The sequence below is a fragment of the Pituophis catenifer genome, unplaced genomic scaffold, assembly GCF_029215685.1.
Source record: "Pituophis catenifer annectens isolate HBS135680 unplaced genomic scaffold, rPitCat1.0.hap2 SCAF_2, whole genome shotgun sequence".
In the NCBI taxonomy this organism is placed as follows: Eukaryota; Metazoa; Chordata; class Lepidosauria; order Squamata; family Colubridae; genus Pituophis; species Pituophis catenifer.
In genome coordinates, this window is record NW_027256882.1 from 107,620,439 (window position 1) to 107,908,796 (window position 288,358).

At 39.0% G+C, this 288,358-nt stretch overlaps 3 protein-coding genes across 4 annotated transcripts in view; 1 reads left to right on the plus strand and 2 right to left on the minus strand.

Annotated features, from left to right (window-relative positions):
- Positions 1-58,541: 58,541 nt before the first annotated feature.
- PRELID2 (PRELI domain containing 2) lies at positions 58,542-161,922 on the minus strand. 2 transcript variants are annotated; one of them, XM_070933941.1, is made up of 7 exons: positions 161,732-161,922; positions 140,143-140,200; positions 128,096-128,169; positions 127,103-127,263; positions 115,267-115,372; positions 112,826-112,890; positions 58,542-58,577 (listed from the first exon to the last, which is right to left on the minus strand). In XM_070933941.1, the coding sequence occupies exons 1-6, from the start codon at positions 161,804-161,806 to the stop codon at positions 112,834-112,836; spliced, it is 531 nt and encodes a 176-aa protein (XP_070790042.1). In that variant the 5' UTR covers positions 161,807-161,922; the 3' UTR covers positions 58,542-58,577; positions 112,826-112,833. The 2 variants fall into 2 exon arrangements, with proteins under 2 accessions (XP_070790042.1, XP_070790041.1); XM_070933940.1 differs by lacking the exon at positions 58,542-58,577 and adding an exon at positions 111,529-112,175.
- Positions 161,923-179,174: 17,252 nt separating this feature from the next.
- On the minus strand, positions 179,175-184,893 carry GRXCR2 (glutaredoxin and cysteine rich domain containing 2). The gene is made up of 3 exons (XM_070933942.1): positions 184,555-184,893; positions 181,674-181,901; positions 179,175-179,351 (listed from the first exon to the last, which is right to left on the minus strand). The coding sequence occupies exons 1-3, from the start codon at positions 184,891-184,893 to the stop codon at positions 179,175-179,177; spliced, it is 744 nt and encodes a 247-aa protein (XP_070790043.1).
- A 16,057-nt stretch (positions 184,894-200,950) lies between these two features.
- The window catches only part of SH3RF2 (SH3 domain containing ring finger 2), an 89,042-nt gene continuing 1,634 nt past the window's right edge, over positions 200,951-288,358 (plus strand). The window contains exons 1-8 of the mRNA XM_070933943.1: positions 200,951-201,331; positions 236,363-236,632; positions 241,034-241,129; positions 243,059-243,385; positions 275,982-276,076; positions 277,050-277,220; positions 285,245-285,456; positions 287,449-287,801. Coding sequence (XP_070790044.1) covers positions 200,951-201,331; positions 236,363-236,632; positions 241,034-241,129; positions 243,059-243,385; positions 275,982-276,076; positions 277,050-277,220; positions 285,245-285,456; positions 287,449-287,801 — 1,905 coding nt within the window. The remainder of the gene's footprint in view (positions 201,332-236,362; positions 236,633-241,033; positions 241,130-243,058; positions 243,386-275,981; positions 276,077-277,049; positions 277,221-285,244; positions 285,457-287,448; positions 287,802-288,358) is intronic.

Consider the following 288,358-nt stretch of genomic DNA (forward strand, 5'->3'; position numbering starts at 1 on the left):
TTGCACGCAAAAGTCAGCGATGGTACCAACTGACTATATCGGAAGCCACAGCCACTCGGTCTTGGACGGGTTGATCCTGAGCCTGTTTCTCCCCATCCAGATCTGCACGGCCTCCAGGCACCAGGACATCACATCAAGGGCATCGTTGGGGTGGTCCGGGGTGGAGATGTACAGCTGAGTATCATCAGCATACAGATGAAACTTCACCCTGAAACCACGGATGATCTCATCCAGCGGCTTCACATAAATGTTGAACAGAAGGGGCAAGAGAACCGACCCTTGTGGCACCCCACACACAAGGTGCCTCGAGGTCGATCTCTGCCCCCCTGTCAACACGAACTGCGACCGGTCCGAGAGGAAGGAGGAGAACCACCGCAACGCAGTGCCCCCTATCCCCAACCCCTCCAGTCAGCCCAGCATGATACCATGGTCAATGGTATCAAAAGCCGCTGAGAGATCTAATAGGACTAGGACAGAGGAACAACTCCTGTCCCGAGCCCTCCAGAGATCATTCACCAATGTGATCAATGCCGTTTCCATGCTGTGCCCAGGCCTGAAACCCGACTGGAATGGATCTAGATAAACCGTTTCCTCCAGGAACCGGGGAAACTGTCGCGCCACCACACTCTCAACAACCTTCGCCACAAAGCGAAGGTTGGAGACAGGACAATAATTTGCTAATACAGCCGGGTCCAGGGAAGGCTTCTTAAGGAGGGGCCTCACCACCACCTCCTTCAAGGTGGCAGGGAAGTTACCCTCACTCAAAGAAGCATTGATAATCCCCTGAAGCCAGCCTCGTATAACCTCCCGGGAGGCCAGTACCAACCAGGAGGGACACGGGTCCAGTAAACATGTGGCCGCGCTAAGCCTGCCCAGAATCCTGTCCACGTCCTCAGGAGCCACAGGGTCAAACTCCTCCCAAATGACATTCTCAAGGCCTGCCTCCGTCACCCTGCCTGAAACTATCCAGTCAGAGTCCAATCCTTCCCAAATCTGAGCGATTTTGTCATACAGATATTGCACAAAGTCCTCAGCTCTTCCGTGTAAGGGATCATCCCTCGCTCCCTTATGGAGTAGGGAGCGGGTCACCCTAAACAGGGTGGCCGGGCGATTATCTGATGACGCGATAAGAGTGGAGAAATATTCAGATTTCGCCGTTTTTATCGCCACTAGGTAGGTCTTAATATGAGACCTCATCAGTGTCTAGTCAGATTCGGATCGGCTGGCCCTCCAACTGCTCTCTAGGCGTCTTTTCCGGCGCTTCATTTCCCTGAGCTCCTCGGAGAACCAGGGAGCCACACGGGATCGGCACCGGGTCAGAGGCTGCAAAGGCATGACGCGATCCAAGGCTCTGGTGGCCGCCCTATCCCAGGCGGCCACCAGGTCCTCAGTCGAATCGTGAGCCAGAACCTCAGGAAATGGCCCAAGCTCCCTCTGGAATCCATCCGGATCCATCAGGTGCCTGGGGCGGAACCACCTAACCAGTTCTGCCTCCCTGCGGCGGGGGGCAGCAGTACAGAAATCCAGTCGGAGGAGCAAATGATCAGACCATGACAAGGGTTCGATGACTACATCCCCTATATCTAGATCATTCAGCCACTGACCTGAGACAAAAATCAGGTCCAGAGTGTGTCCTCCTGTGTGCGTCGGGCCATGAACTACCTGGGTCAGATCCATAGCCGTCATGGAAGCCATGAACTCCTGAGCCGCTTCCGACGTCACGCCAACAGACGGCAGGTTAAAATCCCCCATGACCATAAGTCTGGGGGTATCCAATAATAATATTTGGCTTGGGGAAAAAACTGAATGTTATAAGGTACAACACAGAATATTTCTAAGCCTGCATTTTTTTTCCCTGACAGTAAAGGGATGAAAACAGTAACTGCATAGCTAGGCCTGTTTATATGCATATACACCAGGGGTGGGTTTCTACCAGTTCGCCCCGGTTCAGGAGAACTGGTAGCAGTGTCAGCAGGAGGCTCCACTCACCCACCCAGACATCATCAAAAATGCTCTGCGCATGCGCAGAAGCTCCATGCACTTGCAAAGCATGCGGGTGCACCTGCACGTACCCATAGTGAACCAGTAGCGCCGGGATTTGAATCCCATCTCTGATATACACAGTGGTGGGCTGTTGCCAGTTTGGACTGGTTCTAGCAAACCAGTAGTTTCGACCATCAGCTGGCCCTGCCCATCCACCCCGCCCTATCCTATCCTATATTTCCTTCTTTCTGGCTCAGCTGATTCACGTGGCACAGCTGATTTCCATGCCTCTGCTGTTCTACTAAACGGGGCTATCTTAGAAGGTAAGCAGCTAAGCTTCAAATTACTATATTTTGAATGCTGCGTGCAAATACGTTAGGCGCATGCATGCACCAAGTGTGCACTCACATAATCGGTTGTTAAACCGGTTGCAGCCCACCACTGCATATATATCTACCATATTATTCCCTTTCAGGGTAAGCAGTGTTTCGCAAAACCCCTCCACACACAAAAGTAAAAAGTAATAAGCAAAAGAACCTGGATGCCAAAGTGAGAGATTGAAGGAGCTGAGAAGACGGGTTGAAGAGAACAGGTGGTGTTTTCTTCTGTCCTTCCTACTGAAGGACATAACCCAAAAACAGGGAGACAAATACTGAAAGTGAACAACTGACTATGCAGATGGTTCCAATGAGAACATTTTGGATTCTTTAATAATGGAACGCATATCTTGAATGAGGAACTCCTGACAAAAGACAGGCTAATCTCATAAAAACTGAGAAGAACATGTTTGAAAGGCACCTTTGGAAAATGTTGTGACCGAGGCCCAAATAGTGACTACCAAACACAATTCAGTCCTGAACAAACTTATTTTATTAAAACAGCTGAGAATTAATTCATTCTCAGCTTAGTCCAAAACAAATTCTTCATAACCAGTCTCTCGGCCTTATTACCAATCTTTGATGTCTTTGGCAACCTGACAAAGGCTTTTCTTGGCAAAAGCCCCACAAAGTTCAAGAGACGCTGACAAGAAGCACTGGAATCAAGATTGTTTTTCTACAAAGAACCCAACGGCTCATTGCTGCTCTTTTAAGCCTTATGGGAGTGGCCAATCATCTTCTGGCCTTACTCCCGAGTTATCCTTTTTTGCTTCAGCTGCTCTTGCCTTCTAGCAGCTCTTCGCATGTATGCACTAGGAACAGGCTCTTCCTGTTCCTTTGCCTCTCTGCTGTCCGCCTCTGGAGGCTCCAGAGTCCGTGCATCGCTCCCAGATGGCCCTGGCCCCATTTCTGTCCCTTGTCCAGGCCTTCCCCTGACTCCAGGACTGGCCCATTGTACTCCCCAGCCTCCTCACTGTCTGACTCCGCTGCCAGGTCCACAGGCTGCTGGCGGACCACAACAGAAAAAACAGATCCAGAGGTGATTTAAACTGATTCTTGTTAGGGAGAAAAAAGACTGATGAAAATAATGTGTTATCAAATTCTATTTGGAGATGGAACTGGGAGGGCCATGCAAGATGTGGAAGCAACCAAAAGGGAAGATGTAAATAAAGGAAGGAAGAACTAATAGAATATAGAACATAGAAATATCAGAGTTGGAAGGACCTTGGAGGTCTTCTAATTCAACCCTCTATTCAAGCAAAAGATTCTATACCATTTCAGACAGATGGCTCTCCAGTCTCTTCTTAAAAGCCCCGAGTGATGGAGCACCCACAATTTCTGAAGTCAAATTGGCCCAAAGATTCCGTAACTGAAGAACTCTCATGAAAGTGATGGAGAAAAAGTGTTCACAATCGTTTCAGAAGTCCAGAGAAGAAACAAAAGAGTTTCAGGGAGAAGCAAGAGGGTTTCAGTTGCTGTTCATCTAACTGTGATTGCTGTTCAGGAATGGAACACCTCTGTCAAGAAGTAGTAGACTGACCTTCACTGAAGGAGTTTAAAGAGGGGCTGGATGTCCAATCTGTTCAATCTGGCACTGGATGATGGGTTGAACTAGAAGATCTCTAAGGGAACTTTCAAGCCTATTATATAATTCTGGGATTTGAGCATTCATTTCAGTTCCACGCCTCAACATAATATCATTTCTATAATTATATATCGAAAATAGCTCTTCCAACATTCCTTCACTTCAATTTGATTCCAAATAATTTTATTTTTAATTCTATTCCCTTGAGTGGCTTAGTAGTGAAGACACTAACTTCCCACTGAAAAGGTTGAGAGTTCAATCCTAGGTAGTGGCAGATGTTTCTTAGGGCGCAAAGAAAAAATGTCTGCTGTGAACTCCTTGTAGGCATCAGGAAGGGCATCTGGCCAGTAAACACTCAGTTCCATCTACTCACCGCAACTTTACCCCAAATTAAGGGTCATAAAAAGGGGGGGGTTCAATTCCCTCTGCTGGAGTTTCCTTGTTTAGCCCTCTTTGCTAACTTCCCAAACAATGTTTTTCTTCAATCCAAATCACTCCGTATTTTCTGTTTCATTTAATCTTAGTTGTTCTACTTGCAACTCTTTCTATACACATTATTAAAATCTCATCATTTTTGCAGTCATCTTTCTCTTATATGCATTTTCTCCCCTCAGGCTGCATGACAAGCGCTAAAATAGAAACTCAGAGCACCTTTTTCCAAAAAGCAAGTGAAAACTTGGGCTATGAGGAGACTGTCACCTGGGAGATTTGGGACATTATGGGAAAAAAGTGAGTTAAGGAGGCCTGTGTCCACCTTTTTCCAGTCAGTTTAATTCCGTCCATACTGACTGCCAGATGCATTTTGCTGTTCCAAACCAGCCATGTGACCAACAAAGCCATATGGCTTCAGTGTAGTGTGAGAATGGGTAACATTTCTCTCTCATGTTACTATCAGGGACAACACCTGTTTTCCTTTGTTTCAAACAGCTGCCTTACACAGAAATCCGGCACGAGGAAGCTGAAATGGGAAAGCACTGGGCCTATTGAAATTCTGCCTCGTGCTTTGCAAAAGGGACAAAGGTTCTATTAGCAGACATGGAGGGCAATCCTTTCCAGATAAGACTTTCTTTTGCTGGCAAATCTATTTAGAATGGCATCTAGGTTTGTCCAACAGAATAGCAGGAGAAGCAGGAGCTGAGGCAGGGTGCAATTGATACAATAAAAAGAATAGAAACGTGCAGTGCCGACTCTGTTCTGATTCTAAATCCCACCAAAATGGAATGGTATTGAATTAGAATCAGAATTACTGGGATGATTCAGCAGCATACTTTAAAATAGTACATCTATTCCCAAACTCATCATGTACTTTTTTTTGGGGGGGGGAGGAATAGATTTTAATCATCAAGACATTTTAACTGTAGCTCATGGAAATATTGCAGTGTTATTTGACAAGACTTCTAACGAAATGCATCCCTTCTAAAAGGGTCCATCTGTTCAGTATTTGAAAAAAATCAGGAACTGCAATGATCTTGGACTTAGAAATAAGCCAAATTATTCATTTATTGAAAATAACACAGCAAAGAGGATTTGGTTTCCTTTGCTCTTGGAAAAAATATTAACATATCTACTGTTTATTCCAATGAATGTTTACTGAAATGTTCTTCCCACAGGGACTTATTCCCAGGGAGATTTACACAATTAGGAGAGATCTGGGTTGTCACTCAATATATCTGGAAGACACCCAACTGGGAAACACTGATATAGATAGACACAGCTTATGAAAGAGAGAAGTAAATCAGCACCATGTTTTAATTCTGAGCCCAAAACTAGATTTTGTTCCTCCCAGAACAATCAATCTCTGGACATTCAGGAATTGCTAAATATATCTGGTCCCACTTTGCTTGGAATTTATCAGATGCTCTGCCCCACCTCACATTCCACATGTATATGAATGCATAAATGTGCATATATGTATCTGTGTGTATCTACATCTTTAGTTATACAGTACATCATACCCACAAAATAGGATATTAGCATAAATCCCACAAAGTGCCATGCCAGCTTTCAATCTCAATATTGTTTCCAAGAATGCTTATGGTCCTCAAATAACTTACTGGAAAATAAAAATAAAAATAGTAGCTGTCTGTAACCTACCGCTTCCTTTGAAAGCGTGACCACTGACCAGGAAAAAAGACAAACATAAGCACAGATCGCACCCTATGGCAAGTGGAACTAAAGGAAGTAGCAGATGGTATTCTAGCATTGTAATGATTTTTAACTGGCTATGCTCCTTAGGGTGGCCATATGGTCATGGGCAAACCTCCGACCAAGCAGCCATTTTGAAAAAATGTCCACAGGACGTTGTCCGTGTTGCAAATGTTTGAAGATCCCTATTATTCCATGGGAGGACTGGAGCAGTTGGAACATACTTCATAGTGAAAGAAAGAAGACAGAGAGCTATGCTCAGCATGAAAAAAGTGCTATAATTATATCCATTGAGGGGGTAAAGATATGCGGGGGGGAGGGAGAGATCAGCTCTAATTTAGCCCAATTCACAATTAAGCACCAGAATGGAAGAACTTAACTGTTTTACTTTGTTAGTCATCTGCCTTCTAAGTTTTCTCCATCCCATTTATTAAGAAATTTACACATGTAAATGTGTAACAATGGAAGCTTCACTCTTCAAGAGCTAGATAAATAAATAAATAAATAAAACATAATTTTCTTTTAATTTGGTATTTTCCAAAGACTATTAAACTTTTTCACGTATATGCTTAGATAGCATGTAATTAATTGTGGGATCTCAAAGTAACTGTACAAATATTATACAGTCCTCGTGAACCCTGTGTTCAATTTTATTTAGAACATAATTTCTTCTCTCTTTAAGATGGTGTGTCAAAAGCCACACTTTCTGAAAACATTAATTGAAGGAAAGGTTGCAACATTTTTTAACGCGAGCATAAATTCAAGCCTGCAAAAATATTTGGAAAATATTTTCAAAATATTGGAAAAGCTACAGAGACGGGTTTCCTTTTGCAATAGCAGAGGGCTGCTGAACTGATTAACGGTTGGGTTTGAAGCCTGCAGTCAAATCGTCACCCCCAGCTTTGTTGAATTGCTCTAGACTAGGGAGCAGATGCGGGTGGGAAATGTAGAAAAAGCAGGCAGATCAGGGAATGAGACTCATGGGATGAAATGCTGGAGAGAAATAATAATAACACCAGGAAGCAGATGCTGCCCATTTTAATATTATTCCAGCATGGCCAGATTTAAATCTGTATCAATAGAATGAGCATCCTCAGAGCTGACAATGCAGCCAAACTCACTCTGATCATGCATCACCATTTTGTCACTGACTAACTTTCACTTGTGGAGTTTAGAACTTAGCAGCCTTCGTTAATTACTTGTTGTGCTTTCTATTAGTTACCTGCCTGCAGACAACAGAAGTCATGCTCATGTGCCTCTGAGAGATCTCAGAAGTTAGATGAGCATCCATTTAAAAGACTTCCTCAGGATACAGGAGAATCAAGACGTGACTTTGACCATTCTCACAAACTCTGCATGAAAAATTCTTCTCACGTCTCACAAATACTATGACGGAATCCTTTACATGAATACAGGAGAGGAGCTGAATTTTTTTCATATAAGATTCATGATCTAATACAAAGAGAAGGGCATCCTTCCCATATTTTTTTATTTTAGAGCAGAGGTCTTCAATAGGGAATCATTCAAAAGCATAACTTCCACTGATAAATTCCTCGTCATTAATGCTTTTTAGTTATGCCATGCCTTCAAATTAGAGTCCCGAAGGTGCTTTTTCAGAAGGCAACTGGATTTCCTTGTTTTTTGTTTTGAAGACATTTCACTTCTCATCCAAGAAACTTCCTTAGCTCTGATAGGATAGTGGGGAATGGAAGGATATGAAAGAGCTGGAGAAGAGCCTGTCAGAGCTGAAAGAGCCTGTCAGAGCTGAAGAAACTTCTTGGTGAGAAGTGAAACATCTTCAAAAGAAAAAACAAGAAAGTCCAGTTGCCTCCTGAAAAAGCACCTTTGGGACAACCATGACCTGGATGACTGAGAATCTCTACAGACTTTCAAATTAGAGTGTTAGCCATTTTGAGTATGAAAAAAGCAGGTTATATTTGTATCAATATAAATTCATTTCATACTAGCCATAGGTCAGATTTACATCTGCTGATAATATTTTAATTCTGATTCTTCAGAGGTTTCAATATTTCCTAAGCATTGCCTTAACAAGAAATATGTGTAGGAATTCAGCTTTTCTTCTTGCAAAACCCTCTTTTAGTTTTTCCACATTTTCATGGCATTAGCTAAGATTTTTTTTTTTTTTTGGCAGAGGAAATCAAATAGCAGTAGCACTTAGACTTATATATTATTTTGTAGTGCTTTATAGCACTCTCTAAGTGGTTATAGAGTCAACATACAGTATTGCCCCCAACAATCTGGGTCCCCATTTTACTGACCTCGGAAGGAAGGCTGAGTCAACCTTGAGCCAGTCAGGATTGAACTCCTGTCTGTGGGCAAAGTTAGCCTGAAATACTGCATTCTAACCATTGCACCACCACAGCACATACAAATATTCATACAAATATAAAGTTACAAAGTCAGGGACACCCAGCTTTGCAATAAACCTTGTGATACAGATCGTGGAGTAATCATTAAATTGAATACCAACAAGTGGTGGGATATGGCTGCAAAAAAGACAAAAGTAATTTTGGATTGCTTCAGCAGAACTACAGGACAGTAGTTTCCAAATCTAAAAAATAATAGATTTACTGTATTCTGCTTTAATACATAACAACATCCTCAATATTGAATCAAAGGCATTTGCAAAGCTTCTCCCAATTCTTCTGATCAATTGTTGGAATCAACCAAAATTAATGACACCAAGCAGTCCTTGTTTAGCAACTGACTTGTTTAGTAACTGTTCACAGTTATGAAAGTCTTGGAAAAGTAACTTAAATCAAAATCTAGCAGTTTTGATCCTTGCAGGTCTGTAAAGAAAGGAAAGCTGAAATAAGATGATAAGCACAGTTGCAGATTCACTAGATGATCGCTTTGCTTAATAACTAAGTTGCCAGCCTTAAATGTGATCACTAAAGGAAGACTACTTCTAAAAAGTTACATAGTGTGATAAATTGTAGTAAACTGTGGAACACCTGATGGGAAAATCACAAAAGAGTTGCCCTTTTCTGAAAATGTGGATGCTTTGGACAGGGATTTATTTATGTAAAGACTTTTGTCTAATGGGGCAAATTTTTATCCTCCTGCATCTCAACAGGAATAGATCCAAGGAAAGAAGGAAGGCAGTTTTTGTAGATCATGGGAAGGAATTGTTTCACCCTACCCTGCCCTGGCCAGATCCTGTTTGGAGTTCTTTATCAAGCCTCCCAATTCAGAAGAGGGCTATTATTTGTTTGTTTGTTTGTTTGTCAAGCATATATAAGATTACAGGTAAAAGTATAAACATAATTTGAATACATGAAAAGCGTAAGTAAAAAGGAATATTAGGACAGGGATGGTAGGCATGCTGGTGCACTTATGCATGCCCCTTACAGACCTCTTAGGAATGGGGTGAGGTCAACAGTAGACAGTACAAAGTTAAAGTGTTGGGGGCTTGGGAAAGAAACTACAGAGTCAGGTAGTGCATTCCAGGCATTGACCACTCTGTTATTGAAGTCATATTTTCTGCAATCAAGTTTGGAGTGGTTTACCTTGAGTTTGTATCTATTATTTGCTCATGTATTGTGTGGTTGAAGCTGAAGTAGTCATTGACAGGAAGAACATTGTGGCAGATAATTTTATGTACTATGCTTAGGTCAGACTGAAGCCGGCATAGTTCTAAGTTGTCTAAGTCCAAAATTTGGAGTCTGGTGGCATAAGGTATTTTATTGCTGTTAGAGGAATGGAGGACTCTTCTCGTAAAATATCTCTGGACTCTCTCGATTGTATTTATGTCCGATATGCAGTGCAGATTCCAGACAGATGAGCTGTATTCAAGAATTGGTCTAGCAAATGTTTTGTATGCTCTAGTTAGTAGTATATAATCATATTAGTGAAGAGTTAGGATAAAGGACCTGGGTATCCTTAGTCTGTTGAAAAGATGACAGGAAGGGGCTATGACAGCAGTCTTCAATTATGTGAATGGCTGTCACACAGAAGATTGAGTGGACTTATTCTTTTTTGTCCAGAGAGTAGGACCAGCACTATTTGGTTAAACCTACAAAAGATTCAGGAGTAACTTCTTTATTGTATGAGCTCTCATCCAATAAATTGACTGCCACATGAAGTGGTGAGTTCTTCTTCACAGAAATCTTATAGATAGAGGCTAGACCATCATGAAATGGTCTAATGCAGTGTGGATTGCATGAGAACTTGATGATGTTGTGTGAGACATTAACAGCAAAAAGAAAAGAAAAGAAAAGAAAAGAAAAGAAAAGAAAAGAAAAGAAAAGAAAAGAAAAGAAAAGAAAAGAAAAGAAAAGAAAGAAAAACATTCAAATACAGTCATTTTTTTTCCCTTATCATTAGAGCTTTGCCTCTTGATCAGGAGTTCCAAGATTTATTTTTATGTTTAACTGAAAAAGGTTGAAAATCCCTGCTCTAATGGATTCTGCTGTGAGCAGAGGTTGACTCAAATGACCTGTAAGGTACTGTCCAACTCTATAATTCTATTATTCTAAGGCATTGGTAACTGGGTCAGTGGTATACATTTTTCTCAAAAGCTGCATATCTCTAACCATATACTGCCTAAATCTAAAATAACAACTGAGTAATGAGTAATAGCTGGAGCTAAATGAAGCTGAAACAGTATTTCAAAATAAAACACATCTTTTGCAGACTTGTACTGCAATATAATCTCTTATATTACCTTTTTTTAAATGCTTGGTTAATCCTACCAATAATAAAGTGTTTGTTTCCAAGATTCAGCCAAGTTTGTTTTGGTTTCAGCACTGACCATTTTTAGGTTACTTCCTGATCAAGGAATATCCTCTTCCCTAAGACAGACATGCCATCTATTGAGTTGAAAAAACAGTGGTATTTAAATATAGGAAATTCACAAATGCTCTTTGCTGTAATAATAATGTCCTCTGATTTTTCCCAATCAATTCATTTTCTAATGAGCTTTCTCTCAATTTACTTTCTTGTGCTTTTCCAACCGAATGTAAAATTGCAAATCAATAGCACATTTACTTGCCAGGGAGATATGCATAACAGTTCTACATTTGAAGCACTTATCATTCCATCTTCTTGACCATTTAAAAAAATAACATGGGAATATCAATATTAATTCTACAGTCAGTTTATACTTTCATATCAGCATCTTTGATGGGGTGGATAGTAAAATAAAATATCCCAATAATAAGAGAGAGTTAATTGAAGCCCATGTGATCTTATTTCATGTATATAAGTCTCTACCATTTCTAAATATGCAGTTTAATAAGAAGAAAGGTCTTGCCATTTTGAAATCAGCTTTTGTCTGTTTATAAAATAGTATTTGAATAAAATGAAAAAATCTGGAACTCATAGAGCAGCATTGGTTAAATGATGGTCTTCTCTCTCTTTTTTTCTTTCTTAGATACACAAAATGGCAGACAGCTTCAGGGAAGCATCATTACTATTCATCTTGACTCCTAGGCCCTCCACCTGCCATTTTATATCCGCCTGTGATGCTAACAGCAGCACTCCATCCCACATATTTCAATATATTTTTGCTTGCCAGGGGAATGGAGTGTGAGTGTACTAATATTTTTTTAGGGATGTTGGTCCTTTTTAGAATAAATAATGTACTTTTTTAAAAAGTACATTATTTTTAAAAAAATTAAAAATTAAAAATTTTATTCCAAAGTATTGAAGAAAATTCAAAGAGTAAACAAAGCCCCACATTTTACAAATATACATACTGTAAAATCCTGTAAGTATATTGTGCCTATTTCAAGCTAATTGAATAATCTGTTTATCAAACTATGGGATAACATCCACAAACATAGGCAAAGCATCTTGATAATTGCCCATAAAACCCAGAACATTATCTCAATATAATAATAATTTACATTCAACTGAGTAGTGTATGTAGTCCAAATATTTATTGCCTTGCCTAACAACACAGGACAAGTCGGCTATAATCAGGCACAATATCTAAATACCATTCAAAAGAGACAATCAAAAAGCCAAAAAGAAAACAAAAGGACCAAAACTCACCACCCAAAAGAGCAGAGATTAAAACCAAGATTAACATTAGACCAACAATCAAGAAACAAACAACACCTGAAATAGCCCTGGGGATATGCTGCAATAGGCAGCAAAGGTACAGTTTTCCTTGCAGTCTGTAGTTCCCTTTGTTACCCCTGTTGCAATATTTTCAGGATCAGACTCAATAATATTAGTGAGAGTTAAAGGTTTAAATATACTTCCTTTTATTTACAATAGGCATTCTATATTCACTGAATATTCACAGATAGAAGCAAGGAAAAGGGTGTAGGTGGCTCCTTATATATACAATGGGTGGAGCTATAAGTGGGAGTGGTGAATTATGAATACATTAAGAAGTGAAGAATAAGTTAACCCCTGATACCCCATTCATATACTATTTACACATTAGAGAATAAGGCATTTACATCTGACAAATCCCCCTCTAAATGCCGATTCGTTATACAACACCAATTACATTCAGATTCAGGACAATACAAGACATACAATTTAGATGTTAAATATTTGTGTTGCTTAGAAGGTAAAGGCTTTGTCAATATGTCAGCTAATTGTTCTGAAGTATCACAATGCACTGCTTTAATAAATCCATCCTGAGATAATTGCCTCACATGTTTAAATTTTATATCTATATGCCTGGACCTTTGTCCAATGGCATCAGATCTAGATATTTCAATGGCCGCTTTATTGTCTTCATGCATGACAAAAGGCAAAGCAGGTTTTTTCCAAACATCTGAAATTAAATCATTAAACCATACAAGGTTATTTGCAGCTTTGGATAAACAAACATATTCCGCTTCTGTCGTTGAAGTGGCTACTAGTTCTTGTTTTCCAGTATACCAGTAAACTGGACAGTCATTTAAGAGAAAAATATAACCAGATGTACTTTTTCTGCATGATGTGTCTCCAGCCCAGTCCGCATCTGCATAACATGCAAGCTTTGGTTCTTTATTATCACTAGGTTCTAATACTAAGCAAAAATCTAGTGTACTTTTCAGATATCTTAAAATTCTTTTAACAGCTTCCCAGTGATACATTGTTGGTTTGCTGACGTGTCTGGATAATAAATTGAGTGGTAAGGCGATATCTGGTCTAGTCCAATTAGATATATAAAGAAGTGAACCTATGATTGATCTATAAAACGTGTTATCCTTGAATTCAGGGGAAGATTCATCAGTATTTCTAAGAAAATCAGTTTGCATAGGAGTATCACAGGGTTTGGCATTGTTTAAATTGCATTTATTTAAAAGTTCTATAATCTTATCTCTCTGAGTAAGTTTGAATCCCCTTCTAGTCTTATTAATTTGAACACCAAGATATTTGTTCACTTTACCTAGAGATTTCAACGAGAAATGTTCATTTAACTTATTTACAAAAGTTTCTCTTCTCTCTTTGTGTTTTCCTATATACAAAATGTCATCTACATAAATCAACACAAATTCAATGTAATCATCACCCTTTTTGACAAAGAAACAGTTATCAGCAGTGGTAGCGTTGAAATCCATGGTCTTAAGTACTTTTACGAAACAATCATACCATCTTTTACCAGATTGTTTTAATCCGTATAAACTCTTGTTCAACAGCCAAATTTCATTTTTGTTGGTGTATTGACTGTGAGGTGCTCTTACGTATATTTCCTTATCTAGTTTTGCGTGTAGATACGCAGTCTGTATGTCATATTGAAATACATCAAGATTGAGTGCTGATGCTACCACTAGAGCTGTTTTGACACTCTCTGTTCTTACAGTGGGGGAATACGTGTCAGTATAGTCCTCCGGATATTTCTGTGCATAACCTTGTGCAACTAATCTAGCTTTATATAGAGTATTGCCTCCTTCTAAGTTCTTAATTTTATATATCCACCTGGTACCAATAATTGTTTTATCTTTAGGTGCAATTGCAGGTGTAAATACATTTAATCCTTGTAAACTTTCCATCTCTTTTTTCATAGCTAATTCCCATTTTTCTTTTTCTTCACGAGGGAGTTTTAACAGTTCCTCATAAGTATTAGGTGTTATTGGCTCACCATCCATATGCATTATGTAATCTCTGTATTTATTTGGCATTTGATTTCTGTTGTTTCTAATGACTCTTTCAGGTTTGCTATTGTTATCATGCAAATATCTTGCTTCTTTTTTTGTTAGTGTGTCTGTCTTTATTTTGTGTTGGCTATTTGTCCAAGTTTTGGTTTTGCTTTTATGTTTGTTGATATTCTGTTTTTCTATGGTCCCTTTCTCATGAGATTTTGTATCTTTACATTTATTTGGAAATATTTCATTAAGATGTAATTTAGACCAGTTGGCCTGTTCATGGAACACAGCTGTTCTGGAAACTATAAATTTGTTATTATTATCAATGAATCTGTACCCTTTGGTGCCAGTTTCATATCCCATAAATCTGAGTCTTCTGGATACGTTTTCTCCCTTTCTTCTCAACTGCTTAGGTATGTGTACGTCTGCAGTGACTCCAAATATGTGCATGTGTGCTAATTTTGGTTTCCTATTATACATTACTTCATATGGTGTCTTATTTACAATACTGGACCAGGTTCTATTTTGTGTGTAATTTGAATAATGTAAGGCTTCTGACCAAAATTGTTTGCTTAAGCCAGCATCCTCCAATGTGCATCTAATCATGGTTTGTAATGTGGAATTCTTTCTCTCTGCAATCCCGTTCTGAAACGCAGAAAATGGACTAGACGTGTAATGTAGCATTCCTCTATCCTTTAACCATTGGGAGAATTCTTTAGACATGAATTCACATCCCCTATCTGTCATAATTTGTTTTATTTTGATATTGTGTTGTGTTTCTATGCGTTTGTAAAATTCCTTAAATTTTTGAAAGGTTTCATCTTTGTGTTTTAATGTATAAACAAACCCATAACGGCTATAATCGTCTACTATTGTCAGGAAGTAACGTTTTCTATAGGTGATTGATGGAGTTAATGGGCCAACTAAGTCCATGTGTACTAAGTCAAAAATTTTGTTAGTTGATCTAGTAGATTTTCTTGGCCTGGGACTAGTTTTTAGTTTTGTAGATTTACATACTGAGCATTCCAAATAGTTTTCACAATTTTTTATTTTGACACCTTCTGCGTGTTCAGTCATTTTTTGTACTACAGGAAAACTGGCATGTCCTAACTTCCTATGTAAGATGTGAGCACACTCATCATGAATTGGTTTACCTATTTTTGGTTTTTTTTCATTGTGTGCATCTGCGTGATCATGAGATATTTTACATTCATCATTGTCACTGTTGCTAATATTTTCATCATCTGCTTCAATACAATCTTCCATATTTGAATCAATGTTATGCAACCATTTTTCCTTTGTTATCAGATAAGGTAGGCCTCCTTTAATCATCACAGTGCCTATATTTATTTTATTCTTCTCCAAAGTTGCTTTTCCCTTTGAGAAAACTATATTAATGTCAGAATCTCTACTTAGTTTTATGGCACTTAGTATGTTATGAGGTATTTCAGGTATTAACAATACCCCCTCTATTTTTCCTAGACCAGGCAAGGTTACATTTCCTCTGCCTAATACTTGAACCTTTTCTTGGTTAGCTACCTTTATTACAAATTTATCTTCTGTAAATGAAGACAATATATTTTTGTTATTAGTGGTGTGATTAGTTGCTTCAGAATCAATAAGCCAATTATTGTTCTCATTTTGCTGTATTTTAGTGTTGTCTTGTTTATTTAATCCATTCAGTGAACCAGATTTTCTATCCTTTGAATTATCTCTGCCCCCTCTATTCTCTTTGTAATTTGGTGGGCTTCTATATCTATGTCTATCTATGGAAGACTGTCTATAATTGTATTTGTTCCTATATTCTGACCTATGTCTTTCCTTTGAAATTTTGGGACAATCTCTTCTATTGTGTTCCCTGGATCCACAATTGTGACATTTAAATGTTTCATTATATTTTTCTTGGAAAGCTACTTTCCTATAAGGTTTGTGTTCTGTGTGATTGCTAGAACGATTTCTTCTTGAATTGTCTTCTGCTATCAATTTATTGGATAGACTTTCTATGGATAAATATCCTAGATTGATAGTGTCTAAATGTGACATAAAACTGTCCCATGATGAATCAAGTGAGTTGATAATAACACTTTTCATTGTTTGGTCTGAAATCACCTCCCCCCTCAAATGCAGCTCAGCTCTTATTTTGTTTAAAGATATTAAATGCTCACTTATGGAAACCCCTGGTTTCACTCTAGATGAAAAGAAATCCTTAGACATTCTTGTGGTGGTAGCCACACTATCGCTGTGAAACAAATTAAACATGCATTGAATAATTTCTGAAACAGTCAGATTAGGTTTGATGCTATGATACATTGCAGGAGACACACTAGATATTATTAAGAAAAATGCTCTATGGTGTAAACAATCTATTTTTAAAGTCCAAGGTCTTTTTGGGGGACTAGTGATAAAAAATAGTAAATTTTCCTTCATAAAGACAACCTGGAGCTGTTGATACCATTCTTGCAAATTAATGCCATCAACCCTTAGTTTTGGGAAGTCACTGGGTAAATTTCCGACATTATTTTGTCCATTACTTACGACCTGAGGTAGTCCGTGGTCTCGCAAGTGTAGAAAATTGCAAAACGGCATGAGGATGCTCGCAACGAGTCTGCGTGGTTCTCTCGCCAGTTCATGTCTTCCCGGACCGTCTGCGTAGTTTCGCGCATGCGCGTTGTCCATTTCTTCTTTGGAGTCGTCGTGGAAGGTTCTCTCCATTGCGGCTCGCTCGCTCTGCTCTGCTTCAGACGAGTCGGTCTCTGGTTCGACCTTGGGAGTTCTGACGACGGCGGCTGCTCTTCTTTTTCTTTTGGGGGCGTTGGCACTTGCTTCAGTCTGTGGTGTAGGGAGGAATCGACAAGGCTCTCTGGGTTCGGGCGTCGTCGCTTTCGAAGTCAGGATGGGAGCGGGCAGGTCTTGAGGTATCGGCTTGCTCGCTCGCTTCTTCGGTGGCTCTTTGGTAATTTTTAGTTTTGGCCCAAATGCAGCAAAAAGTGTTTTCATTGCTGATTTTATTTGGGATTTTGTTGAGTCATCTTCACTTTCTGATTCTGATTCTTCTGAGGAGTTCGAATCTTCTTTTTCATTTTCGTTGTCTGGTAACGTTTTTCGCGCCAGAAATTTTGAATTGAGCATTTTGATTGGCTCTGCTTCGCTCACCTTGGAGGCCTGTTGAAACCAAGATGGCTGCCATTCAAAATTTCGCGCGGGATCACTGTTTTTCCTCTTCGTAATGACTTTCTCTGCAGTCATATCACTCACTATTTTTGGGTCTTTAGACTTCTCATTAGTGATGTTTTTCTCTCTCGCTGCTCCGCTGTTCTTCAGCATTTCTTGGAGGTTCGCAATGAGGCTTTCATCATTCTTCTGGCTTTTTAATAGTTTTAATATCTCTGACCTGAGTTCGTTATTCTCTATTTCGATTTCCTCCTGGTCATCATTTTCGTCTATTATTTCTTCGTCTTCAGTGGTGTATTCTTCGGATTCTCTCGAAATTGCGTTTGTGGATTCGTTGATTATTTTTTGTTCTGTTTCCATTTCTTTGCTGTATGCCCTGGTGTTGGGCCTATCTTTCTTAGACATTTTTAAGTTTTTATTGAGTCAATTAACCATCCTCTGCTACCAGCTTGTTGCAATATTTTCAGGATCAGACTCAATAATATTAGTGAGAGTTAAAGGTTTAAATATACTTCCTTTTATTTACAATAGGCATTCTATATTCACTGAATATTCACAGATAGAAGCAAGGAAAAGGGTGTAGGTGGCTCCTTATATATACAATGGGTGGAGCTATAAGTGGGAGTGGTGAATTATGAATACATTAAGAAGTGAAGAATAAGTTAACCCCTGATACCCCATTCATATACTATTTACACATTAGAGAATAAGGCATTTACATCTGACAACCCCTCCCCACAATAAAATGGCAGGCAATTCTATGGGGAGGAGGGGGAGGGGGAGGGGGAGGGGGAGAGGGAGGTTGCAAGCCTATATTATATGTGGAAAGAAGAATTACCCAATAGGTTCCGGGTTATCTAATTGTATATAAATTGCTTTTATCAACTTATTGCTGATATGAACTATGAGCCATGGTGGCACAGTGGTTAGAGTGCAGTACTGCAGGCTACTTTTGCTGACTGCCGGCTGCCTGCAATTTGGCAGTTCAAATCTCAGCAGGCTCAAGGTTGACTCAGCCTTCCATCCTTCCAAGGTGGGTAAAATGAGGACCCAGATTGTTGGGGGAAATATGCTGACTCTGTAAACCGCTTAGAGAGGGCTGTAGAGCACTGTGAAGTAGTATATAAGTCTAATTGCTATTGCTATTGCAACGTGTGTGTTTTGGTTTGTTGAGGATTTTGTAGGTACACTTTTGTTTTTAAGTTGCTTCATATCATGGAGGCTTTTTTTCTTTTCCTGATTTTTTAAAAAATATTATTACCCCAAAATTATATGCTTTGAAAAGTGCTGACATCAGCTGTAAAAAGGTTGTCCATCTCTGAGCTTGATGAACACCTGAGCTTCATGAAAATAAATGTGAGGGCTACGCAAATACTTTGAAACAGGTGGTTTGCAATGTGTGGAAACGTTTGCAGATCTGTTTTGAAACTGTAAATCTGCTGCATCGTTTTTCCAGGCTCACATGATCATTTCAGTAACTGTTCCGAGCTGTCTCTGCATACATCACGAATCATCCATATGTGCCTGAGAAAAAAGGCACATCTGCTTTATTGACTCAAGAGAGTGTTTTGTATGTCTTCCCGCAAAGCTATAAGAGTTAATTTTCAAAACTGTTAATTTGTAAAAACTGTATTTTGCTTTTCTGATGAGCTTTCCGTATGAAGTCAATCTTTCATTAATGATCTTACAACCTTAGACATGCAGTGCCGAAGTAAACTGATCTAGAGAGCTTTTAGCTATTATGTATCAGACAAATAAAGACAATTTCACAGAACAAGATTTGCCTGAATTTATTTCAAAAGAAACAGTGAAGCTGAACCACTTCTTGATTCCTAGACTCTGATCCAATTAAGTTGAAAGGAAGAGCTCATTAACATTAATTGGATGTGCTGAACCATTGCAGAATAGATTTATTTCCTATGTTAGATATTGAAAAGAAGCTCCTGTGCCTTTTGGAATTACAGTACAACTGAAGTTTCACAGAAATACAATAAAACGTTTATATCAGTCATAAAGATTATATGCTGCAGTGGTGCTGGAATAAGTGAGTGCTACATCCCCTGTCAGCTCTCACCAATTTTTAGCTGTGCCAGCAAAGGAAATAGTGAACTATAGGACAAGTAGTGCCAGAGGAGGTAAGCATCAAATGCTCCAACCAGTGCTGCCAGAGAAGCTGTGGTGGTAAGAAGCTGCAAAGAACACAGCATCAGTGCTTCACTTTGCTGTTAGATGCAAGAGCACCCTATTGCATTAGAAGTGGGTTTGAGATTGTACTTCACTTGAAACTTCATTGAAGTGAAGCATCCCTTCAGAGATATCTACTGTTACGTACTAGATGAACTAGATTAGATAGCTTTATTGATTAGCCTATAGGCCATATCAAAGCACAAAGTTCAAACACATATCACCAATCCTATACAAATAATTTAAAATAAGAGTAGGGTAAAGTACAATAGTTATAAGATAAGATACAATATAATTTAATACATAAATATGTAAAATAGAATAAAATGCCATAAAATTATATTTCAGTGTCACTCTTACAATCTATCCCAATCAGTCCCATGTATGCAGATCTCAATCGAACCATTTCGCTCAAGTACTGTGCTGTCTTAAATATTATTTTCAGGTTCTGGCCACACATAAAGTAAGTTGTTTTGATATGGGGATCCCAATGGGTCATTTGTTTGGTATAAAGACCAAAGTACCTGTCTCTCACCCCCTTATACAAGCAATGATCAAATAGGATATGAGCCAGGTCTTCTACCTTTGCTGTTCCGCAAATGCAGAGACACTCATTGTAGGGTATAGAATGGCTACTGTTATGATAATTTGCAATCCTCAAATTGCAATATAGTATGGCTACCTTAGGAGCACAGAAAGTTGCCCATTTATATAACACTAACTGTGTTATATAATCAACTGTGTTATATAAATGGGCAACTAGTCAACAAGTATGGTAATGTTTTCTAGAAGCACTGAAAAGAGGTGAGTTGATCCAGACAACTGGGGTCAAAGCGATCAGAATTAGCCACCAAAAGATTCATGACTGCCCAGTGATTTCACTCAGTCACTCATATTATAAAGCAACAAAACTCGGTGAACTGTCTGATTTAGCTTACCTAGACCTGTCTAACTAAACAGACAATATAATTAGGGAAAAGCAATCTTTCCCATTACCAAATTCACTACAGAGACTTGGCTACCACCACCAGCCCAGCAATACTTACTAAACTACAGCAGTCAAGCCATACAGACTGATAAAGGATTAGTGATGTCATTACATCCTACCAGTTTGTTCCTGATGTAAAGACTAATGAGAAACCAAATGCTAGATGAAGAAAATGATCTAGCATTCCCACCAAATGGTGACCTTTAGTGTGATGCAGGATCAACAAAAACTAGAGATCTCACTAGATTAATGGCTGATGGGATTATTCTATGAACGGGGCATTAAATCAGAACATACATTTTCCTAGCCCAATATTATTCTAAATACTATCCTGAATTAGTATTCCAAAAGGATTTGTTACCCCTTGATATGGCAAATATTAAACTTCAGCTTCTGTGCATAGCTCTGCCATTCAGCTATGCTCAATATTTGGTGATAATTATTTATGCCAGATAAATCAAGTTGAAAACATTTGAGATATACTTTTGTTCTTTTAACATCAGAGGAAACACCTACATTTCATATTTCTTGGGTAGGTGGCTGTGAAAGAGAGAATGTGATATAAGATGTTTAAAGGTGTGGATGTTTATGTGAACATTATGTGTCATGCATTTGTTTATTGAAGGCATTATTAATTCAATAAAAATGTTCTTCCATTTATTTGCCCGGAGTATGAACAAATTCCATTAGCATGGAAGCTAATTCCATTTGTAGGCAGGTGACGAAGTTCAAGAAGTGAAACCACAGAGGCTGTTTCAAGATTTCTAAATGGAACTTCATTCCATGTGGGTATGAAGCAGAAGTATTTTTTAAGAATATATATATATAACTACAGCAAAATGGTTTAGAGTCTTTTAGTTAGTAATAAATATTTAAAGACTAACTGAAACTAAATAGCATTATAGTCACTTGAGAGAAGTCAGAGAACAATCTAGCCTTTTGAAACTGCTTAGTAAAGGAACATTGTGATGGTGCGTAGAAAGGCAAATCATATAACATCAAATAAGAGAGTTGGAAGGGAGGTCTTCTAGTCCAACATCCTGCTCGAGCAGGAGACCCTATACCATTTCAGACATCTAGTCCAGTCCAGTCCAGTCTCTTCTTAAAAGCCTCCAGTGATTGGAGCATTTACAACTTCTAAAGGCAAGCCATTCCACTGGTCAATTGTTCTCACCGTTAGGAAATTTCTCCTTAATGCTAGGTTGCTTCTCTCCTTGATTAGTTTCCATCCATTGTTTCTTGTCTTGCCTTCTGGTGCTTTGGAAAAGAGGTTGACACCCTCATCTTTGTAGGAGTCCCTCAAATATTGGAACACTGCTATAATGTCTCCCCTAGTCCTTCTTTTTACTAAACTAGACATAGGCTAAAGGCTCTAAGCAGAATGCTGTCATTAATAAATATCTGACATTTTCACAGAGGGAGAATATGTACATTACAACTTTTAATTGTATCTCAGTATTCGTTAGAAGCATTTTCTTTACTTGATGTTTAATTTATTTTTAACAAAAAAAAAAAGTCTGATTGACTGGTAGCTAAAAATCCTTAAAACAGTGAGCATGGATCCAGAAAAGGCGAATACCCCACAGCTGTTCTGAAGAATTATGTCAGAAGGTTATGGCTTCCTCAAGTCTAGAACTATTTCCATAAGACAAATTCAGATAAGAAATGAGGGGGACATTTTAGTGACTACTTACTCACTCTTATCGTCCACTGTTACATCTGAGATAAACTAGAATTGAGAGAGCAAGAAATCTAGTACATTTAGGTGGGAGAGAACTGAGCATTTGATGAGATATGTAATCCTTTTTTGATGAACACCCATTTTTATTAGGGTCAGTCTTACCATGATTCAGCCAAAATGTTCACCTCTTTTTCACTGGAAGAATGACACTATTATTGATTGTGTTTTCTGTTTCCCAGTACTCTGTTCTGCAAATCAGTGCACTGTGATTTTACACCTGTCCAAAAGAGCAACTGTGTAGCTCTCCTAATCTTCTAGAACTAAATCAAGTGGCAGTGTTCTTCACAGCCCTGATAAACCATAGGAAAAAACAGATGGCAAGTTAGTTCGCAAGGATTAGTTCATTTTGTGCAGTATAGCGAGAAAACATTCTGCTGACCAGAGTATCAGTTGAATTGTAACTTCACAATATATGAAGATAGTTACAACAAGGAACACCTTGGCTCAGCCGCAATATGATCTTGCAGATGCAATGTAATTAGGCAAAGACCTGTTATTTAAATCTTCACTGAATTATTTTGAATCTGGTCCTACGAGGAGTTCAGCAGACTTCACTTCTCTTCTAAGAGTCTTTTGCTCACCTTTCTTTTAACACAATAAACAATTTGACTACCCAAAAGCTGATCTGTTTACATTTGAATGTAAAATTTCAAATGTAGCTTTTGCTAGAAATTCACTAAAACATTTTCATTTAAGTTGATAACAGCTGCTAATGCTAAAATGTTTCTGGAAAACTGCAATACAATGATAAGTGAACTGAGTCTCTCTTTTTAAGGACTAAAACTGATGTGCATGTGATTTTCATAATTCCATCAGTTTTAGTCCTTAAAAAGAGAGATTTGGCTCACTTATCATTGTATTGCAGTTTCCAGTTTTTCTGTGAACTGCATTAAGACATAATGTGATCCATTCTGCTGTGGTTCAGTATATTATTTGAAACCAGACATTGTACTTTGTTGAATGAGCAAAGTGCAAGAATCCTTGCAACCTACTATTGCCTTTTCTCTGAAATAGTGCTGATTAATCTCTAATTGAATCTGTGAAATTCAATGCCAATAATTTCAGTGTTTTGAAATTCTGTCAATGGTAAGCATTTCTTGATTTTCTTAGAAATATACAAAGGAAATCTGAAGGTTTACATTCAACCGGTGTAATTATGTGCTTTGTGATAATCTATGAAGAATCCAGGGTAGGAAATGGCCTCACCGTAACAAAACCTATGTAAAAAACCTGACCTAATTTAAAAGAAACCCAATATACCCTCAAAGTGCTATATAAAGTGGAACATTCCTTACCCCATTTTATGGTGGTGCTAATAGCAACCAATACATTTCTTCCCTCCTCGTTCATATTTTATGGTTATTTAATAGTCTGTGGGAATGATCTTGGGATGTAGGAGGAAGAACTACAGTCTAGGTCAGTGGTCACCAACTGGTGGCCCGTGGAGAAAATTTTGGTGGTCCACAGAAAAACTATTTGCATTTTTTATATTGCACTAAATCAGTGGTCCGCAAACTATGGCTCCTGGGCCGGATATGTGAAATGAATGTTTGTCTTGCTGCAGAGAGTCTCCCCCTTCAGGTCTTTTTGTGTAGGGCAGAGGGGGGCAGAAATTTTGACTCAGGATCTGCTTCAGCTTCCTGGTGTGGGGCTTTGGGCAAAGGCTGGAGGGAAGTGCCACTGGTGGCAAAGAGCCAGAGGGCCTTGTTCCAGTGGAACTGCCTCATGGCCTGGAACTGGCTAACCATCTCAGCCCACTGAGCCTCCAGGTGCCGGTACCTGGCCTTGCACTCCCGCAGATCTTCCCTCTGCTTGGAAAGCCTACCCTCGTAGTCCTCAGTGAGGTGCTTCTGCTGAGCCTCCTCAACCTGATCCAATTTGAACTGAGCCAGCTGTTTTGCCAACTCTTTCTCATGGTGGAGCCCAGGGTGGCAGGCAAGGAATGGCTGGGAGGGGAGGGGCAAGTAGAGGCTGGTGAGGCACCCCTTGTCCTGAGTGACATTGAGTTGGCTATGCCCACCCAGTCACATGACCACCTAGCCATGCCCACCCAGCCGGTCACTAGGCAGATATTAGTGGTCCGTGGGATTTAAAATTATGAATTTAGTGGTCCTTGAGGTCCAAAAGGTTGGTGACCCCTAGTCTAGGCAACCATCATGCAAGGAGTATTTCGGCCCACTGAAGAAAAAGGAACATGAAAATGTCTTAGAAAGGATTCTCCCTAGTTTTCTGGAAAATAAAAGTAAAGGAGGGAGAATTAGTTTTAGAGTCACAAGATTCTGTACTTGTAACCTTGCAATAAGGGTTCTACCAAGGGTGTTACTACTTGCAGGTTTGAATTTCTTGTCCAAAATACCTCAAAGGGCTGACAGACCATCCGTAATGGCTGAACTACATATGCCGGCAATTCATTCTTACAGGCTAGGCCAATCAACATCAAGAAGAGGTTGATTTTTATTCAAAATTAGCAACACCACTACACATTAATTGAACCACTGCCTGTATTACTTCCCCACAATGTTCTGATGCTTCTTATAACATGTTACAAAATGCTTCTGTTGACATTGTGTTCTACGTTCAAAAATGAATGTAGACTTCTGAAGGAAGAAGGTGGTTCTTGGTAGAAGAGAAAGCCATAACTAGCGTAACAAGCTAAGACCATGATGAAGGTACATGATCCAATAGTACTCTGTACGAAGAGTACAAAACACAATAAGTATTAATTGTACCCTAATAACTCTGCTTGAGATTCAGCTTGAGATTGAGATTGACTATACAGTAGAACTCAATTTACAAACATTCATTTGGTGACCATTTGAAGTTATAACAGCACTGAAAAAAAGTGACTTACAACCAGTCCTTGCACTTACAACCATTGCAGCATCTTTAGGGTCACATGATCAAAATTTGGATGCTTCACAACCGGCATGTATTTACAATGGTTATAGCATTGACTGCCATTTGTGACAAGCAAAGTCAATGGGGAAAGCAGGACTCGTTTAATGACACATGATTCAACTGCAGTGATTCACTTAATAACTGTGGCAAAAAAGGTTGTAAAATCAGACATGATTCACATAACAGCCACCTTGCTTAGTAATGGAAATTCTGGTCCCAATTGTAGTCATAAGTTGGGGACTATCTATAATAACAGAATCTTAGAAATCTGATTCTGATCCTCCTCCTCCTCATAGTCTATTGAATTAGAGAGACATCTGCCTGATGCACTTCCAAATGTTACCTCTGGACTTAAAAATGTTTCAGCTCTTTTATCCACATAACCGTTCCTGTATATTTCCATCAATGTGGTCTTCCTTACTGTTTACACAACTCCACTTGGATGTCCGAGTTCAGCACTTTAACACAATTGCAATATGTGGTGGGGAAGGCACCAAGTAGAGGGAGTAGTGGGACATAGGCCCTACTGGCATATACCAATCCTGAGCCCCAAACACATAAGCACATCTATGAAGGCAACTCCTTGTATAGTCAGCCACAAAAGGACAGAATAATAATAATAGTCTGAAGTTTAAAAATCAAGAATTCATCTTCTTCGTGCCATGACAGCTTCATGGAATTTGAGATACTTAGATAAACATATTTAGGCTCGCCCATCAATCTTTCTAACCATTATCTTAAGTTCCAGATCCAGAGGGAATATGAGTGGCGAAAGTAATAGCAATAGCACTTAGACTTATATACCGCTTCACAGTGCTTTACAGCCCTCTCTAAACAATTTACAGAGTCAGCATATTGTCCCCAACAATCTGGATCCTCATTTTACCAACCTTGGAAGGATGGAAGGCTGAGTCAATGGTGAGAATCGAATTGCTGGCAGTCAGCAGAATTAGCCTGCAATACTTCATTCTAACCACTGCACCACCACAGCTCTTCCAAAGTCACTAATGGAGGCACAGCTGGCAAATCTGGCTCCACATCCACTCCAGTCATTGTTTGACTCCATGGTAACCCTTACTGAAAGGGAACAGATTTTCTTTTCCTATTTCTTTTAAAGCCTTTTCTATATGTAGTATAAGAAATATCTAATACAAAATTTAACAAAAGAACTGAGTAACAAAAAGAAGTGAGTTGCCTATAAAGAGATAATAATGGTGTAGGCAGGCAGACTGAGGAGAGGGATGAAACTTGGGAGAAGTGAGGTTAAGTTGTGTGGGAAAAAGGGCAAATGCAGAGAGAGAAGCAAGGAACGTATTCCAAACTGATTTTTCTTCAAAGAAGGAGAAAAATGTATGTAGCAGGAACATGTGGGGGTAAAAAAATATATACCTCATTTTCAAGAATCGAAGCAATTGGAGACATCTGAAATGGGTTCCTTTATTAAGCTAGCAAAGAAATACAGCAACTCAAGTGTCTTGCTTTTGGGTCCATCCAGATTTTATGTAGGTTGCATCACCTTCTAAGACATTACTCCAAGGAGTAATTCACTTACCTTCGCTACTGGTTCGCAAATGGGAGCACATGCGCCACCTCCATGCATGCACAGGACCTTCTGTGCATGCGGAGAGCATCAAAAACGGGATATGATGACGTTGAGGCGGGTGGGTGGACCACCACTGCATTACGCCGTGTTCCAGGAAATCTTATGAGAGTAGAAGATAATTAAATAATTGCTCTGCCGTCATCTAGAAAAGAATGCAAAGAGTGTCCTCAGTGGAAACAGGACACCTACTTGTTCAGAGAAGATAAATCACAACACCTGGGCCATAGCTTATCAAAGGTATAGAATCAAATAGATTAGCCTTTCATGTTACTATAACAGTGAGACTCTTCTGATTTTCTAAACATAGAAAAACTTGAATGAATTTAGAATGTTTGTCCTTGATAAAGAGTAATTCAGCATAACCAGCGGACACTCAACATGAATTTCAAAGCTTTCTTTTAGATACGGGGAGGGTGTAATATAGAATGTATGAATTACATACAAAGAATGTGGGTCTTGCTAGTGCCATGAAGATCACAGTTTGGCCTTGCTGACCTATGAGGTGAGAAGAATGCTGCACTTCAAAGCAAGCAATTTTTATCACAGCCTTCTCACATCAATGCTATACCCTCTAATTATACTACTACCACTAGCCATTTTTGTAGGATGTTTTTATTCTGCTCTTTCTTCAAATTCCTTCATATTTGTCTTGGTACATGTTTTTGCAAAAAATATTAAAGGTATAGAATTTTGGTATTTCAGGGCAGGCAACAAAGTATCAACAAATCTCACTGTTGTGATATATCTACAGTAGATATTGTAGGTATATAAGAGCCATGGTGGCGCAGTGGTTAGAATGTACTATTACAGGCTAATTCTGCTGACTGCCAGCAGTTCAATTCTCACCGGCTCAAGGTTGAATCAGCCTCACATCCTTCTGAGGTCGGTAAAATGAGGACCCAGATTGTTGGGGGCAATATGTTGATCCTGTAAACCGCTTAGAGAGAGCACTATGAAGCAGTATATAAGACTAATTGCTATTGCTATATTGTTAATGTATTTGCAGCTTGATTGTATTTATTCTGACATTACCTTCTTTTACCTACATTTATAAGATCACAATATTGGGAAATTCAACTGTTAACACTTGGTAAATATTTCAAGGGATTTTGATTCTATAAAAAACCACTTTCTATTTGAAAGGGTGAGAATTTAAAACAAAATTTTAAAAAATCTTGGTTTTGTTTATCAATGAACTGTGCAATGAACTTCGTCTGTTTCTAGTATCATCTGATCCGCCACCCTGGACTATCATTATTGAAGTACTTCTGGCCTCACCCATTACTCTGTAAAGACAGGTAGTGCTGGTGACAGACTTAGCAAAATAAAAAATAAAAAGTGAGGTCCTTTATCATTGTAATTTTTACAAAGTGTATAATAGTTATGTTTGAGTACCATTCTGAAAATACTACAATATCATCTACACAATTAAAGCAAATTTGTGTAGTTTCCTAGTAAAAACTACATGCTCAATTGTGCCTGTGAAGAATACTCACTATGAGGTAGTATCATTTATAAACTCAACATCTACAATTCTATTTTGCTTCTTTGTTCCTATTCAAATGTACTTATAGAAAGAAAATACACACATACACACACACCCCTAAGGGTGTTTTTGTGTTCCAGATATGACAATTATGAAGAAATTTAAAATCAGATTTATATTTTCCTCAAATTTAGGAGATTAGGGGAAGAAAAACAAGGAAGGAAGGAAGGAAGGAAGGAAGGAAGGAAGGAAGGAAGGAAGGAAGGAAGGAAGGAAGGAAAGATGTGCATAGCTTTAATTCTATTTAAAGCATCTTCAACCAGCATGTTTTCTTGTGATCAACATAAAATTTATACTCACAATCTTGCATTGTCCAGATGCAACTTCAGACACCGATTAATTAATTTCATCCTAAATAGCAAGAGTTTTATAACGCAGCCCTAGTTTTAACTCTACAATGATTTTGTAAAAATATGTAGCAAGCAGAAAAAGGAACAGGTGGCAATAGAGGCGTTTAAGAAAATAAAAGCAGATACCAAACTCGTCAAAACGTTTTCAGTATTCAGTAAAAAATAAAGATGAAAATTGTGCTATTAAGCAATTACTTTGTTCAGATACTGCTATCAGGTTTTCGGGCATTCAAAACTTTCTTCATTCAGACAGTTTTGTAGACTTGAGAATTATATGCAACTTTGAGCCAGTCACCCTCCATAAACCTTAAAAAAAAAAATGAAGGAAGCTCCCAGGCAATCTGATTTGAGCTCATGGAGGATAGGCAAGGTAGAATTCTAAGACCAAACTTGCCCAGGGATGATGAAGGCAATTCTCAGGGATTTTCCAGCTTCCAGGATGTGCCAAGCCAGGTGCCTCTATTGTTTGTGAAATTTCTGATTATAATAAAGACCAGGAATGTATTTGCTTTTCAATAAATAAATAAGTAGCTCAGAATAAAAGTAACTGAGCAATCTTTAAGACCAGATTTTTCTAAGAAATAAAACATCAGGAAATTGACATGCATTACAAATTTCCACATAAGCAGCCTTTATTTTAAGCTTATGGCTCCTCCCCCCCTGCTTCTCCAAGCTAGTTTTATTCATTGCTTGGTTTCTTTTCTCAACAAAACCTCGATCCTGTCCACTCTCAAAAATCCCTCTCTGTAGCCATCTGCAGCATTTACCTACTAAATTGCATTTAAAGGAACAGCACCCATTATCTAATGTTGCCAGAATCTTTTCGATCCTGCCAAGATTTTAATAATGGAGTAAAAAGGGGAGCATCACCACACAGAAAAGGGGAGTAGGTGAGGTGGGTAAGACCGGGATGCAGCTGTCCTGTTCCTTGAGACTGATAGGCATGTTTTAACAGTTTTATGTATTTAAATTCATTATTCCCTGTCTACTGTGATAGCAGCAATGATTAGGACCAAGCAATAAATGCCTAAATAAAATGGAGTTATTTTATGGAGACCATAAAATGGAGAGCTGGAGATAAGGCAAAAGAGGAAGTTGTCTTAGATCTTGTGTGCTTCACTGTTTCTTACACATGAATTGGGCTGGTACCTAAACAAGCAAATATTTCTGTTGTTGTGGCTGATTTGAGCATCAGCTATTAAAAAAATGGCCCAAGAGATTTTTTTTTTTTTAACTGAAGAAGGTTTGGTACATGATTTGTTATTTTATATAATTTAAGGACACCGTTAACCTTCTAATTAACAGAATGTGTCCTTGGAGAACCTTAAAAATTGTCAGTTATGACTACGATATACAAGATTAGTAAGCACAGGAAATGTAATTTGTAAATAGCCCTCTGCTCTACAATATATAATACCAAAAACGCATGTCATCGATTTACGACAATGAATAGAGATAATCTAGGAAGATCACACTTGCCTACTTTGTCTACTGGGTAAAATCAGAATTGAAGTTCCTGCAGAGAATGAATGTTGCTGCTTAGGAAAAAAACACACTTCTATGATGCATTTATATTCTGAATATAACCAGATTTCCCAAGCCACTAATAAAAATAGTGCTTAGCCACATGTTTGAAAAGCTTCAGAGGTGCACTTTTAAAACAAAGAATAACAATGCCCAAGCCCATGAGGCTTGAAGATTTTTTCCAGCTCCTGAACTGCACTGAGTAAGAGAAGACTTTTCTGTTTCAAAGCTGTATGAAACTCTTCACTAAAAAAGCAGAAATATTTCATTGAGAGAAGTGTACTACTTTTTCCTCATTGTTTGCTTGACTAAAACCTACAAAGCTGCTTTATATTATTTGCTGCTCAACAACTGTCTTCTTTGACTAGCAACAATTCTCCAGAGTGTTAAGCACAGCTCCTTTGATGCAGTACTATGTGAAATTCTTTTTTTTTTTTAAGTGGAACTCTGGACTGAATCTCATATATTCGCTATGAAAAAAATATTGGGTTCTATCACAGATCTCTTAGCCATTTAAGATAACATGAACTTCATAAGATGCTTTTGCTCTGAACATTATAATTCAGTTGTGATGATCACATGCTTTTCTCTTATATTTTTAGCCCTACTTTGTTGTTTTGCGGGTTCAGGAAATGTTAAGATCAGGAAACTACTGAGGATATCAAGGGGAAAAGTCTTCAATAGTTAGCTGAGGCTGCCACTGAAATAAAAAAAAGGCCAAAACTTTGTTGAATATTAAAAGCTGTCTATAAAAATTAAAGAGTACCCCTCTATTCCCCCCCCTTTTTTTTAACCAAGAGATGGAAGGAAGTTCCAGTGGTTAATTCTTTCTACTCCTGATTTTTTTTCTCCATCTTAATTTTAATTTGGAACATTTCATATTAATGGTTTGTGATTTTACACAAACTAATTTGTACAGATATATCAATTTTACATGTGGTAGAGCATATGCAAGTAGCAGCTATATGGACAGCTATCTTAAATGGTTTAATTTCAAAGCCAACTCTTGTTTCTACAATCTTGTTTCCAGATGTTTACATTTTGCCAATCCATTAGAAACCTTTGCCTCTAAGAAATTTTGTCTGTCATTTATTTTTAAAATTAAGCATTTTGCTTTTATTTATCTGTTTTATAATTGTAGCTTCTTTGCTGTATCAATCACATGCATCTGTGCACATAAATATCTCTGACATACATATTTCTGTGTTTTTCCTGATTAAACAGGCTGTGCCACAATACTCAGCAGAGTCTACATTCCGCTGTTATCTTGTGTTTTGAGCCAGCTGTGCAGAGTTCTGTATTCTGCTTTAAAATTGATTCTAAAGAAATTTTCTCCAAGCCCTGTTTTTCTCCATTCTGGAAAATTGATGGCAAAACAAGTGTAATGTTTAAGCTCTGGAGGTTTTCTTGTTGTTGTTGTTGTTTTATTAATCCTATGATTAAATCCCTACTGAATGACTTTGCCTCTACCTCACAAACAAAACCGGAACAATTCAAGAAAGTAGTCTCACTTCCCAGTCTGCCATGACTGAATTCCCAGTCAGCATGTAGGCTCCACATACTAAGAAAACATCAGACTAGGGAAGAATTCAGGGGTGTCAAACTGTTGGCCTGTGGGCCAGATGCATCACGTGGACTGGATACGTCACACACAGGTAGGATTGCCAGGTGTCCACTATTTGAGCGGACAGTCCACTTTTTTCACATTATGTTCACTATTTTTTTTCACAAAATAGTGGACATTTTTTTAATTGAAAAGTTTTATGATGAAATGGTATGTAATCTAAAGCTGTACAGTCTAAGAGAATAAGGATAAGAGAATTGCATTTTGTCTTTTTTTTCATAAGTTAGAATGAGACAAAGATCAAATGCTCATTGCAATAATCACATTTTACACAACAGCGCAAAAAATGCATTAAAGCAGTTATCTTTTGATATTGAAAATGTAGTGCTGAAGGTTTTTGCCGAATTTTCAAATTCTGCGAAGAAACGAGAAGAGTTGAAATCATTTTTTGAGTTTTGCGAGTCAGAATTCCATGAAGTTTTGCGCCATGTTCCAATACGTTGGTTAAGTTTGTTTAAAGCGGTCAAAAGACTTCTTTTAAACTGGGTACCTCTAAAATCGTATTTTATTTCTCTTGGATCTAATGAGTGCCATAAGGTTATCTGGAACCTTGTTTCAGATCAGGAAAATGAACTCGCAAAGGACGATGAACCAACAATTTCAGAATTGTATTTATATTTCATGCACTTCTTCATGTCAATAATGCAAGACACCCTACTGAAGCTGGAAAGCAAGAAAATTCTTGCATGTGATCTTCACATTATCATGTGTAAGCTGCATGATTCTTTGCAAAAAAAATACGATGAGCAGTTTTTTGGAATGAAAGTTTTATTTACCTTACGTAAAAAACATTTGCCTGAGAATGCCGTGCAAAAGCTCAAGAAAGAAGCCATCAACGTGTATCAAAGAGCCATTGCGTACCTAGAAAAGTGGTATAATTTCACCGATTCAGTATATGAGACGCTAAGTTGTTTCAATCTAATTGATCGCAATAATCCTCCAACTTTAGAAGAAATGATGAACATCTGGTTATTATCACCATGGCGAGAAGAACTTCCACCCAACACTCTCTTCGATGAAATTTCTGCCTTAGAAGAAGTTTATGTTCATCTGCAGGGCGATTCATCCCTTGATAAGCGGACGTACTTTTTCAAGAAAGAGCCAGCTCCGAGTTTACTAAAACTGTTCCAGTATTGTGCATCAATTCCGGTATCAAACGTTGAACGAATTTTCAGTGTCATGGGAAATTTGTGGACTGACGAACGTAACCGACTGCTTGTACCATCAGTTCGAAGTGAACTTTGTAATATTTCTCAACGTTGTACTGAAATTAAAGAATTATTCCTTAAACACAAAGAATTGATCAAAGCTGCACAGTCAAATAAAAAATACACACGACAGCAAAGTAAAATGTAATTTAATATTTTACATATTATTATAATATATTTGATGTTTTGAATTTTAAGTAAAATTTTGAAGTGATTAATATGTGTTAAAATGTTTGTAAGAAAATATATAATTTAATTGTAATTTTTTTTTAATTTTTTTACTACTTAAACACCCACCCACCCCTGCTTCCCTGCTATTTTTTGGAAGCAGACCTGGCAACCCTACACACAGGCCACACCCATCCCAGCTCCACGAATGGGAAAAACATTGTGAAATGTCATGTGACGGCAACATGACATTGCAAGTTTTGACACCCATGCTATAGATCAATCTAATGTGGAATACTGCTATAATACTGTTTCTTAAAAATGGACTTGGAGGACCAAGTGATGCTACAAAGCCACAGAATCAGATTCCTGAACAGTAATCAATTGAGCAAAAAAAGACAAACAAGATTTTCTTCCAACTAATTACATTTTCCTCTGATTTAACTTGCAATCACTTTTAATAGGGCAAAGAAACACCTCTTCTCTGGAAATGGTGCCTGATAAAGAGATGAAGCATTTGTCTTCTTATTCAGTCCTTCCTCAATTTCACAGTACTGAGCTGCTTATTTGGAAAACATAAAAAAATTTTTTTAAAAAAGCTGGACCAGTGCCTCCAGATGACTTACTGAACTTTCTGTGGGGTACAGAGTGATTGAAATTCTAGGAAGCTTCTGTTTAGGTTATTGAAAACCAAAAGCTGTCAGCTTCAACATTATGGATGAAGCCCACAAATGAGAGTTCAGCTCTTTCGCTATTACTGTTGTGCCAATTTACTTTTGAGTTTGTAATCCATAAATAAGCTGGATATTTACAGCTGAAAAAGTTCCATACAAGCCATTAGTGTTTACATATGTAAATATTTTAACGCATTGGTTTAAAAACTTTAATTGAGAGAAACAAGCTAAGGTTTGCTCATTTGTATATATTCATTCATTTCACCTGTGCTAATTGAAAGCTACTCATTATTTTGACAATGAAGGCAAACATTAAAATAGCAAATACATACTCCAGGAGGAAAATCAAATGAGATTAAAAAATCTATTTTGGTGTCTTTGTATGCAGAACTGCATGATGTTTTCTTTAGATTTGGTTTACTGCATTGTGACTTGTTCAATAAATCATGATGAAGCAATTTTAAATTTAACATGATGCAAAGAAGCAGGAGAATGAAAGCTTTGTTGTAATCAGAAATTAGGCTTATATAAGAAAATCTTATTCAGGTCAGACTACAAAAATCACTTCACAGTTGTATTACATAACACACTAGTGCTCCATCCCTATCAATTCTCTTGGTTGATAGACTAGTCCAATGTTTCTCAATCTGAGCAATCTGAAGATGTGTAGACTTGCTGCCTGGGGAATTCTGCCAGTTGAAGTTCAGGGTGTTCAGATTAAAAAACACTGGACTAGAGCAGGAGATGCTCTGGGATGATGTTACTCCAGTGTTCCACTAGTTAATAAAGCTAATGACTATTATGCTCCAAGAAGAGGCAAAATCAAGCCTATTTGTTAAAAAGTAGGTGTTGCCTGTAGCCTACAAAACCAATTGACCATGGCCAACTTTGAACCAGGCATAATCTCTCATCTCATTGCCTTTTGGAAAACATGATTATTACTAAGAAATCAAGCTGTATCCAATAAGATTTCTTATAGTTGTCCATTCGCTCATTTGCCATATTCATTATCATCATTCTAGCCCAAGGGTGTCAAACTCAATTTCATTGAGGACCACATCAGGGTTGTGTTTGACCACCGGGGACTGGGGTGGGTGTGGTCAGGATGGATGTGGCCAGCTCAACATCACTCATGTTGGAGGCACCTGTGGTGGCCCGAGTGCTCTGCTTGGGGCTCCCAAGCTCCGTTTTTGGCTGCCACGGCCTTCTGCAACCCTCTGTCAGCAAAAATGGGAGCTCGGGAGGGCCCTGTGTGGCCCTCTCAAGCTCCATTTTCACTGGTAGAAGCACTGCAGGCCAGTCCTTCGCTGCTTCCAGGGTGACCGCACAGACCAAATCTAAGTACCCCGTGGGCCGGATCCAGCCTCCAGGCCTTGAGTTTGACACCCCTATTCTAGCCATTGTCTCTCCACTACAGGATGAAGGCCACTTTCACCTGTTTCCAACCAATTTAGCATATTATCTTCAGAGAAAGCTATGAAACCAGAGAGTGTTGCTAGCATCTTGATTTAAAGCATGGGTGTCAAACTCACAGCGTCACTTTGCCATCACGTGACATTTCACGGATTTTTTTTCCCCTTCGTGGAGCTGGAGTGGTTTTGACCTGCATCTGACACATCCAGCCCACAGGCCACCAGTTTGACACTGTTATTTCAAGGAGTAGTGGAATTTTGTGGAGAGGATTTGAACCTGGTGATGGGCACATTTGGAATGAAAAATAATGGATTGGCTCCTACTCAGTACTGAATAGAAGCTACTGACTAGCTCACAATGAGGAATGACTGGCTAAAGATGCTTCACAGTCACAAGCATGCAGGCAATGTCACTTTGGGTACTTTTTCCTCCTGGAGGTGGAGAGGGGGAAATGCAATTTTGATTTAAAGATTTTCAGAAAAACGTATGGTGATGTATAATAAGATATATAGGTATAGAGATAGAGATAGAGATAGATAGAGCTAGAGATAGAGATAGAGATAGAGATAGAGATAGATAGATAGATAGATAGATAGATAGATAGATAGATAGATAGATAGATAGATATAGATATAGATATAGATATAGATATAGATATAGATATAGATGATATAGATATAGATATAGATATAGATATAGATATAGATATAGATATAAAAAGGCTGTATGTGTGTATGTTCTAGCATAACTCTGGAACGCCTTGAGCAATTTCAACCAAACTTGGTACACAGAAGACTTACCTTCTGGAAACAAATACTGGGGTGGTAAGACACCCCTGGTGTGTGTGTTTGTGTGTGTGTGTGTGTTCCAGCATCACTCTGGAACTCCTGGGCTGGTTAGGAGAGCGAGTGTGGCATCCTAGAGTGGCAATTGTTTGTGATGTCACTTCGTTCGCAGCTTCCTCTGGAAAAGGAGAGTGAGTGCAGCATCCTAAAGTGGCAGTTGTTTGTGATATCAGTTCCTTTGCAGCTTCCTCTGGAAAGCCAGCTGTGACGTTCACCCAGGGAAGCGCCTGATGTTCCCTTTTCTTGGCAGAAGGCCCCCCCTGGCCACTTTTCGCCACGCCCTCAAGACCCTTCTGTTTCAGCAAGCCGGACTGGCCTAGTACAAATTTTAAAATGGGTGTAGGTATGTTTTAATTCGCGGGCCAAATTTTTATATTCAATTTTAATTGGTTTTAAATTATATAAATCTATGTGTTTTAATATGGCTGTACACCGCCCTGAGACCTTTGGGAGAAGGGCGGTATAGAAATCTAATAAACTTGAAACTTGAAACTAATGGATTTGGGGCAAATTGCCAGGATCGTACATATGGCAGGAAAGAGGAGTGTGTCGGAGGGGAGGGATGATGGACATGGGAGTAGGGGGAAGAAAGGCCCCTCTCAATGGCTCCCAGTGAATTATAAATTCTAATTCAAATCAATCATTAACATCCTGAATTACTTTAAAAAGTAACAGTTTTCGGATACACAGCCTTAGAAATATAAAAACAACCCTGTGCAAGTATGTGAGTATCTGGATTTTACAACATAAATTAAAATAATTCTGTGAGTTCTCACACTTCCAAAGACAAAAATAATATGATTGCAGATCTAACCATCGTGGAGACAAAAGATAGGAGATAGAAAAGTGTTTGAATATTGAGACTCTATAAATAGAGCTTACTCTTAAATATTGCCAACACTGGAATGCTTTATTTATTTGATTTGATTTTTATAGCTGCCCATTTTGACAGGTAACTCTGGGTGGTGTACATCGTTATTATGGTTTACTCTACTAATGCCTTCAATATAAACTACGTATCAGCTTGCCTAATTAGCTCCAGTCCTGCTTACCTGCTGAAGACTTATGCAATCAAATGTAGAAGGGAACTGAATATTAGTTCACCAACCTATAGCACCACTCTTTTCACTTTTGCAAATTCTAGGCCAGCCTGGTAGATACTTACTTCTGGAAAAAATTTCTCAGCTCTAAGCTAGCAAAGTTAAATGTCCCATCACTGAAAAACAGTGATTATAGCAAATACAAAACCAGCTCCCCATCACTGCCAAAAAATGCTCCATTCCAGAACCTACTTCTTAAAGCTATTTTGTTTTAAGAGATTTTATATTTATCCTGGTTTTTTTTTTTTTTTTTAAACAAATTAAGTCCTTTAGGGGAAAGGAAGATTGCATCCTATTTTTTCCTGTTTACAGAAAACTTTGATTCTGCAAGAACATCCATGAATAAAAGGTGGCATTGAATTTCACTCATTTCTTCTTCCTTCGCAGCCCCCACTGAATCCTACATCTGGAGCACCACTTGAAGACCATCAGGATTGACAAAAACATTATCAGTCTTTGCAAATGGCAGCTTCACTTGCAACAGCTTACAATCTGCAAAAATACCATTAACAGCAACTTCTGCCTACCCCAGGTCCTTGGGATGGATTTGATAGTGGATAAAAATGCCAAATCAAGCCTAAACATCTGGCTGACTATGCAATCAACTATAATAATAGTAATTTATTCAACTTGTATGCTGCCTGGCTCCAATGACTCTGAGCAGCAGATGTATGCATATTTTAACACCTGTATTTTGCTTTAACAACAAATGACGTGGGGGGAAGCAAAAACTCAGTAAGTAACATCTTTTAAAATGTCTGAGAATGAAAGCAATACAGAGTGGGGGGGAACTACCATCTCAATCAGCTACAAATAGTAAATGAATGCATTGCATGAATAACTTCTGGGCATAATTAAAATTTAAGGGACAGAAGGAGAAAATTCATGGATATCATTAACTACCAGAACTTCCAGTATAGCACGTATATTATTAAGCCCCAAACTGAATCCTAAAAGCCATCTCCCCAGCTTTTTGATTGTGGAGCTTTATTTTGGTTTATTCAATGAGACCAACCCCCTTGTAAATGTGTGGAGAACCACTATCTGAGTTCCCAGCACCATCCCAGCTTGGCCTACAGCAACTTTGCTTTAAGGATGAAGAAGGAAAAAAGGCTCTTTATCCAAGCAGCAGCTTAGAAGACAGGTTGCCCTGGGCTTAGGTGAAAGCTACCAAGTGGTATCTAAAACTGTGGCTGAAAAATTAGTTCAAATAAAAACGAAAACAGCTGATAAAAAAAAGAACGGTGTTAGAGCTTTGTGGGCAAATGCATGGAAAATAAAGAGGTGATAAAATAAGATAGAATACATGTTGGAATCTGTTCAATATTTTTCATGATCTAGAAACAAAACCTAGGAAGAATGCCCAGGAAATATTTAAAAGAAAGAAGACAGTGTTCCAAACAAATAGCATGCAACATAAAAAGACCATTTGGGAAGCAAAAGGTCTGGCAAAAACAGTCTTTTGCTAGAAAAACAAAAGTGGCCCTATGAGGGAAAAATGAAGTGAACAAGTGAGCTTCCAACTGATAGAATATTTTTGATCCCTCCATGCCTTTATATTCTTTTATCTTTACCTGTTTCTTTCTCCCCGTTTTTTTTCACAAAAATCCTGTAGCAGTGAATGAGTGGTAAGGGAAAAGCAGAAGCCTATAAAAATGCTTTCCATTGTTCTGTTCGTATCTGATGGAAAGAAAAGCACCCAGAGGTGGTATACATTGGGAGAAGTGGAAAGAGAGAGAGAGAGAAAGAGACTACATCTTCCTTGCAAATGAAAGCCTGAGCGATTGCTGCAAACAAAACAATTTAATCTGAATTGCTGCCTTTCCCTGAGTTTCTTGAATAAGAAATGTAGAAATGATCATTTAAATGCACAGATGGGTGATACACCATTTTGAAAATTGGTGATTATAAGTAAGCCCATTAAATTTGGTATATGCATCAATCTATCTGAACTAAATCGATATGCAATGCCTTTTTTGAGCACTTAAGGAGCAGTGCTGCAAAAACGTTAGGTGCTATCAGAATAAAAATCACTTCTTGTACTGTATAATCAATTACCTGTAAATAAATAATATCCTTCTGCTACTATTCAAATAACTTGTAAGCGCAGAAAATAAACCATCGCTACCATTGTCGAGATGAGTAGGAAGTCATCTTATTTGCTCGATAGAATAACAAATCAGAGCAGAAATCAAATAAAGAAATAAGTAGCTTATGTATTGGGTTTGATGCATTCTTATCTGTTGTGAATAAACTCTGCTTTGGAACATGCTGATAAAAGCATGTGGGATTGCATTTTTAGAATGGAAGCCTAGATATGTTTGCTTAGACATTCATCGTAGTATTATCGCTGGGACTTATTCCCTAGTAAGCATGTTTAGGATTACATCTTTGCAGAATAACATGAAGCCCTACTTAGCAGTAAATCCAGCTGAATTCAATTGGTTTTGCTTTGAGGTGGGTGAGTCCTCAGGTTTCAGGGGTCCATGGGTGTTATTTTTCATATGACACTAAAAATGTGAAAAGTAATATGTTAGTAACTTACTAAAAAGCAGAGACATCACCCTGCCAACAAAAGTGTGTATAGTCAAGGCTATGGTTTTCCCAGTTGCAATGTATGGCTGTGAAAGTTAGACCATAAAGAAGGCGGAGTGACAAAGAATTGAGGCCTTTGAACTATGGTGCTGGAGAAGACTCCTGCGAGTCCCTTGGACTGCAAGGTGATCAAACCATCCAGTCCTAGAGGAAATCAACCCTGACTGCTCTTTAGAAGGCCAGATCCTGAAGATGAAACTCAAATACTTTGGCCACCTAATGAGAAGGAAAGACTCACTGGAGAAGAGCCTAATGCTGGGAAAGATTTAGGGCAAAAGAAGAAAGGGACGACAGAGAATGAGGTGGCTGGATGGAGTCACTGAAACAGTAGGCGTGAGATTAAATGGACTCCAGAGGATGGTAGAGGACAGGAAGGCCTGGAGGAAAGTTGTCCATGGGGTCGCGATGGGTCGGACATGACGTCGCAACTAACAACAACAATATGTTAGTTATCAGTGTAGTTTATATTGAAAGATGCCATAGGAAGAAAATTAATAAACTGCTAATAATTTATTCTTTACGTTAGATATTCAATTCGTATCGGATCACAGATCTAACTGTTCCTGGCCGCTAGCATATTGCCTGGAGTTTATGAACCTAGCAACCCAAACATCTGGAGTGTGATAGGTTGCTTATTGCTGGGCCACCAGCAGTTGCAATGTTTGGATAGTGTTTTGCTGCTTGTGCATTATATTGCAATCTATCTTTAAGTAGCTTTTACAGATTCCTTGTTGGGTCTGCTGGCTAATGATTTTAGTTGTGGTTTATCAGCTATCATCTATGTTATATGTGGTTTGATTACTCTTTAATATCCTCCTTTTATTTGAGAACAATATTTTTGTATATTGGTCTATAACAATAATGTCTGTTAGTAAATTTACATCTCACCTTCATTTTGGATAACCTAAGGTGGAGTATTTAATGCCTCCTTTTTCTCCACAACAGTAATCCTGTGAGATGGGTTGAGTTGAGAATGATTAATCCAAAGTTATCCAAGCAGCTTTCATTTCTGAGAGGACTACAACTTAACAGTGTCCTATTCCAGCACCTAATTTCTCTTCTATTTGAATATTTCATTTTTTTTTACATTAAACTGTATAACCATCAACAGCATAGAAATTCATGTATCTTCACATCATCTGCCTGAATTCTAGGAACCACTTCAATACATTCTTCCCTGTATTATTACTAAGTACACATACTACACACACATCTGAAAATGTTGAAAATAGAAATAGGGAAATAGTCCATGCAGCAAGTAAACTTTTGCCTGGTAAAAGCTCTTTCACGACATTCCAAAAAAAGGATAGCTGGATTTGTTCATGGTCAAATTACTACAGTTTATTGAGCTGCTAATTCTCTCCTTTGCCATTCTCTATTTTTTTAATTTCTTTAAACTATGGCTAGTTTTTAGTATCCTCAATACAAATTTTGAAGGCATGTTTGAGTTCCCCAAATCTGCATCACAATATTCACAGTAATGCAAAATCCAGTAAATAACTATGGGGAAAAAATGTACAGGTAGTCCTCAACTTAGGACCACAATTGAGCCCAAAATTTATGTTGCTAAGCAAGACAGTTGTTAAGTGAATTCTGCCCTATTTTTCAACCTTTCCTGCCACAGTTGTTAAGTGAATCAATGGAGTTGTTAAGTTAGTGACAAGGTTGTTAAGTGAATCTGGCTTCCCCATTGATTTTGCTTGTCAGAAGATTGCATGTAAAAAGTGATCCTATAACCCCAGGACACTGCAAACGTCATAAATATGAGCCAGTTGCCAACCATCCGAGTTTTGATCAAATGTGTCAGGGTTCCAAGTAACACCCCCAATGAAAGAAGACTCCAAGGCTATAAATTCCTCAAAGTTCCATTTTATTAGAGATGTCATATTGGCACATCTGGGAAAACTCGAATCTGAAAGCTTCCAGGTTTTCCCTACCCAAAAGAAAGTCCAAGTCCCTGCCCCAGCACCCACATGTCCAACACATGGTCCAATCAATGCACCGTGCCCACTGGAAATGCCTACAAGGCACAACGCTCCAGGTGCAGGGCAGGATGTCCTTGACTCTCAGAGAAAAGAATGTTATTATGGCTATATATCTCTCTAACTCCATACAATCTCCCCTCCCAGTTTCCCACAGCACTAAATGTGGCAACCCTGAAGGCTTCCAGGACTGACAATATGATCATGGGCAAGCTGCAATGGTCATAAGTGTGAATACAGGTCATAAATCTTTTTTTTAGTACTGTTGTACCTTTGAACGGTCACTGAATGAATGGTTGTTAAGTCAAAAACCACCTGTACTGCCTTAGTAGAACTAAGTAGGTAGTCTTGCTTGACAGTTTCTAATTCATCTGAGAAGTCTGGATCAAGAATTTCAACTCTAGTTTAGAGAGCTTCTCATTCTTCAACACCACTATTTTCAAACTGCAAATATAGTAGAATACTGGCTTTGCTAGAATGACAAATTCTGTCATTCTAGCAATGACAGAAAATGCTGAAAAAAGTTACACTGAAAAGGAGAAGTGAAATATTTCAAGACTAACAAAGAATGTATAACTAAAGAAATTTAGTCCGTGGCTATTATTGTTAGCATTATTACTGAGAGAGAAGTTGTAATATTTGACGTGGAACTATTGAATGTTTTAAATCCTTGTCTGAACTTGATATCTGTAGGCAAAATAGTAATTGATTACATAAATTAAACATTAAAGAAATAGCCACACAGCCAGGCACAAGAGAGCGAGATAAGGAGAGAGAATGGGATGTCAATCACAGACAATATTCTTACACCAGGGAGGGGGGAAAAAACCCATGCCTACTGCAAAATCAGCATTTAAAGCATAAGCTACTATGCTATGCAACCTAATAAAGCTCGTGCTATTTTTAGACTCATGCTGCAGTGTCACTCAACATTTGGTTCAAATATAGGCTCATTTATACTACAATATAAACTTTTACATCATTGGCCTTCGAATGCCTTGTTTCAATTGTTGGCCCAAAATATCACAGAAACTTTATCGTCATTTACGAAAGCAAATTATACATGGTCTATTCATCCTTTATCACCATGGCAAAGCACAAATAAAAGGATTGGGAGATTTGGCACAGGCAGATTGGAAGAATGTATATTTTTATGGCGAACTACAAAGGTAAATAAAATTAAAGCCTTGAGGGTTAGACTTGTGTTGTATTTTGGGAACATTTGAGTGGCTATTCTGATCCATCACTAGATATACAGTTTTAGAAATAACAATTGGTGCAGTAGATTTATGAATCGGCTTTTGGCCAATCATTGATTGGCATGGGGAAGGACATCATTTATAGAGAGGTATCATGGTCATTGAAGGCTAGATATACAACTCCCCATGGCTAATATTTTATCTTTATTGCCAGAAAGCAACATTTCCCACCGGTTTCCTTTCCCTATGTAACTTTGGGGGATAAGCAGGTGTTTCTTCTTTCTCCATGCTCCCCCAAGCATAGCATGAACACTGGTAGATGCTTGTTTGTTTGCTCACTAAAAAAAGGTGAATTACTTCACAATGTGGAAAGTGCACCTGCCAATTACATTTCATGCAGCAACTCACAGCAGGAATGCTGTTGTGGGTAGTTGAGAAAACCCATATCACACAGCAACAGACTAAAGGCAAGTTCCCCTTTACAAGAAATGCACCTGCTCTTTTTTCCCCCCAAGGGTGGTGTTTCTTCTGACAAAAAAGATTGACAATGAGGAAATTCTCTTTAAAAAGACTGCTCATGTCCTAGGAATAGAAATTAGCAGAATATTCCTAAAATTAAAAATAATAAGAATTCCTATTGCCCAGTACATGACTAACTGCATTTATAATCCTTCAAGTAGGGTGTTTAAAGTATGTTCAGTAGACCTCTTGGGTGAGGCCTCTCAGGAGTCTGCAAAATCAAATTTATTTGCCAGATATTGAAGATATTTACAAAAAATAATAAAACAATGTCATTCTTATTATTTTTTTTATTTGCTAAAATGGGTTTTTGCATGAAAAGTATTTGCTTATTTGTAATGAGTTTAATATTCTATTTTTACATGATTCGATAAATAAATATTCTACACATCGGGCAAATTTAATTTTTAATACAGTCAATATGACTTAGACAAACAAACGTTCTTTTGGAGTCCTCCACAATTTTTATAAGTGAAAAAGGGCCCTGAAATGAAAGAGAAAAAGCTTAGGAAACACTGCTGTAATTTGCCAAGTGCTAGGTAATCTATTTTATTTTGTAGACTCAAAGAAGTTCTACTTTGTTAAAGCCCTTTGTGGGCTGCCATCATAGATAATTAGCGACTGTATTTGGCTCTTTTCTCATGAAGGTTTGGTATGTGAATATTTTATCAGCTGATCAGCTTATTTAGCTATTTGTTGTATGTACATGCTAGTTGTTGCAGAGATATTGAAGACAAGAAAGGTTAAAATTCGCATTCCACATCATCCCCCCTATTCTTCATTGCTGCATTTGTCTGTAGCATGGCCTAATTATCTATCTATCTATCTATCTATCTATCTATCTATCTATCTATCTATCTATCATCTATCTATCTATCTATCTATCTATCTATCTATCTATCTATCTATCATCTTTTTATCCATCCATCCATCCATCCATCTATCTATCTATCTATCTATCTATCTATCTATATATCTATCTATCTATTTACTTGTATTCCAGTTTTATTGTTTTTACAAATAATTCAAGGCAGTGAATATGACTATTTTCCCCACAACAACAACTCTGGGAGATGAGTTGGGCTGAGTGAGAGGGCCTGGCCCAAAGTCACCCAACCAGCCTAAAGCAGTTCTAGAACTCACAGTTATAGCAATAGCACTTAGACTTATATACCACTTCATAGCACTTTGCAGCACTCTCTAAGGGATTTTCAGTCAGCATATTGCCCTCAACAATTTGGATCCTGGTGAGACTCAAACTGCCAAACTGCAGGCACCAGCAGCCAGCAGAAGTAGCCTGCAGTATTGCACTCTAACCACTGCACCACCGTGTATGAGTTCCTACTAATGGACAGCCAGTTGTTTCATGACAAAAATAATTGCAGCGTCTTTCCTTGGAAAAGTAGCTATTCCAGGAAATTTTCAGAGTAAATCAGTTCCTTTTGCAAAGATCTATAGATGCCCCTTGGATTACGGGTGCACAGATGTAGTGCCAATCCCAGATTGCCCTTAGAAAGAAGTTTTACATATGCCCAGATTTTATCCACAGGTTCAATCTTACTCTGCCATATTCCTCTATGGTATTACAATGAACCCAAAGATCTTTGGTTTGAGGATTGTTTAAACTCCTGGTTTTATACCAGTCCTTGTAACCATTATAGTCAGGACAAGACAAAGGGGAGAAATTTGACATTTAACTGCAACAATGAAGTTAAGAAAAGAAGGAGTTGACTGTACAAGCATAAGGCAGCTATGAGCTCAATCAAACGTAGAACAATGCCTTTTCTTATAATGCCAAGCTTGGAAGACTTTCATAAGAAGTAAATACTTTAATCAGGATTGGAATGCATGTACTGTAGCATCACAAACTACAAAGTGACAAAAGCACAGCTGAGTTAGGAACTGTGAGTTGAATTAGGAAACTTAATAGAGTAATGTGCATGCCTTTGATCAAGCAATATTGCAATTATAATTGATTTTGTTTTTATCACTTTCTGCAGCCAGAATGGTTCTCTGAAATAATGCACTGCCAGCTAAAGAATGTACACTAAAAAAAAAGGGTTTGGTATTTTGTATAATATGCAGACATCTACAACTGCTGCTGTGTGACAGGAAAGAGTTCCTTCCCAAACAGTTGTCCTTTCACAACTGTTTGGATTATAATGAATATTGTAGGAATTTAGATCTTTCTTCAATTGTACATGTTCAGATTTTTATATGCTAAATTTAAACTGAAGGGTCTTTTTCAGGCATAACATATATAATGATAGCTTTGTACATGAAAAATAATAATAATAAAAAATAAAGGTTTCCCCTGTACAGTCATGTCTGATTCTAGGGGGCGGTGCTCATGTCCGTTTCCTAACTGAGGAAACCAGCATTGACTGAAGATGTCATGTGGCCAGTGTGACTATAGCCCAGGGAGCACAGAACACTGTTACCTTGCCACTGAAGTGGTACCTATTTATCTACTTGCATTTGCATGTTTTCAAACTGCTAGATTGGCAGAAGCAGGGGCAAGAATGGGACCTCACATGGTACTTTGGTCTTGAATTGCCAACCTTCTGGTCAATAACCTCAGTGTCTTAACCACTAGGCTTCTGCACCCAGTCCCATGAAAAATACTTATCCTTCTATGCTATTTATTTATTTATTTAGTTAATACATTTAAATGGCCATGTTGTTAATCTTTAATCCAATAAAAAATGGAGTTAAATTTCAGTTAGAGATTAGTAAAAATAAAATTATAATTTGTTTCTCATTCCATCCATGAATCTCTTGGGGACCCCAAGTTAAAACCCGTTGAACTACAGCAAGTTGAACCCCTCCCATTCCATTTCTTGGAAGGAGGACTTTGAATCAGTCTGCCTGGATTGCTCTGTCAGAGATTTTCAGCAAGACTTCCAGAGTGACAGGGCTAAAGTCACCCAGCGGCTTTGTGTTCAAGGCAGAACTAGAATTCACAGTCTCCTGATTTCTAGCCAGAAGTTGAAACTATTGTTTCTCTCTTTTTTTAGCCTATTGTCTTAACGTTCACTGGGAATATGAAAGATATTTAATCCTATACTGATGCTAAAATTCTGTAGGTAATTGCTCGCCTCCCCATTATACGTACCTTTTTAGTCATGCAGAAATAAATCAGTGGAATAATGCCTGGTGGCGCATCTTTTGTTAATGTGCTAAATTTCTACCTCTTGCCAAGACCTCCCAGATAAGTCTAAACAGGCTTCAAGGGGATCCATTTAATTCTGAAGCTGCAGAATCTAAAATCGATTAAAATTATTGTTCCCCTTGCTTCAGCGCCCTATTACATTTCCTTTGTATGCATGTGGAAATTCCCAACAAAATAGCAAATATCCAGGTACAAAAACACCTGTATGATAGAGTGGAAGGTATGAATTATTCACATCCCTAATTGATCCACTTTATTTTTTTAAAAAAAGCTCTTTTTTTACCTCTAATCTCTCTTCCTCCAAGGAAATTTGTAGGGTTTTTCTATGCAGGTTTTTTTTTTTTTTTAATCATAGCTTAGTATGGAGAAATGTAAACACAATTAGCACTCCGTGCCTTAATTATATAATTATATAACAAATCTCAAAGCTTACTGCTAGAAATTAGCCATTAATATTCTCTGGCACCCTACTGACACTGTTACAGGTTATTGCTCAAGGTTTCAGACACACTGGTGAAAGTCCCCACAATTCTGATGGAAAATACAGCTGCCAAACTAGATAATAGCAGGCACATTATTTCTACTGTGTACAATTCTACCATTTCCAATGTGGCTTAAATAATTGTTTTATAATTGTGCTGCTACAATGGATGCTGTCTTGGGTTTATTTTTGTTTCCTCTTAAACAGCCAGGGAATAACATGCCAATAAGTTGGAAGGGGGGACAACATGGTAGACAGAGAAGTGGGTGATAAATGGGGATGCCAAATAGTACAATAAAAGGCACTTACTATAGAAGTAATATTTGATTAAGTGCATTTATCCTTGCTAAATTCAACATGAACTTTAGCCATTCCATAAGATCCAGTAAAAATGAAATCTATAGATTGTACCAAGCTTCCATCCTAAAAGCAGGCAACAATGTTTATGTATCTGTTGTTCTAGATAAGAGCACAAATGGGAGTGGTCGGTCTGTCTGTCTGTCTGTCTGTCTGTCTATCTGTCTGTCTGTCAGTACAGTGAATAGCAAAACAAACAAACAAAAATATAAGTCTGAAGAGGCTTTAGAATGAATCTTTTTTGATGTCTGTTCAGAACACTTTCCAGGTAGACTAAGATTGCTCTTTGGGATCTAGAAAAATATGAAAAGCAAATAAAGAAATGTTATCTAATAAATTAAACTAATTACAATATCTGTAAAGGATTATTTATAGATTTATAATATCCTAATATCTTAAAATACAAAACCGGGCAAGAAAACTGTTCATATTCTTTGTCAGTTCAGCATGTTGGGTAGATTCATTTAGTTGGCCTATGACAGAGGTCTTCAAACTTGGCAGCTTTAAGACTTGTGGACTTCAACATAGCTGGCTGGAGAATTCTGGGAGTTGAAGTCCACAAGTCTTAAAGCTGCCAAGTTTGAAGACTTCTGGCCTATGATGACAGCAACTGACATGTGGAAAATCTTTGGAAGAGATGTGAATACCTAATATGCTTTAATCCTTTTCTTAACATAAAATCACCATCTTCAGAAGGTGTAATCAAAATTCTGAGAGCTAATTACATACAATAGTCCATGAAGGAAAGAACAGCCTTTCAATGAAGTTCTGCCCTCTCATCTGATTGAGAGTTGGTAATAAATTGTGAAGGAGAGGAAATGTTGTTTGAAAATATCCCAAACAAACCTTCACACAAGGGATGTCAGATAAGTTTTGAATGTTTTCTCAGTGGCCTTCAATTTTTAGCCCCTCATGAAAATGAAAAATACACTTAATACAACTGAAATCAGAATTAAATAGTGACTATTGAAATGTAATCTTACAAGTAACTATGAGCCCCACATTGCCAGTTGATACATTCAATATTCTCAACAATGTAAATAAAATCATATGAAATGAGAATACGAAAATGAGTATCAAGGCCCTTAGGAACTGTATTTCATTTGGATATTTTATGCACACTTCTCTTTTGTAAGAGCATTTACACTTGTATAATCTTTCTACAGTATTTTAATTGTTTTATGTTTAGGTTGTTAAGGAGATAATATGAATTCTTTCTCTATAGTTTGCGTATCTTTTCTTTTTCTTTCTTTTTTACTCCTGGATATTCTGAATTGAAGATGCAGGAGAATGAATCTAATATTGTTCTGTATGCAAAGTACATGCTAGATTAGGGCTGTAAAATGCAGATGACCTTTAGAAGAAGGTGCAGAAAACTTTCTGCTGCTATCCGGTGATCATTTCAATGTTGAAGTCCAGATGTGGTCCTCTTATATATGATCAAATAGTGTTGATTGAATGTTCCTATTTTTCAGCTGTGACAGAACTGGATAGATCCCATATGCACTGGGATCCTGGCTGGGGATTTCTTTGGAATGTTTCTAAGGGCAGAAGATATTTGTGTTTACGCGTCTTCATATATTTCTCTTATTGCAATAGCAGAGAAAGCTGTACTAGTTCTTTACTATTTCTTCCTTTAACTTGACACTATGAACACATATGAGATCATAATATGCACCACTCAATGTTGGCAGGGGAACTATAGGATCTGTAGTCCATTGCCTTTGTAGGCCACCAAAGATTGGATTTTTATAGACCATTGCTAATGTGATCTTGATTTTATATAAATTTAAAAAAACTATTGGGAGGTAATTATAGCCAAGATAGCATTTTATTCCAGCAACTGGGTTATAGGTATCTACAAAGGCAGGAAATAAAAACTCTCCAATAAAGATGAACTATCTAAGCATGAGAAAACACAAGAAAAAACACTGGTGAGTACAGATGAATAGTTAAAAGATAATTGTGTTGGGCAGGAGAGATTCATCATTCCTAACATATTTTCCTAATCTAGGGAAAATAATTAGGGACCTTCAGATGTTGATGATCTGCAACTCCCAGCATCCCTTGCCACTGGCCATGCCAGTGGAGGCTCTTGAATATTATGGTTCAGCAGCATCTCATTTGCCACCTGCATTCTACTTTCATATGGCGCTTTTTTTTTTTTTAATTTCCACACACTGGAAAGTCAGCACCTGTGTGCAACCTGATTCTGACTGCCTTAATGATCAATTGCAATAGCAATAGCAGTAGCAATTTTTCACATATAGTAAATTACCTAGGTTGTACAACCAGCTTGTAAGAAAATGAAAGTCATATAATTTTCATAAGAGTAGTTTCACATACCCTTTCTCAGTCCCACAATAGACATAAAATTACCTATGTATTTCATTTCAAGTGTGGCCTCTCCTATGTGGAGGATTACAAAGAATGAACTAGAAAAGAAATCACATTCCATCTCAGGAGCTCTGGTGGTGTGTGGTTAGAATGAGGTATTACAGGCAAACTCTGCCCACAGCCTGGAGTTCAGTCCTGACTGACTCAGTCTTCCATCCTTTTGAGGTCAGTAAAATGAGGACCTAGATTGTTGGGAACAATATGCTGACTTAGTAAAATGGTTTAGAGAGTGCTGTAAAGCACTATGAAGCAGTAATAAATTTTTAAGTGCTATTGCTATTGCTATCTCTTGACTTTGGTCTTAACATGATCCATGAAATCTCACCAGAAAATGATACTCATATTCTCCGGTTTTCTCTGAAGGTGTTTGTGTGGAGTACAGAAAAAGAAAGAGAGAGGGGGGAGGAGGGAGGGAGGGAGGGAGGGAGAGAGAGAGAGAAAGAGAGAGAGAGAGAAAGGAAGGAAGGAAGGAAGGAAGGAAGGAAGGAAGGAAGGAAGGAGAAAGGGAGAGAGGGAGGGAGGGAAAAGAGAAAGAGAGAGAGGGGAGGGAGAGAGAGAGAGGGAGGGTGATGCTTTCCCTGTTTTGTTTGTTTCTTTGTGGGCATATTTTGTTCCTTATGAGTCGTTAATGAAATAGTATGCTTAATAGTGTGTTAAATTACCCCAAACAAGCAAATTCTTGATCATCCTAGGCTGCCTTGGTCAAGCTTAGAGAAATAAAATATTTCATGAGTATGTGTAATCGGAACCCATATATTAGATATAACACTGCCCTTTATCAAATTGTACAATTGAGAACTGCATATGTAGTTCTGATTGGAGTAAATTGTAGGGATGACACAGATATATAATTTCCATTCCATTTATTTCAGTCTTTTACTTTATTTTATAACACATGGCGTTAGCATTGTTTTGTGTTTGTATTGTATTTCAGTATTGTCTAATGGCTAATCAATAAAGTATCCATATTATAAGTGTGCTGGCTTCATTAAGCCATTGTTTTGTGAAACTTTACACATGGCATCTCTTTTTTTTCTCCACTAAACATTATAGTAAGGTACAAGCTTTAAGATTTTGTAATAATGGCACATTTGATATTAATATCGAGATGCCTATAAAAAGAAAAACTTCAGAAAGCCCACAAAAAGTAAAGCTGGATTTAGCCCCTTGCCAATCTTGTTTTCGTTCATCTTTGGTTTATCTACATTTTCCAGCCCATTGGAAATCCCTGGCAAGAAACAGAAATGATGTTTCAGGGCCACTGAGAAAGAGGTATTTCAAATCTTCTTCCAGAAATCCCTCTGGCTGACAAAGGTGCTTAACAACATGTAGTCACAAAGCTATCTTGCAGGGAGATCAGAAAATATATAGTCTCCGCTCTCCTGATTTTCCCAATATAACGCAACACATTGAAAACAACAGATCAGCTGTAAATCATAGGAATGGGTGCATTTGGTTCTCTCTCCGCTTAGCTGTAGTCTCAGGGATGGGGGATTGTTATAAAAATAATATGAGCCATTGAATTCATATAATATCCTTCGCCATTGACAATGCAACCAGGCCTTTCCCCAGGAACTGAAATAAGTATGAGGATTAAAAATACATCATATTTGTATTTCTTCGTTTCAAAAGCACACCTGTGAGACTGAGAGAAAAAGGCAGCCTGACCTAGAAATGACATGTATTATGTATTAAATGTTATGTATGAAAAATACATTTTTTTTTTTGCAGGTCACATAGATGAAATTTTAAAAACTAGAACTTTATTTTTCACTGTTTACTTTCACTATCGGGCTTCTTTTATTATCAAATCTTTAGGTACAGCCTTCTTATAGAAACTCTGTTAGACAAAAGTATTCCTAATTTCTATGCTCTAAACATAGCAAAATAAATAAATTTCTAAAAGAAACTGCTTAGCAATTTTATTTTTTTTAATTTTATTTTGAATTTGTATACCGCCCTTCTCCCTGAGGACTCAGGGCGGTGAACAGCCAAGTAAAAACATCAAGTACAAATATTAAAATACAGTTAAAATATACATATATAAATTTGGCCCCATTAATTAAAAACAATAAACAAAACACTTAAAAACACTTAAAAAATTAGGCCAGCCCGGCTTGCTGGAAAAGGAAGGTTTTAAGGGCACGGCGGAAGGCACCGAGGTCGTGGATTCTCCTTATCTCTGGAGGCAATTGATTCCAGAGGGTAGGTGCCCCCACAGAGAAGGCCCTCCCCCTGGGGGTCACCAGCCTGCACTGTTTGGCTGATGGCACCCCGAGGAGGCCCTCTCTGTGGGAGCGCATGGGTCGATGGGAGATCGTCGGTGGCAGCAGGCGGTCTCGAAGATAGCTAGGCCCTATGCCATGGAGCGCTTTAAAGGTGATAACCAACACCTTGAAGCGCACCCGGAAGACCACTGGGAGCCAGTGCAGCTCGCGCAGGAGCGGTGTTACATGGGAGCGCCAGGCTGCTCCCGTCACTACCCGCGCTGCTGCATTCTGGACCAGTTGGAGCCTCCGGGTGCTCCTCAAGGGGAGCCCCATGTAGAGAGCGTTGCAGTAGTCAAGGCGAGAGGTGACGAGGGCATGAGTGACTGTGCACAGGGAATCCCGATCAAGGAAGGGCCACAACTGGCGGATCAGGCGAACCTGACAAAAGGTCCCCCTGGTTACAGCCGTCAGATGTTCCTCCAAGGACAGCTGCCTATCCAGGAGTACTCCCAGATTGCGAGCCCTCTCTGTGGGGGCCAACGACTCGCCCCCAATAGTCAGTGATGGAGTCAACTGACTATATCGGGATGCCGGGAGCCACAGCCACTCAGTCTTGGAAGGGTTGAGCCTGAGCCTGTTCCTCCCCATCCAGATCCACACAGCCTCCAGGCACTGGGACATCACTTCAAGGGCATCGTTGGGGTGGCCTGGGGTGGAGATGTACAGCTGGGTGTCATCAGCGTACTGGTGGTATCTCACCCCAAAGCCACGGATGATCTCGCCCAGCGGCTTCACATAAATGTTGAACAGGAGGGGCGAGAGGACCGAGCCCTGAGGCACTCCACATATAAGAGGCCTTGAGGTCGACCTCTGCCCCCCTGCCAACACGAACTGCGACCGGTCGGAGAGAAAGGAGGAGAACCACTGTAATACGGTGCCCCCCATCCCCAACTCTTCCAACCGGTGCAGCATGATACCATGGTCGATGGTATCAAAAGCCGCTGAGAGGTCTAACAGGACCAGAACAGAGGAACAACCCCTGTCCCGAGCCCTCCAGAGATCATCAACCAACGCGACCAATGCCGTTTCCGTGCTGTGTCCAGGCCTGAAACCCGACTGGAACGGATCTAGATAGGATGTTTCCTCCAAGAATTGTGGAAACTGTCGCGCGACCACACTCTCAACAACCTTCGCCAGGAAGCGAAGGTTGGAGACAGGACGATAGTTGGCCAATGGAAATTCTGCTCCCAAGTACCACCGTTAACCAAGGACTAATTGTAAGATCGATTTGTAATCAATCTATTGTATTCTATTTCACTTGTAACCTGCATCTGGACCTTGTTTGAACCTTTCCCCTCACCTCATCCCAATTTAAATTCTGCAAGTAAAGTGAGTTTACATCATTTTACTCCATCCTTCCGACAAAGTGTGCTGTATTTCACAAAAAAAAAATAATTTTTAAAATGTATGAATTTGAAAGAGTGATATTCCTATTTTTTTTTTGGCTACCAAAGACTAGCACAGCTCTCCTCCTGTAACATCCAGAATGTTATTAGACTTCAAACATTTTAGAAAGTCTGTTTTGGAGATATAGAAGCAATCTTCCATGGCTTTCTTTGGAATGAAATGAAGCAATCCAAAAAAATGATTTCTGCCTCAGCACTCATGAGTGAATTGAGACCACTTATATTTGATTCAATACTTGTGCAATTATAAACATCTAATAAAGATACATACCCCACCCAAGAAAGTTCAGGAAAGTTAAGTACAAAATTCTGCAGGGAGAAGTCAAAAGCCCTAACCATTGTGGTTTTTATAGATATTTAAGAATGCCCACCAGCAAACTTGGTACATTGTAAATGCAAAAGCCTGTTACACTGGTATGACCTATTCATGACCTAGTCAGCCATCCCTCCTTTTTATTTTATTTTTTAATCTTCCCATGTGGGTGCCACATAGAAAGAAAACAGTAAAACAAACTGTAACATCTATTTTACCATATTCAACAATATCTCCTTTTTAAATTTATTTATTTTATTATATTTCTATACTGCCCTTCTCCTGCGGGACTCAGGGCCGTGTACAGCCAAGATAAAACATATCATATAAAATTTAAAAACATTTTAAAAAACAATTAAATAATATTGGCCCGAATTTAAAACAACCCAATTAAAACCGAAATTCGATTAGGATGGGATCAAGCCAGCCCAGCTAGATGGAACAAGTGTGTCTTCAGGGCCCGACGAAAAGTCCGGAGGTCTGATATCGTGCGTATCTCAGGGGGCAGGTCATTCCAGAGGGCAGGCGCTGCCACAGAGAAGGCTCTCCCCCTGGGGGTTGCCAGCCGGCACTGCCTGGCCGACGGCACCCTGAGGAGGCCCTCTCTGTGTGAACGAACTGGTCGGTGGGAGGCTATCCAATCAAGACTGGAATCACAGCATGTGTGAGATAGATAATAATCCTTTTTCTCTGCTTCATACTCTCAATGAAAATTGTTGTCTATAATTGCAATGTTATGTGTTACTTTATGTTCCTAAGGCTGCTTTTGTATTTATCCTCCCCCCACCCCCTTCTGTTCAATCTTGTCTGATTCTCAGAGACTGTATGAATAAGTCCCTGTAGTTTTCTTGGTAAGAGTTTTTCAGAAGTGGTTTGCTGTTGCCTCTTTCCTCAGGCTGAGAGAAAATGACTGTAGTGTTGTAAGGTCACCCAGCTGGCTTTGTGTCTAAGGCAGGACTAGAACTCCGTGTCTCCTGGTTTCTGAGCTGTGGTGACATAGTGGTTAGAATGCAGTATTGCAGGCTAAGTCTGCCCACATCCAGGAGTTTAATTCTGGTTGGTTCATAGTTGACTCAGCCTTCCATCCTTCCAATGAAGTCCTAGATTGTTGGGGGAAATATGCTGACTCCGTAAACCATTTAGAAAGGGCTGTAAAGCATTGTGTAGTGGTTTATAAGTCTAAATGCTGTTGTATTTCTAGCCTGATGTCCAAGCACAACACTAAACTAGTTTTTGTTTATCCTATAGCATTTTATAAAAGGATTTGCATTACCAATATATTGTCATTTTTTTTATCTTTCAATTGTATCACAACTTCCCTCAGAAAAAAAACGGATGTGAAACGTGGCTTTTCCAATTTTGGAAGGCAATAAAAATAAATATGTGTATTTTTATTATCAGGTCATATTGTCTGGCCTTTCTTTCTAGTCATGGATTATTGCAAGGCTACATATAAGGTACATTTCCATTCTACTATATTTTAGAAGAAGGAGAAATGAAAAACAACTTCAAGCTTTCTTGGCATTCGCTCGGGGTTTTTTTCCCAAGCAGCAACCAGGTGCAGGCAATCCCGACCAGCTGCTCTTTATGCTAGGCACATAAGAGAATCAAGAAGCCGATCTCAACATTTTTCAAGTAATCAAGCACAACAAGATATGTGTGCCTTCTTGAAAAGATGACACCAGAGTGATTTTTTAACAACAACAACACAAAAACTCCAGAACATATCATATCAGCAGAGGGAAAGGAGAAAGAAAGGGCTACTTATGAGAAAATGTACATGTGTGCCAAATGAATTTCTTTGGATAAAAGAAGGGTATTTCAATGCAGTTTTGCAGATTCTCCAAACACACTCTCTCTCTCTCTCTCTCTCTCTCTCTCCCTCCCTCCCTCTCTCTCTCTCTCTCTCTCTCTCTCTCCCTCCCTCCCTCTCTCTCTCTCTCTCTCTCTCTCTCTCTCTCTCTCTTTATTTTATTTATTTTAATTTTTTTTGCAGATAAACTTTGGCCTTTGTTCACATGAATGTATTGCAGGTAGAAGGTGTCTTCTTCACTGCAATTTAAACCAGTGATTGTCATTTTGAAAACCTTGACTGCTCTGGCATCAGTGTGGGTTGATTACTCAGGTTTCTGTCCAAGTCCTTTCCAAGGTCTTATTACGCAGAGAGGAGAATGTATCTTGCCAATGAAGGGGCTTCTAGCTAAACTATGAAGGGAAAGCAAAGAACAATGCATGATATTTGCCACCTGCCGGCTTCTGGTAAAACTGTCCTCGTGATGGTTTAATCTAAAGTGACCAATCATCCTCCTTTAGGGAGGACAGTCCTTCTTTTGTAAGTTCTGTACTCTCTCAAAAAGTGTCCTCCTACATGTCCTCCTTTTCGATATTTGAAGACTAATCTGTAAATCGCCGTATTTGATCGATGCCGATCCGATCCGTTGTGTGTGATGTGACGTATTTGTATTTGACATGATGATTCGTCAAGGCTCGGTACAGTGCAGCAAGACACGATTATGAGATGCATGCGCTCCGCACAGGAGAATTGTTTTGAGAGAGTGTGCCACGAGTAAGAATGTGCCGCACGCAAGTGGCTTTGTTTGCTTCTTACCAAAACATGACACTGCACACACACATGCATTAGACTCATTGTTGCGATGAATAAAATGTTTCTTTTATTTATGATATGTTTTTCTTCAATTTATTTGTGTCCTCCTTCTCATTGTAAAAAAGTTGGTCACCTTATTTAATGTCCCATTGGCCTGTAGAGCACCTTAGCTACATAACAACTTAAATTCCACAATAGCTGCTTTTCCTCCTTTCTCCTGAAACCAAGTGATACTGAAGCATGTGGTAACCTTTCCACCGCTCTCTGAGTGTTTGTTACAATCCAATGTTTCCCCTATTACAAACCTGTCAAATTCCTCTTCCTTCTCTGCAGATTGCATGTCCCTCGAGTTTTCCAAGACATTCAGCTTTTGACAAAATAATAAATAGGACCAGGACTGATGTAAAAGCAAAAACAATTCTGTAATATGATGCCAGCTTAAAAATGGGGAGGTTTTCTCAGCCCCAAAGCAATACTCTTCCTATTTGGATTATCACTCAGACTGTTGCAGAAGTAAAGCAGATATTTGAATATTGTTTTAATATATTTGTCAAGGCTGAGGTCTATAAAGTCGTCATCCATCAAGGATTGCATAAATGAGAGGATCCAGCTTGTCAGCTATCGAGAGCAAGAAAACAGATCTTTGCAGGTATTCTCTACTTTGCAAGAGAAAAAGGGAAGCCAAAAAGTTAAAGATGTGGTATCGTGAATACAGAAGTTACGCAGAAGGGTGGACACAGTCTTGTGATTCTTTGTTACCTGCAGAGTGTGGCCTTTATCATGAACCTCTTGACTTTAACCTAGTGGTGGGCTTCTGCCGGTTCAGACTTGTTCGGCGAAACCGTAGTTCCGGCGATCAGCTGGCTCCACCCACCCGCCCCTGCTCTATCATGTCCTATATTTCCTTCTTTCTGGCTCAGCTGATTTGTGTGGCACAGCTGATTTCCACGCCTCTACTGTTCTACTTACTGGGACTGCCTTAGAAAGTAAGCAAGTGAGCTTCAAATTGCTGTATTTTGAACACTGCGCGCAAGTGTGTTAAGCACATGTGCACTCACAGAACCGGTTGTTAAACCAGTTGAAGCCCACCACTGCTTTAACCCCCTTACAGAAATCCCAGGGCAGAATTTCTTTGAGGCATCATCTTTTCTTGAGAGGTATTCCTAAAAGACATTTCCTTTTCCTTTGTGTAATTAGAATTATAGGACGACTATTACTGATCATGTGGCTGTTCTTTCTCCCACTTGTTTATTTCCTTGTCCTTATTTCCTTATTTCCTTATATGCTGTCTGTCAGCATGGTTTGGTGTTCCAAATAACACAGAAGTCACTAAAGCTGCGGCGCATATTCAGGAGTAAATAAAATCTACTCTACCCACCATGAGTCCTTACATACTGTGTGATTGCAGAAAATCAGGGTAAACACCTCAGTGAGGTTGATGGTGATAATACGTTGTGTTACTTTTCAACCCTTCATTGCTTTGGAGATTTAGAATGATTGAATGGATCTGAAAACTAGCAATACAAGGAAGCATCAAGCCAATCATCTGTCGCCCTTTTTTAGCACTCTGTCCTTCTGTTCCCTAAGGAGAATGGGGAGTACGTGAAGAACTGTGATGAATTCCCACCCATTCAACTCTGCCTCCCATTGTATTGCCACTTCTAAAGAAACAGCATGGTGCATTAAAAAAAAAACCAATAAGGTAGAGTTTTTTATTTTTCTGAGTTGGGAAAGGTACATAAGATGTGTCAATCGACAGTGGATGCTCAGTTTTCACGCTGCTAATTATTGTTCTTCTCCTGCATCAGTTCTGAGCCATGATAAAAGAAGAGATACAAATAGGATGTTGGTATACTGTACATCTGCGCACTCTGGTGCTTTCGTTATGGGAAGTATTCTCGGTGTCTTTGCTGCCATGCTCTTCTAGTCGACATCATTCACCCTTCCTGTCTCCAGATCTGGGTTCTGAAGAAAGTCAGGAAGCAAGTTTTCCCTTCATTTAAGCTAATGGCATCATTCACTTCTCAGGATAGTCATACACAAATACAGACTGTGCTTTTTGTCCCCAGACCAATGTAGTTGTGTTACCTGAATCCATATCTGCAAAAAAATGAATAATATATGTAGAGTGAAGTTATCATCAACCGGAGCTACCAATCTCCCCCCATGTAAATATATTATCGGTCTTTTTTTTTCCTTCCAGATGGTGCAATTCCAAAAAAAAAAAATGTTTTTAAATTATGCCTTACAGAGATGCTGAGAAGTGGTGCTAATAACAGGCATATTTCAAGTGAATACTGACCCCTTTTTCTTCCCCATCAAACTAATGGATCCAAAGTGCTGCCAGTATTTTGTATAAATTACCTTGCTCAGTAAGAACTTAAACTGGAGCCTCTACTTAATTAGAGCCATTTAAGTACATCTCTTTCCAACAGCTTATTTAGGTTTTGAATTGGCTGCAAAAAATATACATAGTTGAATTGCAGAGAGATAGATAGACAGACAGAATACCAATCTTAGTCAAAATTAAAGTGTGTTGTTTTTTAACAGCAAACCAAATTAATGGCACTTCTATGCAGAGTGTCAACTCGCAAAGCATCCCTGGCCTGCTGTCGAGTTGCCATAGGCAAATGGGATGGGAAACCGACAAAGCAGTATGGCAGCCAAATACAAAAGCACATTCCAGACATATCTCTCTGAAGGATGTCTCCCTGGGTTACCCACAGTGGCCAGAGGGAAGTGATCTCTACAACCCGTGAAATTGCTCCATTGGTGGATATGATTGATGACACACCCTGGGGGGAGTAGGAAACAGTGTCATGATTGTGGCGCAAATCACGTGGGGTCAGAGTTGGCTTCACTGGGAACGTGCCTACATGAAGCTCCTAATAAATAACTGGATTTCTTTTGAAGCTTGGCTCGAGGCTCATAATTTAGATAGGGCATCAGTCAGAACCCTGACACAGAGCAGTTCTGACTCTACTTCTATGCTCTGACCTCTCCCAAACCAAGTTGCATCAGACTTTCAATCTTCTCCATTTCAGCCAGCTTCAAAACCCTGAGAGCAAGCAAGAAATATTATGAAGCAATAAGTTTTCTTACGAACTGATCAATAGAAGAGGAAGGAGAAACAAACGGGGAGAAGCAATCTTGCTGTGAATGAACCATTACTTCTATTAGAACCTTATATTAGCTATGATGCTTAAAGGGTAACATGGCAATGATTTTACTAGTTCCACTTCACAAGATTATAGGCTACACACTGGCACATGTGTGTCTTTGTGTTTATAAGTGTATGGAGGGAACAGAGGAATATCTCATTTCAACCTAGAAGCAAGGAAGCGAGGGAGGAAATAACAAAACTGCTTGTGTAAGAAGGGAAAATCAAATTAGACATCTTTTACAGGAATTGTGAAATAGACTAGAAATTGTCTTACAGGAGTAAAAGAGCATCCACAAAGTATAGTGCCATTATTCCCCCACTCCACCTCCCCTCCAGTTAAGTTTCTCAAACTGAGGAAGAATTTGTTTGCAGTCAAAGATTAGGAATACCGAGAACAAAGTTACAGAAAATAAATTCCAATAAATGTAAAAAAAAAGTTAAAGTAGATTATTCTCAAACCCCAGAATTGTAGACAAAAAGTTCAGCTTTGCTCTAATTTCAGAGAAATCAACATGGAGACAGAAAACTGCCAATTCACTAGAGCTGGATTTAAGCATGGGTTGGAGGGGAATTCTCAAAATTTCAGATTTTTAAAATGTTGGTATATTTATTATCGTTTCATATATGAAAGTAGGGCTCGCATACCTTTCATTCATGATGACATGTTTTCTTTCTGCATATATCTATACCTTCATTCAAGAAGGCCCTTTCCCAAAAACATGGTTTTGTTGTGCATTATGGTGGGCATTCTTGACAAGTTCAATTGTTGCACATGCTTATTATCTGCCAGCACTTCCTAAATCTAATCTCTACAGCTCCTCATAATTTAGGGACTAGCCCTGTCTAAATGCAGCCTTACAACTCATCAATGTCCTACATGGGACAAGCCCAGAACCACTCCAGAAGCTCTCCAAAGAGTCTGAGGAAGCCCTTAGTAGTATATTTTATTTCAGTGGAAAAGTGAAAAATTAATGTCATAGATAGGCTTAACAACATCCTTTCTTTGACATGGTTCTCCATGCCATTTTCCCCAATCACCTCCAGTGGGCTCTTTCTATGAAAATTTGTTATTAGTCACAAAGTCATGTCCGACCCATTGTGACCCCATGGACAACGTTTGTCCAGACCTTCCTATCCTCTACCATCCCCCGGAATCCATTTAAGCTCACACCGACTGCTTCAGTGACTCCATCCAGCCACCTCATTCTCTGTCGTCCCCTTCTTCTTTTGCCCTCAATCTTTCCCAGCATTAGGCTCTTCTCCAGTGAGCCCTTCCTTCTCAATAGGTGGCCAAAGTATTTGAGTTTCATCTTCAGGATCTGGCCTTCTAAGCAGCAGTCAGGGTTGATCTCCTGAAAATAGATGCTAGCAAAAACTACCATTCTTACTGTGCACCAAGAACTAAATACTGACAAACCAAGCATTCTATCATGTTATGGTAGAAGAATACTTTCAATAGATAGCACCAGGGGCAGAGAAGGCAATTTTAACAGTGTTCTTCCTGTGTTGATGAAGTATATAAAATGGAGCCTGTCCACAGGACACAAAATATAGCTGCCTCAAAGGCAAGTTAAGAACATTAACATCAGGGTATCATTCCAAACACATTTTCCCCTTGGCTTTATCCCTCCCACTCAGCTTGTTTTGCAATTGTCGATAATTGGAACACATCCAGATTCATCGGTGTCAAACATCCACAGTCCATTTCACAAAGAAACTAACTTTGGGGGAAAGGGGTAAAATGGTCGGCCTTTTCAAGACAAGTGACCAGTTTCAGTGATTCTCACATTAGAAATCCATTCCAACTGAAAAGGAAGGAACTGAAACATTAAGCTACGCCAAATATCCCTAATAGATTTTTGTTCTTCTTTTCTTTTGACTTGCCATTGTTTCAGTGCTGCTGTTAAGAGCAGAAAGGCATCAAAAGGCCAGCTATTGATTTGGCAACACAAAAATGCATTGGTCACTAGGGCCAGCAGCTCCAGGAACACCATTATACTAGAGAATTGATTATGCCACCCATGGGAGAGGAGAGGAGAGGAGAGGAGAGGAGAGGAGAGGAGAGGAGAGGAGAGGAGAGGAGAGGAGAGGAGAGGAGAGGAGAGGATAATGGGACTAATAATAAGAATGGAGAACAGAAAAATAGATCAGTAATTAGAACATTTAATAGTTAGTAAAAAAAATAAAAAAGCTTCAACTTTTACTGTAGCATAGATTCCATTATGTGGTACTATCTGGAAGACCTCCAGGTATCTAATTGACCCAATCAGAATTTAGAAAACTGAGGGTTATTTCTCTGAGCCATATATCTGCCAACAACTTGATAGATGGATGCCGAGACAGAGAAGTAATGGACAATTAATCCTTAACCATTTCTTTGATCGTTAGCAGGTGCTCTTACTCTAGTGCCAACAATAAAACTAAAAAGGCTACATTTCTTAGAATTCTGTGCTTTCTGTACAGCAAAGATGCTGAGCTGAAGTTTGCACATTTTGTTTTTGGGAAAACTCTTGCGAGCCTAGCAATAATATGCTAAAATTTACCCAAGCCAGATATGAACCAGGGCTGCATTTCTCTACAAATATTCTGAGCAGACATGATGTCTAAATAATTTCCAAGATGAAGGTGGCGGGGGGGGGGGGAATAAATGCAATTCTCCCATGATTTAGCATAAGGAAATACATAAGGAAATTTTTTTTTTACTTCATAATAGTGGAAAATAAGGACTTTATAAGGATAGGAAATATGTCAAATTTCAAAAAAGGGAATTGTTGCAGAGAGTTTTAAGCAACATTCCTTCAAAATTGTATTCTTTGGGTGACTAGAGTATTGTTGTTTTAGGAGAGAAAATGATGGGATTCAAAGCAAATATAGCCCCATGGCAAATTTCAGACACATAAGTTTAGGAGGTTTATGAAAAAGGAAAGGGTATTCATTAGGAATTGTGATTTTCTCTTGCTGAGTATGACAGAACTGACTCGTAGAAGGAATGAACTCAATGGCTATTTCCATAAAATAAATGCAACACTAAGTGAAGAGAGATAATTATTTTAGCTGAGAAAAGATCATTAAATAATTGTTAAGGAAGAGAAAGTGGTGGCAAGATGCAGAGTCACAGGATTGAATAGCAAAGTACAGAATTTCTTTCCACCCCTATCTTTCCCTCTCTCAAACATATGCTTGAGTTCACCAATGCTGGCCTAAATCAAAGAATCATTTTAACATGAAGGGATAGTCTCTGATCTCAGGTCACCTTGCTCTTCACTAGGCGTTTTGCAAAGGTGACTAAAGAGATTGTATTGGCAGGTGTGGTGTGGTCACAACTCTTTCCAAAGTTCTCAAGAAACAGTGAGATAATTTGGAATTCGGTTTTTTCTCTAAAGCTTTATTTCAAAACACCTCTTCCACCAGAAAAAAACAGAATTCCAAATTATCTCACTTGAATTCATGAGTGGGACTAGATCAAATACAAATAATATATAACATAATAGTGTATTTCATTCTGTATCATGTATACAATTATAGGCTTCATGCTTAGAAATTCATGCATAGACAGCGGGATGTCTACAGACAGGAACCATGCAAATCTCTGCTAATGTCAATTCTCTGCCAGCAATTTTAATTCATTCAGTGCATCTAAAGGTCTGTACTTGCCTGAATTATTTGATATCGCTTAAATATTGGATGCCCTTGTCTTGACAGATGTTTAGCAGGGCCTATTGATCTCCACTCTAGTCCTGTTGTAAAACATTTTTCGTGTTTAAAGGCACCTTTTATGTATAATGGTAAATCAGCAAAATTTTGACCATTCTTTTTCTGACCTAGTCTATATTGAATGCCAAGCATAATTGGTACATCACACTAAGCCAAAATCAAACATTTCACATGATGGCTTAGTGTTACATCTAAGGAAAGCCAGTAGGATACTAATCTTTTATCACTGAGAAAATGAAGGATGTGACACTTGGAGAAGTATCAAAGTCCATGGTTAAGAGTTCATTAAGATACTCATGCCTATCTGGCAAACAATTCTGGTTGTTGTATTTTTACTAACTTTTGGGAAATATTTGATGACTGGATACATGATGATCACAATTTACCCACTTGTGAATAAGGATGATCTACCAAAAAGGTGTTTTTCAGACATAGTAATCTGTGTAGTAGGACTCTACATCTACTTAAAATGACAACCAAATATTATATTGGGGTTTTCTAGAGGAAATTCTATGTTAGAAACAAGCTGGGCCTTTATTGGAAAGTCCAAGGTAAACAGGATAGAAAGTTCACACACTTGACTTCCGGTTGGCGATCCACGGCGAAATGGTGCTGAGTGAGTGATCGCCACTCCTCAACGCCGCTAGTCACCGTGTTTTGGGGAACCTTTCGGGGATGCGGAGCCTGGAGAGCCTCAAGGATGATAGAGAGAGCCGGGTGAGCGAGAAAGCGAAGCTCAAATGCTTATCGCAAGACCGGGCAGCTCTGTCAAACCAACACGCGTGAGTCAGCCAATTAATGGCTGACCCGAAGATGTGTTAACCAGCAACCAGACGGGAAGCAAGGAAGATCGGAGGTTGCAGTGCTGAAATCGGATCAACACACCTTTCCCTACCTATGTGAAATTCGACATCAGAAAAGGGGTCGGTGGAGTTGGGTGTGAAGGGCTCAGAGAGGAAAAGAGCAGCAACTGTAAGCAGAGAGCAGATCGAAAAGCTACAGAGCCCGACAAGCCGGTGAGGAGAATAAAAGACTGACGAGATGAGACCACCTGCGCAAAAAGAGGATCGGCGGGCACAGCAAGTAAAAGAAATAAGAATCCAGGAAAACTTTCTCCTTTTGTTGCCTATAGCAGTAGAACTATCGGAGGGTGAAGCTAGACAGACTGTACCTGACTGTACCAGGGAGCAGGAAGTGCAGCCATTACAGAGACTGACAGAGCTACAATTGAAACGGCTGACCCACAGACAGTCCAGCAGCGAGAAATACCATAGAGTGCTGACTTTAATTAATGAACTTGGAAAAAAGAGAGGCTTGGAGAAGATCGGAGGCTGAGTAATAAAGAATAGCATATATTCTAAAAGCAGGGGGAGAAGGAAAAAAAGGGGGAAAAAGTAACTCTAATATCTTTTGATAACCTTTTCTTTAATATCTTGATTGGTTATTTATAATCATCAATAAGAATTGTTAACTCCTATATCAATTAATCTTTGATTTTGCATTTATAGTATATATATATAGTATATATCTCTACATTATATATAGTTTTTAGATTTACTTATAATTGTATTTACTCATATTTTTACTCATATTTACTCATATTTATAACATTTATTCATATTAATTTATTTATAGATAGCTAGGAATTAAGTTGGATATAGAAAACTAAGCTATAGATTATAATTGTGTATCATTTTGGTAGTAGTGTTGTTATTTAAGTTATTAAGAGAGGTTAGATAATCATTGTATGTTAGTAGGACTTGAATTAATTATTTGCAAATAAAATCAAATTCTTATCAATTAACTAATTATCAATTGTTAAACTTACCAATTACAAATTAATTATAAATCATGAATCAATTTCTATTATTAATATCATAAACTAAGTGACATTTGTTCAAGACATTGACTGGAAGTGACATAGACTGTCAAATCGATATCGATTGATAAATAGAATCCACCTTTACCTGAAAAATTAGAAAAGGCATTAACAATACAAAATAACAGATAAGACTAGACAAGAAGAGGCAGTAGCCAGTGAATGAGAATGTGGAGAAATATTGAGAAAATAATTAGAGAACAAAAAATAATTTTGAAAGAAATGACAAGCATGTCATCAACGATTGTGAAAGCAGGAAAAAAGATCCCCTCCAATCCCACTATAATGATGACCTCTCCGGCTACTCAGAAATCAACGGAAGGATTGGCAAAAACAGAAAAATCCATAGCAACTCCAACAATGCAAACTATGCAATCAACATTGACCCTAATCCAAGAAACCATGATGACTATGCAGGAAAAAATGTCAAACAATCATGCTGAATTAAAAACAGATATCCATGCACTGGACCAGAACGAGATTTAAGTCTTAATATTTAATAATATTAAATATTGACTACTTGACTACTGCAACACTCTCTACATGGGGCTCCCCTTGAAGAGCACCCGGAGGCTCCAACTGGTCCAGAACGCAGCAGCGCGGGTAGTGATGGGAGCAGCATGGCGCTCCCATATAACACCGCTCCTGCGTGAGCTGCACTGGCTCCCAGTGGTCTTCCGGGTGCGCTTCAAGGTGTTGGTTATCACCTTTAAAGCACTCCATGGCATAGGACCTAGCTATCTTCAAGACCGCCTGCTGCCACCGATGACCTCCCATCAACCCGTGAGCTCCCACAGAGAGGGCCTCCTCGGGGTGCCATCAGCCAAACAGTGCAGGCTGGTGACCTCCAGGGGGAGGGCCTTCTCTGTGGGGCACCTACCCTCTGGAATCAGTTGCCCCCAGAGATAAGGAGAATCCATGACCTCAGTGCCTTCCGCCGTGCCCTTAAAACTTTCTTTTTCCAGCAAGCCGCGCTGGCCTAATTTTTTAAGTGTTTTTAATTGTTTTGTTTATCGTTTTTAATTAATGGGGCCAAATTTATATATATCTTTTAACTGTATTTTAATATTTGTATTTGATGTTTTTATTTGGCTGTTCACTGCCCTGAGTCCTCAGGGAGAAGGGCGGTATACAAATTCAAAGTAAAATAAAAAAATAAATAAATAAAATAATGAACAAAGGATTCAGAAGGCAGAATCAAGAATAGAACAAAATGAGAAGAAATTAGATACCATGGACCAGACATTGATAATGCAAAATAGGGAGCTAGAGGATTCGATAATCCAATTGGAGATGGACCAGGCGTCCTTTTATTTGGGCTTCCAAAATATTGTAGAAGACAAAGAGGAGGACCTGGGAGAGAAGATGGCAGAACTAATTGCAGATGTACTCCAACAAGACAAGCAAGAGATAATCAGAGAACTGGATGACATCTACAGAGTACAGACAAACTACGCAAGGAGGAACAGGCTTCCTAGGGAAGTGCATGTTAGGTTCGCGAGAAAAAAAGTGAAAGACATTCTGTACAATATGGCGAGAGAAGAACCAATAACATACAGAGGAAAAGAAGTGATAATCCTAAAACAGGTGCCAAGAAGAGTGAGGGAGGTGAGAAAGGACTATAGGTTCCTAGCTGTGCAGCTAAACAAAAGGAATATACTATTTAGATGGCTCCTGCCAGAAGGGATGCTAATCACCTGGCAAGGGAGGAAAATAAAAATAGATAGTCTGAGTATAGCGGAAGACTTTCTCGATCAGCTGAGAGGTACGGAGGAAGAACAGAGTAGTAAAGAGGAAATAGAGACAATAGCAGTAGAAGAGGAAACCTCACACCAGCGAAACACTAAGGAAGGAACCGCGGAGGAGAAGAAGACAGAAGAAGAAGCCAAAGGGGAAAAAGCAAGACTAGTAAGAGCCGTACGAACAAACAGAAACTAAAAACCGGACAAGAAAAACAGGAATGAATGATCTGAAACTAATATCAGTAAATGTCAATGGATTAAATGATTATAAAAAGAGGAAATTAACACTAACAAAACTAGCTAAACAAAATGCAGATATAATTTGCTTACAGGAGGTGCACATAAAAAAGGAAGAGGGCAAATGTTTAGAATACAATATGGGAAAACATTTACTTCACTAGCAGGAAAAAAAAGAGGGGGTGGTAATTTATGTTAAAAAAGGAATTGAAACAGAGCTAAAGTATAATGACAAAAAGGGAAGAACCCTTATGATTGAGGTTATGAGAGGGAAGTCCAAAATATTATTAGTGGGCATATACGTCCCAAATAAAAAACAGGGAGAATATTTCAAAAAACTTCACGAGCAACTAGGAAAAATGGAATATAATGAAATTTGAATAATAGGTGATTTATTGGAATTGTAGATTTGGATAAAGATTTTAAAAGCAATAAAATTAATAAAAATAAAAGGGCAAATTTACCGAGAGCTTTCTTCGATTTAGCGGACGAATTGAATTTAATTGATATATGGTGAACTTTACACCCAAATGACAGACAGTATACGTTTTACTCTAACCCACAAAAGTCATGGTCCAGAATAGACATGGCGTGGGTCAGCAGGAAGCTTGGATTAGAAATAGGAATGGCAGAAATCAACCCGAACACCTGGGCAGACCATAACCCCTTAGAAATAAAGTGGAAGAGTGCAAAGAGAAAGAAGCAACAGAGATGGAGGTTCAATGCCAAACTATTGAGTGATAAAGAGTGTGAAAAAAAACTTAAAGAAGAAGTAAAGTCCTTTTTCAAAGAAAACAAAAATCAAGGAATACCCCGTGCAATAGTATGGGACGCAATGAAGGCTTACCTAAGAGGGGTTGTGATATCATACAGTGCATACAAAAGCAAAGAAAAAAGAAAATCCCTGGAAGCCTATTTAAACCACCTAGGAGAAGCAGAAAGAAAACTCCAAGAAGACCCAGGAGATAAAGCAGCAAAAGAAAGTTGGCTGATGTGGAGGCACAAATTGAACATCATAGATCAAGAGGATTTAGCACAAAAAATAAAAAGAACAAAACAATACTATTTTGAAAATGCCAACAAGTCAGGCAGCTGGCTGGCATATAAACTAAAAAAGGAAAATGAAAAAGGGTCAATTCATATATTAGAAGACTCCAAAGGTAACCTGTTAAATAAAGAAGAGGATAAACTAGAAAGAGCTAGGGAGTATTATGAAACCCTATACAAAGAAGAGGAGCTCCCAGAAGAAAAAATAGAGCAATATTTGGTAAACGCAGAGCTTCCACGAATAACAGAGGAAGAGAGAGAAATGCTCAATGGAAAGATAACAGCTGAAGAACTAAAAACAGCTCTTTCTAAACTTAAAACCAACAAATCACCAGGCCCGGACGGATTCCCAGGGGAAATATATAAAAAATTAGAAGAAATATTACAACCAAAATTAGTGGAAATTTTCAATGATGCATTGATGGGTTCTAAAATTCCAGAATCATGGAGAGAAGCACATGTTACACTACTGCCGAAAGAAGGTGCCGACCTAAAACAAATTCAGAATTACAGACCAATCTCCCTTTTAAACACCGACTATAAACTATTCATGAGTATAATGGCGGAAAGAACCAAAAAAATATTAAATACTTGGATACATAAAAATCAAAATGGATTCCTCCTGGGGAGGCAAATTAGGGACAATTTGAGAATTGTGTTGGATGTCCTAGAATATTATGAAGAACACCCGGAAAAACAGCTGGCCTTAGTTTTTTTAGATGCCCAAAAGGCATTTGACAATTTAAATTGGAACTTTATGATTAAACAAATTAAGATAATGGGATTCGGAACAAATTTTGAAAAGATGATAAAAACTATTTATGATAACCAAAGGGCGACCATTTTAGTAAATGGAGAGAGGACAAAAACATTCCAGATCAGGAAGGGGGTAAGACAAGGATGCCCCCTGTCACCATTATTATTCATTTTGGCTCTAGAAGTCCTGCTATGAAAATCAGAAATAATGAGGAAATTAAAGGCTTAAAGATTAGGAAAGAGGTTTACAAAATGCAAGCATTTGCAGATGATGTAGCCCTAATCCTAGAGGACTCAATAGAATCTGGACAAAAAGTGCTAGAGGAATTGGGCAAATACAGAGAGATGGCAGTCTTTAAATTGAATAAAACCAAAACCAAAATATTAACCAAGAATGTAACCAAGGTACGGAAGAAGGAGATAGAAGAAATGCTGGGACTACAGGTTATTTAAAAAATAAAATATCTAGGAATTTGGATAACTACAAGGTGTTCATCCTTAAAAGATGATAATTATACCCCTTTAATTAAGAAAATGAAACAAGACCTGGATAGATGGAAGAAAATACACTTGTCCCTTTTGGGAAAGATAGCTGCGATTAAGATGAACATCCTCCCCAAATTACTATTCTTATACCAAAATATACTGATGAATCTAGATAAAAAAATTTTTTAGAATTAAACAAAATCATTAGGGAATTTGTATGGGAGGGGAAAAGGTGGAGGTTCTCTCTTAAAATTCTACAGGCAAAATGGAATATAGGAGGATTTGGACTTCCTGATTGGGAAACATACTACAGGGCAGCTAAGCTAGTTTGGATAAGGGACTGGGCTATCCTGGAAAATAAGAGGATCCTAACTCTGGAAGGCCACGATTTACAGAAAGGGTGGCATGCACACCTATGGGACACAGAGAAGAAAAAGAAAACATATTTTCATAGGCAAAAAATTAGGGACTCATTAATACAAACATGGACTAATACAAACATGGACTGGAATCAGGCAGCGATATTACACAAAAGTCCCAAAATGGCTCTCCACGATGGAGGCCCTGATCTATCCCAATAGGTGGGGAATAAAGGTATAATAGGTATAAAGACATTTTAGTTGAAGGAGGAAATCTTAAATCTAACGACGCCCTGAGAGAGCAAGGAATAAATCTAGACTGGTGGACCTATTTACAAATAAAATCCAGGTACCAGAAAGACAAAGAATAATGCGGCATAGAACTAGGATATAACGGGCTGGATAAAGTTCTGATGGGAACAGGTAAAAAGTTTTTGGCTAAATTATACAACTATTTATTGGATGAGGACAGAGCGGAGGATATAACTAAAAACCAAATGAGTGTATGGGAGAAAAATATTGGACATAGCATAAATTTTAATGAATGGGAAGAGGCATGGAATAAAAATTATAAATTGACCAGAGCTGCGACGTATAAGGAAAATCATTACAAAATGCTCCACAGGTGGTATTTAGCCCCTGCTAGGCTAGCAAAGATGTATCCCAACATACATCTAACAAGTGGCAACTTCAAATCTCAACCAACAAATGCTCTGTCTTGCACATTGGGGGGGGGAATCAAAACATAAAATACAAATTAGATGGACATGACCTTGACCTTCACTCTGTCAAGGACCTTGGAGTACTCATTTCTAAAGATCTAAGTGCCAAACCCCACTGTAACAACATTGCCAGACAGGCATTAAGAGTTGTTAACCTAATCTTGTGTAGCTACTTCTCTGGTAATATTGTACTACTAACTACAGCATACAAAACATTTGCTAGACCAATTCTCGAATACAGCTGTCTGGAACCCGCACTGCATATCGGACATTAATACAATTGAGAGAGTCCAGAGATATTTTATAAGAAGAGTCCTCCATTCCCCTACCCACAATAAAATACCTTATGCCACCAGACTTCAAATTTTGGGCTTAGACAACTTAGAACTACGTCGACTTCGGTCTGACCTAAACGTAGTACATAAAATTATCTGCCACAATGTCCTACCTGTCAATGACTACTTCAGCTTCAACCACAACAATACACGAGCAAATAATAGATACAAACTCAAGGTAAACCACTCCAAACTCGATTGCACAAAATATGACTTCAGTAACAGAGTGGTCAATGCCTGGAATGCACTACCTGACTCTGTAGTTTCTTTCCCAAGCCCCCAACACTTTAACCTTGTACTGTCTACTGTTGACCTCACCCCATTCCTAAGAGGTCTGTAAGGGGCATGCATAAGTGCACCAGCGTGCCTACCGTCTCTGTCCTAATATTCCTTTTTACTCTTAATTAATTAATTAATTAAGTGTCTTTGCAGGGTGATTTTTTAACATTCCCTCCCCCCCCCCAGCTAATGGATTAATTACATAAGCTTTTCCAGATTTATGCTCAAGAGTACAGAACAAAATTGTTCTGTAATTGATAAGTATATCTACTAAATATCCCTTTCCCCAGAATTTGGAGTTCATCACTGAAATGTTTGGGGAGGGATAATGGAGGAACATATCAAGAGTTCTTTTAATATCTTCAGCACTCATTTCTGAGTGTTGAAAGAAAGTGAAAGTGAAAGTGGTTATTTGGCTTTGCAGTGATGACCTTATTCGAATCCCAGTTTATTGTTTCTGATTTCTTGCTCTCCAATTCTTGTTTGCTGTTACTATTTGTCTCTGGTTTGAGGGTGAGTTTTCTTCTCATCCACCCACTATTGTGGCTTTCTGGGTGTTTAAATTAGGATTTAATATTTGTAGATTTATATGTCTCAGACCACACTCTACGGATACCTCTGAACTCAAATAGTTTATTTTGCCCTTAGAAGCAGACCAGAAGGAACAGTGTTTCCACCTGAACCTTCACTGCAACAAATTTCTGCAAAGATCATATAAAGACGTGTCCTTTATCTACAGTCCTCCCAAAATAACACTTTGAATTCATTTCTATATTATAGTTTAAATTTTAGTACAGTTTCTTACTTTCTATTGCTCTCCATTTTATTTTATTTTGGTAAGAATCAGAGAAGTTGCATAGAGATATTTTTGTTACATGTTACACTATGAGATCAATCTATGGTTGCACATCTGTTGAATATCATTTGGCCACAAAGAAATAGCATGTGAAACTTTTGAGCTTATCACAGGGTGAGAAGAATGATTCTTGAGAAGAAGATCATGTTCCTGAGCCTTATATCTTCTCTAATAACATTCAGAAGAAAATCCTCTTAAGAAGCAGGAAAAGGAAAGCAGGGCCTCCATCAGTCCTTCTCAGCAGCCTTCCCTGGCTGCTTCTGCCAGAGTTCTTGGTTTGGGTTTACTGTAAGATACAACTCCACCTGTTGCAGTGGTGAAATTCAATTTTTTTTACTACCGGTTCTGTGGGTGTGGCTTGGGTGGGCGTGGTGTGGCTTGGTGGGCATAGCAGGGGAAGGATACTGCAAAATCTCCATTCCCACCAGGGGTGGGTTCTACTTACCTTTACTACCGGTTCGCAACAATTATGATGTCTGGGCGGGTGGGCGGAGCCTCCCGCAGCTTTTACTACCGGTTCTAAAGAACCGGACAGAACCGGGAATAATCCACCACTGATTCCCACCCCTCTCCAAGGGAAAGTTACTGCAAGATCCCCATTCCCACCCCACTCTGGGGCCAGCCAGAAGTGGTATTTGCCAGTTCTCCAAACTACTCAAAATTTCCGCTACCGGTTCTCCAGAACCTGTCAGAACCTGCTGAATAGCACCCCTGACCTGTTGTGATATATAAACTGTTTCTTGGCATAGTTTTCTGAGCCAAGCCAGGATAGCTTGTTCAAGAGATTATGATGAAAATAAATCACATCTTAGTGAAATATGTGATCACAATAGAAGTGGACACAGGAGGAACTGGGGGGCAGGAGGAAATGAGCAACGTAAGAAGAAATATTTAAAAAACCAGTTACGGAGCCTGAGTGGAAAAACTATTTAGGGAAGGGGGGAAACTATGCAGACATGAATTTGATAGTCACACTTAATTAGACCTAGTAGTAGAATCAGTAAGCTGATTTTATAGCTGAAACAAAAGAATGATGATTTAGCTCCAATTTCTGGCACTAAATTAGAATAAGTTAGCCTTCCTTTGGGCTAGGAATTTTCTTCTGAGTTTTCTTCTGTTAGCAAATGTAGACTTTATCCTACTTAGTGTCGGCATAAACTCCTCATAAGATTCCCATTGCCGTCAATCAGAATTCCCCTGAGCCTTGAAGACGGATGTGTTAATCAGCAACACATAAAAATTGTAACAGTCTTGAACTCATTTCAGCTCACATGAGGTTCCTTAAATCACTCAAGCCAGAAGGCTGACTCCCCATACCTCCAAACTGACCTTTGGGAAATTCAAGATCAACAGTGTAATATGTGGGATCAAAATAAAATACAGCAGTGACACAGAAAGTATTTCATCACAAAGTTGCTTTCTTTCTGATATGAAATTCATGAATAAGATTTGCAACCCAGCCCCATCTTATAAGTTCTATTTTGCTCTGGATTTCATTTCAAGCAGAAAAAGAGCACCCAGGTCTTCTACATTCGTGCAAAAGCTGAAAGCTTGGTGGTGCAGCAGACTAAAGCACTGTTAAGTAACATCAGCTGCCTGCAATTACTGCAAGTTCAAATCTGACCAGGCTCAAGGTTGACTCAGCCTTCCATCCTTTCGAGGTAGGTAAAATGATGACCTGGTATGTGGGGGCAATGAGATGACTTTGTATAAAAAAGAACACCGCTTGGGGGGGCGAAAGACCTACTAAGCAGGTATATACAAAAGTATGAAGGCTATTGCTTAACGCATTGTAAGTCGCCCTGAGTCTCTGGAGAAGGGCGGCATATAAATCGAACCAATAAAATAAACAAGGATCAGCTAGCCTATATAATCATTCTTTGCACTGTCTGTGGCAGGTGTGCAATGCAGAGATAGAACAGAATTGAAAGGTAACACACCTTCTTTCTTGAGAAAAAGATCTGCTACAATACAATGTGGTTGTGCCCATTGTGATAGGTATGGGGGAACATCCTTTTCCTAAATAAAGGCAGAATCTCTGGAGCAAAAATCTAATATTACGATCTGTCACTCAGCTCAGGCATTTTAGTACATTTGCCTGGCACACATCTACAGGTAATAATGAAAATATTCAGACACTTTCATGGAAGAAATGGTAGCTTGAAGACAGCTCTGTGAAAGCATAGCATAGCATAGCATACTTTATTGCGGTCATAGACCAAAAACCAAAACATCCAAGACACATAGCTGGCACACGACCAGACTGAAGTGCAAAACAGCGACAAAATCAGTGGTGAAAACTGCTCCGTCAAACTCACAGTTTGTGTATTTTAAATTTTTTGCTCCAATCTATGTGGACTATAGTTGGGAAGGCTTGGACTCTGACTGGGTAGGTACAGGCGGGTTGTCCGAGGTGTGTCTTGAGACTGTTATCTGGGATGAGTTTGACCCTATGACTCCCGAGGACGTGGACAGGATGCTGGGGAGGTTGAACGCAACCACATGTTTATTGGACCCGTGTCCCTCCTGGTTGGTGCTGGCTACCCGGGAGGTTACACGAGGCTGGGTCCAGAGGATTATAAATGCTTCTTTGAGTGAGGGGTTCTTGCCTCCTGCCTTGAAAGAGGCGGTGGTGAGGCCCCTCCTCAAGAAGCCCTCTCTGGACCCAGCTGTTTTGGCAAACTATCGTCCTGTTTCCAACCTTCGCTTCTTGGCGAAGGTTGTTGAGAGTGTGGTTGCGCGACAGCTCCTGCAGTACCTGGATGAAACCATCTATCTAGATCCATTCCAGTCCGGCTTCAGGCCCGGGTACAGCACGGAAATGGTATTGGTCGCATTGGTTGATGATCTCTGGAGGGCTCGGGACAGAGGTTGCTCCTCTGTTCTGGTCCTATTAGACCTCTCAGCGGCTTTTGATACCATCGACCATGGTATCATGCTGCGCCGGTTGGAAGGGTTGGGAGTGGGAGGCACTGCCTTACCGTGGTTCTCCTCCTATCTCTCTGACCGGTCGCAGTCTGTGTTGGCTGGAGGGCAGAGGTCGACCTCAAGGCACTTGGTTTGTGGGGTGCCACAAGGGTCGGTCCTCTCGCCTCTCCTGTTCAACATTTATGTGAAGCCGCTGGGCGAGATCATCTGTGGTTTTGGGGTGCAGTGCCATCTGTATGCTGATGACCCCCAGCTGTACATCTCCACCCCAGACCACCCCAACGATGCCCTTGAAGTGATGTCCTGGTGCCTGGAGGCCGTGCGGGTCTGGATGGGGAGGAACAGGCTCTGACTCAATTCCTCCAAGACTGAGTGGCTGTGGCTGCCGGCGTCCCGATATAGTCAGCTGGTGCCATCGCTGACTATTGGGGGCGAGACATTGGCCCCCACGGAGAGGGTGCGTAATTTGGGTGTCCTCCTGGATGCACGGCTGTCTTTAGAAGAGCATATGACGGCCATGGCCAGGGGGGCTTTCTATCAGGTTCGCCTGATATGCCAGTTGCACCCCTTTCTGGATCGTGACTCCCTATGCACGGTCACTCATGCCCTTGTCACTTCCCGCCTTGACTACTGCAACGCTCTCTACATGGGGCTCCCCTTGAGGAGCACTCGGAGGCTCCAACTGGTGCAGAATGCGGCCGCACGGGTACTTATGGGGGCGACATGGCGCTCCCACGTGACACCTCTCCTGCGCGAGCTGCATTGGCTTCCAGTGGTCTTCCGAGTGCGCTTCAAGGTGTTGGTTCTTATCTTCAAAGCGCTCCATGGCTTAGGACCCGGTTACTTACGAGACCACCTTCTGCCTCCAATAACCTCCCACCGGCCAACACGCTCCCACAGAGAGGGCCTCCTCAGGGTGTCGTCTGTCAGGCAATGTCGGCTGGCGACCCCCTGGGGAAGAGCCTTCTCTGTGGGGGCACCCACCCTCTGGAATGAGCTATCCCCAGGGATACGACTAATCCCGGATCTCCGGACCTTCTGCCGGGCCCTGAAGACTTTTTTATTTCAACAAGCCGGGCTGGGTTAAAAATCTTTTAAATTGGGGAATTTTATGGGCAAGGGGTTTTAAATTGGAGAAGCCAAAGATAATTTAATTTCGTTTTAATGTATTTTAATATTTGTATTGTGTGTTTTTAATTTTGGCTGTTCACTGCCCCGAGTCCTTCGGGAGAGGGGGCGGTATAAAAATTTAATAAATAAATAAATAAAATAAATAAAAAATTGTACATAGGTAGAAAATACTATAGTGCAATTTACATAAAATCCACACATCGGCATGTTATACAACCACCAGCTAACTCAACCACTGACGATCAGTAAAGCTGACCTCAGTCAATAGGTCCAGCCCATCCCCTCCCCTGGTTCTTACATCCCAAGACTGCAGCAAAAAATTTTGCTACCTTTAGTGTAATCTTAGAATCAGTATCTTGGAGTAAGAAGAGAAGACTAATATTTTCAGATAATCCAGGAAATCTTTGGCAAATGGGAGAGATAAATTCTGACCTTACCTCCCGATAATGGGGGCATGTGAAGACAATGTTAGCCAACGATTCCGGAGATCAGCCATCACATGAACAGTGAGTGGATTTCACACGCCCCGAGCACCTGCTATCTAGGACATTCAAGGGGATCACATTAAAACATACCTTTAGAAAAGCCAACCTGTATTTAACAAAGGATAGCGTAGAGAGGTATTTGGGGGGGTGCATTTGGGGAGTAATATCGAGAGAAAACTGAGAACATACTCCCGCACCAAGTGCCAGATTCTGTTGTCTTTCGAGATCATCCAAGCGCTGGAATATCAGCGATCTGGCTGCATCTGGGCCAAGCATAAGGGCTTCAATCGGGGGAATACCTATCTTCATAAGTTTGGTGTGAATATTGCGGGCCCAAGGACTGTGGAAGTCATCCCGCCATAAGCACTGGCCTAAATAGTAGTCTGGAAGTCTGACCCACAGGGTCAGCCAGTAGCCAATAGCACACTTCCACAGAACAGTAACTCTGTGAAAGCTAAACCAATGATGACAGCAAAAAAAAAAAAATGCTGGTAAGTAGACCAGCTGTTCAATAATTCATCTCCAGGCAAGGAGGGGACTTGATATTGCCCACAAGGGCTCCAGATCAGGGGTCCCAAACCCCCAGGCCACTAGTGGGCTGCAGCCCATTTGGAAACGGGCTGATGAATGGTGGGCAAGCGCACGTTTGCACACACAACTCCACTTGCATGAGCAGTGTGCATGTACCTGCCACTCACACTGAACCATCCCCTCTAAACCCCCACCCCACCCCCCGGGGCTGCCAAGTTGGAAATATTGGGGGCTGCTGCTCCAGTGTATACTGCACGTGTCAAAAAGAGGGCTGTGAAAATACTTACAGACCCCTCGCATCCTGGACATAAACTGTTTCAACTCCTACCCTCAAAATGACGCTATACAGCACTGCACACCAGAACAACTAGACACAAGAACAGTTTTTTCCTGAACGCCATCACTACTAAACAAATAATACCCTCAACACTGTCAAACTAGTTATTAAGTCTGCATTACTATTAATCTTCTCATCGTTCCTATCACCCATCTTCTCCCACTTATGACTGTATGACTGTACCCTTGTTGATGGTATCCTTATGATTTATATTGACTCTTTCCCTATGACTATCATTAAGTGTTGTACCTTATGATTCTTTTTTTATTGAAAAGTTTTACAGAAAAAAAGATTTCCCCCCCACCCTTTCCCTCCCCTCATCCCACCCTCCCCCCCAGACTTCCCAGAGCAAAATACAAAGTATTTCAATTAACAATCATAAGCTAAATTAACCTATCTATCCTTAAGCTACTAAATCCCCCCCTGAAACCTTAACTCCACTATAGATAACATAATACTTCTAATACTTAACATTCATCCATAAGCTATTTGATATTTTCTTGTCTGATACTTATTTTGAATATAATCAATCCATCTTCTCCATTCCGATACATATCTTTCTTGTGTATAGTCCTTCAAATATGCTGAAATTTTCGCCATCTCTGCTAAATTCATTACTACTACTCTTCAATAGTAGGCAAAGAATCCTTCTTCCAGTATTGCGCTACCAACAGCCTGGCTGCTGTTATTGAGTTCAAAATCAATTTAGTCTTTAATACTGTACAATCCGTCGTTATACCCAGTAGAAACAATTGAGGAGTAAATTTCAACCTTTTTTTCAGAATGTTCTGCATCACCCACCAAATTTTTATCCAAAATGCCTTGATTTTCTTACAAGTCCACCATATATGATAATAAGTTGCATCATCACATTCACATCTCCAATATTTAGCTTGCAAATTCGGCTACATACATGATAATTTTTTAGGATCTAAATGCCATCTATAAAACATTTTATAAAAATTCTCTCTCAAATTTTGTGCTTGCGTAAATTTAACATTTCTAACCCAAATCTTTTCCCATGTATCCATCATCACTGGTTCCTGAAAGTTTTGTGCCCATTTTATCATACAATGCTTAACCAGTTCCATTTCTGAGTCTATTTCCAATAATGCATTATACAACCTTTTATCCACCCTCTCTGTTTTAGTCATAATATCTCCCACTTTGCTTTCCAAATTCAAATTGGCTTCATTGATTTCTTCCACTCTCTCTTCTATCTGAATAACAAGTTTTGACAATCCTGATATTGCAAAAACAATATCATCTCTTATTTCATCATGCTTTATTGCAACAACTTCTTTAATTGACTTTATATCCTCCTCAACTTTCTTTAATTTCCCCTCCACAATTACTGTTAAGTTATTCATTGATGCAGCTTGGTTATTCATGGCTTCTTTCATAAATTCTTTGAGATCATTAAAAGCAGCCTCCTGACTCTGTGAATCAACCGGAAGTTGTGCTTTCTGTGTCACCACTGACACAACTGGAGAACCTCCTCCTCCTTTAACAACTCCTGGCTTAACTTGTTTAGAAGCCATCTTTTTTTTTTTAAGGATCTTTTTTCCTTTCAAAGCCACAGAGTCCCTTGAACAATTTTCAAAAGTAAATTATAGTCTCTAATTTATCAAGCAAAATAGTCTTTTCTCCACAAGCTCTCAATTCCCAGCAGCTTTAAACCACTCTCACAGAAAGTTCTCAATAACCACTTTCGTTTCTGACTTTCACTTTCACACCCATAACAAAGGTGCCATCTTCAGCCTCCAGCTCAAAGAAATTCAATTTGAAACATTGTAAGTCCGGAGTTAAGCACTGTTACTTTAAAGCTTGTTCTCCTGTTTCCACTCTGCCTGCACTTGTAATCAATCAAACTCACTTTTGACAGCAGGATTGGTCGCGGTGTCTAGCTCTGTTTAAACAGAGTTGTCCCGGATTCAGAGCTTCTTGGTGGGCTGACTGGGGAGCTCTCACCCTCCAAGCCTCTGGAGTTGTTCCAGAGGACTTTCGGGGAGCTCTACTCACCCCCACCGGCTCTCCTCTCCTTCTTCTCCTGATGGAGAGGTTTTTAAGCTGCCAGACAGCCGATTAGCGCTGTCAAAGCGGCTTTTACAAAATCACGGGGCTGGCGGTCTAAGGAGACCATCCACGAAGCCTGTGGTGCCAACAGGAAGTCCCATACCTTATGATTCTTGACAAATGTATCTTTTCTTTTATGTACTCCGAGAGCGTATGCACTAAGACAAATTCCTTGTGTGTCCAATCACACTTGGCCAATAAAGAATTCTATTCTATTCTATTCTATTCTATTCTATTCTATTCTATTCTATTCTATTCTATTCAGACAGTTACTTTTCATAAGGAGACTGCAAAACAGATTTAGACAAAACAAGGAAATAACCATTTTGCTCAAACTGTGATCAGCACCTTTGAAAGGCCACTGGTTTCACAATCTTCCTTTTCTAATCATTTTCTAAAATTGCTTATTAACTGCTATTCAGATATTAGGAACTTTTGGATGAATGAGTTTTATAGCACCAGGTGAGCTTCCTCCAATCATTGGGGGGGGGAGTTTAAAATACAAGTTTAAGGACTTAAAAATATTCTCTTGGAATAAACAGCAAAAAAAATGATTAAAACTTTGATTTTAGAAAATTAGAAATGGATTAAAGATCCAGATAAATTTGAAAATTTGGAAGATTATAAAGAATCCTTCCCATGGAAAATGCTTTAGTTCTGATTTTTTTAAAAAGAAGACATAGTAAGATAAAACTTTAAAAATTGGCCATTAGAGGAAACTCAAGAAATTAAAGATTACAATTAAAGGAGAAGAACACTGAAATTTGATTTACCAAACAGAGTGAAGCAAAGTATTTTAACATATTGAAGGATATTTTTGTCCAATGGACTCATATGTTAATTTTAAGTGTCCATTTCTATAGATTGGTTTTGAAAGATATTATGAAAAAGGAATACATTTTACCTGATGAGATTGAGATTGATCTGAAAGTGGATTTAAAAATGACAGACTACAAAAATAATATGGAAAAAAATGCTACACTGGTCATACAAAAAAAAAAATCCAGATATCTGAATAATTAAAAAGGAATATACAAGCAACAAACCAAAAGTAATCAGGATAATATTCCTATATTGGAGTTTTAAAAAAGACATTTGTTAAAGCTTTGAAGAATGTAAAGGAGGGATAAACAACAACAACAAAGTTTTCAGACATTATTTGAAGATACTAAACATTAAGATTGTTAGGAGTAAAATGAAGGAATATAACATTGGTTTAATTGATCAAGGTTGAAATAGAAAAGCACTGGACCTTAGAGAATTAGACTTCTATATCTCCCGGTAATGGTTGAGATGTTTTATTTTTCAAAAATACAAAAGTGAAACATACAAACACATATGTGCAAGTTCTTTTTAAGTCTATCGTCTTATACTCTATTATTTATACTATACAATGTTCTCTATATTATATTCTACTATATTCTATCCTATTACTTGTACATCTACGCTATATTATAATACCAGTACTACTATAGATTATACTATTACTATGGCTATATTCCAGTGATGGTGAACCTTTTTGGCACCAAGTGCCCAAAGTGGAATGTGTGTGTGTGCGCGCACATGCATGCGCCAGGCCACCAGAAATCACCTGGTGTTTTGGCTTCCAGTGCATGCATGCGTGCCGGCCAGCTGATCTTCGTGTGCACTGGAGCCCCAGAAACCCGAAAACCAGCATGCTGGTCTTCGGGTTCCCGACGTGCGCATGCATGCCATCCAGCCGGTCTTTGTGCATGCCAGAACGCCAGAAACCTGAAGACCAGATGGTCAACACGCGCATGTGCACCAGCCAGCTGGTCTTCGGGTTTCTGGGGCTCCAGCATGCGTGAAGATCAGCTGCGTGCCAGAAATCAAAACCCCAGCTGGTAATGGTGCACATGCCCACAAAGAGAGCTCTGTGTGCCATCTCTGGCACACATGCCATAGGTTCGCCATCACAGCTATATACTAATAGCAATACTAGCCTACAAGAGCATTTTAACTCTTATAGACCCTGGTCTATTGTTAAATCCTCCCCCCTCCTCTCTCTCTCTTTGATATTCTTCTATTGCTATTTTCTTCTTTGTTGATGGGCAGCAGTGGGTACAGCACTGACGTTTTTCCAACACCACGCTTGGCTTGGCTATGTTGCGCCATTCATTCTCTGCAAAGAAAATGCCTTCTTTTATTTGGCTGCTGCAGCTGCTAAGTTTCCAAAACACACACATCTCCTCCCCCAGCGTTTTCAAGCTGATAACTTCTATAAGCAATTCCACCATGCTGATGCTGGGGCAAGGTTCAAATAGGGGCGGGGCAGGGGTGGGTTCTAATTTTTTTTACTACCGGTTCTGTGGGTGTGGCTTATTTTGTGGGTGTGGCTTGGAGGTCGTGTGACTAGGTGGGCATGGCTAGCTGGTCAGTCATTTCTGGAAGGTCCTCGCACTTACGACCAGTCCTCGCACTTACGACCCGACTCATTTGTTTGCTTTTAACACTGATCAGCTGTAGGACGGCCCTTTGAAGCCCGGCAGCAAGAGTTTAAACAGTTTTTTTCCCTCTAGTCATCAGCTGGGACTCAGGAGGCAGCAATAGATTGGGGGTGGGACCAAATAAAAGGTAAGAATAACGTGGGGGTGGGGGGGGGTGGGAGGGCGGGGGGGGAGAATCGGTTTGGTGACGTCATATCGTCACTGCTACCGGCTCAGCCGAACCGAACCGAACCGGGAGGAACCCACACTGGGGCGGGGGTGGGGGTGTGTGTGAAAGGCAACGCAGGTGCCTGCAATTTTCTCAGCAGCCTGCTCTTCCATCAGCTGAAATAATAAGCTTTTAAGGCTTTGTTTATAGATAAGAGATGGAATATGGGAAGAGGAGATCATTTTATATTTTAAGAGAAGGTGATAAATTAATAAATGGTTTATACTTGCAATGAAGTGGAAAGTCATTTCTTTATATATTTCCTCTCTTTTTCTTTACTATATTCTTATTTTTCCTTTCTTTTCTATTTTTTTTTATTTTCTGCACCTTCTATTTTTCTTTTCTTTTTTATTGTTGTAATAAAGTTACTATTTTAAAAAAAACTTCCACACAAAATATATTGAATCCTTCCCAAAATAATGAAAAAAACACTCATATCCAAAGAACGAAAAGATGTACAAATTTTCTGTTTTAAAGTTCCAAACATGTAGGAAATTTATATCTTGTTATGTTTACTGTATATCTTTACTTTTGAGCAGCTTCCAGCCAATTAATCCCCAGTGATTGGCAGCTGACACTGAATAGGAATAAAGCAGGGTAGCAGATAGCAGAGTTCCTTGGAGGGAGCTTAGAACAGGCAGGATGCAATCTAAATCTCATCCTTTTGTAAATGGGTTAATGTTACATGCTATATATAAGGGTAAGGAATCATCATCTAGATTTCAACCTAGAAAACAATAATTTATTGACTGATACAAAGTGGACTCTTGAGGTTGACAGAATATGGAACGTATTATTCAATTGAAAACTCAAAGTTGGACATTTTTGGTGGTAAAGATTTTTTGAAAGCTATTGAATGGCTTTATGCTGATACAGAATGCTGATTTGGTTTTTTAAAAAATGGAATTTGCATGTCAGAATATTATGGAAATTTCAGGACTTCTTAACTTAGAACTGTATACATTTGAGTGGATAATGCATTAGTTGAGCCCCAACCTATGGTGAATGGAATACCCCAATGAAATACATTTAGTACTACCATTTTATTCAGATGATAAATAATTTGCTTTCCACAAGTTTTATTGGATTAGAAGTTGAAAAGTGAACACAACTGTGACAAATTAAAATAATTTTAATTAATTTAGAAGAATATGGAGATTTGTGGTATTTCTGATTTCCTTTGATTAAGACAGTGAACAATATATCTATAAAGATATGCGCTCAGAGAAGTTAACATTGAATCTTTATAATGAGCAGATTAAAATGGTATCTATTTTTAGGAGTACATTTTGATTAAACATTGGGAAGCATTTAATAGGAGTAAACCTGATTAAAACCTTTATGAAGTATTCCAAGTAAAGTTTCATAGCTGATTTTTAAAAATTGTCAAAGTTCTCTGCATCGGTATCAGTTTCAAAATAAATTGTGGAGTAGACTGGCTGTTCTACAGACAAAGGCTTTGAGATTAATTTGATTTGTAGAGCCCTTGTTATCTCTCATGCAATAGTCCACCAGGGGAAGAGGAAATAGCCTTTGTCTTTGAGATAGAAATCATCAATCTCTAAAACATACATTTATGGAAGATTGAGAACAAACCAAAGAAAGCACTTCTTGACAGAGAGCATAATTAACCTGTGGATTCATTATCTTAAGATGTGATGGCCACTAACCATACTTTCAACAGTTCCAAGAAGGCTTCATACCTATTTGCACTACTCAGGTGACCCTGACAACACAGATAAACCTCCAGGTGGCCTCAACAACTCGCTATAAGAATGCAAATGTCCAGCTGCCTGCAAGAAGCACAAATCTTTCCATTCCCCACCATCCAGTCAGAGCTGAAGAAGTTTCTTGAATGAGAAGTGAAATGTCTTCAAAGAAAAACCAGAAGGTCCAGTTGCCTCTTGAAAAAGCAGTTTTGGGACAACCATGACCTAGATGACTGAGAATCTCCATAGACACCAACCATACCATTTTAAATGGCAACTGGGTAAATTCAAGGAGGTCAACTATAGGTAGTCCTTGATTTATAACAGTTCATTTAATGACTGTTTGAAGTTACAACGGCACTGAAAAGGTAGCTTAAGACCATTTTTCACACTTATGACCAATGCAACTTCCCCATGGTCACATGATCAAAATTCAGACATTTGGCAAGTGACTCATTTTTATGACGGTTGCAGTGTCCTGGGATCATGATCTTCTGACAAGCAAAATCAATTTGGAAATCCAAATTCACTTAGCAACCACATTACTAACTTAACAAGTGCAGTGACTCACTTAACAACTGTGGCAAGAAAGATCATCAAATGGAGCAAAACTCACTTAACAAATGTTTCACTTAACAACATAAATTTTGGGGCTCAGTTGTGGCTAAGTTGAGGACTACCTGTATACCAAAAGCAGGAAGCCTTTCTTCTGGGATTGCCTTTATGTACCACCTTCACAAATTTGGAATTGTGCCAGGTTGGGAGGTACCTCATGCTTTTGAGTATCCCATCATCATAAGATGGCTCCTGCTAGAAACCAAATACTGAGCTAAGATTGACCTGATCCAGCATTGTTAAGCTCATGTTCTAGCATGATTTTATTTGCCACTTTTTGCTCTTGAATGTGCAGGTTATATTTTTTTCCCTAGCATGGAGTTCTGTTCAAATCAGGTCTCCCATGCCTGTAATTTTTAATAGTCAAAACTAAAATAAAAATCTCCTTGAATGGATAAACAGATGTTTAGCTAGACGTGGAAGACTAACTTCTTGTAATTCTCTTAAAAGGGAATTATTGTTATTACTTTGCATTAAAATTGGAGGAAATGGGGACATAGCTATTTAAACCAGTATTTGGGAATGAAGGAATCATTCAATGGCCAATATTTTACTATCGCTCAGAACTATCACAAAAAATATGTCATTTTTGTATCAGTTCAGATGATGACACACAAACAGTGCCACTTTGTATGTTGTTATCTAACAATGCCTCTACTCCAAAATAATTTATCTGTCTCAAGGACCCACAGTTTTAAGTTATTTTTTTTCATGGATGTTTTAGATTTGTTCTCTACTTTTCTCTTTAGAAATAATGTTCCATAAGTCTAACAACATCATGAAATCTGAAAATAAATTAAAAGTACATACCAAGTTAAAATAAGTACATTTAACAATGTTAAAATTATGGGAGCATTTCAAAAAGCCATAAAAAGTTTTGAAATATTCTCTACACAAGTAGACAATACAACTGCTGGTACCTTTAAAATGTGTGACAGATTAAAGGGTTTTCTTTATGAAAAGCACACATTATAATAATTTAACCATATTATTGCTACTTTTCAAAATATATTTGCTCAATGTATTTTCAGTCTTTTAATAGTTCAATTTCCATGCATAAATTCAAATTTTAAATAATGTGAAAATCAGGAACTTAAAAATGAAAGTTCAAGTCTATATACCGAAGGATTATATTGCATTGTTGTAAAAATGTTCAGTGAATGAATCTGCCAGTCAATAGTATATGGTATAAATTATCATTATTCTACCAGTGGAGAAAAAAAAACTACTTTCAGCTCCAATAAATACTGCTTAATGTTTTCAGTGATATTCTCATTTCCTTTATCTTATTCAGGATATTAACTCTCAGCTTGTAATACATTTGCAGCAGCTGAAGACATTTTTTTTTCATTTGATGAGACTTGATCATTTGAATAACTTGTTCTAATTATCTCTAATTGGTTTCTCTCTATGAAAAGAATACATTGGGTAGATCACAGTTAATATCCTCTAGAAATAAAAGAAATGGTAAGTGGTTTGGATAATGACATATGGTGAAATGTATCTCTGTGCCACCAAATAATTCAGTTAATAGGAAGAGCTAATTAATAGTATCACCATCACCAATATTGCTATAGGGAATCGTGTTGTGGTTATTCAGTTACTAAGTCATATCTACTTCTTTGCGACCCCATGGAGATAGCATGCCAGGTCTCCCTGTCCTCCACTGTCTTCCAGAGTTTACCCAAATTCATGTTCATTGCATCAATGACACTATCTAACTATCAAATTCTCTGCCCATCTCCTTTTGACTTCAGTCTTTCCCAGTAGGATCTTTTCCAATGAGTCCACTCTTCTCATTCAGTAACCAAAGCATTTGAGCTTCAGCTTCAGTATTTGTCCTTCCAAAGAACTTCAAGGTTGACTGATTTTATTTCCTTGCAGTCCAAGGGACTCTCAAGAGTCTTCTCCAGCACCACAATTTGAAAGCATCAATTATTTGGTGCTCAGCCTTCCTTATGGTCCAACTCTCACAGCCATATATTATCATTGGGAAAATCATAGCTTTGACTACAATGGATCTTTGTCGGCAAGGTGATGTCTCTGCTTTTTAATTTGCTATCTAGGTTTGCCATAACTTTCCTTCCAAGAAAAAAATAAATAAAATAATAATAATAATAATAATAATAATAATAATAATAATAATAATAATAATAATAATAATAATTTTATTTCTATACCGCCCTTCTCCCGAAGGACTCAGGGTGGTGTACAGCCTATTTAAAAACACAAGACAAAACAACAATTAAAATTTAAAATGATTAAATAAATTTGGCTCAATTAAAACCCCAGAAATTTAGAATACCCCAATTTAAAACTATTATGTCGATAGCCCGGCCTGGCGGAACAACAGGGTCTTCAGTGCGCAGCAAAACACCCGGAGGTCGGAGATCTTATGTATTTCCGGGGGCAGTTCATTCCACAGGGCTGGGGCTCCCACAGAGAAGGCCCTCCCCCTGGGTGTCACCAGCCGACATAACTTGGCCGATGGCACCCTGAGGAGACCCTCTCTGTGGGAGCGGACTGGTCAGTGGGAGGCTATTGGTGGCAGAAGACGGTCTCGAAGGTACCTGGGTCCTATGCCATGGAGCGCTTTAAAGGTGGTAACCAACACCTTGAATAGCACCCGGAAGACCACTGGGAGCCAGTGCAGGAGGGGTGTCACGTGGGCACAACGAGTTGCGCCCATAACCACCCGATAATAAGCAGCTTTTAATTTCATGTCTGCAATCACCGTCTGCAGTGATCCTGGAGCCCAAGAAAATAAAATCTCACTGCTTCAATTTCTTCCGCTTCTATTTGCCAGGAAGTGATGGAATCGGATGCCATGATCTGTTTTTTTAATATTGAGTTTCAAGTCAACATTTGCACTCTTCTCTTTCACTCTCATCAAGAGGGTCTTTAGTTCCTCTTCGCTTTCTGCCTTCAGGTTCTTTGGAGAATAGGTTGACACATACACACCATTGGTATTTTCTGCATATCTGTGGTTGTTACTATTTCTCCCGGCAATCATAATTCCAGCTTGTGATTCACTAAGACACATCACTGGTTATTAAATAATGAGACTACAGGATGGATGGATGGATGGATGGATGGATGGATGGATGGATGGATGGATTTCGTACTTCTTTCAGATTTATGAAAAGTTCATCTATATATCCTGTATTGTGTCCTTCCATTTTATTAAAAAATGGAGAACTACTACCACCTTCCAGGTAGAATAAAACCCCATTACATCATTTGCGAAGCTCTGAACTTCTTCTTCCTCCACCTTTAACCTTGGATAAGTATCAGTTTCCCATTCAAGAATGTTGTACAGTTTTTGGAAGGGGGTTGTCCTCCTGGACTCACAGCTCAGGATCAATGAGCAGATGGAAGCTATGTCCAAGAAGGGCTTTGCACAGCTTCAGCTAATGTGTCAGTTGCACCCTTCTCTAGATCAGAACTGACCTGGTCACCCTGCAGCACAATGCACTCTACCTGGAATTGCCCTTGAAAACCATCTAGAAGTTCAACTGGTTCAGAATGCAGTGGAGTTGATAGTGACGCACATTCCCCAGTATGCCTATGTAAAACCTCTGCTTCATAAGCTAAACTGATAGCCAGATTTCTACTAGGTGTGATTCAAGATGCTGGTTATTACCCATAAAGTTCTATATGACATAGGGCAGTGATGGCTAACTTTTTTGACGTCACGTGCCAGGGGAGGGGGGGGCGGGGGGAGGGTTGCGCATGCACGTGTCCATGTGCATGCGCATGCAACCCCACCCACCCCTGCTCCTGGCACAGGATGGCCTGGTAGGCCCATTTTTCTTTCTTACCTGATTCCAGATCCTTTCTATGCATCTGGGAAGGTCGAAAACAGCCTTTCCCACTCCCTTGGAGGCCTTACGGAGGCTGAAAGGGCCCATTTCCCAACTCTCGGTGGGACAGGAAGTGATGTTTTTTGCTGTCCCCAGCCTCCAGAACCTCTCTAGGAGTCTGTAGGAGCCTCTTTAGGAGTCTGTAGGAGCCTCTCTAGGAGTCTCTGGAGGCTGGGGACAGGAAATGGGCCCTTTCAGCCTCCGTAGGGCCTCCGAGGGAGTGGGAAAGGTTGTTTTCGCCTTTCCCAGATCCATAGAAAGGATCTGGAGCCAGTTAAGAAAGAAAAACGGGCCTTCCCCACCCCCCACCAGGCCCTCCAGAGGCAGGAAACATTCTGTTTCCCTACTTCTGGTGGGCCCAAAAGGCCCGAAAATCAGCTGTCCAGCACGTGCATGCGCCCCAGAGCTGAGCTGGCATGCCCACTAATATGGCTCCGCGTGCTACCTGTGACACGCGTGCCATAGGTTTGCCATCATGGACATAGGGTCTGGTTACTTAAGGAACTGCCTGTGTCCACTTGTATCTGCCTGGACAATTCATTCTGGCAGGGCTGCCATATTTGAGACTTTGTCAATTAAATAATGTCATTTGAGGCTTTGTCAATTAAACAAGAGCTATGGTGGCACAGCAGTTATAATGCAGAATTGCAGGTTAACTCTGCCAGCGGTCAGTAGTTTGATCCTGACTGGCTCAAGGTTTCCCCACCCTTCCATCCTTCCAAGGTTGGTAAAATGAGGGCCCAGATTGTGGGAGGCAATATGCTGACCCTGTAAGCTGCTTAGAGAGGACTGTAAAGTACTATAAAGCTATTGCTATCTATCAGAACCCAGGATAGGTGCCTTCTCAGTAGCAGTACCTGCACTCTGGAATGAAGTTCCCCTGAAGATCCAAGTGGCTCCTGTGCTGTTGGCATTTGCAAGGGATCCTCATATAACTCTTCATCCAGGTCTTTGGTGCGGATGAATGAAGCCTCCTTCTAAGTAGTATGGGTCTGCTTCTTGTTGTTGTCCAATGTTTGCCATCTTTTGTTCCTTTTTTAACTGTTGTATTTTTGTTTCAGGGGTGGGTTCTAAAATTTTTTACTACTGGTTCTGTGGACATGGCTTATTTTGTGGGTGTGGCTTGGGGGGGGAGGGTAACGTGACTGGGTGAGTGTGGCCAACTTTTTTTTTAAACTTTTAAAAGCATTTTTTCTACAACCTTAAGAAATTGCAGAAAAAAAATGCTTTTAAAAGCCTCTGATGATCAGGCAACTCAGCTGGGATCGCCAGAGGCTTTTAAAGGCATTTTTTTTCCTACAACCTCTTCTACTGAAGACTTTGTAGAAAAAATGCTTTTAAAAGTCTCTGACAATCCCAGCTGAACCGCGCGATCATCAGAGGCTTTTTTTTTTTACTTTTAAAAGCATTAAAAGAGGTTGTAGAAAAAATGCTTTTAAAAGTAAAAAAAAAAAAGCCTCTGATGAGGTGGGCAGGGTAAGCGAGCGGCGACCTGGCTAGGGACCGATTCGGGGATGTGGCCAGCCAATGTTATTACCAGTTCTCCGAACTACTATAAATTTTTACTACTGGTTCTTGTGAATCGGTGCAAACCGGGAGCAACCCACCACTGTTTTGTTTCCTCTGTGTATGTGTGCGTGTGTGCGTGTAAGTTGTGAACCTCCCAAAGTCACAACTTAATAACAATAATTCCTTTAATCAAAAATAATTGAAACTGTATTTTTAGTCAGGTAAGCAGGAGAGCCTTTCTGGACATTTTGGACAATTATCCAGCCAGATTTTAGCTGAACACCTTTTTCTACAAAACATTTTAGAAATATCCTTATTCCTATTTTAGGGCAGAAATAACAGGCACCAAGGCCTATAAAATCAATGCAGAACGTCTCCTATTCCAAATTAAAAATGAAAGCTATAGATTTTTTTTTTCTTTAAAAACTAATCTCACATTCTATTTATTTTTTCTGGATTGCCTGACTTGGAATGGCATGAAAGAATTGCCACTGGTTGCCTTTGTGGGGTGCTGTACTTTGATGTTCCGATCATTGGGATTTCTGGTGTGCCAAGATAATTGTCACAGTTGATTTGTTAGCTTGTCCCTCCTAGAAGTCATTGTCTTGCCAATGCCAGGACTTGGTAATGTCATGCTTATGGCTTGCTAGGAATACTCTGTGCTAATTTCATAGTTAGTTACTAAAGGCAGTGGAAACATTTGGCACCATGAGATACAATCCTACATAAATAGTTGGGCCATAAACAAAGAGAAGGTGCCCAGTCACTCACTTTCAGGAGATTTAAACCAGATCCATTTGTGCAAAGTTTAAGAATAAATTTTAAATGTAAGATATGTGGGCCTTGAGCCCACATGGGCAATGCTGATTGATGAGTTGAACTTTCGGCTATATTGACAGGACCATCCAGAAGCTGTATATTCCATTAGGACAGGGGAAGAAAAATTAGAGTTTGTGGCTGGCCACGTTTAAGGAAGTTAAGAACTGCAAAAGCAAGTAAAGCACAAAGATTATTTGAAATAATAGAACAAATGTCAGCCTTGCTGTGCCCCTAACCTTAAATATTTGATATGGAAAGGATTTAAAGAGTCATTGCATTATTTGGCAAACTATGCATGTCAGTTTTAGACAACTCATTACAACACTTAACCCTTGCTTAGTGTTCTCCGTATAAACTACTGAATTTGCAACATGAAGTTTGAGTGCCGGAGCAATGAATATGCAGTACAGGTAGTCCAATTTACAACCACAACTGAGCCCAACATTTATGTTGCTAACTGAAACATTTGTTATGTGAATTTTGCCCCATTTTATGACCTTTCTTGACACATTTGTTAAGTGAATCACTACAGTTGTTACGTTAATAGCACAGTTGTTAAGCGAATCTGCCTTCCCCGTTGACTTTGCTTGTCAGAAGGTCACAAAAGGGGATCACATGACCCGAGGACACTGCAACCGTCATAAATATGAGCCAGTTGCCAAGCATCCGAGTTTTGATCATATGATCATGGGCATGCTGCAATGGCCATAAGTGTGAAAAATGGTCATAAGTCACTTTTTTCAGTGTCATCGTAACTTTGAACAGTCACTAAATGAACTGTTGTAAGTCAAGGACTACCTGTACTTCTGGTGGGATATGACCAACAATATATTGGCTTGGATTAGATTAAAGATTAGAATTTCATGAGCAAGCATCAGGTAAAACCAAACTGTGGTTATAGTTGTGGCATGACTAATTTGTGTGACTACTGAACAGCCCTGATACTATTAGCAGGGAATGCAACAAGCAATCAAGATTAGCAACCTGGTCTACACTCTTTCTATCTTACCAAAGTGTATTTTGTGAAAACCTTCATTGGCAAAGTCTTGATGACAGTATCTATGAGCCCACCTAGCAAGAGGCATGGCAAAGGTGCAGCATAAGAGCTGTAAATGGTAAACAATATGAATTAAATTAAAGGTATATGGTGTGCTGATAGAGTTAATTTAAAAGTCAAGGATGCAGTAGAGCTGCATGAAGGTGGTCTGTGCTTGTAGAGTACAGCTGATGATTACGTTTGAGAAAGTAGATACATTTTAGTTATGAATGAGAGGGCTAACTATATAAATTGCTGTCATAGAGATCATTGTAAATACATACTGTATGAAATAGGAATCCATGCAGTGGTAACAGATGTATGTTGTGGCCCAATAAACGATGACACAGTGTGGTGTCTTTGACACCACACCAGACTGGGTCTCACTTTTAGCACCTATTACTTAAAACTACATTTTCAGTATTTAAACTGAGGCTTTTCGACTTGCTTTTTGAAGTGCACAGACTAGGACAGACATCTATTTTAAAAAAAGAACAAGAATACCACTTTATTTTCAAGTTGTAACAGGCTTCTGATGTCATGCCAACTATCATATTTACCATCCTGAATTTTTTCACATTCACACCTTAATATTCCCTCACTTTTTCCCCGTCTCCTCCTTGATTGCTCTTTGAGTGATTAGCGTTAACCCTCCCAAATCATATACATTCTGTAGTTTTATTTCAGAACTCTTTGCAAGGTCCTCCTGGAGCATCTTTGTATTTGGGTCATAAAATTGGGGATGGTCATATGATCCATCGATTAAGGAGTACACTATTTAATAATGAATTTTTTAATACTAATTGTGATTGTAAATTGAGGACTACCTAGTATTTGGGACAGAATTAACACAGGGATAGATTCAAGATCATGTGAAGGGTTAGTATGCTTTATAATGTCTTCGTAAGACCGCATTTGAAATATTGCATCCAGTTTTCATCATCCCAATATAAAAAGATGTTAAGACACTAGAAAGAGTGCAAAGAAGAGCAACAAAGATTATTAGGGGACTAGAGGCTAAAACATATGAAGAACGGTTGCAGGAATTGCGTCTGGCCAGTCTAGAGAAAAGAAGAACTGGGTTGACATGATAGCAGTGTTCCAATATCTAAGGGTCTGCCACAAAAAAAGAAGGGGCCAACCTATTTTCCAGAGCACCAGAAGACAGGACAAAAAGCAATGAATGGAAACCAATCAAGGAGAGAAGCAACCTAGAACTAAAGAGAAATTTCCTGACAGTTAGAACAATTAATCAGTGGAACAACTTGCCTCCAGAAGTTGTGGGTGCTCCAAACCTGGAGGCTTTTAAGAAGAGATTGACCAACCATTTGTCTGAAATGGTATAGGGATGGAGCAGAAGACTTCCAAGATCCCTTCCAGTTCGGTTATTCTATTAATGGGTAGTTATACCTGCAGAATTTGGTGTTTTTTCTTCCTATCCCAACTCAGAAACAAACTTATTTGAAGATACACAGTAGACTCTGACAACAGAGGAATTTGAAGAACTTTGATCTCAATATGACAAAAATCCAACATAGACATTTTTCTATAACATGAAGTTATATGTCTGTTTGAAACTCTGCCTCCCCATCTTTACTGCTGATATCTTTATGTACAAGGATGTCAAAAGCAGCCAGGCATATGGAGATTTATGGGGTGAACACAAGATATGTGTACATGCAATCCCCATTTTAGCCCTCTTAGATTGCAGGATAATGGCTGCATGGGACTAGGAGGGCTCAGTATGCAATAACCAGCACAAAAGAAGTGCCTTATCCAAGGCAGTTATGAGAGACTTTTATTAAAGAGGTTTGTAGGTTGAATAAAGCATTAACAAAATCATTAAGGTTTCACCGCAAAATATTACCAGACTATAAACTGCGGTTTGAGTTGTCACTTTTGTGGGCCAGCGCTCAAGTTTTAAATAACTGCAAAAATAAAATAGGTGGATCTTTTTCTGTCTTAGAAAATTTTGAACCGAGCGTATTCCCCCTTCAAGATAGGGAGGCAAGAGCTGATAGATCAATGAATGGAGATGGGATGATTAAATTGGCAGTAAAAGAAATACTGTTGGATCTAATGCTTAATACACAGCTGTCCCCAACAGACCACCAGCCAGATGTGCAATAACAAGACCTTGTTGTCTAGGAATTCCAGGAGATGTATTTGCAAAACATCTGAAGAGCACCATATTGTGGATGGTTAAGTTAAATCATCTATTTGCATTATTGGTATTTAATAGTGGCAGAAGAAAGGAGGGAGAATTCCAAGAGATTAGTAGTTCCCCAAAAACTTTGCCATATGCATAGGGCAATTCTAGTAAAAACAATTTCTGCCATAATTTAATGGAGCATTAAACCAAGTTATGTGAAGCTACCATTCTAACTTGCTAGACAGGGACTAACAATGCCAAGATTTATTTTCAAGATGGATTTAATCTTCCACTAGTGGGGAATTTAGAAGATGGCCTCATAAAAGTTCTTCTGCATCTCTGCATTATCCTGTTTCAAGACTAAGCCATAAAATTACGTTCCAGACAGATTTATATGTTTGCTTCCCCGGATCTCTAAGTGCAGCCAGGAACTTGCAGCACCATAACAAAGCTTTGTGTTATTCATTCCTCTTGTTTTCTTTCATAAGCAAAACTGGAGAAGGGGTGCAGGAAGGGAACAAGTGAGCACACTAAGTAGTCTTAAAACCAACGGCTACAACTCAATTCATAGCTGCAATTGCTTTTGCTGCTGCTGACCTCAAAATGCTAAGAGCCATCCATTTCCTACTGCAGGTTCATTTTAAGTGTAATTCTCCAATGAAATGAGCAGTTACTGTGAAAGAGTTAGACACCCCACCATGGAACTCACCTTCAGCTGCCCTAAGAGGATCTGTTGAAATAATGGTGCCTCGCCATAATGCCATGGAGGCTGAACAATTAGAGAGAAATGGAGAATCTAGCTTGAGCCCAGGAGCTACAAGTCAGGAGGAGGGGAGTTATTCCCAGTGGACAAATGACATGCCTGTCCTACAGGCAGGAAGTTCTGTCCTTTGCAGAACTTCAGCATTGCAAATGGAGATCATTTCGAGAACTTTTAGATAAATTCAGCTGAGCAAAAACTAAATGACAACCCCAGCCAAAGGTTGATCAGACAGGTGCAAAGTTGCTTCTGGATACTGGAGCCAATACTGGAACTGTTCTATATTATCTTGCTGTATACTGCAAATGAAAGCATTTTGTTCTACCAAGAAGCACATCTTTAGGTCTGATCTGTTAAGGGCTATAAGGTAAATGCAACTGAAGTAAGCCAGAGGTAAGACCAAAGGTTTAATTGTTGGAAAACATCTTTGTTCTCCATTCCAACATTTTCTTTTCATCCCAATCAATAACATTGCATAGTTCCTTGGGGATCAGAGCTGATCTCTTTTAAAAGAGTTATGAAATTAAACTGAGGCTATATCAAATTAGCCCAAGCATTGCAAGTGGCCATAGGGCCAAGGGAAACCCACCTTGGCTAGATCAGTGATGAATTGGTGCTATCACTGTATTATATGATTTAATGCCAATGACCATTTTAGGTCATTGTAGTTTTAGGAGGCATTACCCAGAAAACAGTTATATTGTTTAAACTCATCTACAGACTTCTCTCCTCCCCACCATAATATGTATATGATTATATGCATGTGTGTGTATATAAATATACACACCCACTCTGCAATTTAGATATTGCAGAGATAGATAGATATAGCTTGGGATTCAACCTCTTGGCTTATTTACTTTCTGGTGTTTGGGTGGAATTGAATGGCTCCATTCTTTTGGAATGGTTTGCTGATGCTGGTCAGTCACCTTATTTTGAAGCAATCTCACAGAGAGTCAATGGGATTTTTTTCGTAGGATAATTGATTTGGAAACTGTAGCCTTTGTCATTCTGGCCAGCAAACTGATATAAAACACATTTCTGAGTGGAAGATAGGCACTTTGATACAGTCATTCAATTTCTGTCTACTGTTTGGAAGCTGAACACATTTCATTTTCTCTCCTGCATGGTTCTTCCCAGTTGTTGTTGTTTTTATTGCTCCTGCTAAAATAAAACTTTCCCAAACTGCAGTGATGGTGCCTACATTACTAGCAATTCTCTTTCTAGGGAGATATTGCTGAATAAGGTATAAGATTTATAAACTCAGATATTTAAAATCAATGGTGAGTATCCAACAACACATTTATGTGGTTAAAAACCTCTTACAGCTTGTAAAGCAAGCATAAAGGGTTATTTCCCTTCTTTGTCAATCTATCTAATATAATGTATTAATCTTAAGCAACCACCTTATATCCTGCTGTGCTGCCTCATTGTGGAAGGAGCATGTGTGTTAATTCTTGGGAATGACAAAAGAAAAATGCCAGCTGTGTACAGCAATGAGTATATACTTCCAGCAGGATGCCTCAAGGTGCGAAGGTCACCCCAGCTACCCAGCTAAAGCTAGCAGGGATCTATATTGGGCAGTGATCTATGAAGTTGCTGGAAGTAGGTGACCACTGTAGTGAAAATGGCAGATATCGCCTTTCATACTGTATGGGGAAAGGTAATGGTAAACCGCTTCTGTATTTTACTCAAAAAACCACATGGATAGACAAAATAAAGAGATTGATGATACTGTGCCCAGTTATGAATCCCTCAGGTTAGATGGCACTCAGAATGCAAGTGAGGAAGAGCTGAGGATCTTTTGAAATACTAATGGCATTTATGATACAACCAGGTTTTGTAACTATTTTGTATTTTTTGGGATGTCTGGTGACTGATGTTGCCATGCATGAAAAAAATAATTCCTAAATAGCAAAGATAAAATTGTGGGCACATGGAATGTAGGGAGCATGAACATGGGGAAGGTCAACAGAGTGAAGGATGAAATGAATCAATCTGCACTGACATCTGAGCATCAGGAATTGAGATGGACTAGATCTGGACACTTTCATCAGAAAATTACATTTTTTTAATTCAATACTTGAAAAAGAAAGAAAGAATGCTGGTGCTTTCATAGTGGTGTTGGAAAAGTCTTTTTAATTTAATCACAGGTTAGGTAGGACTAGAACATCTTATGGTTTCTAATGTTCCTTAACCATCAGACTGGCTCTAATAATACATTCTTGATATTTAAAAACTTTTTCCAGACTTCTGAGAATGGAAACAAAGAAAAGTATGGGTTTCTACTCTATATGTACAAATTTAGGATATGAACAAAGAATCTGTGCCATGTTCACCTGGCTCATAAATATGTACTGGAGTTTTTAAAAGAAGTTAAAGTTTAAATGAGAACCAAATCCACTTTTTCAATTATCCTATTCCTCCCTTTGGGGATCAAGTTTTGGAATAGCTAGTCTGTAGACATCAGTGGAACAGTTTGGCAGTGTAATTGATTACCCTTGGACCCAGAATCCCATCTGATCTTCAAACAGCATTTTTGGCAACTGTGGCACAAAGGGAGTTGTCTTGGAAACTGTGATGGAGAATTCACTGCTGCTTTTCCCCTCCAATTTTATTCATTTTTGGAAAATGAAAATAGTAGTAGCCATGGTGGTACTAGTAGCAGGGGCTGGACTAGAAGACCTCCAAGGTACCTTCCAGCTCATTCATTCTATTTCTAATAGGTTGAAATAGGAACTTAACACAAAAGTCCATCTGTTAAAAATAAGAATACCGAGAATAGGATCGTATTTTATTTTGGGGGGAAATACATACACTTTAAAATCCATATTCAATACAGGTAGTTATATGCAAAGTGACATATATACAAAAGTAAACTATTGACAAATTATTAAGAAAGCATATATTTTCTCCAAAATAAAAGCAATTCATTCAAATATGCTTTTTAAGGATCAGGATAAGATAGCATGTACTATGAATCTTAGGAGTTAAAATGACCAATTTTTATTGGTCATTGTCACAAATTCTGCTCTGTCTAATGAATGGAGGCTGAAAAATCACTGTGCAAAATACTTCATAACAAACTGTTAACTAAACTGTTTATGGTCTTACCTTGAAGACTGATTTGCACAGAGTAAGATCTAGCAAGGATATATAAGCTGTATTTCTGATGCTATTTCTTTTCAGATAAACAGGTATGTCTCTCTTTATAATAAATTGGAATGTCTCTATAATAAATTGGAATGATAACCATATTTATTTTAATGATTGCCTAGTCTGAATTTTGTAATAAGCTCTTATTTTGACCAAATGTTTTATACTGTAGCCTTTGCTAGTTCTTCCCTAGGGCTGGCTTTAGATTAAGGCTGAGTAGGTACTGGCCTAAAGTGCCAAAGTTTAGGGAATGCTAATCCTGCACCTTTATCACTACCATCTTCTGAATTATTCTAAGAATGCAAATTACATTAGTGGAAGGTAGCACCATCAGCCAACGGGGCCTAAGAGCACCATATACCCTTGAGCTGGCACTGCCCTTCAATTTGACAATCACTCTTAATGCAAATCCACAGTTGGATAATAGCTTTATCATGATCAAGTGGAATGACATAAAAGGGTTATCTTCTAATGTCAGTGAAAACATGTAAGGGCAAGTGTTTATATATAGAATTCTTAAATTTGAAAAATTGCATGATTGCATATTGCCAATTGCAATTTATATAAAAATGAAGTAAAGGGTCACTTTGCCCATGGCAGCAACAGTAATTTCTGCAGCAATCTTTTTTTTTTATTGGATGGCCTCAAAACAGTTTGTTCATTATTTCCTTTATCTCATAGGATTTTATTTCTTACAAAATTAGCATATATCTATACTTGATTTCTTTCCTTTTTTTGCTAAGGTATTCCTCAATATAAAGAAAATTCAATTGCAAATATATTCTGTAGCTTTCATCTCTGTATACATGTCCTTTAAGGCAACAATTGATTCATTCCTTCTAAGGTCCAATTGCAGCAATAATTTGAAATGTGCCTTACTTTGTTACAAATATTTGTTTTCCAGTTTGAAATATTGTTGCAAATATCCATAGAAGGTAGGACTATTAGAAGATCAAGAAATGTTTTGTGAATCAACACTCATATGATTTACCATTAAAGCAATTATTATGAATCTAATTCCAATTGATTGTTTGCCACAAGAGGTCTATGAATTGATATTCAATCTATCAATTGATGCATTTTAGTTGACACAAAGATAGGGATGTTTCATAATATCAGTATAACATTTACTTTCCTTTTTATTGGATAGTATTCCAGCCCATCAGACTTTCTTTACAGATGTTTTTAAAATAAACTAAAATCACATTTGTCATGGCTTCCAAATTTCTGCAATATGCACAGTTTTGAATACAGCTTGCCTTACTGTTCAATTTTTTTTGTCAAATGTTTCCCAACAATTGAAGTTATATAGATAGAAGCATTCCTTAAATTCCTTGAAAACAGGTTCTCCTTTGATATGTGCATTTTCACATACAACTTTTAAAACATTTTTTAACCAGACCCAGTAGTCTGAGAAAAGATTTATAACCAGAAAAACACTATTGCTAGCAAATTCCATTTAGTGATCCTTTCTATATCATGATGAAATGTTATTTTGGCAAAGCAAATTTAATCTTTTCCCATGATAATTCATGAATCCAAACCAAGGTTTACATAATAATGATAAAACATTAAACTCAAATTCTCATAAGAAGCTTCAAATAGAAACTATGTGTCTGGATAAAGGAGATAATGAAGAAGAAATCTCACCTCCACTTGACAGAAATTGTTTTTTGTAACTATTGTTATTCACACTATTGCAAGAACTACAAATGTTGGGAGTAGATTGAGCAGAATGACTAAATTGTGACACTTAGAGAGGTCAGCTGTGCACCGAACCAAGACCCTATTTTTGGAGTATGGAAAACTATTCTGAAACTTCATCCAGAAATAAGAAAGTTAACTGCCATGCAGCAAATCACAATTGACCCAGCAATTTAACAAGTCCACAAAAGGACAGATGAGGCCATACATGATAGAATGCTGATGGAAAGCTGCTGGTAAAGGATAAAAAGAAGACTAGACAGGGGATTGGTCAAAACAACCTGCATGTTGTCATCTACAGAGTATCTATCTTCCCTAATCCCTATGAATCACTTAGGCACATGCGGGGGAGCAAATGCTGAGTAGTGCTGAGAATAAGAAGTGATTGTGACAATAATCACAGCATTCTTTGCTCTGCTCCCCTCCCCTGCACTGACACATGTACACACACACACACACACACACACACACAAACTCTGTGAGATAGATTGGGCTGAGAGGGACTGAACAATTTCATCTTGGAGCTTCCATACCTGAGGTTTCATTTGAATGCAAGTGACTTCCCCACAACTTGCGCTTCAAGGTGCTGGTTCTCACCTATAAGGCCCTACATGACTTAGGTCCGGGATATTTGCAGGACCTTCTCCTGCCTGCCTCTCACCGTCCTGTTCGCTCACATAGGGCTGCTCTCCTCAGGGTTCCGATGGCGAGCCAATGTCGTCTGGCGGCACCCAGGGGTAGGGCGTTCTCTGTGGATGCTCCCACCCTCTGGAATGAGTTGCCTACTGAGCTCCGGACGGCTCCTGATCTCCGCTCCTTCCGTCGGGACCTGAAGACTTGGCTGTCCAAGCAAATAGGCTGACTCTGATTCTGGGTTTTATTATTTATTATTTATTAGTTAATTTGGTTTAAAATGGGATTTTGTTATACATGTTTTTAACTTGTGTTCGCCGCCCTGAGTCCTTCTGGAGAAGGGCGGCATATAAATACATGAAATAAATAAATAAAATAAAATAGGTCAAGACTTGAACCATTATCCTACATTGGTTCTGAAAATAATAACACTATGCAGATATGTCAGATTTTTGAAGGACCCAGCATTGCTTATAACGATGTTTGTGAGAAGACCCATAATGACTGTTCCAAACCAGCCACATCCATGTTGGTGTTTGCCAAATTTGCTCCAAAGAAAAGGCATTAACTTTTTGTACTCAACTGAGTATGCGGGGGTAAGCACCATCTGTCTTAGACTGACCTCCTCATGCTTGGTTGTTTTGAGCCATCTTTTCCCCAGGCCAGCTTTCCAGTTCTGCAGAAACCAAACTGGGAACTATAAAAAGTCTCGCACACACTGTGGAACAAAAGTTGATCAATAAAAATGTTCTCTTTATGTATTTTGTTCACTTATCAGGTTAGCTATTATTAGAATTGTTTCCACACAGCAGTGTTCTAAAACTCTTAATCGACCCACACACATACACACACCTAAGAATATAATTCCTAACAGGATTTGAAAAGAAGCAAGAAATAACCTAAGAAATAAAAAAAAAAACTGTTTTAAAGGATAATGAAAGCTTTCCCAAGATCCAGTTGCTTTGATCTTTTAATCAAACCATGGCTATATTAACTATCTCTATTAGTTCTTCAAAATCAATTTTAGTTGGTTTTGTGAGATTGGCATAAAGTCTTCTACGATATATCTGGCTGTAATCCTTAATATACTTACCTGGATGAAAAACCCATTCTATATGATACCATTGAGTTGAAAATGAACCTGTCTTGTATTAACAATGATAAACCTCATTTCTTTTGATGTATTTTAAAGTTACGGTCGGCCATCCTCAAAAACAACTACAAAAATAGAGATGGGATAAATAAGATAGATCAGGATGCTGTGGATATATACTGTGTTGCAAATCTTTCACTGTATACAGAGACAGACAGAAGACTATGAACATCATTTTATTATCTCTTAAATGTGTATTTAAGGACATATTTTGGAAATAGCTTATCTTTCATGATGATGCAAAAAAATGCTCCTCTATCCAGTATCCATACATAGATACAATATCCACATCCTTTTTTTTTTGCCCTGAAATGCAATCTTCCATCTTTACTGGTAGAATGAGGTTTTCCTTCATTTGGACCATTAATTGCTAAGAATAATAACACAAGTAGTCTTCTGAATATCAATTGATCGCCTGTGAGGCCAGTTATATGAAGAGACTAATGTCTGAAATGCAAATTTGCAGGAATGCTGCTAAGTTAGACAAGATAAACTCAAGTGGGCAGTAAGGAATGAAAAAAGAGGAGACAGGTTCTAACAATCATTTTGTAAGGACTGAACAGTAAAGATATAGACACTGATTTATAAACATTGGACAGGTCACTGCTGGAATCCATAGCTGAGTTGGATGTGTCCGATTCAGAAGAAACAAATTTGAGATAATGGTTCTTACTCTGTTGCCTTAATAAATAAAATAATAACAATAAATGAAAGGCACTAGCTCATATTATGCCACTATAATAAAATATGCTACAACAGAAGGCCATTCTTATAGGAAAAAGTCTTTTGTGTATCCATTGAGTACGGCCTATAAGTGTCCAAATCAAAGATTCCTGACATGTAAAACCATGCCAAGTTTGAGAAGTCTCATAAAGTATTTAAAGTGTTTTTCAGCTTTAAAGGGAAACAAAAAAAACCCAACACCTTTTGTTCAATGTCTTCTAGTTTTTACAAAAATACATCATAATAGAACAAAGACATCTGTATGGTATTAATGGATTTGGCTAATTTTCCTAATATTTTTTCACCATCTGTTCTGACAATTTAGAAAACAATGTCATTTCAGACGCTAAGCTCAAAAAAGAAACAATGGCAGGTGTTTTCAAAAAGTAATGAAGTTAACTCCGGCTGCAGTGTCTGGTCTTTGGAAAAGGGTATTAAGAGCCATAGATGAATTTTCCAATCAGATCAGAGAGTGTCTCTGATTTTGAAGAGAAGATTCTTCTCTTCTCTCCTGATTCATTACCAGTTTCTAAATTTGACTTTCACACAGAGAAACTGCTTCTTTTATATGCATGAGGTGCAAGGGACAAATTTTAAAAAGTGGAAAGAGGCACAAATTCCCTAGTTGTGCCTGCCGTTTTGAAACAAGTGGCCATTACTGTAGATGCCTCTATGGAAAAGTATCTTATGATCATTGCTGTTTGGGGAAAGAGCAGAGAAGAATTCAGAGGCACATTCCAAGAATTGTCATGGTTGAATGTGGGAGCAGATTCAGGTGTCCAAAATCCATTAGCTGAGCCCATTCCACATCAAGCCAAAACTGAATTTAGCAAGCAGTAATTGAGAGAGAAATACATTACTGTACATGCAGCTGAATTTGGAAAGCCACATTTTGAAAAATAATATCAATGTTTTTCTCCCATGAAATATTAAATGGAGAAAGAGAGATAGATACATCAGAAAAGTGTCAGAAATCAAGTGTATTTTTAAAGAGGAAGATTTATTGAATACTTTTAATGCAAAAGGTTAGTAACTCAATTGGGGAAGATTTTAAAGGTATAATAGTTCAGAAATGTAGTTTTAAATTAGATTGTTGCTAAATATGATTTGTACTGTCAATTGCTCTAAATAATGCCAGAATAGAAAATAAATGTGTTGTTTTCAACTGTGAAAATGGTGACTATTGCCCAGACAAGAAATGTTTATTCTCTTTAGTAGAACACAGATGAGTTCAGTTAAAGATATTTTTTTTAAAAGAAAAAAACCTGATATGTTCAAGAAGTGAATTTACTTCTTCTTGAATAAGAAGTGATACGTCTTCAAAGAAAAACCAGAAAGTCCAGTTGCCTCTTCAAAAAGCACCTTTGGGACAACCATGATCTGGATGACTGAGAATCTCCATAGACATTTAGCGATGTTCACAATAAGTATCACAAAATTCCTCCTTACTAATCTGGGGATCTGATTTTAGATGGTAAACAGGAGTAGATTTTACAAACAAATAATAATCCCAGAAATTGGATGTCACAATGAGGCTTGCTGTCAAAAGAATTTGGTACAGTAAAAATGTGAGAGATGGGGGCGGGGCAAAGGACCCTTTCAAATTACAAAGTACAAAAAGGTCACTAAAAACAATTCTAATATTCTTCCCTTGAAGTTTAACATATGTCACATAAGCTGGTCCAAAGTGTCTTACTGAGTTGTACAATGATTTTTTCTAGGATGGAATACAATTGTTGGACAATCAGTTTGGTGTAGTGGTTAAGCGCCAGGCTAGAAACCAGCAGACTGTGAGTTTTAATCCTGCCTTATGCATCAAAGCCATCTGGGTGCCAATCTCTTTCTCAGCCCATGATGTCAGTCTGGTCAGTCAATTTATGTCACAACCAATGGAACAACACCCAGCTGATCTGAAAAAAGTGGATCCTGAACTTGTAGGGGAAAAACTGGGAAGAAAAAAAATGCAATATGGTTATCATAGATGAAATCTCCCTTTCCCGCTTATTCCACCCATATCATCTGAAAAAAATGATTTCAAAAATCATTAAGAAATTATTTGGACCTCATATAAGTGTGAGTGCAACACATTCCTGAAGTGGTTTTTTCCTGCTTTAATGAATAAGCAGTTTGTAGTTCTTCAGTCATCTGTGTGAGTCTGGAAAAAAACCCCACCTATTTCATTAAATTAGATTAAGAGATTGGTTAAGAGGTAGATTACTAAACAAGACTATGTCTCTTTTCCCCAAACTCGTGTAATAGTCATTAGCAAGATTTCAAAAACTTCTTCCTAATCATTTCCCAAGTGACCACTGCAGTATTAAATAAGAAACATAAGTAGTAGATTTGTTCATTTAGAATAGGGCTGTCAAAAACACGACCGCGCCCATGCCTGGTTTAGCAAAGAGGGAAGGGAGTACTGATATGTCACATGATGCCGCCGTGATGCCACATGTTTGACACCCCTGATTTAGAATAAACAAAATATAACATTTGCTTGAGAACAAGTATCTCTCTTCTCTCAAACTCAATTTCACCAACTTGATAGTCCTGACAAAATAGATATTGGATTGTGTTGTAAGACACTAACAAAATGTTAGTTTTCAAACAACAAACATATCTTAAGAAACCAATCATTGCTTATTTTTTTAAGGAGAAAGATGAAAGGATTTTGTTTTTTTAAGGGTGACCATTGCCTGGAGTGGTTGCAATGAAACCATATTGGCCAATTTAATTCTAATGGACACAATGTAGCCCTTGACCACAAATAACAATTAAACATGGTATGTATAGATAAATATTCTTGATTTGATTGGTATTTCTTTCTGTCAGAAAGCTTTGCAACTAAGAGACTTTGAAAAGAGACTTTTTAGGGAAAATTTGTTTTTTCTGAGTATGCTTGACAATTTAATATTTATTTGCTGGCTCGTTTACTCATCGGAACAGCTCTCCTCTGTAGCCTCCTGGTGTGTTCGGTGTCCCCTCTGGTCGCTGGCTTGCTTACCCACCCAGATCGGCCCACCTCTGCAGCCTCCTGGTGTGTCTAGTGCCCCTTCTGGTTGCTGGCTTGCTCACTTGTCCAGATCTTCTCTATAATCTCCTGGGGTGTCTGGCGCCCCCTGTGGTCGCCTGGCTCAGCTCTCCTCTTACATTGTTGGATTACAACTCTGATCATCTCCAAGCATTGGCAATGGGGGTTGGGATGAGGAGGGTTGGAATCCCAAGATTATATGGAGGGCTATAAGTTCCACCCTTTATTTGCAGAAAATGCACACAGTCATGTCTTATTTGTTCTATACAGTAGCTGCTATCCTGAGTGCAATTTGCCATAAGCTGAGCTCTTTGCTCATTAAATCAATCAATCAATCAATCAATCAATCAGTCAGTCAATGGAAAACTAAAACAACCTATTGTTCCTTGAGACAGCTTTTCATGTGTTGCCATTAGATTTTTTGATCACTGAATAGAAACAGAGATAGAGAGGGCAGCAGCAGGAGTCTTCCAAATATGGCATTTGTCCTGTTTGAATGCCACCACACAAATGCAAATGGACAAAGATCACCGATGGTCTCCAAAGGTTAAAAGCTTTTTCCTTTCCAAGTTTCTGCTGAATCTAATTTTGTAAAGATAAGACAGCACCAAAAACAAACAAACCCCGAAGCCTTTTATTTTAATTCAAGGATGCTGCTAAGAACGAAGCAATGTGACTCTATGATTGTTTCAAGGCAACCCCTCCAGGAAGCCTAGGAACAAAGCACAAAGAGTTGAGCCCCAGCAGCTCCTTGTGTGTTGTTGCATCTGTTTGAGGAAGAGACAGTTGAAGGATACAGTCAAACTGGTGACAGCAAAGTTTTGAAAAAGCTAAGCGCAATGTAAGCTAACCAAGGCCTTAGATCTCTGATCAGACACAAATGAGACAGCTGTTTGCACTTTAGGATTGTGAGTTCAGCTACCTTCTCTTTAGATCCATGCTCTCCTGGCTTGTTAAGGTGACCTGGGGGTATCATATGAATGAGTTCTAGTGGGTGTAAATTCTTCTTTGAGTTAGGGAGTTTGTTTCATTACCTCTTAAAGAGATCTTGGTACACCTCCTCCTCAAGAAGTTATCAGTGACCCCACTATACCAGGCAATTTTCATCTAGTATCTAACCTCCCTTTTGTAAGAATGTGACTGAAATAGTAGATAGAAAATAATTTCAGTGGCCCCTGGATAAAGTGGATTATCTGGAGCCTTTTCAGTAAATATTTAGACCCAGGTATGGGGAAGAAATGGCATTGGTCAGACTTTTGCCTATGGAGATTCTCAGTCATCCAGGTTATGGTTGTCCCAAAGGTGCTTTTTCAGAAGAAGTTTCTTGGATGAGAAGTGAAGTGTCTTTAAAGAAAAAAACAGAAAGTCCAGTTGGCTCTTGAAAAAGCACCTTTGGGTCAGACTTTTGGATGACATCTGACATGGGTGGGATAGGGGTTCTATACCCATTCTTGATCTATTGTGAAAATCTAACGATCAGCTCTCTTGAGTCACACTACTGGATATACAAGATACAGAATTCTGGAAACCTGGCCTGGGGCAGTGTGAGGGAGAATATGGTGTCTGACTACAAGTACTAGTAGCTATAAGTACTGGCTTATTTAGCTCCAGCATCACACTTCTTGGACACACACATGTGGTTGTGTCAGATTGACTAGTATTTGTAGTCAGTCACTACATAAATGTGACCAAGTTTGATGCTGGAGCTAAATATGTCAGTGACAATTTGGGTTCCAATAAAAAAGCATTGCTTCTAGATCATAGAAAATATTTTTGTTGCATTCTGTGTTGGCAGCAATTCACTTGAAATTCTGTATCCAAGTTTAAACAATTTTATTTTCAGAGCCATGGAGAAGTGGAAGTTGGATCAAACAGAGCTACTACAATAGAGGGCCTAAAAGAATGAAAGGAGCTGACCATGATAGTACATCATCAGTATCATGTTTACCCTACAAAACAGAAGGTTAAGGAGACATATGGTAGCAGCCTACAAATTTCTAAAAAAAACTATTTTATAAAACATGGGCCTGTTTTTCTCTAAAACAGAACAAAAGAGGGGCTGGCAATTGGTGACTAAAAGAAAAAAAAATGAGGCTGAATATTACAAGAAACCAGATATGAAGAGCTACTAAACAATGAAACAGTCTGTCTAAATCTATAATAAATGTCTCACTGCAGATGAACATCAGTAGGAGATGGTTTAGTGGATATTAGCTATGAACAGAAGGCTCAACAAGAAAAATTGTGAGAATCCTTCAACTTATAGATTCTATTATTCTAATATATTCTAGTCTATAACCTTCAGGAATTTAAGTTGTGGCCAGTTTATTATTCCTCCAAATATTTGCTAAGGAGTCATTTTTTTATGCTGTTTGCCTATAATTTCTAAACAACTCATTTTAGAACTCAGTTTGACATGTCAGTTTTATGGGTGTTATACATTTTAGAAAAGACGTTTATAGAATATCAATAGATTACTTGAAGGGCAAATATTATGAATATTATGAAGAATTTTAAAATCAAACTGCACATCTTTTATTAGAGAAATAGATGTAAAAATATTTATTATTCCATTAGTCACTCTTTAATAATTGATTTTCAGCAAACATAAACTGGAAAGCAAGCTCTACGATTAATGAAAGAATGTTACTAATGTAACTATATTGAAAATGATTTGAATTGAGAATTAAGTTTATGAACTATTATTTCAGTTTAATATCTGTGCTATTAGGGGAAAAAAGCTACTTTTAGTTTCTAGAACAGAGCAAATATCATGTGTGCATGACCACATTAATGAATACAATTCCATTCAGATATCCCAGGTGCTAAAATAATGTTATTTTGAATTTAAAATAATTGAATGTTATATTCTACAAAGATACCCAAGCATTATAAGTTTAAGACCAGGATTAAACTGCAAACAAGCATATAATTGACAATCCTCTTCAACTGTTAATCAATACTGAGTTTGATAGTGTGTTGGCACTTCTGTGATTTCCAGGCTCAGACTATTATGGGTACACGTAACATGTTCAACTCACCTCATGGGACTATATACCATTCAACTGAGGCTCACCACAATAGTAATACCTACTATGAGGAAGATCTCAATCCCTTTCAACTTTGTCCTCTGGCAAACTATTTTGATAGCCATCCCTCTCAAGAGGCAGAATGCATGGAAGCCACTACACAGAGGACATTTTGAGAGGATTGTGAGGGCAGGTGGGCCTTAGAAAAGCTATTTGTTGAGCTGTAGACATATTGGTATTATCCTTCAGACAGCAAAAGGTCATTCTTTTCAAACATGAAGTATCCACTTGGAGAAAGGATTGAAAAAAGGGATGTGTTGGGAATTATTTATGAAAGGCAGCCTGGAGTTCTTTGAAGTCTAAAACATCAATAGCATAATGGTATCAACTAACTAAGCAATATATTTCTTTTATAGAGGAGAATATCTTTACAAACCCAAACAAGTCAAATAGTAAACTCTATCTCTAGAGTCCGAAAGATTCCAGCTTAATATGATTCATCTTACTCACTGTTTATATATCCTCTAATAGTCTCTTTGAGACAAAGGAAACAATAAAATAAAAACTATTAAGAAAACAATTTCAATAAGTACAGGAAAGGTTCAGGGAGATAAAAAATGCCATATAAGAATGTTTCACAAAAGTGCAATTATTGTGGAACAAAAATGAATCTGTTATCAATTAAAAAAACAAACAGACAGAAATCAAATCTGTATTATCTCCAACAAGATTCCAGTACTGTAATCAGTTATCCTATTCAGTCTCTTCTGGACTGTAAATAATACAGGAAACCATGTAAATTGCTTAATTTTTCTGTAAGTTTTTTACAAAATACATTAGTGCATAATAAACTTATCAGATCTAGCACAGGAAATTTTGGGAACTGTCAAAATCCTCCCAGCTGGTTCTTTTAAGTACAGTATCTGTTTTGATGCTTCCCTGTCAGAAATTATTCATGATTTCACTGTTGTCATTAATTTCAGGCCTGGTCACTTAAATGGAAGTGGACTGTCTCTTCTGCGTCTTCCTATTTTATAGAACATTATTCTATGTTCTTTTTTCATGTTGAGCAGGAAGGTTATCTATAGGTGAGGAATATTATATTGAGCCATGATTATAGGCAGATCCTCACTTGCTCAAATTTAGACCCACTGTCACCTATCCAGGAAGTCAATATTCCTCCTGATAACCCTCTACCAAAACAAACAATTGTTAGTGCCTCAGCAATCTACAGATTCGAAAAGAGTAAGTTGCTATTGACTATCCTATGATTAAACAAAGGTGAAAGACCACATTTCAGGTTATTCTAATGGGCTAGCAAAAGAGCATCTCAAACAACACAGTAAAACAATCTATTTCAAATACTGAACGGTCTATTATAAGATGAAACTCTAGACCTAAGACTTTTATTGCAACCAATCTGTAAGATTTAACAGATACAATTATCCTATATCAATATTAAGTAAGATGCTGCAGTTAGAGCACTACTAGTAGATAGTGGAGCTTTAGTCAGCTTAGTTGGCCCAGGAGTTGGGATTTTGTCTATAGTGTGAAAGCACTCTGTTTAAGAACATAAGTTAGTTCTTTGGCAAGAATTATACCAGAGACCGTTAGATAGAATTTTGAAGAACGACTTTTTACATAGAAAACCAGAATTCTGGAGTCACTTTCTCTCAGCCCTAAGAAGGAATTGTAAACCACTTCTAAAAAAACCTTGCCAACAAAACTGCAGGGACAATCAGCACAACTGAATGGAAGAAAAAAGAAGAAGAAATCTGGTCAGTTGAGCTTGTTTATTTGATTTATATAATCACCCATCTCACAAACACGATTCTAGGCAGTATACAATAAAAAGTTAAAACATCTATGGAGAAACCAGTTTCTATTTCCCATCCAGACCCCAGATTTATACTCATCATTTGCATGTAGTTATTTATTGTTCGTTGGTTATTATTTCTGGACCTTGTTTCCATGGCAATTAAAATAGTTCCTGACCATCTTCTCTATGGCACACTTTTACGAACTTGAATCCTAAGATATCTTCTTTCAGTTTTTTTCTCCAATCTGATCATCCCAAGTTCTTTTAGCCTTTCAACTTTCTTGCCCTCCTCTGAACTTATTCTAACTTGTCAATCTTTCTGGAAATGCAATACCCAGAATCATTCACTATGTTCCAGGTGTGATAGATTAGAGGGGAATAAGAACTTCAAACATTTTTGATACAATGCTTCTTTTAATATAGCCCATTAGCCCTTCTAGCACTGGCTGATGCACATCTTGCTATTCATGAAGCACCTGCTAACTGGTAAGTTACCATAATTGTAAAACAATAACATAAAAAACTTTTGATTCAGTAATGATGCATTTTTACATCCATCTAACAAAATAATTCTTAACAACTTCCTCGGGGGCTCAACACTACTTCTATTATGTTCTAGATAATATTATATTGATGTATGTGTGTATTTTTAGGTGGGAGTTCTGTTGGTCTTCAGCATTTCAACAAACTGTAAGAGAACCTTCATATATCAATCCTGCCTTTGTAACAATTACAATGCATATTCATTGTCATCTTTTTGCTTTTTCCCTATGTGAATGTTTCGTTCACATACGGAAAAATGAGGGCAAATTTTAAACACAGCAGGAAAGAAGGATTGTCTCCACTGTTGCTTAATATTGATATTGCTGGAAACATCCATCCTGCTTTCAACATGTTTAATAAAAGAGAGGAAAAAGTGTAGGGAAACAGCAGGCAGTTGGCACACTTTTTGGGTCCATTAGCCAGCTGTCCAACAGCTGTTCAAATGGTTAGACCATCTCATTGCTGAAAGAAATTAAAAATGACCCAATGGAACTGCTGTGCTTGGTAAATGTAAATTCACTCCAGCTCACTCCAGCAATCTTCATCATCAAACTGCAGGTTGGAAAGCTGTATATTGAAACAATATCTCTATTTCTCCAGAACATAATTTTATTTAATCAAAACTTAAGTAATTTGAAACTCAAATATTTATCTGAGCATCACCCAGATCTCTATTTGATGTTGATAACGTTTGTTTAATGCAATTAGTTTGCTGGTTCTGGGTGGATATATTAACTAACTCTTGGCACTTCAGCTACTTGATGTACCAATAGTGAAAAAATATGTAGATATGTAGAACATATGTAGATATGTCAATGCTTATTATAAGCCTAATATCCTTACTAGTCTACAAGGAATTTAAGACCCATTAGAATCTTATGACCTTGACCTCTATGTATTTTTATCAAATACATTTCGCACTTCAAACAGACTGTTTAGTTATAATAATAGGATTCCTCAAGTTAATCTTCTATTTCATCCAACTGTACTTCAAATGAACTAATTAAATACTATCACTGAAAAAGTTTTACAGTACAAAAATGGTTTGCTATTCTGTATTCAGATAGATGCTATTAAAAAACCCTAAGCATTTACAAATTTAGGTACCCTGTAATGTTTTGCAATGGTTCACATTTTAAGGCCTATATTGGCAATCCAAAATATATTAATACTGTAGCATTTGTGTATGTTTACAATTTTGTACTATAGCAGAATAATTAATATTTTTTAAAGTACATTCTTATCCTTAAATAGTCTTTATATGATCATATAATATAAATTCACATCATCTCTTAATTCTCTCAGTTTCCATGAAATATATTCTGTCAAGAAAAAGTATGCATATTAAAATACAGGAAAAGCTTATTCCTTTTGGCTAGTAAACTTTTCCTTAGAAGTAAAGATCTGCGAGTTATTTTTCAAATGGGTGGTTTCTTATAAATATTTACATCTTTGAAATCAGAGAACAACTACACAGTGATGATTTTTTCAAAATAATATTTCTTTCTCCCTGGTCGTTCTGGAGCACATACTGTTCAAATTATGTCATTCCATGTATGCTACTTAGGGAAGACTGCAAATCTTTCTCTTCTCTTCAACAATCTTTTCTTCTTCATTAAAACAACCCACAGGGTTAACTTCAGTAAAATGTAAGGTTGGAAATAAGGATATAGTACTATGTATCAACTTAGATATACGGAGACTTTAGTTCCTGGAAAAAAAAACAGCAATAATATATTATAAAAATATTAACTACAAAGCAATCAAGAATCATTTGCTCTCTTTTCTAGAGCCCGTGGAGTAATTGATTGATTGATTGATTGATTGAATTTCTATTTTGCATCAATCAACTTCAGAACAACTCATTTAAATATGGCTGGGAGAGAGTTACATACATATACATATACATATACATATACATATACATATACATATACATATACATATACATGTATGTATGTATGTATGTATGTATGTATGTATGTATGTATTGTTTAGAAAACAATGCTATAACAACAAACATAAAAGACTATTTATGTGGCAAAATCTGCTATTAGAATTTAGCCAAATGTTTCAAGTACTAGTCCAGGTACAAGCAAAACCTAGTATGGCTCTAGTGAGACCTTGGAACGAGAAGCTTCACCATGCATGGGAACACAAAGGAAGCACCACTCTTACTTTTTGTGGCTGCTTCAGGCTAATTCTATAATACGAGTCATAAAGAACTTGTGAAAATTCTTGTACAAGCAGAATTCAAGTATTAGATTATTCAAATAGGCTCCAAATCAAATGGGTTATAAAATCTTTTAACTTTCTTGGTTAATTATTGCATTGAATAAAACAGTTCATCTGCACACTCACATTTTTCATTATAAAACAGGCCCTCCAAACTGGTCTTGCAGAAGCCTCTCCATGATTGAAATACTCTGTAAAAAATATCACAGACTAGATCACTTTGAAATCTAAATATTTTACAAATAACCATATGCATACTCCAGTGTCATCCCAAATCTCTTGCTAACACAATTAGATTCACCCCATGGAGTCCTACTGCACGGAACCTCTTACAAGTTTCACCGATAAACTGCTAACTTTTGGGATAAAATCACGAGAGTCCTGAGGGATATAGATAAACAACAGGGCATTCTATAAATTCTATCCATACCATACCATTTTGGGAAAGCTGCTCTCAAGTAAAAATCTACATAGAAAACTAGGCAATAAGACAAGTTGCAAGTTCCTAAAGAGGTTTCTCTTTTAGATTCTTAACATTTAGTGAATAAACTGCTTGGGCTTTTGGCTAGTAATTTTGAATGTCTTTCTGGTCACAACTTGCAAACATTTCAGAAAGTGGGGTGACAGTGTGTGTGTATACTTCAGACATTTTCTTTTTTTAATTCTGTGAAAATAAATATATATTGTTTGCACTGATTTATCAGCTCTCTTATAACTGGAAACTAGAGCTCTAGCTTGTTGCAATTTTGACCAGTGTACTAATTGGAATTTGGTAATTTGATTCTAGTATTTACTGTATTCTGTTTGTTTTCAGATATGGATGTCGGTGGCTGTAGTTCAAGGCCCCACACTAATTGGGATCTTTTTGTTCTCTGGTAAAGGAGAAACATCTGTATATGTAACAAAGACCTGGCAGTTCAAACAGCGCAGTACACATCAAATCTTCTTTTCATAATAGAATGTGGCAATTATGTTTACCATGCCAACTCTGGATCAGTTACAAACCAATAACCCAAATGATCCACATTTTAAAAATTCAGAATGGCTTGCAAAATGCTTCTTTATAAACTTTAAATATTGGAACGTACAGCTCCTTTTTCTGTTTTCATCATCTCCACAGGAAGTGAGAACTGACTAATACAGCTCATCCATCTAAATTAAGTTTGCCACCATTTACTAAATACAGCACAAACTGACAAATGTGAGAACTCTTGAGTTTTGCACTAGGAATCTTAACATGTTATTTATTGAATCAATTATGTTCACAGTGTGAAAGCTGCTTTCCCTTTCTTCCTCATAGCATTGCTGCTTCTAATATAAGGGTTATGAAAGAAGAGGAAGAAAAGGAATATATAAATGACTAATGATCAATTTGCAAGTAATATATAACTGAAAGAATGGTTCTGCCCAATAAATATATTCTTTACAATTGAGGCTCTAATACTTGTCATTTTAATTTTATCAGCTATGCTGATCTTTTTGTTGTAACAAACCTTGTTTGTTATATGCAAATGTAGACAACTGAATTTAACTGATCTCTGTAGTGAAAATTTTTCTTCTATAGGTAAGTATGGGCTTCCTTTACCTTGCTGGATCTCACATAAAGTGAATTAATATACAATGAGAGAAAGCTGTATTTCATTAGTTTCAATGTGTTATAATATCTGCTGCATCATGTGACTTTGCTCTGACTCTTTTTAAGATTGCACGAGGTGTCATCTAATGCATCCAGGTACTTCTGACTGCAAATACCTTTGACCTCTTATTTGTCTTGTTTTGCCTATATCAATATTATTACAGAAAGGGATGAAAATGGAAACATCTGAAAGAAAAAGGTGAACCATCTGCAAGTAAGATTAATCTCAAGTAACCACTGAAATAAAGTTTTAGTACATCTGGCAGCATCCCAGAATAAGCCTGACTAGATGAGTTTTTTTGAAAAAGTTATCAAAAGGAATAAAAAGAAACATAAAAAGATCTCAGAAGCATCACTTCATCTCATTATGTTCTATCTACCCAATCTTTTTCCAGTTCTGACAATTATCCCAAGAACCCCAAAATGGTCAGGATCAATTCTTTACATTATTCAAAAGTGCCAGGGCTTCTCAATTTTTCTTCTAATCAATTTTATAATGTACCCGATCATATATTTGCTTGACCAATGTGTCTGTTTGTGAATGAATATACATACTCAATCTTATAATTAGATTCTGGGAAGATACCATGACAAAACAACCATCAGCATCCTATAGCCACATTTGCTGTTAGCTAAATATCTCAGGGATAATTTATTAGTTGGGTTAGTTGAAAATTAGGCACTTATATGAATAACTCTGCTTCAAAAACTCACCCAAGCTCTGCCTGAATAAAAACTTCAAATAAATAAAATGTAGGCAGCTGGTGACTTATTGTATTATCTAAACAAATACATATATGGGAATGTCTTCTATACCAATACTTGTTTTGACACATTTTAATATAAAGCAACTAGAATATTGTACATTACAGAAAAAAGAGCATTAGATGTCAAGAATCCGAGAATTAAATTTAAAAAATAAAGCACTTACCCTTCTGACTCCTTGATTTAAAAAGGATTGTGCAAAAATTTCCAGTAAGCAATTCAGCAAGCCAGTCCCTTTTACTGTTATATTTCCTTTCTGAACAAATTCTGTCCTATGAAATAAAAACATAACTGAATTGGACCATTGTCAACAATGCCTAGAATGCCTGGAGTAAGGTCATCCAATTGCTTTCATGCATCAGATAAGATTAGAAAAAGAATCCACTCACCCATACTTGCTAATGACAAAAAAAATGAATCAAATATGCAAACAGAAAAGGGCTTCATATATTTTGGTTGTCGTAGTCATTATGAATTCCAAAACAATATGTTAAACTGTAATAAAATAATAATAATAATAATAATAATAATAATAATAATAATAATAATAATAAATGTCAAAGCTTAGAAAATATTCAAAATTATCTCTTCAAGGTTACATATCACATATTATAAAAGTTTGGGTTTTTTGGCTGTGGTTTTATTTCTAGTTCATTAAAGTTTTACATCTTCCGTATGTCAACAAAATATGCCTGCATGATGCAAATATAATATGTAACATACAATATAAGTGCTATAGTGTTTTAGAATAAAAATGTAAATATTCTACTTTAAAATTCATTAAAGTGATTATTAATGAAAATGAAAAGATCATTTGCTCTAATTCAGCCCTACAAACAGGGGTGCATATAATATGGGTTACAAATATTTTTCCTGTAGTAATATGACAGAACTGTGTTTTTTAATGGCATTTAATAATCATGTCTTAAATATATGTGTGAGCCAAAGAAACTGCAGATAGCCATTTCCCTCTTCCCTAACCCTCATCGGTAATTATCATTTTCAAAGCTGGAAGAACTAAAATATCCATATGAAAGAAAGAGAACTATCAAATTTTGCCATTCCTAATTGAAAAGCAACAAGGCTGCAAACCACAGATCCGGTCCAAAGACCCCTCTGCAGCGTTTCGTCAGCCCGAGATTTCGCAGGGCTCATTAGAGCCTGCTAATCCCCAACTGTCTCGCCGCTACACTTCCGGTCAAATCCAGATAATGTCTATTGATATATCATCAGTTTGTTTGATCAAGGAGTTGAACCTAACTTGACAGCACCGAACTATCTGTGCTACTTATTAAATTTTAAACTAGACTGTTAAGATTAAGAGGAAAAAGAAAGTGAGGAGTAGCTTTACTTTGTCAGATTGCTAAACAACAATACCTGACACAGACTGCTTTAGGTATTTGATAAAGTGATATAATCATAACTATGAACAAGTATCAGAAAGCAAAGCATGTCTATAGTAAACATTCAGTTATTTTGAGCCATGATTCTATAAAATACACCAGAAATATGCATACATGCATGGAAAAGGTGGAGCTATGCAAATTATTGTGGTTTCCCCCACCCCCACCCCAGTAATTGCTTTATTGCATTATAACATGTGAAAATCACATTATTAAATATAGACAGTTGCTGGGCACAGTGATTTTTATGCAACATAAGCTAGAAATTGTTAGCATCCTGATGGTTTAGATCAGCGGTTCTCAACCTGGGGGTCGCGACCCCTTTGGGGTCAAACGGCCATTTCACAGGGGTCGCCAAAGCCCTCTCTCGCCCCCCCCCACGCCTTCACTCACCCTCACCCTCTGCCTCTGTTGGATCGCCCGGTCGCCGTTCGCTTACCCCGCCCACTCCCAATCTATTGCTGCCTCCGGAGTCCCAGCTGATGGCTAGAGGGAAAAAAAACTTTAAATTCTTGCCGCGGGGCTTCAAAGAGCTAGTTGCAAAGAGATAAATTCCTGGAGCAAATTTTTTTCCCCCTAGCTATGCTGAAAAGCGAAATTGAAAGTAAGGAAGCAGGGTCTTTGCTGCAACGTGACAAAATGAGGCAGAGAGATTTCAAAACTGCAAACAATGGGAAATTTAGGGCAAGAGGAGGTTCAAGATTTTAAAACACAAAAGAAAAAAAACTATTTAACTAGGGAATTGTAATAATTGAGATACTATTAATTGTATATTGTGTTGAAAGCAGAAATAGTTAAGTTGTGGTTTGGAGGAATATATGGGGGAAATTATTTGGTTTATTATTATTATTATTATTATTATTATTATTATTATTATTATTATTATTATTATTATTATTATTATTATTATTAAAAAAGTTTTACAAATACATTTTCACCCCAATTTCCCCCCCCAAACCCTCCCCTTCCCCCATGACTTCCTCAAGATGAAATCCAAATCAAAATCACATTTTATAATACTATAATCCCTAACTATTCCACCCCCTGTGTACTATTCATTTCTTCGTAAATAACATTCAGTTATTCTATCCCTGTATAATACATTCAGCTAAAAGCTATCTGATATTTCCTAGTTTGATATTTATTCTGTACATAATCTATCCATTTCTTCCACTCCCATACATAAGTCTCTTGAGTCCGATCTTTTAGATATGCTGATATCTTCACCATTTCTGCAAAACTGGCCATCTTCAAAGTCCATTCTTGAATTGTAGGCATAACATCCCTTTTCCAATATTGACCGATCAGTAACCTAGCTGCTGTCACCATGTACAATATCAATTTTGTTTCACCCACTGAAAAGCCCTTAACTATACCCAGTAAAAACAATTGAGGAGAAAATTGAATTTTTTTCTTCAAAACATTTTGCATAACCCACCAAATTTTTATCCAAAAAACCTTCACTTTCTTGCAAGTCCACCAAATATGATAATATGTAGCATCTAAACAATCACATCTCCAGTATTTTGGTTGGACATTAGGATACATGCATGACAGTTTCTTAGGATCTAAATGCCACCTATAAAACATTTTATAAAAATTTTCCCTCATATTCTGCGACTGTGTAAATTTGACATTCTGGACCCATATTTGGTTTATTATTATTGGTAAATATAATTAATTGATTTGTAAGAAATTGGATTGCATGGAAATAATTGGAATATTCATGTTCATATTGATTAATATACAAAAAAGATAGTTATATAACTAATTGATTTATATTAAAATGTTGAATTTGTATTAAACAACTGTATTACATAATTAACCAATGTGAGGATGGATATAAAAATAGATGACAATGAGAAGGGGTATAATATAGAAGGGAAAAATTGAATTTGATTAAGATTAGAGATGAGGATGAAGGGTAATATTGGTTTTTTTAAAAAATAGATGAGGAATAAATATGGTTAAAAAGGAAATATAGAAATTGTAAATTTAATTGAAATGACTAAATACTGTGTTGGAAGAAATATCCTTCTGGGTTCTGCTCCAAGTGGGGAAAAAGACACTGGAAACATGGAGACTGCTTGGAAAGATGGTTTAATGGTGGACAGGATCACATGGCTTGATGGGGCCCATTGTGTTAGTTTCTGTTGCTATTGTGTTGCAAATGTCCTTTGACAAAGGATTGACTTTCTGCTTCTGGCCCATTAACAAAGGGTGGGGGGGCAGGAAGATGGGAGCTGCTTTGTCTGTAAAATATGCTTCTCCATTTCTCATCCAGAAAAATATAATATTCTGCCTTTTTAATATTTCCCAAAATATTTCATTCTTCTAGGAAAGGGGTGGGTGCTAACCTCCTACAACTGTTTAAATTTGTGAACCGGCCAAATACTCTGTTCAAAGAAAATACGTTGTATGTTTGTATGTGTGTTTCTAATTATTGCTATTTATTCCTATTTGTTCTCTTTTATTCTTTAAAGTTTAACAATTCATTCTTTATCTTAATATCTTAATATTTGTTTGGGGTTGACTTTCTTCCCTTTCATCTTTTTTATTGTACAGCAATCTTTTTCCTCAAACCTACCACCTCTGTCTTTTCTTTCTTTCTTACTTTCTCTCCCCCCCCCCTTCTTCTTCTCCCTACTTCCTCTTTCTTTCTCCTTCTCCTCCTCTCTTCCTCCCTCTCTTACCTTCACTCCTACTCTAATTTCCCTTCCCTTCCTTCATCCCTCTCTATTGCTGTATCCTTTTATGCATATGGACTACTCAGAGGACTGAAAAAGTTATTTTTGACTGGTCCTCGCACTTTTGACCAGTCCTCGAACTTACGACTGTCCTCACAATTTACGTTTTTGCCCTATCTTGTCACCATGGTGAAGAGAAGCAGTTATGAAATGAGTGACATGGTTGTTAAGAATGCTGCACAGGCATAAATGTGAGGATGGTCATAAGTGTGAGGACCAGTCAAAAGTGCGAGGACCTGTCAGAAATGACTTTTTTCAGCCCTCTGAGTAGTCCCTATACACATAGCCATGGCCACCTGGTCACATAACCAGCTAGCCACGCCCACCCAGTCACATGACCTCCAAGCCACACCCACAAAATAAGCCACGCCCACAGAACCGGTAGTAAAAAAATTTAGAACCCACCCCTGGTTGGGGGTCACCACAACATGAGGAACTGTATTAAAGGGTCGCGACATTAGGAAGGTTGAGAACCACTGGTTTAGATAAAGCAAACATTTAAAGAGAAAACAGTTTATGTCAACGTTCAATATAATTTCTAAAATGTAAATAAACAAAGTTGCTTGAATTGTACAATTAAAACTATGGCATCGATATGGCATTGATAGACAATTCCATGCATTTATTTTATAATATCAAAAAGTTTCTATCTATGAGCTTAATGCTTAATAATAATTTCTCCAGTTATTTACCATTTTTTATATTTTAAAAAAAAAATAAAGATAAAACAGAAGCTGATATTTGATTTCCAGCTTCCTCCTTCTTTATACTCTGTCCAATCTGCAGTATTTATAAATATTTAGATCCCCTCAGAAAGTATAAAGTTATTGTTTCTCAGCCCCACATCCCCAGCAACAGAATTAATTCACAATCTCATTGCACTACATGGCTATGCCTTTGAAATCAGAGCCATGTGTAATATACTACAGAAAATTGCAGGAGGTACTACTGTAGACACAAATGTTTACATCTAAATAGCACTCTAAATGACAATGCAAAAATTTCTGGAGTGCACTTCTCATTCTTGACATTGTTTCCCTGAAGCTCCCAAAATTGGCAGCTACTTTGGTTATTGGCACAGCTGGTGTAATTCAGAGCCGTAGATTGAACAAGGTCTGGAATATGCAACTAAATGGCTGGCCTGTTGTATTAACAAAGCATTTATTGCAGGAACAGGCAGTTTTTGTGCTGGTTACCACTTATACACGATCGTTGCACATCCCTTTAATTTAATAGTGAAATTTAGAAATCTACAGCACCAATAAGGGGAAAAAAGTATTCTACGAAATAAAGAAAACTTAGATATATTATAATATATAAAGCTAAACTGACCAAAAAAAGAGAAACCAATAAATGCATAGGGGAGGGGGGGAAAGATATGTAGAATTAATTCTTAAGCTTATCATCAATTCTAGACCATACAGAAACATTTTGTTTTATCTTTTCATCTTCTTTTTTAGAACAGAGGCTTTTCCAAACGCCATAATTATTTATTTACACAAGTTTACATGGCTGCCCAACTTACACACAGGTGACTCCAGACAGCTTACATTTAAAAAAAAATCCACAACATAAAAATTAATTTAAAAAAAAGCCCATCTCCTCCATGTCAGGAGCAACACAATCAGATCAACACTTGATTGGCTTCATCTTCATTCATGGTCCCCAGATCCACTGACAAAAACACTTTTTCAGGGCCTTTGAGTGCTCTAGTAAATATGAAATAATATCTTCTGGAGAAATATTTTCTGATGAATTTTTTTATTTTTAAACCATAAGACATATATATGTTTCTTAATACCTGGACCCAATGATATTCCAAAACTAGTCCTTCAAATTCTTCATTCTACAATTCAGATACTATAACTAATGCTAACTTTCATTTTAACTTTCTAATTCCTTATAACATCGAATTGTTAGTTCATGTTCAACTATCAGAACTCTTACAGATCCTTAAGAGGCTGTTACAGCACCCAAGATGTACTATTATTTAATACATGTTTCAGTTACATATATTGATGTGCAATTATAGGCAAGTCATTTTCAATACATAATATCAAGATATCTTTAAGACAACTGCTAGAAATCAAGAGATTTAAATTGCTGAATCCAATCACTCCAATAAAACACCATCCCTGTTATTTTCAAATTTATTTATTTATTTATTTATAATTAAATTTATATACCGCCCTACTCCCGAAGGACTCAGGGCAGTGAACAGCCAAAAAAGTAAAATATACAAAATACAAATGTTAAAAATAGTTTAAAATACATTAAATACTTTGGCCAAATTTAAAACACCCCAATTATAAAACCAATTTAAAAGCATTTAAAAAGGGAGGTTAGGCCAGACCAGCCTGCTGGAATAGGAGTATTTTGAGGGTGCAGCGGAAAGTGCGCAGATCCGGGATCCTCCGTATCTCCGGGGGGAGCTCGTTCCAGATGGCGGATGCCCCCACAGAGAAGGCAGAATATGAAAATATTCTGGCAGAAAATGAAGATATTCCTCAACATTAATTTCTCATGTGATTTGGAATGAAAAAGTAACCTCTTGCCCATTAATAATTAAACATGCCTGCACCTGAGAAGCTCAAAGATCTGTGTACACCATTTGACAGCATGAAAATAAAATAGAACTGCATTTTAGAATCAGTACTGCTCAATATATAGGCTCCACTGTTCACCAAATTTTGAAATATTTACCAATACAAATGAAATCAATTAACATTTTTGGCATTCAGAGCTATAACAATAGAAAACCAAATTATATTCCTTAGCCCCTTTTTGTTCTACTAGCAAGCAGAAATTAGATGAGCTTAGAAAGCTTAGAGCTGCAATATTCAGTTTGACTTTTTAAAACCAAATGCTCCTCCTGAGGATTAGAATAGGATGTCCAGAAATCCTTTTTCCCCAGATCAAGGATCAAGGACTAATTTTCCACATATTTCTACATGACAAGCTCTGGGAAGTAGACAGCAAACTAACTTTGCCATTTTACCTTCTCGTTTTCTATGATTATTCGGGAGGAAAACATATTTTGCAATGCACACTATGACAAAGAATGTCAGCAAGCTGTACATTAAAAAGGAAGAAATGATTCTGTTGTAATTTCAAACTGTATCCTTCAGGTATTATCAAAAGCAATTCTAGCATACTTTAAAAGCTAGGTAAGTGAGAAAAATTCATAGTGCTACAACTTTTTCAAGGTGTAATAGTCTTCAGTAATTCATTTACCAAATGAACTTTATTCATTTGGTAAAAATTGATTCTGGATATTTTCACACCATTTTTTCCTAAAATATCCAGCCCCCTTGCTTTCTGCTATCTTATATTATTCAGCTCACTCAATATTCAGCCTATCTTTTCTAATGAATTACATTTTTGTAAACATATCTCTTAAATTACTTTTTCAACAATACTGCCATGCAAAGATTTCATGTTTTTTTTATTTACTGCCAAAGGCTTCTGCCATTACTGGAATTTAAATATAGGAGCAGAAATGACTTAAGATGGGTAGAAAGACTTCAAAATAAGCTAACTAGCCATAGCAAAGAACATTCACTATCCATGGAGTTCTCTCTCCCACTAAATCTTATTTAGACAACCCATGTCCTGTTGGGTCATCACTGCAGAGATATTCCTTACATAAACACAGCAATGCTCATTGTTGAACAAAAAATCAGTGGGAGTGGAAAAATTTCCAACTTCCTGCCAGCTCTTTATTGAATCCTCTTGAGAAAGATAGCAGGAGCATCAGAAGCCTTCCTTCCTTCCTTCCTTCCTTCCTTCCTTCCTTCCTTCCTTCCTTCCTTCCTTCCTTTCTTCCTTCCTTCCTCTGTTCCTGCCACAGTTGATTTTAAACTCCCTGCTAGCTTCTCCATTGACTGTGAAAAGTTGTCAGGAAGCATTGGAAATGCCGATCATATGACAACAGCTGACCATTATAATGCAACTATGCTCAAGAAGCAGAGTTTGCCAAATTTCAAGATGGGATTTTGGATGCATTCTGTAAATTAGTTCACATGAAATACCTTGGTTGAAAAACTGTTGCCCTATGAGGCACAGTTTTGCCAAATTGAAGGTTACAAACAAATATGAATGATTGAGTGGTATATACAATAGTTTCATTGTAGAAAATAATAGAAAAGTACTTTTCAAAAAATCTTCTTAAATTTTTTTTTAAAAAAAATCAGAATGGCACCGTGTAGACTAATATGGTCTGTTGTTCAGGATTAGTTGGAAAAGAAAAAAATGAAATCCATAAAGAAAATATATATACATAAAGGCAGAAATTCAGATTTGTGAGCCTACTGAAAGCACCTGCTTGGCTACTGCGTTGAACAAAAAAAAAAAAAAAGGTAAAACAAATAAGATTTTTATCTGATCCAGAGAAGCTTTTTCTTTGTTTTATTGTCAATATAAATGAGAGAGATGAGCCTACATTTGGCTATAAGTGTTATCTAAGGTTAACAGATGAGAAGACAAGGTTAACACTCAAACTGCAAATTGCAAGGTAAACTTGATGGATCATTCACTGTCTTTTCTGAATCAACAGCATTAGTAGCTTATTCATTTACTTCCTCATTCACAGTGTATCAATTGTGCATTAGCCTATGTGATTTTCTCATCAGGAAAAAAGATGATTACTTAGTGTTTGGGAAGCTCCAAAGAAATTAATGCACCAGACTATAAAGAGCAAGTCCATGATATGAAATAGCAAACCATATGTCAGTTTACTGTTTCATACAAGGGAATTTTTCCTGAGTTCTATCAGCAGTCATGTTGCATGAGCTAGCTTTTGTTGACCATTCTGCTGAAACCTTTGATAATACTTTATATTCCCCCTTTCCAAATTAAATCCTGGGACTACATCAGAGTTTACACAGAATCCTTAGAAATCCCTTTATTTTGAGGAAACATGAGTTCTGTTTATACAATCTACAAAAACTTTTATCCTTGACTCATCCTGCTAGGCCAACTGGCACTTGAAAAGATTCTCCCGGCTATTGAAATGAAATTTCAGAATCGTTGCCATTATCATTTGAAGCCCTGATTAATGTTAAGAGTCCAACAGAAATTAGAATATAGGTTTTAAAGGGAAAACAATTAAAAGATAAACCCTTCACTGTTTCAATTATGTTAACCCAGGATGAAAATCATATCCTTCTCCTGGGAACCTAAATGTCCCTCTCACTTCAAAATAAGAAGCTGACCAATATACTTTTGTAATGGACCTGTTGTTTCCAAGACTTCATGTAACATTCCCAACTGATTTGCTCTTTTTTTCATCCTCTACAACTCCAGTCTTTAAAAGTGAGCCACAAAAAATTAATTCAGACAAAGTTATGAGGACTGCTGTCTTTTCATACTGAAATCAAGACTGAAATCAAAAGCATGTCCTTCTCGGCCAACACTTTTTAAACCCAATTAATTCTAACCAACTGACTAAAAATATCCCTGCAGCTTTCCATAGATTCAAACCACAGGAAAATGGGTCCCAATCCACATGAACAAAATGGCACCTCTTTTAAAAATCTGAGTCTCTTTTACCCTTGATCAGTTTTGTAAGATTTTTATAGTAGTTGGAACATGTGGTATGATTGGATCCAGAAACGATGGGAGAGAGATAAAGGATAAGGTTGGATTATAATTATAGATGATGGTATAATTATGATAATCAATAAGTATTGGAAATGTAAATTTGTATATAAGAATATGTAAATAATTTCTATTTTTACTTTCTGATTATTGGTGTATATATACATGGATATTTTGGTGATGTTACACCATGATAGAAAAATATTATACATTTTTGTTTTTGTTTTTTTGAACTATAATAAAAATTTATTTAAAAAAATAAAAAAAATGGCACCTCTTTTGTGTGTGTCTGTTGTGGTCCTCCAGCAGCTTGCAGAGCTGGCAGCGGAGTCCGACAATGAGGAGGCTGGGGAGGAACATGGGCCAGTCCTGGAGCCTGGGGAAGGCTCGGACGAGGGCTCTGTGTCGGAGGCAGAGATGGGGCCAAGGCCATCTGGGAGTTATGCACGGACTCCGGAGCCTCCAGAGTTAGACATCAGAGAGCCAGAGAAACAGGAGGAGCCTGTTTCTAGTGTGTGCATGCGCAGAGCTGCCAGAAGGCAAGAACAGTTAAAACTAAAGGGACGATTCGAGAGTAAGGCCTGGAGATGATTGGCCCCTCCCATATGGCTTAAAAGAGGAGCAAAGGCACATGGGCCCTTTGCAAGAAAGCAACGTTGTTAATTCTGTTCCCAGTCAGCATCTCTGTTTGATTCTGGACTCCATGTGGCTTTGCCAAGTAGGTCTTTGGCAGTGTGTCAAGGGAGATAAAGGTTGGTGATTATCCCGAAGGACTTCTCCCAAAGGACTTTTTGCAACTAATTGGGACTCAGCTGTGAATGGTAATTCATAGCTGTTGCAATAAAAGAGGTTTTTGCAACTACTCGTGTGTTTTAATGACTCAGGAAGCCTAGATCACAATAGTGTCCATGTAATACAACTAAGTGACTATTATTTGCTGTACATTCTAATTATCTACTAAATGCATTTCTTGCAGAAAACGGAGCTCATATAAAAATACCTAAAAAAAAATATCCACATATCTTTTACTTCAACCAACATTAAAAAAATTTTAATATTACTTTAATTTTGGGCCAGTTACTATTACATTTTTATTTCATGGGCCTTTCTTACAAAATTTTCTTAAAATTTTTATTAAAAAAGTGAGCCAGTTGTTTATAACATGCAAGACAATTTTTAAGCTCCGCACAGTCTTCTTTTATACTACAATTGTCTGAATGCTACTCCTGTTTTTATCATTGATTCACTACTTTTGCTTATTTTTCCAGAACAACTGCAAAACAGCTCAAAAGTAAAACCAAGTTTGCCTTCATTTGAAGAAATCTTTACTATTAAAGTGTAATCAGATTTTAGAAAATACACCTTACAGAGTTGTTATTTGTGAACAATGGGAAATAATTCTATTAAATCAGCTGCAGGGTTAGTATAAGTTTTCTCTCTGGGTGAAGTAATATGAAGGATTGGATCTTTCAGATTCTACATTATCTTCCCCACTTTTCCCTCTCCTAATGTTGCAAGTTCTGATGGTTTGCAAATGTTGAAAAATGTTATTGCATTTCTCCCTTCAAGGTGGGATGCCCGTCACTGAACTTAGGCTGATTAATCCCTCCTCTATAGCAGTCCTGGAATGCCAAAGGCCATAAAGTTAAAATTTACATCAGAGTCTTTTTATAAAAATAGAAAGGAGAGAAATAAATAAATAAATTTTCAAAACCACATTGTTGCTTTCGTGATTTTAATGGGATGTTACTGTTAATTTTATGTTTGTCTGCCGATATTGTTTCTTTTTCATTTGTAACAGTTTTCCAAAAATGATTATTAATAAAATGTTTATGGACAACTTCTTAGTATGAAAAGTGGCACAAAATATTGCAACCAATAAATAATGACAGCAGTATAAAGAATATAAAAGTAAGGCTTCAGAATCAACCAGGTACCAGAAGGATTATTTTTATACTGTCTTTTATTACTTTTATAGAACGGCATGACATCCTATCTATCAATTGTAAGCTGTTTGACAAACTAAAAGAACATGTTAAAGTCTTAGAAGAACCCCAAATCAGTGTTTTCAATACATCTCAATATACATGCAGCAAGCAGCCCTTGGTTTAGTGGTTCATAAATTGCACAGACTTACTATATCACTAAGAAGCATCATGGATGCCCAAGGTAAAACCTTTAATTCTTCCTATTGAAGGTGATACAAGAAATGAAAATACAAATACCACTTTCTAATGAACCTACTACAACTTACCAATTTCGATTTTCAGAGCTTTCTCTGAAGACCGATTCTTCATTTAGGGTGGCATACTCTGTCCACGTAAGACAGTGAGTCTTCATAGACATAATTCTATCTTGCATATTAAGCCACGACTCCTCTTCTAAGTAGACTTCTGATACTTTCAGGATACTAATCTGTCAAATGTAACATTTATAATGGTCAATAAATGGAGTGAGGAAAAAAAGATCAGATTATGTACATTAGTAAATAATTTCTTTCTTTTAAAATCATTAATAGTTATATTAAGGCTAACATCTACAGTATCAGTAACATGTAACCACTGACACAACATTGACATTTGATAAACATGCAACTTTTATTAGTTATTTCCACTGCTTACTAACTTGTTAAATGTTGCCAATTGCAACATTTTAAAGCAAAGCATCAACTTAATGTGTGCCATTTTATTTCTTTTTTAAGTCCACTTTAACGTAACAGTTCCAAAAGAAAGCATCAACTGTTTGCTCACAAGACAATACTCAAAACATTTGGGTTCATTTTTCATTCTCTTTGGTACCTGTAAATTTTATGCTTTCCCATCTAGATGAGGCATGGAAAGAGTAAAGAGAAATGTGGTAAAATTGAATTATTATATTTTCAATATGTAAAATTTAAAAAGCACTTTAAAAAATGGTATCGTACATAGCAGAACATACAGTATATCACAAATATTGTAATTTAATTTGAAAGTTGATGGTATTAGAAGCTTAAAACAAGAATCACTTTTCTATTTTGATTCTAGAGCTAAATTAACTATATTGTAAAAAATGTTACTTTGATTGTTTTACAAATCCTTGTTTTGAGATAAGGACTTTGAACACTAGCTATCTCCTCTCTAAGACACAGTGTCAGATTTTAAATGCTGTCATCTGTAATTCCAAAAAGTTAAACTAATGAATTTTGAACAAAAGCATAGTTTGCCTCTATCATCTTTATAATGAATTTTAATGGATTGAACTTAGTTACCTTTCTTAAAATGTGTGGAATTACATTTTGGCATGTTGCAATCCTTCTCCGATATATGACTCCTGTAGACAAGTCTGATAATAAAAGAATAAGTTTTCAGAGTAACAAACAAAATCAAACAATAGCAGCAGGAAGGCTTGGGAGCCATAAAGGGATTTAGTTAATGTTTTCTGCTTTAGTACTCAAAGAATATTGCAGTGCCAACAGCCTGTGGGAAGTTAGCCCCCACCCCTCTCCTAGGAAAATGAGATATTTTAGAAAATATTAAAGGGGCAGAATATTTCTCCTAAAACGGAGGCAGAAACTCAGGCCCCCCATTTGTCAATGGGCCATTAAGGCCTTGGCCAGTCTATTATACATAACAAAGATCTACCTCCTTCAGGCAGAGCATAGTACGACCTGCCCAAAGCCCTTAAGTTACATCATCACCCAGCAAGGCTCAACCAAGCCTGGGACATAGGCAACCTACAGAGTTACCCCTGCATGGCCCCATGGCAATCTGACAACCAATCAAAATACAAGCTCAAATTCAATGCCCAACAGAGGGTAATAATCTATATCTCTCTCTCACCCATGTGCCTTTTTTGCCGAGGACCTCAAAACCATGTGATCCTGTTCACCATTAAACCATCTTTTCAAGCAGTCTCCATGTTTCCAGTGTCTTTCTCCCCACTTGGAACTGAACCCAGATGGACATTTCTTCCAACAATTCCTACCTAGTAATCTTGGAAAACTGATTTAAATCTACTGTGATGGTGATAACAAAGCATAAAATACAATGCTAAATTCAAATTTTTTAGAACTTCCTGGAACTGCCTTGAAATCACAATATATTTTGGCAAATAGCAGTCAGGGAGTTAATTTCAGAGGCACTTGTGTTGCTAGTTACATGCTTCAAGTATCTTCCTGGGTCAGCACTTCAGAGCAAATACAGCTCGTTCTTCTCACTCTGCATTCTAAAGTACATCCTAAGAGCATAAACCACCTCTCTCCCATCTAGCAATGCCAATGTTTGAAATCTAAAGCGATTTTCTTGGACAACAAACATTTATTTTTGCTCTGAACTGAACCAGTGACAAGAATAAAGCTCCTTTCTGAAAATTAAAGCACAGCCTCTTTCTCCGATTTTAAGTATTGACCTACAATGCAAACGTGACTGGCTTCTAAAATCAATTTGCATTTTAATATTTAATGATTCCAGATTAAGTCCATAAACTTCAGGAAGATGTTAATTGATAACCTGGGTGGGCAAATAGCCTGGAGCAAGGCCATTACTTGCTCTTGAGAAAAGGCAACTCTGTCTGAAATCTTATCTGAATATTTCTTCCCCTGGAAACAGCATTCTGCAGTACATTTTAAATAGATGTAGTGGCACTGTATATGGATTTCCCACTTGACATACTTATAGGGAGTCATATGCTGATTATTTCCCAAAGGAAAAAAAAAGGAATTAAAATTGCATGCCATGGAGAATACAAATTTTGAATATTTTGAAAAATAACTTGGTATCCCTTCCAACAGATTATTTCCTTAAAAAACAAAACAAAACATGTAAGGCAATAGTTGGAAACTGAGTTGGTGAAATGACCAATCTTGGTTCCAATCCCTCCCAGAAGTAGTAATTATTTACTTATTTCCTGACTATATTTGTATTATAGATGCAGATCCTTTTAGTGTATTTTGTACTAGTAACTATATTGTAATGAGATCCTATTTTCCTGTGTAGGAAGTTAGCACCCACCCCTTTCCTAGAGGAATGAAATATTTTGGGAAATATTAAAAAGACAGATTATGTTTCCCTGTATGAGAAATGGAGAAGCATGTTTTAAAGACAAAGCAGCTCCCACCTTCCTGCCCCCACCTTTATCAATGGGCCAGAGGCAGAAACGCAATCTTTCAATCTTTGAAACTCATCTGCAACACAGTAGGACCCATCTAGGACAGAAACTCACCACATGGCACCTGGGAAGATTACATCAGCCAGCAAGGCTAGCTAAGACCCCCATCCCCTGGGAATCTGACAACCAATCAGGATACTCTTTCTGGGCCCCAGGAAGTTAAAAGCCCAGAGGGGGCATAAAACCCATGGACCCTCAGCATCTCTTCCCTTTTCTGCTCAGGAACTCAAACCATGTGATCCTGTTCACCATTAAGCCATCTTTCCAAGCAGTCTCCAAGTTTCCAGTGTCTTTTTCCCCACTTGGAGCTGAACCCAGAAGGATATTTCTTCCTACACCTGACAACAGGACATTTCTACCTCTGTGACCCCAATCTGACAGCCACAATGGATAAGAAGGCAGGGGTTTTTTTGGTGGGGGGAGGGGATTGGGACAGTCATTTAGGAACAAGGAACAATAGTTGAATAAATCTGTGGTTTTATAAAAAAAAAAACCTAAGAGCTTTTTTAAAAAAAGATGCTTGCAGAGTTTGAGTAATAGAAAAAGAAGACATACTTGATACAATCCACAGATTATTATTATTATTATTGCTAAATTATTCTGAACCACAGAAATGAATCGCAGAACTAAGGAATGAATTATCCCTTTTGACAGCAACCACGGATTGTCGTGAGATTCACCTTTTACCTTAGAAAAATGGCTCACAGGAATTTTCTCACAATCCTGAATTTGCTTATATTTCTGTTCCAGCATAATCATTTTCAGCAGGTATGCAATAGTCATAGAAATATATGAAACTGAATGGGATGCTTATGCAAAGCTGAACAAAATTATATAGCTCCATTTTACTCACTGCTGCAAAATATCAAACATTCCATTATAACTGTCAGGGACTAGCAATTAAATACTTCCTACCAACCGAAGAAAAGACTTTTATTGTATGTATGTATGTACGTATGTATATGTTTTCCTTCTTATCAAGATGGGTTGGCAACACCTAGCAATCTCTCTCAAATCTGACCAGAGTGTAGTCTCAAGGAAAGAGGAGAGGTATTACAGGGCAGAAAAATAAATAGAAAACTGATGGTCCAGGCAGGCAGGCAGTGAAGATTAAGAAGCTATGGATTAACTAGTTTTTATCTCTAAAGCTTCCGAGAAAATGTCAGCTCAGTACAGTGGAGGATAGCAATTGACAGAGAACTCGATTTTCTTCTCACTCAACTGCACCTCAAGTCAGTATTTACCCAAATGGTAGCAAACAAAAACCACAGAGCCAAAAACAAAAGATTATGTTTATTCAGTTTTATTCCTCAGCCCTCTAAATGGGCAGGAAGAACAAGTGAGGAATCTGAGCCAGCAGAGTTATTGGTGAGAGATGCCAAAGTCTGCATTGCAGCACCATCTGAAAATCTACTGATGCTTCATATCTGTTCCAAGACATTTCACCTGTAAACCACATGTTTCAGGTGAAACAATTTTTGTCTTGTGCTGCATTTTGAGACCAGGATCCACAAAAGGCCAAGGCACTAAATATATCCACTCAGTAGTTATCTGGCATTTGAATGGCTATAAAATGACAATTTTCATGATATAGAAATCATGTCACTTCTACCCAAATATTTGGGCCTCCCTTTCACATTATTTTCCCCTTTAAAAATAGCCAGTTTTTCTTTGATATCCATACCATTTATCAGCATTGCTATAACGCTTAGAACTTCAGCCACTCTTCTGATGCTCATGTGAGCATTTTTGAGCTCAAGACTTTTCCTAAATTGCTGAGATAGATTATTTCAAATAAAACAATTTAAACTCAAAGTACCGTATTTTTCGGAGTATAAGACGCACCTGAGTATAAGAGGCACCTTAGATTTTTGGGAGGAAAATAAGAAAAAAGCTGATTGGCAGGTGGATCAGCCTCCCAAAATACCCCCAATCAGCTGTTCCCAGAGGTGAATTTTAGCAACAGGTTCCTTGGTTGTGAGCTCTGTGTCTTGCTTCTTTTGGGTTTTTTTTCTGCCTCTGAAACTTCTGAAACTCTGTTTCAGAAAAAACTTTTTTTCCTGCTTCTGAAAGCCTCTGAAACAGAGCTTCAGAAAAAAAAGCCTCTGAAGCTCTGTTTGGGGGCTTTTTTTCTGAAGCTCTGTTTGGGGGCTTCTTTTCTGAAACTTCGTTTCTGATGCCTCCGTTTGAGAAGCTGAGTGGGGCTACATTTGGAGTATAAGATGCACCCAGATTTTCACCCTCTTTTGGGGGGGGAAGGTGTGTCTTATACTCCGAGAAATATGGTAATGTATATAGTTCTTGTTTAGTGACTACAATTGGGAATTTGCAAATTAAGCAAAGCGGTCACTAAATGAAACTACAACTGTGCTTAAGATCTTTACCTTTCCTTTGCTTTACAGACCTGTGAAGATCATAATTTCACATAGTCATTAAATGAGGCAGTTGCTAATTGAGGATCATCTACACATCTAACACTACAAGAAATACATTAATTAGTGAATTTTAGTAATTAGCTGGCAGTGCAATCCTATCCATGTTCACTCTAAAGAACCACAGAACTCAATGCAGCTTCCTTTAGTTAAGTGAATATATCAGCCTTCTCAAGCAATGTTACTTCAAATGATGTGAGATGTGTTATTTTTCTCCCATATCAATGATTTCTCATCATGCTGCCTGTCATCTCCTGGCCCAAATTCAGCTTATTTCATTTCTAATTGAACCCAAGGTAGACCAATTTTCAATCACTTTCTCCCTTCCTTGCCCACAGAGGCTTAAAATCTTGTTACCCTGCCATTATGTATGCATTTTTATAGCGTGTCCTCCTTCCATTCCTCTACCAAGCAGAATGGTGTTTGTTTACAGCGTTAACACTATGTTGTCACAGTTGCAGCTATGCAGGGAGTTTGGAATGTCAGTTTACTTCTCTTCCACCAAAGAGCTAAAACAAAGCATTCACATTGTTTAGGTTGTCTGCCCTCGTCAACTAAGCCACTCAAAAAGATTTATTTTTCTCGCTGAGTACTAAATACAAGTGAATAAATACTGTAAAACAAACTGTGATTGGTTGACTTTGCCCCGCCTGCCCCACTCCAACAGAAGAGTGATCAAAATATATTATTTTACCAGGAATTTTACTTTGGAATGTTTAATGTTTATATATTTTTGAGTCACCTTAGAAGTACCTTGCATGTATATTTGTAAAATAATCAAGAATAGATAAACACATGGATGATGAGGGATGCTTATACTATGCTTTTTCATTTGTGAAAGGAAATGAAAATATGTCTGTTAGATGCGTGCAAAGGAGGTGGGCCTTCTAGATGGACACAAAGGACAAACAGCTATTAGCTAGCTAGGAAGCAGGAAGGACAAACACTGATTAACTTTGTCTAAAAACTCTAGACTACCCAAAATATAGGCTCACCATAATAAGGATCTGTACAAGGTAAAAACAAGCAATATATTCTGGTTAAAAATAAAATTCCAAAGATTTGGGTGCTCTGGAAATCCTGAAAGTATTTTTCAATTGCTAGAAAGGAAATTAGGAAAGCAAAGGCTCAGAATGAACTAAGACTAGCAACAAATATCAATAATAAAACATTTATTTCAACATACAAAAAAGTCAAAGAAAGAATCAGTCCACTAACGTGAGAAAATGACACAAAAGTGATGGAAAGCAGGAGAAAGCAGAGCTGCTTAATTTTTTATTTATTTATTTATTTATTTTTGCATCTGTCTTCATTCAAAAAGAAAAAATACCCCAACCTACCAAAAACAGAACCATAAAAGACAGACTAGGCATTCAAATTAAAATGGTAAGAAAACACCAGTCTACTCTAGGCAAGTTCAAATCACCTGGGGCTGATGGATTACATCTCAGAGTTCTGAAGGAGCTGGCAGAAGTGATCTCGGAACCGTTGAATTATAACCTTCAAAGATCGTGGAGTACTGGGGAATTATCAGAGAACTGGAAAAATGCTGATTTGTTTCCTATCTTCAAAAAAGGAGAAAAAACAGATCCAGGAAACTACAGACCAATCAGCCTGATATCAATATTTGGGAAGATCCTGGAAAAGTTAATCAAGCAACAGATCTGCAATCACCCAGTAGCAAGAAAAGTTATAATCAGAAGCCAACATGAATTTGTCAGAAACAGATCTTGCCAAACAAGATCCAGGGGGGCTTTTTATCAGGTCCGCCTGATACCCCAGTTGCGTATCAGTCACTCAGGCACTCGTCACTTCCCGCCTGGACTACTGCAATGCTCTCTACATGGGGCTCCCCTTGGGGTGCACCCAGAGGCTCCAGTTGGTCCAGAATGCGGCCGCGCGGGGGATTATGGGAGCGATGGGGCGCTCCCATGTGACACCTCTCCTGCACGAGTTGCACTGGCTTCTGATGGTCTTCCGGGTGTGCTTCAAGGTGTTGGTGACCACCTTTAAAGCACTCCATGGCTTAGGGCCGGGGTATCTACGAGACCGCCTTCTCCACCAATAGCCTCCCACCGGCCAGTTCGCTCGCACAGAGAGGGCCTCATCAGGGTGCCATCAGCCAGACAATGTCAGCTGGCGACCCCCAGGGGGAGAGCCTTCTCTGTGGCGGCACCTGCCCTCTGGAACGACCTACCCCCAGAGATACGCACGATACCAGGCCTCTGGACTTTTCGTCGGGCCCAGAAAATTCTATTTCATCTAGCCGGGCTGGCTTGATCCCATCCTTTCGGTTTTAATTTGAAATTGGTTTTAACTGGGTTGTTTTAAATTGAGGGCCAAAATTATTTAATGTCTTTTAAACTGTTTTTTAAATTTTATATGTTATGTTTTTATCTCGGCTGTTCACCGCCCTGAGTCCTGTTGGAGAAGGGCTGTATAAAAATCAAATCAAATAAATAAATAAATAAATAAAATAAACCTAGAATTAAGAAAAAATTTCCTGACCATGAGAACAATAAACCAGTGGAACGGCTTGCCTTCAGAAGTTGTGGATGCTCGACTTCCGGTTGACATCGCAGCGGGAACAGATTGGAAAATAGCGGGCTCCAATGAGCCGTGTGAAATCCGGCCGGATGAACCGTTGCTGGGAGGCTTTCGAACCATAGCTATCTTGTAGGGATGGTGAAGAAAGGAGAGGTGTTTCGTGGACCACGAGGAATTGGCAATTTCCCCGCTGGAACAGAAACAGCTTTCCTGAAGTGGCAGCGGGGGCGGCAGCCATCTTATGGTGGCCGCTTCGAAGCTGGGACAACCGGACCGAAGAATTGAGCAGGAGTGGCACTTGGACGGAGTGCTAGAACTGGGTGAGATAACTGCCAATTTTTACTAAGAAAAAGGGAAATTGAAGTCTTAAAAGAATTCCTGAACTTGGACTAGCGGCTATCTGGCATTTTGGGGGGAAAACATGTGCATGGAAAAAAAGAGAAAGTGTGGACTGTAATACAAAGAATCTAAGAGAAAGTCTTGGATTTGGAAACTTGGGAAAAGCAAAATATTTCAAAAAGGGAATAAATGATTTTTGGAAGACAACAATTTACAAGAGGTTTTAAAAAATTACTGAATATTTTGATAAAAAATTGGATTTAATAAGACTATTTTGTAATGTGTAGAAACGGAGAGTGCCATCTGCTGGAGAAAAGAAAAAGTACTGTGATACTCTATTCAAATAGACAAAACAGAAAGCAGCTGGAAATTTCAACCTTGGCCATGTAGAAGAAGATAAATGGACACTGTGTAAACATTTAAGGAGTGATTGTGTTTTTCATTAGGATATTGGTTTTATTTCCCTTCTCTTCTGGAAGATAGCTTCACAATTGGATTTGACTATTGTTGAATTTGGACAATAATTAATAATCGAGGAGAATATTTTAATTTTGAAGAACAAAGGAATATTTCAAGAAGAAAAGAAGAGGAGATAAGAAAATTATATAGACTTTAAGTTTTGGCTAATTGTACAGATATATAATTGGGCAGATATTAATAACTTTTTAAATTGTCACAAAATATAGTTGCAGATGTATGAAGAGTTATTTTTGATGCTTAAAAGTATGTGTGAATCTTTAATAGGCAAAAAAAGAAACACAAAATTCATTTAAATTTTCAGAAAAAGAAAATGAGGAGCTGGAAAAGGGAATTTTAGATGAGAAACAAGAAATTAACAACATTCAAGAGAAAGTATTAAAAAATAGAAATCAGATAGAGAATATTGTAGAAATCTTTGAGAATGTAAAAAGAGCAGAGGGAAAATTTCCCCTAAAAAAGAAGCAGATAATAGGTAAAAAGGGAAATATCTGGAAGAGACAAGGGTGAGGGAAGTTCAAACAGCACAACAAAAAAAGATAAAAGGAAGCCAGAAGATGAAATGTAATATATGAGAGAGAGAGAGAGAGAGAGAGAGAGAGAGAGAGAGAGAGAGAGAGAGAATTGAGAAGTTAGAGCGAGATAAAGGGTTGGGCAAAAAACTACTAGAAAAGGGGATGCTAAAAAGATTGAGAGATGATGTTTAAAGATGAAGGTTGATGAGACAAATGTTAGTAAATATATATAAGATAGATTAATGGGAATGGAAAGTAGACAATATAATAACAATAGATTTTTTGATAGTTTTTTAAACTAGAATGGAATTTTAAATATTGAATTGGTAAAAGAGAAGAATTATAGGATATACTGTGATCTTAGATGAAAGTATTGAATGAAATGTGGGGGGGAGAATATGTGAGAATAATATGGTAGAAGTTGAAAAAAATAAGGTAGAAATATGGTAGAAGTTGAAAAAAATAAAATGATTATAAGTGATTATATGATAAAGATGAATGAATAGAACTTGTCTACACTAAATTTTAACAGATAATAAGTTGACAATATTATTAACTTTGTTAACAATGTAAATTAAAATGAACATTTAAAATGCTAACTGTAAAGAGAATAACAACGTTGAAATCATGAAAGCAATTATTTCTGTAAAGAAGAAGGAATAGAATATGTCTGTGATAAACTACAGCAGATGAAAATAAGTAATTTTATAATATTAATTTTGATAACAATGTAAATTAGGATGAATATTTTAATGCTAATGATTGGGAAGAAGGAATTAGAGAGACACTTCTGGAAATGAAGAAAGATGGTAAATAATTGGAGAAATTGTAATTGAGAAGAAATATAAGGCGTAAAGTGATGTTATTGCAATATAAAATTGAAAATGATAAAAAAAAAAATAATGTGGCAGAAGTTGAAACAATAAGGAATGGAGAAAAGTGATTAATTTGTGATAAAGGATTAAGATATATTATGATGATTTTGATTATGTATAAGATGTGATCCTGTCAGTACTCTGTTCATAAAATATGTATGATGAAAGGGAAAATTTTTAATAAAAATTATTTTAAAAAAAGAAGAAGTTGTGGATGCTCCATCACTGGAGGCTTTTAAAAAGAGATTGAATAACCATTTGCCTGAAAAGGTATAGTGTCGCCTGCTTGAGCAGAGGTTTGGATTAGAAGATATCCAAGGTCCTTTCCAACTCTGTTGATCTGTTAATTACATCACTGAAAAAAATAGAAGTGCAAAAGACTATATGACTGATGATTACTCATGCTACTAAAAGATCTAGGACCATGATGGTGAACCTATGGCACGCGTGCCACAGATGGCACACAGAGCCCATTCTGCAGGCATGCCAGCCATTGGCCCAACCAGATCCACCGCACATGCGTGCGTGCCTCCCGCTGGCAGCTGATATCCGGGTGTCTGCTGCGCATGCACGAGGGTGGGGTACATGAGACACACACGTGCATGCACGGGGGGGTGCATGTGCATGCAAGGGGGTGCAGGTTGGTGCAGGAAGCTTTCCAGGCCCAAAATGGGGTGGGGGGCCTCACGCGGCATCCCCCACCATGCCCCATTTTAGCTTCCAGGTTGGTGCAGGATGCTTTCCAGGCTCAAAATGGGGTGCGGGGGAGTGGGGCGCGTGCACAGGGGGCACATGCACGGGGGAAAACTCAAATTGCATTTTGGGGGTTCTGGCACGTGTGTGTGCATTTGGTGCCCGCTTTGGGCACTCGATACCAAAAAGGTTAACCATCACTGATCTAGAACAATTTACAGCAGCCTACTCATTCTCCAACCCAGTCTATTAACACAGACCATCCACCGAGAAAGCTACAGAAATTTCATTTTCAAAATTTGGCCAGAAACTTAACTGAAACAGATGTAAATGACTATCATTTCTAAGTATTTTGTACATTTCTATGTAAAAATACCATGTCACTATTACAGTATGCATCGTTTCATAAATATTCTTAAACTAATTAAAGGCAATAAACTCAACAACAAAAGATTCATTTTCTATAGAGTTCTATTATATTTTTATTAGTGAATGAAAATTAAATAGGCATTCTAGAATACACTTGAATATGTTCTCAGTTACATGAAGTTAACTCAACATTTTCTTGATCATTTTAAACAAAGAAGAAAGTAAATCTGTTTTACTTAAACTTTTTTATGTGGCTTTTCAAAGCTGAGTTTTGCAGGGCGGCTGGATTAAAATTGCAATGTAAAAATTGTAATTAAACTGAATTAAAATATACAATAAAAATTAAAACAGCCACCCTGGGAAAATAACAATTAATGAAAATATTTCCATGCAACATGTAAATTTTAAATTAACACGAATATATTAAAAGGTTGAGAGCATTAATACATATTTGCCTGGTGCCAAAAAGTTAATAAAATTAGCACCAGAATCATGCAGCTGCTATGGAAAACGCTTCCACATGGTGACTAATTGCTGCATCTAAGCAATAGGATCTCTTGTGATGGCTAGCTTAGACTCAGAAGAGTCTGAAATGAGGAAGTTGCTAAAGATGCTCAAGACAAATATAAGCCTTAAAAGAAGCTTAGCAACTAGGCACCTGAGGCTGACATGATTGAGAAACATTCAAGTCAGCTGGAAGCAGAGGTAGGCTGGATCCAAGATCTCCCCCCACTCCTCGCCCCCACTAGACCATGCTGAACTGTGTGCAGAGGAGAACAGAACAGATCAGTGTCACCCTTTCTATGGCAAGGGCATTTCTGCCCTTGATGCCTAGCACAGGATCCATTTAAGATCCAGCACTGTCCGGTAATTCTGTTGGGAGTAACTGCTCTGCTTGCTGGAATACTATGCATTTGCATTCTGAGCCTGTTGCCTGAGACAACTCTACTTCTTGGAACCAGGCTCTGCAGACACACATTTGGATTTTTGAATTGTAACCTGTTTCTGCTCTCCATTTTGCATTCTGGCTATTTGGAGCTCATTGTAGGCAAATAGCCTGGGAATCTGAGGCTTTGCTGATTTTGTGCATTCAACAATATTTTGGTGTGGCACCAATTATAGAGAAGATGAGAGAAGGCAACTCCACAGGTATGGACATGTCCTAAGAGCAGCACCTTCCAGCGTTGCCAAGACTGCCTACCAACTAGAAGTCAATGGCCGGCGACCTCACGGGCACCTAAAATAGAGATGGCAAGGCAACACCAACAAAGATATGCAAGCCACGGGCCTGCGCCTTGGAGACACAGCTGACCCTGCAAACTGGCGTTCAATGATCCGAAAAGCGGACCTTGCACTTGTGGGAATACGCTAGGAAGAAGATTTGCACAAAAGCTGTGCCTGTCATTGCCAATATTTACTAAGTTCTAAGTAAAGCTTTTACTTCTCAAGATTGTGTGTGTATGTGTGTTCATGGGGATATGTGCATATGTCTGGCCAGGGACAGACATTTCCGAAAACAACCTTCAGGCACAGGTAGAAACATCCAGGAAGAGACCATTGGAGTTGGGTAGCTTATAACTTTAAATAAATAAATAAAAATCCTTCCCATAACATGGTCTCATGCCCTAAAGGGCTTTATAGATTATTATTAGCACTTGAATGTGGATTGCAATGAACTGAGAGCCAGAGAAGAATACGGAAAGGTGACTTAATATTTTCACAATACCCAGTTCTAATCAGTATTCCTGCTGCTGTATTTTGGACTGCTTGAAGTTTTCAGATCATCCTCAAGGGCAGTTCCATATAGAACATATTGCAATAATCTAAACCATAATTTACTAGCGCACAGATTACTGAATCAAGGCTAGGTAGGGCAGAGCTGAACATTTTTAAAACGCTTACCTGTTTTCTCTTCTACTGTTTTTACAGCAATAACATTTTTCTCCATGGGACTGGGATACTAGAGAAAAATACAAAGTGTAAATATCAGAAATTATTATTCAGTAGAAGAAAATCTCCCCAAATTATTTACCTATAAACTTTTAATTTAACAATTAATCAGTTGAATGGCTTGCCTCCAGACGTTGTAGGTGCTCTAACACTGGAGACTTTAGGAAGAGATTGGACAACCATTTGTCTGAAGTAGTATAGTGTCTCCTGCTTCAGCAAAGGGGTGGACTAGAAGACCTTCAAGGGGCCTTCCAACTCTGTTATTGTTAAACATTTTTTCTTTATTTTTCAACATGGAGAAGGGATGTTAATTTATGCCAATATATTTGCTGTGACTGTTGATTAATTATGAAATATTTTCGGGAGCCAGAATCAAGAAAAATACCAAAATGTTCTGACTCAGTTACAGTGAGGATAGGTGCACCATTAGGAGACTTGAAAGAACAGATTGGGGTTAGATTGTCATGGAGAAAATTTATCTATGTCAGGGGTGTCAAACTCGCACCATCACGGCGTCATCACGTGACATATCACGGCTTTTTTTCCCCTTCACTAAACCGGGTATGGGCGTGGCTAGTGTATGACACATCTGGGCCGCGTGCCAGGAGTTTGACACCCCTAATCTATATGGTCACTAAGAATTGAAAAGAATTTGATGGCACATATCAATCAATCAATCTGTTCTGAATTTCAACTGTTTGAAATTCAAAGCATTCCATTTTGAGTATGATATTGCCATTTGGGTTTATTTAGTGAGCTCAAGGCTTCTAAAGTTGCCAAAATAAATCATTTCACAATTTAAACTCAAAGTATTACACAACATGCTGCAATAATTTTATTACTGAATTTTAGTAATTCGTTGCATGACAGTGCAATCCAATATTCATCCAATATAGGAGATGATTTTAGCAAATTTCTGTTGCTAATTGAGACATTTGTTAAGTGTATTTTGGCCCATTTTACAACCTTTCTTGCTACAGTTGTTAAATGAATCACTACAGTTGTTAAGTTAATGACACAGTTGTTAAGCGAATCTGGCTTCCCCATTGACTTTGCTGGTTCGAAGGTTGCAAAAGGGGATCACATGACCTGAGGACATTGCAACCATCATAAATATGAGTCAGTTGCCAGGTGTCTGAATTTTGATCACGTGACCACGGGCATGCTGCAAAATAGCCTTAAGTCACTTTTTTCAGTGCCATTGTAACTTCGAACGGTTACTAATTGAAATATTGTAAATTGAGGACTACCTCAGAAGAATCACATAAGCCAATGCAGCTTACTTATTTAAAGTGAATACAAAACAGTGGAGGATTGCTACCGGTTTGCCTCAGATAGAGCGAACCAGTAGCGGTGATGGCGGGAGGCTCCGCCCACCCACCCGGACATTTCTATGCATGCGCAGAAGGGTCGCGCAAGTGAGCGCATGAGCGAACCAGTAGCAAACTAAATTGAAATCCACTACTGATACAAAAGCCTTCCCCAGCAATGTTGGGTAGGGTGAGGTGAGGTAATGCATTATATTAAGATGACATGAGAAGGCTTGGTATGGATGCAGCAGAAACCTCTTCAACAATACCACACACAAGAGACCTTACAAATGGAGAAAGGGTGGAGAGAGTGCATTATCGTTGCCCCTACTTTGTACATCTACCATAAATTCAGCTGTACAAATCTTTCCAAAGCATATTACACTTCGAGTTTCAAATCAAACAGGCAGCTGTACTTGAACTCCAGCAAACAAAAGCACAATTCTTTAGCACTCTGTCTGAATATATAGAGGTTAGAGAAAACAGGAAGATGGATTCCCAAGTCCCTTGTTTTGCTCGTTTTTAAATCCTTGTGAGGTTAGGCAAATGGTTTAAAACTGGAATATTTTGATCTTTATTTTATTCTGATCTATTTTCTGGAAATTCTGATCTGGGTTCCATCTTCGAAATTCTGCCCTATCAATGCTAACACTTCAAATTATCATTATTATATCAGATACCTAAGCCACATTTTAAATTTCACACAGAACATTTTAAAATCACTTCTTCTTTATGATGTCAATAAAACAATTGTGTTAAATATATATGCCAAAACTTTCATGGGAAACTTTTGAAGTGTAGGCTGAATTTTAATTTCAAAGAAGGTCAGCCTCTGTTTTAATTTTCACAGTCAAACCACTTTTTTTTCCAATCAATTGGAATTTCCTTAGTGCACTTTGAGGGATCAATTCTCCCTTTTGTGGGCTACTATGAGATCAGAACCATTTTTTGAAACTAACCATTCTGACTTGGAGCAACAAAAAACTTCTGGAGGAAAACAATTTGAGCCACAACGTTGGAAGTATGAAAGAGGAAAGAGAAGAAAATCAAGGTGGAAAAGAGAAAGATGGCAATCATAAAGGAAGAAAATAGGAAAGTGGATAGCAAGTCCAAACAGATTGAAAGCCTATAGACCAGGGGTGAAATCTAAAAATTTTTGCTACTGGTTCTGTGGATGTAGCTTAATTAGTGGGTGTGGCTTGGTGGTAAGGTGACTGGGTGGGCGTGGCCAAGTCAATGTCACTTCTTTGCCCTTTTTTTAACCTACAAAACACAACACAACACAACTGGCTCACCCACAATGTAAAAGCAGCTGTGCTAGACCCAAAATGGCCCCGCAATAAGCAGGAACCTCACACAGCCACAAAAAGCCCAAAAAAACAACTTTCACACTTTACACACACAAAATTCCACATACAGCTTTGTGAGATTTTGTGTGTTTGTGTAGTTAGTGAAACACTACACAAACACACTAAATCTCAGAAAGCTGTACAAATATTATTTTATTTTATTTTTATTTTTATATAAAAGCAGCTAAATTTAAAACTTCCTAAACTTTAAATGGTTAAAAAAAGAACAACTAAAAAAAACCCCAATTAACTATATTTTTAAAGCTCCCAAAGGGGGAAAAAACTTACCCAATAGAACAGAGGTCTCCAACCTTGGCAACTTTAAGACTTGTGGACTTCAACTCCCAGAATTCCTCAGCCAGCTTTGCTGGGAGTTGAAGTCCACAAGTCTTAAAGTTGCAGATAGAGCTGCTCATCAATGAGCTTGATTGCAGGCAGGGAGATTCAGTTGCTTGCTGATGCAATGGATTGCAGGGATTACAGCAAGTGAAGCAAGGCAGGCGTTGCGACCAGCAGCTAAGGTAAGCAAGGGGCGGGGGGGGGAGAAAAAAAGAAATTTTTTTTCTTTTACAATGCTCTGGCGATCCAAGCTGAGTTGCCTGATTAGCAGGTAACTCAGCTGGGATCATTAGAGCTTGGATCGTCAGAGCCATTTAAAAGGAAAAAAAGGCTCTGATGATCATGCGGCTCAGCTGGGCATGGGGGGCGGGGGAAGGGATTTTTGCTACTGGTTCTCTGAACTGCCACTGCCATCGCTACCTACTCACCCGAGCCGGTCCGAACCGGGAGCATTTCACCCCTGCTATTTTTTTTTTATTTATTTTTACGACCCTGTAATCCATTGTGTCAGGGTAGAGTCAGGGCAACTGAATAGAGCTGAACATTTCCTGCCTGGATACCCTTTCTGATGCCTACACAGTTCGCAACAGATGTTTTCTCTTTGCACCCTAAGAGAAACAGCTGCCGCTGCCTAGGATTGAAGTCTCAGCCTCATAATGTGAGGCGAGCATCTTAACATCTAGGCCACCGCACCACTCCTATAGACTGTATTATTAGAAGTAGTGGAAAAAGAAAAGATGAGATCATGCAAAGAAAAAATAGAAAATGGGTATATACCGTGGGGGAATATGTTAGTGGTTTAACATCTTTTCCCCATATTTCCTTTGGTCCTTCCTTTGGTCTAACTATTTTATGCATTTTATCCCTTCCTTTGGTCTTAACTGCTGGGCAAGATGAGAGTGGGAATGCAAACTGACTGGCAGAAAACAAATCTTTGAAAAACTGTTGTTGCATAGTGTATGCAACAACATATTCTCCACATCTTACACATGCCCATGAGTTCAAAATGGTTTCATACCCTCAACTTCACTGAAATGATAATTTAGAGTTAGAAATGTGCTTTCCTGTAAACAGATTAACACTTGGGAAAGGATGTTAAAAGATTTGATTATGGACAGCTTCAACCTACAGAGCAGAGCTGGTAAAAATGTGCAAAGAAGTGATTATTTAATTATGAGTGAAAGTGTTAAAATATATGTCAAAAGTATTAATTGATGTCAGTTTTGTTCTGGCTTTGTATGAAAGTATGAATCCATATGTTGCCGACAGCTCATTACAGTGAATAATGCTAATGAATTTGGGAGAAAATCATACATCATCCTGAATGAAAGCAATCCAGGAGAAAAATATTTTTGGAGGACATGAATGGATGGATGGAAATAAGATGAGAATATAGTAAAAGTGATTGTGCCATTCAAAATAGAATGATGATTGGTGAGTTTCAGAGAAAAAAAATGTATTTTGTATACATGGTTTAAATTTTAAGTATATGTAAGTCATATATACACATGGTACAGAATTGAATATATGTCTTAAAAAATCAGATTCGTTCTTGAGAAAATTGAAGAGAATTAGTGAAGGATATAAAATGAAGCAAGATCCTGATTGTGGGGCAGATCATTATTCTTTAGTGTTAAGAGTGGAAAAGGAGGAAGTGAAAGAAAAAAGAATGGAAGTACAGCAAATGAAACTGCCGACAGGGAAAGTATGAGTTCCGTATGAAAAAGTGTTATAAGATATATTAGAATGAACAGAAAGTAGATCTAAGAAAGAGAATGTGGAAAACTGGAACAAAGTGAAAAAAAATATGTTACAGAGTGCCATTCAAGTTTTTCAGACTAAACTAAGTGTGAAAAAGCATGGCTGCTGGACTGATGAAGTGAAATTGTGGGGTGGGGGGGGAAACACATATAAGATTGCTGCAAAATAAGGATGAGAGAAAGGTATTGTGTACTGCAAGGTGCACAGAAAGAAACAATAGTTGCAAAGTATGTTGTCAAAAAGAGCTAAAATTAAAAGAGAGAAAATGCAAACAATTCGTTATTTTGATGAAATAATAATTGTTTGGGAAGTGAGCAAAGAAGGCTAGAGTCCTGCAGTGACTGGAAATAAAAATAGAAGTAATAAAACCAGGGAGAATGCTGGAAAGAGCCTTTTAAAAATTCGTATGGGGATGATAGCTATATAGTGTTACAAAGAGCAGAAGTAAAATAATTGCTGTAAAATTAACGTCCAAGGAAAAAAATGATGAAAAGGGTGTCATAAATGCTATGACAATGTTAAAAATAGTAATCCTGCAGCTGTAGGTAGTATAACTGTGCCTGAAATAGTGTTACTGCAGTTAGTCTGTATTATGTATTGAACTGTCTCTTTATAGCATAATTATTAGTTTATAAAGGGATAACAAATACTTCCTAGATTTTTTTAAAAAAGACATACAATAGAAGTGCTTGTGGGAGGGGGGTATCAGATCAGGATGAGGAGGAAAAGTCTCAAACATGATCCCTGAAGACAAAGTGGCCTTGGGTTTATAAATCAATTCATTTTACCAAAGCACTACCTTTGGCTTCTTAAGAAGGCTGTCGTTCTCCACTCAGATGTGTTTTACAATTTTGTGGGCCTCCTGGGCTCCTCTGGAGGAACCTCGCTCCTGTGACCAAGAAGTCTTCTGCAATTACATCCTGTGTATCACTTGCAACCATTCCTGCTCAGTCCTTTATGTCCTAATCATCTCCCATTTGGATAACCATCAATGCATTCTACATGCATTTTGGAAAGCATTCAGAAGCTGTCACAAAAACTGGTGGCCTGGACAGCAACAAGTTTCTGGATACCCTCAATGACCCTACAGCATCAAAAATTGGCTGCCACTTGGCTTCCAGGTGCAATGCAAGGTCCTGGGTTTCTGGATGAAATTAAGGGCTGTCTTCTCCCACATTCATCTGCCCATCCAAGCAGATTAAACAGAGTCAACTCCCTCCAGGCAAATATCTGACAGGATCTTGGAAATTGGCTTTTTTTTTTTTATTATTCCTGCCTTCATCTTGAGAAAAGTCCTCCTTATGGGGGTGCAGTCTACCTTTTTTCCTCTTTCATATTTGGTCAAGGGGAAGACAAGCTCTGAACATTGGGATGCAGAAGCAGACATATTATGTCTTCTTTTGATACTGTTGAGATTATTTTTTTTTGTGTAAGTTTATTTTTACTGAGGGCTCTTTTTTTGTGTTTCTGACTGTTAATTGCTTAGAGTCTTGAAAAGAGAAAAACAGAGACAGAGAAAGAGAGAGAGAGGGAAAGAGAAAGAGAGAGAAAGACAGAAAGAGAAGGGGTGAATATTTCAGCACCATTTTTAAATAGGTTCTTTGCTTGACATTTTAGAAGCTTGTTTCCTCATCTCTGCTATCTCTGTATAAAGTGGGGATATTCTTTAGGGGAATATTCCAAAAATAGGCTATGATCAAATTCTTGCAGCTACCCAGTTGAAAATTTTCAGGATGATTGTCCTCTAAAGAATATACCATCCTTGCTATTTTCATCATTCTGCCAAAAAAAATACTTGAAAGTTGCACACAATGATACTTTCCCCTATTATAGCTCATTGTCCATTTTTTTCCTAAATGTAATCTCCAATCAGTTAAAATTATGTGGTAGAACACATTCAAGTAAATATACCGGGGGGGGGGGGGGGGGCACAAGAAACCAAAATGGAACAATGAATGGTAAAACTATACTTAAGGCTGTGGCAATAAATGGAATATACCATAATTGTAAAATTCAAATATATGTCTATATGTCTATATTATAATATGTGTGTGTGTGTGTGTGTGTGTGTGTGTGTGTGTGTGTGTGTGTGTGTGTGTATTCTTTTCTTTTCGTAGGCTTTATGAGTATTTCTCTTTAGCCAGGTTCTTCCTACGTAAAGCAAGATTTTTATGCAGCCCTAGTTCAGTGAAATCACAATCCACTAGTTTCTAGGCTTTTTTTCAGGCAGCCTGCAAAGAATTCCTGAGCCTTTAAATGGTCTCTCAGACTGGTTCAGTGGGAATCACAATCATGGGAAAGACTGCTGACCTGACAGTTGTGCAGAAAACCATCATTGACACCCTCTATAAGGAGGGAAAGCCTCAAAAGGTAATTGCAAAAGAAGTTGGATGTTCCCAAAGTGTTGTATCAAAGCACATTAATAGAAAGTTATGTGGAAGGGAAAAGTGTGGAAGAAAAAGGTGCACAAGCAGCAGGGATGACCACAGCCTGGAGAGGATTGTCAGGAAAAGGCCATTCAAAAGTGTTGGGGACTTTCACAAGGAGTGGACTGAGGCTGGAGTCAGTACATCAAGAGCCACCACACACAGACGGATCCTGGACATGGGCTTCAAATGTCGTATTCCTCTTGTCAAGCCACTCCTGAACAACAAACGTCAGAAGCGTCGTACCTGGGCTAAAGAAAAAAAGAACTGGTCTGTTGCTCAATGGTCCAAAGTCCTCTTTTCTGATGAGAGCAACTTTTGCATCTCATTTGGAAACCAAGGACCCAGAGTCTGGAGGAAGAATGGAGAGGCACACACTTCAAGCAAGATGCTTGAAGTCCAGTGTGAAGTTTCCACAGTCTGTGTTGTTTTGGGGAGCCATGTCATCTACTGGTGTTGGTCTACTGTGCTTCATTAAGTCCAGGGTCAACGCAGCTGTCTATCAGGAGATTTTGGAGCACTTCATGCTTCCTTCCACAGACGAGCTTTATGGGGATGCTGACTTCATTTTCCAGCAGGACTTGGCACCTGCCCACACTGCCAAAAGTACCAAAATCTGGTTCAATGACCATGTGATTACTGAGCTTGATTGGCCAGCAAACTCGCCTGACCTGAACCCCATAGAGAATCTATGGGGCATTGCCAAGAGAAAGATGAGAGAAATGAGACCGAACAATGCAGAAGAGATGAAAGCCGCTATTGAAGCATCCTGGTCTTCCATAACACCTCAGCAGTGCCACAGGCTGATAGCATCCATGCGATGCCGCATTGAGGCAGTAATTGATGCAAAAGGGCCCCAAACCAAGTACTGAGTACATATGCATGCTTATACTTTTCAGAGGTCCGATATTGTTCTATGTACAATCCTTGTTTTATTGATTTCATGTAAAATTCTAATTTTCTGAGATTGTGAATTTGGGGTTTTCATGAGCTGTAAGCCATAATCATCAAAATTATGACAAATCAAGGCTTGAACTATCTCGCTTTGCATATAATGAGTCTATCTCATATATTAGTGTCACCTTTTACGTTGCATTACTGAAATAAATGAACTTTTGCCCAATATTCTAATTTTTTGAGTTTCACCTGTATGTATATATATATATTTCATTTCATTTCATTTCATTTATTGGATTTATATACCGCCCTACTCCCGAAGGACTCAGGGTGGTGAACAGCCACAGAATAAAACACATAAATACAAAATTTCAAAACAGAATAAAACCGAATTAAACAATTTGGCCGAGATAAATTTAAAACACCCAATAATTTTAAAAACAAATTAAAATTTACATTTTAAAGGGGAAAGATTTAGGCCAGGCCGGCTTGATGGAATAAAAAGGTCTTTAAAGCGCGGTGGAAGGTGCGCAGATCCGGGATCCTCCGTATCTCCGGGGGGAGCTCATTCCAGATAGTAGGTGCCCCCACAGAGAAGGCTCTCCCCCTGGGGGCCGCCAGTCGATATTGTTTGGCCGACGGCACCCGGAGAAGCCCCTCTCTATGAGAGCATACCGGCTGGTGGGAGGCTATTGGTGGTAGCAGACAGTCCCATAAATAACCAGGTCCTAAGCCATGGAGCCCTCTAAAGGTGATAACCAAAACCTTGAAGCACACCCGGAAGACCACCGGGAGCCAGTGCAGCTCGCGCAGGAGAGGTGTTACATGGGAACGCCACGTCGCTCCCATAACCACCCACGCAGCCGCACTCTGCACCAGTTGGAGCCTCCGAGTGCTCCTCAAGGGGAGCCCCATGTAGAGAGCATTGCAATAGTCCAGGCGGGAGGTGACGAGGGCATGAGTGACTGTATGTAAGGAGACATATATATATGTCTATATTATAAATGCTATAAAAAGTAAACTTTGAGAATAAAATAGTAACTGTAAAATACATTGCTATTTGTATTGCAGTAAAATTTCAACTGAAGGAGAGGGTATTAAACATTCCTTTATGGCAATTAAATCAGACATTTCTATTCTGCTTATTTCTTTCAAATAGCAGGTTACAGTGTAATTACATAATCAATGAAATTTACAATCTATAAGATCCATTCATGCGAAACAAAAAAATCATTTGCATAAATCTTCCACTAAATAGCCGATTCCATTACCAACACATATTAAAACATAAGTAACTTGTGTATGCTATTGCTGAGTGATGAATTAAGATAATTTAACTAGTAGTTGCAATATATTGCAACTTTGACATAAACCAGATCTATGTCATGAAAAACCCAACTGCTTTCTATTACAGCTAATTACCTCAAATAATAGGTAAGAAAATGAACACAATTACATACAAGTCAAATTTCACAAGAAATGTACAGAGAAAATTTCTTCCAAAATCAGGCAAATTTTTGCTTTGCGTTGCACATCATTAATGTCTCTCTCTTCTAAGATCTATGTCTTCATGCTGAGATAAACTGAGCAGGAAAACTGAACAAGACTGTATATTGACGGTCAAAAGGAGAAATTCTCTATAAATTAATTGCAGAGGGTACTTTCATATTCTCAGCTTGACTCCTCAGTGAAAAAAAGCATCAAACAGTAAACAGAATCACAAGACAGATTTACTCAAAAACTTCAATGGACCAGAAAGTGGGATGCAACCTCTATAAAATGCCCTAGGAATTCGTAAAAAAATATTGACAGAAATTTATATGGCATTTATTAAGCTTCTCTGAACACAGAGAACTTAAAATAATTAATATAAGTATGGCTTTTTCTCAGAACACGCTTAAACCCAGTCCTAAACTGAGAGAAAGGGAAGCAAACCAGACTAGAATTAAGTGATTCTCTTTGCCAGTCCATAAATCTCACTTCACACTCATTCTTATCTTCTCATAGCAGAAGACCAAAGAATACAAGCTCAGCTTGGAGAACCAAAGTTGTGGGCAGGAGAAGGATTTTCCTGCATATACTGTACACATGGTGATTTTTATTTGATTTTTTAAAAAAATTAATTTGCAACTTATTCTATTAAAACTACCCTGGTTTACACAATATCTTCAAGATTTTCTGGAAAACATATATGACTGCTATGTGCTCTTTAAAAAGCAGTGAAAAGGGGGAGATACCGTATTTTTCGGAGTATAAGACGCACCGGAGTGTAAGACATACCGTAGTTTTTGGGGAGGAAAATAAGAAAAAAGCTAATTGGCAGGTGGATCGACCTCCTGGAATATCCCCAATCAGCTGTTCCCAGAGGTGAATTTTAGCAACAGGTTCCTTGGTTGTGAGCTCTGTGCCTTGGGTTTTTTTTTTTTTTCTGCTTCTGAAACTCCATTTCAGAAAAAAAAAACACTTTATTTTCTGCCTCTGAAAGCCTCCAAAACAGAGCTTCAGAAAAAAAAAAAGCCTCTGAAGTTCTGTTTGGGGCCTTCTTTTCTGAAGCTTTGTTTCTGATGTTTTTTTCAGCCTCTGAAACCTCCGTTTGAGAATCTGGGTGGGGCTACATTCAGAGTATAAAACGCACCCAGATTTTCACCCTCTTTTGGGGTGGGGGGGAAGGTGTGTTTTATACTCCAAAAAATACAGTAATTGTTTTTTGGCTCATGCCTTGCAGTTTTCATTGCCTCCCAGCTGCTCCAGGCAGTTGGATGTCTCTCTGAGATGGTGGAATTGCAAATGATAGCACATCGTGGAATCAAAAGCTGTTATGACAAAAGGAGCCCTTTCACTTGTGGAAGTCTCCTTTGATATCCACAGAAGACTACTTGCTGTAAAAGAGCATCTACGTCACTTGGTTACCTTTAAGGGGATGGTCTCATCCTGTTTGCCAGTCACCTAAACCTATCACCTCAACTATTTGAATCAGAAGTAAACATTTCAAGTCTGGGTTAGTTGTAGATTTCTATAAAATGCAACACCACATTTAAAGAGGAAAAACAAAATGAAAACAAGAAAGACCTTACATTTCCATTCGTCAAGTGTCACATACCATTAATGGTTTGACAATGTCATAACTAAATAAAGAAATATACACATTCATTATATAAATATAAAACAGGTTTAAAGTGGAAAAGAAAAGAGAAGAGCCATGTAGAATGATGGAATATTTCACTTTTGAAGAGATATTTGTTTTGAATAGATGAAAATGTAGATCAGCAGCCCTAATGGAAATCTTTATCAGTGCACAAGGTTAATATTTTCTAAAAACACGAACTTCTTTAAGTAGATCAGTACCTTCAAAACAATTTAATGCCATCTTGTGGTCAATTTCATAAATGAATTCAATAAATAAGAACCAGATCAGATCAGTTTATATGGAGATAGTCGGAATATTTGGCAGATCTGGGACAAATATCATAAACAAATAAAGCAGAGAAGAGTATTATATTATTTCCTGGCTTATCTCAAGACTATTTAGATCTCCAGAAAGATATTTTAGATGAAGGGAAGCACTCCTTCAAAATAAGCTGTTGAGTGCCACAGTATCCCTTATAAACAACCATCAGTCACAATGCTTCACTTCAGTTGGCAAAAGTGGCTTTTGTCAAAACCAAGTAACAATCATGCAGACTGGCTCCAGTTCAATGCTTTGTGCAGATAGATTATGCTTTCATGAGATAGATTAATTAGATTGGATTATATTGGATTTGATTTGATTTAGATATAGATTAATTAGATAGATAGATAGATAGATAGATAGATAGATAGATAGATAGATAGATAGATAGATAGACAGACAGTTATAGATACATAGATATAGACAGACAGACAGACAGACAGACAGACAGAAGAACTCCTTGACTTACAACCATTTTAATGACTGTTCAAAGTTATGATAGCCCTGAAAAAGTTACTTATGACCATTCCTCACACTTACAACCAACACAGCATCCCAGAGGTAATGTGACCAAAATTTAGGTGTTTGGCAACCATCATGTAATTTATAAGAGTTCCAGCATTCTGGAGTCACATGATTGCCATTTACCACCTTCCTAAGGAGCTTCCAACAAACAAAGCCAACCATCATTTCCTTAAAGATAGCATGATCTGCTTAACAACCATACCAATTTAAAAAATATATAAAATTGGCCGTAATTCATTTAATGACAACCTTTAGTGACAGAGGCTCTGGTCTCAATTGTGGTTGTAAGTCAAGAACTGACTGTAGATAGGTGGCATATATAAATATACCTCATAAATATTTCATAAATATATTAATATCTTGAATTATGACATATGAGTTATGATTACAATAAACTCCTTTTGCTATCTATTGAAAGACAGGAGAATATTGAGATTCAATATTGATATATTACTATTGATTTATATTGCTACCCACTGATTTATACAGCTTACCTTTTTTATACTATTTCTGAAGCTGCATTTATCTTTCTATGATCAAATGAAAATTAAAGTAAGTGTCATCATTACACCAGCAGGAACTTACTTTGTAAATGTGATTTCTACTAAGGGTTAGTAAAATATAATTTTAGACATACTGTGAAAACTTAAAAGTTGGTAATGGGGACACTATGTAAGATCTGCCAAAATAAGGTGAAAATAAAGCCTTCTCCAAGCCATATTCCTGGGCATTTCACTGACAAGTAACCATCATGGAAGCAGTTTGCCACTGCCTTCTTTGAGGCTAGATGTCAGCCTTCCAATCTAGCTGTACTTAGTAATCTTCCATCCAAGTCCTAACCAGGAGCAATCCTGCATAGTTTCTCAGCCCAGCAAGATCAATGAGGTGTGGGTACAAGTAATCCTTGGATTACTATGGCAATTGGGACCAGAATTGCCATGTCATGTGACTATGTCACTTAGTGATGACAGTCCCTATTGTCACCATTAAGCAAGGACCATGCAGGTTATTGAGTGAGGAAGTCGTGTGATTGTGACTTCCTAGTAGCTTCCCTACTGACTTTCCTTATGGGAAGCTGGCAGGGAACATTGGAACAGGGAACAGAGCCTTGGTAGTACAGTGGTCTAAAGCACCCTGTTATTAAGACCAGCTGCCTGCAACTACTGCAGGTTCGAATCTCGCCAGGCTCAAGGTTGACTCAGCCTTCCATCCTTTCTAAGGTAGGTAAATTGAGGACCCAGTTGTGGGGGCAATAAGCTGACTTTGTATAAATATACAAAAGGATGAAGGCTATTGCTTAGCGCATTGTAAGCCGCCCTGAGTCTCCGGAGAAGGGCGGCATATAAATCATTTTAAAAAAAAAAAAATAATAACCCATGATCATGTGACTCAGTAGTGGGTTTCAATTTCGTTCACTACCGGTTGGCTCATGGGCGAGCACACACAGGTGTGACACTTCTGCGCATGTGCAGAGAAGTCCGGGCAAGTGGGTGGAGCCTCCCGCCACCGCTGCTACCAGTTTGCCCCACTTATGTGACTGCAGCTCACTGGAATGTCATAAATCGCAAGCCGGGTACTAAGCTCCTGGATCACAATCATGTGCCTCTGGGATGCTGCGATGGCCTGAACTTTGAGGGCCTATCCTAAGTCCCCTCTCGTTCAGCACTATCACAAGTTTGAACAGTTATTGAGCAAGTAGTTGTGACTCGGGAGTTACCTGTATCTACTGAGGCAAATTTTAGCAAAACAAAAATGAAAACACATCAAGGAATATTTAATATGAGTATCTGTAGAGAGAATTCTGTACTGGAGTCAAATTCTTTGTGTGTCACACTCAAGGCCCATGGGCCAGATCCGGCCCATGGGGTGCTTAGATCTCGTCCGCGGGGCTGCCCTGGAAACAGTGAAGGACCGGCCCACAGTGCCTCTGCCAGCAAAAATATAGCTCAGTGGAGCCTTTTCACTGGCAGAGGGCTGCAGGAGGCTGTTGCAGCCAAAAACGGTGATATTGAGCTAGTCACACCAACCCTGACCACGCCCCCCCAGCCCCCCCGAGATAAAACACAATCCAGCCGTCAATGAAATTGAGTTTGACACCCCTGCCATAGAGAATTCAGAATTGATGAATATCACATACAATTACAGTATGTGTAAAAAACCAATACTGAAATCAGCTAAAGAGAAAAGAGAAATTACAACATCATTTTAGGTGCATGTTATGTCTTTCTTTGGTACCTTTTTCTCAAACAATTATATTTAAGGGTGAATCCTTAAAAGCTACATAGTAAAGATAATAGATTCTAAATAAAAGCCTTTCGCCTAAAAGCAAGAATTTCTTTTCCTTAGTTGAAAGAATCAGTAATTACAGATAAGAGAATCTGAATTTCTTTAATCTTATTTAAGCTTTAGCATAAGAATAATTAAAACAGGAAACGATGTGAATCTAGTCAATATAAAGACATCTTATATATTATTTTTATTTTTATTGCTGCAGTTAGGTCAGAAAACTCCTTTTACAATCAAACATCAACCGTTTTATAGTATAAAGTGCTGGCCTAGAAACCAGAAGACTGTGAGTTCTAGTCCCATTTTATGCATGAAAAACTGGTTGGGTAAATTTGTGTCAGTCACTTTCTCTCAACTCACCTGACCTCAGTGTTGTTATAGGGCAGTATTGGCGAACCTTTTTGGCACTGAGTGCCGAAATGGGAGCGCGTGCATGCCAGAATCCGGAAAGCAGCCGTACATGCATGTACCGGGAAGATTATCTTCCCGTTTCCGGTGTGCGCATGCGCACCAGCCACCTGGTCTTCCAGTTTTTGGCGTGAATGCACACACGAAGACCAGCTGGCTGGTGCGCATGTACGCGCTAGAAACCAGAAGATCATCTTCCCGGCACACACATGTGCACCAGGCAGCTGCTCTTCCAGTTTCCAGCATTTCACGCATGTGAAGACCAGCTGGCTGGTGCACCAGAACCTGAGCAACAGGTGACGGCTCTGCATGCCACTTCCAGCACACGTACCATAGGTTCACCATCATGGTTATAGGAAAAACAGGAGGAAGGAGTATTGGTATGTTTGCAATCTTGACTTGTATAATGAAAAGGCAAGCTAAAAATCTAGAAAAATTCACAGAAAATAATTGTCTAATATTTTGCATTGGTAAGAGTTCATGCTGTTACATTCTAGGTATTAAATTATAAAAAGAATAAAATACACCCAGAGGACAAGAATAAGGGCCATGGGTCTGGAAACTAATCCCTATGAAATCAAGGAAACTTGGTATCCTTAGCTTTAAAGGAGAAGACTATAAGATAGGAAAAATCTCTTGAGATACCTGAAAGATTGCCACACAAAAGGCCAAGATCTGTTGTCCCAAAATGCTTAAAACAGCATAATAGTTTCCAGTTATCAAAAGGCTAATTTCAACTGAACATAAAAGCAAAGACAGCTTTTTTTGTAGTAACGAGTAGCTGAAAAGTAGAACCAATGATCCAGAGAAGTGATTGGAGGCAGTCAGACACAGGCTGGACAATCATCAATCTGAGATGTTTCAATCTCCATTAGATCAGGCAGAGGAGGCATACTGCAGTTAAGGATCTACATTTGATGGGTTCCAGGAGAAATGCCTTCTCTACCCTGAAGCACACTTTACGGAACATTCTTCTCCCAGAAATTAGATCAGCTCCTTCTCCATTTGATACAGGTAGTCTTCAATTTATGACTGATTGCAGTTAGGATTGGATTTTTGATCATAAATAATTGTAGTTGTAATTCGAGGCACCCACATTTCTGGACCAAACTTTGTGACATTCTTTGTAATAGTCATTAAGTAATTCACCATCGTGGTTAAGCGAATCAAGAGTCATTAAGCAAACGTAGGTAAGTGCAAACTCATTCTTCCAAATCAATGCTTTTTGCCAGAAACCAGCAAAAAATGCCAGAAACTACAAATCGTTGTCATGTGACCACAGGATGCTGCAACCAGTCAGAGAGGCCAGTTGCCAAATGCCCAAATATAGACACATGACCACGGGGAGGTGGGGGGCATGACATTTTATGGCAGTCAGAAGAGCTTTACAAGAAATACAGCACTTGTTCTGGGCCCGTGGTAATTTCAAAAGATCCTTAAATGTGGTCATAAGACAAGGACTACCTGTACTCCAAAAAACTCAACATCTGGCTATGTTATCAGATGTTCCCAGGCAAAAGGAGACCAAGTGGCTCTATTAATGAGGTGGCCATTTTTATTCCTCCCTTTGCTTATGATTTGGCTTTTATATGGCTTTTTATGTTTTATTACTGCTGTTTTTAATCTAATTGTTGTGGACCACCCAGAATTGTTTTTGGTGAGATGGGCAGCTATATAAATTTGACTATTCAATAAATAAAGAGCTGGATTACCCTGTTAAGCAAATTTGGAATCAGTGACCTAAATGGTTTCTTCTAATAACAGACCTAAGGCACAGCTCATCAGCACTGCGAAATTTTCTGAAGCAAGTCAGTCCTAACTTCAATCTAGGGGAAAAGATTGTACATCTGCTCAAAACAGATGTGTATTTTTCCAGAGTTTGATCACAACTAACACGATCTATGAACCTCATGCACCATCAGATTTTGTGAAGAGACATACTTAGTTTGAAAATAGGCAATGTTACAATTGGATCACCAAACAAATTTCATTTGAATAGGAAAAAAGGGGGTGGGAGCTTTTTTTCTAAGGCAACACACTTTATAAGTATTAGAGTTTCCAGGTAGCTACAAAACAATGTGATCCAGTGGGTCATTTTTACAGAGACATTTCCTTCAGATTTGTCAATGTCTTCGACAATGGCAGAGCTTCTAATATACTGGAAAATTTGTTAAAAATTTGGGGAAATATTCAGAGATACTTCTGCCTTGAAAACTGTCCATGTTGAACTATATAGCACAGTCAAATATCAGGAGCTGACTACAGGACATGTTTTATGACTGTCTTGTGCGTGCTATGATAATTTTATGTCATAAAGTGTTTTTAAACATTTGCCATATTTCAATTCCATGAGACTCATGGGACTCGGATTTTCAATTCTGTAAATTCACCATTTGAGGTACCCAGTGGTGGGATTCAAATAATTTAACTAGTTCTCTGCCCTAACGACTGTTTTAAGCAGGGGCATCAAACTAAATTTCATTGAGGGCCGGATCAGCATTATGGTCACCCTCAAAGGGCTAGGTGGGCGTGGCTGGGTGGTCACGTGACTGGGTGGGTGTGGCCAATTTGACATTGCTTATGTCAAGGGGCACCTGTGAGGGGCCAGACAAGGCTGGGAGGAGTGATCCAGGGTGAATGCCAAAGGCTGGGTGGACCAAACGGTGCTGGGGGTGGCAGCCAAACTGCCTTTTCAGTTTTAGGCTGGAATCCAGGCACAGAGGCAGCAGAGAGGTCAAAATGAGAACCCCTTCTTTGGGGAATATATCCATTTTGTTCTGAACATCATTCTGCTTGAAATTCATAATTTCAATATTCATAATTCAGACACATTAGGTCTGTACACTTATGGTAAACAAAGGAATTGCAATTCGTTCTCTCTGTCTTATTAAACCAAAGTAGCTGGACTACAGAGTATGACAGTAAACATTGTCTCCACGGTACTAAGATAAGAAAGGCAGATGCTTACACACAGTGGTGGGATTCAAATAATTTAACAACTGGTTCTCTGCCCTGGTGGACATGGCTGGATGGGCATGGCCAGGGGGGCATGACAACACTCAGCCTCCTGCAGCACTCTGCCAGCCAAAACGGGGCACGGGGTTTAATTACAAAATGTGGGCTTTGATTTGTGACATCCAGACCCAGCGAGCAAGAGGTGTGAACTCCACAGAAAATACACTTTTGTTTGGTTATGAAGAAATATCCCCAAAGTCAGATATATACTAAAGACTTTTAACTACATACGTCCCCAGAAAACAGCAAATTTTGAAGCTCCAGGTAAAGAAGATTCATTTTAGGATGAGTAACCACAGTTTGCATGTTGGAGGTTCCTAAAGGAATGCTGGGAAACTATATTTTAAAGAACATTTGAGGGATGGGTGCAGTATAGCCCTTTTCTGCCTGAGGCTGTGGAGACTCGGAACCAATCAAAACACTTTTTGTGAAGCAACTGATGAACACTGACAGGGTAAGCCACTAATATATGAAAATAAGAGCAAACTCCAGTCCCTTCTAGTACTGATGATGTTACTTAGTTTGGTAATGTAACATCTGCAAGAAAACCATCAAGCCTAGCACTCTGGCGCGGGGGGCCTGCACAATGGCCCCCCGTGTCCTGTTTTGGGCCTAGACGGCCTCTTGCACCAACCTAGAAGCCAAAATGGGGCACATGGAGGGACTCCTGGGAAGGGAGGATTGGGGCGGGGCCAGCCAGATTTGGGATCAGCCGGTTCTCTGACCTAGGCAAAAAGTTAACAACTGGTTCGCCTGAAGTGGTGCAAACCAGATGAATCCCACCTCTGGAGGTACCTTGATTTAAAAGTTTGCCTCTTATGCCCAGTTAAAGGTTATAGACATACAGCTTTAGTAGTATACTAGAGAACCAGGTCATGGTTTCAGAGATATTTGCTTACCAGATTCCTCAATGCCTTCAACAATGGCAGAGCTTCTAAAGTACTGTGAAGTTCTTAAAATTTTAGGGAGATACTCAGAAATGTATCTGCCTTTAACACAGCCCATGTTGAACTGTATAGTACAATCAAACATCAGCAGCTGACCACAGGAAATGCTTTATGACATTTTGTATTAGCAGTACATAGATAGATATCATTTCATATACTTATTCCTTAAGAGGGTGGTCCTTTTTAGTGGTAAAATCATTTATTGATGTCAAAATTAAAAAATACCACTAAATTCTAGAGGTATTTATTATCAATGATTGATGACATCATAACTGAATATTTACAAGAAAAGCAGGGAAAGGGGGAGGGACACAAAGAAAAGATTTAGCTAGAAGACTAAAATGAGATCCTGGAGAGCAGATGATGGCCTTTCAAAAAATGAACAATATGACCCAAACTAACAACAATGAATTGAACAATGCCTAACCGGAAGATACGGAAGAATTAATAAGACAGACATGGCAAAATTACACAAAGTCACTGGATGTGATTCTATTTTGAGTGTTAGGGCAAGAGTTCCCCAATCTTTCTGGATCAGCGGGAGGGAAAAGAAAGGATGATTTTGTGGGAGGGGCAAGTGTGTGTGTGTGTGAGCGCACGCAACATTCCCGGCGACCCTCGCACAAGTGGGGCCATGAGCCCTGTGCTGATGCTCACGCAAGTGGGGTTTTGTGTGCAAGCGGAAGTGCACACACTGGCCAGCCACTCATGCGGCCCAGTAGTGGGCTGTGGCCCACAGATTGGAGACCCCTGCGTTAGGATATGAAACAATAAGAAGGTTGTATTTTAAAATGAATGCAAATCAAAATAAAGTGTGCAGTGAGATTACACTGTTAGAAACACCTGTAGAAATTCTAATTCTCTTACAACAAAAATCAAATAATAGAAACTAGAGAGTTTACATGTACAAGGCTACCTGTGAAGTTGAATTAAATTACAGAGCTCCATAAAATTGAAGGTGCCTGTTTGCTTAACAATTACCAATCCTTTTATTCAACTTGAATAGAATAGAAATAGTTTCGAACTAGGTCATTTGATCTTAGTATGGTTAGCAAAAAACAGGCAGGGAAGTAGTAATTATTTCTTTTACTACAGTTTCATTTCCAAAAATTCACAGCTAGAGGGCAATAAAGTCAGCATATTTAAATCTATAATTAAACAACTTGTACACCCCTATTCATATAAAGACAAAAGGAAAGCAAGAATATCTAATATCAGAAATTCACACATTAGGAAGAAATGAATGTCACTCTTTAAAAATGTCTCTTTTAAAAGTGTAATCAGAAGCACAATGAATGCTAAAAGAAGTGTGTTTTTCTAAAGATGATTTTAAGTTTAAAAAATGTTAGAACTTAGATACATCTATATACAATATCTGGTTATGTTGAATCTATTGGAATTCCAGACACAATGTTTTCAAAAGTCTTGTCAAACAGAATTATGTTCAGATGACTATGACTACAACTTTTCACCAAAATATGAATCTTGGTTATCCTCTTGGTTATTCTCCAAGAGAAAGAAAAAATACCTGGATTCCATGTAGAGAAGAATTTCTCTATCTGAATCTCCCTCAATCTGATTTAACAGTTTTTAAATCACCTGTGTTATTTTCTTTCTGTTTCTCCCATAATGTTCCAAAGTTCCAAAAGAGTGAAAACAGTACACAGCTAAGCCATACCTAGCCACTGTAGCATGTGGACAAATCAGGACAAACTCTAAAAAAAAATCGCAATATGCAGGATTAGCATTTGTCCTCTTTTGTGAGCTAACATTGTCTAGACTTGTTACTTGCGGTTTATGTAATAACCAAAGCCACAAATGGATTTTAACATTCCCTAATTGGGGCCAATTTAGGTTTTTCTATCTTGCAAGTTTTACTATTATTAATCAGTGTTTATTGGGCCTCTCCCTTAAATACGATTTGGGAAAGTAAATCCCTGCAAAATATACCAGCAAACTAGTATAATGCTAATTTTACTTGAGTTAAAAACTGGTATCATCTGGCTTGTCTTATTTCAAATTTTTGATTTCGACTTTTAAAATTAATGATTCCTAGTCCAAATGCATTTTTGAGGGATAGTTTTCTCTAAATTAGTTCACCTATGTTGGAGTCTATGGCTTGGATGAGAGAATACAGTAACAATGGAAACTATTCTATGCACCTCATTTTAATATGGTTGTAGCTAATAGAGTCTGACATGCGTGAGCTATACAGCATCTATGCACCACTTTTGATTGAAACAGTTCGAATGCGATATTGGAATTATCCAAGGCAGGGAAAAAAATGTATAAAGAACGAAGCTCAGAGCCGTATAAAACAATGAGCATCCCTCCACCAGGAATCGCTGAGGAAGGAAAAAAACACTGCAAACTCACACGAAAGTTCGCGAGCACTTTCTTCCCACCCACCGACCCCAACCCTCGAAGGCGAAGGAGGAACGAGGCTGGCCGCATTTTATGCGACAGCTGACAGGGAAGCAGAGAGCCGCGGCCGAAACAGGTAAACAGAAAAAAAGGCAGAGGATAAGACTCGACGAGGATGTTTGCAGCTCCGGCTTCGCGCCGCCGCCATTTTTTTCCCCCGAGCCCCGATCTGTATGCACTTTTTTCGGGCGGGCGACGGCTCCGAGCGGCTTTTGTTTCGAGTGCAACTCAAACAGCATTCCTCCCCCTCCCGTCAGCGTTTCGGGAGCGGAGGTGCTGCTGCCAAGCGTTGGGCCTTGAAAGAGGAGACTCGGCCGCGCTCGCGCCAAGCTGTACAGAACCGGGACTTGTGGAGGAGGGGGGGGCGGGGGAGAGGAGTAGCGCGCGCTCGCGCTCCCCGCTTTACCTTGCGGAGATAGCTGGCCACCACTTGCTCGAAGGGATATTTATAAACTCTCTGGGCCTCCACCGTCACCCCCATGCTGGGCACGGAGCCGACGCCGACGCGGCCCCTTCCTGCAAACTCAGGCGGCGTTTTTGGCAGACCAGCCAGCCGGCCGCCCTGGTTAGGCCCCTTCCCTCCACCAGGCGCCAGCCCTCGCCCATTGAGCTACGTAAAACTTTTATGACGGGCGGCGGCATCGCTTGCAGAACAACCCCGTCCTATAAGGTCACAATGTAAACCCAGGGCCAAACCGTGGAGGGGAAAGGGGAAAGTAGTAGGTCTCTCGCCCAGGGAAGGCGGGGACGCCCTTTTCCAAAAAGCGGCGCCGCCTTATCGGACGTCCCGAATGGTGCTCGGCATTTGCCGTCCGCGACCTCAAAAAAAAAACAAAAAAAAAACAAACAAACAAACCAAAAAGGGCAGCGCGGATTATAATTCGGTGTTAAAACGCGCTCTCGACTCCCGTGTGTTTTGGTTAAACGTAGAAATGCCACCTTTAGAGAAAAAGGATTGACGTAGGCTCTAAGTAGGAAAAACCCGCTCGGAATCCAACTAGGCTTTTCCCACGTGCCTTTCGCCACACCTCCTCCCCTCTCCCCGCACGCGGGTCAAAGTTTGCGCGTCTACTTCAGAGTTCTCAAATGAAAAAACCCTCCGGGTTAGCCCCCCTCCGGTTACTAAGTGCTGTAAAAAAGGAAACGGGTCGTTGCATTATACAGCCCTAGCGTCGTCAAGGGCAGCAAATTCCCTTAACACACCGTCATGAATTCGGAGCGACTCGGGATCGACCCGCGTTCGCAAGCGATTCGGAATTTTAAGAAGGCGCTCGAGCTACGCCTGCCGGCAGCCCCATAATATAGAAGCATTTCGTCGACTCGTCTGGGTCCTCCTGCTGCTCGGTTCCCAAAGCGGGGATTTTTATGGTGGTGCCGGCAGATGCTACGTGGGTGGCGACGGCACAGGCTCCGAATAATATTTTCTGCGTCGAATCCGGATGAAATAATTTCAGATGATCGGCTCAACCTTACGAGGAGATTTATTTTTAGCTGCCAATAAGTATTTTGTGGTAGAAAATTACCGCGCTGTATTATTTTTTGTTGTTGTTGTTAAAGAATGATCTTAGGCAACAGGAGAGCCTGGCAGATAGGAGTGTCTGTTTTTTTTTTAAAAAAAAAATCCTGGTGTCAAATTAGCCCAATAATTGATGTTAGATCATTTTCTTCTTGCCCCTACCGCCCCCCCCCCCATTTCCTGGGTGGTTATTTGCTTCCACTCAAATGTTGAGGTTCAGTTTGCCTTACCAGCGGGGAAGCCCTTGTTTGAAATGAAATATATATGAAATAAAAATGCTTAGTTATAGATTATAAAACAAGTGGCACAGCATGCAGCCTTCTGCTAGTTGTACTACTGAATGTTGGAAGCAAACCACCGAGGAAAAAAATGCAATTTCGCTTTTCTGATGGGAATTGTGCATAAACTGAGCCAATGCAGGTACACCCCAAATCCCATTAATACCATTCTAACTCATTTTGGTACAGGCACTGCCCTTCCTGCTCTGGTAGCCCTTGACTACCGCAAAATAATAGCAAAAAAGATCTACAAATCTTAGTAGACCAGAAGTAACTTCACATAAATACAACACTGAAATACTTAACACTGCTATTTTGAAGTAAATAGGATTGAGGGTGCAAAGTTTTACTGTCAGAGAAGTGGACAGAAAATTGATGTGTGTGTGTGTGTGTGTGTGTGTGTGTGGTGAAGAACAGTTGCTTACAATAAGAGATCCCAGTAGTAATATTAGGACAATTACCACAAGGATCCATAACCTCAGGACAACTGCCGAGAAGGTCCCTTTCCACATCTCTGCCCATCTTGTAAACAGGGAGTCACTGGATATTGACTTATAACTACAGTAGATTGTTATAGGTGAAGTGAGGTGACACTTTCAAACATCAACCCATTTGACAGTTTATTCTGGAAAAATAGGAGCCTGGATAGCTCAGCAGACTAATGGACATCCAGCTGTCTGCAATTACTGTAAGTTCGAATCTCACCAGCCTTCTATCCTTTCTAAGGTAGGTAAATTGAGGACCCAGTTTGTGGGGGCAATAAGCTGACTTTGTATAAATATACAAAAGTATGAAGGCTATTGCTTAACGCATTGTAAGCCGCCCTGAGACTCTGCTGAAGGGCGGCATATAAATCAAATTAAAAAAAAAAATTAGAGCAATGAGTATGTAAACAACCTCTTAGAAAAACAAGTATCTTAGCTACAAGATTGTACTGCAAAAGTCTGAACAACCACTAGGTGGCACAAAAGAGTTATTTTTCCCTGTATGTTTGCTGCCACCTAGTGGTTTTCCATCCCACATGTGGAAGTCCTAAACCAGGATTAGAATGCTAGGCACTAAAAAGTCAACATATGTGCTGTGTGTCTGTTGCTAACTCAGAGTAGCAGCTGAGGCACTGAACTCAGCTGTGGAATTAATAAAGTTAGTAGAGGAGAAAATAATTTTGCAGTGCCCAAAACCTTTCTGGCAGTTCTGGCAATCCATATCTAACTGCATGGATAAATATGTATTGACTTCAAAGCACCACAGCCATTACTAATCACTCCTATTTTATTTATAATACTTTTGTAGTGGCCTTTTTATTTAGCAAAAGCTATCCCTGGGCAATTTGTAAGCTAAAGTTTTGTTGCTCAAAACTTTAAAAAAACACTAATAGGAAATATTAATAGCAATGAAAATTAATTTAGTTAAAGTAAAATTGGAGACCGCAGTCAGTTACATACATTAAAAAAGAGTCAAAGAAAGAAAGAGTCATGCTTTCATCCATGGCAAGTCATTGTTCAAGGAACAAATCATCTCAGAAAAATCTGGTGTCACTTGTGCTCATCAACATCATTGATCTTATTGGAAGGCATGTAAGCAGAGCTGATTTTAGAGACTAGACAGCTATCAAAAGCTTCCATTAACCATGTTCAAAAATAAATATTGTTGCTTTTGTAGTCCAATTGCACACAAGGGGAAGATCTTAGTAGGCTCAGGGGAGTCATAAGATCTTCAGGGAAATTACAGAGAAAACAACGATTTAAGGAGGCAATTCCTCCCTCACCAGGAAACCAACCTGGTGAAGATTCATCATGTTCAGTGGGTTTAGAATGATGAATGTCTACTACATGTGTGGAGGGAGAAAACTCAGGAACGGAGAGAATGGGAAAGACGTTCCCTCCCAAAGAGGGATACCAAGTTATTACCCTCAAAAGTTGCATACCATATTCAAACTTGTATTCAATTACAGGCTACTTGAAGTCTTTGAGAATTTAGCTCAGTCCCCATTGAAGCAGCGTTATCCTTGTTCAGCCTTCACTGTTCATTTCTAACACCTTGGTTAATAGAGGTTATGTATTTTCAGTGTAATTATAGCACTTGGGCTGTCACTATATCTGATTCCCCTATCCAGTTGTGACCAATTCCATGTGGTGGTGCTCATCTCCGTTTAGCCAAGGGAGCCAACGTTGTGCAAAGACATTTTTGTGGTCATGTCGGCAGTATGACTATATGCTGAGGTGCACAGAACACGTTTTCCCACTGAAGTGATACCTGTTTATCTACTCGCATTTGCATGCTTTCAAATTGCTAGGTTGGTGGAACAAGAGCTCACCCCATCACACAATGCTTGAGTCTCAAATCCCGGGCTGTTAGGTTTCCAACTAACAAGTTCAGCATCTTTAACATTTGAGCTATCACACACACACACCCATATGTGATATAGAGGCCTTCAATTTAAGTGTGTTTAAATTTTAAAAAGATAATTGCAGTCTTGACTGAACAATTGGAAAACTAAATAAGAGTATTGGTCCAAATTAGCATCAGGGTGCTACAAGTGACGGGCTGCAGATCCCATTGATGCTCTAACCCAGGGGTGTCAAATTGGTGGTCCGCAGGCCAGATGCGTCATGCGCAAGCCATGCCCACCCCAGCTCCACGAAGGAGGGGGAAATCTGATATGTCACGTGACAGTAATGTGACATGGTGAGTTTGACACCCATGCTCTAGCCAATCCTGGAGGCAACTAATACTACCCAAGAGAAAAGGGATAGAGGGAGGCAGAAGTAGCCACTGAGTGTCGAGCTCCTCTCGACACCGCAAGCTGTAGCGGCGACAGTGATCCCTACCGACCAAGAAATCCTGGCAGTCAGCCGACAGCAGCGTGAAGATCGCGGGGGGGGGTTCGGGTATAAAGTCCACAGGGTGGTGGGGGGTGCTTATTAAAACTAGGCAGGTGATCCCCCAGCAGCCGGAGTAGGCTATCCAGATTTCTGACGCCCTGTGCACCCGTCGCGAAGCAAGAGGAGACGTTCCGTGCCTGCGCTGCAGAGGCCACACCCGGGGCTGTTCGGGTGGATTAAACGATTGAAGCAACTCGAAGCTGTTGGTAGCGTTTTATTTTCCCATCCGGGGCAGACCCGCAGCGGAGGTTTGACAGAAAGTTGGCGTTGCTGGACTCCTGGTACCACTGAACTGCTTCGTGACAGCCATGGCGGAAGGCACGGCAGCCGGTGCTCCGGGAACGGAGGAGGTGGTAGCAGGGGACGCGGTGGCAGAGGCCGTCCAAGCTCCGGAGGAGACGGTGCTGCCGGTAGTACGCCCCAAGGAGAGGCTACCACAGCTGCAGGAGAGCGTTGTTATGGAGGTGGAGGGAACTAGCTCCTCTGGAGGAAAGCCCACGCTGGGTGAATGGTAGCAGAGTTCTGCTCGCCAGAGCCAAGCAGCAGCTGACGCCTCAGTTAAGTGAACCATCATTCCAGGGTTGGAGAAAGAGGCGCTGGGTGGACAAAGAGGATTGTGAGTGGAGCTATTCCACGGGGGTAGGCACCTCCACATTGGATGTGTTGCGCGAAAAGTTTGGAGAGGCCAGCTTCAGGGACGCCGCCTCCTGGCAGCCGTGGGCACCGGGACAAAACACCTGGCACGGGCAGGGGGACACCCGGAGTAGTATGGAGACCCGGTTCCATTTAGCCAGTCCGAAGCTCCGCCTTGAGAAAGGGGTCTATAAGCCTGGCAGAAGGGATCCCCCCCTCGGGGTCAGTGTCATCATCGTTGGGGGGAGCCTCGCGAGGGGAGGACCGGACTGCTCTGCGCCGGCGGGGTCTTCCGCCCCCGGGACCGCGAGACCTGTTGGGTCAGCAACCAGGGGGGGTTGGCCCAGCTCAAGGCGTTCATCTGGCAGGGCCGCCTCCCCTGTGGGTGCCTGGTCTGGGGCAACCACAACAACAACTATGGGGCCCGCCCCCTATACAGGCCACTTTTGATGGCAGTGCTGATAGAGTGTCCCTGTTCCTAAGCCAAATACTGAGTTATAGGGACCTATATGGTCACCTTTACCCATTGCAGTGGGCCATAGTAGTCGCCATCACGACTGTGCTACAGGGTGAGGCAGCAGACTGGGTGGCAGACCTCCACAGCGACCATGCAAAAGAGCTGGCGAATGTAGGACTGTTTTTGGAGGCCTTATGTACCCGGTTCGAAGACCAGTCAAGAACACAACTATTGGAAGGAGAATTAGTGACCCTAAAACAGGGGGGCCGTCCTGCCAGACAGTACGTCAAGGACTTCCGTAGTGTAGCTGGCCGCTTACGGGCCTGGCCCGAACGACTCTTAGTGCACCAGTTCCGGATGGGGTTGGATAGAGAGTTAAGGCAGGCCTGTGTTTACCGGGGGCTACCTCCCAAGTTGGCAGACTGGTTTAATGCCGCAGTGGATTTAGATGTCGGCTTGCGAGAATTCCGTCCGCGGGGAGTGGCCAGTTATCCACCCCCTCCCTGACGAAGTACGGAGAAAACGGTGAATCAACGAGGCGTGAGTTCCTCACCGCCTCGTTCCCTGGTTCCGGTTGGGAGGGGAACGATACATTACTTTCGGTGTAACCAGCTGGGTCACCGAGCGGCTGAATGTCCGGTGTTGCCTGGGCCATCTGCTACATCTCGACCTCCACCATCGACTGGCAGAGGACGCGAAAGAGCCCGGTCCTCGTCCGAGTGGTCCAAAGCAACAACCCCAATGGCGTCTCGTGGTTATCGAGAAGAAAAGGAAACGCCTCCGTGTCACGAGGAGGTCCAGGTCGCTTCGGAAAGCAGTGAAGACAACACTCCTAACGACCCTATGGTGAGTGACCCAATTCGCCCGTTCGTCATTCCCATCTTGTTAAGACATCCCCAAACCTCAAAAATAAGCCACCAGAAAGCCTTAATAGACACGGGTTGTACCCGGTGTCTTATCCGGGAGGCAGTGGCTAAAGAACTAGGTCTTCGTATGCTGTGGCTACAGACCTCCATCAAATTCGAACAGATGGACGGCTCTCTCTTGGGTGGTAAGCCAGCGACACGGGTGACTGAGTTAGTTCGTTTAGAGATAGGAGAGCATTGGGAAAGTATCCGCTTTATAGTAGTGGATGCTATGGTGGAGCCCATAATATTGGGTTTAACGTGGTTAGATAAATGGAGGCCCACTATATGGTGGGAGGGGGGCTTCCGAAGGCTTCGACTAAGTGTTGGGCCAGATCCAGAACCAGAGAATCGGGCAGGCCAGGTAGGCACACAGGCGGGGGGGACTCTTTCCAACGGACCCCCCCATCCAGGATATCCCAATGTATACAGGGACTTAGCGGCTGTGTTTAATGAGGAGGAATGTGAAGTCCTACCCCCTCATAGAGCCACCGATTGCACTATAGAGTTAAAACCAGGTGTAAAGCTACCCAAGCCACGTATGTATTCCATGACTAGGGCAGAGTTAGAGGAGCTCAGGCATTACATAGATAAAAACCTGGCTCGGGGTTTTATCCAACCTAGCCAATCTCATATGGCCGCTCCCGTTTTGTTCCGGGAGAAGAAAGATGGCGGGCTACGATTATGTGTAGACTTTTGTGGATTAAATACTGTGTGCGTTGAACACCTGTACCCCTTACCGTTGATGAAAGACTTGCTAGCCACCTTGTCGACTGGGAGGGTATTTACAAAGTTGGATCTTCGAGAAGTCTATTACAGAGTGCGAATAAAGCCTGGTGATGAGTGGAAAACCACCTTCAACTGTCCATTAGTTTCGGGTGATGCCGTTTGGCCTACAGGGTGCCCCGGCTGTTTTTATGCAGGTGATAAACGAGGTGCTCCACGAGCACCTGTATCGCCGGGTGCTCGTTTACCTGGATGATATCCTAATCTATACCAAAACGATGGAGGAACATATAGCTTTAGTGCGACAGGTACTTTCCAAATTGCTTCGTGCAAAGCTCTTCGTAAAGTTGTCGAAGTGCGAATTCCATCGCACCCAGTTGGACTATTTATGGTATCGCATCTCGGGAACCGGGATAGAAATGGACCCGAAGAAAGTGAATACAGTATTGGAATGGCAAGCACCTACGACACGGAGACAACTACAGAGCTTCCTTGGTTTCGCGAACTTTTATCGGCAGTTTATCCCCGCGTTCGCCCACATCGCCCTCCCGTTAACCGAACTGTTACGCACAAAGCAGACGGGTATGAAGGCGAAACCAGGACAGGTATTAACCTGGACGCCAGATTGTCAAAAGGCATTTGACGGACTAAAAGCCATGTTCTCGCAGGCCCCTGTCTTACGACATCATGATCCAGCGATACCATTTATTGTGCAAGCAGATGCTAGCGACGTCGCTGTGGGTGCAGTGTTACTGCAACGGACCCCTGAAGGAGCATTGTATCCCTGGGCTTACACCTCTCGCAAGTTTTCCGTTACCGAAAGACACTGGGCTATTTGGGAAAAAGAGGCTTTTGTGGTGAGGTGGGCACTGCTTACGTGGCGACACTTGTTAGAAGGCAGCGGTATTAAATTTGAGGTCTGGACGGACCACAAAAATCTAGAGGCACTCTAGAACCCAAGACGGTTATCACCCAAACAAGTAAGGTGGGCATAATATTTCCAGCGTTTCAACTTTGAGTTGAAGTATGTTCCGGGGGGAAAGAACTTTTTGGCGGATGCACTCTCACGGTTACTGCAGTTTGCTAGTAAACAGGAAGACGTTATACAGGCGATGATGCCAAAATGTCAACAGGTAGCCCGAACATCTCATAGCGAATCGTCATCCGCATGGAAAGACGATCTGCAACGGGAATTAGCTACCGATCCATGGGTGTTAGAACATGGAACAATGATAACACACCGGGACGGTTTTGCTTGGGTGAACAATAAATTGTATATCCCCGAGTCGCTACGGCAGTCAGTGCTACGCCAATGTCACGATACCAAAACGGCCGGTCACTTTGGCTTCTTGAAAACGTTACACTTAGTACGACGCCAATTCTGGTGGCCACGTATGAGAAAGGAGGTTGAACAATATGTAAAAAGCTGTAAAACCTGTGCCATGGCGAAACCTCGGCCAGGAAAGCCTTTCGGCCTTCTGCAAACCGTAGCAGAACCCACCCGGCCTTGGGATGACATCGGCATGGACTTCATCGTAGACCTACCGGACAGTAACGGCAATACGGTGATATGGACTGTGATTGACCTCTTTTCCAAGCAGGCCCATTTCATTCCGTGCCACGGGTTACCATCAGCTAAAAGACTGGCAAGGATGTTCGTTTGGCATATATACTGGATACATGGAGCACCTCGGCGTATCATTTCAGATAGGGGTGTCCAATTTACCGCAAAATTCTGGCGTGATTTTGTAAGGATGATAGGGCCGTCACAGGGCCTCAGTTCGGGCTTTCATCCAAGCACCAACGGGGCCGCCGAGAGGGCTAATGCCATGATAGAACGGTACCTACGTTGTTATGTAGCGTACCAACAGTCCAACTGGTCGGAATTCCTCCCATTTGCCAAAATAGCCTACAATAACGCTGTTCATAGCAGCACAGGTGCCACCCCCTTTCGGGTTGTGTCAGGTAAAGAATTCTCTGCCATCCCTGACCTAGACGTACAAAGTCAAGAACAGGTTTCTCCCAATATGTGGGCCACCTGTATTAGAAACCAATGGCCACAAATAAAAGAAGCTTTAGAAAAAGCAATGGAGTCCTATAAGTCGTGCCGAGGATTTTGTCCACTATCTGCACGATAAAATCACTCAGATTCGGGAAGGCTTGGTTTCTGACTGGGTAGGTACAGACGGGATGATGGGTGTCGGTCTTGAGACTGCCATTTGGGAGGAGTTCGACCCTGTTGCTCCCGAGGACATGGATAGGATACTGGGGCGGCTGAACGCGACCACATGTTTATTGGACCCGTGTCCCTCCTGGTTGGTGCTGGCCTCCCGGGAGGTTACGCGAGGCTGGCTCCAGGGTATTATCAACGCTTCTTTGGGTGAGGGTGTCTAGCCATCCGCCTTGAAAGAGGCGGTGGTGAGGCCCCTCCTCAAGAAGCCCTCTCTGGATCTGGCTGTTTTGGCTAACTATCGTCCGGTCTCCAACCTTACCTTCTTGGCAAAGGTTGTTGAGAGTGTGGTGGCGCAACAGCTTCCTGGGTACCTGGATGAAGCTGTCTATCTGGATCCGCTCCAGTCCGGCTTCAGGCCTGGGCACAGCACGGAAACGGCATTGGTTGCGTTGATGGATGATCTCTGGAGGGCTCGGGATAGGGTTTGTTCCTCTGTCCTGGTCCTGTTAGATCTCTCAGCGGCTTTTGATACCATCGACCATGGTATCCTGCTGCGCCGGTTGGAGGGGTTGGGAGTGGGGGGCACTGTTTTACGGTGGTTCTCCTCCTATCTCTCGAACCGGTCGCAGTCGGTGTTGGCAGGGGGGCAGAGGTCGACCCCGGGGTGCTTCAGGGGTCGGTCCTCTCGCCCCTTCTGTTCAACATTTATGTGAAGCCGCTGGGTGAGATCATCCGTGGCTTTGGGGTGGAGTTCCATCAGTACGCTGATGATACGCAGCTGTACATCTCCACCCCAGGCCATCCCAACGATGCCCTTGAAGTGATGTCCCAGTGCCTGGAGGCCATGCGGATCTGGATGGGGAGTAACAGGCTCCGACTCAACCCTTCCAAGACCGAGTGGCTGTGGCTTCCAGCGTCCCGATATAGCCAGCTGGTGCCATCGCTGGCTATTGGGGGCGAGTTATTGGCCCCCACGGATAGGGCTCGCAACTTGGGCGTCCTCCTGGATGCACGGCTGTCTTTAGAAGAGCATATGACGGCCGTGGCCAGGAGGGCTTTTTATCAGGTCCGCCTGATTCGCCAGTTGGTTTCCTTTCTGGATCGGGATTCCTTACACACAGTCACTCAGGCACTCGTCACTTCCCGCCTGGACTACTGCAATGCTCTCTACATGGGGCTCCCCTTGAGGAGTACCCGGAGGCTCCAACTGGTGCAGAATGCGGCCGCGCGGGGGATTATGGGAGCGAGGGGTCGCTCCCATGTGACACCTCTCCTGCGTGAGCTGCATTGGCTTCCAGTGGTCTTCCGGGTGCGGTTCAAGGTGTTGGTTACCACCTTTAAAGCGCTCCATGGCATAGGACCTGGGTATTTGCGGGACCGCCTTCTGCCGCCGATAGCCTCCCACCGACCAGTACGCTCCCACAGAGAGGGACTCCTCAGGGTGCCGTCAGCCAGGCAATGTCGGCTGGCGACCCCCAGGGGGAGGGCCTTCTCTGTGGCAGCTCCCGCCCTCTGGAGCGATTTGCCCCCGGAGATAAGAAGGATATTGGATCTCCGGGCCTTTCGCCATGCCCTGAAAACTCTTCTTTTCCAGCAAGCAGGGCTGGCGTGAACCCCGCCCCCATTTTTAGTTTTTAATGGTTATTAATTGTTTAGTTTTAATTTGTTAATGGGTTTTAATTCGCATTGTTTTAATTCGGGCCAAAGTATATAATTCTTTTAATTAATTTTAAATTTTGTATTGTTATGTATTTTAGTTTTGGCTGTGCACCGCCCTGAGTCCACTAGGAGAAGGGCAGTATATAAATTGAATAAATAATAATAATAAATAATAAGTACCAAGCGGATAAGAAAAGGACTGAGGATAAACCGTTTGAGATAGGAGACCAAGTCTACCTCTCAACAAAATACCTGAAATTACGAACTCCTAGCCGTAAACTAGGCCCTAAGTACCTCGGACCATTCCCTATTGTTAAGATTATCAATCCAGTAACTGTAGAATTACAACTACCCCCCCTACTGGGTAGGGTTCACCCTGTGTTCCATAGCAGCTTACTGAAACCGGTAGAAAAGGTTAGAGAACACCTGACAAGGCCTGGTCCAGTAGAAGGGGATCACTACGAGATAGAGGAGATATTGGATTCTCGAGTTCATAGGGGGAAAGTACAATACCTAATCAAGTGGAAAGGGTATCCATTCGAGGAGGTGTCCTGGGTTGGTGCTGTTCATGTGAGAGCCAACCGACTGCTTAAGCTGTTTCATAAACGCTATCCACAAAAACCCAGACCATAAGATATGTGGTTAACACCTTGACCCAATGCTAACATGTCTGTTTATGTTTTCCAGGAGCGTCCTTGGTAGGGGGAGCCGCCTGTCGAGCTCCTCTCGACACCGCAAGCTGTAGCGGTGACAGTGATCCCTACCGACCAAGAAATCCTGGCAGTCAGCCGATAGCAGCGTGAAGATCGCGGGGGGGGGTGTGGTTCAGTTATAAAGTCCACAGGGTGGTGGGGGGTGCTTATTAAAACTAGGCGGGCGGTCACCCAGCGGCCGGAGTAGGCTATCCAGATTTCTGACGCCCTGTGCACCCGTCGCGAAGCAAGAGGAGACGTTCCGCGCCTGCGCTGTGGAGGCCGCACCCAGAAGGGCGTTGGTAAAGCTGGCACGAGGATTTAAAAGGCGTTGGGAGACAGACACTCCCAACGCCGATTTTGCGTGTTTTAACGCTCAAGTTCACTTGCCGATGACAGGCTGTTCGGGTGGATTAAACGATTGAAGCAACTCGAAGCTGTTGGTAGCGTTTTATTTTCCCATCCGGGGCAGACCCGCAGCGGACACTGAGAATAGCTAAAACTATATGATTGGAATCCCACTCTTTTTACATACTGTACTGTATATCACATTGCACATGTACAAAAGGGATGGTTCCTTTGACTAACTACAACTGTCATCACAACCCTGTAGAAGACCCTAAAAGGGGGTCCTTACTTCCTTATATTATTCTGACATTTTTGGCAAATAAGAAGATCCCTTGGAGAAACTACAGCCATTCAGTACTTCTCTGCCTTTTGTTTACATTGTTGGAATAGCTGGAACTGAAAGATAAGAATAGCACTATAATAGATACTTATCATTCCAATCAAGCATTCCCTTTATGTTGAATTGCTTATGTAATTACAGTGTACAAAGATAGCTTGAAACAATTTATACATGTTTTATATATACAAATAATAAAGGCACATGTGCATTTATTTCCCTGTCTTGATGTACATTTTGATTAACATAATTTCTTTTGTAATTCTGCAACTATTTGAAATAAGAGATAATAAGATAATAAAAGGGAAGTTATAAATCATTTATAACTTATATAAGTTATAAAGTATTTATTTGTTATTGAAGCAGTGTCTTTCTTTACTTTACCTTTCAACAAATTGTTAGTTTATACGATCAAAGAAAATGCTGAAAACTGGCTATGGCTATTACATAAGGTAGACAAATAGTAAATACAGAAAATCCAAATAATTTTTAGTCATATTCACACAGCTTGTAATTTAATTATTTTTATATAATAAATGACATTCAGAATGTCAAATTACCACACCACTTATCTGACATGAAATTCGGATGAGTACATTCAACAAGGAAATTTTTAAATAATACATGAGTAATATATGGAATAATACAATTATGAAAAGAATCTAATTGATAGCAAATGATATCTCTGAATGAGAAGTTAGTTAGGAACACCCAAACGTAATGTATAAACAGGAATCCAAATGAACATACACCAAATGAAAAATTGTGTTGTTCTGAGTATGTATGATGAACAATCCCATGTAAAAATATGGAGGCTGTGTGAATGCCTTTGTGCTTCGGTCAGCTTTTAGAATCACAGCCAAACAACCTGATAACAATTCTGATAATTTTGAAATTTCCTTGCTGTTACATCTAAATAATTCTATTATACCATTATTGATTAATGGTATAATAATTAATGGGCTTCATTAACCATTTGAATGGTTAGAATACAGTATGATCAATGCAAATATACTACTTTTTTCTAAGACTCAAGAGTAGAAGTAACAGTAATAACAGTAATAAATCTGTGTCTTCAAAAGCAAAATCTCCCTTCAGAATCAGGCTGCTTGGGAGTTCATGGCCATCATGATAACATGGACCTGATCCAATTTATAAAGGGTTCAGTTCACAGCAAATATGTTTTTATATCAGGATAGTGGCGTCAGGATCTTGAATTGGAGGATGTTAATATCAATCCTTTCCCAATGGACAGATCACTCTGGAGTTCTCTGCACCCCACCACACACGCTGCAGTGAAGTCAATCCCATGATCCCATTTGATCAGCCCACTCCAACCAACTAGTAGGCTTTCAGAAGGAACTTGAGATCCCCCACACACACACACACCTTTCAGTCATGGCTTGGAATAATACTACAAGTACTCTAAATCAGATAGATCATGCCTGTGCAAAACACTGCATTTGTGGATCCCATAGGATCTCCAGGTGTACCAATGAATTTTGGGAAATGAAGTGACACAAGAGATGCCTAGAGTTCCATTGGAGAAAGAACAGACTAACCAGACACAGTAAGAGCCTTTATTAGCATCTACAAAAGAGATCCCTATCAGCTAATGGTTCATAGATAATATCTCAATCATTTATTTTTCATTCTTTTTTACACAGATTTTCAATACAATATAGTTTTTCTCTGTAAATTTTCCAAAGGTAGTCTTTACACTCCCCACCCCCCAAATTACCCCTTTTACATAGGCAATTTTAATAAATAAAGAATCATAGATAAAGATGTCCAGTTTTTGACTAGAGGAAAGGTTATGTTAGCAGATTCCACACAAGTGCTTCTAAAGTACTTTTTTTTATTTTATTTTACAATGAAGTCCATTTAAAATCTTTTTTTCCCCATGGATTCCCACAGAAATTCTTGGAGGATTGTTTTTATATCTTTAGTAGTAAGGGGAAGCTGATATACTTAAACAATTCAAAAGCAAAATATGCCTAACTTTTTTAAGTAAAATCCTTCCTTTGACATACATTCATTATGTGTTCATTAAAATTCAAAGCAGTTGCTTATTTTGGTTATATATTTAAAGGTCAGTTGAGTTTATCTGAATGAGATGCATACTGGCATATCCAAGCTGATAAGTCACCACTTACATTTAGTTGAACAATAGCATTAAAGCGAATAATTCAGCAATTTATTTATTTTTTAAATCATGTAATGTATATATCTCAATTCTAAATTACCTGCTTTTCCAAATTCAGGAGATGAAATCTATAAGGAATCTTTTAGTCCCATCAAGCCCTTAGATCCTGTATTCAAACAAAGCCAGCATAGAAAATAAAGTGAAACTTAGGGCAAGCCCCCACCAGTGGTGGGTTGTCCCCGGTTCAGACCGGTTCGCAAGAACCGATAGTAAAACTGGCGGGAAGCTCCGCCCACCGACCCAGACGTTGTTAGGAAGTTTCTGCGCATGCGCAGAAGAGCAAGGAAAGCAAGCACGCACACGCTGTCCCGTTGCAAACCAGTAGTAAAGGTAAGTAGAAACCAGTTGCACCCCTATTTGGACCTAGATGCCCTATGCACGGTTACTCACGCACTTGTCACCTCCCGTATTGACTACTGCAATGCCCTCTACATGGGGCCGCCCTTGAAGACCACTTAGAGAGTTCAGCTGGTGCAGAATGCGGCCGCACGGGTTGTGATGGGAATATCCCGACACTCCCATGTTACACCTCTCCTACGCGACTTGCATTGGTTGCCAGTTGCCCTCTGAGTGAGATTCAAGGTGCTGGTGATTACCTATAAGGCCCTACATGGCTTAGGCCCGGGATATTTGTGGGACCATCTGCAGCCAGCAACAGCTTCCCATCACCCAGTGCGTTCCCACAGAGAGGGCCTCCTCAGGGTGCCGTCGGCTAGACAGTGTCGGCTGGCGACCCCCAGGGGGAAGACTTTCTCTGTGGGCGCACCTACCCTTTGGAATCAACTGCCCCTGGAGCTCCAGGTAGTCCCCGACCTCCGCTCTTTCCACCACGACCTGAAAATGTGGCTGTTTCGTTTGGCCGGCCTGGACTGATGGGGTTTTAATTCTAATATAATTTTAACTTGTTAGTCCTAATTGTACTTTTAACTGTTAAATTATGAGATTTGGATTTAATTTTTTAACTTTTTATTAGATGTTTCTTAACTGTTGTGAGCCGCCCTGAGTCCGGCTGGAGATAGGGCGGCATATAAATCTCATAAATAAATAAATAAATAAATAAATAAATAAATAAATAAATAAATAAATAAATAAATAAATAAATAAATACCACCCCGGCTCCCCCCCAATCCGCCCCCCAAAACCACAACCCAAATTTGCTTTCTTATGGGCTGAGCTGTACAGCAATTTGGATTTGAAGAGGAGAGGGTAATTTGGAGAGCAAGTAAACACTCATACCCCTTGTCTCCAACTTTGTAAAGAAGCTTATGTTACAGCAGTGGGATTCAAGGAGATACCAAGAGGTGCCATATGTACATCTCTGCTCCGAATTACCTTTTCCCTTTCAAATTCAAATCACTGTACAGTCCTGCTTATTAGCAATAGTTCTGGTGTTCCCCACAGTACATGTTAAATATTTAACACTGCTTCTTCATCTGAACTAATCAGAACTCATGTTTTAGAAATTACAAGGGGGAATTCTTTTTAAAGAACAGAAGTACAATTTGTTAACTGCAAATCCTGGGAGAGGCGAAGCTTCCCATTAACATCAGTTATAATTCCCCTCTGAAGAAAGGGACAAATATATTTTTTTCCAAATGTTCTAGTACATTGATTACTATTGTTTTCTTCCTTTTTTCAGATAGTTATGTATAGAAATATGGGGCTGCCTAAATCAAGTAACAGAAGTAAAAAGATTCTCTACATAAAGCACATTAAAAAGTATTCCATTTGAAATGATCCAGGTTTGAAAAAAAACGGATGAACCAATGGAGGAATGAATGTACAACTAATTGCAAAACATGTTGCAAAATGAAATTGTTCATTAAAGTTAAATACAGCATGACATTTAGTCAGCCAGCTAAAAGTGTAAATAAATAGTATCTGACAAGTTATTTTATATGCTAAGAATCTTTTGATAGAAGCCATACCTAAACATGGATTTAAATAGAGCTTCTGCATCTGCAATGCAAAGTTTTGTACAATCACTGGAAGTCAAGAAATACAATTTTTAAAATCCCTTTGTTACCTTATAGTGCTAGTCTTGATTTTTTTTCAAAATAATTTTAACAATTGATGCATTTTTTTTCCCCATCTAATCACATCTAATCACATCTTCCATATAACCACATCTAGACTAGCTGGACAAGTCCCTGCAGTTTTCTGGCAAAGTTTTTTTTTTTTTTTTCCAGAAGTGGTTTGGCATTGCCTCCTTACTAAGGCTTAGAAGAAGTGACTGGCCCAAGATCACCCAGCTGATTTGTGCCAAAGGCAGGGCTAAAATTCAGTCTCCTGGTTTCTGTCTTGATGTCTTAATCACTAGACCAAATTGAGTCTCATTTCTATTTTAGCAAGTCCCAAAACAATAACTTTTGTTCTGCCAAGGATGCAAGAAAGTATAAATACTTAAGGAGCCCTGGAAACTGTAACTTGCAAATAGTTTGGATAACCTCAAGAATTTTCAGATGGATAATTTCCTGAAAGGTAGGCATACAGCTAGCTAGCTAGTTAGCTGTTTGTTTGTTTGTTTGTTTGTTTGTTTGTTTGTTTGTTTGTTTGTTTTAGATTTAGTAAGGTTGCCTGACTCCAAAATACTTTTTAATCCAAAGATTATTAAAACAGTCCCGTTATCTCTGACACTTTTTTTCTTCTCATGTTTTGGAACTCCTGGTTGTACCAGAACAAGAGTTCCATTTTGTTTCTTCTGTCTGAGCTGGGTCTGTTCTTTTAAAAAAATAAGACCAAAGGAACCTAGAACACAAGCTAGGCAAAGTTAAGTCTTTTTATATGACATTTATATTACTCTATAAGTGCAGCTTTACTTTCACTCAGCTGAAAACAGAAAAAAAGTTGTCTTGAAACATGTGGCAGCTCTTTTAATTCAGTGGAAAGCCTAGCAATCGATAGACTCTTTAACAACCAAGCATAAAAAGATAGCTTCCTAGCTAAAGAAGATGGATTGGCATAGACTATTTGATGGGGTCGGTTCTATTCGAAAGAAAGTAAGTCAAGAAAAATTAAAGAATAGATAGAGTCACTAAACACAAATCTGGCAAGGCTGCTGCCCGTTTTCATTACAAGCAGGGCATCGCAGAGCTCTGTATGACTCTTTAAATCGATTAGCCAACATTGAAAACTTGCTTCCGTGACACACAGCACAGGGGGCAGAGCCTGATCCTTTACACTGTGAGCAGCTGTTCTCCTCGTCGCCTTCCTGAAATACAAAGGCTTGATTAAACAATTTTCCTTCATATCGGTTCATACAAACCTTTATCCAGAAGAAAAACAAGTAACAGGAAAAGTTCTCCAAAGTAATTTTTTTCTTGGCAAAATAAGCAAATTATAGGATTTGCATTGTTTTCATCCAGAATTTTAAATATTATTCAAACATGGTTTGGCTTTTGCTGCTGGGGGTAGGGAAGGGACACATCCTGCAGCCTTTTGTTGTGCCCAGTTGCTTCAATTTTTCAGTGTTTAAAAAAATAAAACAACTGACGAATAAAGAGCAATTAATCAATGGAAAAACTTGCCTTCAGAAGTTGTGGGTGCTCCATCACTGGAGGCTTTCAAAAAGAAACTGGACACTCATTTATCTGAAATAGTATAGAGTCTCCTGCTTAAGCAGAGGGTTGGACTAGAAGACCTTCAAGGTCCCTTCCAATTCTATTATTCTATGTTCTAAGTTCAGTCCTGGAATCTCTGCTGCATCTATTTCTGCCTTGAAGGATGACAGAAGGATTGTCTCACAGAAGATGGAGTGGATTTATTCTCCATTGCCCTAGAGGAAAAGTCCAGAACCAATGGATTAAAAGTGCAAAAAAAAAGGTTCACACTGTAGATCAGGCAGAACTTCCTTGATGTTTGTGAAACATAATGGTCTTATTAGTTTTCCTTCCCTGGGAAGTCTCCAAAAAAGGATAAATCAACAGATCTAGATGACCTCTAAGGTCCTTTCCAAAGCCATAATACATTTATTTGTTTCTTTGTTTGTTTGTTTATGTCATTTATTTTCTATCTCAATCCTCATGGACTTTCATGGTTTAGAAATAATAGGTGTCTGTATCTGATACCAATCATTTCACCAGTAGGTATACTAAGCAATTGTTCACTTTGGCAGTGGACATGTACAGTATGTACAGCTTTATGATATAAATTAAACAAGAGTAACACACATCATGCTGTATTAAAAAGCAAGGAAAAAGAAAATAATTGTATTTTGATCTATGGCTGAAAATTAGGGCTACTATATCTGGATTGCAAAAGTCAGATTAGATTAGATGATAGTCAAGAATTAGTTTTCTTTATCTTTTTGTCACCAGCAGGAGCCTGTCTAGATTTTATCCTTTTAGCCTTCCTGCACATGGTGGAAATCTTATTCTTAAGGCTTATCGCTCTAATAATGATAGAAGGGCTTATTTATTACAAGCCCGCCCCCCTCAGTTACCTATACAGAACGTTTTCTAATACTTTTTGTGTGTTTGTTTGCTTGCTTATTGATCATTTACTCAAACCTACAAAATGTAGATTTTGTCAGCGTCTCCATTTTGGACCATGTTTAATTTTTAATTAATTATCCCTGTTGGGGTTCCTCATGTTCCATCTAAAGGAATCAGAAATGCCTTGTTGTCAACCCCTAGGATGGATAACCTGACCTCACTCCGGTGAATGCATAGAGTCAAAAGAAAACAAGAAATCATTTCATGCAAGAGAACTATTCCTTTCTTCCTGACAATTGGAGAAGAAAGACTGAAAAAGAGACAAACAGGAGGGTACATAATATATGCAATAAATTGGATCTCTTATATACTTGTCCCAAAAGTTACTGGTATTTGTGTTGTTTGTGCATGTTAAACACAGACAGATGTGTGTGTTTGTGTTTGTGTGTGTATGACTTTAGACACAGGTCTATTGAGACTTTGCTCTGCGAAACAGGGAGAAATACTGAATGATTTGACAAGGACATGTCTTGCCATCTGGATGAGTAGAAATGACCTACTGACGAGCGCTTCAGCAATACCATACTTGGAAAAGTTATAGCTCTGGATTCTCTGTTCTCAGCATTGACTAAGTTCAGATATTTCAAAATGTTTTGGTTGTAGTTACAAAACAGGTGACATTGATGATAAACATGACAAACTAGTTTATACATCATATGAGGTGTTATCTTCATGTTTATTAATTCTGGAGAATTAACTTGGAGATAATTATGGAGTGATAATGGGGTGAGTTCCTTTGACCTAGAATTTCTTATCTCTGCTAGCAAAACTGTCATCAACATTCTATATGCCCAAAAAGCTCGCAGCTCTTCTTTAAGGATATAGATTTTCTTTTACTGCAATTTATGTGTATGGAGACCCCCCTTCCCCCCCAAGTTCTCTTTTGTCTAGATATCAAACTTTTAAACAAGTAATGTTGATGGAATCAATGGATTCCATCAACATTATTTGTTGATTACCTGATTACCTGTTGATTACCTGAGATTCTGGCCATAACCAGGAGAATCCTGAACCAAAGAAAAAGAAATCATTTATCTTACCCAAACATGTTGGTTGTGGCCTGATTCAGTTTCATCACTGTTTATGTTTCCATTGCTTTGAACAGTGCTACTTCCTCCTCTTCCTTCAGAGTTCATGAAGGAGCAATCATCAACACCTTCATTCTGCATGATTCTTTGCATTAGCTCTTTCTTGCTCAGTGGTGTCCGGATTATTTTTAGATTACTGGTATAGATTATAATCCTCCCAAAATCTAAAATGCGGGGTTGCTGAAATAGAATGGCATAAGTAGATGTTTAATTTTTTTTTAAAGACGGATGGTCTTTTTAATGAGCTCCAATCCATACTTAGTACTGAGAAGTTTTCTTTCTTTCATTGCCCAGTAAAGTCAAGAGAGAATTCTTCCCACTGATTTGCAAAGCTTGTATATTTGCAATGAATGGGAGTCGTTTTCTATTTAGTGCCTATCAGATATGCCTTTATGAAACAAGAACTAAATTAGCAAGTGCAAAGAAAGCTCCAACATGTCCAGCCTACCAGACTTCTCCCCAAGTTGAATAAAAAGCCTGACCTCCTCAAATGGTAGATGGAAACTGGCTTAGTCAGAAGGTCCTGTGCCAAGGTGCTGGAAGGCCTTGATAATGTAATTCATAAAGTTCATTCTTTCTCATTACAAAAAGAAAGATACCTGTATCATTTACAGATTACATTTCCAAATCAGCTGAATAATGGCAGGTTAGAGGAAGGAAGGAAGGAAGGAAGGAAGGAAGGAAGGAAGGAAGGAAGGAAGGAAGGAAGGAAGGAAGGAAGGAAGGAGAGGGAGGAAGGGTACGAGAAAGACACGTAGAAACAAAATGTGACCCAATATAGGGCAAGCATTGACTTTTCACATTGTGTCTATGGAGATTCTCAGTCATCCAGTTCATGGTTGTCCCAAAGGTGCTTTTTTTCAAGAGGCAACTGGAGTTTCTGGTTTTTCTTTGAAGATGTTTCACTTCTCATTCAAGAAGCTAAAGAAGCTGCTTTTTATCCAAGAAGCAGAGCTGAAGATTCTCACACTGTGGGTTCACCCACACCTACTTTGTATTCTAGCATCTAGCCAACTCCTAACCCTTGCTGATTACTGATATGCAACCCCAACAAGTTCACAGTGAGGAAATGTCAACTTCAGGGTGAAAAATAGTTCTCCACTCCTGTCTATGTCCTGCCTGGATGTCAGTTTTCCTAATAAGTAATATGATTCAATAAAATGCTTTGTAAATCATTGTATTCTCATTACTATTCCTTCAGAGCTTATTGTGGGCTTCTATACTTTTATTATTTCAGCAGGCATACTTGACAAGTGAATTTTAATGTAGCTGTTTCTGTTTCTTGCAATAGAAAGTGCTTGCAAATGGCATCCAGAACTGGATTTAATTTTTAAGGCACTATATACTGATTCTAATTGTCCTATTTCTAATTTTAAATGAATTGCTACCACCACTACTAAGCAGTTACCAAGCTTCCATAATTTCAGAACTAGAATGAAGAATCCCATTCAACAGCGATTATGTTCATTTTGTTTTCGTATTCTCAGAATAAAAAGAAGGTTTTAGACCTCCACATATAGCCAGTAGATGCATTTTGATCAGAAGCATTACAGGTTTCAAAACTGAATAGACACTGAAATACTATACTGAAATATACAAACATTTGATTTGACAGAATGATCAGAATCAAACTCTAGGAACCTGTTTGGGTGCTAATTACCCTACTAAATTCCAAACTTTATAATTGTAAATCATCCACACATCTTCAAAGAATTGCCAGTTCAGCAATACCAATATGAGAAGCTACTTTACAGGAGGTTAGCCTATTTATCCATTTGTAACCCTATTATCTCCTCCAGAGATACAGAGAAAATAGATCTGGCTTTACTGGTAGGGTCTCTGGAGGGTTGCAATGGAGTGACAAAGATTTCTTTCAGCTAATCATTTACCTATAGGAGCAATAAAATCCTTGCCAGCCTACCTCTTTCATCTAAACTACTCTACTGAAATGAAAAAAGGAGGAGTGAAGAGAAACCAGAAGTTGATTTATGTGATGTAGGACTTTGAACACTATACAGCACTAGCATTCAAAAACTAATTATTTTTATATTCATATCTATATTTCCACCAAGCCCTGATAAGATCTTATGTTTCTTATTTAAAAAAGTACAGCAGGATAGTAGAACAGATCCTACAAGTTTGAAATAAGACCATACATGGTGTACTTTGATAGTCAACAGCTCTCCAGAACCCAAGCAAAAGTCTTCAATTTACATTGTTTGTACTTTAATCCTTTAAACTAGCAATGTAAAAATGTAGTATGTGATCCTTGACATGTAAAGCATAAATTCCCTCACTGCAATATGGAACTTCCTCATTACATAATCTACTATTTTCTGCTTAGACTTCTGAATTTATGCTGGTTTGAAACATTCTGTAAATTTAGCTAGAATATATAGCTACTAGTACATTTGTGTCAGGAGCAGCAAAATGCTTCCGGGTTGAAAGGATTGAATGGCGACAACACTGTTGCCCAAGGGATGCCCATATGGGGGCTCCTTTCATGTCCCCATTGAGTTGCCTGCTGAAGTGGTACTTGTGGTTGCCCATTTTTAAATGTGGGGTCAGCAGGAGCTGGAGCGTGTGACAGGAGCTCACCCCGTCCCGCAGCAGCAACTGGGTCTCAAATGCAAGCTTGACAATTGTCAGTCCAGCATCCTAACCACTTCTAGTCACCACACTTCTATGTATATTAAAAGAATATATAATAGAAGCAAATAATTAATATTTCATTAAAATAATGTCTTGGTAAACATGACTAAACATTATTTACAATCTTTACCAAATGAATGTTTTATTACATTTTACTAAATTTTATTACAACATTACTTACCATACGATCATCAGCCTTGTCATCATTTAAAAGGGAAGAGTTACTTGTGAGAGTGTATTTGTTCCCTTCTCTGAATACACTGATCCTCTGGGCATTCAGTTTAGCTGATGGATAAAAGCTGTGATCTGGGTTTTCTCTAATCCCCAATAAATTGTCTCGGGGTTCAAAATTCCAGGACTGACAATTATGAGAGTAGCCTTCTGCTGGGATTTCAAGCTCTTGCCCATCTTCATACATTTGTTTTAAGACTCGACCACTGTAAGCTGAGGAAATTTTGAATCTTACTTTTCGCGATCTTGCATCATGCTTTTGGTTGGATTTCTTCTGGAACTCATCCATAGAGGTTGGTTTTTCACAGAAATTCCCAGGAATTTGTCCAGCAACGATAGTTTCCAAGGCATCTAAATGAACAAATGCAGAGAGAAAGATAAATAAATAAAAAGAGCTAGGCAATATATAATTCAAAAGCTCTATGGGCCCTCTCACATTACGGCTTAAAAGGACACCTCAAGATTAAACATTGATAGAGCGTCACACAAAGAAATCATTGCTGCAAAGAAACAGAAAGAGGAATTTACTCAGGAGACTGGGGCCTAGGCTTATATATATGCTGTAATTTTGTATTGTATTGTAAAGGATAACATATAAAGGGGATTTATAGCTAAAGGAAAAGGAAATATGCATGTAGGTGGACACACATTTTATTCTACCATACTTTTAGTTTTTATTTAGTGGCTTAGTTGTGCACCGGTTCTGAAATAAATTAAAATAGCAGATAGCAATGTGTTAAAAGAAGAAGAATCAACACTAAACAATTCATTGCTACACATAATCCTCTTCAGCTTTATCAATGAATAATTAAGTGCCCTTAGATGTAACAGGATCAAATCCTAAGTGACTATGGACTGCATTATAGCTATGTATAAGGGGAGCAATAGTAATTTGATTTATAATTTACCTCAATTTTTTCCCATCAATTTCTAAGTGGCAGCTGCCAGGAGGGAAAAAAGATAGCTTTTCCTGAGAGCCAGGATTTAAAGATGGGAGTGCTACCAAAACTGGTTCTCTGACCTGGCTTTACTCCTCTTTCTCAATAGAGAAAAGCACAGAGTAGGTGGAGCTTCATGAAGCTAACATCCAGAGGTTCTTCCACAGGGAGAACTTTGAATGCCTGCTTCCTAATAATGGCAAGCAGTGGTAAACCAGAGCCATACTTGAAGACAGCAGCTCTTTGAGCTGAATTCATCAACTCAGCTCCCTCCAGAGTAGGGCTGACCTAGGATAAGTTTTCTCTCTGAAGGACAAGTTGGCACATTCTTCTCTTCCATGTACAAAAAGTGGATGGCCTAGAAGGCAAATACTGGTGACTGAGCAACATTCTGAGGGAAATAGCCTAGCTTTTTGACATGATGTACCACCAATACTTTTCAGCTGAGACAACTTCTACCTTCTGCCTACCAGCAGAGCCATTGCTCAAATGGACATAGTTCTGTGGGCCTATTTCCCTAACCTTTAGGATAGTCGAGTTTTTCCCTTCTTGTCTGTAAAAGATTGGATTTTCACATGTATAAAACAAGTGATCTGCTGTTTTTAATTATTTGCACTGAACAAACAGCAGTTCCATAAGTATAACAACCCACCCTCAAATCTTATGTGTCTATTTTGGGACATTTTTATATAACTTATTTCACTCACTGGCAAATGCTCTAGTTTCCTGCCATTTTAATGCAACACCTACACATAGATGAATAAGAATCCCATGTTTCCATTTCAAGCCATAATCTTGAAGAGAATAACATTCCTCACCCTTATCTTCTTAGAAATATCCCAGGGGGTGTTGGAAATAATAAGTAGGTAAAGACGCCTCCTAAAATATATTATTTCTGCCTCGACTTTCAATCAAGAACACCTAAACTAGTTTCCAACATTTTGGAAATTGTTCATAAGGATCAGTATGATTTAATCCTTTTCTTTTTAAGATGAATTGTAAATTTGGAACATGCAAGTAATATCCTTTGTTTCCTGCCAACTTTCCATGAGAACAAAAACTGAATATGCACATGGAATACTTATTTACTGGTAGGAGAATAAGCAATTATTTTTAGATCTGTATTTTGTAATACCTTGTAACTAGCATCCTCCATAAACTGTTACTGGAGATCTAATTAAAAAAAAAAAAAGACTGATCAGATTTCCTGAAAGATAAGATTTTGCCAATTTATTATATAACTATATTTTAAATTTGGGGGTTTTTTAATTGAGCCAATTATTTAATAATTTTAATTATTTTTAAATATTGTTTGTCTTTGTGCTTTTAATTAGGCTGTACACTGCCCTGAGTCCTTCGGGAGAAGGGCGGTATAGAAATAAAATTATTATTATTATTATTATTATTATTATTATTATTATTATTATTATTATTATTATTATTATTATTATTATTATTATTATTTATAATTTCCCAGTAGAAATGCTAGATATGCTTTCTTTTTTCTGTCTTCTATTACATGAGTGTCATATTACTTTACACTGAATTCAAATACTTCTTCCCTGTGCCACATCTAAAGTCATATGAAAAGATCTATATTTCTCTTACCTCCAGGATTTCAGGAACATGTCAGTGCTGCCATCTAAATGTATCTACACAATTTATTACCACATTTTTTTTTTTAACAAATGGCATTATAAACCTGCCTGGGAAGGTCACAAATGAAAGTTACAAGACCTGGGATGCTGTAAATGTCATATATACTTGCTGGTTGTCAAGCACCCAAATTTTGATCATATAAGCATGGGGATGTTGTGATGGGTGTGGCAATAGCAAAAGCACTTATTTACCATTCAATAGTGCTTTACAGCACTCTCTGAATTGTGTACAATGTATTTCCCCCAACAATTTATTTGTACAATGTATTTCTCCCAACAATCTGGATCCCCATTTTACTGACCTGAAAAGGATGGCAGGCTGAGTCAACCTTGAGCCAGTCAGGATCGAATTCCTGGTGTGTGGGCAGAGTTAGCCTGCAAAAGGCACTTTTTCAGAGCCATTGTAACTTTGAACAGTTACTAAATGAAAGCTTGTAAATTGAGAATTACTTGAGCTTATTAGCATCTTCCACATTTCTAATCAGCATATTCACACATTCATCTCTGTATGGACCCAATACTTTCAATTATGTTCTATGTAGATCTCATAGGCAAAGAATCCCTTGCTTCTCAGATTACAGATTAAGTGATATTGGACATTAAATTTAACACACACAAAAATAACAAAATGATTTTCCTTTTAATGGAAGGCATTAGGAATATTTTTTAAAAATATATAACTAAATATATATTCCAACAATTAAGTTGCTGAGTGCATAAAAATGCATGTAGAATATTTTGTGTTTCTCTAGCATTTCCTTATGCAATATAGCCAGTGATGAGTTCCTCCCGGTTCTGCCCGGTTCCGCCGAGCCGGTAGTGGTGACGATATGACATCACCAAACCGGTTCTGCCCCCCCCCCGCCCCCCCAACCCCACCTGCGTTATTCTTATCTTTTATTTGGCCCCACACCCAATCTATTGCTGCTTCCTGAGTCCCAGCTGATCGGCTAGAAGGAAAAAAACTTTAAACTCTTGCCGGGGGGCTTCAAAGGGCCGCCCTACAGCTGATCAGTGTTAAAAGGCAGTGTGGTGGTAGACCAGTGCCTCCAAAAACAAATGAGTAAACCGGTGCCTGCAAAAATAAATGGGTAGACCAGTGCCTCCAAAAACAAATGAGTAGACTGGTGCCTGCAAAATAAATGGGTTGACCGGTGCCTCCAAAAACAAATGAATAGACCAGTACAGCTCTGCAAGCAGTTAGAAGCCTGGTAGACCAGTATCTCTGCTAAATCCTAAAGAGTTGTCACATGACCATGCCCACAAAATAAGCCACGCCCACAGAACCGGTAGTTAAAAATTTTAGAACCCACCCCTGAATATAGCTTTTGAGAAGTCTCTGGCCATGCACACGATATTAAAAAAAACTGCCTCATTCATTTTGTAATTCAAATCCGTCCACAAATTGTTTGACTTAATGTTATCTGAGTTTAGAGAACTAGTATTTCCCCCAACCAAAAATAGTATTTTCTAAAACCCTGGCCCATGAACCATGAAGTTGTGAATGTTTCAACACAGGAAGTTTTTTAAGAAGATGTTGGATAACCATTTGTCTGAAGTGGTGTAGGGTTTCCTGCCTAAGCAGGGGGTTGGACTACAAGACCTCCAAGGTCCCTTCCAACTCTGTTATTATATTATATTATAACCCTGAATTTGATTTTGCACAGCAGCAGGGAAGCTTTTCACAGGTCAGATCTGCACTTTCTCTGTTTCTTAAATGTTCTGATTATATTATAAGGATGAAACAGTTATTTTATTTTTCTTTTTGCATCAGAAATCACTGTAGTCACTTTGATGGAAAACCCCTCAAGTTTCAGTACTGCAACCAAAACTGACAAGATGTAGCCTTCACTTCTCTATCCTACCTTAGCAGAACTATGGATTGGTGCTATTAAAAATTCACAAGTGACTAGTGCCCTAGAAAATCTGGACTACTCAGATCATGGATGTGAAAAACACTCCACAGTGGAATTTATTAGCAACATAACCTATGTATTTAATTTTATAAGTAGCTTTCCACCACCTTGTGCTAGGTGTTTAAATATCCAGTCAATGAGGCAGTGAAGTTTGTTGGAAGGGCACTCTAGAAAAGAAAGACAGAGGGAGAGACAGAAATCTGCACATTTTATCTAAAGAGGCACTTTTTGAATGCACAAACTGAACCATATTTTTATCTGGCTGTTGCAATCAGTTGTGTTGTCCTGTGATTCCCAAAGGCCTCTTTAAATGGGAGTGAAATATCCTCTTCCCACAGCACACCAGAATTGCAGGATAATTCAGCACTATAGCGATTTCCGACAGAAGCAAAGTGTTCCTGGCACTGAATCCACTTACATTGGGTTTCCTTGCACGTCTCTCAACATATTCAAAACTTAAGAGTTGTGATTCACTTCAAGAAAACTGGGCTGCTGACTTGCCCACAATTACTGCCTACTGTAGTGTATTTTGAAAATGTCCTCTCTGTACTATTATCCTTTTTTCATGATTTATCATAGGGACATGTTGTTCAAAGTCTCGGAACACATCTGAAAAGAACAAAATGAGCATTACTGTAACATTGGGAGAACATTCATTTAACACTTTTAATTAAAACTTTGTCTTCATATGCACTGGTGGGTTTCAAACATTTTTACTACTGGTTCTGTGGGTGTGGCTTGGTGGGCGTGGCAAGGGAAGCATACTGTAAAATCTCCATTCCCACCCCATTCTGGGGGAAGGATACTACAAAATCTCCATTCCCTCCCCAATCCAGGGGAAGGTTACTGCAAAATCCCCATTTCCTCCCGATCAGCTGGGACTTGGAAGGCAGAGAATAGATGGGGGTGGGGCCAGCCAGAATTTTTACTACCGGTTCTCTGAACTACTCAAAATTTCCACTATCGGTTCTCCAGAACTGGTCAGAACCTGCTGAAACCCACCTCTGCTCATATGTTGATAATAAAAACATGTTTTTTCCTGGTGCAGATGTGACAAGTTCATATAAAGTAGGAGGTATTTCTTCTTCTCCACCTTTTTTTTTAAAAAAAAATCTGAGGTGTCAATTTGGCATTTTAAGAGTTTTGTCACTGCCAATCCTGTGTGCATATTATGCAGAGATAAATATAAGCTTTCTATTGAACAAATACAAGACAGAAGCACAACCACTTATGATATTGTGATAAGTAGGCCATCCATCCTTCCACCTATCACGTTTATATCCTGCTTATCAACCTGAAATACTAATATAATCCAATGCATACTAAGTTATATAAATTCTAATTAAAAATATTTTAATTAGGAGCCACTCCAGTCTATATTTTCCTGAATATAGAGGGGACCTAGATATTAAACCCTTGTCATGGACAGATCATTCGCTCCTCCAACTAGACTTTCCTACCGCCGCCCCCCGCCGCAGGGAGACGGAGCCAACTAGATGGTTCCGTCCCAGGCGCCTGATGGAACCCGAAAGGTTCCTGACGGAGCTTGGGCCGTGTCCTGAGACCCTAGCACACGACTCGACTGAAGAGCTGGTGGCCGCCTGGGAAAGGGCGGCCGCTGGAGCTTTGGACCGCGTCGTGCCTTTGCGGCCTCTGACCCGATGCCGATCTCAACTGGCTCCTTGGTTTTCTGAGGAGCTGAGAGAGATGAAGCGTCGGAAAAGACGCCTAGAGAGCATTTGGAGGACTAGCCAATCCGATTCCGACCGGACACAGGTGAGGTCTTATATCAAGACCTACCTAGTGGCGATAAAAGCGGCAAAGTCTAACCACTTTTCTGCTCTTATCGCATCTGCAGAGAACCGCCCAGCCGCCTTGTTTAGGGTGACCCACTCCCTCCTCCGGGGGGGAGTGCGGGAAGATCCCTTGCAGGGTCGCGCTGAGGATTTTGTGCAATTCCTGCACGATAAAGTCGCTCGGATTCGGGATGGCTTGGACTCCGACTGGATGAGTCCACGGGAGGAGACGAGGGCAGGTCTTGAGAATGTTATCTGGGAGGAGTTTGATCCTGTGACTCCCGAGGATGTGGACAGGGTTCTGGGTAAGATTAGTGCCGCCACGTGTTTATTGGACCCGTGTCCCTCCTGGTTGGTGCTGGCCTCCCGGGAGGTTACACGAGGCTGGCTCCAGGGGATTATAAGTGCTTCTCTGAGTGAGGGTGCCTTTCCTGCCGCCTTGAAAGAGGCGGTAGTGAGGCCCCTCCTCAAGAAGCCTTCCCTGGACCCGGCTGAATTAGCCAACTATCGTCCAGTCTCCAACCTTCGTTTTGTGGCGAAGGTTGTTGAGAGCGTGGTGGCACGACAACTTCCCCGGCACCTGGATGAAGCTATCTATCTAGACCCGTACCAGTCGGGCTTCAGGCAGGGGTACAGCACTGAAACGGCATTGGTCGCGTTGGTGGATGATCTCTGGAGGGCTCGGGACAGGGGCTGCTCCTCTGTCCTAGTCCTATTAGACCTCTCGGCGGCTTTTGATACCATCGACCATGGTATCATGCTGCAGCGGTTGAGGGGGTTAGGAATAGGGGGCACCGTTTTGCGGTGGTTCTCCTCCTTCCTCTCCGACCGCTCGCAGTTTGTGTTGGCAGGGGGACAGAGGTCGACCTCGAGGCATCTCGCATGGGGAGTGCCACAAGGGTCGGTCCTCTCGCCTCTCCTGTTCAACATTTATGTGAAGCCGCTGGGTGAGATCATCCGTGGTTTCGGGGTGAAGTGTCATCTGTACGCTGACGATACTCAGCTGTACATCTCCACCCCAGACCACCCCAACGATGCCCTTGATGTGATGTCCCGCTGCCTGGAGGCCGTGCGGGCCTGGATGGGGAGGAACAGGCTCAGACTCAACCCCTCCAAGACCGAGTGGCTGTGGCTTCCGGCGCCCCGATATGGTCAGCAGGTGCCATCGCTGACTATTGGGGGTGAATCTTTGCCCCCCACAGAGAGGGCTCGCAATCTGGGTGTCCTCCTGGATGCACGGCTGTCTTTAGAAGAGCATATGACGGCCGTGGCCAGGGGGGCCTTTTATCAGGTTCGCCTGATTCGCCAGTTGCAGCCCTTTCTGGATCGGGACGCCTTGCGCACGGTCACTCACGCCCTTGTCACCTCCCGGTTGGACTATTGTAATGCTCTCTACATGGGGCTCCCCTTGAAGAGCACTCGGAGGCTCCAACTGGTCCAGAATGCGGCCGCGCGGGTGGTTATGGGTGCAACCCGTTGTGCCCATGTGACACCCCTCCTGCGCGAGCTGCACTGGCTCCCAGTGGTCTTCCGGGTGCGATTCAAGGTGTTGGTTACCACCTTTAAAGCGCTCCATGGCATAGGACCCGGGTACCTTCGAGACCGACTTCTGCCACCAATAGCCTCCCACCGACCAGTTCGCTCCCACAGAGAGGGTCTCCTCCGGGTGCCATCAGCCAAGTTATGTCGGCTGGCGACACCCAGGGGGAGGGCCTTCTCTGTGGGAGCTCCAGCCCTGTGGAATGAATTGCCCCCCGAAATACGAAAGATTTCCGACCTCCGGGTGTTTCGCTGCGCTCTGAAGACCCTGTTGTTCCGCCAGGCAGGGCTATTAACATAATGTTTTAAATTGGGGTATTTTAAATTTCTGGGATTTTAATTGGAGCCTAATTATTTAATGATTTTAAATTTAAATTGTTGTCGTGTTTTTTGTGTTTTTAAATAGGCTGTACACCGCCCTGAGTCCTTCGGGAGAAGGGCGGTATAGAAATAAAATTATTATTATTATTATTATTAATATCCAGGGTTCATACCATACCATAATTCAGACTTGTATATCTGGTCATGCAGATACAGATTCATCAATATACAAGCTAGATCTGTTCAAGCAGTTGCTAAAGTTTCAAACAAAGCTTTATTCAAGCTTTATTTTTATTTGGCAAATTTAGAGGGACTAACAATAAATAAAAAGAGGATTTTCTTCCATTTCAATTGCATGTTGCTAAACTAATTAGTCTTTCCTGAGGGAAACTTTGTTTAAAAATGTGTGATTTGATATTGGACTTTTCTTTACAAAGGTTAAAAAAGACAACCCTTTTCGAATCCATGAATTAAGAAATCCTCAGATTTATAGTTCTTTGATAAAAGATAAAACTTTACTGATAACTGTGGTGGAAAGCTATGATGAACCCATTATAGGCCACAATAGAATATAGACAATACTAAAGACAATATTTCTTAAATACTTGAAATGTGATGATCTGGGTCTCCAAAACATTCAAATGTAATTCTATAAAAGAGAGAAAACAGAAGCCATTCCAGGGCAGGAGGTGGAATGTAATCTGGAGTCACAGAAGGGAGGGGCTCTTTCCCAGAGAGCAAAGAGACAGTGAAGCATGGAATTTTTGGTATGCAGGAAGAGGGTGAAGGTGGACCCTCCCTAGCAATTCACAATTATGGTGATAGTTGCAGATAGTTGCTTTAGTCTGACAAGATTTCTGTCTATAGGAAACAACAATAAAGAAACTACTCAAAAGTAAATCCGAGTATCATTCTTGGTTCTTTGGACCTGACAGGGTACAACGTAATGAATATTTTGACTTTATGGAATCCGATCCTGTTTCTTAAACTATGTACGGACATCAACACTCTTTATCTGCAATCACTTCAGATCTACACCTCATGTGGTATTCTACCATAAAGGTCCCCACCTCTGGGCCGTGGCCCACTACTGGTCCAGAGTCCATTCAAAATTGGGCTTGACAAGTGGCAGACAAGCACACATGCACAGCTCTATTTGTGCAAACGGCAAGCACTTACCTGCTTACATGAAGCTCCATTTGAAGCTCCACAGAACCATTTCCTCTCTCACACACACGCACACCAGTCCACAAAGCTGGAAAGGTTGGGGACCACTGCTCTACCATGTGGGGGAGGGAAGAAACTGAATAGTCTTACACATTTAGGATTTTGTTCTGCCCATTAGCAGAATATGCTCTCCAACAGGTTTCTCTTGAAGAAATGCACTCAGAACAAGAAACTCAACATTTTCAAAAATAGTATTTTTTCCAACAATGGCAGAGAATGCTAAAGAGGTTCAAAAGACTCAAATTCAGTTATCAGTCTATATGATTTACCAAAAAAATGTAATTAGTTTGTGAATTTAATTGGAGTTCTCAATTTTCCACGAGAAAATGACAGAAATATATACTAAAAGGATTATTAAAAATGTATAAACATAAAATGTCTACAATAATACAATAATTAACAAATTTAAAAATAATTAGAACAGTATAAATATATATGTATATATAAATATATATTCACTCAATAAAATAAATATAGAAAGCCATGGTGGCACAGTGTTTAGAATGCAGTACTGCAGGCTACTTCAGCTGCCTGCCGGCTGCCTGCAATTTAACAGTTCGAATCTCACCAGGCTCAAGATTGATTCAGACTTCCATCCTTCCGAGGTGGGTAAAATGAGGACCCAAATTGTTGGGGGCAATATGCTGACTCTGTAAACCACTTAGAGAGGGCTGTAAAGCACTGTGAAACAGTATATAAGTCTAAGTGTTATTGCTATAGAAAGTCTTCTCAAAGAACTCCATTGTTAACTTGTTTCCAAAAGGGAACAATTATTGTGTGCTAATCTATCTTTTTAGGGAGGCTGCTCAATCCTCTAGGAGCATACTGAGAAGCTTTCTTCCTGACTTCCCAAGAGAATTAGTAAGGACATTACATTATCTTGGTGTTGGCAAGTATATGTTTAACAATAATTTTTACTAGACTCTGACCACGGAAATGTCTTCAGACAGCGCTGGCTCTTTGGCTTTGAAACCAAGATGTGCACCACCCCCTAGAGTCGGGAACAACTAGCACATATGTGCGAGGGAAGCCTTTACCTTTTAATAGTATATGAGACTGATCTAGAGAGACAGGAGGAAGAGCCACATCCTAGACAACCATCACACAAAAGGTATCCCAGCCTACAGAAGGAAAAGGGGCAAGGGAAGCATTTCATATGGGACCCTCTTTAGTTTTCTAGGACATAAAAGGAAAGGAGGGAGAAGTGCTTTCAGACCTGCAAGATTCTGTTACTGCCCTTTTACAATAAAGATAGTGTTAGAAAAGTAAGGTGAGAAGATTAAACAACAGCCTCCCCACAAGGCTCTGTAATGGCACATACACGATTCAATTTATACATATCAGATATGCCAGCAACTAGGCTAGGGGAATCAAATTTGGATACGTGATGATTTGGCCGTAGCAATACAAGAAAAACACATGGATGTGGCAGACAGTCTCCTGTTAAACTCTTTGAAAAATTCTTCACTGCCTGGAGGCTCAAGCCTAGCACCAGCAAAATAGTAACTACGTGCTTCCACCTTAACAACAAACTAGCATATGAAGCACCAAAGATCTATTTAAATAATTTATTCCCCTATTGATCCCATCCAAAGTACCTTGGAGTAACATTGGACCAGACTCTGTCCTTCAAGATACACCAAAAGAATACAGCAGCAAAAATCAATACTAGGAACAACATACTTCTGAAATTATGTGGAACTGAATGGGGAGCTTCAGCTGCCACCCTCAGGTTATCAGCACTAGGGTTGGTCTACTCCATAGCAGAACACTGCGTGCCTGTATAGCCATTAACAGCTGCCATACTAGTAAGTTAGACGCCAGACTTAACGACACCATGAGGATTATAAGCAGTTGTATTAAAACCACTCTAACTTGCTGGTTTCCTCTTTTGAGCTGTATAGCACCACCAGCTTTAAAAGGCAACATGCACTGGTGAGAGAATACAGAAAAATTATAGACAACTCACTGCTAACAATAAATGCCAACCTTTCTCATTTATCAACCAGAAGACTCAAATCCAGGAAACCCCACTGGCACTTGCACAATATCTGCCCAATAACTTTAACATCCATTTCCAATAGAAAGCCAAATCGGTTGTTGAACACCCAGACATAGGAAGACACATAAATGACCCCACAAAATGTGTCAGGTTTTGAACTACCACGTCAGCAATGGACAATCTTGAATAGGATTTGCAACTCACATGGGATCTGCCGAGACTCCCTATATAAATGGGCATAGAGTCCTCCCTTCAATGTGACTCCAGGATCCCACTTCAAATTGTAGATTACATCATAACTGTAAACTGACGGCATAAACAGGTCCAATATCTGCTTTTTAAAAAAATATCAATCAATCAGAATAGAGCTGGAAGGGACATTGGAGATCTTCTAGTCCAATTCCCTGCTCCAGCAGGAGATCCTATACCATTTCAGATAGGTGGCTGTCCAGTCTCTTCTTAAAAACCTCCAGTGATGAAGCACCTACAACTTCTGACAGCAAGCTGTTCCACTGGTTAATTGTCCTCACTATTAGGAAGTTTCTCCTTAATTCCAGGTTGCTTCTTTCCTTGGTTAGTTTTCGACGATTGTTTCTTATCTTGCCCTCTGGTGCTTTGGAAAATAAGTTAACCCGCTCTTCTTTGTGGCAGCCCCTCAAATACTGGAATACTGCTATGTCACCCCTAGTCCTTCTTTTTTCTAGACTGGCCATACCCAATTCCTGCAACCATTCTTCATATATTTTTCTCTCCATGGCTTTAATCATCTTAGTTCTCTTCTGTGCACTTGTTCCAAAGTCTCAACATCTTTTTTGTAATGTGGTGACCAAAACTGGCTATAGTATTCCAGGTGTGGCCTTACTAAGGCTTTATAAAGCGGTACTAATGCTTCACATGACTTTGATTCTATGCTTCTGTTTATATAACCAAGGATTGTATTAGCTTTTTTTGGTGGCTGCTGCACACTGCTGGCTCATGTTTAAGTGATCATCCATTAGGACTCCAAGGTCCCTCTCACAGTTACTGTTTTTGAACCAGGTTTCACTTAGTCTGTACTTGTACTTTTGATTTTTCCTGCCTAGGTATAAAACCTTGCTTTTCTCCATTTTAAATTTCATGTTGTTGGATAGGACCCATTGTTCAAGTCCATCAATGATGCTGCACTTCAATGTTAGATAGCCTAAATATTGGCATTTGAACACAGAACATTTTAACATTTATGTTTTATTGTGTTTTATTAATCTAGATGAAATGTTTTATATGTTTTATGCAGTCGTGGGTTCTACTTATCTTTACTACCAGCTAGTGTGCATGCACGCTCTTATGCACATGTGCAGAAGCATTTTGATGATGTCGGGGTCGGTGGGCGGAGCCTCCTGCCGGTTTTACTACTGGTTCTATAGAACCAATGCGAACCGGGGGCAACCCACCACTGGTTTTATGGGACAAATGTTTTATATGTTTTATAGGAGATGTCAAAAATATCAAGATGGCTATCTGAACAGGGCAGTCAAAGGCCTACCTGCTCGGCAGGTATACAATGCACATTATGCTGCCACAGCCAATATCTTGACTTGTTTTTTTTTTTTAAACTGCAGATATTACTGTCCATAGCCTGAGAGCTCACACTTTTCAATGTCCGTCTAAAAAGTTAATCAAACCCTGGATTAATTTTTAGCAAATTTAAAAGGAGACTGGTTAAAAAAAGCCAAATCCAACAGGAAACATTATTTTTTAAATGGGGTATGTAATTTAAAGAAAACTACTTAAAATCTTGGTTAAGAGTTGATTAACCACCATGGATGAACTGTCTTTTGTCACACAGACAAAACAATCAACAAAAAATAAAACATCTGCTAACTTGTGGTGATTCCAATTTATTGCATCCATACCCAGACTTTAGATGCCACTGAGTAGATTTAGGCCACTTTCAAAGTATTTTGTTTTGGTTTTCTGTAATCTACATTTTTTTTCACTGTTGCATCCATCTAAATAGTTCTTCTTTTCATTTTTTTTTCTCAACATAAGCAAGTATTAAGTGAAATCTCCTCAGTTCTCCTGATGGGTGTGAGGAGGGACTGACCAAACAGGAAAGGAATTTGAGATAGTGATGCTTAAGGAAAATGTTGACACCATGTATGTTTCAATTTCCATCCTTGATATCATAAAGAACAGTAGGCAACAATCATTAACGTAATGCTTTAATACAACTCTATATACAGCATGAAGGCAATATTGGAATGTGTGTGTGTCTGTGTCTGTGTGTGTAGTCTTTGTCTTAAACCATAATGGTGCCTGCCCATCAAATGTCATGGCGGTTGTAAAACAGGTTGTTCACATAACTGACTCAATTTCTGACCTTTTTGTGGCGACTGTTAAGTAAATGCCATGGTCATAAAGTGAATCAATGGATCTCTAGAATCCAGTTTTGCTGAAAAGTGTAGAAATGCAGATTTTCAGCAAAACACTCATAAAATGCAGTCACATGACTTCAGGACTCTGCAAACAGCTATAAACGTGGCCATGTTGCTAAACACCTGAAGTTCAGTCATTTGACTATGTGGGGGTGACCATCAGAACTTCAAATCCAGGTCATTAGTAACCCCAAGGTGACTCTCCCATAACTTCAAACAGTTGCTAAGCGACCTAGCATAAATTGAAGACTACAGTACCTGTACAGTGCTGATTACTAAACTTCAACAAGGATACTGAGGAGCTAAAAAGGTGCCAACAGAAGCAATTAAAAAAAACTGAAGGGGTGTGGAGGATTATTGTTCTATGGAAAGTGACGGCATTATGAGTTGTCTTAGTCAGGGTCTCACGGGGTGGAGGCTGCTTCTTTGACTCATGCCAAGGACTTTCTTCAAGTTCCCCTTGATGCAGTTTCTTTTATTTAAGAGAACACTTCTAAACATAATTCTGGCTCAGGTGAATATCAGCAGAGGAAATATGGATTTTAATTCAAGTTGCAACCAAGCTGTTTTCTTTCAGCAGAGCTACACTCTGCTCTCAAATGAAGACTTTGCTTTAGATCTTGTCTCTCTCCTTTTGGGCAAAGTCAGTGGCAAAGAATGAACTCTTTAGAAGAAAGTTGCTGGATTTGAAACAAAAACACTCACTTCCCCAGCAGATGCCTCTTGAGATTGAAGTTTCATTTCTCTAAATATGCAATCCCACCTACGTCTATTCCATAGTGATCTCACTAAGGTGAGTGAGATATACTTCTAGGCAAGTGGGTGTTTGGGTCTAATTTTTATTGGCATCCCAAAAACGCATTCTTCATTTTCTCTGGCAGCTCTTTGCTTTTATAGACAGGCTTGTTGTGGGGTTGTTTTTTTTTAAAAAAATCCCGATTTTACACTCCCCCTCTGCTTCTAAAACAAGATCAGCTCCTCAAGGGGGAAAAAAAAACTATACCAAATTATTGATCCAATGTACTGTAATCAAGGCCAAAATAATTCAAATGCGTATGTGTGGTTTCAAGCAAACAGCTCCTTCCTGGTGCCTAATCAGACTGCACTCTTTTCCCTGATCTAAAATCTGTGTAGGAGTAGCAGCCTGGCAACATATGAGTTAACAAGGCAGCACGTGTTAAGTTTAGCTGAGTAATGCACCTAGTTAAAGTTTTCAATGCAGCTGCAATTCAGAGTGAGAAGAAAGAGAAAAGCAAGCTCTGGAGCTGGTATTTCATGAGATGGACTCATTTTTAAAGGGGGTCATGAATGCAAGGTCAGTAGCACGCACTAAAATTAGGAGCCTGTTCTAATTTATCTCTTTCTTCTCCCCCCTCCCCCCCCCCCAACTTCTTCCTTCAGCACTCAGTGAGAAAGCTCAGCCCCTGAAGCTTATAACTCTTCCTCGGCAGTCTGAGTCACAAAGAGAACAAGGTTGGATTGTTCAAGTTTAGGAAAGGAAGTGTCTCAGGAATTGCGACACTTGAAATATTTGATCGGACTCGATATACTAGATTCAGTCTTCATTAACAGACAGTGTTTTGATGTGGGATGGCATGGGGCTCGTTTTTGCAGGCCAGGACTTGAAATTAGGATTAAATATTGGTACTGCTTTGGCTTGGTATACCGTTGGGAAAGGTGCTGAACAGGTTGGGTAACTTTTCTGCTGTGGGCGGAATAATATTTAACCCCCTTTTTGGGGGTTGGTATTGGATTGTCAACTATTAAAGACAAAGCAAGCTGCATTGCCAGTCTCTTGAAATCAAGCACAGGTTGTTTTATTTCCAGGTATGCCAACCACAGTGTCTTTTATTAAAGGTGATTTTCCTAGGACAAAATTGGGAAAATGCAGAAATGTGATAAAGTGGGTAGTTTCAAAAGAAGGGAGGGGAGAATGTGTTCAGCCCTGTCTCAGCAGAATTCCTTCTGTTTGTACTGTCTGTGGTGTGATTGTTTGGTCACATTCACAACATAATTCTTTTTTTATGTAGCATTATTTGAAGATGGATGGATCACCCAATAATACATCCAAGAAGTGTATTGTCTTACTGTGATCAACTCAATTGGGATGGAAGGAACAAGGTCTCTCTTATTCAATGGCTAACTGCAACAAATTGGGTCTTTGGGTCTTGGGTCTTTCTTGATCCCAGTTGGCCATTGGGTATAATTATGTTTATCTAATACTTATTCAGACATGAATAATGTCACACCTACATGAGGAGCAGGGGAGAGAATATACCATGCAAACTGCTTAATGAAGGATTTCTTGAAATGTTGGCGGCATGCATTTCATAATACTGTAATATTTAGGTTCTATAATTTCTCTTTTCTGTCATTTTCTTTACAGAATACAGTAGTTCTTAGAATTTAAAATTACCAGTATGCTGCATGGGGCATTCCTGAACAAACCAACTCCGTTCAACCAAATAGTAAGCATGTGGAGTTTTCTAGATCTACCTGAGGCTGGAGTTTTTCACTGAGTAGAAGATCAACATCATGGACAATTTATCTTTATTCGACATGCTAGAGTGTCCAGTGTGCTTGGAAAAGCTGGATGCCTCCGCCAAGGTGCTTCCGTGCCAGCACACCTTCTGTAAGCCTTGTCTCCAGAGTATTTTGAAATCACACAAGGAGCTGAGATGCCCTGAATGTCGAACCCTTGTACTCAGCAATATTGAAGAACTGCCTTCCAACCTGTTTTTGATACGTTTATTGGATGGAATCCGGTTTGGAACAAACATGATGAAGTATGGCTCACTCCAACGATCCTCAGCCTTCTCCTCTCCTGCCTCCATCAGGAAAATGGGGGGAGGGCCAAAAAATCTAGAGCTGGATCAATATCGGATGACTTCCAGTCCCAGGATTCCTTTGGAAGAGGTAAGCAAGGTCATTTCTTTCATTGCTACCTGTATTAGGAAGATTTTTTTTCACCACTTTTCATTTTTAAGGAGTTGGATTAATTCAGCTAATTATAAAACAGTCTGACTTCTCTCTGAGGTCCCTATCAGTCTTAACTGGATTTGTATAACAACTCCTACTTTCATTTTAAATGTATTCCATCTGGAACTATTTCTAGCCCAGAGTTTGAGTCTTGATTTCTCAGAGGTTTGCCATCTCCAGCTGAGCCCGAAATTGAACTGAGACTTTTCAGGGTAATGTTATAGTACAACTCTTTCCAGCTCTAGATTCAATCAAGAAATGAAGAATTTATATATATGAAAAAGCAGAACTATTTTCACACCTGCCAAGGACTGAGAAAGGTTAGACTTTCGCAGAACCTTTTTTAAAAAAATATTTTGTCTTGTGCTGTTACAAAAGTAGCTTTTTTAAAAAATAAGAAACAGTGTTTTTTGATCTTTTGAAAGTGTGACAGGACCAGAATATGGATAAAAAATATGTCAGTTGTGTCCTAGATTCATTACTTTTCTAGTTATTCCAGTTCTCCTTAAATTGAAGGGTATGTATATGTGAACACATGCACACAGAACTTGCTGAAAAGTTCACACAGACTCACACAAAATGATTGACTTGACACACACACACACACATGAGGGTACCAACTGTATGGATCTGGGTGGCAGGCAGAGACAGCTTTCGGTTCATGTAATTAAGAACTTTTTTTCCCTTAATTATAAGTCTGTATGCTTTTAGAACAATTTTTCAAGAGTATGAATTTGCAGGCAGGTCCCTGCAATTTACCCTTGGTTAGGTGAGTGCTTTTCTATTTGGTATTAAAACCTGGAGCACCCTTTGACAATGGCCATTTTATTTAAAACTACAAAAATGTATTGAAAAGAATTGCGTTTTTAGGAATTCTCAAAACAAATTTATTAAGAAAGAAGGCAAGCTACTCTAGTTGTATTTATTCATCCTCTCTGTGGACTGCCTGGGATTCCCATAACGTGTGGAGATTGGTATGTAGGAGAAGGCAAGATTAGGATGCTAAGCCAGGTAAATAACAAGAGCAAATGATAGTGGGTGAAGTCAACAGGATGCCTTCACCCAGACTTGCCCAGCTTGAAGTTATCTGTAACCTAGATACTTTCCTAATTATACATCAGTGCAGCTTCATTCTCCTTATCTCATTCATGGTGCAAATAAATCTGCATAATCTGTTGTTGCAATTCTTATTCTCAAAAAGTAGCTTTGATAACCGGATACTCCCGTACAACTTTGCTTGAATAAACACAAATGATATGTGACTTTTTAATTCAAATCAACAAAGCTAATTCACATTGAACTAAGGTATAGGATCTGCTTAAAGACCAGATTTCTCCTGAAGCCCTGAAGTGGGTCAGATGATGTAATAGTTCTATGAAAGCTTTGCCTCCTCTAAAACCATATCCACCCCCAGATGTCACATAGTTTTTAGAGTAGCAGGTTGAAGAACGTAGGAATGTTTTGAAGTGATTCCTTCCTGATGCATGTACTTGAAAATGTTCCCAGCTTGAGGTGCCTTCAGAGGCCACATTGCTGAAAGCTGGCTTTTCCTGCCCATTTCTACAGCTAAGTAACAGGCAAAATCCAGGGGAAGTACTATTTCAAGGCGTCACCATTGCCTTGAAGGAAACTGCTACTCCCCAGTGAAAAAATGGGAGGTAGAGTTTCAGTGAAATGACAAATGCTTCCCACAGCCCAGATGGATTGGATGCCAGAGATTCCACAGTTCTGTAGTCCATCCTGCTTTTCTTTAATATTGTTAGTAGCCTAATAATGATAGTATCTTACGGACAGAAAATGTAGTTTTCTTCTTCAACTCAGTTTTGAGGTCAATCATTTTTTTTTCAATTTGAGAGGATTTGGGATTTCTGAGATTATATTATCCTGGCAGTAGCATCTAGCCTAGAAAGGAAAAGAATAGATCAAGTTAAAATGGAGATGGACATTTTGTAGCCACAACAACAATAAATTTCCATGGACTAGAGGGGTGATAGCATCATTACATTACTGGATTGAATTGAGTCAATGTTTTGGGAAGATCCTGCCCATCTAACAGTTCAGAAGCATGAAAATGCTAGTGGGTAAATAGGTACCACTTCAGTAGGAAGATAACAGTGTTCAATGTATAGTCAGGCTGGTCACACGACCACAGAAGCATCTGATAACTTTGGCTCCCACAGCTAGGAAATGGAAGTCAACACTGACCCCTAGAGTCAGATACAACTGGACAGGGAAAACCTTTACCTTTTCTTTTTTGATATAAATGAAGTAGATTCCTTAAAGCTCTGCACACTTTTGTCTTCTTCTCTGGGAGAGAAATATTAGAGATTGCAGGACCAAGGTAGCATCTTAAATTTCTGCAAGGCTTAACAAATCACTTCACCAGTGGTGAAATCCTCCACAGTTTGCCAGCGGTTCGCTTCCCATGCATGCACAGTGTGTGCCAAATGCACACTGCACGCACATGTGCAGTTCGCACCAAATGCTCGCTTCACACAGAAAAAGGAGGCTTAAGAAGGTAACTAGAACAGCGAGGTGGGGGAATCAGCTGTGCCGCGCAATTTAGATTCTCTAGAAAGCAGAATTTGCTGCTTTCTAGCAAATATAAATCGCACGGCACAGCTGATCGTTGGAAATACCGGTTCAGACAAACCGTTAGCATTTTTTTACTACTGGTTCGCCCAAATCGGTGCGAACTGGTAGCATTTCACCCCTGCACTTCACCCTTAAATTATCAAATCAACTCACCCTATCCTCCCATTGACTGAAAATATCAATCTTGCCCACTGGGGCTGCTCTTGGTGTTGTGTTCAGACTGTGGGTGGCTCACCCTAACTAAAATTAGTGATCATGGATTAATTTTGAATCCCTGAAGAGCAAAGTAGACTCAATAATCTAAATGGGAAAGATCTCATAAGACTGCTCATTTGAAATTCTATCTTCTTACTCTGTAGCGTTAAGATAGAAATTTTATGCATGCTTGCTCAGCAATAAATCCCACTGTGTTCAGTGGCAAATACTCCTGGGGGGAAGAGATTGCACTGAAGCCCTATTATATGGTTTTGTTTGTTTAGTCTATTTTTAATATCTGTACAGAATTTGTTAATAGTGTGCAATTATAACTACATAAAATAATGTATTGTCAGCTACCAAAATTAATGACTTTTTAAACTGAAAGAGAAGACTAGGAAGCAGGATTATAAAGTCCAATGTCTGTTTCTTTCCTAGTGAGCGTGAATACTATTTTTGAGGGAAATGGCAGGGGAACTTACCAGAGATTCTGCAGAAGAAATAAAAATAAAATGCAGACGTATCTTGCAAATGCTTTTTTAAAATATTGTTTTGAGATACAGAAGAATGGTGAATGAACTCTTTAATTTAATGCAAGACAGCAGTGAGGTATACAAATTGTCTACAGATTATGAATTTGAGCCATGAACTGCTGGTAATAATGTAATGCATTATTGATTGGTCTCCATTACTCATCTTGCTGTAGTTGGCATGCTGAGCCAATTGAAGCTGGATATAAGTCCAAAGAACGCTTGGTGATTTCAATTATTTAATTTGTTCTACTTATATATGTATAATGTGAGATGGAGAGAATACCTCCTCTTCCTCTGGTGTCAACATACTTTACTTAGTTTTGTTACGTAAAGGTAAACCATTTGCTGTTCTGCATTAAGCAGTCAGGTGTCCTAAATTGAATTTAATCTACCACGTTTCCCCAAAAATAAGACCTCCCCCAAAAATAAGACCTCCCCCAAAAATAAGACCTCCCCTCGAAGTGACCAAACTCAGATCAGGAAAAGAAGCAAATTGTCCTGAGCATAAAATCTGCCCACCAGACCACCTCATCTGAAGGATAAAACCTCACATGAGACATCACTTCCTTCCCACAGGTTCAACCCTTTCATCTCTAAAGATAACTTTAACTGTTCTCTGTCCATGAGTTTGCATTACAAACAGATACATTTGTAAAAACTTACAGCTAACCACTTCCCAATATTTTTATCTTGCCACTAGTATACTGCCATCTTGCTGTGATACACAGGGGTTATAGAACAATTAGTACATCTCTGGATAGATGAAGACCCACATCAAGAAAAGAAGCCATTAGAAGATGTAGGTGGAAGAACAAGTAGTATCAGAAAAGTTAGGAGGGAAACCTGGTTTCATTGCCTGGAAATCAACCTGTGCTCAAATGCAACCTCACCCTATGATACTATCTCAGGATCAAGACCTATCAGGCACATTGTCATAGGGTTGCGCTAATGCAAAAATGTTAGTTACTAATCCACAACTGTCCTCCTCTGTGATGACTCTGAGTGACTTCAAAGTGTTTGGATTATCTCATAATAACTATGCATCATAATAACAGCGTCTCAAACATGAGAGATTTCAAAATCCCATTCAAAGTTGTTGGGCTTCTTCACTTGGCAATTAAACCACATCAAACACCATTTGAGCCATAAGCATTCCTATCTGGGCCAGGATAAAATAATAATAATAAGAGCCTGTAGTAGAGTGGACTAAAGCACTGTTATTAACATCTGCTGCTTGCAATTACTGCAAGTTCAAATCTCACCAGGCTCAAGGTTGACTCAGCCTTCCATCCTATCAAAGGAAATGAGGACCCAGGTTGTGGGGGCAATAAGCTGACTTTGTATAAATATACAAAAGTATGAAGGCTATTGCTTAACGCATTGTAAGCCACCTTGAGTCTCCAGAGAAGGGCAGTATATAAATTAAAGCAAAAAAAAAAAAATGTTGCAAAACTGAATGATTTGCAATTTGTGCTCATCGGGACCTTTGCAGTAATTCCCCTACTGGGTATTCTCCTATTGTTCTGGCAAGGCCTTTGCCTTGAAGTGATGTGATTACAAAATAAGGATTAATATTTAAAGATTGCAAAAGCTTAAAAACAAACCACATAAAAATACCCTACGCAAGTGAGAAAGGTAATGATTTAAAACATTGACTTTTGTAGTGTCAACATTCTGTCTGTTTCAATGAACTAATCCACCACCCCCTCCAAAAAAAAATCTTACAATAACCCCCAAAAATTGCTATTCTATGGCAGTCTGTTGCTTTTCTTCTGTTGGCTTAAAAAAAATCTCAACTTGGGCAAATTTACATAAATGGCTTCTCTTGTCATTTACTAACCATGTATTTAAGAGCTCTTAAAAATGTCTTTGCTCAGCTCTGCCCTCTTATTTTCTTGCCTTGCCAGCCTTCAAACCTGCAAAGAAGCAACTCCACCCCCATCTAACTCAGCTTCTCTATTGCCAATTCCAAGTTACATTTTATACAGCAGTCTTTTGGCCTCATGTAGACAGTATACTTTTTCCTGTTTGCATCCAACAGTTCTTTTCCAGAGCTCAGCAGGCAACTTGCTTGCAAGCTAGATCTACAAGAACAGTTTTTTTTAAAGAGACATCAAGGAATTTGACCTCTTTCCAGGTATGGCATTAGGGTGAACATGAGCACCACATGATTGCTATCAAATTCAGTCCAAACATTCATGTTAGATCAAGAAGCAGCGATTTGGAAAGAGCAAAGCTCACTCTTGTTTGAATGAATCCCTCAGGACAAAAGCAAAGTCTGGAGAAATCACAGACACTGTAAATGGGTCTGATTCTTAGGTGCAGATATTCTTGTTCCTACAGCCCACTGCCCTGTTAAGTCCAGCCGAAGTTACTGAAATGAACTCATCAGAGTTAATGCTTAAGACTACAAATAAACACATGATTGAGTGTTTTCTTCCAACAAAGATTAGAGGAGGCACTTTTCATTTTGACTTCTAAAGTTTACTGAAAACTGTCATTTAGATGAGGGGTTTGCCTAAGAAATAAGGAGTGACAATAAAGGCTGCTTTATTTACTAACTAACGTTTATTTCTGGATCAAAAATAGCAACAAGTGTAATGGTTGGGAGTTTATTTTCCTTCTAGCTACTGCAAATGTCCACAACCCATTCCCTCACAAATTTGGTATTGCTGCCTCACTATTTTTTTATTTAGCATCTATTTCTTTCTCTCTCTCTCTTTTTTTGCTCAAATTAGTCACATGTAGGAGCCCAGCTTATATCAGTAGGCATACTGTAAAGAAGATGATGTCATATCTTATGGTTACATCCAGTGGTGGGATTCAAATAATTTAATAACTGGTTCTCTGCCCTAATGACCGGCTGGGTGGGCGTGGCCATGGTGGGCATGGCCAGGGGGTGTGACAGGCAGCACTCTGCCTCCCTGCATCCTCCTGGGAGCAAAAATGGGTTGCAGGGGGGGCACACCCCCTGCATTCCGTTTTGGGCCTAGGAAGCCTCCATGCAGCCTTCTGGGACCAAAAACAGGCCATGGGGGGGAGGGGGCGGGCTGCACCCCACCCACCCCATGCCCCTTTTTGGGTCTAGGAGGCCTCCCTGCACATACCTGGGAGCCAAAATGTGGCATGTGGGGACTCCTGGAAGGGGTGGGTGGGGAGGGGAGGGGTAAGCCAGTACATTTGCCTGAACTGGTAGTAAAGGTAAGTAGAACCCACCCCTACTCTAGACCCACTTTTATGAGCCTCAGAGCACTTAGAATCTGCAGCACCATAACAGTATGTGATAATAACATTAGATAAGAATGTGAAATTGGCAGCACCAAGAAGTTAAAAAAAGGGTAGCAAGTGTAAATACCTAGGTCAACATTTTTTTAAAAAAAGTCTATAAAACTACTAAACGGGAAATTGAAATTTCAGCCGTGGAGAAAATGTTTGTTTAAAGGCCTTTGAATGGAGGTGATTTATTCCTAAAAAGGATGAGCATGGTATAGGTACTTAATATAAGGTGACCAGACACCTCACTTTTGGCGGGACAGTCCCGCTTTTGAACAATTTGTCCTGCATCCCGCGGCGTTTTAAAAAAGTCCCGATTTTTGGAAAGAATGCAGGGCGCAGTGATGGGTTGCTCCCGGCTGCCTCCTGAGTCCCAGCTGATGGCTAGAGGGAAAAAAACTGTTTAAACTCTTGTCGCGGGGCTTCAAAGGGCTGCCCTACAGCTGATCAGTGTTAAAAGAAAACAAATGAGTAGACCAATGCCTGCAAAAATAGAAAAAACAGCCCCTTTAACCTTCAGCATAGGTTAATTAGCACAAGTTGATTAGATCGGCTTCCCGACTCTCAGCTGATTTGCTCTCAGCTGTTTTGCTCAGGGCTCTGTAGTTGCTAGCTGCAGAGTGCTGGAGATTTTTTTCCCCTAACTATGCTTTAAAAGGGCAAGAGGAGGTTCAAGATTTTAAAACACAAAAGAAAAAAAGCTCTATTTAACTAGGGAATTGTAATAATTGAGATACTATTAATTGTATATTGTGTTGAAAGCAGAAATGGTTAAGTTGTGGTTTGGAGGAATATATGGGGGAAATTATTTGGTTTATTATTATTGGTAAATATAATTAATTGATTTGTAAGAAATTGGATTGCATGGAAATAATTGGAATATTCATGTTCATATTGATTAATATACAAAAAAGATAGTTATATAACTAATTGATTTATATTAAAATGTTGAATTTGTATTAAACAACTGTATTACATAATTACATAATTAACCAATGTGAGGATGGATATAAAAATCGATGACAATGGGAAGGGGTATAATATAGAATAGAAGGGAAAAATTGAATTTGAGATGAGGATGAAGGGTAATATTGGTTTTTTTAAAAAAATAGATGAGGAATAAATATGGCAAAAAGGAAATATAGAAATTGTAAATTTAATTGAAATGACTAAACACTGTTTAAATTTGTGAACCAGCCAAATATTCTGTTCAAAGAAAATACATTGTATGTTTGTATGTGTGTTTCTAATTATTGCTATTTATTCATATTTGTTCTCTTTTATTCTTTAAAGTTTAACAATTCATTCTTTATCTTAATATCTTTATATTTGTTTGGGGTTGGCTTTCTTCCCTTTCATCTTTTTTTTTGTACAGCAATCTTTCTCCTCAAACCTACCACCTCTCTTTTCTTTCCTTCTTACTTTCTCTTCCCCCCCTCTTCTTCTCCTCCCGACTTCCTCTTCCTATCTCCTTCTCCTCCTCTCTTCCTCCCTCTCTTACCCTCACTCCTACTCTAATTTCCCTTCCCTTCCTTCATCCCTCTCTATTGCTGTATCCTTTTATGCATATGGACTACTCAGAGGGCTGAAAAAGTTATTTTTGACAAGTCTGGTCCTCACACTTTTGACCAGTCCTCGAATTTACGACTGTCCTCACATTTTACATTTTTGCCCTATCTTGTCATCATGGTGAAGAGAAGCAGTTGTGAAATGAATGACATGGTTGTTAAGAATGCTGCATGGGCATAAATGTGAGGATGGTCATAAGTATGAGAACCAGTCAAAAGTGCGAGGACCTGTCAGAAATGACTTTTTTCAGCCCTCTGGTTAGTCCTTTTGTGCATATGGACTACTCAGAGAGCTGAAAAAGTTATTTTTGACTGGTCCTCGAACTTTTGACCAGTCCTCGAACTTACGACTGTCCTCACATTTTACATTTTTGCCCTATCTTATCACCATGGTGAAGAGAAGCAGTTGTGAAATGAGTGACATGGTTGTTAAGAATGCTGCACGGCATAAATGTGAGGATGGTCATAAGTGTGAGGACCAGTCAAAAGTGCAAGGACCTGTCAGAAATGACTTTTTTCTATACACATAGCCATGGCCACCCGGTCACATGACCAGCCAGCCATGCCCACCCAGTCACATGACCTCCAAGCCACACCCACAAAATGGTGGGTGTTCCGCTTTACCAATGTTAAAATCTGGTCACCTTAACTTAATAGGACTTCATTTGAATTTATTAAAAGACAGATTGAATAGAATGGGTAGTTATCTGAAAGATAACAATAACATTCAAAACCATTTTGACAGATTTATTTTTTATTCATCGTTTACTTGCTTATACATCCTGCCCGACTTCCAAATGGACTCATGGTGATATACGGCACAACAAAACAAAGGCAACAGTAATATAGAAATAATAAACCTTTCAAACTATAAAACTTTATCATAATTTACAGTATTATAACAAAAAGAACAGGTTTTGATGACAGGCCTTAAATAAATGCCCTTCTTGAACAGCTCAGTTTTTAAAGCATATCTTATTTTATTTGATTTTATTGTGAGATAAAATACAAATGGAAACAAAAGTTAGGAAACTTAAAAGGGAAACAAGAAGAGTGCAGAGAAAATGATAAAAAACTTCTGACTTTTACCAGCACAGTAAATGCAAAAAAGTTGCAACCTCAACCTTTTGCTTTATTTCTAAATATTTCAAGCCATTGTTAAAAGGGCAAAGTCATTCTAGTTATCAAAACCTAAAATGAAATCTGGTTGGTTTGTTTTTTAGTTTTGAGCACAAAGTCCAGAAGTTATTTCCAAGTAGAAACAAAACTAGTTAGAGTTAATTAATCTTTAATTAAAACAGTCAGTTTTGCCATCTCTGCCAGCTCCATCACTTTTACCATTCATTCTTCCATAGTTTTTAAGGGATTTCTAAAAGTCTTTAGGAATTGAACCATGAGGAAGGAGGCAGTTCCATCAGGCAGGTGCCATTGCTGAAAAATAGGAGTTTGCCTTTATTCTATGCTGGTCAGAATCCACCTTGAGGATGGTATCCAGTACTGTATACCAACTTCAGGAAAAAGGTGAGCCTCAGAGAGATTCACAATCTAACTATCTAAACACTTCTCCTTTGTCAATTAAGGGAATGGTGTCCTTACCACATGGAAGCAAGTTAAAAAGTCTCCACCTTATGAACTAGGAGATAAATTGAAATCTAAAGTGAAAACAATCCAGTTGCTGAGATTTCTATAATCTTATCCTGTTCTCTTTCAATTAATCTTGTGAAGGGAGAATCCATCTGTTTTCAGGAAATGGGACAACAAATCCAAGGCCATGATGATGACCAGGGACCAGAAATTAAATCTAAGAGAGGTTGAATGCATGAGAAGAAAAGACCAAGGGCAAGGCACTTGTCAAATACTTGAGAGGATGTCACATCGTAGAAAATCAAGAACTGTTGTCTTCTACTCCTGGATACAGGTGCAAAATACTGGCTTAAATAACAGGACCGACACTATCAGTCTTATGTTGAAAAAAACATTCTAACAGTACAAGCAGTTCAGCAGAGGAATTTAGAGAGAGGATGAGTGAGGCCTCTCCTTCAAGAGATTAGTCAAACAGAGGCTGGACAATGACCTGTTGGGAGGTGCTTTCATCTGTATTCCTGCCCTGAGCAGAAGTTGAAATTCATGACAAGGGATATGGTTCCAGTTCTATGGATTCATTTATTAAGGTTCTTTAATGTTCCTTCCATTCCTCTTATTGCAATTGGAGACATCATAATTTTGGAAATATTTAGAATCAAAATTCTTGAACTTTGACAACATGTTCTGGAACCTTCTGGATCTTTCTCAGTGCTCTTCTCAGATACAGTCTGAAATCAAATTTCCCCACCCCTCAAGTTTTCTCTGTGTTATGTTGTGCTGTCTTCTAGCATTGGAACATTGATTCTTCTGACTTTTCTCTTCTCAATTTTCATTCTTTCATCAGGAAAGAGAAAATAATGTTAGATACAGATATGATGAATATACCGATTTCAATACAGTAGTACCGGTAGCTAATACTGTTCAGAGAGAGTATTAATCCAAAGAAAACGGTGATAGGTCTGCAACAGCAAGGAAGCCTGATAAATAGCTCATTGATTCTCTGATAAACCATCTGTTATTCACAGACTAGGTACAATAACACAAACCTGTCTGCAAAATCTCACCACCATCAACTTCGCTTTTCGTGTCGCTTCATGCATATGTGATTTACTGTGTTATTAATCATACACATGAAACGACAGAAAAGGCGAAGTTGATGGTAATGAGAGATGAGAGAGAAAAAGTGATGGGATTCTCCTATCATAGAAACGCATCTTGCAATCCTGTTCAAACGTTTTCAGAAAGGTTCCTGGGATATTTAATGCTCTGATCATTATCCCATATCATAGGTCTGCAACCTCTTCTAAATAGTGATTCTTTAATAAATGGGCAGTGTTGCACTGTTCAATTGTAAGACCAAGAAGAAATTAGGCACCTACAAAAACCAGAGCCGTCATCAGTCCCCCCACCCCTTTGTAAAAAGATAAGCTTCATAAAGATTTCCTTTTTCATTCAAGTAACTCATAGACAACACCATTTATCTAGCCAAAATGAATAAAGGGCTTAGAAAGAACGAAACACAGTTCATAATTTTAAAAAGTATGCTTTCAATCACCCACGTGAACTCACAGATGGAGAAACATCTCTTCCCAACTATGATTGAGTAATTATTTTTAAATTTTCTTCTGTACACAGAGATTAGCATTGCTTTTATAGAAACCTATATTCTTTTTTAAGTGTCGAAGATTTGTCAATTCTGGGGTGGAAACTTTAGGGGGGAAGCTAAACCCTGAAAAATTACAACGGTAGAAAATCTAGACATAAATTAATTGAATAATGATGCTGTAAAGTTGGAACATGTTGGCATCTGAATAAGTATCACCATCCTGAACACTAGCTAGTTTTTCTCTTAATGCCGAAGGCTTTGAATTCTGCTTGTAACCAAGGTAAGGTTAGCAGTACAGTACAGGTAGTCCTCGATTTACAACGGTCCATTTAGTGACCATTCAAAGTTACAACAGTTCTGAAAAAAGTGACTTAGGACCGTTTTTCACACCTATGACCGTTGCAGCATCCCCATGGTCAGGTGATCAAAATTCAGACGCCTGGCAACTGACTCATATTTATAACGGTTGCAGTTTCCTGGCATCATGTGATCATTTTTTATGACCTTCTGACAAGAAAAGTCAATGGGGAAGCTAGATTTGCTTAATAACCATGTTACTAATTTAACAACTGCAGTTATTCATTTAACAACTGTGGCAAGAAAGGTAGTAAAATGGGACAAAATTCAGTGAACAATCTTGCTTAACCATAGAAATTTTGGGCTCATTTGTGGTCGTAAGTCGAGGACTATCTGTATTAATTTGTTCTAGTTCCGTAGTCAGGATGAAGGGTGAATGCTGCAGAATTTTGTGGGAAGCCCAGACATGCCTGAGCAGAGAATTACAAAATACAATTTGGGCATCAGAGATTATTCCATCAGTAGAAAAAGTATATATGAAGGTGCTTTTCCAGGAAGTTTCAGAGATCCACCCCATCTCTCATCAAAGTAATGTTCCAGAAATCCTAACTTCCTCCTAAGCAATATTGCATAGACATGAGTCATCTAAGGATCTAGTTATGCTACTCCTGTAAGCAGGCTAGCTATCATTGAAGTAAGAACCCATAGACAACCATCCATATCCTAATTCTGCGTTTGTGAAATTTGCTGGGGATCTCTGCCTCACTCTCCAATTTTTTTCCAGAGAATATCACTGCTTATATGTTCTCATCCTTCACTGCAATCACTTGAAAGCTGCCATCAGTTGGACATTTCTGTACCAAAATCCTTTAGTATTCTCAGTAAGCCAAGGATAACATAGAATTGTCTAAGAGAAACTACTAGCATGGCTATCTATTGCTTTCGTTGTGTCATAAGAAGGTGCAAGAAAGCAGCTGGAAAAAGAGTAAAAGAAATATATTCTCTCTAGTTTAAGCATCCACTGAATAATGTTGCCTTCTAAATTATTCTCTTTTGCCCTTTTCTGTTTGATTGTAGGACCCAGTAATGGTTTTCTGCAATCAGTCTGACATGTATAAGAGTAGGATATGAAGCAATATTATTCTTATTCTGTGAAGCAATGTTCTCCTTTCTTCCCTTTTCATGTTAGGCACAATATCTGATAAAACCTTCAAAGGAAAATTGGGAGTTGCTTTGAGCCAAGTCTACAATTGGATTATCTAGTATCAGTCTCCTGGCAAAAATTCACTAGGGTTTCAGATGGACAAGGTCATCTTGAGAGACTTGGGATTCTCTCTATACAAATAAATGTCTTTTCATTGAACAATAGTCCTACTCCATAGGATTATTTTTTGAAAGTCAGTTTTTATCATAAGAAAAAATGCTACTCAAATACAGCCTGGACTTAATGTTGGCTTACGAATCTTCAGAAATCAGTAGAAGGGCCAAACCTATATGATCCTCTTCTGAAAACCACTTCATGCAGTGATATCTACATTTTGAACAGGGTTATAATAACAAGAAATCCAGGGAGGGTGTCCCCTTTATCTTTGGCTTAATTTTGATTTTATTAAGCAGAACCTCTGGACAAAACCATTTTCACCATTATTAACTTCTTTGTTTTCATTCTTCTGTATTGCAGAACAATGAAAGGACATACCAAATGACCATTTCTACTATTGCAGAATTTATCTGCATGACAAGAATGGCCCATTTAATTCAACAAATATTTGCCTTGGGTTCAGTACTAGCTTGAGCGATTTGCACAGAGTGGCTATGCAAGTTATTCTCGCTGCTATCTGCTTAGTGGGTTGTCAGTGCTTACTGCGATTAGGAAGGAATTTAGTGCAATGGGGAAATTTGGCGAATGTGAAAACCCTTGACTAAGATAACATAGCAAATGGCACTATATATCATTTAGCTATCATATTTATTGTACAGCCCAAGGCAGAAGCTGGAGTGGTGTTGGGTGATTCCTCTTATGCCAAGATGTTGTAGAAACCATAATACAACTGTAAATAACACAAGCACAAGTGCCAGCCTTATTCTAAATTGGCAAGCGCCTGAATTCTCAAATTCATGTTGTTATACAAGAGGTCTCTCCTGCTTTGAAATCCCTTTAAAAAAAAAAAAGAGTCATCTGATTTAAATTTAATTGCTGTGCGCTCATATTGTTCAAAAGTCAAACTCTAAGAGTCTGCTGGTTGCTATGGAACTAAACATGGTGCTTTTCTGGGAGAAAACCCTACATACATGGTTGAGAATATGCACCAGATTCTCAACCAACCAGCACATGTACTCCAATCATCCTATCAATAAAGAAAAAACTGGGTTATTTCCAAGTCCCCTCATCCTTCCTGGTTCATTCTACCCTGGCTGTTTGAGACCACCGTCATACCCACCTCCCTTTTTTTTTTTTGTACATGGACTCTTTCTTTAACTGGCAATTCTTCACATGTGTAGAATTCTCCAAGCACCATGACCATTGCTGAGAATTGTGGGGGTTGACCCAGTCATCTGCAGAACAAAATCCTCTCACAAGCAGCTTTTCCTAATGGGCAAAATAAAGTGTTGACTTGCAAAACATGAAAATGTTTAACTGGTTACCAAGGTAATGAGTCAGGCAAAATAATAATCATAAATGGAAGAGGAGTAGCATATGAATTTATTGAGTTAATCACATCGCTTAGTAATGACTGTCAAGAAAGTAATCATCTTCTACCTAATACCTGAATTTGTTTCTGGGGGGATTTTTAATAGAACAGAATAGAATTCTTTATTGGCCAAGTGTGATTGGTGCATAAGCTCTCACTGTACATACAAGCAACAAGTGATAAATCATGATCATAATCATAAAATACATTCATCATAAATCATAAGATACAACACTCAGTGATAGTCATAGGTTACTAAATAAGCAATCAACATAAATCATACTAGGATACTAAATAAATCATAAGATAGCAATAGCAATAGCACTTAGACCTGTACTACTTCACAGTGCTTTCCAGCCCTCTCTAAGCAATTTACAGAGTCAGCCTATTGCCCCCAACAATCTGGGTCCTCATTTTACCCACTCAGAAGGATGGAAGGCTGAGTCAACCTTGAGTCTGGTGAGATTCAAACTGCCAAATTGCAGGCAGCTAGCAGTCAGCAGAAGTAGCCTGCAGTACTGCATTCTAACCACTATGCCGCCGTGGCTCATACAAGATACAAGCAACAAAGTTATAGTCAAAAGTGGATAAGGAAATAAGTAATAGGAAAGATGAGAAGGATAATAGTAATACAGCCTACTAGGTAGTTTGACAGTGTTGTGGGAATTAGTTGTTTAGTAGAGTGATGGCATGGGGGAAAGAATTGTCCTTGTGTTTAGTTTCGGTGTGCAATGTCCTATAGCATCATCTTGAAGGAAGAAGTTGAAACAGTTTATGTCCAGGATATGAGGGACATGAAGATATTTTCACAGCCCTCTTTCTGACTCGTGCAGTATACAGGTCCTCAATGGAAGGCAGGCTGATAGCAATTGTTTGGGTTTTTTTTCCTGCAGTTCCAACTATTCATTGAAATCTGTATCTTTCTTGTTTGGTTGCAGTGCCAAATCAAACAGTTCATAGAGGTGCAAATGACAGACTCAATAATTGGCATTCAAGAAGTTGCATTTAAGAAAATAGGGAGGGCTAAAGTAGGATCAAGAAGGGGGTGGGGACAGAAAATATATGTTTTTCATTTCCATTGGTAGTTAATTTGATTCCTCCCTTATGTAGCTGACACTTTTCTGCCTTCTAGCACATAGTGATATTTCTTGTTTGCAAATTGACATTCTGTTTTAATTACACTCATGCTATACAGATACAGCAGGTCTCCAATGTTAAAGTATATTACTATTTAGTAAGAGCCTCCAAAGGGGCTTTAGAGAGCACTGTATAGCTCTGAGGCTACAGGCTATAGACATTTATTCAATACTGAACCTCCTACATCTGATGTAGTAGCTATATCATAGAAGCGTTAATTTGAAGATTGCCTCAGAAATCATCTAGTCTTCTCACTACTCAGGGCAGAACCTGCTAAAGCAGGTTCTGGGCATTTTACAGCCCCTATGTCATATCCAGTCATTTGACTATCCCTGTCATGCAACTTCATTACAAATGGGAAAAGTTACACATGGTGTCCCTGTACATCCTCTTTATATCTTTTTGGATTTTTTCTGGTTTTTCGATCGAATACATCAGGGATGGGTTTCAAAACTCATCGCTAATGGTTCGCTCATGGGTGCTCGCACACTTGCGCATTGCTTCTGCGCATGCGCAGAAGCGTCTGGGCAGATGGGTAGAGCCACCACTACCGGTTCACTCAATCCAGGGAAAACCGGTAGGAGCCCACCACTGGAATACATGTAGAAAGGAAAAGCATTTGTAAGACACACAGTGACAATGAGATTTAAGAAAAGATCAATGTTAGCCGATGTAGCGCTGATAATGGGAGTGGGATTAAGCATAAACCCTTAATTAAGTGAACCTTCCATAATTAACTACCTGACCCACTGACACATTTTTGTGTAGTTACTCTGGCAGAGGCATTTGTATGCAAATAATCAGCACTGACTTTTAGAGAATAACAAGGAAAAGTGAGCTTCTACCAGAAAGACCGCAGTTCAGCGCTTCCATGTTTAACTCCCCAGGAATGGACCAGGGGTGAGTTGTACTTACCTTTACTACCAGTTCACAACGGGGCTGCGCGCATCTCTTCTGCAAGAGGAAATGACCCCGTCATCACTTTGATGATGTTGGGGTCAGTGGGTGGAGCCTCCCGCTGGTTTTATTACCAGTTCTATAGAACCAGTGCCAACCGGGGGCAACTTGCCACTGGAATGTACCAAGCTGAGGAAGGGGTAATGATGTCACACCTGGTCTATCATGACACAACTGATAAAATTACAATGTTTGCATCGTTAGTGTGATGTCATATCATGTGTGACCTCATTGTGGCTTTTACAACTTGCCTATGTTCAGTCTCTTTGCTTTACATTTACTTTCCCAAATGGCTCTTTCCAGCAAGGGCCCATCATTAACATTATTTTGTATTTGGTTTCATGGCGGGGGAGGGGTTGGTTTTAAGTATGCATCCCATGGGAACTCAGAAAATATCATTGGGTGTTGGATTTGTCATCCGTGCCTTTTTATGTTTCCTTTTTAAAAAAATTCTGCTTCATTCATATAAAATCCTAGTAAGACCACACCTGGAATACTGCAACCAATTCTGGTCACCATACCACAAAAAAGATGTTGAGACTTTGGAAAAAGTCCAAAGAGGAGCAACTAAGATGATCAAAGGCCTGGAGACTAAACCATATGAAGAATGGCTGCAGGTTTTGGGTCTGGCTAGTCTAAAGAAAAAAAGAATTAGGGGTGACATGATAGCAGTATTCCAGTATTTGAGGGGCTGCCACTAAAAAGAGGGGGTCAAATTATTCTCCAAAGCACCAGAGGGGCAGGACAAGAAATAATGGTTGGAAATTGATCAAAGAGAGAAGCAACCAGGAATTAAGGAGAACGTTCCTAACAGTAAGGACAATTAACCAGTGGAAGAGCTTGCCTTCAGAAATCGTGGGCGCTCCATCACTGGAGGTTTTTAAGAAGAGACTAGACAGTCACTTGTCTGAAATGGTATAGGTTCAGGGGTGGGTTCTACCTACCTTTACTACCGGTTTGCAGCAGAGCCGCGCATGCACAGAAGCGTTTCGATGACATCGGGGTCAGTGGATGGAGCCTCCCACCAGTTTTACTACCAGTTCTATAGAACCGGTGCGAACTGGGTGCAACCCATCACTGTATAGGTTCTCCTGCTTGAGCAGGGGGCTGGACTAGAAGATCTCCAAGGTCCCTTCCAGCTCTATTCTATTCATTCCTCACAAACTGCCCTAATGCAATAGCCTGATACTGTTGCATGTAATTCCCCAGAGGCAAAGGAGCTCCACATCCTTTGAGAGCTACATTTATTTAAATGTCAACAACAGGACATACTTATGTTCTAAATCAGCTGATTGCAAACATATTCATGCCAATGCATTTATGAATTAACACATTGTGCGTAAAAGTGTGAATATATGTCCTATCAGCAAGAAACTGGATATGAAGGAATCCTTCAGAGCCATCACCTCATCAAACCATGATGTTGTGAAGGATATCGGTCATTTAATATTAAATTGCTGAGATGTGGGACCTGAGAAGGATGTACCATATTGAATCATCTTTGCCTCCCTCCCCTACTTCTCTGGATACATTTTAATCATTATAAGTGATTTATACATGAGGGCTTTATGGACAGGAAATCAACCTAAATATTCAGGGAAAGGAAATTAAATAAATAAAGGCCCAGAGTAAAACCTAATCCTGAGGAGTTAGTGGGTTATCTCATTTTGATTACACAAGAACTTCTCTCTGTTAACACTAATAAGCTGTTATTAGTGGAAAGTTTTTGTTATGTTGTTTTTCTATGGTTTTTTTTCTTCTTTGTTGTACTTTTGTACTGTATTTTAACTGTTGAAACTTCAACAAATACTATTTTTTTTAAAAAAAGAACTTCTCTAAGAACCACTTAAACAAACTGAAAATATAATTGATAGCATTAAAAATAATGTAATTGATAGCAGTTAAATTTTTGATAACAACAATGGATTATTGCCCTTTCCCTAAATACTGGGACAATGGGGCAATTCCCCAGGAGAGGAGAGGACTTGATAATCTGAGAGATACATAGGAGAAGGCCCTCTCCTATGTACCAAACATCTGAGTTTCTGGCAATGGAGGGCCCTTCATAAGAGTCTCTTCTGCTACTTCAACAGAGGAAGACAGTCCTCTAGATCAGGGGTCTCCAATCTTGGCAACTTTAAGACTTGTGGAGTTCAACTCCCAGAATTCCTCAGCCAGCTTTGCTCTGGGAGTTGAAGTCCACAAGTCTTAAAGTTGCCAAGGTTGGAGACCCCCACTCTAGATAGTCAAGCCTTACACCAGCAGTTAGGGCTTTAAAAGTCCATACCAAGAATGTGAATCAGTGCATTTCCAAACTATGGAGCTGATATTTGTGGGAGAGTTCAATCCCACCCCAGTCTTCAAATCCAGCATTTTTCCATCCCAATATTGTAGCACTATGATTTGTCTGGATTTCAGGTCATTTTTCCCTTATTCAGCTCATTGTCAAGATTAGGCAACCCTAAACTATTATGATTTAGGGTATTGGCCAGGGGTAGGTTCTACTTACCTTTACTACCAGTTCGCTACGGGGTTGCATGCGCAGATCGCTGATGATGAGATCCAGGGCTGTGGGCGGGGCCTCCTGCCGGTTTTAGTACCAGTTCTTGCGAACCGGTCCAAACCGGGGGCAACCCACCACTGGTATTGGCCCACAGAATTACCCTGTGGTAAGATGGGAAGCCAATAAATTTTACAAACAAATAAATAAAATTCACACAATATACTAAACTTGTGATTGGATTCCCATTAACATTAAGACCAGCTGCCTGCAATTACTGCAGGTTCGAATCTCGCCAGGTTCAAAGTTGACTCAGCCTTCCATCCTTTCTAAGATAGGTAAATTGAGGACCCAGTTGTGGGGGCAATAAGCTGACTTTGTATAAATATACAAAAGAATGAAGGCTATTGCTTAAAGCATTGTAAGCCGCCCTGAGTCTCCGGAGAAGGGCGGCATATAAATCAAATTAAAAATAAAAATAAAATAAAAAAACATACTGAACCTTAAAAATCTAATCCATTTTAGCCTAGTCTAGTATTTTGTACAAATGCATCCAAGTTTGTAAACCATGCACCACTTTAAACATCATGTGTTCAGCAATCTATAGTGATCTTCAAACATTACAGTAAGACAAAATTCACATTTATAAATCACAAATGGCCGGGGTCACATGTTGTACTGTCAGAGTAGGTGATTCTGTGAGTTACTGTTTTGTGTGGACTAAACCTAATGTTACAGAATTTGCATTAACATAATCCTGCCAGCCTTGTTCTACAAACATGTGCAATATTTCCTCTAGGCAAATATATTCAGCATGGCATTCTAAAGGCATACTGAATTTAAACACTGTTGACCTCTTCCAGAAGAGATGGTTAGTGTGAAGTAAGTCTGTTTAACACAGAAGTCATCAGAGCTGTGGTGGCGCAGTGGTTAGAATGCAGTATTGCAGGCTAATACTGCTGCCAGCAGTTTAATTCTCATTGGCTCAAGCTTGACTCAGCCTTCCATCCTTCCAAGGTCGGTAAAAATGAGGACCAAGATTGTTGAGGGTAAGATGCTGACTCTGTAAATCATTTAGAGAGGGCTGTAAAGCACTATGAAGTGGTATATAAGTCTAAGTGTTATTGCTAAAACTATCAGTCTTGGAATACTTGTCCTACCTCTCAAACATGAAAATAATGATCAAGTCTCTCTGAAAGGAATGCATAGAACGTCTATTAGTAGAATGGATAAGTGTACCATTTTCAATGCATACTGAAGGTGATAAAAATATTAAAAATAGCTGGGACACCATGTGGAGATACATATGCAGGAAGTAGATTTTATTTTCAGCTGTTCCCTGGGGACGAGTCTGAAGTTTTCCTTAAGGCTTAAGGGGGAAAAAAAGCAGTGTTAAAGATACTATGACTGACTTGAATTCTCGGAATATAATGATAGGAAAAAAATGGAACGTTTTTGACAGTATTGTTCTGTGTGACAAGACTGAAGTTGACTCAACTGTTAAAAAGCAAAGAAACAATTCAAATTATAATGAAGTTGCATAAAGCGACACAATTCTTCTGCATTAGAGAATGGAGGCGTTTTGGGAATTTAATCACACAAAGTGTGTAAATAGCAAACTCTGCTGTCTTTGTGAAAGTATAGTCCATGTAGAAGGTCCCAGAAATGGCCTGAGAAGAAACAGCACTCATGGACAGATTAGATGATAAAGAAATCCTCTAGCCTAGCATAAAGCATCTTCCAGCCTTCTCTGTATTTTGATATATTGAAGCAATCTTTGAGATTATTTTTCTCCACAGTGTGCCATACAGTCACATCACAGCTGTCCTCTCTAATTTCTTCTTTACGGGACTCTGCTAAATGAGTTCCCAAAACACTCAAGGCAGAGGCTTCAGACAGCACAGTGGAGCAAAGTTGGCTTTTAAAAGAGGGTTGAAAGCATTCAACCATACATATTTCAGACCTCATGCAATTATTTCAGGACGCCTGAAATGATCTCTAATGGTGAGATTCAATCTGATTTTGTTTTTTTAGAAAAGTTTTTATCAGAACCTTGTTTCTTGTCTTAGCAGAGAGTGAAGGAATCCTTATATATATAAAATTTATATTTAAAAAAGCCAATGCTTAATGCATTGTAAGCCGCCCTGAGTCTCCGGAGAAGGGCGGCATATAAATTAAATTAAAAAAAAAAAAGAGCATATTTTGTATTTTAACTTTTGCAGCAAAGTACTTGACAATATGGCAGGATGGGGAAAATGGTTCGTGTGAAGGATATGAAGATGTAAAAGAAGGATAAGTGACATCATATTGATCACAGAATCATCATGCAATGATGCAACCATCATACAATGATACAAATTTGCATGATTAATGTCATGCTGTCACCTTTGCTTCTATTGGTTACCCATGACCAATATTATGACATCACCTACTTTCCATAAATAGTAATGTTCCTGATAGCACATTGCACAGGATGCCGCCATCTATTCTCTTCTATGATATCAAATAAGTGTTTACCTGATCCTATTTAATAGAATCACAGCTTATTGTATATGATTCTGCTTTCAGGGAATTCAATAGGCATAATCTTTAAGAAATGAACTGTTTGTGTAATCTCTTGTAACCAGGATCAGAACTTTTCCATTTCAATTGACAATCTGTATCAGTGGATGGAATTGGTGTAAATCATAAAATGGATACATGAAGATATGAAGATAGTTCTCTCTTTACATGACTACATATTCTACTGGGGTTCTCTGTCTGACATACTGACTTTCTAGATCAGGGATCCTCAAGCAGGAATGGGGAGAGATACAAGTAGCAATCAGACTATCTATTCAGTTAATTCTCTCAGGCATATGTCCCGTTATTTTTCTTGTTTAATTCAATGACACCCCCCCCCCACTGCCTCTATCTATAATCTAATAATATGAGCCAAGACTCTTACACTATATCTAATGTCAACAAAATAGGAACTTATGTCTGGTTCATTACACATAATTATAGTGCATGCTTCTTCCAACAATAAAATCAAGCTGTGAGCAACTTTTTTCATATAATTTGTCTCCCCCCACTTTTTATTTTTTATCCTATATTTTATATTATGAGAAATTCAAATATATTGTATCATTCAGTTAAGACTCAGTTGAGCTCAGAAATATTTTATTGGCTTTTTCCAAGGCCTCAAACTAATAGCAAATTCACCATGAAAATAGTTGAATGGAATTTGGCCCCAGAGGTTTTGCAATTCTTTTGGAAATTTTAAAATATAATTCAAATATTCAACCCATTTTCTTTAATTTTATTAAAATATTTATTAAATTTCAGTTCATATTTCATATACAATGAGACAGCTTTCATATTTCATTGTGAAATCATTTTTGACATTAGGAAGTTAATGCCTAATAAGTGCATAAGTTTTTATTTCAGAAACATGGTGTAATTATTATTTTAATATTCAAGAGTCTTTCAACAGTTGCGTGCAAATGATGTTTGAATCTGATAGTATTAGATTGTTAACATGAAACAGAATATTACATCATAGTATTTTGGATGTCATATATTTTGGTTATGCATCAGGCAGGTGACAACTTGTAACATGCACAGATCAACATAATCTTGGTTTACTATCATTTAACAGTGTAATCATGTTTCTTGTTAGAATTTTGGTTCTAGTCAGTCAAGTTGAACTGACTCTACGTAAGTAACTTAAGTAAGGCTTAATGTCTATGGAGATTTGCAATCATCCAGGTCATAGTTATCCCAAGATGCTTTTTCAAGAGGCGCCTTTGGACAAACGGGACAACCATGGGTTAAGTAAAGCTTAAGGTTGAAATTTTTGGCAAATTTTAAATGTGTAAGAAATTGCATTCAGCTGTAATTCCAAATCAGAACATTGCTTGGTATAATCCCATGATGGCGAACCTATGGCACGCATGCCAGAGGTGGCACACAGAGCCCTCTCTGTGGGCATGCACACCGTCACCAGCTGTCACATCACATGCAGGAACCTGGAAGAGAGCAGCTGCCCGTTGCACATGTGCACCAGACCAGCTGTCCGTTGTGCATGCACGTGATGGAACCCAGAAGATCAGCTGGCCGCCACATGCATGTGCACCAGCTAGCTGCTCTCTTCTGGGTTCCAGTGTTCTGGGGCATGTGTGCGCATTCGCACACCCCAGTTTTGGCACTCAGTGCCGAAAAAGTTAACCATCACTGGTATAATCTGTTTGAAAAAAAAATGCCAGTCATTGCTAAAAAGCTTCCAAACATGGTCTATGGAGATTGTCAGTCATCCAGGTCATGGTTGTCCCAATGGTGCTTTTTTTCAAGAGGCAACTGGACTACCTGAGGACACAGACAAACCTCCAAGTGGCCTCAATGACTCTCTAAAAGAATGCCATTGAGCAGCTGTCTTCAAGGAATATAAATCCTTCTATTCCTCACCATCCAGTAAGAGCTGAAGAAGCTTCTTGGATGAGAAGCAAAACTCTTCAAAGAAAAACCAGAAAGTCCAGTTGCCTCTTAAAAAAAGCATCTTTGGGACTTCCAAACATGGGAAATACGATGTGAAAATCTATTGTCAATAATGGGATATGGGGGGGATCCTGTGTGTAAAAATATGCTAATAAGGATCTGCATGCTTCAAACATTATTTGGAACAGGTGCTCCAGAACACATGGGAATGGAAGCAGGACCATGTCACCTTTTTAAAACCATGTATTTCAGCCTTCCTTGGGAGCTTGAAAATGGATCCTGGTGTTTTAAAGAGTCATCTCCTTAAAGCAGATGTGTTTGTTTTCAGGGTCCCTTGCAAGGAAGCCTGAAAAAGTCAAGTCCTCAAAGAAGTGATGTCCTTTCCTTCCCATGCATTCTAAAACACTCCGTTCAAATCATTTTCAAAACATGCATCATCCAGTGTAATATGGCAGATCTCTTTACCACCACCCCAGCAATGAAAATCTACAGGCTTTTTAATATGTTTAAATGAAGACCTCTTATGTAAGAACAATCTCTATTGATATTGCATTCCCCAGCCTTCCCCAACTTGACAATCTGTACTTACATGTTGTGACTGCAATTTCCAGGATTTCTATCAATATTGCCAATGTCTTGGAATGGTGGATGTTACAATCTCAGCATATCTGGAGGATGCCAAGTTCGAAAAAATCTAGTGTAGTCTGAGTCTTAGTATGCAAGGAAGTCGTTGTGGATTGTGTTATTGCTGAATTTCCCAGATTGCTCCATGCTATCTAAGGTTGAAAAGTAGGCAGTTGAACAAACTTTCTCTGTGTGTAAAGTGTGTTTGTGTTGTTTGATACTTGGAACAATCAAAAATGTAATTTCTCCAACAAAAGCAAACAAATGAAATGTTCTGTAAATAATTGATGTAGCCCTTCCCTTTTCTTAGGAAAGTGGTGAGTTTACCAGCTAAATCTAAAGTAGGTCAGTCTTTTCTATCAGCTTTTGTTTGAAAAGAGATCCATATAATTAATTTAGGAGACACCCTCAGCATGGCCTAAACAAGCATTAAAATGTTTGCTTCTTCTCACTGATTGCTGAACTCTCCCTGGCTCAATTTGGAATTGGGTCAGTGGTTATGACTACCACTGGAGAAATTAGAGAAAAGATCAACTATGTTTGAGGGTTCTCTACTGGCTTGCAGTCGCTTCTACACTGCGTGTGCCTAAGCAAAGCAATCAAAAGGATTGAATAATAATGATCTATCAACTTCTGTAAACTTTTGGTAACAGAACTTAAACTCAAGTGCACTGGCCAGTGAGTGATGAAATATTCACCAAAGCAGTTGCTTGTTCCAGAGGTCAATACTTCTACCACCTGGACTTGCGGAAAAGACAATCTCGTCTGGATCCAAGATCACATATACCTGTATTAACTTGATCAATATTATTACGTGATGACGCTTTTCATTTTTCCAGGAGTTTGATGCTCTTGAGGCTACATGTACGCCTGTTTTCAGTGAACAAAAATGAGGACAAATGGTTAAATATAAATTACGCTTAGGCTTCTCAAAAAGTGGGAAGAATCAATTTAAGTCACCAACCAGACTTTTGAAGTTGCTGTTTGCAGCACATATTGCAGAGTTGGCATAAATAGATTCAAAGTAAAATCAATTTACATTTTGAACAACATGAATAATCTCATAACAAAGGATTTCTCCACAAAATAGACATAATGAACAAAATAGTACATTTTATTCTGAATCCATTCATTGTGACTCTAGTAGCATACTGAAATCATAAAGGTAACTCTTTATTTACCTTCCACAAGGAGTTTTTATTCATAGTTTCTCTCAGTAGAGTTCCTCCATTTTGCATGTTCACTCAAGAATCTTTTAGGTTTTGTCTGAATGCTACCATCACAAAAGCAAGATTTAAGCAAAAGTACTGTATGGGAGAATGTTCTATTGTCCTTTCCAAATAAGCAAATCTTTTCATTGGAATGGAATATGCATGGAGTGTAAAGAAGTGTGAAATACAATGTACTATTGATACAACCCATGTTTCTTAAGCAGCTTTTGATACCATTGTTCCTAATGGCATTTACCTCCAAGCAAATTTAGGATTGCAGCCTAGTCAGATATTATTTACATACTATTAATTTTCATTACGGCATGAAAATTTATACTTGCTGAACAAGTCCTTTTAATCTAGTCTTCACTATCACAGGTGTGTTCTTCAAGAAAAGTTTCTGCCTCAAAGACTTCTTAGAGCAGGGGTGTCAAACTTGCGACAACACGTTGTTGTCGCCTGATATATCTTAACTTTTCCCCCCTTTGCTAAAATGGGGGTGGGCGTGGCCAGCATGTGACATCCAGCCCACGGGCCACAAGTTTGACAAATAAGATACAAGGATCGTAGGTTTTATATCCTGAGTTCACATGAATTACCAGATCAAAAAGCTTCACTTCTTCCTGTTTAGCATGCATTTAAAAGATCTAAATCAGAACCCAAGCTTCTTCTACGCAGTATATACAAGTGACCAGTTAATGACTAATCCAGTTATCAATATTTAGGAGATGTTCAAATATGAAACAGTTGAAGAATATGTCAGGGTTCCAAGTAACACTCCCAACGAAAGAAAACTCCGAGGCTTGAGTTTCCTCAAAGTTCCATTTTATTAGAGATGTCATATTGGCACATCTGGGAAAACCTGAATCTGAAAGCTTCCAGGTTTTCCCCACCCAAAGGAAAGTCCAAGTCCCTGCCCAACACCCACATGTCCATCAGATGGTCCAATCAATGCACCGTCCCAACTGGAGATGCCTCCCAGTTCAAGACGTCCAGGTGCAGTGCAAGATGTCCTTGACTCTCTGAGAAAGGAATGTTATTATGACTATATATCACCCCTGCTCCATACAATTCCCTCTCCCAATTTCCCACAGTGGTAAATGTGGCAGGCCTGACAGAATAAGTATTATGATGAAGTGGGGGGAAAAGGAGAAGTAGTACATGAAGAAAATTACCCCCCCCCCAAAAAAAGAAGAAGGTTAAATTACAATAAAGACTACCAAATAAAGCAGGGAAAAGAGTTGCATTATGCTATATAATGAATATGATGCCTGAAAAATGGCACTCAAAAGCCAATCAATGTAATTAATACTTACCTATAGGTACTTTGCATATTGAAGAGAAAAGATTTCCTAAATTACAGTGATTCACGGGTAGGAACATCAGGGATAAGGTCAAGGAAAGGTAGAGAGCTTGTAGCATATTATATTTAATAAGTAACACTTAGATAAGGTCAGCCAGGGGCACATTAATAGTTTAAAACTGAATAGAACTGAAATGGAAAAAGCGGAGGAGGAACTAGGCATAACAGAATAAAAAAATAGTCACTTTAATCTTAATTCTCACAGGAAACTATCACATAGAGATAGTTATATTTTTGTTTCTCTGAATGCACATGTGTTAACAGGAACCATATATCTCCCTTTACTTTTCATCTTCAAGAACCTGTTGCTAACTTTGCTGTCTTTACACACTTCAGATGCTATTACAGGTATCCTCGACTTACCACAGTTCATTTAGTGGCCGTTCAAAGATACAATGAAAAAAGCGACTTATGACAATTTTTCACACTTATGACCATTACAGCATCCCCATGGTCATGTGATTTACATTCGGATACTTCATATTTATGACAGTTGCTGTGTCCTAAGGTCATATGATCACCTTTTGCAATCTTCTGACAAGAAAAGTCAAGAGGGCCTGGTGGCTCAGCAGACTGCTAGCATTGTGATTAACACCAGCTGTCTGCAATTACTGTAAGTTCGAATCTCCCCAGGCTCAAGGTTGACTCAGCCTTCCATCCTTTCTAAGGTAGGTAAATTGAGGACCCAGTTTGTGTGGGCAATAAGTTGACTTTGTATAAATATACAAAAGTATGAAGGCTATTGTTTAACGCATTGTAAGCCGCCTTGAGTCTCTGGAGAAGGGCGGCATATAAATCAATTTTTTTTTAAAAAAAAAAAGTGGGAAGCCAGATTCACTTAACAACCGTGTTACTAATTTAACAACTGCAGTGATTCGCTTAACAAATGTAGTAACGAAAGTTGTAAAATGGGACAAAATTCACTTAACAAATTTCTCACTTAGCAACATAAATTCTGGGCTGAATTGTAAGGCGAGGACTACCTGTATTTTTCATCTAATTGGTTGGCTTAATAACTAAAAACAATCTCGTGTGTGTGTGTGTGTGTGCGCGCGCGCGCAATCCCCTTCCTGGAAAAAGGATAGATCATTTTTCCCAGAGCTGTGATCCAAGCTTTGCCTGATAACTGTTGCAGCAAACCATAATGATGACAAAATGATGACAAAGTCAGGATGACATAATCATAGAAAGGCTACAGACATGTATCAGACTATCTGATTCGAAAGTAACTAGTGGAATTTCATGATGATATCATCATGCTTATGTTGTCGTTTCATCTTGCCCTTCCATGGAACTCCATATCTCTGATCCTTGAAGTGTGCTTCTGAAATTAGCAATAGCAACAGCACTTAGATTTATGTACCACTTCACAGTGGTTTACAGCCCTCTCTAAGCGGTTTACAGAGTCAGCATATGGCCCCCAACAATCTGGGTCCTCATTTTACCCACCTCGGAAGGATGTAAGGCTGAGTCAACCTTGAGCCAGTCAGGATCAAACTGCTGGCAGTCAGCAGTGTTAGCCTACAATGCTGCATTCTAACCACTGGTTCTCTGTAACAGTGCTGCCGAATTACGTGGCAGTGTCCCGATGACAATACTTTTAAAGGATAAGTAGAACTAAGCCTGACTATTAGCTGGATAGGAAATCATCAGGAAATACCAAACTACTATTACTGTAAGTTCTTGGTACTTAGTATCTAGGAAATAAGAACCAGAAGTTATGGTGTTGGGCTAGGGTCAAGAAGACTCAGGTTTGAGTTCACCTTCAGCAATGGAAGTTCATTGGTAACTTTGTGCCAGTCATTCTGATACCACAGAAAAGTGGCAAAATGGGGGGAAAAAATGAATGTCCTTTTTACTTTGCTGCCAGGTTTCTATTCTACACCTAACTTTACTGTTTACTCTGTCCCATCTAATCTTTACTTTTTCTGAGAGACGTCTGCTGTTCAGTCAGAGTTACTCTGTATCGTCCTCCTGCCTCAATTCTGTGCCCAGAAAACAGTCTTGCGGACCTTTGGCAGCCTCCTGGAGCCAGAAGGGAAACCCTTCATTAACTGATTGAAACTGTAGACTACAAGGGAAGGAGCCATATGTGGGCTCTACATTTCTCCTTCGTTGAGGGACAAAGTAGCTCAGCTACCAGCTGCATAGAATTTGAATGATCAGTCTTCTCTTCTGAAACTTTAATGGCCTCATGCTAGAGTACGTATCGAGCCAATCCTTTTTTTTCACACACAACCCACAAGTCCTCAGCAGTTGTTTTTTTTTTCAATCCCCTAACCTTGTCTAGAGACCTTCTGATAAGTTTCCTTAGATTTATAACATGTCAACAGGCCTGGACATCATTCTGGTGTTAGCTAAACTCTCTGTTAAGATCATCAATTTAATTCCTATCATGGCTCTCTCTCTATACTTAAAACCTGTTCATTCAGCAAATTTTCTAAACCAGAACCTGCTGAGCTATTTCCTTTCAATAGAAAGAAGCCCACATTTCTTGGCACATTTTTATTTCAACAACAACAAATCTCCATCTGCCCTCACCACATCAGTGGTGGGTTGCTACTGGATCTCCCCAGTTCTCTTCGCGTGCGAGCGAAGCGAGCATGCGCACGGCGATCGCGCGCAAAGCACATGCGCAATGTGAACCAGTGGTAAAACTGATTAGAACCCACCACTGCACCCCATCATCTACCATTGCATGTGATGAAAGAAGTGATCCATGCCACCACAAATCATAGTCTGTGGGTTATTGTCTTATGAGCATGGTTTATTGTCTTAATTTTTATCTAAGACTGAATTCCTTCACTCCAGTGTTACCATTTCAGGCTACCCACCCATTGCTTCCCAGCCTTCTTCTATTTCAGATACCTTTGGGTCAGATTAGGAAGGAAGCTGGACATCAGCTAGACTTGAGAAATACTAATATAATATACTAATATTCAAATACATTTTAGACTTAAGAAAGTCAACAGATCCCCAGGTGATAGAAGATAAAAATATTTATTGATTTGGAAAGTCAGGGAGAAAGGGCTGGATTTAAAGGAAAGAACATACAAAGAATTTGACTGCTGGCTAATGCAGTAGGCAAGGCTTTGTTTTAGTTGGCTTCATTTTTTTATTTTAATAAAGGATCTACTCTGAGTCATTTTTGTGAGTCTGTCACCAGGTAAACCAGGAATGGGATGGAAAATCTGGACAGCCTAGATTTACAGTAATGCTCAGAAAAAGCATGACAAAACAGAATCACTGTTCCGCTACGGGCATTTCCATAAACCTTCTGTTGTCATTCCCAAAACACTCTTCGAATTTTCAAAATTATATTCATAAGGGACTGCAGTTGTCCTCAGTGCAACTTCTGAAAACTCCAGACAAGTTGACTATAGGAGATTTGGAGAAATGTAAAATAAAAAATCAGCATCCATTCCCACAACACAATATATTTGCTTTCACAGTGGGGAAAAAAATCCCAATATAAGCACCATTCATGGGGTGTAAATCTGGTCCTTTGCTCTGCTGAAGCCTTGGCATGAGGATATTGTGGCATTGTGATTTAGGGACATTGTAGGAGAAAGCCAAGGAACTGAGATGCAGAGATTGGTGGGAACTCTTGCCAGTGGGAAAGTGATCCTCTCCAAGCTCAGCCTTCAAAGAAGTTGCAGAATGGAAGTTTGACAAGAAGCTGTGTTCAGCTGTTTGTGAACCAGAAGTTACCTGAGTCAGCTGCCCAGTGTTATTACTGGAGGAATTCAAGGGTATAGCAGCCATCTTTGAATGATACCAGGGGCATCTTTGGAAGGGCCCTAAAAAATCACAGAAAAAAAAATTCCTAATTTAAAGGAAACTACAGAGTAAGATTTGAGAAGAAATCCTGATTTAAAATTTCTACACATTTCAAATTGGAGATAAAAAACTGTTTAGCTGGCAGTTTGTTTTTCTTAGCATGTTAACATGGGGGAAAAAAACAGACTTAAACCAAAATAGAGACAGTATTAGCATTCCTGGTATGGATTTTGCATCTTGTTATTCTAGTAATCCTTAATGAATTACTAGAAATAAAACAATGTTTACATTAAAACTTCCAAAGCAAAAATAAGCTAGGAAATATGCACCTTAGCTCTACAATCATATAGCAGTGTGAAAGCTTTATTTGCATAGCACAATGAATCTAAGTCTAAAAGCTAATTTTGCTTCAGATCTGCACTTCCAAACGCTTTGGTTGCTGCGGATTTAAGCTCTTTCATGATTTTAGCGCTTTTAATAATACTGAGCTTTGTGTGCACAATTTTACATGATAAGTTATTTAACTTCCAGATGTCGATGCCTCAAAGCTAAAATATCAGGTTCCTCAGCTTCTTTCTTTCTTTCTTTCTTTCTTTTCTGAAGTTATGGCCAGCTCCACCCACATGCCTTTTATTTTATTTCTATCCAAATGTAAATTGCTGCCCAACTCCTTAGCAACCTGGGTGGCTTACAAATAAAAAAAGAAAAAAGAAAAGAAAAGAAAAGAAGGCATTGGTAAGTTTGAGAGAACTCCTAGATTACAAACATGCAAAACTTCAAGAAAGAGTAAGCATGGTTTCTTCTGTCCTTCTCAGCAGAGGAATTCTAAAACGAAGTCAGCCAAAGGAACAGAGAAGGTATCTGACTTTCTTTTCCAGAGACAGGGTGTACACGTAAGATTACTCGACATTCAACAACAGGAGGACATGTCTTTATATTTATCCTCATGTCCTTCATCTACTAGGCGCAGCCTTAAATTAACTTATTGTCTGGCTTTTAATTGTGTATGGTTTTTCTAAAATTTTAGATTATTTCCGCAACCACCCTCATCCAAAAATCTGTGTATTGTATATCATATAAATTGTCTGTTTCTTTCTTTACCTTTGTCCATCAGCAGACTTGTCAGCCTGGATTTAGGTTATTTCATTTACTCCCTGATTCCATCAATCGCCTTCAAGCCAGCCCTTTCCAATCTACATTGTGGTCCTTAGGTCATCTGATTCTTCATACATTTCTGCAGTGAAATTTGAAAAGCGTGTCAACCATCAATTCTATATTATCACTAGCATATAGTCTTGAAAATAAAGATTTTCCAGATAAAGATAAAAGCCGTGGTGGTGCAGTGGTTAGAACGCAGTACTACAAACTACTTCTGCTGACTGCCAGCTGCCTGCAGTTCGGCAGTTTGAATCTCACCAGGCTCAAGGTTGACTCAGCCTTCCATCCTTCTGAGGTTGGGTAAAATAAGGACCCAAATTGTTGGGAGCAATATGCTGACTCTGTAAACTGCTTAGAGAGGGCTGTAAAGCATTGTAAAGCAGTATATAAGTCTAAGTGCTATGGCCATTGTTGGAAAAATACTGCAGTTGAAAGATCATCTTTCTGATGATGGAAAACATAAAGTCATATACATAAAGGCCTAAGTACCTTTTTTTTTTTTTGCAGTTTTTCATTGTAATTTAAGTCATGTATGCCAAGAAAATTATTCAGTTAGTGTGTCCTCCTCCCCCTCCCATTTGTTTTTCTTCTCAATTGTCTGTGGGTTCCTCTGCCTGTTGAGTTACCTGGTAATCTTACATACATTGGCTGATGTCATTGATTATGTAAGCGTAGGGAAAGAGAGACCATTTGTGTATGTCTCTAGGTATACATTCTTGTAAATAACAGCCAAGTATGTGTGTGGACAAGCAAACTCTGAAGTACTCACTGCAGATCACGCAGCCAGCTTTCATGGCTAAGGCAGGAATGGAACTCATGATCTCCTGCTTTCTCACCTGGTACCTTAATCACTAGACCAAATTGGCTCTCAGAGAATATTTAAGGGAAGAACTGTATGAATGTTTTAAAAAACACATTTGATTCATCTTCAGTTTCAATGCCCATCAAACTGTACTCTCTGAATGCCATAGGACAGCTGCTGAGTAAGAATTTCTCAAAATATCCATGTTCAATAATCCCAATAAGATATTGCCAAATGAAACCAAAGTATGTGTATACTACATCCAAACAAAAGATATTTGCTCTTGGGAAATGGAGTGTTCCTGCATTCATCATCGTATGTGGAAATGATGCAACAATGAGAATTAGAATAAATATTTTGTTTCTCCTTATGGGCATCCCTTTTCTCCAAAATGTGTCTCTTTGTTTCCAAATGTCATTTTGCTTGTGTTAGAAGTGTGATTTTTAACCATGCTGATGACTGGCAGTGGAGAGAATAAACCACATTTTAAAACTGGTTCAAATATGTTGGGGCTATATATATATTTTTAAAAGCCTTACCAGCTAGTATGGGCTAAACACAGGTTTTCTTCTTTCAATTTCCCAATTTTAAGAAAGGTTCAGGTTAAACTGAGGTCCTTCTAAATATAAGTTTTTTAAGCTATAAAAAGCACAAAACATTCACATCTGCTGTCTTTGGCATGAATAACAATCTGGTCTCTGAAACATGGGAGTTGAGAAGTTTGGCATGTGTAGTAGAGCTGACTATATATTCAGTCTAGGCTGCTCCTGGGCACAAAATGCCTTTTAAAGGTTTAGCATGTGCCTAGAATATTAATATGGAGATGAAATCTATGGGAGGAGAAAGGTGGCAAACCTATTTGGACCACAGGATAAATTAGCATTGTGATTGTCTGCTGGTTCTGCAATTTATTTGACTCATAAAGAAAAGAGTTGTTTTAACCTGCTGCAAAGTACTGTTGTAAGATATGTGTATACTAAGAAACCATGGTTTGTACTAAGAGGCATTCTGTTGGGGCAGGATGTCAGAGTTCGGCCTGGCACAGCTCTCAACAACTGAGTGTTCTGTCACTATGATAACAACAGCTGCCAAAATTTTCAGCCAGAATTTCACCTTTGGCTATATTGTGTTTCTAGGAGTTGAAGTTTCAACCAATCTGACATGTGCAACTTCTTTTAGAGACTGGGTTTTTTTCTGTGTTAGCCCTTTCCTCTGGTTGTGTCCAGGCAGACACTTCTTACAACCACCAATCAAAAGATACTGTGTTGTTTTCCACTTCGTTTGCCCTTAAGGGGTTTTCTGAATTGTATATTTTCAACTTGCTTCTGCAGGCCATCCCATTGTAAGGCTTATGAGGTGCAGCTGATATTAACCACCCTGCCCATGTCATTATTTTTTGACCAGCTTCTAGTAAAAAGAAGGTAGACCTGACAAGACTGAAGCGCTGTCCCTCTGGTACTTAGTGGCCAGCATTCTCTTTCTGCAAATGCTCATAGAGAACTTCTAGAAAACAAGTTAGCCAGAATGCCCATGGCTTTTTCAGCTGATGCTCAGAATTAAACAGCCTTGGGAAGGTCTTCTTGTATCAGCAGATGCATCTGAGAAGAATGAAATTTCAGTAACCCAACTGAACAAACTTAGCCCTTTTAAAGCTGGGAATAGGCATTAGCAACTACATCTCACACTTCACCCCATGTCTGAAGTCTAGGCAGCAGATTTTAGTTACTGTATTCTTACAGAATTTCTTGGAAACAGCATCCGCAAATGAAGACAAGTGAGTTTCAGGAGGAAAGGACAGCCAAGCTTGTATGCTGATTGCAGGCACTCTCCTTCTCCAGAGAGGTTTACTTTAGAAGTTGTTGTATTGTAGCTAGCAGGTGTTTCCAAAAAAAGAAAGTCTGATTTGTTTTGATCTGTCTTATCTGGCAGACTTTGTTACTGCCAAATCTCCTTTTAGTGCTGCTATAAGAAATTGAATTCTTGATTTGAATTGAAACAATTAGCTTTGGTGCTCTACCCTAAGCATCCTTTGCAATCAAGAAGCCTTCAGTTCAGTAGGATATGCCCTCCCTTCACAAAAATTTCACTTCCATGGAAGGAAGCTCTGTGTGCACTAGAAAGCATCAGAAAGAATACTCAAGTTCTACATAATAAACAGGAAAGCTGGTGGCTTTTATTTGGCCCTTGGTGTGTGCAAAGTAGTATGCAAAGGCTGTGAATCAACAAGAACAGTCATAGCCTTCAACTAAAAGTGCAGAGCTTGCAGCACCAAGATTAAAATTTCCCGTCCTTCCCAGTAATTCCTACCCACTAGAAAATGTTTTAGTATTGTACTGACCTCTATGCCTTTTCTCCCTCCCGTTCCTCTTTACTTTGTTATTATTTAAATTCTTGGAGACGGAGAAATAAAATATTGAACCCAGAAAAATGTTATGGCATAATTCAGTTTAGACATTTTAACTTCCAACGATCACAGTGGCGAGAAAGAGAAACGGGTATTAAACTTTTCTACTGAGTGAAATTAAAGCTTCAGTCCTGTTTGGAAATACGTTACCCTGTTACCATTAGAGGACTTTCTTATAAACTGACTCATTTCTCATTTTCTTTTGTATGAAGGTTCCCCGAGCTAAAGCCTTATACAGCTACAGAGGACAAAATCCTGGAGAACTGAGATTCAACAAAGGAGACATCATTACATTGTACCGTCAGCTGGATGAAAACTGGTACCTAGGAGAAATCAATAGGGTCAGCGGAGTTTTTCCTACAAACGCTGTGCAAATTATCAAACAGTTGCCGCAGCCGCCACCACTGTGTCGAGCACTATATAATTTTAATCTGAAGTCCAAGAATAAAAATGAAAAACCAGATTGCCTGTCTTTTCATAAAGTAAGTCCAGCACCCAGCCAGCAAAACTGAAAAACTAATTTAAGAATGTCCAGTTACACTTAAGACATGTATTTGATGATATGGAAAAAAATTGAAATGAATCAGTATAGGGGACATGCCTACTTCCTCAATCCTTTCTTAGATTTTAAGGTGTACAGCAGAGGTGTCAAACTCAAGGCCCACAGGCCAGATCTGATCCACGGATGCTTAGATCTGGCCCACAAGGCCACTCTGGAAACAGTGAAGGACTGGCCCGCAGTACCTCTGCCAGTGAAAACGGGCTCCCAATCTCCGTTTTCGGCTGGGACAGCCTCCTGCAAGCCTCTGCCAGTGAAAATGGAGCTCGGGAGGCCGTCCCAGCCAAAAATGGAGATTGGGAGCCCATTTTCACTGGCAGAGCACTCGCCCATGACACAAGTGATGTCGAGCTGACCACACCCACCCCAGCCCCCCGAAGTCAAACACAACTCTGGTGTGGCCCTCAATGAAATCGAGTTGACACCCCTGGTGTACAGTAATGGTGAGCTACATTTTTGGTAACTGTGTCTCTAAGTATTTATTTATTTTGAAGCAAAGTCCACTTTTCATTTCAAGTAAACCCAAAGTAGGAGACAATAAAATAAAACAGTTCTGTCAGTTGAGTATTTTCCTCCACAGGGGTGAACCATCAAACAAATCTCTTCAATAGACCTACCACTTTTATGTGTCACAGCTCTATCCATTCCTGCTACCTGGGATCTTTCTTCTTTGATCAGGCATCAGTAGGCAGTAGGAACAGGGTGCTATTTCCATGTTTCTGTAGGGACACAAGATATATGAGGAATATATAGCATATTTTGCTATTGTTTTCTCTCATTAAATGTGCTAAGAAGGGACCCAAGTGAATTTCCTTCCTGAAAGCTCTCAAATCTTAAGATTTCTTCTCCTCGCATAACTATCATCATCATCATCATGTCCCCAATGTGTTATATTCATCTCTTCATTCTTGTAATAGTTTTCTTAAGCTATTCTTTGTTAATTCCCACTCTAGTTTTTTCCTTCTATATTTCTTACAGAGATTGGTAAACAGATTCTACTACATTTGGCAAACCAGTTTGCAGAGACAGGAACTTTTCACACTGATGATTTATTGTGCCACCCAAACTATTGCTGTAGTGAGATGAAACCTGTCTGCAGCTGTGATATATTGCCACAGCAATGGTTGGATGACACTATAAATTGCTGGTGCAGAAATGCTGATTGTCATCCTGCAGCAGCCCACTGGCCAACTCTGTGATGCAAATGAATGACATGACTGCCTCTCTGTATATCAAATGCCATTCACTTCCAATCTAAATAATTAAATATAACCATAACTGTAGCCAACTGCTCCTTGCCAGCAATTTATATTTACCACATTAGATTTAGCTTGATCTTTAGCTTTGTAATATCATAGCCTGGGTAGATTTCATGTTGATAATATACAGTAATGGTATAGGTTTCAGCATAGTGAACATAAGAGCCTTGCAAGCAATGTATCGAATGAAACTTTGAAGGAAAATGGTTTACAGTGTACATCAGAAAACAGATGCTAGTGATTTCTAGCATCTTGTAGTACCATCCAACTATCTCTGTGCTGATAGAACAGTAACGGAGGCAGGCTTTTTATTGCCAAAGTCATGGTTGGGTTATGCTAGAAGATGCTATAAATTGCCAGTGAAAAAAACAGAATACCTAGGCATCATAGAATCCTCAATTCCATCCCCCTAAAGCACACTATATTTATCCTGTGAATATCTCTGTTGTTCCATTGCTCATAATAAGCATGAAATAATATGGCCACCTAAGCATGACTCCCTTATAGCATCAGGGAGCCGACAAAAGATGCACATTGCAAGGTAGAATAACAATGTGCCCAAAAAGAAAGGAGGAGCAAGATTTCTATTTCAGATGGGGAGGTGGGCAAAGTGAATAATGAGACCAGGCTACATTTAAGCATGTTCCTGTATTACTACATTGAGAATACAGTGGAGCTGGCTTGTGAGAGAACTACAGGAACATGGTTCTAAACAGCCAGTTGTGATCATTGCCTGAGACCTGAAAGAGCCAGCTGTGAGTACCAGCTTTCACTGCTGCTCGTTTCCTCAATATGAACACTTTTAAAAAAAGAGTCTTTCTACATCACTGCATGCACAATGAGGAATCACAGAGAGAGGCAATTTATTTTGCTCACTGCAAACATTGTCTGGATTGCATGCCATCTGGTTCAAGGTCTTTTCCTTTTTTAAAAACGTTGCTGGAGACAAAGCTCATCTGCTTTTCTACACCTCTATTAGAATGCTGGGATTTGGGGTTTTCATGTAAAGCTCTTGTCATTTGAACAAAAGAAGGAAATGTATTACCACCTCTTCAGGCTGAGGACAGATTGGTAGGCAAAGAAAAGTGGTTTGCCCTGCCACTGCCAAGGTTTATTAGTAAAAAATGTTGCCATACTATCAATTTTCAGAAGATAACAGTCTTCACATGCACATTTAACAAATCACACATCTATTCCACAAGCATAATATCTGTATTTTAGCATATTCCAGTTACACTATTTCTACCTGCAGCCTTACAATTTTTTTCACCTCTCACAATACAGGTAGTCCTTGACTTACAACAGTTCATTTAGTGACCGTACGAAGTTACAACGCCACTGAAAAAAATGGCACTAAATTATGATTTATGTCCGTTTTTCACATTTACGACTGTTGCAGCCTTCCCATGTTCATGTCATCAAAATTCAGACGCTCAGCAACTGACTCATATTTAGGACAGTTGCACTGTCACCAGGTCTTATGGTCACCTATGCAACCTTCTGACAAGCAAAGTCAATGGGGAAGCCAGATTCATTTAACAACCCATGTTACTAACTTAACAATTGCAGTGATTCGCTTAACAACTGTGGCAAGAAAGGTTGTAAAATGAGGCAAATCTTACTTAACAAATGTCTTGCTTAGCTACACAAATTTTGGGCTCAATTGTGGTCATATGTGGAAGACTACCTGTATGACATCCTTTCCAACATTTTTGTCTGAAATATTAATATGGATTTCATTTATTTCAGTTCTACCCTTTCAACGTATAAATTGATCTCATACAAATCTCTACAATAGTCCTTTCAGTACTATTCAACTCACTTCAGCTTCATCACAAATCATTTTATCACTTTTTCCTTACCTTCTGATAAACATCTTGGTTTAGACTTCCTCACGCATTTCAAAAATATTTGTTTTAATTTTCCTCATAATCATTGTGCATTTTCTCTGTATCTTTGAATCTTAACTATTCCTTTTTTTCTCTGATTAAAATCTCTCTCTGTGTCTGTCTTTGAGTATGTGTGCATGTGATATCTTTCCTTCATTCTCATTTTTTGTTAATCATATTAATCATTTTCTTTTACTTCATATCACCATGCAACCTTTGTCCCGTTTCCCATAGAATAACTCCACATACTTCTACAGCACTCTATCCCACAAACTTTTTACTCACATCCAAGTAGCTTCTGCATCACCATCTTTCCTTGTATTCATTTTCCATTCATTCAGCTGACAGCTAAATCTATCTATAAACCCTTCAAAATCCAAATCAGCTGCATAGCCAACCAGAGACAGCACAAGATCCATCCCAAGTCTCCCACTGATGACTCACACCTAACCCATTACAAGACCCTCACTTGACATCAGGGTGGATAAAAATCAATGATTTTTTTTAAAAAAATCAAAAAAATCAGATTTTTTTTTGTTTAAATCGGATTTTTTTGATTTAAATCAGATTTTGTTGATTTTTATTGAATTTATTTTAATAAAAAACTGGGGGTAAAATCTATCGTAAGATAGTTTTCTATTTAAGATACATAAATAATTTAGTTTATTCAGCATGAAATGGAGTTTAGTTATGTAGCACAAGGCTATATATTCTGCAACACTGGGACTATCTGTGAGTCAACAATGGGTCAAAGGAGTAGCAGAGATGACAGTTGCTCTTTAAAAATTATGATTTAAATCAAGTTGATTTAAATCAAGTCTTTTTACTAGTGATTTAAATCATGATTTAAATCATGATTTAAATCGACTCGATTTAAATCAAATCCACCCTGCTTGACATACCCACACCTGAAGCCCTTATAAACAGAAGAACACTGACAGTGACATCCCCTAAACTCTACTGAAGATGTTACCTAACCAGATAACAAAATGTTTGGAAATCAACCCACAATGAACCTTCACCTCCCCACCCCCAAATCTGTCTTGTTAATGTAAAATATTGAGGCATAAGATGTGCTGAAATGCTCAAATATTCTTTCACTTTATGCATATATGTTAGAATGCTATCAAGCATAAACAACTACCCTGGTTAGTGTCTATGATTATTATCTTTCAGGGTGATGTAATCACTATGATCAGTCGAATGGATGAGAATTGGGCAGAAGGAAAGTTGGGTGACAGAACAGGAATTTTTCCCATCTTGTTTGTGGAGGTAAGAACAATTTATTGAACGTTCTATGAATATACACCCACACTGCACCATGTTCCTGGTCAGTACATTTGATCATGGCTTGCACTTTCAGTCTTGAGAAGAGAAAAAGCTCTCCTTGGAATCCATCAGATGCTTGTTTAAAGCAAGCTAACATACCCATCAATTGTCAGACAACAGAAAATTAAGAGCAATCGGAAGCCTCTCTAGTCAGGAATTGGAAGTAGTGAGTGGGACAAAATAATCTTGCCTTTAAAAGTTTAGGGCATGAATGTCAAACTTGCAGAGTCACATTGCGATCACCTGACATCGCAACATTTTTCCCCTTTGTGAAGCTGGGGTGGGTGTGGCCCAGGGGTGGGTTTCACTTACCTTTCCTACCGGTTCGCATGCGTACGTGCTCTCGCTTCGCTCAGGTGCACCACTTCTGCACATGCACAGATGTGCCTCCCACCACCGCCACCGCTGCACGTGCATTTCCCACCACCGCTACTACCGGTTCGCCTGAACTAGTAACCCACACTGGTGTGGCCTGCATGTGACGTATCCGGCCTGTGGGCCACCAGTTTGACACCCCTGGTTTAGAGTATGGCAAAAGCAATAGCACTTAGACTTATATACTGCTTCATTGTGCTTTTACAGCCCTCTCTAAGTGGTTTTACAGAGTCAGCGTATTGCCCCCAACAGTCTGGGTCCCCATTTTACTCACCTCGGAAGGATGGAAGGCTGAGTCAACCTTGAGCCAGTGAGATTTGAACTGCTGAACTGCAGCTATCAGTCATCTGAAGTAGCCTGCAGTACTGCACTCTAACCACTGCACCACCTCAGCTCTTATTCTGTGTATAGCCAAGGTTACTAAAGGAGCTAAGGCTGGTAATAGTGGACTCAACAGGGAATATGTATGTGTCTGTAAGTGTGTGTTTGTAGACAGACTGAAGCTCACCACTAATAAAATTGAATGGCTGTGGATTTTAGGATTACACAGAACTTTGCTATCTTTAATTCCGAAAGGGCTTCCACTTCTCTATTCAAAGTTAATGCACCATTTGGGAGTTTTCCTGAATTTACAGCTGCTGCTGAAGCATAGGTAATAGTAGCCAGGAAGGCCTTCATACTGATTTATCTTTTCCACAATTGCCTGTTTCTGGACTGGGAAGCCTTCCATACAGTGTCGGGCTATCTTTGAAAGCCATTCAGAAGCTGCAGGTGGTCCACCATAAGCACGTGATGGTACATCCATGTGCACATTTCTGTTGTATGACTACAGTGGTCACCTGTAAGCTTACAGGTACATTTCAAGGTGCTGGGTGTCACCTTCAGGTCATAAGAACTCATTATCAAGAAACCATCTGTCTGTCTCCTACATTTTTGCCCGTCCTGTTCATTTCAACAGAATTGATATGTTTCAGGTCCCATAGATTAAACTCTGCCACCTGATGGACCTTAGAATGTGATCTTTCTCTGTTCTCCTGTTCAATGAAACAGCAACAGACACACCCCAGATTTGTATGTCTCCCCCCCCCCGCCCCTTGGCCTCATTCAAACTAGCCCTCAAACACTCTGAGTTAAATTGTATGGTGGCACTTTCTGAGAATGCTATTCATTAAGAGGGTGTTAGTTTTATTCTTCCTGAGTGTTTCACTATCCTCCTTTTATTATTACTGTTAATTCAGTTTTTTAAACTATTGTATGCCACTCAGCGTCACTAGAGAGTTGAATGGCTTTGCAAATTTGGTAAAACATCAATAAGATTGTTAAATAAGCATTGACTTGGCGCCATTTGTAGACCCAGTCAGTAATGCAATTCCACACACAAGTTAGCATGTTGCCAGAGATATCTATTCAAGCCGTTCCTGGAGTTTCACTTCTGCAACTTAAAATCTTGCTATCAACAAAGTCACATCTCTTTTCTCCCTCCTGTTTCTTTTCCAGCCAAATACAACAGCACAGCAACTTCTTCAGAGGAGCAAAAGTTACCAGTCTTCTCCCCTGAAATGTCCTTCTCCTTTACAAAGGTTCTTACCTAGATCAAAAGGTGTAGAGTCGCCCACTTTCTGCAAAGGATCTGAATCTAGAAGGAAGACTATGAGACAGTTCTCTATTACAACTGCCCTCAACACCCTCAACAGGATGGTCCATTCACCTACAGGAAGGCAGACTTTGGATATCAGCTCTCCTGTGCTCATCAGTTCTAGCAACCCTTGCGTGACTGCAAAGCACCAAGAGAAATTAGAAGCCCCATATAACATACCAGACCAGGTAAATGCATTGGGGTTTTTTTTTCCTTTTCTTTCATGATTTTGTTCTTTCTTTCCCACCCCCCACCCCCCATTATCTCTATTGCATGTTGCTCCCAGGGCAGTAACTATATTGAATTCTACTGTATAGTAGTGCAATACTAATGCAATATCAGGTTTCAATTCAATTGTATAGAATGTGAAGTATGTGTGTTTGTGTTTTATTTTTATAGTTATAATGTACACTGAAGATGGCATTTAATTTCATTGTACGAGATGCAATGACAATAAAGTAAACTTAGTTTAAGAGTAGGCACTCTAAGGATGTGGTTTTGCTTACCAGGCAGCAAATTGAAAAGCAAACTTTATCTGCCATGGAAGGAGGGATTAATTCTGGTTTCTTAAAAAATTATTTCTCATGCTCTGCTGTGCAACAGATGAAAGAAGCTGGGGCCAACTCATCAGATTATCTCAAATGAGGCCCTGGACATAGTTCATTGTTGTAGTTTAATTTAGTCTTCACCAAAGTTTATGCATCAAGTTTATTTTTCATCCGTAAAACTTGTGAGCATTTTTTCCAATTTAAAGTGTGTGACATTGTAAACAAAAAGGCAATGAAATTGATTGAAATGAAGTCACATAGTTTAATAAAGCCAAAAAGCAAAACCAAAGATTTTTTTTTCAATGAATGGAAAATTGAAAATGAAAATGAAATGCCAATACAGATCATCATCTATTGGTGGACTAAACAGTCAGGACAGTACTTTCTAGAGCAGAAGAGGGCCCTCTACATCTAATCTACAACCCTCTGTCCTTTTTTGGTGGTTTGGGCCCTTATGCCCCTAGCAGTAGCACAAAAATTTATCTGCAAACTGATAAATAATGAGTGCATAATTTTATGATTTTCTGCAGGGAAAAAATCCAAGTATTGTAAATGTCAGAAATCTGCAACAAAATGAACAGGTTTATTAGTGTCTGATATGCCCTATAGGACAGTGATTGCAAATATATACTTTGATGTCCTATCACTGCTGTGCGGTCATGGCGATTGGCTGCAAGAGGTTTAATCTTCTCTATTCTAGAGAATAGATACTACTACTAAGAAGGTTTTGGTGTGTGTTATCTTTAGCTCACCTAAGTAAATCTTGTATTGCAAGGAATGGTTTTTATTCATTTGAAAACTTGAAAAGTTATTGTATATGGTGCTATATTTTTCATAACTATATGTGCTATTTTTCAACTTAATCAAGAAATTTTGTACAAGCTATATAAAATCAGATAATTTACAAGGCAATCTCCTGAGTTTATAAAATTAATTTCTTGTGTCCTAATAAAAAGTACTGGTCAATATAACCTATCAGCATATCATGTGCTTATTTCTTTGGATAAATGTACTAAATCATTATATTACCCATCTGCTTAGTTCTTAGGTCACTGAATCAGCACATTATATACTAAAATTACCTAATTCATTTTAGGAATTGCATAAGAATAGGATTGGTGGTCTTGAAAAGCTGCAGTGATGAGATGGGACCATGTGGGTCATTCCCATGCCTTTGCTTGGGTTCATGGATTATAGTCTAAAGAATGATAGGCATGGCTAGTTTTGAAAGCATTAATCATCTATTTGGAAAGAGGATCCCAGATTCAGTTTCCCAAATAAACAATTACTTAACCCAGAGCAGGCTAATAGAAAAAAATCTTATGTGATATATGTGTGGCTTACACAAATGCCAACAATGTGCACCTGTAAAAAAGGGAGGGGACACATGACAAAACATGCATTATAGTGTTACAATGATGTAGGTTTTTGCATGCAATAAATGAATGTCTGGAGTTTGCATTGTGATGTCACAGAATATATATCATTATTTTTTCATGATGGTTTATAGCTAATGCCTATAATCTCCAGGCTCCCTCCCTATGTTCAGGGACAATGATCAGCTAAAGCATTAGTATCTTCTGGCTGAAAGAGCCATTTGTCAATGGTACCAACTATTATGTTTCTAATTTGGAATTTTATTTAAAAAGGCCAATATTACAAACGACTAAGATTGTTCTGAATTCTGAATTTTTACTACTTGTTTATCCTTCCAACTCTACAAAACTTTAACAGGCCACAGAATACCACTGAAAATAGCAAAATAGTATTTTATACATACTATTTTGCACGTACATATTCTCTAAGTCTTGCAGAACCAGCTCACTTTTTTGGAGCTACATATAAAGTTTACTTGACTATGTACAGTGACATTAACAAACCCAAGGGTTACTCATTCTTCTGCATCAGCACTGAGATTTAATTCTTAAAACCAGCAAGCAATGTTAATGAAGATTAAAGAGTGTTGAGATCTATATCAAACCAAGCAGTAAAATGTGGAGAAGTAAATCACTAGCATTAAGCCTGTCTTTAAGACACAAAGTCTCTTCCAAAATAAGGTAGTTTCTTTGCTCCTCTGTCTCATGAGTCTTTAAAACCACTACCGAGTCAGGGAGGAACAAAAATTAAGGACTATTTCCTTTTTTCCTGCATATTTGTTACTCAGCAAGATATATACTCTTTCTCTCAGCAGAAAGAGACAGAAAAGATCTTTGAAACAAGCCAATCCAGTATGGCCTGAAATATTTGTCAGATCTGTTAGCTGCACTTAACCAGACTTGACTAATGTGATCTATGTTCAGATTTGTTCAGATAGGGTTGCCAGGTGTCCACTATTTGAGCGGACAGTCCACTTTTTTCACATTATGTTCACTATTTTTTTTCACAAAATAGTGGACATTTTTTTTATTCAAAAGCTTTATGATGAAATGGTACGTAATCTAAAGCTGTACAGTCTAAGAGAATAAGGATAGGAGAATCGCGTTTTGTCTTTTTTTTCATAAGTTAGAATGAGACAAAGATCGAATGCTCATTGCAATAATCACATTTTACACAACAGTGCAAAAAATGCATTAAAGCAGTTATCTTTTGATATCGAAAATGTAGTGCTGAAGATTTTTGCCGAATTTTCGAATTCTGCGAAGAAATGAGAAGAGTTGAAATCATTTTTTGAGTTTTGCGAGTCAGAATTCCATGAAGTTTTGCGCCATGTTCCAACACGTTGGTTAAGTTTGTTTAAAGCCGTCGAAAGACTTCTTTTAAACTGGATACCTCTAAAATCGTATTTTATTTCTCTTGGATCTGATGAGTGCCATAAGGTTATCTGGAACCTTATTTCGGATCAGGAAAATGAACTTGCAAAGGACGATGAACCAACAATTTCAGAATTGTATCTATATTTCACGCACTTCATGTCAATAATGCAAGACACCCTATTGAAGCTGGAAAGCAAGAAAATTCTTGCATGTGATCTTCACATTATCATGTGTAAGCTGTGTGATTCTTTGCAAAAAAAATCCAATGAGCAGTTTTTTGGAATGAAAGTTTTATTTGCCTTACGTAAAAAAACATTTGCCTGAGAATGCCGTGCAAAAGTTCAAGAAAGAAGCCATCAACGTGTATCAAAGAGCCATTGCATACCTAGAAAAGTGGTATAATTTCACCGATTCAGTATATGAGATGCTAAATTGTTTCAATCTAATTGATCGCAATAATCCTCCAACTTTAGAAGAAATGACAAACATCTGGTTATTATCACCATGGCGAGAAGAACTTCCACCCAACACTCTCTTCGATGAAATTTCTGCCTTAGAAGAAGTTTATGTTCATCTACAGGGCGATTCATCCCTTGATAAGTGGACGTACTTTTTCAAGAAAGAGCCAGCTCCAAGTTTACTGAAACTGTTCCAGTATTGTGCATCAATTCCGGTATCAAATGCAAACGTTGAACGAATTTTCAGCGTCATGGGAAATTTGTGGACTGATGAACGTAACCAACTGCTTGTATCAGTTTGAAATGAACTTTGTATATTTTTTAATATTTCTCAATGTTGTACTGAAATTAAAGAATTATTCCTTAAACACAAAGAATTGATCAAAGCTGCTCAGTCAAATAAAAAATACACATGACAGCAAAGTAAAATGTAATTTAATATTTTACATATTATTATAATATATTTGATGTTTTGAATTTTAAGTAAAGTTTTGAAGTGATTATTTTAATACGTGTTAAAATGTTTGTAAGAAAATATATAATTTAATTGTAATTTTTTTTTATTCTTTTACTACTTAAACCCCCCCCCCCCCACCTTGTCCGCTATTTTTTGGAAGCAGACCTGGCAACCCTAGTTCAGAAATTAGCAGAAAACCCCAAAGAGTCAATTAAAGTGAGAAGCTGGAGAAAAATAAACCCTGTAAGGGAACAGTGGCAAACCACTTCATATTGTTAGCAAGGGTCAAACTCAATTGACCTCAGACTTTCATTGCTTTATTGGTCTATTTGATCTTTTCTATTTTCCAAAACGTAAGTTCCAGGACAACTCCGGAGCATTCTTTTGCTTAAAAAGTGGAACCTGTGGAGATTGAAGGGATTATTTCCAGGAGTTGAGGAAGAAGGATTGGAGGGTACAAGTAGCAAGTAGATTGCCCATTAAGGATGGAAGGAAGATAGATACGGTAGTTACCACTGAGTGGAACTCCACATTGAGTGGTGATTGCCTGGTTAAATGTTGCTACACAAATGTTGCTTCTGTATGTTGCCACAGAAGGCAGATCTGGATACACTAGTAGAATTTGAGTCATCTGCAATAGGTTAGCCAGATGTTCTGTCCCTCAGTTGTTTCAGAACAGTTCCCTCAACCATTGCCTAAAAATAACATTTGTCCTTTAAAGTGGAAATGAATCCTTTTAATTAGCCATCACTCCCAATCCATAAATGAGTATTGCTTAGGGTAAATAGTAAATAGACTTATACTTAATATAAGATATATTAACAAATCAAGTAATAGAGAATGAAAGTTAGCTCATTACTGAAAACAAATAATATTCTAAGGCTCCTTGTAGAGTCGGCATAAAGGCACAACATTTTCTTACAGCTAGAGGCTGTTGAGAATGTAAGAAATGACATCAGAACATCATCGGAATTTGCAAGCTCCAAGTCCTTGTTTTGTTTTGTTTTGTTTTGTTTTGTTTTTTGAGATGGAGGGATTAAGAGGCAATATATAATTATCCCAATTGGGAAGATTGTAGGGTTTAAGGGGTGAACTGTATACATTAGATTGCACCTTAACTTCCCCCGAACCTTTAAAATAATTCTTCCTCCTATATTCCAAGCAATTAAAATAAGATAGGGATACATGCCATCTGTAGAACACAGGACTTTTCACTTGCATATATAGTGTATATATCCTTGCTTATGCTCGCATTGTTTGCCTGTTTTTATATCCTTCATATATTAACCGGTTATCTCTCTGATAATTTTCAACTATTTCCCTGTTGTTTTTCAACTGCAGCTTGTAGTTTTATGCTGTGCTAATCTTGATGCAAACTATTTAAATGCAAACAGTAACTTACATCATTTCCAAGATTAATCATGCCAAATGATTCAATATAAAGATCCTAATAGAACTCTGTAGCTCAGAGTTGAACTGTGAAGTTCTTGGTCCTCTCAAAGATTTGTTGTTTGCTTGCCAGTGCTTTATTACCCAACTAGGTAACATTATCAGTGTGAGTGAATGTGGGGTTTGCTCCTTGTTTACAGTGGCTTGCCCTGCCAATGTTGGTGGGGGGTGTGGTTTTCTCCTTAGTAGTTCCTTAATTAGGGTAATATTCTCTGCTTGATTGTTTGTCTGGTGTTAATCCCTGCTTCTCTGGGTGTGGGCTGGTGGAGAGGATGTGTGCTGGTCATTTTGTTTCCTTTTTAGCTTGATTATATAGACGTTGCCTTTAGTTTCAAGGCATATATTTTTGTTTGTGTATATTTTGGCTATTAGAGTTATGAAAATATCTAATACATCTATTTATATTTATGGAAATAATGTCAGAACCCCAAAACCAAGAAAGACGTAAAGTTACTTCAGAGCAGTTTCCTTTGTTGTTCTTGAACTATCTTGCAAAACTACAGCAATTGCTTGCAGCATTCAAGATATACTCTGAGAATCTCTGGGGAGGAAGGCTCTTAATTCTCTTTCTCACAATCAAGAGATCAGTCTTGGTCCTCTGGAATTCAGCCCCTCCCTTCTTGGAATCGACACCATATTCCACTACAATAGCTATTTCTATTTCCCTATATCTTGTCATTATAATATAAATAATTCCTTCTGGTATACTGAAATTGGAGACTCTGGCTCTTTATTGCCATTTATCAACTTTAAGAGATAATGTCCTCTAAATAATACAATAGTCATTCTCTCTGATAAAAAGGCATTTGAAAGCAAGATGACACCAGCCTTGGGATGCCTGACAAGAATAATAATAATAAATAAATACAAACATTGATAAGCTGTTGATGGTAAGAGATACTGATATCTGAGCTTTGCCAAACACAACAGGATAATGAAGATAAGCTAATCACATATTTGAGAAGAGAGCAGGGATAACCAAATGAACAGGCAAACTTGTGGTACAGAAGGTCTATTTATGAGACATTTGCAGACCTCAGACAGAATGTGATTCCTGAAGGTAAGTTATAGAAAAGATAAACATTATCTGCAGCATTCCAAGATCCAAAACTATGAAGGAATTAAGGGATTCCTGAGACTGGCTAACTCTTCAGTTAAATGTTGCAAATGTCTCTGGAATCTGAGATTGCTGGCTTTTTGAATCCTCTGGGAATAGATAGAGTAACAACAAGATGCTTTGTAGAAGGTAATGAAGAAAATTGCTACACCGAATCATTGGCCCTCCTCCTCTCCTCCCTCAGAATTATTTGGGGAAGTCGTAAGGTTGCCAGGTGTCCACTATTTGAGCGGACAGTCCACTTTTTTCACATTACGTTCACTATTCTTTTTCACAAAATAGTGGACATTTTTTTTATTCAAAAGCTTTATGATTGTATATTTTTTAATATTTCTCAACGTTGTACTGAAATTAAAGAATTATTCCTTAAACACAAAGAATTGATCAAAGCTGCGCAGTCAAATAAAAAATACACACAACAGCAAAGTAAAATGTAATTTAATATTTTACATATTATTATAATATATTTGATATTTTGAATTTTAAGTAAAGTTTTGAAGCGATTATTTTAATAAGTGTTAAAATGTTTGTAAGAAAATATATAATTTAATTGTAAAAAAATTGTTTATTTTTTTTACTACTTAACCACCACCACCACCACCCCCCACTTGTCTGCTATTTTTTGGAAGCAGACCTGGCAACCCTAGGAAGTTGCTACTATCTTATGGGGTAAATAAATGGATAAAATCAACTGTCTTCCAAAGAGATACAAGGCAACAGTCCAGAATCTAGTTTTCAATAAACTGTATTTATTGTTTATATGACCATAAGCAAAAATTATGGACAGGGAAGGAAAATTTAGGAAATACTCATAATACCTATTATTTATTATGATTAATCCCCTCAAAATACCTTGCACTTACAAAAAGGGTCACAAGATCGTAATGTGTTCTTGTGCTTGGGTGTGCATATGTATGCACACTAAAAGCTTTTTCTCTGCATTCCAAGCACAGCCTACAATACAGACCATCCTCACTTCTTAACCACTTAACTCTCTACACAGAGCTTCAGCAGATGAAGTTCTACCTATTGCAAAGCTGTGATTCTAAGCACAGGGCTTTTGCCGAAACAAAGCAGCATTTTTAGAGAAAGAAATTGTGAAACTCATCCAGGTAGCTCTGAATGCCAGTTCCAAATGCCAGCTCCCTCTGAGGTTAATAAGGGAGCTTACCTCCTGGAGGCATTCAAGTGATGTTTGACCTTTCATGCATTCCTCCGGTTTGGGCGTGGACTGGGCAAATTGTTTTTTCTTCTCAAATGAGCAATGAGCCTTTCAGTTTTCCCAACTGCACAGCTGGAGACTGAAGGCACCGATTCCAACTAGAATGCATGGGCTTCTTTGAGTCTCAAGAGGTTTGTTTTGACTTAATTTTTGTTTGGGTCGGGGACGGTTGCTTTAATAACTGATAAGTTTACAGAAAACATTTTACTTCTTTCCTTTATAGCAGCTCTGGGTGTCTGATTAGCACTACTAAGCACTTCTAAACAGGGATTTTAAAAAAGAAGGTCTTGTAAAAGTACTGTGATAGGTGCAGTTGAAATGAGGAAATGTTTTTGGGAGCTTTGAGTTGAAAGGAGCTTGCACTGCTTTGCTTTGCCTCTGAAAAGGAAGGCTGATCCACATTTATTCTTGTCACTGAGTTCATTTTGTTCTAGAGAAAAAAGTGTTCCTGGCAACTATTTAGAAGAGATAGCATCTTATAAACACTTAGCGTGGAGTAAATTCAGTGGGATTAATTCTGAACAATCCTAATCTGGATTGTGCAATATGGGACTTTGAAAAAGCAGGTGCTGGTTCTGCGCAGTGGACTCACCTCCAAATTACACTTTTCACCTCCTTTCTAATATTAAGCTGCCACTTCTCACATGTTATATTTTGAGTAGATTCTTCTTTTTCATGTTGAGGGTGGAAACACTTAATCTAAACTAATTCTTTATTTCATGTAAGACAAGATGTGATTTTTGGATATGTTCCAGCATGTCAGTGTCTTGTATGGTTTACATGTCTTCCCAACCAAAGTGGGGGCCCCCATAAGACATCTGTTCAACAGGAAACTGGTGGCATGGTTAACTTTTTTATCGATCTACATTGGTTGGTACATTCTCTAAAGCTTCTATTCTTGAGATGAAGGGAGTAGCCACTGTATACAAGGAACCTCTATACAGATTTCCTAACACAGATGAAGTTGTGCATCTGAATATCCATCTTTATGAAGACTCTACTCCCAGGGATGAGTCAAGGATTCATTCCATGAAAAGAATGTATTGGATGCAGAAAAGGTGAAAAAAGAGAAAACAAATTACTGGCCAGGAAATGTATCAATGTTACACATCATCTTGTTTGCATCCTAACCTGTTTATGTAGTTACCAGTCAAACTGCCTAAGGATGGAAGAGTCAGTCTGATTTACTCACCGTATGATTAGCATTTGTTCAAGTCCCATCTGATTTCCTCAGCACTTTGAACAACTTAAAAATCCATAGGCATTTTTCTAGCTATAAAATGATGTAAACATGTTTCCATGACACATGCATTTTTGCAAGCAACGTTCCCAGTATGTACCATTTTCTCCCCCTAATTTATAGAAAAACAGCATTGTATATAATAAAGGTCAAAAGAAAATTTCATGCAAACTTGAACATTATTTTCAGAAATACAAATTACACCCTGGTGTGTTTTAAAAATATCCTGGAATAAAATATGCACGGAGAGGGATTGATGAATTGTCATCATCTCAGTACCCATTTTGCATGGTTATTGTATTAAAAATGTACAATATTGCTTTATTTTAGATTTTGTTGAAAAGGAAATGTTTTAACTTCCTGTAGATTTTGGCTGTGGAGAGATGCCTGAAAATGAAACACCAATGCCCAGAAGTCTATCAATTTCATTACTGTAATCTGAAGATCATTCTTTCAAGAGATGGGGGTTATCTCATCAATTCTTAATCTTTGGCCTTGGCAGTCCTTTTGTTTAATTAACACTAGCAGTGACCAGAGGTGGGTGTCACATGCAGTAACAACCGGTTCGCCCAGAACTGAAAATGTGAGTGTGCACACGCATGCGCGCAGCATCGAAAAAATGGCAATTATGTAGGATGGGATAGCGCCAGGGCGGGCCCAGCGGCTGGTTGGAACTACTGGTTTGCCTGAACCTGTCGGAACTGGAGCAGCCCATCTCTGAGTGACTCCCTTATCTCTCCTCTAGACTCAGAAATCCCAAGAGTAACCTCTTAAAAAGTGTCATTTGTTTTCCGATTAGAGCATTCTCCTACTTTGATCAGCTGTCACATCTCTTCCCCCAGTTGTAAGTCAAAGGAGACAGATTAATATGAAGTGAAATTGTTACTTGACAGCCAGTAGAAAACCTCAGACTGTCTTAGAGAGTCATCCAAATTTCCTACCACTGCATTGGCAATTACATCAGTTGTTAAACTCTCCCTTGAATCAAGTTCAATTAGAGCTTTGGTTTTCTTGGCAATGAGATACAAATTATTTGCAACTGTCTTCTTTTCAAGTTTTTTTTTTTTTTTTACTTCCCAGATTAGCCTATAGTCCTAAAATTTCCTAATGGTATCCCATCTATTTACCCAATCTGATCCTCCATTGCTATTTAACTAACAGCCCAACTTTGGCTGATCTCAAAAAGCTAAACAGGCCCAGGTTGGGTAAATACTTAGATGAGACACCAAGTTAATTTCAAAGCCAAGAAATCTATATTTACTTTAATTTACCACATGTCGCTTTTGTTTTAGAAAGCCCCAATAACACTTCTGTTTATCATAGCTAGTGAGATCCTGCCTATTGTATGCAATGCTACCTAAAATGCAGATGCTCATTTTAATAGGATTAACTAGTAGTAATCTTGCATTGAATTTCAGCCTCGTGGAAATTTTTTTTTCAAAAGGAATGGGCTCAAGTCTATGCATGTATATTCCCAGCAAAATTATATTAACCAAAATAGTTTAATCCTAGGGTAATGGGCAACACAATGCTGTATTTAATTCTTTGAATACTTTTTCATCTCGGCTTTATTCTCTCTTCTGTAGTGACTATACATTGGTATAAATAACATGGGAGAGGCAGAAAGCTAAGTTAATCCTCCTGTGCTGACAAGAGACAACCTCATCCTGCGTACCAGTTCCTTATCTGCAAAAGTCTGAGTAGGATTAAATTGGGGTACAGTGCTAATCCCAATTCTTGTGGAGTAAGCACTAATGAATTCATGGGACATAGACTTAAGAAATGACGTGTTAATGTTGCACTGTAGGATTTCAGATGCTATCAGCTCTGGGTAAAGAGAATTTCAGGTGAATCCAACCACAAGGTCTTGTTCCATCTTTTCCTGGTTAATTAAACAACAGAAGAAGAGATGTTTAAATACAGGAGAGCTAGAAATGAAGCTCCACATTGTCTCGAACCTTCTTAACCTCACAAATTCTGTGGATGAGGAATTGCTATGGCTTGTATAGTTTAGAAATGCAGCGTTCCTTCTTAACTACCACCGTTTAAGGATTACTTATGAGACTAACCAAGATAACATGCATTGCATACATGCACATTATGATGAGATGGAATGTATGAATTATACCTCTTTTAAAAGAGAACCCCTTCCCCAATCATGGACCTCATCATTCAGGGGAGGGCAGCCATTTTCATTCTCAAAGTCACATTTTTTCCCTTGGTATCTCAAGTTCTAAATTGTGAAGGAGGTTTATTTATTTATTTATTTATTTATTTATTTATTTATTTATTTATTTATTTATTTATTTATTTAATTTATATGCCGCCCTTCTCCCAAAGGACTCCGGGCGGCTTACAGAGAAAACATTCAACGGAACGAAAATTAATGGCAAACAGCAACAAAGAGACTGACCATTGAATTTCTGAATCCAATCCTAAATACTCTGAAGCCACAAAACAGAGCCTGGGGGTTGTATGAATGTAAAAGATGTCTATTCCTGTTTTAGGAAGTGAGTCAGTGGATATATCATTGGGGAAGGCAGCAGAGGGATATAATCAGGGCAGAGAGAGGAGGAAGCTGTTACAAGAACAAAATAAAAAAAGAAGCAATGCTACTTTGCTACCCTCTTTGCATTTTTAGATTATTCCCCAGACAGTGGAATCCTTGATGCTCTCTGAACTTGGTTATTTTCTTGCCGATGTTTCATTACTCCGCTAGGTAACATCTTCAATGTTAGAAACAGGTAGTATTTCCTCTATGTTTATACACAGTAGCTTGTCCTGTCACTGGGGTGGGGGTGTTGTTTCTCCTTGGTAGTTCCTTGATTAAGGCTGTTTTTAATACTTGATTGTTTGTCTGAGTTGGTAGTTCCTTTAGGGTATTTGCTTACTACTTGATTGCTTGTCTGTGTTGCTCCTGATATTAACCCTTGCTTACCTGGATGTTGATTGCAGGCTAGGAGATGTTCAGATCTTTTTGTTCCTTTTGAGCTGCTTTATTCTTTTGAACAATGTGTAAATGTGGTTCATCTCTATGTGCCTGTAAATGACCAATTTGTCTGAGTGCTGTGCTTCCAGGAATTAGTGTTTTTGGATTTAGCCTGGTCTACGATGCTCACAGTTCCCAGTTGAAACTATGTTTAAGTCTGTCCATGTGTTGCGAAATTAAGGAGTTTTCGTAATGTCTTCCTAATGCCAGTTGGTGTTTATGGATGTGCTCTGCTACTATTCTGCTGCTTTGTACTCCATAATGGAGCTCCAATGGGGGAATATCACACTGGAGGTGGTTGATGAACCAATAGAAGATCCCCCGTCACCCTGCCGTGCATTCTGCTCCCCCCTCCCATCTTTTAATCATAATTTTTATTATATCTCTATCTCTATTTCTATCTATCTACCTCTACCTCTATCTCTACTTCTACCTCTACTACTTACCTACCTACCTACCTACCTACCTACCTACCTACCTACATACATATACATACCACACCTTTTTATTGCTTTTAAAGTTGTAAGCTGTCCAGAGCCTCCTCACAATGAGATGGGCAGCAAACAAATTTAACAAATAAATTAAATAAATCAATAAAGGATGTTACAGTCCTTACATTGTATGTTTAGATGGATCATGTTTTTACTTCTTAGGCTACTAGTCATTTTTTATTTTGGAGGGCTTTTGTTGGTTTGTGTGCTGTGGTGATGCCATGTTGATGTAATAGTCAATGTATATTTGATATATGGTAATGTTTCCCTTTTCATAGGTTGCATTGGTTGTTCTCTAGTGGGTTGAGTAGTTGGGCACTTTTATTGGAAGATAGGCAGTCTATTTCCATTTTCTAGTATTCTGGGTTGCTTACAGTGCATTTGTGATCATTGTTCTTACACAGCTATGCTTATGGGAAGCTGGGATGTTACTTTGGTAATGAAGCATTTGGCTAGTATGGGTGGTTTGTCATAAACTTGTGTTTCTATTTGCCACCATTTCCTCTGCTACTGAGGATATCCAGAAAGGGTAATCCATTGTTGTTTCCTTCTTTCCTTAGGAATTTTATTCCTCTGAAGATGTTGATTATTTCATGTGTCTTCTCTAGTTGCTCCTTTTTTTTATTATAACAAAGATGTTATCTATATGTCAGTCTATACTTTTGGTTGTATGTTTGGGAGTTGTATTTTTCTAGATGCTGCATTACAGTCTCTGCTATGAGTCTTGAGAATAGTGATGCCCTGATTGGTTGGTATATTTGTCCATCAAACTGAAAATAGATAGTAAGGCAGAGGTTGATCTATTTTGATCTTAGTGTATTTGATTAGATCAAATGTGTTGTGTAGTTAGGTCAGGTGTATTATGTAACACAACTGCTATGGGTTCTTTGCTAGTTCTGAGTCTGTAAAGACTGCTATAACATCAGATGAAACCATAATCTCTTCTTTTATTATTAAGTCTTCGGTTTTCTGGAGCACTCTAGTGCAGGGGTGTCAAACTGGATTTCTTTGAGGGCCAGATCAGCACTGTAGTTGTCATTCGCAGGCCGGCCAGGGAGAGGGGGAGATAGGATGGATGCCTCCTGCAGCACCCTGCCGGCCAAAACCATTTGGCCGGCAGGGTGCTGTCGGAGGCCGTCCAGGCCGCACCCCATTTTTGCTAGCAGAGGCACTGCAGCCCGGTCCTTTGCTATTTCCAGGCTGGGCCTGTGGGTCATATCTAAGCCAAATCCAGCCCACGGGCCTTGAGTTTGACACCCCTGCTCTAGTGGAAAGTTAATAGAATATTTACTCCCCAATAAGAAATGTCAAAGCTTTTTTATAAATTCTTTAGCTATGTTGTATTTTGGGAATCCTGGTACTAATATAGTTGGATGAAGCGGTATGTTGAACTTGTATATTTTGGGGCATCCAAAGAAGCATGGGAGGATGGGTCCATTGGTCATCTGCCACTGTTCTTCTTTTCTGATTTAACCTTTCGTGGTTAGGTCATTAAGAGTTCTTTTGATCAGGTTGCCAAACATCTGTATTGGGTTGGTGTTTACTGGGATGTAGATTTTTTTTTTTGTCTTCCACTACTTCTTTGCCTTTTGTATATATTGTGATTTGTCCATAATAACTGTAGTTAAATTTGTGTCTTCTAGTAAGATGATCATGGTTTCGTCTTTCTATAGGTTTTTGAGAGTTGCTCTTTCCTCTGCTTTGAGTTGGTCCCTATTCTGTGTTCTTCTTGTCTGTGGTATAATTGTCTAACTTATATTTTCTTGGCAAGTCCTGTTGTTTTTGTTTTTGTTTTTCTTAGTCTCCTTTCTTCTTTATGTTCTAGATAATTTCTAAAATGCTAGGGTAAGAAGCACAAGTTAAGAAAGAGCAAGACCTAAAGACTTTGTGAACATGTATTAATAACCTGGGTATGAGGTATTCCCAAAACAGCCTATTTCCGCTGGACAGGAAGTGAGGAAAAGGATCTATATTCAAAATAATTGAGGGTGTCATTTAAAACCCTGGAAGACATTTGCTCACTGCCTTAGGGCTTCTCACACCTCAAAGATGAAGCATTGCTTCTATGAATGATAGAAACTTCCTAACTACCTAAGCCAGCAACGCCCACAACTATTTTGCTCCTTTAGCAGCTCATACCTCGGTTGAAAGCAGAGTCTGGTCTGAAAAACATTCCAGTGGTTTTCCTTTCCTTTCCCTTCTTTGAGGCAGAAGCATTTTATTAATCTGCATGAAGAACAGAAAGCTATTTAATTTGAGTTGCAGAAGAAAACAAAAGTTCTTGTTCATTCGCTAAATTGTGTCTGGCTCTTCACAACCCCACGGACTACAGCAAGCCAGGCTCCCCTGTCCTCCACTGTGACCTGGAGTTTGCCCAAACAAAAGTTGGACTGAGATAATTGGGATAAAAAACTGAGTATTAATCAGGAGAAGGAGGAGAAATCTTCAAACTAAAATTGAATCAGTAGAAGAAATTATTACTGCTATTATTTATGGACAAGCAGAGAATACAATTAATGGTTCACCCAAAGTTTACCAAAAACATACTCAGTAGTCAAATATAGTATGAAATTAGGGGTTCTCTCTTATCTATATCTGAGTGAGTGAAATGAGATATGGAATTTGAGAACCCAACAGCATTGACTTGGGCTAAATAGTGGGATACTGAAATCCAATATCAACAGCATCATAAAGAAAAAAAATCAGATCCTGCTTCAAAATTATACTTCCTTAAACTATCTCTATTAATTTGTCTATAGATATTCTCAGTCATCCAGGTCATGGTTGTCTCAGAGGTGCTTTTTCAAAAGGCAACTGGACTTTGTTTTTCCTTGAAGATATTTCACTTCTCACCGAAGAAGCTTCTTCAGTGAAGAAGCAGTGAAGAAACTTCTTGGATGAAAAGCAAAACATCTTCAAATAAAAAACAAAGTGCAGTTGCCTTTTGAAAAAGCACCTTTGGGACATTAATTAATTAATTAATTTGTGAAATCATTCTTGCTGTCTCAGTTTAAAAATGGAATGGAAAATAAAGTTTGTTCAGTTGTGGAAAGTATCTACTGTGAAATGAGATGGTCAATGGGTGTTTTATCTTTCATTTTATTTAAAATTAAGTCACTACCAAGGCAGTTACAAAGTTACTATTGATGACTCATTGTTCTTCCCAGTTGTGAAAATTGTTCCCTCAAATTCCTCCAGGAAATGAAGTCATTTTCATTTCATTTCTAGAGAACTGAACAGAAGAATCGGTTACTCTTATGTGGGTTTGCCTTTAGCATAATTAATTAAAAGTAAAACAAAGGAAGAGAGTGCAGTTGCCATCCATTTTGTCTCATCCAGTTTGTTACAAATAGACACAATATCACAACTTTGAAATGTTGGTCTGTTCAGTATGTAAGAAGAACTGTGAACATCTATTCTAATTTTTGCTCTATCGCATTGTTAAGAAACAAATTATATTTATTGAAGAATAGCTAGGCGTCTTTATTCAGGCAGGTATTTCTCTTATCATTTTTTAATTCTGAAACAGTATTCTGCCATTAGCAAAAAAGAACATCTAAGGTTATGGAGCATATCCAAGGAAATTGGTTATCACCTTTAAAGCGCTCCATGGCATAGGGCCTAGCTATCTGCGAGACCGCCTGCTGCTACTGATGACCTCCCATCGACCCGTACGCTCCCACAGAGAGGGCCTCCTCAGGGTGCCATCAGCCAAACAATGTAGGCTGGTGACCCCCAGGGGGAGGGCCTTCTCGGTGGGGGCTCCTACCCTCTGGAATCAGTTGCCCCCAGAGATAAGGAGAATCCATGACCTCAATGCTTTCCGTCATTCCCTTAAAACCCATCTTTTCCAGCAAGCCGGGTTGGCTTAAGAAGAAATTTTTAAATTCTTTTAATCAGTCTGTGATTTCTTAACTTTCGGGCCAAAATTTATATATATTTTTAAATGTTTTTAATATTTGTATTCTATGTTTTTTATCTTGGCTGTACACTGCCCTGAGTCCTCAGGGAGAAGGGCGGTATATAAATTGGAAATTAAATTAAATTAAATTAAATTAAAATAAAACAGTGACTGTGCTAGATTGATTCTTCTGGGACCCTTAAGCTTAAGTGACTTAAATTCATAGTTTTCTGCCAATGTTCAGTGGGAAAGCAGATTTTTAAAAAGGTGCATGAAACCTCTGATAGTTTAATGAACATTAACATGTTACAGATTCCTCTAAATTACTCCAAAATTGGGAAAGATACAGTGAAATTTCATCCCCATTTGTTCCAGTGGCAGGCCTCCTATGTCCTATGGCTATTGGCTACTGAAAAAAAGTGTACTGCATAAACCAGAGGATTGGCTATAGTACACTAGATCAGGGGTGGGCAATTGTGGCTCTTTTACAACCTGTGGACTTCAACTTCCAGAATTCCTGAGACAGCTTGGCTATCTCAGGAATTCTGGGAGTTGAAGTCCATAGGCTGTAAAAGAGCCACAATTGCCCACCCCTGCACTAGATTCAATCCAAGCATATAAATCTTTCCATTGCTGCTCCTGTTATTTTTGCCCATTGTAAATATGGGTTTATTTCATTCTTATCAAGATAATATAATAATAAGGATAATTAATTAAACCCTGAAATGCTTCCCGAAAAATAAAAAGAAGTAGAAATGTGATATTTCCCCCTACTCTTAACGCCAACTTCCTTTGAATGTATGGAAGAAGACCTAAATTCTATAGACTGGGAGACTAAAACATTCTGAACAATTTAAATATTCCTAGAAGTACAGTAGCCCTTGACTTACAAGAGTTTGTTCAGTGACTGTTCAAAGTTACAGCGGCACTGCAAAAAGTGACTTATGACCATTTTTCACACTTACAACTGTTGCAGCATCCCTGTGGTCACATGATCAAAATTCAAACGCTTGGCAACTAGCTCATATTTATGATGGTTGCAGTCAGGGGTGAAATCTAAAATTTGTTACTATCGGTTCTGTGGGCGTGGCTTGGTTGTGGTGGGGGGGTTAATGTGACTGGGTGGGCGTGGCCAACTTTTTTTTTTTTTTACTTTTAAAATCATTTTTTCTACAACCTTAAGAGGTTGCAGAAAAAAATGCTTTTAGAAGACTCTGACTATCAGGCAACTCAGCTGGGATCGCCAAAGGCTTTTAAAGGCTTTTTTTTTTCCTACAACCTCTTCAGTGATCATCAGAGGCTTTTTTTTTTACTTTTAAAAGCATTTTTTCGGCTAAAGAGGTTGTAGAAAAAATGCTTTTAAAAGTTAAAAAAACAGCCTCTGATGATCGCGCAGCTCAGCTGGACATGGGGGGGGGGGTTTGCAGGGATTTTTGCTACCGATTCTCCAAACCACCCACTGCCATTGCTACTGGATCGGGTGATCCGGTCCGAACCGGGAGCATTTCACCCCTGGTTGCAGTGTCACAGGGTTATGTGATCATCTTTGTGACTTTCTGATCAGCAAAGGCAATGGGGAAGCCAGTTCACTTAACAACCATGTTACTAATTTAACAACTCACTGATTCACTTAACAACTGTGGCAAGAAAGGTCCTAAAATGGGGCAAAACTCACTTAATGAATGATTCACTTAGCAAGAGAAATTTTTGGGCTCAATTGCAATTTGCGTCAATTGCATCAAGGACTACCTGTATTGTATTCTTTGCAAAGTGGTTCCATAATTTCGTTTTACTGTTCTTTAATGCAAAATGCAGAGCAGGCTGCCTTATCTTGCCCTGCTGTGAATTCAAATTCAGTACAAAATGAGATTCATGATGACACATTTTTTTTACTCCATCCAAGCAGTATTAGAGTAGCATGGAATTTGGGATTGACTAATAAATACATCAACAAAAGAATTAAGGTGCTTTGCATTTCTTCCTTGAGGAAATGAGTCAAAGCATTGAAAATGGAAAGAAGTAAGAAAGAATATATGTTAGACAATAACCTTGGCCTCCAAACTAATTTCCACTATAATTATTTCCCATTACCACGGGCAGCATCAATTTTACCCCCTTTGCTAATCAGAAATTCCTAAGTAAACTTTTATATACACATGCATATATTTCTGAAAATAATTCTGCTAGTGTCACATTGACCCCATGTTTTCTTTCCAGCAATAGGAAGTGTTAAATTAATATATCTACAAGTACCTCTAGTATTAACTACAGAACCTCATGTATAATTCTGTCTCGGAGCATCGCAATTGCCATTCTGGCACTGAGTTATTTGAGCATTGAAAACATTCATATTGTAATCCTTAGTTTGCTGCTAGCTACAATTATGCATAGGTGGTAATAAAATCTCACTAGAATGAACGGAAACAGGTGAGTTCAATGAGTCATGTATTATTTTGGGTACCTCTTTAAAGCAAAGGACTGCTCCTTTGTTTTTCTCTTTCATGAAGTTCTGATGTGAGTTTTATTGTGGATTCCATTATGGGGGTGGGTGTTTTAGTTTTGAAAAATTGGTGGCTGCAGAAGAGCATATTCACAGATTATGCCCAAGTATATCTTGTGGCAGTGGGAATAGTTTATTCACATGAGCAATGAAAGATGGGACCTCATAAACCTAGACTTCTCCTGGTCAAATGGTTCATCTCTTAGGGGAATACGCCATTTCCACAAAATCAAATGGTTCTTCTAATAATCTGCCTACAGTCATTATCTGCCTATAATCAAACATCTGTGTGTGCTTCTCCACTGTCTTTTCCTAACTCAGAAGGTTTGGTTTTCCTGAGAAATCCATCCCATTCCCAACATCATTCAAGCATTCAGATATTTGGACATTACAGAATGGTTTAGAGTATACAGTAGGTGTCCAACCTTTTGGCTTGCTTGGGCTGCATTGAGTGAAAAGAAATTGTCTTGGACTGCATAAATAATATAATTATTTATTTATTTATTTATTTTATTTGTCAAGAACGTATTTGGTAATAAGTATAAGCATAGATTGGATACATAAATTAGGTACAAATAGAAGAAACATTAGGACAGGGACAGTAGGCACTCTGGTGCTCTTATGCACGCCCCTTACAGACCTCTTAGGAATGGGCTGAGGTCAACAATAGAAAGTCTTAGGTTAAAATTTTTGGGGTTTTGGGATGAAACCACAGAGTCAGGTAGTATATTCCAGGCATTGATCACTCTATCGCTGAAGTCATATTTTCTGCAATCGAGTTGGGTGCAGTTTACCTTAAGTTTGTATCTATTCTGTGATTTCTCCCCTCTCCCACTGCTTCCACTAGGAGTACTTCCTTGTTATTTTTTTTCAGGTCTTTCCATACTGTCACTATATTGTTTTTGCATTGCATAAAACTAGGACAGGGAACTTTATGATTCATGTGTTTACGTAGTCAAACATTCCTTCAGAACACCAGGCTTCAGAACACCTGGCTAACTTCAAACAGCTTGTGTTATGCTTAAGTAAAAAAAAAAAAATCTTCTCTGCCGAGATGACAGTTTGAATGCCTTGCAAAGGGACTGCTGGAAAGAGGAAAAAACCAACATATAATTAGCAAATTCTCTCTTGTGTTAACTGTGGACAGAAGGTTAAAGGAGTGGGTTTGCAGTTACTAACATGTGCAAAAATGCAATGAGGGAGGGCTCGGGCTGGACAGCCCAGATCATTGCTGACCGATCAATTTGGGGGACCTTGAGCTCAATCATTTGAATGAGGATAAGTTCCTCAGTTTTTGACACACGTATATTGTGGTCATTTATATCATGTATATTTCCTACCTTGTGCAGGATGTATGAAACAATGGTATGCATGTCAGGATACGAAAAATGGTACAGCTGTCACAAAACTAATCTAATCTAATTACATTTTCTCTGTATCGGTAAGATTTTTGTACCATTGCAAAATTCTTATCTGAAAAAGATTTTTCTCACACTAACTGTTGTAATAATTTAAGTAGGTTTTACAGATTGCACAAGGCAGTAAGATATAAATAGTGACTAATCAGCCATCTCTTATAATTCATGCACCTAAAGAAGGGCACCTCCCAGAACAGTAAAACAACTGTTTACTTTTCTCCGTGTAACTCAATGTGTCCATTCAGAACTAATCTACCCATATGAATACAAGGTTTTCTCTAGGGTCTTCCTAGGATTTGGCTTGCAATCACAATAAATAATTTGGCTTGGGAGTTCCACACTTCAGTCACATCAGAAAGGAATCAGATTGGAGGAGATTGATCTAGGCTGTGTCCAGATGCCTGCAGTCATTGCAAATACAAAGTAAAGCAAATTTTGCTCTTGTACATATAAAAGAATTTGTGGATATACTTTATATGCAGTATTGGTCCCAGTGGTAGGTTTCAAAATTTTTTACTACCTGTTCTGTGGGTGTGACTTGGTGGGCGTGGCATGGCTTGGTGGGCATTGCTTGGTGGGCGTGGCAGGGGAAGGTTACTGCAAAATTCCCATTTCCTCCCAATCAGCTGGGACTTGGGAGGCAAAGAATAAAAGGGGCAGGTCCAATCAGAGGTGGTATTTACCAGTTCTCCAAACTACTCAAAATTTCCGCTACTGGTTCTCCAGAACTGGTCAGAACCTGCTGAAACACACCTCTGATCGGACCTATCTAACCAGTTTTGCCTACTTTGTGTATGGATTGATATCAGTTCCAATAAGGTTTACACACTTGGAAGAGCAGCAAGGAACGAGAGATATGACATTTTGTGTATGGTAAATGGATACAAAATGAATGACAGCCACCTGGACATTGCCTCCTGTAATAATCAGACTTTTAATTTTCCACAAAGATTACTTTTGTACCGTATTATCAGGGTTCAAAGAGAAAGTTTCTTTGATAATTATCTTAACATGGAAAAATGTCTGCCTCTTTGCCATCAATATCTAAGCTCCTTCTAGTTAGTTCATGTATATCCAAATTTCTATTGCATAACGGATAAACTTTATAAAGAAGCAGTCAAGGAATGTGTGGCAAAGGAGGATTGTCTCTTCCTTTTAGCAGCTGTACAGCTGAAAGCATACGAGACAGTCAAGAATTTAAGATAATAGATGTGTGGGAATTTACTTGCCTTAACCCCTGTCAATTATAAAATGCATTACAAAGGAAACAAGTGTGGACTGCTAGAGCAGTGTGGGCTTGCTTGCCAAACCATACAGCCTTTCGTAAGGCGTAAGGATTCCGTTCTTGACACAAAGGTGGTGAGGGAGGTGAAAATCTGTTAGAGATGGAGAAAGGGAGGACAGCTGGAGTTGTTTTTCTATCATCTTGGTCACAGTAACTATCACTGTCTGGGACCTCCTATGAAAGTGCTCATTAATTTAAAGCTAGGAGGGGAAAGACAAAACAAGAAAAACAGGGCCTTCCGTTTTTGATGAAAAGGATGTGTTGGCAAAGAATGTATATCCTCAACAAGACACAGTCATCTAGGAGATTCCAGCTGGATTCCTTCCTTCCTTCCTTCCTTCCTTCCTTCCTTCCTTCCTTCCTTCCTTCCTTAATTCCTAGCCAAAAACATTGAGCTGGATTTTACTGATTAAAACTCCTAAATCTCTTTCCTAAAATTGACCCTGGCCCTATCCATTTTAGAGTTCAGCTTTTGGCGTGCTACACGAAGCTTGATGAAGCTAGTGAACCAATGTAAATTGTATATTCTTGAACTAAAAACCACCACCCTTGATTTAAATACTTAGCTTTCCTTCTTCCTCATAACTCCAACTTAGAATTTATTTATTTGTTTGTTTATTTGTTTATTGGCCACCCATCTTACTTTAGGGCTGTGATGGCGAACCTATGGCACGGGTGCCACAGGGGGCACGCGGAGCCATATCTGAGGGCACACGAGCGTTGCCCTAGCTCAGCTCCAGCACACGTGCTCGTCGGCCAGCTGATTTTCGGGCCTTTCGGGCCCACCGGAAGTTGGGAAATGGGCTGTTTCCGGCCTTTGGAGGCCCTCAGGGGGTGTTGAGGAAGGCTGTTTTTGCCCTCCCCAGGCTCCTAGAAAGCCTCTGGAGCCTGGGGAGAGTGAAAAATGTTCCCACTGTGCCATCGCATGCCAAAAGTGGGGGCAACACGCGCACGTGTGCAGGAGGGCAGGGCACGGGTGGGCATTGAATTATGAGTGTGGGCACACACGTGCACGATTCCCCCGCTCTCACCCCGCTTTTGGCACCTGATGGCAAAAAGGTTAGCCATCACTGCTATAGGGTAACTCTGGGCAGTTTACACTTACATATACAGTTAAAATGTTAAAAGTTAAAATCAGTCATTAAAACCAAGGAGACATGGGGAGGGCAGGGTCGGGGGGGCGGGAGGTGGGATCTGTTATTATGAATCAACCTCCTCCATTGTGCTGTTCCCCCGCTGGGCCCACATGCCAGCTTGGCACAGACACATCTTTAGGCCTAACATGGGTTGGGCCAACCTCACATCGGATTATTGATTTTTTAAAATGATTGAATAGGCCTATATTGTAGTCAGAAATAGAACTATTTATAAATGATATAAATAATGAAAATTTAGTATTTATATATCTATTTTTCTATCTGTTTGTTTGTTTGTCTGTCTGCCCGACCATCTTTCATCCAACTGTGGGTAGCTCCCAATCAATGGTTTTGCAATATCGGATAAATAACTTCAGGACCTTTGTTCATGGTAGCTACTAAACACTCAGCAAGACAAAAGGATTGTGTCTGATTGCACATATATTTTCATTTTCCTATTTAACAAGTAGTAGTCACTTTCTGAATTCTGAATTTTTCCAACCAAGAATAACTTTCCAGTTTTTATTTGAAAGAATCAAATTGTACAATCCAAACCTTTTCCTTTCCCTTTCCTATAATATTTTGCACAGAAGAAAAGGCAGGAGTTAATGGAATTTAGATTATAAACTCCTTGGTCTCTCTGCTTTGTGAATGTATTCGTAGAAACGGATGGTGCCGATATAAGTAACTGTATCTCCATATCAAAATGAAAATTTATTTCAGGGAAAGTAGAAGCAGCAGAGATTTGTTGAAATGTCAGACATCTATCCAGAAAAGTCTTCGCCTATATTTGTATTAAAATACACAGCATTCAAAATTTTGTCCTTGTTTTAGTTATATTAGGATACAGCAGTTGAGAACATAGGGAAATATATACATATACATATACATATACATATACATATACATATACATATACATATACATATACATATACATATACATATACATATACGTACGTACGTGTGTGTGTGTGTGTTTTCTGAGGTTTTCGCAGGTGTTTGTATGTAGGTCTTTGGTTATTCGGGTTTTCTCCTGCGTAAGTGTCTTGGTGAGGTTTTGACGAAGTCTCATTTGTCATCTTCAGGCTGGTGTTTTCAGCTTCGTGCTTCTAGGAGCAATGTGTGATCGCAGCTGTTTCTTCCTTTTAACTGCCAGTGGGGGTGTGAACTGATTGGGTGGGAGCTTAGCTGTGTTCTGATTGGGTGGAGGTGTGTTCTCACTAAAATCCAAGGCAGAGAACAAGAAAACGGCAAAGCCCTCCTCCCATACATAAACGGCACCACAGACAGAATCAGCAAGATCCTCCACAAACACAACATCAAGACAGTATTCTGCACAAACCGAAAAATATCCACCATCCTAAGAAACCCCAAAGACAAAATTGAGTTAGAAAATCAAGGAGTATATGAAATCCCATGCACCGCCTGCCCCACCACATACATCGGACAAACCAACAGAAGAATAAGTGCACGCATTGAAGAACACAAGAACTCAGTCAGAAAAGAGGAACCAACTTCTTCCCTGGTCCAACACCTTAAAGCCACAGGACATGAAATTGACTTTAAAAGACCAGAACTATCGCCAAAACTGAACACTTTAACAACAGAATAAACAGAGAAGCCATCGAGATAGAAAAACGCCCACACAGCATGAATAAACGAGATGATACCTCCCGCCAACCAGCCATTTGGAAACCTGCCCTCATTGACAAACGAGTCCCTAATACAAAGAATGACACCAGATCCACACTCACGAAAACCACACAGGATGTCACCACCATACATCCATGCAAAAAGCAAACCCACACCGATGAGGCATGACCACAAACCAGAAGCCAGACCACAGCTGCATCATTAGCCACTTTAAACCCCTCCAATCCATACATGAAGCAAACTGACACCCACCATGAAGATGTGGCACGACCACAAACACGAAGCCAAACAAAAGCAATGCAGCTCACCAGCTCAAATCCCCCCGCAACTCAGACTAACGCGAACACAACCAAGCCCCCACCTAAACAGAACACACCCCCATCCAATCAGCGTACAGCCAACCCCCCATCCAATCAGAACACAGCCAAACCCCCAACCAATCAGAACACACCTCCACCCAATCAGAACACAGCCAAGCTCCCACCCAATCAGTTCACACCCCCACTAGCAGTTAAAAGGAAGAAACAGCTGCGATCACACATTGCTCCTAGAAGCACGAAGCTGAAAACACCAGCCTGAAGATGACGAATGAGACTTCGTTGAAACATCGCCAAAACACTTCCAATTTTACGCGGGAGAAAACCCGAATAACCAAAGACCTACATATATATATATATGTACGTATGAATGTATGTATGTATGTATGTATGTATGTATGTATGTATGTATGTATGTATTTTTCTTTAGCCAGGTTCTTCCTACGTAAACCAAGATTTTTATGCAGCCCTAGTTCAGTGAAATCATAATAAATATATGTATGTATGTATGTATGTATGTATGTATGTATATATATATATATATATATATATATATATATATATATATATATGTTTTTCTTTTAGCCAGGTTTTTCCTACGTAACCAAGGTTTTTCTGCAGCCCTAGCTCAGTGGAGTCACATCCACTCGGTTCTGGGCTTTTTTCTTTCTGGCAGCCAGCAGGCCCTTGCTGCCTGGTGAGAGACTTATATAGATCTATTTCTGGCTTGTTAGCCATCATCAGTAAGCCACACCCACATCTCATGTATCCTCGCTGTAAAGGTACAATATCTATTTTCTTACTTTTCGTAAGATTTATGTGTGTTTTTCTTTTAGCCAGGTTTTTCCTGTGTAACCAAGGTTTTTCTGCAGCCCTAGCTCAGTGGAGTCACATCCACTCAGTTCTGGGCTTTTTTCTTTCTGGCAGCCAGCAGGCCCTTCCTGCCTGGTGAGAGACGAACCTGGGCCCAGGTTCAAATCCCAGAAGGGTATGGCTAGCTGATGAGAGCTAAATAGCTCTCTGACCCAGTGCTGATCTCAACTGGCTCCCTGGTTTTCCGAGGAGCTGAGAGAGATGAAGCACCGGAAAAGACTCCTGGAGAGAGATTGGAGGGCCAGTCGCTCCGAATCTGACCAAACACTGGTGAGGTCTCATATTAAGATCTACCTAGTGGTGATAAAAGCAGCAAAATTTAATTAATTTTCTGCTCTTATCAGGTCTGCAGAGAACCGCCCAACAGCCCTGTTTAGGGTGACCCGCTCCCTCCTTCATTTGGGAGTGAGGGAAGACCCCTTGCAGGGCCGGGCTGAGGATTTTGTGCAATTCCTGCATGACAAAGTCACTCAGATTCAGGAAGGCTTGGACTTTGTTTGGGTAGATTCGGATGGGGTGACAGAGGTGGGTCTTGAGAATGTTATCTGGGAGGGGTTGTGACTCCCGAGGACGTGGACAGGATTCTGGGTAGGCTTAGTGCTGCCACATGTTTATTGGATCCGTGTCCCTCCTGGTTGGTGTTGGCCTCCCGGGCAGTTACATGAGGCTGGCTCCAGGGGATTATTAATGCTTCTTTGAGTGAGGGTCTCTTCCCCCCCTCTTTGAAAGAGGCGGTGGTGAGGCCTCTCCTCAAGAAGCCTTCCCTGGACCTGGCTGTATTAGCAAATTATCATCCAGTCTCCAACCTTCGCTTTGTGGCGAAGGTTGTTGAGAGTGTGGTGACGTGACAACTTCCGCAATACCTGGATGAAGTCGATTATCTAGATCCGTTCCAGTCAGGCTTCAGGCCAGGGTACAGCACGGAAACAGCATTGGTCGCATTGGTTGATGATCTCTGGAGGGTTCGGGACAGGGGTTGTTCCTCTGTCCTGGTCCTATTAGACTTCTCAACGGCTTTTGATACCATCGACCATGGTATCATGCTGCGACAATTGGAGGGGTTGGGAGTGGGCGGCACCATGCTGCGGTGGTTCTCCTCCTTCCTCTCCAACCATACGCAGTTTGTATTGGCAGGGGGACAGAGGTCACCCTCAAGGCGCCTTGTTTGTGGGGTGCCGCAAGAGTCAGTCCTCTTGCCCCTTCTGTTCAACATTTATGTGAAGCCGCTGGGCGAGATCATCCGTGGTTTCAGGGTGAAGTTCCACCAGTACACTGACAATACCCAGCTGTACATCTCCACCCCGGACCACCCCAGTGATGCCCTTGATGTGATGTCCCGGTGCCTGGAGGCCGTGAGGATCTGGATGGGGAAGAACAAGCTCAGACTCAACCCTTCCAAGACCGAGTGGCTGTGGTTTCCGGCATCCCGGTATAGTCAGCTGGTCCCATCGCTATTGGGGGCAAGATCTTGGCCCCCTCAGAGAGGGTTCGCAACTTGGGTGTTCTCCTGGATGCACAGCTGTCTTTGGAAGATCATATGATGGCCGTGGCCAGGGGAGCTTTTTATCAGGTTCGCCTGATACACCAGTTGCGTACCTTTCTGGACCGGGATGCCCTGCGCACGGTCACCCATGCCCTTGTCACGTCATGTCTGGACTACTGTAACGCTCTCTACATGGGACTCCCCTTGAAGAGCGTTCGGAGGCTCCAACTGGTCCAGAATGCGGCCGTGCGGGTGGTTATGGGGGCGACTCGGCGCACCCACATAATATCCCTCCTGCGCAAGCTGCATTGGCTCCCGGTGGTCTTCCGGGTGCGATTCAAGGTGTTGGTCACCACCTTTAAAGCGCTCCATGGCTTAGGACCAGGGTATATACGAGACAGCCTTCTGCCAGCAACAGCCTCCCACCGGCCAATACGCTGCCACAGAGAGGGGCTCCTCAGGATGCCGTCGGCCAAACAATGCCGACTGGTGACACCCAGGGGGAGAGCCTTCTCTGTGGGGGCACCAGCCCTCTGGAATGAGCTGCACCTAGAGATTTGTCTCATCCCTGACCTGCGTATCTTTCACCATGCCCTGAAGACCCTTTTGTTCCAACAAGCCGGGCTGGCCTAATACGAATTTTATAATGGGTGTATGTTTGTTTTAATCTGTGGGCCAAATTTTTATATATTCGATTTTAAATTGTTTTAAATTTTGTAAATTTATATGTGTTTTAATATGGCTGTACACCTCCCTGAGCCCTCCAGGAAAAGGGCGATATAGAAGTCCAATAAACATAAACATGAACATAAACTTAAATAGCTTGAAATAGATCTATACTAGTCTCCCTTTATTTCTTTGTCAGTAAATATAAATTTAACACAAAATAGTTTGTTATGAAAGCGACTGCCTGAGGGCTCCTGGATTGGGGCTGAAAGGCAAAAAGGAAGCAGTATTCTCCTTCCCATATTTGGGTAGACCAGGTTGCCTCGATAGAAAACCCATATATATACATATATATATCTTTTGGGGGACGGACTAACGCTATGGAGAATTGGCTTGCAGACTTTCAGAAAAATCTTAATTTTGAAATTAGAGATTATTATCAAAGAACCCTTTAATAGCAAGAGACGTCACATTTCATTTCCAATGAATGAATGAATGAATGAATGAATGAATGAATGAATGAATGAATGAATGAATGAGCAATTTCATTCATGTTAAACTACTACAAACAACAGTTGGGGCATTTAATTCAGATTGATACCATTTCATTGGAAGAGAAGGTTGAAGTACACCTATCCTGGGAAACAGAAAAAAAGATTTTTCCAGTTGAATGGCCCCAAGCTGTTATTAGTCCTATGCATATAGCAACACTATGTTGAGTGCAAAATGAACCATAGAACTACCTTAAGTATAGGGAAATTAGTGATAGGTTTACTATGCACAGTACCCAGAATAAAGAAATTCAAAAATCCATAATCAGAAAGCCCACTTAGTTGGCTTGAAATTTAAAGGGATTAACTAAATTCATGGAGAAGAGGCCTCTCAACAGCTAACAATTCAGAGTTCTTGCATTTAACATTAGCTATTAGACCCATGTAGACATTTTTATGAGATTATGCAGCTGTTTTTAGAAGTGCTGCCAAAACCCTCTCCATCTCATGCTGCACTCTTTGTTCACATGGCTAGTATTTCATGGTGCCAGTATATAATGTGCCAGAATTTTCCCATCTGTTCATATGCATATATAGATGCTGGATTCGGTACAATGGCCAACAGCAAAATGTGCTTTCCAGAAGTAGCCAGGATAGCAAAGGCTATTTGGTAGTTGCCAGTAGAAGCAACTGCCAGTTTACAGAAAGGGAAACCAAACAGCTGCATCAGGAAGGGAGCTGTGGTTTTTTTTTCTCAGGCAGGTGATTAGGTTGTCTAGGAAAAACAAAATAAAAATGATTTACTTGTATTTTTAGTGACTAATAACAAGAAAGGTGCAGGTGGGTTTTTTTCTGACATTGGAGGCAAAAATATTTGATTCAGCCTTTGAATTCAGCGATCGTTCAATTCACTTGTTTACTTTAAACCAGGGGTGTCAAACTCAATTTCATTGAGGGCTGCACCAGAGTTTTGTTTGACCTTGAGGGGGAGTGGGGGGATCATGGCCAGGGTGGGTGTGGCCAGCTCGATATTACTCATGTCGGGGGTGCCTGTGGCGACCTGAGCGCTCCTACAGTGAAAATGGGCTCCCGAGCTCTGTTTTCGCCTGAGACCGCCTCCTGCAACTCTCTGCCAGTGAAAACAGAGCTCGGGAGGGCCACCCATGGCCCTCCCAAGCTCCTTTTTCTCTGGCAGAGGCACCATGGGCTGATCCTTTGCTATTTCCAGGGTGGCCCACGGGCCAGATCTTTTTTTTTTTATATAAAAGGTTTTTTTTATTTTTTACACAAACAAACAATGCATTTTTTCTGAACAGAGTATTGGCCGAGTCACAAATTTGTACAGCTTTTAGTTATCTCCAACACAATTTATATATTTTAGTTTTTGCCATAATATTCTTTCTCTCTAGTTTTTATTTTATTTTCCTTGTTTCTTCTGATATATAACCAATATTACCATTCGCCCTAATCTTAATCAATTTTCCCCCCTTACTTTCTCCAAATTAAAACCCTTTAATTTGAAATCCATCATTTTTCTAATAGTTAACCTTAACTCTAAGTCATCCTATTCAAATATTTCCCCATTGCTCCCTTTTCACAACATAATATAATTACAAGTGTTTTCCCTAAATCCCATTATTCCAATCACAAATATTTTTCTTTGTCAACTTATCCAAATACTACAATCAAATATCTTACTACAATTCACTTAAATATATAACATTACAATAATTTGTTTCTTTTTCTCAGTTCCCATTGTTTTTTCACATAAACCCACAGGCCAGATCTAAGCACCCCACAGGCCGGATCTGGCCTGCAGGCCTTGAGTTTAACACCCCTACTTTAGACAATGCCCGGCAGATAATTAGGCATCTGTGACACAAGATCAAATTTTCCTCTATACAAGAGAAAGAGAATGTCTATGACAACCCCAAAAGTACAATGAATATACATTCACCTTCAAAGTCAGACAAACTATCCAGTGATAGAAACACACAAAAAGGTCCATCCTGACAAGTATTTGTAGAAATCCTGTTTAACAAATTAATTTCTTTATAACTTTTCTGCCCTGTCCACAACTGATAAATAATCCCATATTTACCAGGATGAATAAGTAGCCATAAATAACTCCTGTCACATTTGATTAATGGATTAACTGAAAATAACTATGTAAATTTCCTTCTAGAATTCTAGAATTTCACTACAATATTGAAAATCATCCCAGAGTCATGAAATCATCTTTTTAACTGGTCTTATAACAGGAATATGCTGGGCAGCCCACTTTCATAGTGTCACTAACAACTGAAGGCCAAAACAGGGAGAAGTTTGCCTGTTTTTATGGAACTTATTGAATCACACACAAACACACACACACACACACAAATAAACCACTACTACCACCGCCACCACAGAGATAACAATCAAGTCAAGCCAAGATTTACCCAGCCAGCTTTCATGTCTAAGACAGGACTAGAGTTCATGGTCTCCCGATTTCTAGTGTGGTGTCTTACAACTGAGCGTAAAACTGGCTCTCAAACTAAGATTACTGTCAATCAATATGGTTGCCTGTTATGGCATATAAGAGCAGAGCTCTCTGCTCTTATGAGCTTGCAAATTATAATACAGTTGTTTGACCTGGTTTGCAAGCTGCAGCGATTCAATTATTCATCACAATTATCTAACCATGGTTTATTGAATATACCACAACTGATTAAAGTCCACACAACTTACTTAGCAGAACAGAACCAAGCAGAACAGCACAGTTGCATTTGTACAGCGTGCTCAATTCTTAATGAGGGTTTGCAAATCACAGTTGTTGTACTTCTCTAAAGTAAAAATCACAGAAACAGAGAGGTGAGCTAATGAGCAATACATATTTATATGTAACTGCTTTTATTTTTGTTAGGGCAAAAGTTTGAAAAATTGCATGGTATTTTGTTTTTAAAAATGATAATGGCAGCAAGACTTCTATATCAGATGAAATCTACAGTAGGAGAGTGAAGCTGACGGAGCTGGCTGGGATGGTGAAACTGATGGCTCTGAAAGACATTGGCTAAATTTAATACAGTTGGAAAGCCCTTTTGGACTGTTTGCATGAAGCAGAAAAAAACAAAATCATGAATATGGATTTGTGTATTAGTAATACTTATAGATTATTTTTTAAAATGGAGGTTACATGGTCATTGTAGAGCAAGAGCTGAACTCAGGTTTTATTTATATCTGTTTTAAAAGAAGTCAGAAGTCATTTTTATGTTTGTATTTTTGTTTTTATATTTTTTATTTTATTATATATCTCTCTGCCACTTCTATCCATTTTCTGTCTTCCTTTATTGATTTCCTATGAGTTTTTTATTTTGTATTTTTTAAAAAACTTTAATAAATTTATATAATACAATCAAAGCAGTTTTGGTGTGCCATTAAACGAAGGATATTTTTTTTAAGGCCTGCCAAAGTAAGCAAAGTTAAATTAAATGACTAGCCCAGTGTTTCTCCACCTTTGTCACTTAAAGATATCTTAAAACTAGGGTGAAATTCACTTACCTTCACTAGTGGTTCGCAAATGTGAGCATGCGCGCCTCCTCTACACATGCGCAGAGCCTTCTGTGCATGCGCAGAGGGTCAAAAATGGGACGTGATGACATCTGGGTGGGTGGGCGGAGCCTCCCGACACCAATACTACAGGTTCGCCCAAGCCGGATAGAACTGGCTGAATTTTGCCACTGTTTAAAACATCTTAGGATGTCACTTTTGACCCTTTTTAAAAAGAAACTTTAAAAATGGAGGGAAGAGGTTAAGAAGTATGACCAAGAAAGTTCCAGAAGTCCTTGGAGGTTCTGAGGTATGGCCTTGGGGACCATTGCACATGATCCAAGAGTTGCTCATGTATTTTAAATTAATATCTATAAAAGAATAGAACTAAAACACAAAGCCCGGTGAAATTCAGATAATTTCTAAACTGTAAGCAAATACAGTTTATTCAGTACACAGAGGTTTATTCAATATATCGGAGTCATTGAAACTTATGCTTAATAACCACATAATATCTACTAACTTTTTGTACACTGAGCAGAGTAATTGAAAGATGGGAATCTGGAAGGATACCACATCTGAAGTCTTGCCAGGGAGATACATCTCTGGTGTAGCCTGCTTATTCTTCTTCAGTTCCAATCTGCAGAGGTGATAAAATGTTTGAAGTTCCCTGGAGACATCTGACTATAATTTCTACCAGGGTGAATCAATTCTGCCAGCCACTTGAAGGACATTCCGTTTTACCTTCATGATATCCTGTGGAAGGAAACTAGAAGGGCTTTCATTTGAATATTTTTTTTTTTACAGGTCAGCCCTTTCTGTTACGTGGAACCTGAATCCATGGGGCATTCTACAGCCATTGTCAGTCTTCCCCACTTACAGCAAAATCTATCTTTGAATATGTACGTACATATAATCCTTATTAATTTCTTAAGGATAACATTTTTGTGGGGCCAGAAGATGCTATTGCCTAGCAACTACAGTACATGGTCTGGAATGAAGGTTGGGCCAAAATGCCCAAAAGTGACAATACCAGAAGGCATTTTAAAAAAATAAACTCATGAGTTCCCTTTTCATAAATATGCTATACTAGCATTTTGTTAAAACTGAGGTAAACATCATTCTAGAATTACTCTACTTTTATGCCATAAATTAGCTTCCAAGCACCTGACATGAAATATAAAGCTCGCTGTCAGAAGAGACAGATCTGTTTAATTTAAATGAAGAATCATTAGGAATAGCATGTGAATATTATGCCTTTTAATATACAGGATCCACAAAACCCTAACACTGTTTGCTGGAGCAGCTAATTACTGCAATGTCATGTGTCAAAGAAATACTTGGATTTGGATGACAGATCTAAAACCCAAAAGAGCTGATGCTGAATCTTAATATGAAATTTCCTGATGCTAATAAACAGTGCAATTATTCTGCGTTCAAAGGAAGATGGTCTTTTTGTGTGCAAGTGTATGGGTGTTTAACTCCTTTTGTTCCAGACCGTGTTTTTCTTTCTCCAATCTGGGATCCTAGCCTAAAGCTTAATCTTGGACTGAATACATCATGCCGATTATGCCAACCCACTTAGAAATGCCCTACATATTGCTAGGTAGGGATCCATTTGGCATTCTTGACAAGTTGTCTGTTCTTAAATCTGATACAATATTCACCAGAGCATTCCCGATTGTGTAACAGAAGTGTTACATAAAGAAGCTTCAGAGGCATTGCTCTGGTTTAGCACAAGGCACAAGAGCAGCTTCTGGTGTGGCCTGAAAGCAGAGTGTTGTGTCATACCCTCATTATGTTGCATAAATGAAACTATTTTTTTTTTAAACCAGTACCTGGTGCTTTACTTTCTCATTCTTTATGTTTCAATAGGTCCGTCGCTTTGCACTCCTATACAGCTCACAGTCCGGATGAACTCAACCTGCAAAAAGGAGAAGGTGTTCGTGTTTTGGGGAAATACCGTGAAGGTTGGCTAAAAGGAATGTCACTGATCACAGGAAAAGTCGGAGTCTTCCCCAGCAATTACGTTGCTCCGTTTTTCAGGTTTGACCTATATTTTGTATAGATTGAGAGATGTAGTTGAAAATTGGAGAAATATCTGGAGAGGGACTCTTCCACAGCAGGGGGGGGAAATGCCACTGTGGCGCTTGAATTAGTTTAAGATGAGTGAATAAGATTGGGTGGTAGTGCTGCCTACATACATTTATCTCCTGATGACATGTAACCTTAATGCATCTGCCTGGAACTAATTTGGCCAAAAAGAAACAAAACATCAGTTTTGGCTGCTAAGTTTCTTTCCCCCCACCCTTTCTGGATCTGGAAAATAGTTATATATTGTATCTTCTAATCATTATATGTGTTTTCCCTTTTCCGTAGCATAAAAGTTGAACTATACAGTAGTACCTAAAAATAATATTTTGTAGCTACATGGGAGTGAACAAATCAGTAAGGACTAGTATTTAGATAGTACAAACATGCTGAGTGTATGAAGGCCAGATGCATAAATTTCTGTAAAGAATCTGTATAAAAACAGTCACAGGTCAGTTGCTCATATGATACTGAAATACCAACCCAAAGCTTGGTCTTCTTGCTATCCAGGATTCTCTTTTATTTTATTTTTAATGAATAGCTTATCATTGGTACTATACATATAATTACTCGTTCAAAGGGATAATTAAATCAAAGCTATGCATTTACTAATTGAAACAATGCATTTGCTACAAAATGTTGCTGTAGATCAGCACAAGGCCACAGAAGGACTAATTTGTTTTTGTTTGTGTGCAAGCAAATAAACAAGAATTGAGGTCTCTGGATACCCCAGTGAGAAGCTGATCCAGGGGAAGGCATCCACAGTCAATGAAGCTTTTTTTTTTTTTTTTTTTTTTGCAGCGTTTGCTATGCAGGGTGTTTTTGTGGGTAATTAAATAACCATTAGGAAACCTTTTTAACGAAAACCTTTATAAACTACTCGTTTGTGGCGTAGAAAGAAATGTGCTAATTTTAAAGATAACACATTTCTTTCTACACCACAAACGAGTAGTTTATAACGCATTTCCTTAAATGCATGAAGGACTGCCATGGTTGAGCAATGCTCAGGACAGATCTCAAGGTGAACTTAGGGATAGAAATGGCATTACAACAATTTCAGTCCGGAAGATGAAATAGTAAATTACTATTACCTTCTGCAAGGTTGCAAGTTTTCATAAGATGTGTAGAAACTCCTACAAAGGCTTGGTTAACCTCCCCATTATTTACTCTTTTGAACCATGAAAAATGAATATGCTTCATTTTTAAAATGAAGCATATTTATTCTTTAACCCATTCAAGGACATCTAAGCTAAATAACCAAAAAACACAGTAAGAACTATTGTATTTATAGAAATGAACACACCACTTTTCCCCATGAAAACTGCACCTTGACTATCATCTCTCACTGTCCTACGATTTTTCAAAATCTTGTCACCTAGAATCCCCAGTAGAAAGGAATGGGGATAAGGAATATTTTAAAAGGTAAGAAAAATGGAAAAAAGAATTTTAAAAAACAGGAAGGGGGAGAGGAGAAGCAGCTTGTTTATGTCCAAGCCTTGTTTATGATGTCCAAATTATTAAGAGTTATTTACAAAGACTGGTATATCAAGTCCTGTTAGCTACTTTGCTTACATAAGAGCCTTCATGTTCAGAGATAACTTATTTTGGTATTCTGTATTGTAAGCTACCTTGAATGTTGAAATAAGCAAAACATCAAGTTATAAATTAAATAATAAATAAATAAAATATATCAGATCAAGATGGACAAACCATATGGGAATTATGTTGCCTTCATGCTATAGCCTTCTGAGAGGTATAGTATCTGGCTATAAAAATGGTTGCTCAATTAAATTGAGTCTTAGTCCCATCTCGCACAGCACAAAATATGCCTCTAAACTATTTATTTCCTTGCTTACTCAGTTATTTACTTACAGTATTTTATATCCTATATTGCTTGCTCTCTAAGGACTCCCAATTGCTTACAAAATTGAACATAAAATCGCTAAATAATTAAGTTCAAACATAACTACATAAGCGTGCTAATGTCCATATGATGCAGTCATGCTTAGTTCCAGAAATCATAAATACTTAACAATAATTAAAAGCTTTGCAGGAAAGCTTGCATTTCAGAGTTTCATCAGGGACAGGGCTATTAAGAACTCTGGAAGCAAGTTATTCCACAAGGGTGGAGCATAAACTGAAGCACACCGATTTTGTCTGCCTCCCCCCTCTAGTTTTACAGGGAGTGGGAATCAATATCTCAACTTACAACAAAAACACCAAATCCGTTCACCCTGAATTAGCTGAAACAAAAATCAAAGGAAATTTAATGAACACAGAGGCTCTTATCTTTTAGGTTACTCTGACTTAACGGACTCTAGTGGTGAGGCTAACTAGGAATAATAAAACATCTACAAAACTGCATGTTCCCCATCCTTTAGTCAGACTATTGAGACAATAAAAACGTATTTTCTACACAGTTTTATTTCACCAGAGGAAACCATTCTTACAATAGTTTTTATAATTTAGAGATTTTTCTCATCTTTGGCGGTTCTGAAAAATTAACTCTTGAGTAGTTTTAGTTTCTTGTTCCATATATTAAAGTTAGATGACAATATGCCTGAGGTCCTGTATAAAGCTGAAGCTACAGTTGAAAGCATGTGGAGATAAATTCCCTAATGCCCTAAATATGTTCTGTTTTAATATGAAATCAGCTCAAAGAAGCCTCTCTCCCCTCGAAATAGAAAACGGCTAATAGGGGTATGCTTAGCTGGCCTGACTATTCAGTAAAAAATGAGTTACTGAAGCAAACAAGAGTCACTTGGTTGAGATAGGTGGCCATACAAATTGAATCAATCAATAAAAATAAAATAATTCAAGGTAGTACAGAAATATTTAGAAGACACCTTGATGCAGGAACCTTGATCCAACGGTTAGAGAGGTTTATTTTAATGGAGAAAATAGTTATAAAACAGTGTTAGAAGGAAATTCCTTGCGTTTTCCAGTTATTATACTACTATGACTTCTCAGTTTACTCATTCAGCGATTTGCTTTCCAGTCTCAGCCTGTTCTTGAAAAGTGTCCTCTCAATCATCATTAACTGAAAAATAAGATAATCTGCCAGTAACCACCGTTAACTGAAAAGTAAAATATAATGTACTATTTAAGGATGAGTAAAACTGAGCTCATCTTTCCATAAATGCTTCAGCAAAGTTTTTGATGTTTTTTCCTACATTTAGTGGAAAAAGCAAAATAGCTGAGCAGAATGTTAAAATATTCCAGATCTGAATTTGGGAATATTTTTTTTTCTGTCATTCTTTTAGAAATCAAAGCAATAATTTGTAAAAGAATATGTGGTCTTCCCAGCAATTTTGATAAACTGTGTGTTCAGTTTATGGATAAAAGCCAGTTCTGAGAAGTATCAAGTTCTCACAATTTAGAGGTTCTTAATTTTAATTTCAAGCAGGTCTGGATTTCAACTCATAGATCCAAAATTGACTGTTTTAGGTTTTATCTAAAACAACTTCCAGACTTTCCCTTCCCATCTTCTTTTGTAAATTTTTCCTTAAAGATAAGATATTACTTGTCTATTTCTCTCCAAGATGAGATTTATAAACACAAATGCAAATGAACCAGTTGTAAAAAATAAAATAAAATTAGAAATAGGTACAGGTTGAGAGCACCTTCTAAAATGAAAGCAAAATCTAACCTTAAATAAAATGTGGCTTCCTTTAGTGCCTAGTCTCCTTAATCAGAGTATAATAGTAGAAGAGAAAGGACATATTTGCTCACAGTGCATCTCAACCATATTAGCTAGGCAACAAATGAGTGAATGGATCTCTCAAACTCTTATATTAATTTTGAGAGGACAATTTGTCATTCTTCAAAATGGTGTTTCTTGAGATGATTATGTTATGTTTGGATAACTGAATATTGTAATCCCTGAACATATGAACTTCAGGTAAACAGTGGAAAAAAATGACAGGTTTTAGATTGTGGTTTGAGATGTGGAATGCTCAAACAGCTACCTAACTAACCATGTTATTACTTTATGCATTTCTTCCCATGTGTTTAAATGTTAAATGTTAAATTGCTCAATTTAAACTGGAAACACCAAGGCCGCTTTGGGTCCAGAATTATGCATGCTGATATACACTAAATTTCTTCCCAATAAGGAGAGTCAGTTATTCTTCATTTTTCAGGCACATTTTATTATGAGGTAGCCTCCAATCACACTCTGGCCAATAAAATCAACAATCCAACACAGATCCCAGGAGACTGGAAGCAGTTTTACAAAGTACCTTACTTATGAACACTAATATTGTACATCATCCTTTTGAAACAAGTTCATAATAAACTGACAACTTCAATATTGTGACAAATCATTGTCCCATGATTAAATCATTTTTTTCCAGAGCAAAAGCTAAGCTCTGTTATCAGAATGGACTACAAGGCGATGTTTGTTCTCTTCTCCCTTAAAAAGAAGCACAAATACTGCTGTTTTAAATTCACAGCAAATCAGGACCACCTAGGTTATTAAAACAACTCTGCTCATGCAGAAATTGCTGGCAGTCTCAACAATTTAACAAATTTAAGAGTTCTGTGACCTTGTTGGCCACGTCAGGGAAAAAACATGAGCAAAGAAACAATCAGATTGGACTGCAACAATTTTGGAAGGAAGAAGGGGTGGACCAGGGGTGAAATCCAGCAGGTTCTGACAGGTTCCGGAGAACCGGTAGCGGAAATTTTGAGTAGTTTGGAGAACCGGCAAATGCCACCTCTGGCTGGTCCCAGAGTGGGGTATGAATGGATATTTTACAATATCCTTCCCCCAGGAGTGGGGAGGGAATGGGGATTTTGTAGTATCTTTCCCCTGCCATGCCCACCAAGCCACGCCCACCAAGCCACACCACGCCCACCAAGCCACGCCCACAGAACCAGTAGTAAAAAAAATTGAATTTCACTACTGGCATGGATCCATAGTTGGAAAATAGAATTATAAGTAGGAAACAGAATAATTGATTGATTTTTGTCTTTCAAGACCATTGCTTCCTCAGTGCTTCATCAACAAGCTTTTTTAAGTATAAGCAGTAGACTCTGTTTGTTTTTTGCCAATTGGGCAACAGAGGTACAGTAATGCTGGCTGTTGATGAGGGGGGCATTTCACCTTAAAATTTTAATAATAAAGAATGATCCTTTCAGAATCAAGCCTAAATTGTTCATTCCTAATGCTTTCCCCCCTTAAAATCAAAGCTTAATTAACATAGCTTGAAAGTTACTTTGTCAAAGCTCCCAATTGGGGTTACAGTAAAGAATAAAATACCAAATGGCATTAGACTGGCCACAGCCTTTATAATATACAACTGAAGATCAACCTTGCTTATAGAAGATCAACTGAAGCTTTCCATATTCACGTAAGTGTTTGTCCCTTCCAAAGCTGTGTTCAAGCATAATTAAACTGCCTCAGGCCTTGGGTAAAGGTTCTGATATAAGTAGGTATTTCCTGTAATTGTTTAAAAATAGCTAACTGAGCTGCTCTTCAGTTCTGCCCACTGCCTGAATATAAATACATTTTCCTCCAGAGGGGTCTCCTTTTCAGTTATTAGCATATGTTCTGCTTGTGGGCCTCTAGAAATGTTTATTGTCCCTAGTACTATTAGAAAAGTCAGTCTGTTTGGGTCAGTGATGGTCCGTTCCCATAACTAGGCAAGATTCTGACTAATATCCTGTTTGTGCCTCTTTGTCTCTTGTTTCTTGCATGTTTGAAACATCCCTGTCCTTATAAGTTTTGCCTTAGGGACAATGTCCTCATGAAAATTGTGAGTTAGGCTGAAGAACAGTTCTAGACATAGTGATTTCACAGGCTCATTCTCCCTGACCATTGTTGTTGTTATTTTTGTTAGTCGTAAAGTCATGTCCGACCCATCGCAACCCCATGGCCAATGTTCCTCCAGGCCTTCCTGTCCTCTATCATCCTCTGGAGTCCATTTAAGCTCACACCTACTGCTTCAGTGACTCCATCCAGCCACCTCAGTTTCTGTGGTCCCGTTCTTCTTTTGCCCTCAATCTTTCCCAGCATTAGGCTCTTCTCCAGTGAGTCCTTACTTCTCATTAGGTGGCCAAAGTATTTGAGTTTCATCTTCAGGATCTGGCCTTCTAAAGTGCGGTCAGGGTTGATCTCCTCTAGGACTGACCAGTTTGATTGCCTTGCAGTCCAAGGGACTCACAGGAGTCTTCTCCAGCACCATAGTTCAAAGGCCTCAATTCTTTGGTGCTCAGCCTTCTTATGGTCCAACTTTCACAGCCATTAGCTGACCATTAACCTCTCCAAAGCTTACCACTCCGAGTCACCAAATGGGTCCTTCTTTTTTATAGGAAACTGCTGCATTTGAAAGTTCCATCTCACACACGTTTGAAACCTGTTTTTGTCTACTGAAAAAAAATTAATTTATAAACTTTCCTCGTTATATTATTTTCTGGGAGACTGAATAAATTTTGCATCTGTTCCCATACACATCCCTCCATATAAACTACAAAACATTAAATTAACTCTCTATAATTATTATAGTTATTATCTTCGCAATCTTTTCCCTCCACTGATTTTTTTTATTTCTGAGTGATTTACTTGGGTAATGGATTATTTTGGTAATTCTGAATCATTACATAAATTGTCCATCCACAATCACTACCCATCTCCCATCCCACATTTTATTTAACATTGCTTGTTCTCAAGTAAATACCTTCAGCCTTATAAAGCAGAACTACAGATACCAGTCCCATTACCCATTTCCACCCAGTCCAGTGGACAACTTTCTTTTAATTGTATAAGTGCATAGTGGGAAAAAATAAATTCTACAAGTAATTGCAGATCTTTGATGAGGAGAATTGCAGCTAGCTTACAGGCTAAACAGAGGAAGAAACATTTGTATGAGGCAGAGTAGAACAATAGTAGACTAAAGCCAAAAGCTAAAAATAAAAACACTTTAAAATATGATTAATTCAAATTAGCAGACTCGTCAGTCACAGAAGCATGCAAGCATTCCCATACAATGAACGTGTTTAACCTGCTAAAGGATTTATGTTGTTAATATTTATCAAAGTAATAACTGCCTGTGGGGATACACCTGAATGGAACTGCATATTTTTGAATTCGATTTTTTAAAAATGTTTTGAATTTCAAAATTTCTTCAGTTTGAAACAGGCTGCTTTGATCTCTTAAGAAGTGATCCAATCTTATGTTGATGAAGATTCTCAGTCATCCAGATAGAGTGGTCTGGAAGTTGAGTCATGGCAACTGAACTTCTTGTTGGTTCAAAATATTTTGCTACTTCTCCAAGTCCCTTCTTCAGATTGAGCAAGTTGGTTAGAGGGACCCCATAGATGGGCTTGTTAGGTGAGTAGGCAGAGTAATGTTGGGATATAAAGTTCCAATTCCAAAATCCTTTATCTTAGGTGGGTCATTAAGCCTATCCAGATTAGGTGAGAAATGAAACCTCTCTGGAGGACATATAGTTGCCATGATTATAACTTCCAGGCAATCCAACCTTATCTTACTAGACTCTTCAGAAAATAATCAAAACATGAATTGTAAGGTCCGAACAAAATGTCTCACTTTCTGTGAGAATCAGATGTTTCACATGCGATAGCACTTCAAATATTTATGGCTGGGTAGAAGAAGTAATAATAGACATGATCTATATATCATTAAAAGATGAGTCATCATGTTTTATTTTGCTTTATGGAAATGTAAAACCTGCAACATTACAATTCTCAATGTCTGGAAGAATGATGGGTGAGAAAATCTGGTGTTTATTTAAATTAAAAAAAGATATGTAAGATTAAAATAATCTGCAAAAGTATTTTGGTTCAGAATGTACAAATGTTTGCTGTTGTGAAGTGATCTGCCTTTTCTAATAAAAAGTAAATAAAATTCCTGAATTTGAATTGTAACATATGTTTCCTATGTAAATGACCTGATAGGTATCTGCTTGCTAATGAATCACCTTTCTCCCTCTTCTTTTGCTCTCCCGAACAAACAGAAAATCCTCCAGCTTCCCTGATTCAAAGATGCCCTCCCTTTATGCAACTTGGACATTATCTACACTTTCATCCCAGGAAAGCATCTCAGGGAACCATCCAGGGCAAAGCAGACCTTTAAAATCTCTGGCTTCACCTGTGAGGAATCTCACTTTGCCCAGCGCTTCAGGGCACACAGCATCACTGAGAAGAGGACGGAGTAGCAATAAGAAGAGTAAGTCCTAACATGAGAAACAAACAAGTGGGCCTGCTCCCCAAAGGCAGAGATATGACGAGAAATCTTTAATTATACATTAAAATGCAGGGTGAATGTAGTAAACATAATAAGCTGGATCAGAAGTCTGCCCTCCCAAAGACAAGAATGTATTTATACAGTGCCTTGAAGATCTGAAAAGTGTAGGAGGATCAAATGTTTAGACACTCTGTGACAGATAAATTTTTATGAGGGGAGAAATCAAGTTAAAATTCTATGCCTCCCTGCTATGTTCCATGTCTTTGTTTAGAGACTGAAGGGATAAAATAAGAAATGTTGGCAGCAACTTTAAAAATCTGATGCTATATGGTTCTTGGAAACTGAACAAGGCCAGTGTTCACTCCTGGAACAATATTTATGTAGAATTACTGTAGAGTTATATTGGCAGAAAATAATCTGCTAGGCACAAAAAATGATCTTGGAGGAAAATAGTAACTATTATTAGGCATCATAATTGAACATGGTATTTTACAGTCCATTATATGCACTTGTTTTAGAACAAATGAAATGCTTAGCAGAATCCATTTGGTTCAGTCTTCAAATTAAATGCACAAAGGCTATGAATGAGACTCTTACTAAGAACTCCTTTCTATACGCTTGTTTCTATTTGGGAATTGGTGAGTTATTCTGGAGCCTTTGTATCAGCATCTGAACAGTAAATACTCTCTTCTGCCTTCTTTATTACTAATACTTTGGGCGTTTGTTATTCATTTGGGCATTCTAAGGAAAAATTGGGAGAGTCACCAAGAAACATCAAAGTTGGACCTTTTGAATAGGTCACAATTTTTCTACATTCTGCCACAGAGCAGCATGTATAGGTGACACTTAGTTGCTCCCAATAGCTATTTTATTTAATCAATCTGCTGCAGCCAGTGCAAAGCAAGACAAATGACAATACAAAAAAAAATGGGGGGGAAGGCAAATAAAAACTACGAGTGATGAAACCAATGTGGTTTCTACAAATAAAAGAAATGAAATGAGTAATCAAGTGAAGCAAATTCCATGGTCCCATTTATAAAGTACATAGTTAGAAAAACATGTCTGTGCTTCAGTCATTAAAAAAAAAATCCTTAGAGAGAGAAGAAAAACAAATACAACTTTAATTGGATGAATATATGCAAGCTCCAAGGCACATGCTGAGTATTTATTTCAGTTCAAACCTTAAACAAAATTCCTGCTGAAGCTTGAGTTTGAGTAGATATTTAAAAAGAGGAGAGTAATATATGGGCATGTCTTCCTCTCTGTCAGACTATTGTTCATCTTAGTCCAGTGCTGTCTCCTCTGACTTGCTAGGGTTCCCAGTAAATATTTTTCATGTAAAGTCTAGACCAGTTGTCTCCAACCTTTCCAGTTCTGTGGACTGGCAGCAGTGGCATCAGTGAGGGGGGAGAGGGGGTGGTTTTGCATGTACTGCTTGCACAAATGTAGCTTCATGCATTTGTGCTCGCCCGCCCCTTGCACATTCCTGTTCCCAATGGGCTGTGGATCGGTACCAAGCCACGAACCGGGGATTGGGGACTCCTGGTCTAGACTATTGAACTTGTGCTTCTAGGATAAAACACTAAGCACTAAGGCAAAAGGGAAAATGAGTTGAACCAGTGAGACATATCATTTTCCTAGTAGCCAATGGAACGAGAGGAGCACAGATTAAGCTGCCTCCTGGGGTTCATTAGTTCTGGAGAGAATGAGCTTCAAACATGCTACATGCAAACCATGTGCTCTACTACAGTGTTAACTCACCCTTGTAACTTCCTAACAGCTCTTCGCGTTCTAGTAGCATGCCACATAGTGCTGATCAGCCCAAAGTCTGGAATTCAGTTAAATCCTGCAATTCAATGAATTTCTCTCACCCTTTTTTAATATGAATCCTCATATTATGAATTCTCAACAATGTGGTTTAGAAGAGCTTATTGTTATCTTAACCCTCCTCTCTTTAATTATTTGTCCTCCCAGGTGGATCTTTACAGAAACCTTTGCAACCAGGAGCCCTTATTCCTTTAACCAACTCTCTTCAGAGACATCCTCCAACTCCAGCACGATCTCAGCAAACTCCAATATATCAATCTATTTCCTCTTTGCCCCGAGGAGTTGGCATGGGTGATACAGGAATCAAACTGAGCATCTGTAATAATTCTTCCTTAGCGCTATTGCCCCGAAACGGAAATAGCAGAGCTCCTTCTGTGTGTAGCTCAGTCATTTTGGATACCAGTGAAGTCCCAAAGAATGAACTAGCTGTGAAACCACCTGTATCTGCTCCACCTTCCATTCTGGTGAAACCAGACACTTTGAAAAACACCACTGAGAAGGTAATAATAGAGTCTATCCCTGCAATAACAGAGTTATAGTTCTCAAATGTTAAGTTAATACCAACTATTGGCAATTTCTTTTGTAATAATTTAGTGGTATGTGTTAAACTTTTGGGACTAAGACCCACATTTGGCCTATTAGCAATAGCACTTAGCAATAGCACTTAGACTTATATACTGCTTCATAGTGCTTTACAGCACTCTCTAAGTGGTTTACAGAGTGAGCATATTGCTGGGTCCTCATTTTATCAACCTCAGAAGGACAGAAGGCTGAGTCAACCTTGAGCTGGTTAGGATCAAACTCCTTGCAGTGAGCAGAATTAGCCTGAAATACTGCATTCTAACCACTGCGCCACCAGGGCTCTTCATTGGAAAAAGTCTAAATTTAAATTAAACATAGTTAATATGTTTCCCTCATATCTAATGATTTCTCCTCTTCTAATCACATTAAGAATTATGAGTGAGAAATCACTCATGATTTCTCAGGAAGCAGTTCTCAACCAGGTAGACAAATCTACCTTATTTTTTCAATAAAAACACCAAGTGTACAATATACA

What these genes read in the sequence shown, in the direction of transcription:
- PRELID2 (XM_070933941.1), bottom strand. Translation starts at nt 161,806, where the DNA reads ATGGGGGTGACGGTGGAGGCCCAGAGAGTTTATAAATATCCCTTCGAG. An exon ending in TTCCACACATTTTAAGAAAG is followed by an intron (nt 127,264 to 128,095) that starts GTAACTAAGTTC and finishes TACATTTGACAG; the next exon opens with ATTAGTATCCTGAAAGTATC. An exon ending in AGCTCTGAAAATCGAAATTG is followed by an intron (nt 115,373 to 127,102) that starts GTAAGTTGTAGT and finishes TTTATTTCATAG; the next exon opens with GACAGAATTTGTTCAGAAAG.
- GRXCR2 (XM_070933942.1), bottom strand. Translation starts at nt 184,893, where the DNA reads ATGGATGAGTTCCAGAAGAAATCCAACCAAAAGCATGATGCAAGATCG. An exon ending in ACAAGGCTGATGATCGTATG is followed by an intron (nt 181,902 to 184,554) that starts GTAAGTAATGTT and finishes ATTCTATTTCAG; the next exon opens with CAACCCCGCATTTTAGATTT. An exon ending in GCCACAACCAACATGTTTGG is followed by an intron (nt 179,352 to 181,673) that starts GTAAGATAAATG and finishes TTTGTATTTCAG; the next exon opens with GAAGGCGACGAGGAGAACAG.